Source organism: Oncorhynchus mykiss, chromosome 7 (genome assembly GCF_013265735.2).
Source record: "Oncorhynchus mykiss isolate Arlee chromosome 7, USDA_OmykA_1.1, whole genome shotgun sequence".
NCBI lineage: Eukaryota > Metazoa > Chordata > Actinopteri > Salmoniformes > Salmonidae > Oncorhynchus > Oncorhynchus mykiss.
Window position 1 is genome coordinate 36,681,867 of NC_048571.1, and position 272,935 is coordinate 36,954,801.

The following is a 272,935-nucleotide window of genomic DNA, read 5'->3' on the forward strand; positions in this document are numbered from 1 at the left end:
AATGAGCCCATTTTGTTTTTAGGAACTGTGCGCAGGTTGTGGGTGACTCCGTGTATCAGGACAAGACCCAGATGCAGACAGTTCGAATCACAGATATTTATTACAAAAAAGGGGGCAGGTAAATGACAGATCAGGGCAGGCAGAATGGTCAAAACTGCGCTCGTGTATCAACTACCAGGCCTGAATGACATCACGAGGTGTACAACAGGAGACAAAGGGCTGTGAGACCGGGGATTAATTCTAGATACATGGAAAGCGGGATGTATACGGAGAGTGCGGGGCAACAGAAGGCGAACAGCAGAGGGGCTAAGGACCTTAGAGATGGGGAAAGGGCAGATAAAATGGAGGGAAAGTTTGCGGAACTCCACATGGAGGGGCAGATCCCGAGTGGACAGCCATACCCTCTGCCCGAGACGGTAGCAGGGAGCAGGCGTCCGGTGGCAGTCCGCCTGTCGCCGATACTTGGAGGTGGTCTTGAGGAGGGCGGACTGGGCTCTCTTCCAAGTACGGCGACAGCGGCAGACGAACATCTGGCAGAGGGTATGCTGACCTCTTCCTCCTGCTCAGGGAAGAGCGGGGGCTGATAACCCATGGAACACTCGAACGGCGAGAGACCAGGGGCCAAGCAGGTAAGGGTGTTGTGGGCGTATTCCACCCACACGAGTTGCTGGCTCCATGTGGTGGGGTTGGCGGAGATGAGGCAATGAAGAGTCGTCTCCAGGTCCTGATTGGCTCGCTCCGACTGGCCGTTAGATTGGGGGTGAAAACCGGAAGACAGGCTGGCTGATGCCACAATGAAGGTGCAGAAGGCGTTCCGGAGGTCCAACTTGGAGAAGATGGCAGCCCCCTAGAGAGGCTTGAAAGCCAAGGCGATGAGTGGAAGCGGGTAACAACCTTTAACAGTGATGTCATTCAAGCCCGGTAGTTTATACACGAGCGCAGGGTTTTGTAGACAGAAGGACGGATAGCCCCTGCAGCCAGGGAGTCCTCAATGTACCTCTCCATTGCCTTGTTCTCTGGACCTGACAGGGAATAAAGCCGTCCCTGAGGTGAAGTAGTGCCTGGAAGAAGGTCGATGACGCAGTCATAGGGCCGGTGTGGAGGAAGCGAGGTGGCACGGGCCTTGCTGAAAACCTCCCGGAGGTCCTGGTATTCTGCGGGATGATGGAGAGATCGGGGGTTTTCCTGAGCCCGCAGGAAGACGTTCCGGGGTAGGCTGTGCCTACAGTCCAATCAAAAAGGGGATTGTATCTCTGGAGCCATGAAAACCCCAACCTGAGGGGGTACCTGAGGGGATTTGGTAAGTAGAAACTGGATCGACTCGCTGTGATTGCCTGATACTCACAGGTTGATAGGAATCGTGTTGTGGGTGACTCTGCCAATCAAACGCCTGTCCAGCGCTCTGACATCCATGGGAATTTAGAGGGGTTGAGTGGGGATTCCCAGCTCAGACACCAGGGTAGCGTCTGTAAAACTCTTGTCGGCCCCAGAGTCAAGTATTACTCGGAGAGATTTGGACCGGTCAACCCACAGCAGTATGACATGGAGAGGGGTATGAGTAAGGGGAGACTGGACATTATCCGTAATGCCCACCAGTGTACTCATACCTCCTGATGCGTCAGGTTTTTTACAGGACAGGTAGCAATGTAATGAGCTGTAGTCCCACAATTCAGATAGCTCTTGGTGTTCAGTCTGTGTAACCATTTGGCGGGAAACAGTCTAGCTCTGGAGAAGAGTCGGCAGACCTCCTCTGCCTCCTACGTTCCCCGAAGTCACCCATCGATCCAGATGGTGAAGGCGATAAGAGATTTGAGATTGATGGGCAGCTCCCGGGCTGCGAGCTCGTCTTTCACCTCCTCCGATAACCCATGAAGGAATGTGACGAACGGGGCTACCGGGTTCCAGGCACTTTCGGCAGACAACGTGCGGAAATCAACCGCATAGTCTGCCACACTACGAGAGTCTTGGCGTTGCCGGAGTAGCTTCCAAGCGGCCTCTCTCTCGGACAACGGAGAATCAAACACTTTCTTCACCTCCGCCATGAGCTCCACTAGACTGAAACACACAGTGACTTGTTGCTCTCACACTGCCGTAGCCCAGCTGAGAAACCTCCTGGACATCAGTGTTATAAGGTATGCTACCTTCAAACAGTCCAAGGGGAAAAAAAGAGGGCTGTAGCTCAAAGATGAGGGAGCACTGGGAGAGAAATGCCCAACATGTCCCTGAATCTCCAACGAAGCGTTCCGGAGTAGGTAAGCAGGGTTCTCGGGAAGCCATGATGGGCTGGGGGGGACACACGCTACTGGGAGGTTACGGTAGTGGTTAGCTGTCTAATAGACAATCCGCAAACTTGTTCAAGCAATGTATGGAAAGTACCGTCATTGGGTTTTGCCAAGGTCTGGAATCCTTCCATAAGGTTGTGAAGTAACTCCTCTTGTCTTCCAATGGTGGCTCTGTAGGAGGAGATGGTGTCGCTGAGCTGGTTCGAGTCTATTGGGTCAGTCATGGCCAGTTCGTACTATCAGGATAAGACCCAGATGCAGACAGTTCAAATCACATATGTTTATTACAAAATAGGGGGCAGGCAAACGACAGGTCAAAGGCAGACAGGGGTCAATAATGCAGGGCAGAGTCAGTAAGGTACAGAACGGCAGGCAGGCTCAGGGTCAGGCCAGGCAGAGGTCAGTAATCCAGGGCAGTGTCAGAAAGGTACAGAATGGCAGGCTGGCCTAGGGCAGGTAGAATGTTCAAAACTGGGAAGACTAGAAAAACAAAATCTAGAGCACAGGAAACACGGGAACTCTCTGGTAGGACTTGACGAGACAAGACGAACTGGCAACAGACAAACAGAAAACGGAAGTAAAAATACACAGGAGATAATGGGGACAAATGGGAGACACATGGTGGGGGGTGGAGACAAGCACAAGTCAGGTGAAACAGATCAGGGCGTGACACCGTGCCCCTTTAAAAAGACAATGCTTCCCATTTAATATCCTCTGGATGACATAACACTTCCAGGGGAAAAACTAAGTTAAGTAAATTATGGTTCACTTAAAAAGACACACTCCCTCAACTTAATTATTTTACTTTCATTATTCAGTTAGGTACCGAACTAATATAAGAACGGCCAAAACCTCTGAATATCCACTTCCTTATTAAGTCATCATTTTAAAAGGCCAGTTGGCCATACTTTTAAAGGTCTGCTGATGCACAGTGTGCTTCTTTACTTTGGTTTTATATATCGGTAGATGAGAACATGTATTTTATTTAGTTTGATACAATTAATTTTTTAATCTTTATTCAAAAGGCATATTAAGGCACATGCACATTCATCTCATTGGAACGTACGGTTCATAGACAAGGGTAAATACATATACAGTACACAAATTAAATAGTGTCTGGACAAAACACAGATAATTAGGGCACATTACAGCTCTAATAACCTTACAAAAGCTCAGTTTATACCTGGTTCCAACATGCGTCAGTTGTCCTGAACTATTCCACATTCTGATTGTGCCCACATTTGTCGACAGGTGTAGACAATCAAAAGATGCATTGTGAGCTGATTTGGACTAGATCTTCCTGACCACCTCCTTAGGTAGTTGAAGACCACAGAGCTAGATAGAGGACTCAGGGCACAAAAGCCAGTTTTAGCATGGCAGCGCTATTGAGGACTTTCGCATTTTGAAGTCAACTGGGTGGGACATCCTATGTGTTAAGGAAGGATCACATAATTCCATCCAGGTCATCAGGAGGGATCAGCCAATCAAGTGATAATCCTGAGAAGCCGATGTTTGGAGGAAGTATTGGCACGACGAATTCGAGGGCCAACAAACTGTGCCAATATATCCTCCAAACACCGGCTTCAAAGGCATTATCCCTTTTATAGAACGGGTTACAAACATATTCAAATAATGATCGACATATTTTCATACTATTTCATCCTTCCACAAGATATAGTCCAAAATAAAAATCTAGGTTTGCTTTCCAATCCAGCTGGTCATTCGTTCTATCGGTTGCCAGAGATCACACAGTCGTCTTTTTGTTCTGTATCTATGGTCAGCGACCCAGTTGTTCGTTCTAAATGTTCTATTGCCATACCGGCTGGCAACGTTCTGATCCCTTGCTTGCTAGCAAGCCAACTGTCGATCATTTACATTGACGTCAAACAGTGCAGCCAGAATAAAAGCAAAGTAGCTACATTTGCGTTTGTTTAAGCTGTTTCCTAGTGACATTTATTTGGATATATTCATAACAATGAGCTAATGAGGTGCGATTTCGCCTGGCATTGAAAATCAAATGCTAGTCTAAAGGAAATGGGAGATAATGTTTAGATTATTTTTATAGTGGAGATTAAGTTTATACATTGCCTGAGACAGTGGATAGCGTGAGATGGAACAGGGTAAATAGGCATTTCAACATCATTTTTACATTTTATTTTTTATTATTAACCCCTCCTCTTCGGAGGACACATATTTTTTTATATATTTTTTTACAGCTTTTTTCCGACATATACAGCACATACATTTTAAATATACATTTGACATACATGGTACTTTTATATAAAGCGGTCACATAACAATAATACTTTACCAAACATAAGCTCTCAAATCCCAACCCTCAGCCATTCTCAGCCCATCCCACCTATCACCAGACCCCCTCATTTGGTTTCCATGTGCCATATATTTTTCAATTATGCTGTGATGTTAACACAATTATTTTTATCTTTGTAATCGTATAATATCCACAGATTGTAAACTAAAGATAAAAACCTTTCCTATGAGTATTATTGTGTTATTTATTGACTGACTATGGCTTTCCAAATTGCCCAACATTGCTATTTGTAAGGTTAATTTTAAGTGCATGTTGTGATTTTTTAACCATTCCTGAACCTGTGACCAGAAACAAGCTACATGGGGGCAATATCAGAATAAATTATCTGTTGATTCGGTCTCTTCTCAGCAAAATCTACAGAGCTGAGATTGTTGTATGCCCCATATATGTAGCATTCTGTTGGAGGCAAAAATTGTATATAATAATTTAAATTGAAAAACTCTAAGTGTTGAATCAAGTGTAGTTTTTTGTACCAGTTCATAAACCATATGCCATGGAATTGGTACATCGAAAATCTCTTCCCATTTATTTTGCAACCTGTATGGTGCAGCTGTCAACATTTTTGTCCTCAAATTAAACTGGTATATTTTTATATTATGCCAGTTCCTTTCAGACAATTTGTATCTTTAATATATGGCAGGCAAACAAGTTCCCTACCTTCTCCATTTTCCACTTGCCACCTCATTTTTGTGATAGCGCTTTAATCAGTTGGTTGTAAATTTGGATTGGGCAGATATTCCCATATATTTTCGATAACTGCATATGTGGCATAACTCCTCCATTTGTATTCATGATATCATTAATAATTATAAAACAATTTGTAAAAGAAAATCCATAAAGAATGTTTTTTTATTAATCAGCATATTCGAGTTTAACCATAACATTTAATAGTAGATATTCCAAGATGGCGTAGCAGTTCAGACGTCTTTGTTTTTGTCTTGTCGTGTCCTGTGTATATATATTTTTTTCCTTCGTATTTATTTCGTATCTATTTATTTTATTTTTAACCTCAGTTTCAATGTACTCTCCTGCAACCCGCCTCATCCAATGTGGTATGGATCTGCCATTTTCTATACTTTAGAACCGAAACCCAACAGAAGCTAGTCAGCTAACTAGTTACTAGCTTGTAGTCAGTTAGCCACTGCTAGCGGTCATCAGCTTAGCCCGGTCAACTCCTGCCAGTCTGCCATTCAATCCTGAGTATACTGGACTGCTTTTTCTCCACATCTCCAGTTTCCTACCGCAAGCTCTGAACCTTTTCACCTGGATCATTGCAGCTAGCTAGCTGCTATCTGAGTGGCTACCCCCTGGCTAACGTCTCTGTCCCGAAGCAAAAACAGGTGAGCCTGGAACTAGCCTTGTGCTAGGCACATCTCCCGTCTAGCTGAGGAGGTCCATCAGCCACTCCTTGGGCTACAATACATATTTTGCCAATTGGCCTGGACCCCTTATACTGCAGACACGAAGCAACGCTGATTCCATCACGACTGGTCTACCGACATAATCCGCTTAAGGGTTTCAACAGGCTCTTCCGTCGCGACGTCCCTTGAAGGCTCACCCGCTAGCCTGCTAGCCGCGGCCCGCTAGCTGTCTAGAGCATATCGGACTGTTAGCTGAAGGGGATTATCAGCCAATTTCTTGGGCTACAATACCTATTTTGCCAATTGGCCTGAACCCTTTACTGACTACATGGAGCCCTGCCGATCCAACATGACTGGTTTTGCCGACGTAACTGCCCGCTACAACAGACTTCTTCCGTCGTGATGTCCCCCTATGGTCCTTCTGCTAGCCTGCTAGCCCTGGCCCGCTAGCTTTCTGAATCGCCTTGTCTCCAGGTCGCCTAGCTTCCCACTGGTCCCTATGATCACTCGGCTACACATGCCTTTCCCTAATGTCAATATGTCTTGTCCATTGCTGTTTTGGTTAGTGATTATTGTCTTATTTCACTTTAGAGTCTCTAGCCCTGCTCAATATGCCTTAGCTAGCCCTTTTGTTTCACCTCCCACACATGTGGTGACCTCACCTGGTCTAAATGATGTCTCTAGAGACAAAACCTCTCTCATCATCACTCAATGCCTAGGTTTACCTCCATTGTATTCACATCCTACCATACCCTTGTCTGTACATTATGCCTTGAATCTATTCTTCCGCGCCCAGAAACCTGCTCCTTTTACTCTCTGTTCAAAACGCTCTAGACGACCAGTTCTTATAGCCTTTAGCCGTACCCTTATCGTACTCCTCCTCTGTTCCTCTGGTGATGTAGAGGTTAATCCAGGCCTTGCAGCGTCTAGCTCCACTCCCATTCCCCAGGCGCTCTCATTTGTTGACTTCTGTAACTGTAAAAGCCTTGGTTTCATGCATGTTAACATTAGAAGCCTCCTCCCTAAGTTTGTTTTACTCACTGCTTTAGCACAGTCTGCCAACCCGGATGTCCTAGCCGTGTCTGAATCCCGGCTTAGGAAGGCCACCAAAAATCCAGAAATTTCCATCCCTAACTATAACATTTTCCGACAAGATAGAACTGCCAAAGGAGGGGGAATTGCAGTCTACTGCAGAGATAGCCTGCAGAGTTATGTCATACTATCCAGGTCTGTGCTCAAACAATTCAAGCTTCTACTTCTAAAAATCCCCATTTCCAGAAACAAGTCTCTCACTGTTGCCGCTTGTTATAGACCACCTTCTGCCCCCAGCTGTGCCCTGTTAATCGATTGCCCCCCATCTAGCTTCAGAGCTTGTACTGTTAGGTGACCTAAACTGGGACAAGCTTAACACCCTGGCTGTTCTACAATCTAAGCTAGACGCCCTCAATCTCACACAAATGATCAATGAACCTACCAGGTACAACCCCAAATCTGTAAACACGGGTACCCTCATAGATGTCATCCTGACCAACCTGCCCTCTAAATACACCTCTGCTGTCTTCAACCAGGATCTCAGCGATAACTGCCTCATTTCCTGCATCCGTAATGGGTCTGCGGTCAAATGACCACCCCTCACCACTGTCAAATGCTCCTAAAACACTTCTGCGAGCAGACCTTTCTATTCGACCTGGCCCAGGTATCCTGGAAGGATATTGACCTCATTCTGTCAATAGAGGATGCCTGATTATTGTTAAAAGTGCTTTCCTCACCATCTTAAATAAGCATGCCCCATTAAAAAAATGTAGAACTAAGAACAGAAATAGCCCTTGGTTCACTCCAGACCTGACTGCCCTCGACCAGCACAAAAACATCCTGTGGCGGACTGCACTGGCATCGAATAGTCCCTGTGATATGCAACTTTTCAGGGAAGTCAGGAACCAATACACAAAGTCAGTTAGGAAAGCAAAGGCTAGCTTTGCCAAATAGAAATTTGCATCCTGTAGCTTTAACTCCAAAATGTTCTGGGACACTGTAAAGTCCATAGAGAAAAAGAGCACCTCCTCCCAGCTGCCCACTGCACTGAGGCTAGGAAACACCGTCACCACTGATAATCGAGAATTTAAATAAGCATTTCTCTACGGCTGGCCATGCTTTCCTCCTGGCTACCCCAACCCCGGCCAACAGCTCCGCACCCCCGCAGCTACTTGCCCAAGCCTCCCCAGCTTCTCCTTCACCCAAATCCAGATAGCAGATGTTCTGAAAGAGCTGCAAAACCTAGATCTGTACAAATCAGCTGGGCTAGACAATCTGCACCCTCTCTTTCTAAAATGATTGTTGCATTGTTGCAACCCCTATTACCAGTCTGTTCAACCTTTCTTTTGTATTGTCCGAGATCCCTAAAGATTGGAAAGCTGCCGCGGTCATCCCCCTCTTCAAAGGGGGTGATACTCTAGACCCAAACTGTTACAGACCTATATCCATCCTGCCCTGCCTTTCTAAAGTCTTCAAAAGCCAAGTTAACAAACAGATCACTGACCATAGGTAAAGCTCCGCCTCATCTCAGCTCACTGGTCACCATAACAACACCCACCCGTAGCACGCGCTCCAGCAGGTATATCTCACTGGTCATCCCCAAAGCCAACACCACTTTTGGCTGCCTTTCCTTCCAGTTCTCTGCTGCCAATGACTGGAACAAATTGCCAAAGTTGGAGAATGAAATCTCATATCTCACTCACTAACTTTAAGCATCAGCTATCAGAGCTGCTTATCAATTGCTGCAGCTCGTACACAGCCCATCTGTAAATAGCCCATCCAATCTACCTACCTCATCACCATATTGTTGTATTTACTTTTTTCTCTTTTGCACTCTCTTGCACATCATCATCTGCACATCTTTTACTCCAGTGTTAATTTGCTAAATTGTAATTACTTCGCTACTATGGCCTATTTATTGCTTTATCTCCTCACGCCATTTGCACACACTGTATATAGACGTTTTCTTTTGTGTTATTGACTGTACATTTGTTTATTCCATGTGTAACTCTGTGTTGTCGTTTGTGTCGCACTGCTTTGCTTTATCTTGGCCAGGTCGCAGTTGTAAATGAGAACTTGTTCTCAACTGGCCTACCCGTGTGTCTATTTGTCATAAACTGCTTGTGCATGATGTCAAATATTAAAGAAGAATCGAGCGATTGCTCGACTAAGGTAGAATACCTCATGATAAGCTGTTTACAACACTATCTACCAAGAGAGTTCTCATCTATATTATTCGTAGCCATCTATTTACCACAAAAAAACGATGCTGGCAGTAAGACCGGACTTAACAAGCTATATAAGGCCATAAGCAAATAATACAATTCTCATCCAGAAGCAGCGCTCCTAGTGGCCGGGGACTTTAATGCAGGCAAACTTAAATCCATTTTAGCTATTTTCTACCAGCATGTTACATGTGCAACCAGAGGGGAAAAAAACTAGAGACCACCTTTACTCCACACACAGAGACGCATACAAAGCTCTCCCTCGCCCTCCATTTGGCAAATCTGACCATAATTCTATCCTCCTAATTCCTGTTTACAAACTAAAACTAAAGCAGGAAGTACAAGTGAGTCGCTCAGAACAGAACTGGTCAGATGACGCGGATGCTACGCTACAGGACTGTTTTGCCAGAACAGACTGGAATGTGTTCCTTGATTCATCCAATGGCATTGAGGAGTATACCACCTCAGTCACCGGCTTCATCAATAAGTGCATCAATGATGTCGTCCCCACAGTGAAAGTACATACATTTCCCAGACAGAAGACATGGATTACAGGCAACATCCGCACCGAGCTAAAGGCTAGAGCTGCCGCTTTCAAGGAGCGGGACACTAATCTGGGACACTAACATTCACAAAGCCGCTGTGTCATATACTCAAATTATGCATGGACCAACTGGCAAGTGTCTTCACTGACATTTTCAATCTCTTCTTGACCTAGTCTGTACTACCTATATGTTTCAAGTCTAGGACCAACAGGCTCCTTAACAGCTTTTACCCCCAAGCTATAAGACTGCAGAACAATTAATCAAATGCCCCCCCCCCTTTGTTTTTACACTGCTGCTACTAGCTGTTTGTTATCTATGCATAGCCACTTTACAAATTACCTCGACTAACCTGTGCCCCGCACATTGACTCCCTGTATATAGCTTCGTGATTGTTATGTAATTTTCTTGTGTTACTTTCTGAATGTTTTTTTAAACTTTAGTTTATTTAGTAAATATTTTCTTCCTCTGGTTGAGGGCTTGTAAGTACGCATTTCACCTGTTATATTCGGGCGCATGTGACAAATACAATTTGACAATTTGATTTGTCAATAGAACTGTATTTGATTTGAATGTGAACTGTCTAATTACAAAAAAACTTGTTCAGTAATCATCTCACCTGTTAGCTGGCGGTAAACTATGTGGCCATTGTGGACAGCAGTGTCGATCAGGTGAAAAAAGGTCTTCTTATACCACTTGGTCATTTTCCGACCTCATTCCACAAAAGCTGTTTATCATGTCTGCTTTATCCACTGCCCCCATTTTGAGGTTATAGTCAAGGACACAGTCTGGCTTGATCTTTCTCTCTCCCATCAAGTGGTCCACTATCCCTGTGGCTGATATGGTTGCTGTACGGACAGTGGAGAGGACATGGACGTCTCGTTTGTCATACCACTTTACTGCCAGCTGTTGACTGTTCTCCTTGAACTTTACCTCTCCCTATGTATCTTCATGCTTCTGGCCACGGAAACCCATTTCATGAAGCTCCCTTATGAAAAGTTCTTGTGCTGGAACTCGGTAGAGAGTGTTGCAACAGAGGACAGGCGATTTTTCCTTTCTACCCGCTTCAGCATTTGGCAGTCCGGTTCTGTGAGCTTGTGTGGCCTACAACTTCACGGCTGAGCCGTTGTTGCTCCTTGATGTTTCCACTTCACAATAACAGTTGACCGGGGCAGCTCTAAGGCCATTTAAATCAAAATCAAAATCAAATGTATTTATATAGCCCTTCGTACATCAGCTGATATCTCAAAGTGCTGTACAGAAACCCAGCCTAAAACCCCAAACAGCAAGCCATGCAGGTGTAGAACCATTCTACTGCCAATGTTTGTCTATGGAGATTGCATGGCTTTGTGCAAGATTTTTTTTTTCACCTGTCAGCAACGGGAATCCACTCATTTGAAGGGGTGTCCACATACTTTTGTATATATAGTCTAGGATCCATGCTCCAGTATCTCCTTAGGGAGTTCTTCTTCACGATCCCCGTGAGAAGGATTGTCACCAGGAAGGTATAAATTTCACCCATTTAGCAAGCTTCCAGCTCACTTCTGGCTCTCTCTTCTCCTGTAGCTCAAAAACAGCCTCAGAGGGAGATAAACTGTTGCAATCCAGACTAGGATTCATCAAAGCCAACAGCAGGGTCAGGAGGAGTGAAATGGATGGCATTCTTCCAGCTACCGCAGATCTCTCGTACTTCCCCCAATGTTGGTCTGCCTCCATCACCAACAGCATCTTCAGAGGGACCTGGAACGTTGTCGCTGGGCAAAGGGTCCCCAGATTCAGGCTTCTCAATGGCCACAAGGTTGGGGGGCAGCTCCTCATTGTCACTGTCGGAATCTAATTCCTCATTTTCGTCCTCAGACTCATTGTCAGAATTTACAAAAATCTCTAGAATTTCTACTTTTGAATGAGATTGCTAATGCTACACACTGCCAGCATGTGCCACTTTTATCAATAAATCAATAAATCAATATAAGAAAATAGGGTAATATTTTATTTATTTAATGTTTTCTGATTCGTGCATAATTTGTAATGGACACAAATTATGTGTGTAAAATACTTTTTTGAAGGTTGTACTGATTATGATTTCCTAATGCTAAGCTAATTGTCAGCTATGTGTGGAACCATGTTGTTGTCTTAATCCAATGCATTCTGGGTCTGTCAGATCAAAGATCTTATAACAAAATGAGATGAAGGGATGGTTCACTCGTCTTTCGAGTAAATTTCCAGAAGTGAATGATGGGAAGTGAATGACAGTAGACAACACACCACCTTCAACATGCATTCTTCAACATGCATTAAATCACACATGATGTGATTCATTGTAAATAGTCATTGCTATTAGGTCATTCTTATTATGGTTTCTATCATCCGAGAGATAGCTAAATATGTTAGTTGACTCTTTCCTCCATTAGTGCTAGGAATAATGTAAACTACATTCTCCGATTTGAATAAGAACTGGGCTATTATGCTGCTGCTACTTCTGTTAATGTCTGAACATCGCATTGAAAAATAAACTGATCACATTGAGGACATAACATTGTAAAGACTGTGTTTGTGCAAAATGTTTCTGTAAAAAAACAGTGTGGCCAGCTCAAACGTTGACTGTTGCATCAATCGTAACTTGATGTTCTAATAAAATGTTCTAATCACACCCACGTGTTCATAAAAATGGTTAACGCAGAGTTTTTGTGTTTCAAAACTGTTGGTAGAGTTGAAAATACGAAGGAAACTTAAGCGAAAAGTACATTTTGTGTGCACTACGTCATCACGCACAGATTTGTACACAAGAGGGATTGTAGGGATTGTAACAAGTTAGTTTGATGGAAACACACCACTGGACCTGGGTCCTTATGTAGTTACTGCCATGGGTAGCTTTAGCGTAGCTTAACTTCTTCCAGTGTAAAATAATTGCTGGCTTGGTAAACTATATTTTCAAAGTAGCTTCCACAACTCTGGACATCAGGCACTTGGTATCCCATCTAATGAAGTGCAACCGGGATGAGTTACTAGTGCGCGATGGGACAAGGACATCCCTGCTGGTCAAACCCTCTCCTGATCTTCAAGAAAAGGGCTTGGAAATATGGAAGTATAGATTAGCCAAATTGTTTTACCTGAGCATAACCCCAATACTAAGGACTTATTAGCCAGCTCTACTCTGTTGTTTATGATTTCGTTGTCATGGAGTACTGATTGAGCTCATTGATTTGAGTTGAAAAATAAATGCTGCACTCATGGAATGGCATGCTGTCACGCCCTGACCTTAGAGATCCTTTTTATGTCTCTGTTTTGGTTTGGTCAGGGCGCGAGTTGGGGTGGGAATTCTAAGTTTTGTGTTCTATATTTTCTATTTCTGTGTGTTTGGCCGGGTGTGGTTTTCAATCAGAGGCGGCTGTCTATCGTTGTCTCTTATTGCTACTTAGGTAGCTTTCTCCCACCTGTCTTTTGTGGGTAGGTGTTTTCTGTTTTTGTGTCTGCACCAGACAGAACGGTTTCGTTTGTTATCTTTGTTATTTCAGTGTTCAGTTTAATAAAAATCATGAACACGTACCACGCTGCATCTTGGTCCTCTTCTTCAAACAGTCGTTACACTTGCGTTGAGCACTACTGAAAAGTGTTATTTACATGTGAAAAATGAATGCCATATACTGCATTTGCTATAGACCTATTGTTTACCTTTTTGTTGGTAACACTTTGATATCTTAATAATATACAGCTGTTTAACACTAAAGTTTCTAAAACTGTTTGAATTATTTCTGTGAGTATAACAGAACTCATATGGCAGGCAAAATCCTGAGGAAAAATCAAAACTGGAAGTGAGAAATCTGAGATTTGTATGTATTCACCACAGTCCCCAATGAAATCCCCTTGAGATATTAATGATGTTGCACTGCCTAGGGGTTCCACTAAATGTCAACCATCTATAGAAATTTGAATGAGACTTCTGTGTTGTGGGAGTGAATGAGAGCAGAATCTATCAGGTGTCTGGCAGTCAGCCATTTTCTGATCACACTTATTCCTCATGTTAAGGGGCAAATCAACAGATGAAACATTAACAAAATGATCGCCTTCGCCTCTGTTTTGGTAAAAATCTGAGGGATGGGCCTCTTCAACCTCAGGATGCTGAAGAAATTTGGCTTGTCACCAAAAACACTCACAAACTTTTACAGATGCACAATCGAGAGCATCCTGTCCGTCTGTATCACCGCCTGGTACGGCAACTCCGCCCATAACCGTAAGGCTCTCCAGAGGGTAGTGAGGTCTGCACAACACATCACCGGGGGCAAACTACCTGCCCTCCATGACACCTACACCACCCGATGTCACAGGAAGGCCAAAAAGATCAAGGACAACAATCACCCGAGCCACTGCCTGTTCACCCCGCTGTCATCCAGAAGGCGAGGTCAGTACAGGTGCATCAAAGCAGGGACCGAGAGACTGAAAAACAGCTTCTATCTCAAGGCCATCAGATTGTTAAACAGCCATCACTATCATTGAGTGGCTGCTGCCAACATACTGACTCAACTCCAGCCACTTTAATAATGGAAAAATTGATGTAATAAATGTATCACTAGCCACTTTAAACAATGCCACTTCATATAATGTTTACATAACCTACATTACTCATCTCATACGTATATACTGTACTCTATACCATCCACTGCATCTTGCCTATGCCGTTCTATACCATCACTCATTCATATATGTTTTTATGTACATATTTCATTCCTATACACTTGGAAAAATAAGGTAGTTGTTGTGAAATTGTTAGGTTAGATTACTCGTTGGATATTACTGCATTGTCGGAACTAGAAGCACAAGCATTTCGCTACACTCGCATTAACATCTGCTAACCATGTGTATGTGACTGTTTTTTTTATTTGATTTGATTGGGAGAAATGTAACCACTATCAGATTAATAGACAGAGCTATGGACGCAAGGACTGACCATCCATGAAATAAAAATTATTGTTTTAACCATGTTATGAGGCTTTGCAGTGTTTGTTTACATTTTCAATGTTTACAAACATTGGAGTAAAACAAGCTTATATTTTGGGATCTCATGGAGTATGACAGTTTGAGGCATTTATTAGTTATATTCTGCAAGAATCAATGTATATACACTACCGTTCAAAAGTTTGGGATCACTTAGAAACGTTTTTTTATTTTTGAAAGAAAAAAAAAATTGTCCATTAAAATAACATCAAATTGATCAGAAATACAGTTTATAACCATCGTAGCTGGAACCGGTAGATTTTTTAAAGGATTATCTACAGTTGAAGTCAGAAGTTTACATAAACTTATGTTGGAGTCATTAAAACTCATTTTTAAACCAGTCCACAAATTTCTTGTTAAAAAACTATAGGTTTTGCAAGTAGGTTCGGACATCTACTTTGTGCATGACACAAGTAATTTTTACAGCAATTGTTTACAGACAGATTGTTTCACTTATCATTCACTGTATCACAATTCCAGTGGGTCAGACCAGCTTGCAAAATTCCAGAAAATGATGTCATGGCATTAGAAACTTCTGATAGGTTAATTGACATAATTTGAGTCAATTGGAGGTGTACCTGTGGATGTATTTCAAGGTCTAGCTTCAAACTCAGTGCCTCTGCTTGACATCATGGGAAAATATAAATAAATCAGAAAAACAATTGCAGACCCCCACAAGTATGGTTCATCATTGGGAGCAATTTCCAAATGCCTGAAGGTACCATGTTCATCTGTACAAACAATAGTAAGCAAGTATAAACCCCATGGGACCATGCAGCCGTCATACCGCTCAGGAAGGAGACGCGTTCTGTCTCCTAGAGTTGATTGCGGAAAGTGCAAATCAATCCCAGAACAACAGCAAAGGACCTTGTGAAGATGATGGAGGAAACAGGTACAAAAGTATCTATATCCACAGTAAAAAAAATCCTATATTGACATAACCTGAAAGGCTGCTCAGCAAGGAAGAAGCCACTGCTCCAAAACTGCCATAAAAAAGACCAGACTACCGTTTGAAATTGCACAATTTTAGGAGAAATGTCCTCTGGTCTGATGAAACAAAAATATAACTGTTTGGCCATAATAACCATCGATATGTTTGGAGGAAAAAGGTGGAGGCTTGCAAGCCGAAGAACACCATCCCAACTGTGAAGCACGGGGGTGGCAGCATCATGTTGTGGCGGTGCTTTGCTGCAGAGGGTACTGGTGCACTTCACAAAATAGATGGCATCATAAGGCAGAAAAATTATGTGGATATATTAAAGTAACATCTCAAGACATCAGTCAGTAAGCTAAAGCTTGGTCGCAAATGAGTCTTCCAAATGGACAGCATAGTTCCAAAGTTGTGGCAAAATGGCTTAAGGACAACAAAGTCAAAGTTTTGGATTGGCCATCACAAACCCTGACCTCAATCCTACAGAAAATCTGTGGGAAAAACTGAAAAATCTGTGCGAGCAAGGAGGCCTACAAACCCGACTCAGTTACACCAGCTCTGTCCGGAGGAATAGGCCAAAATTCACCCAACTTATTGTGGGAAGCTTGTGGAATGCTACCTGAAACATTTGACCCACGTTAAACAATTTAAAGGCAATTCTACCAAATACTAATTGAGTGTATGTACATTTCTAACCCACTGGGAATGTGATAAAAGAAATAAAAGCTGAAATAAATCATTTTCTCTACTATTATTCTGACATTTCACGTTCTTAAAATAAAGTGGTGATCCTAACTGACCTAAGACAGGGAATTTTTACTCAGATTAAATGTTAGGAATTGTGAAAAACTGAGTTTAAATGTATTTAGCTAAGGTGCATGTAAACTTCCGACTTCAACTGTACATATGCGTACAGAGGCGTACAGCAACCATCAATCCTGTCTTCCAATGGCACGTTGTGTTAGCTAACCCAAGTTTATCATTTTAGAAGGCTAATTGATCATTAGAAAACCCTTTTGCAATTATAGCACAGCTGAAAACTGTTGTGCTGATTTAAGAACCAATAAAACTGGCCTTTTTTAGACTAGTTGAATATCTGGAGGATCAGCCTTTGTGGTTTTGATTACAGGCTCAAAATGCCCAGAAACAAGAACTTTCTTCTGAAACGCGTCAGTCTATTCTTGTTCTGAGAAATGAAGGCTATTCCATGAGAGAAATTGCCAAGAAACTAAAGATCTGGTAAAACGCTGTGTACTACTCCCTTCTCAGAACAGCGCACACTGGCTTTAACCAGAATAGAAAGAGAAGTGGGAGACCCCTGTGCATAATATAGCAGGAGGACAAGTACATTCGAGTCTCTAGTTTGAGAAACAGACGCCTCACAAGTCCTCAACTGGCAGTTTCATTAAATAGTACACGCATAACACCAGTCTCAACGTCAACAGTGAAGAGGCAACTCCGGGATGCTGTCCTTCTTGGCAGAGTTGCAAAGAAAAAGCCATATCTCAGACTGGCCAATAAAAAGAAAAGATTAAGAAGGGCAAAAGAACACAGACACTGGACAGAGGAACTCTGCCTAGAATACCAGCGTCCCGGAGTTGCCTCCACTATTTCTGATTAATTTTATTTTATTTTAATGGACAAAAAATGTGCTTTTCTTTCAAAAACAAGGACATTTCTAAATTACCCGAAACTTTTGAATGGTAGTGTGTGTATATATATATATATATATATATATATATATATATATATATATAGCTAAATGAGAGCGCAGCAGTGTGATTCACATCAATGCGCTATGTAGATATCAATAAAAAGTAATTTCCGTATGGCCTTAGACTACACCTGCTGGCATCCAAGTGTTTATTCAAGTTGGATAATCTTTGGATGCTGACAGCAGTTGCACCATTGGAAGACATAGTGTGCGCTGTTCTGTGAAGGGAGTAGTACACAGCGTGGTACCAAATCTTTAGAGACTGTAGCCGACAAAAGCCTATTCCTGCTCTTTTCCCGCAATCAATCATTTGGTGTGTCATCGTAGTGGTCTGTGGTCAGACTCGCGCAGGTGGAACAAACTTGAACTTGCGCCTTTTTTCAATGCTGATTTGAATGTCAGTGAGAAATCAGAAGTGGCAAAGATTTTTTCCACAAACATCCATTCTGAATTGAAAAGTAATCCTCTAAGTAATCATCTAGTTTTTCAAAAACATCTGTAATCTGATTACAATATTTTAGCTGGTAACGTAAATGATTACAGTTACCGTTTTTCTGTAATCCCTTACATGAAACGGTGCATATTGTTTTATAAAGATTTTAGAACATTCACATGAAAATCTGTCACAAATTGGATGGAAACCTAGCTACTGAGTCCAGACCAAACTTTTTATTTTTTCAGCACAAGCCACCAAATACTTCCTTGGAACGTTTCTAGGGAAGGAATTTACGAGAGAGAGGTGGGGATTGGTGAAAAAGAGGAAAGGTAGGCAAATCCTCTGAAAAAAGAAAGGTGGAGAGAGAACACTAAGATAACTCTGCCTTTAAAAATACACGATGTCAGAGGCAAAGAGAGGAAAAGAAAACATGGATTACAATTTGGAAAAAAAGTCAACAAAAAGAATGAAAGATGAAGAAGAGAACGAAAAAAAATGAAAGAAGAAGAAGAGGATGAAGAGAGTGAGAGAGGGAGAGAGAGGGGATTAGCGGAAGATAGGAGAAATGTGTAATTTTCGTTGGAAACGGGAGCATGGAGCTGGGGTTGGCAGGGGTTTGGTGGAGGGAAGAGTGTGGTGGTTCAGAAGTCCTCCAGCACGAGGCGCCAGTGTGTCCGGCAGGGGCCCTGACCATGAGCAGCCTCACCGCCCAGAGCCACAGCCACTGATCTTTGTGGTTTAACACACACACACTCAAATACACACACACACACACACACACACACACACACACACACACACACACACACACACACACACACACACACACACACACACACACACACACACACACACACACACACACACACACACACACACACTCAAAGGCGCACACACACATCACCACCACCACATATAAATAAAATAAGATCAAGAGCAGAGAGAAAATCTCTCTCTTTTTTACAAAATGTTTCAACATCAGTGTAGTAGGAGGAGTGAATGCCTGACGCTGCATATGTCTGACTCATTCAGTGGAGAGGGATGTAAGTGTTGACGTAGCTTAGAGATGTGGAGATCCTTGCAGCAAACACAAAATACCTCACACATGATGCTTTCGTGTCCTCAAGATCAAGATCAAATTTGAAGTGCTGGAGGTACAGACCTACATCCTTGAAAAGTGTAAAGGTGGATCTATACAATGAAATCTGAGCCCCCAATTGACATATTGGGATCTTAAGAGAGCCATGGAGTCCATGGCTACCTTAAGGAGTCCATGGCTACCGTTCTGTAATGTAGCCTATAAATGGGTGTTCATTCATGGAGTTTATAGGTGAAGTAAACGTGCATATGCAAGTCTTATCCTGTGTGTCTTTGGCCATAATAACTCTTGATCATTACAGAGCAATTCCTTCAGACAGCAATCCTTTAAACAGCCTTGGGTTTGGACCCTGTCTCCTCTCTCCTCAAGAGCCACTGCTGCTGCCAAAAATAACACTGGAGCACCACTCAAACCCGCAACTCACCACAGAGAGCGGCTCAGTTGCGCGAGAGAGGGATCAAAAACACACAAAAAAGGAAACACATCATATTGGGTATAGATTTTTAAAAATTTTCTTCACATAATTCTACAAGTTCCTAAAATATATCTTGAATGTACTGGTAACTTGCCAAAAGGGAACCCACACACTCTAATGTGTGTGTGTGTGTGTGTGTGTGTGTGTGTGTGTGTGTGTGTGTGTGTGTGTGTGTGTGTGTGTGTGTGTGTGTGTGTGTGTGTGTGTGTGTGTGTGTGTGTGTGTGTATGTAAAAATATGAATAATTAAGGAATAATAAAGGAAACTTGGCAAAAGTTTTTATCCAGAGCCACACACAGTCAACAACACACAGGGCTAATTTATTGGACTTAAGCCTTCCCCCGGGACAAAAAAACACGCTTGATGGAGACTATGTTGAAAGTGCTTTGCAGTCCAGGAGTAAGCTTAATATGGGTTTGGCAAACCGGCCCTTGCTCGATGGATGTAGCCAATATTAGGGGATATGAACACACAACCTTGGGGTTGATCAGCCCAGTGTGCAAACCAACTAAGCAATGGATAAAATAACTTGATGGTGCTTAATAATAATATAATAGTGATATATGCCATTCAGCAGTCATGCATTTTACGTATGGAATTGTACCCACTATCCTCTACCAACTTGTGCTTGAAAAGGGCGTTCTTTATCTTATGCATCATTTCCACATATTGTACACTTTCATACTTTATATCAGGGGTCTTCAACAATTTCATGTCTTGTCTTATTATCAGGTGACTAATAATGGCAAGGAGAAGAAATCAACATTTTAAAAATAATAGATTTGGTAGATAAGAGTTCAGTGGGGCCTTCACACTTCAGCAAACAAAGGAAAGGAAGGAAGGGTGCTTGACAAAAATGACAAAAGTCATGAAAAGGATGTGCAAAGAAAATTCAAGGCAGAAAAGAGTTTGAGCACTCAACAAAAAAAGGCAGAGGAGGATGATAATCCATTGTTCAGGATGAGTACAGGTGACTGACGTTTCGACACTGAAGAAGACTTCAGCTTGACGTCAAAACGTTAGTCACCTGTACTCATCCTAAACAATGGATTAAAGGAAGCTGAAATAAATTATATATGTTTTTGTTGAGTGCTCCAACTCCTTTCTGGCTTGAATTAGTCCTTTTGGAGATTTGGTAGATTGTTTTTCATTATTTTGACCTCCCCACGTTATAATTGAAAAGTGAAGTGTAAACTCTAACATTGCCAATTAGCTAGAAAGGTAGCTTCAATCACATTTTGCTAAGAGCATCTGTTTAGCTGGTTAAACCCCCCCGCGGAAATCAAATTAACATAATAAAAAAAATCCCCATCGATATCCATCAGTTTAAGCTAGAGATATCTGTGTCTTCTCGCGAAAATGTATGTAGTGTCTGAACTATTATGACCCCTCTATGGAAAGTCGAGACTCTCACGAACACTTACATGTTTTGCTCTCGGATGCCCACAAGCCTCACAAAACTCATCTGAAGGTAGCCAGGTACTAGCTTATAAAACAAATGGAATTATACACTGAGTGTACAAAACATTAGGAACATCTTCCTAATATTGAGTTTGCACCCCCTTTTGACCTCAGAACAGCAACAGCTAATGGAGAACCATAATAAATACAAACATAAATGCATTGGGGCATGGACTCAACTCTAAAACATTACACAGGGATGCTGGCTCATGTTGACTCCAATGCTTCCCACAGTTGTGTCAATTTGACTGGATGTGTTATGCGGTGAATGAGGACCCAAAAGCGAATTAACAAAACAGAGTTTCTTTAATGATGAAACACACGTAGGCTCAGATGGACAGGCAGATTCCGACAGGACAGGACAAGGTTAGATGAACAGGCAGATTCCGACAGGACAAGGTAGCAGCAAACACGACGATAGTCTGGTTCAGGCATGAGTAACACAAACGAGAATCCGACAAAGACAGAAGCAAAAACAAAGAGAGATATAGAGACCTAATCAGAGGGAAAAAGGGAACAGGTGGGAAAAGGGGTGAACGAGGTAGTCAGAGAAGACAAGGAACAGCTGGGGGAAAGAGGGGAAGAAAAGGTAACCTAATACGACCAGCAGAGGGAGACAGGGTGAAGAGAAAGGACAGAAACAAGACACAACATGACAATACATGACAGGATGTCCTTTGGGTGGTAGAACATTCTTGATACACACAGGAAACTGTTGAGTGTGAAAACCCCAGCAGAGCTGCAGTTGTTGACACAAACTGGTGCGCCTGGCACCTACTACCATACCCCGTTCAAAGGCACTTCAATATTTTGGCTTGCCCATTCACCCTCTGAATGGAACACATACATAATCCATAATACATCAACCATGTTTCAATTTTCACTAATTGAAGTGGATTTAACAAGTGATATCAATAAGGGATTATAGCTTTCACCTGGATTCACCTGGGTAGTCTATGTTTTGTACACTCAGTGTATATGGATATAGATTAGTGACTAAAATAAGGGGTTAAATATGTATACAAATATATTCCTGATCTTTCTTATATCTCTCAGATTTAGGACAGACACTTCAGAAGAAACTTCCTCCCCCGACTTAGATAAAGGTTATCCATGTGTTGGCACAAATGTATCTCCAAACGTATGCTCCCTCTGCAGTACCTCCGATGACTCCTAGGGGGCAGTGGACCCCCAGTTGAATTCCCCTTGCTTTATACAAACCAAAATGTACTGTTCCTATACCTAAAGAAAGACATCACTATTTAAATAAATAATATTAAATCGTCTTTTAGGACATATTTAAGACACCACTTTTAAAACAACATAAACACTTTAGGCTACACTATGTTTACATTCAAGTCTTTGTCTTTGACATATCAGCCTCTCACTTGAAGAATCAACTCTGTTTCTGAGGGACAAAAATGATCGTCTGGTGTGGTCAACAGTTTAGCTAGCAAATAGTTGATGAGTACAGTAACAGATTTGAAATAGGTTTCTTTAGCAGTCAGATGAACAGACACACACATGCACGCACAGATGGACGGCTCACTGAACATTACTCACCCTAGCAGAGCTGGTTAGGCTGTTATGGTGACAGCAACAGTGCTGAAAATGTAGCTAGCTAGACTATCTTATCCGTTATCTGAAATCGGAATAGATAGCCAGAGCGAATTTACCAGCTAGTGCATCTAACAGTTGCAGTGACATTCTATTGAAATGGATACTTGCATAGTGGAATCTTTTGTTAATCACAGCTCACAGCTGTGCTCACAGCTCCGTAATCACAGCTCATGATGTTACTACCCTGCATGAATCTGCAGGTAGCTAACCACCCAGTTCTATGGTTATAACTACAGTAGTCAAGCAAAGTGTCTGATATTCGAAGAATAAGATCACACACATAGCTTTAGCTAGCAACTCAACTAGCTAACGTTACCTAGCTAACAGTACACTTGAAATTAAACAATTTTCTGTCAAAATTAGAAATGTAGCTAGCTAGACTATCTTACCCATATGAATCATGGTTGGATGTGTCCACTGTCTGATGCCATGCATGGTTGCCCTTAGTTTGCAGATGTAATCCAGAAAGGTGTTTTCACCATCTCCTTAGCTATCATACCCAAATTCCACTCATTTCAAAACTCGGTCCTCCAGAAAGTGGAGAGCATACACATAACTTTAGCTAGCGAGCCAGCCAGCTAACGTTACCTAGCTAACAGTACACTTTAATTTGACATTAGGTTTATGCAGTTTTACTAAGCGATACATTGTCTCAGCAACTATTCCAGAGCAGTTGGTAGACCAGAGAGAGAGATAAAACCGCAGGATTTAGAGAATTTGGCAATAATAACCAAGGAAGTTATAAAACCATCAGAAAGGGGAAGATCCATTACAAAGTCTATGGACAGATGTGACCAAGGCCTCTGAGGCAAAGGAAGTAGTTTCCCTGCTGGAGTGTGTCAGGGAGATTTGGATTGAGTACATACCAAACATGACATAGTGGCCGATGTTCTGCTCGAAGGTGGGCCACCAGTATTTATCGGAGAAGGATTGAATGGTGCGGGTGATACCTGGGTGTCCAGTGGTGAGGGATGTGTGTGCCTAAGGTAAACAGCCAATCTCTCACCCCCGTGGTCCATAGATGCTCTCTGGAGGAGCAAGACAAAGGAGCTGATCGTGGCCTACAGGAAAAGTCGGGCCAAACAGGCCCCCAATAACATTGACGGGGCTGTAGTGGAACAGGAGTTTCAAGTTCCTTGGTGTCCACATCACCAACAAGCTATCATGGTCCAAACACACCAAGACAGTCGTGAAGAGGGCACGACAACACCTTTTCCCCCTCAGGAGACTGAAAAGATTTGACATGGGTCCCCAGATCCTCAAAAGGTTCTACAGTTACAGCATCGAGAGCTTCCTGGCTGGTTGCATCACCACCTGGTATGGCAACTGCTCAGCATCTGACCATAATGCGCTACAGAGGGCAGTGCATACGGCCCAGTACATCACTGGGATCAAGCTTCCTGCTATTCAGGACCTCTATACTAGGCAGTGTCAGAGAAAGGCCCCAAAAATGGTCAAAGACTCCAGACTTTTCACTCTGCGACCAAAAGGCTCCTTAAAGGCTTTTATCCCAAGCCCAACCCCAAGACTGCTAAAAAATGTATCAAAATAGCCACCCGGACTATTTACATTGACCCCCCCAACCCCCTTGTTTTTACACTTCTGCTACTCACTGTTTATTATCTGTGCATTGTCACTTTACCCCTACCTACATGTACAAATTACCTTGACTAACCTGTGCCCTCACACACTGACTCGGTACCGGTACCCCGTGTATATAGCCTCATTATTGTTATTTTATTGTGCTCCTTTTTTATGATTTTTGGCAGGCTGCCACAGTCCGAAAGGTGAGGGCATACTCCACTGTGGTCTGGGCACCCTGCAGGAGTTGGAAAAGTCACTCATCTCCCTCTCTGCCCTCCAATGACGGTTGTCAGGTGTGCGCAATATGGGTTGCCAGGACTGGTGGTTAGTAGACCTGCAATGTTTAGTGCAGGAGGGAGGGAGCAGGAGTAGGTGCGACACTGATTGGATTAGTTAAAAAATATTTGTTAATTAAAATTCATCATTGTACCTTATTCATCATTGAGTGTAAGCAAATATGAGCAAAAGTGACAGTGCTGATGGACATTTTAAGATACACAAAAAGCAGGTCTTTTAACGGTAACACAGTTGAAAATTACATGGATTTTAAGAGAGAAAGCAAAGCCTATCCAGCCATGATGCACAGTGCCCATGGAAGTAGATATGTGCATTTTGTGCCAGTGAATCTCGTATTTAGAAACATACAAAAATGATTGTTTCCTTAATTTAATTTAATTTGATTAAAAACCAAACTTATTTGAAAGATTCACTGTCCATGGGTTTGTTGTGAGAACGTACATGGTTTGAATAAATGCAATTTCGTCTGCTATTTCTGGAGAAGTGCAATTATGATCTTTAAGATGGCTCCATGACATTTATAAAACATTACATTTGCAAGCATTATAATAGTGAGTGGACATTCCCCCTTTCTCTGGATCTTTTTCAGCTCCTTTGAAAAGTTTGGATGTTCGTAAAACCCTCCATAGTCTAAGTTGCGTTGTCTATATTATACACCCAAGGGGAGCAATTATGGTCCCTGTAACTGTATTTAGACATAGCCTACTTAAAACAAGTCATTTTTTATTTCTTATTAGAATTACACACTGCCTTTTTAGGCTTTAACATTTATCAATAGCCTAGTCAAGTCAATCTTACTTATTGACTACGTTTGGCATGTCTTTGTCCAGACTGCAACTAGAGTAGGCCTAGTCACTATTTCAGTGTGAATGTCATTGCCTATGTTCAACAATATATTTCCATCGTGAATCAATGCAATTATAGAACAATGTGGACTGCAAACATGTTCAACTTATTTAACAAATATGAGGCAGGCTATTTAACTAACTAGGCTATAATAGACTAACATTCGAAATGGACTTGATGACAACACAATAAATAAAAGACCATAAAAACACAACTTGAAGCAACCACATATTTAGCCGTGAGCATGTTCTGATTGGCCAGTGAGGGGCCAAGCCTTGACACATCCACAACTTGTTTATTCATCAAAACTCAGCTCTTTCACTCCACCGCCAGCTACTGCGCCGATAATTCCAGTTGTGAAAATAGCAAGAATATTTCTGACACATCCCCCGAACCTATAACACTACTGCCAGTGCTAAGATTTACCATTGCTTTAGGTTTTTTAAAAGAGCCTTATGTTAATGTAATATTTTTTTGTACCCCAGGGAACAAAACTGTACCCTAATTGAGATTAGTGTGAGCTCTGATGAGCTCTGAGCTCTGATAACCATGGCCTGGTTGATGTTTCAATGCTGAGGGAGAGGGACAGATAGGGAGCCGACCGCACCATGGTCTTACTGTGTCTATTTCCATGCAGACAGGGGGTGGGGGAGCCTACATGCCAACTTCTTCCATTTAATAGAGTAGAGTGAGCTCTATCTGATGACAAACTCAGATGTAGGGAGAGAAAGTCTTTATCATAGAGATGTGTAGAGATTGCAACCAGGGACGGATTGGAACCAGAAATCGGCCCTGGCATTTCTAACACAGCAGCCCATTTTATACAGTGAGGACCCCACACAGGTTTAAACCTTAGGGACTCCATTATTAGCCAGATAATGATAATTTAATGCTAAAACAGACCCACTGTGCAAAAAAATGTATTAACTCATCTCTATGGTCTTTACAGACTACAATACATGGAAGGAGCACAGAAGCAACCAGAAGCTCTTGTCTCATTAAGCAGAGGTCAATGTTGCCATCTAGTGGCTGTACTTAATAGAATAACTAAAAAAGTTGAGACCGGGGGAGAGACAGAGAAATGCACAAAGTCACACACGCACGCGCGCACACACACACACACACACACATACACACACACACACACACACACACACACACACACACACACACACGCACACACACACACACACACACACACACACACACACACACACACACACACACACACACACACACACACACAGGAATTCAGGAAAGCCTAGGATAAACAAACTCAATGTATCTTGTGCTTTGGTCATGACCACAAATTGTGTCATTGTACAAGTATCACTTCTGAGCCCTTGAGTGTGTCATTGCAGTATGTCGCTCTGGAAGTGGTTTCTGTTAGCCTGGAAACCAGTCTGTTTCTACTCTCTTGTTAACTTGATGTGTAGAGTGTGTCAATTCATTAATAAGTAAAACGGGAAAGTGTCCTCCCCTCTTCGATAGCCACGTTTCATCGATACTTGTGTGTATCCTATCCATTGGCATAGCGCAGTTTTGCAGGGCAACGCAGTGTTGAATACTTTTTCTATGGGGCAGAGTAAGAAATACGCAGTATTATAGCTAATCATGCTATTTTACACATTTTGCCATGAGGCTGAGAGAAACTGTTGCTGTCTTAGAGCTCAGGGATTTTTGAAAGACGGGACAATCCCACATTTTTTCCGACAAATATTTGTCTTAATGTTAACAACATTTTTAATATACAGTATATTTCGATAGACCGAAGAATCAGCTATCAAAAAGGAATTAACATTCTAATAAATTTTTTTTCTTCATAAAATGCAACTAACTGTATTTATGTAATCTCCATCAGACACCATAAAAGGTATATCATTTTTACAATCCAAGTGTTTAAAGGCCTTGATTGTTTAATTCTAACATTAGATCATTCAAATATGTAATACAAATCTCTAAACATGTTATGTTTTGTTTTATAACACTATTAAATGCTCCAGGGCTAAATTAGTTGTTTTTTGAGATTTAGAACAGAAAACAACATTTAGAAAGCAAACATGATCCCTTAGGTCTAGCACAGCAATACTTAAATTGGTTAAAACCTCTTCAGGCTTGGAGCAGCATCCTGAATTTCCTCATGACTAACGTGCCCAAGATAAACTGCCTGTTACTCAGGACCAGAAGCAAGGATATGCATATAATTGGTAGCATTGGATAGAAAACACTCTGAAGTTTCTACAACTGTTAAAATAGTGTCTGTGAGTATAACAAAAACCCAAGGAAAATTCATCCGGAATTATAATTTGTTTGAGGTCTTTTCAATGCTAGCTTATAGGATATACTAAAAAAAATATTTTAAAAACTAAAAAGGACCCAGATTGCAGTTCCTATGGCTTCCACTAGATGTCAACAGTCTTTAGAAAGGGTTTCAGGCTTGTTTCTTGAAAAATGAACAAGTAGTTGTAATTTATCCAAGGTGTTCTCATCAGGTCAGGGAGACATTTGGGTACGCTCTTTGTTATTTTCCTTTTCTATTGAACACCGTTATTTCCATCTGAAATATGATCATTTATTTACATATTAGGGTACCTGAGGATTGATTAGAAATATTGTTTGACTTGTTTGGACGAAGTTTACCGGTAGCTTTTTGGATTCCTTTGTATGCATGTTGATGGAGTGGATTACTGAAATCAATGGCACCAACTAAACTGACTTTGTGGATATGAAGAAGGACTTTATCGAATTGTGTAGCTGAGAAAGGTAAGTGATATATTTTATCGCTATTTGTGTTTTTTGTGATGCCTGTGCTGGTTGAAAAAGTATTTTGATGTGGGGCGCTGTCCTCAGATAATCGCATGTTATGCTTTCGCCGTAAAGCCTTTTTGAAATCTGACAATGCAGTTGGATTAACAAGAAGTTAAGCTTTTAAATTATGTAAGATACTTGTATGGTCATGAATGTTTAATATTACAATTGTGTTATTTGAATTTGGCAAACTCTAGCTTCACTGTTGTAGAACAGTGAATCAAATATTTTTTCTGAATATTGACAAAAAAATATTGTCTCCATCGGTGATGGAGTTGACAACCGATACTCTGACAGACATTTTTGCCGCTACAAATAAAAGTTATATACAAACATTTGTTAAATATGGAAAATAATTCATTTAAAAGTTCTATTCAAACATTTGTTAAATATGGAAAATAATTCATTTAAAAGTTCTATTCAAACATTTGTTAAATATGGAAAATAATTCATTTGAAAATCCCCAATAAAAACAACCATTCTATCAGAACTTTCAACACTCTAATGGAGTTGACTGCAGACAAAAATGCATGTTTTACGGAGATAACAAAAATGGCATTTATCTTCTTCATTCAAGTGGTATATTCAAGTGGTATACACAGCAGCAATAACATTTTTCCTCAGTTGCTTTATTACGCGAACATGCTGACCACACCCCCCGCGTCGCTTGTGCAAGCATTGCAAAATAAATGTACACTTACAATTGAAGTCAGAAATGTACATACACCTTAGCCAAATACATTTAAACTCTGTTTTTCACAATTCCTGACATTTAATCCAAGTAATAATTCACTTTCTTAAATCAGTTAGGATCACCACTTTATTTTAAGAATGTGAAGTGTCAGAATATCACTAGAGAGAATAATTTCTTTCATCTTTTATTTCTTTCATCACATTCCCAGTGGAACAGAAGTTTACATACACTCAATTAGTACTTGGTAGCATTGCTTTTAAATTGTTTAACTTGGGTCAAACATTTTAGGTAGCCTTCCACAAGCTTCCCACAATAAGTTGGGTGAATTACGGCCCATTCCTCCTGACAGAACTGGTGTAACTGAGTGAGGTTTGTAGGCCTCCTTGCTTGCACACGCTTTTTCAGTTCTGCCCAACATTTTTCTGTAGGCTTGAGGTCAGGACTTTGTGATGGCCACTCCAATACCTTGACTTGGTTGTCCTTAGGCCATATTGCCACAACTTTGGAAGTATGCTTTGGGTCATTGTCCATTTGGAAGACCCATTTGTGACTGATGTCTTGAGATGTTGCTTCAATATGTCCACGTCATTGTCCTACCTCATGATGCAATCTATTTTGTGAAGTGCACCAGTCCCTCCTGCAGCAAAGCATTCCCACAACATGATGCTGCCACCCCCGTACTTCGTGGTTGGGATGGTGTTCTTCAGCTTGAAAGCTTCCCCTTTTTCCTCCAAACATAACGATGGTCATTATGGCCAAACAATTCTACTTTTGTTTCATCAGACGAGAGGACATTTTTCCAAAAAGTACGATCTTTGTCCCCATGTGCAGTTGCAAACCGTAGTCTGGCTTTTTTTTATGGTGGTTTTGAAGCAGTGGCTTCTTCCTTGCTGAGCGGCCTTTCAGGATATGTCAATTTAGGACTCGTTTTACTGTGGATATGGATACTTTTCTACCTGTTTCCTCCAGCATCTTCACAAGGTCCTTTGCTGTTGTTCTGGGATTGATTTGCACTTTTTGCACCGAAGTACAATCATTTCTAGGAGACAGAACGCGTCTCCTTCCTGAGAGGTATGATGGCTGCATGGTCCCATGGTGTTTATGCTTGCGTACTATTGTTTGTACAGATGAACGTGGTACCATCAGGTGTTCCCACTGCCAAACCAGTTGGAGAACGTTCTTAGAACATTCTAAAATATATATATATATATAAATGTAACCATGTTTTAACTTTTAGGAAAAGTTCTGTTAAAATAGTGAAATTCCAATTTCAAATTCATTAAATGTGCTGAGAATGTTCCAAAGCCAAGTGTCTTTCCTGCACCATTCCCAGAAAGTTGTGGGAAGGTTGTAATAACCACAGGACAACCATGCTCTCACCAAGCCCTAAGAAACATATGATTGTAAGAAAGGGATGAGAGTGATTGAGGAAGACCGATGAGAGACAGTTCGAATCTCTTGGGCGTGAAGATGATTGAAGAAATAATAATATGTCTCAGAGGCAGCCAGCCAGAGATTTTCTGAGCTGTTAGTCTTTTCCAATAGTTGCTGTGGAGTTCCCTCCCACTGGGCACAGACATCAATTCAACATCTATTCCATGTTGGTTCCAGTTAATTTCATTGAATATTGCTACCCTAATACTTTGTGATAATGTGCAAACCATAACGCAAAATATGCTGATTTCAATGCGGATTGTCACCAAAAAATGTATTAATTCACTTCAATTTGGTCTCTCTCTCTCACTCTCTCTCTCACCAAAGATGATCTGTTGGGTTAATCGAGATGTAGCCTATCCGCAATACAGGTGAAAAGTGTGTATGCATTGAGTTATTGAGTTTGTTTTGGCTGATTTCACGGGGCTACAGATGACAAACAATCTGTTTCCATTCCATTTGGGACTTATTTTATTACACAGATCAACAACGTGTACATAGAAGTAGCTCATTTTATAAAAATGGGTGGTGTCTCTTTTTAATGAGCAAGAGGTTTGAAATCAGCATATTTTGTGTTATGGTTAGCATATTATCACAATCAAAGTACTAGAGTATTTAATTCATGTTAGCTTTAGCTGTCAGCTAGCCTACAAGATTAAGATGACTTCATTGGTCAATTGCACACAAGGTCCAACCAAAATTTGACTTCCGCTTTTAACCCAACCCCTATCGAAAGACACATACATTTAATACATTACACAATTTTTTTGGCAAGGTGCAGGGGGGTGCCACACTGGGCGCCCTGCCGTTGTCCCTTGCTCAAAGGCATCTGGATTTCAGCAACCCTATAGTTGTCAGCTCACTTCCGGACATATTTACCCCATCGGACCCAGGATTTGAACTGGCAACCCTCCAGTTAGTGGCTCACCTTTCTAAACACTAGGCAAGATGCACTGTATCTGTAGTTAATTACACTTTCAACATTTCTACATGCCGTGTCCCAATTTCAAGTGTGTTAACTGCTGTGCAGCATGAGTGGGGAGCTAACATGATGCAGCACACTCCCAGTGCAGGCTAGCAATGAATGAGTGGGGCAGGCTACACTGATAGACAGGCTTCATCTGTGAGACAAATTTAAAATAATTTTCAATCTTCACCTAAAAAGACATACCCAAATCTAACTGACTGTAGTTCATGCCCTGAAGCAAGAATATGCATATTCTTAGTACTATTTCAAAGGAAACACTTTGAAGTTTGTGGAAATGTGAATTGAATGTAGGCGAATGTAACACAATAGATCTGGTAGAAGAAAATACAAAGAAAAAAACATAATTTTTTTCTGTTCTTTTTCTACCACCATCTTTGAAATGCAACAGAAAGGACCCAAATCTAGCCATCACTCTGGTTGTAATTCCGATGGTGTCCACAAGATGGCAGCAGTGTATGTGCAAAGTTTCAGAAAAGGGGACACAGTCCTCCAGCTGATGGTGAACCTCAAGTTGGACTGCATTATTTCTGCCTCATGCACCAGTTCATGTTACTCTAATGACCAGAGAAAGTGAAATATTCCTTAATATTAAGAACGCTTTGCTACACTAATTCACTCATTCATTGCAGCTGCAGTGCTGGTTGTACCGTGAGTGGAAGTAGGAAGAACATGTATTTTATTGGCTTATAAAGGTGTTGACAGTGCTGAATAACAACTTCAACATGAACTTACACATAAAACAGCAGCTCTTTGCTGTATTCGTTGAGTCTCTATCTAGTCATGGTTTTAAAAGTTTTGAAATCTCACAGTATCAACTTTGCTGTGTGTTTGTGGCTTCTTTTTACAGTCTGACTCAAAGAAACTCTGCAGACAAAGTGATCTGAGCTATCTGATTGGCCAGCGGTAGGCCTATAAGTGCACTTGATTTGCTCTCTGGGCCTCTCAGGTAGGGGAGTTCTATCTTCAGACACATGAAATGATTGAAAATGGGAACACTTTTTCTTCCCGGCACTAGGGCTGCTGTATCAAGTGCATCTATTGCCAACAGCGCGAATCAAATAAAAAAATAGGAACGCAAGGCTTTATTGTTGGATTTTTTTACAGAAATGTTTGGTGACATACTAGGAATGCCTTGGAGATTGACCCATAGGTGACCGGTTGGTGGCCACTGATCTAATGGATCCGGTTTATTCCACAAGCATGCTTACTCTAGAATGGACTGTGTTCATAAATGCTTTTCCATCCCTTTCCATGTGGGTTCTGAAATGAATAAAATAAATATTTTGCATGAGAAGATAACCACAACAGCTAGTCACTTTCATACATTTCCCAACATCTATGTACCAATAAGGAAAAAGTGTTGCTTAAAGGTCATGGTAGAGAGTTTTTCCTGACCGTCTCTTGAACAGGAAAAACTGGGCCCTATATCACACATAGGTCCGAACCTGTATGTCTTCATAAATACAGCTTAACTCACCAACAACAACAAAAACAACAACTCACACAGGTTAGGAACTATGGCTCTTCTTTTTTTTTTTTTCTTGTTTTTCATTCAACCAACAAAACACATTCCACATTCACAGATGTGACAGGCTTTAAAAAAATAAAAAATAATAGTAATACTTTGGAAAAAATAAAAATAAAATTAAAATGAATGATAAAGTCAAATAAAAGCATTTATTTTTCTTAATCTATATATTTTCGTTGGTACATATATATATATATATATATATATACGTACATACATACGCACATATACATACACACACACATACGCACACGTACTCAAAAACTAAATAAAAAAAAAATAATAATAAAAAAATAAAATAAATAACATATAACACTTGCAGCAGCACTATCAAGGTTCTTATCAGCTATTTCAAGCATTCGCTGAGACGACGGGCCAATAATTCGTTTTTAGGTTTTACAGTACCTTACACAACATGTATCTGCGCATTTCCCTAGTCACCCCGTTCACTCTGTCCAGTTTGAAATATAGTTGAATAGTGGAGACCAGAGTCTATCAAACTTGGGCTGTCTCTTGTGGAGGTCATAAGTGAGCTTTTCAAGAGGAAGAAAGTCAACAATCTGGTCAATCCACATTTTAAATGTAGGAGGGGTATTAGAGGCTCACAATAGAAGAATACATTTCTTAGCAAAGTATGTAATAGTCATAAGCAAATTTTCTCTGTCAGGATCAAGGACAAAGTCCTGCTGGGCATTAAGAAGATAGATACACGGGGTCATATCAAACTGTACCTCTAGTATTTTCTGTGCAGCAGTATGTACAGATTGCCAGAATCTGGCAATCTCCCTACAGCTCCAAAATACATGCATATAGGTTCCGCTTTCAGAGGTACATCTTTTACAGTTAGGAGACATATCTGTTTTCATTCTATGGAGTCTCAAAGGAGTATAGTAAAATTTGTACAAAAATTTGTAATTAGATTCTTTCATTTTTACACTGGTAGAGGAGCAGTATACCCTGTCGCAAACCTCCGCCCATAACTCATCACTGATAGTCAGACCAAGGTCCTTTTCCCAGATTATTTTCAAAGGAGTAAAGGAGGAGCTTCCTTTCTCAGAAATGATATTGATATTGATATATGATATTTTGCCTTTAATGGATTGTGCTGTGACAAGAAGGGTTTCAACTTCATTCAACTGAGTTCTAAACCTCCTCTTGGAGGTAAATGAGGAAATTACATGTCTAATTTGAAGATATTTGAAAAAATGGGATCTTGGCACATCAAATTCACTGCAGAGCTCTTGAAAGGATTTCAGTGTAGTGGTTTTCTGATGAAATAGGTCTGAAAAGGTCCTGATTCCTAGAGTATGCCAAAGATTAAAGTTGGCATCCCTCAGGGCTTTTGGCAAGTCTGGGTTGCCTACTATAGGCGAGTGAGAACATATTTGGGAGGAAATGCCCAGGTATTTCTTGCAGTCCCTCCACGCTAGTAGGGTGCTGTGAATCGCAAAGGTTTTGGCTATGTTGCCCACTTCACTAAAGTTATTAATGAATATAATTGAGCTTAAGGGCAATGAACCACAGGATTGGGCTTCTATCTGAATCCACGTTGACTCTTGTCTGTTTGTGATCCATGTTAGCATGTTGCGGATTTGGGCAGACCAGTAGTACAGTTGAAGGGAGGGAAGGGCAAGACCCCCTTTAGACTCAGGTTTTGATAAAGTGGAAAACTTGATCCTAGGTTTTTTATTGCCCCATATAAATTTGGTGATGCTTTGGTTAGTTGTTTTGAAGAAGGAAACTGGGAGATAGCATGGGAGCATCTGAAATAAGTAGTTTAGTCTAGGGAGGACGTTCATACGGATTACATTAATTCTTCCTACTAAGCTAATTGGGAGGGAGATCCAGGTTTGGAGATCGTTCTTGATTCGATCCAGTAGTGGAAGATAATTTTCCTTAAAAAGGCTATTCAGATCTGGTGTTATGAAGATCCCGAGGTATTGAAACCCCTGTGTTTTCCATTGGAAAGGACAAAGTGTCTTCATAGAGCTGGTGAGTGTAATATTGAGAGGGCAGACAGTGGATTTGTTAAAATTGATCTTATAACCTGAAAACTTGCCATACTGAGCAATTGTGTCTAAAATGAGAGGGAGGGATTTCTCAGGGTTGGATATGTAGAGCAAGACATCATCCGCGTAAAGCGAAATCTTGTGCTGCAGGCCACCTGCAGAAACACCCATTATACTTGGATTGCTCCTTATCAGCTCTGCCAGAGGCTCCGCCCCCAACAAGTAGAGCAGCGGGGACAGCGAGCACCCTTGTCTTGTGCCCCGTTCCAGAGGGAATCTGTCAGAGTTCAGTCCATTAGTAGTCACCATGGCATTTGGATGAGAGTATAGTGATTTGATCCATTTAATAAAATTTGGGCCCATATTGAACTTTTCTAAGACTGAAAACAGAAAGCTCCACTCCATCCTGTCAAACGCCTTCTCAGCATCCAGTGAAGCCAGCAGGACAGGGGTCTTTTGTGCGTTTACTTGATCAATAATATCAAAAAGACGGCGAATGTTATCAGAAGAGTATCTGTCTCTAATAAATCCAGTTTGGTCCGCTTTTATTATTTTGGGAAGAAGAGTGTTTAGTCTTTTGGCGAGCAATTTGGTAATTATTTTATAGTCGAAATCCAACAAGCTTATGGGCCGGAAGGACGAGCAGGATAGGGGGTCCTTGTCCTTTTTTAGCAACACTGTAATGCGAGCTGTGTGCATTGAGTCTGGGAGAACTCCGTTTTTGCAAAACTCCTCCAGCATTGGCATGAAGATAGGGCTGAGCTGGGGCCAAAAAGCTTTGTAGAACTCTCTGGGGAATCCATCTGGGCCTGGGGACTTATTAGGTGGCATGGAGGTAATTGCCTCCAGGATCTCCTCAGGAGTGAAGGGGGAGTTGAGATCTTCCTGGTCGGTCTCCGATAGTTTAGGTAGCGAGATTCCCTCTAGGAAAGAGTGGAGTTCTGCCTCCGTGTGTTTTCTCTCAGAGGTATATAGTTTGCAGTAAAAATCATGAAAAGTTAAATTCATATTTTTTGGGTCATATGTGACCTCGTCCTCTGCTGTTCGGATAGCCATGATTGTACGCTCTGACTGCTCCTTTTTTAATTGGTAAGCAAGCAATCTACTGGGCCTATTGCTATACTCATGGTATTTCTGTTTAGTAAAGAAAACTGTGTAGTCCAAATTCAGTTTGGCTTTGGCTGCTTTAAGATGACTCCAGGAAGTGCTGTCTAGGGATTGTTTATGTATTTTTTCACAGCATTCCAGCTCCCTCTCAAGATCTAGCCTGTGTGCTTCCATTGCTTTTTTCTTAGAGGAAGCATATGCAATTAGATGACCTCTTAGTGTGGCTTTAGCAGCGTCCCACATTGTGGCCGGAGAAACAGGAGAATCTTTATTGTCTCGTGTGTAGTTGTCTATCCATGTAGTTACCAATGTATGGAACTCGTCATTTGATAGCATGGAGGTGTTGAATTTCCAGCTCTTTGACCTCGGGATGTTTTTGCAGAGGTCAAAGCGGAGGTGGACAAAGGCGTGATCTGAAAGTGCTATGGGTCCGATTGTACATGTGGCTGAATTTATGAAACTCTTTGGGATAAAAATGTAATCTATACGGGAGTAGGTGTTATGGACATTAGAGTAGTATGTATAGTCCATAGATGAGCTATTATTCTCTCTCCAGATATCTATCAGTCCCATCTCTTTAGTAAGAGAGTTCAACATCTTTGCAGATCTAGGATTTGTGGTGGGGACTTGAGATGATTTGTCTAGGGTTGGGTTAAGGGTACAATTAAAATCTCCAGCCACCACGCCAAAGGAGACACAATGCTCATTGAACAGGGTTATGATTTTTGACATGAAGGCAGGAGTATCTGTGTTAGGGGCGTATATGTTTAATATAGTAATTGGTTGACCATATAGTGACCCAGTTATCAAAATAAATCTCCCCTCCGGATCAGATATGTTTTTGTCAATTATGAATGGAACATTTTTATGGATAAGTATGGCTGTGCCTCTACTGTTTGATTTGAAAGATGAGAAATACACCTGTCCCACCCAAGCTCTGCGGAGTTTGGCATGTTCAGCATCACAGAGGTGTGTCTCTTGTAATAGCGCAATGTCTGCTTTTTCCTTTTTTAGAGCACATAGTATCTTTTTTCGTTTTATTGCATGCCCTAGACCATGGCAGTTCCATGTCAATAGATTTAAGGTACTAGTCATCGTCATCGAGCAGTAATCGAACTTTAGTGCAAGTCATCGCTGGGTAAAAGTGGATAGTAATTACAGCTGCGTTCACATAAAAGGAAAATAAATGGTGTACATAAAATAATAATCTCTGAACACCCCAGCCAAGTTCCCAAACAACTCGACAAATCCCGTTGGATCTATTACCCCCCGCTCAGTCTCAATTCTGTGTTCCGAATGGAACAGTTAGCAACGCACAACGTCTCCCTCTCCCCACCAAAGAAATGCCTCATCCTCTCCACCCCGCATTGAGTAAATAACACAGTTGCCCTCGTCCAGACCACAGTAAAAGAGGGGAGAAAAATACAAATCAATAGCACAGCCTACATATACCTCCCCCAAGGGACATAGGGAACCCCAGGTAATAATAGCAACAACAACAAAAAACAGGGAAATAAAAGTAGGCTGAAACATTAGTAGGCCTAAGTTAGGCTATACAGCCCACCCCTCTCAGTTAAAGGACAATAAATATAAATTGGACGGCTATAATGACATTTAGGGGGTGGATCTCTGGATATCGGCTATATGTCGTCTTACCTCCTTTAGTAATGGCATTAATCGCATTTAGTCATTGGTCTGTTTCTCATTGGCCAGGATTGTCTTTCAGAAAACGTTTTGCCTCTTCGGGAGTTTTGAAGTGTCGCAAGGCTCCTTGGTGAAGAATCCTGAGCTCGTTTGGGTATTTGAATCCCCTGAAGATGCCTCGGTCAATGGAGTATTTCTTCACTTCGTCAAATTCTCGGCGCTTTCGGCGTATTCCAGCTGACACGTCCTGGTGTAAAGCGAGTTTGGTGTTTCCCACTGTGATGGTGTTGTTTTTCGCCGCCTGTAGGACTCGTTCCTTGTCGGTGAATCTCAGGAAACGTATGGTGATTGGGCGCGCTGGTTGTCTGGCTGCTGGTGGGGGCCTCAGTGCTCGGTGAGCTCTCTCGAGTTCTATGGGCCTGTCGGTGGGCAGGTGGAGCCACTCGGGAAGTTTGTCTTGCAGGTAGCGGATCAGTGGCATGTTTCCCTCTTCTTTTTCGCCCAGATTGAATAGAACACAATTATTCCTTCGCCCCCTGTTTTCCAGGTCCTCTGTTTTCTCTTCCAGATGCTCAATTTTCTTTTTAGCATATGCTATTGTTTCCATGGCATCTGTCAATAAGTTTTCCATGGATAGGATTCGCCCCTCTGCCTCGTCCAGGCGCCCCGCGTTTATGGTTATCTTGTTGTTGATGTCAGGCAAAGCGTTTTCCAGGATTGTCACCTTGCCCCCTATCGCACTGAGCTGAGAGTTAATGGCATCTAATTTGGTGTTTAGTTCTGTACGTTGGGATCTCAACTCAGAAAGGATGTCTTCGACAGAGTGCGAGGTTGGCATTCGTTGTGCCTCGTGGGGGAGCGGGTTCTCTTGCTCCTGGCTAATGGCGCTAGTTTTTTCTGAAGCTAGCTTCTTCTTGGAGGCTTTTTCCGTCGCTAATACTCGAGTCCGGGTAAAAATGTCACATGTAGTGTCGCCTTTTGTAGCCGCCATGACTTTTTCTTACTAAAGCTAAATGAGTGTGAACTTGGAGTGGAGGTAAGATTAGGAATTGGAAACTACTTGTGCGGAGCTCTTAGTTCATGCGGCCATCTCGTTCAAGGGTCACGTGATCCCCCCACTATGGCTCTTCTAATACTGTACAATTCTAGAATTGTTAGATATTGCTGCACTTTCGGAACAAGAAGCACAAGCATTTCACTACACTTGCAATAACATCTGCTAACAATAAAATGTTATTTGATTTATATCTTGCAGTCATGTATTCCTGAAGTTCTCTCAGACCCTATCTATTCTATATTTGGAACTGAGGTTGCCTGCAGTACTGTTCCAGGGCAGGAATGTCACCTCCAGTCACAGGGTTACACCACGTAAACAATGATATGATTTGCACTGGTCAGAAGTGGACACTCGCCAGATAACACACAGTTGAGAGGGAATAATGAGCGGTAGGTAAGTTTTAGGTTTTATTTATTCTCATCAAAGAAAATAAGTGAAATACAAAACAGTACAGGTACAAAACTGGTAAAAACGGTGTGCAGGTGAGGTTGGAAGCTCAAAAGGGCTTATATGAAAACCACACCACAAATATAAGAACCAAAAACAATAGTTTGTTCATTCAGTTAAAATCAAATTATATTTGTACATGATATACTCAGTATACAAGAAAAAACATGTTTGATTATGTGTGTGTCAGTGAGTTTAAGAGTTGATTCTTGGGTAGTTTGGTTCATCAGGCTGACCCACAATCTTTGCTTGAAGTTATTGAGGGATTTGGAGGTTTTTGCAATGTGAAGATAATAATTCCATAGTATGGTACCTCTGTATCTGATAGATAATTTACTATGTGAGTGGGGAGGGTGAAGGTTATCATAATGTCTTGTGTTATATAGATGGATTTCAGAATTAACCTGGAAAAATCCATTGAAGGGTTTAGGGAAAGGGAAAGGGGGATACCTAGTGTCGTAGCGTGACTTTCATTAAATGTGAAGACTGGTATATTATCAAATAAATCCTCTATGTGTAATTATTCCTTACTTGAAAAAGTAATGATGTAAACTTTAATTAACTAGGGAGTCGGGTCACCATTGGAAAATGTATAAAGAGTCTCTATTTCCCAAATTAACTCTTCAGATATTTTCATATCTTATCGATTACAGTCTTCTATTAATGTATTACCTCATCAGTCTCATTCCTGAATGTCGCAAACCCTAGCATGATAAATCATGAATCAGCGATATACAAATTGGCTTAATTATTTACTTACTAACTAACTAATCAATCACAGAATTACATAAACACATACACAATAGTTATACATTGGTTAAGGACATGATACACTGATAAGTCCCTGGTGGTTAAGCCGATATGACGGCTTAGTAGACAAAGGAAAGGGGTGGGGCCAGCTCAAAAGCGGGAAACTCAGAGTGGACCCACGTCGACTACACTACACTCATGGAAATGCTAATACTTTGAACATGAACAACCGCTCATTCAAAAAGAAACTGCAATTGACATATTTACGAGTGTATGCCTTTGTTGTCCCTCTCTGTCTTCGCCGGTCTGTCTGCTGGATAGTCAGTCGACAGAAAGTCTCTGGTTTGTCCACCAGAGATCAAAGTCTTTCGTAGTTGTAGTTTGTTAGAATTTATACGTCAGAGTACCATTTGGAAACATTCTTGAGAATGGATCTTTCAAAGTACCATTGTTCTTAGATCTGAGACGTTTACCAGACTAAAGTATTTAAACAGCTGAAGCCGGAATAACTGGTATTTTGTTTGTATATTTCTTATAGCCATTTCAACATGGGAACTTCCATCCCTGTGTTTTTAACTAAATGTAAATGTTGTCACGAGCCCTTTTATTAACTCTGTGGAAAGGGGCGTTCCATGACGTTTGGGTATAATGTCTGTGCTCACGGGGGCGTGGCCACTGACTGATCATAAGTTAATATGAAAAACAATTCTCATTTGAAGACTAAGTTCACATTGTTATCTTTCCAGAAGTATTCTTATGCTTAATCATTTGTTTCATACAACATTGAGATGCAAACCCCATACTTGAAAAGTGTATACAAACAAAGAAACAGTAATGTCTGTCTCCTGTCCTTCACCAAATGAAACAAACTCGACATGACTGTTCCTCAATTATTCAACCTTTTTATGTCAAGGTTTGACCAAGTGTCTGTCTGTGTTCCACAGTCACATTCCAATCTCCATACTACAGAGCCCAGAAGCAGAGTATTTTACGACCGCCATAAAGCGCCTATTCCACCTCTCCCCCTCTGCGGGAGAGAAAGAGGGTGCTGTAGGGCTGCCCCACTGTAATCTGATCCTTCAGATATTTACAGGAGAGTCATGACACTAGTCAGGTGTATAACTGAAAGCATTCAACTGAAATATGTCACATTTAACCCAACCCCTCTGAATCAGAGAGGTGCAGGGGGCTGCCTTAATCAACTTCCACGTCATCGGCACCCGGGGAACAGTGGGTTAACTGCATTGCTCAGGGGCAGAACAACAGATTTTTTTCCTCATCAGCTCGGGGACTCAATCCAGCAACTGTCTGGGAATTTGTAGATGTAAGTGCATAATTGGAGTTCATTAGTGTCGTAAATAGACAATATATTGAGTTTCTTAAACAAAGGTGTAGATGGAGCCAGGTAATTAGAGGAGGTGGCAAGTCTTGCAAATATATTTTGTATGATGAGTAATTTTTGTAGGTAGGAGGCTTATGTACTGGCCCAGACAATATTGCAGTAAATATGAGATATGGGTAAATTAAGCTATAGTATAGAGTTAGGAAGCAAGCCTGATAAACCAAACCACTAATCTTTCTGATGATACCAACAGATTTCCTCACTTTGAGAGGAATCTAGTGGATGTGACTTGTTCCATTTCTTTCCCTCCAATTGAGATTCTGGCTTTTTTTTTTAAGCATTTTTGTTATTCTTACTAGTAAATACATTTTGATTTTTTTGGATTTTTTTACAACTAAAGATAATTTGTTTAATAACGGAACCACTCAGAAAATGTGGCCATACCGGAGTTGGCTTCAGAATCAAAATACTTGTCTGATAAAATCAAATTGGTATCATCAGCAAAGAGAATGGGAAGTATGTAGAAGACACAGCAGCAAGGTCATTGATAAAGATTAGGAAAAACAAAGGTCCAATTATCAAACTGTCAAAGGAATTTAATAATTCTCTTTGCTTACATTAAACACACACACACATTCCTTCCTACACAATGGTTATCATTTCCAATGACCCCTTGTCCATGCTACATAGCCTCTTTCTTAGGAACTAACATTATTAATCAGATATTGTAAAACAGGGTAGAGTTTAATTAATTATAGTTCTATTTAAATGTAAATATTGTTTAGTCATTATTCATACAATTCCTAAACAAACAAACCCTTAATGACTAAACAATTCACACTGACATATCAAACACTATATGGAAACATTAATGTTATACAAGAATAAACCAAAACAATACATGTATTTACATTCGATTGTCATCAATGACTGTTCTAGAACTACATCAGAATCATAACTCTTCTTATCAGGATTTGCATTACAATCTTAATCAAAGAAACTGTCTAAACATTAACAAGAAACCATCTAATTTCCCTAAACATCAAAAATGGTCTCATCCAACATAGGCTCCTCGTATGTGTAAAATACGGATTCATCTACTAGGTCTGGAGCCATGTATTCCCCATTCCACTGGTCAGAGCTTGGAATTGGTCCGTATTTCACCATCTGTTATGTCATCGATTTCTCCAGAGTCCTAGAAATGAGAACCTTTCCCACAACATTCACACAAAACTAACACAGTCACACAGGTGAAGGTTGCCCAAAACACAGTGATCATGACGTTTATTCATTTCCCAGACACACTATCAAACCAATTTATTAGACCATTATCTACCCCAGAGTTTTTTTTTGCCAGGGCCTTGGTCACTGATCCGTCTGGAGCTGTGTCATCGGGGATGAAATTACAACATTCTGCTCCGAACCTCATACACCCCCACCCTTTTCAGCCATTAACATGTCCAAGGCTATTCTATTCTGCCAAGCCATCAGGCTGGTCGCTTTAGTCTGCTCTGCCAATCCTTTTATTGCATCTCTGATATCATTAATGAAACGCTGTGGATTATAATAAACATAATTGATCCAGTCCACATTCATATTGAGAGTAGAACACCAGAAAATACTTGACTCTAATCCTGCTAGGATCTGATTTCTTGCTTTGAACTCGTCTGGGACCCCCACCTCCCTGGAACACTAATGCTATCAATGTAAACTCTATTGCCAAAAATATCCTGATTGAGAACTCCTCTCTCTTCTACCTGGCTCTGGGTAAGGGTAAAGAGCATGCCTAGCTGCACTAGTGCACAACTACCGGTCCAATTGGTAGGCAGGCCAGGTCACAGTCTCACACCTCCACAAATCACCAGACATCCACTCCAGGCCTTTTCATCTGCCAGTCAAGTCCCTCATTGTCTTGTCGGTTGTAACATTCTCTGTCCTATTGCATGTCCTTACTTCCCCTACGTCCCATCCGTGTGTGATTTTTATTTTATTTATTTCACCTTTATTTTAACCAGGTAGGCTAGTTGAGAACAAGTTCTCATTTACAACTGCGACCTGGCCAAGATAAAGCATAGCAGTGCATAGCAGTGTGAACAGACAACAACACAGAGTTATACATGGAGTCACATGGAGTTAACAAGTCAATAACACAGTAGAAAAAAAAGAGTCTATATACATTGTGCGCAAAAGGCATGAGGAGGTAGGCGAATAATTACAATTTAGGAGATTAACACTGGAATGATAAATGATCAGGTGATCATGTGCAAAAGAGCAGAAAAGTAAATAAATAAAAACAGTATGGGGATGAGGTGGGTCAATTGGGTGGGCTATTTACCGATGGACTATGTACAGCTGCAGCGATCGGAGATAAAAGTCTCCAACTTCAACGATTTTTGCAATTCGTTCCAGTCACAGGCAGCAGAGAGCTGGAAGGAAAGGCGGCCAAATGAGGTGTTGGCTTTAGGGATGATCAGTGAGATACACCTGCTGGAGCGTGTGCTACGGGTGGGTGTTGCCATCGTGACCAGTGAACTGAGATAAGGCAGAGCTTTACCTAGCATGGATTTGTAGATGACCTGGAGCCAGTGGGTCTGGCGACGAATATGTAGTGAGGGCCAGCCGACTAGAGCATACAGGTCACAGTGGTGGGAGGTATAAGGTTCTTTAGTAACAAAACGGATGGCACTGTGATAAACTGCATCCAGTTTGCTGAGTAGAGTATTGGAAGCTATTTTGTGGATGACGTCGCCGAAGTTGAGGATCGGTAGGATAGTCAGTTTTACTAGGGTAAGTTTAGCGGCGTGAGTGAAGGAGGCTTTGTTGCGAAATAGAAAGCCGATTCTGGATTTGATTTTGGATCGGAGATGTTTGATATGAGTCTGGAAGGAGAGTTTACAGTCTAGCCAGACACCTAGGTACTTATAGATGTCCACATATTCTAGATCGGAACCATCCAGGGTGGTAATGCGGGTGCAGGCAGCGAACGGTTGAAAAGCATGCATTTGGTTTTACTAGCGTTTAAGAGCAGTTGGAGGCCACGGAAGGAGTGTTGTATGGCATTGAAGCTCGTTTGGAGGTTAGATAGCACAGTGTCCAAGGAAGGGCCAGAAGTATACAGAATGGTGTCGTCTGCGTAGAGGTGGATCAGGGAATCGCCCGCAGCAAGAGTAACATCATTGATATATACAGAGAAAAGAGTCGGCCCGAGAATTGAACCCTGTGGCACCCCCATAGAGACTGCCAGATGACCGGACAACATGCCCTCCGATTTGACACACTGAACTCTGTCTGCAAAGAAGTTGGTGAACCAGGCAAGGCAGTCATTAGAATAACCGAGATGTAGCGAGCCATGCAATAATAATGTCCTCCTGTAACTGTGAAAGGGGGAAATCTGAATGTGATGAGCACATGGGGATACAGAAAATGCAACTGTCATTGTCTGTTTTCCCTGCTTCATGAACAGCTTTACCATACAGGCCATTCCCCTGAGTGAATCAATTCCATGAAATGGAAAGAGAATGGTTATCAACTGAATTTTTGCTGTGGAGCAGGCCTAACATTCTTCTTTCGCTACTGATCTGGCTTTATACTGAATCCATTCTAACCACAGGTTAGAATCCCCATAACCAGTTTCAGTTTCCACCTCAATCACTTCCTTAATATTTTTCGTCTGAACTACCCACACAGGCCCTTGACTCTGGACAACTCCATAGTCAGTATCTGCTTTGTCAGGGGCTCTGCTTTATTCTGGCTGATTATAGAGCTATCATCTGCTCTAACTTCTTCTACCCGGGAATGGCACTAGGTTATCAACTGAAACCCTTACTTTCACTACACTCCATCTTCTACCATACTGGGTATGTGGATTTATGTTGCCCTCTCTCTCAGTGTGAGCTATAACCTGTTTCCATGAACTGCACAGGTATCTTCCACAATGGCTCGTAGTCTTAGACTGCCAAGGAGTCAGAGACCCCATTTGGTCTACATAGAACTCCACTGAGACATCCTTCCCAATCTCCACTCTCCTTTCCTTACTATTCCTTTCTAGTGACCTTTTGAGATGCTATGGTAATATCAAAATTCACATGAGTCAAGCACATGAGTCAAGTTACCCTCTTTGGCCTTCTCGGGGTTCATGGTGTATCAGGAATATGGCTCCCACGATCAGACAGCTCAGGATGGCCAGCACCCCTGTGAAGCCCCACCCTCTCCCAGAGAACATATCATCAGCCAGAGGCCAAGTCACACTTTCACTTCTATGAACGCTCACAGCGGGGAAAGGTCGGGTATAAGGGAATCTTCAGTAGAGAGTTTAACCCCCGAACCCTGTTGGTTACGGTTCTGCTCCTACCCCTGTGATTGTTTGACAGTGTCAGTGTGTCTTTACCCTCCTATAATTTGTGATATGCACCCAGGTAGCTCTTTCAGCTATCCTCACTGTGTAGGCTGTCACCAGGAGTACTTGGTATGGCCCCTCCCAACGGGGCTGCTTTCCATCTATTCTCCTCAGGGACTGGATTGAGTGAATCACCTTCTCCTGTAATTCACCTGCAGTGCATAAAATCTGGGATATACAGGTTTGGTTAACAAACAGTTTCTCATTTGTTCTATCTGATTATATCTTTAACATCTATGCCTACTCGTTAGCTAGAAATGTTTATTTTTTTATCAGTTTATTATCCAATAGGCCACAAAGTGTCCTATCCTAGACCACAATTTACCCATCTCCCCTTTGATACCTGGCTCTGCCCAGGTAACAACCTTGCCTACTCTAAACAATGACTTAGGTAAGATTAGTAAATGATCCTTATGTTCTGACATAATCATGTAGGAGCGCCCTTTTCATTCTCCACATGTCCAATTCTCCCTTGGGCGTCCATTCATGTCTATCCTGTATCAATTCTCTGTCAAGTGTCTTATCTACTTTAAGAGTTACAGTATCTATGCTGCTTTGTATTGTTCTTAAATATATATATGTTTATCTATTTAAACAGTAACCCTTTCCTCTCCTTTCTTATTTCACAGACACCAGTCAATGCTACTATTTCGGTGTCACTCTTAATCTTAATCTCATTTCCTGGCCCCCTTCTCCTCTCTGCTCTCAAACCTTCAAGGTCTCAGCAGTGCAGGGAGGGCTCCTCTGTCTACCTTTTCCCATATCTGTCTGCAGCTCTCTTTCTCATTACAGTCAGTAACAACTATGTGTTGTTTCCAAATATCATCTAAGTGTCTCACTGTTTGGCTTGATCTAAAATCATGTTTTAAAAAAAAAACATGTCTATGGTGGCAATCTCTAAAGTCCTTAGATAACCTTAATCAACCTATCTCGATCCTATCAATAATCCTAAATCACCACAGATGTCATATATCCCTGCCAACTTTAATACTATTTAAATAAAATCTTCTAATGGTCAAATAAAGCCAAAACGAATGCTAACCATATCATATCTATTTTCTGTGCTAATGAAATCTCTCCTTTGGGAATCCACTGTATTTTATCTAACAATAACATGGGTTATCCAATCAGTCTCATCACTAATTTAATATATGTTGCATAGTGTGGGATACCTTATCTACAGTAATTTACCATCCCTAAGAACTGCAACATATTTATTTTCATTAATAATTTTAATGCTTATAAAATCACTATTTTTCTATCTATGTATTTTCCTGTCCAAACCTCAATGTACCATATCTTCCCCTATTTATTATCGATGATAAATATGATTTTTGTTCCTGTTGCATCTACCAAATCAATTGTAGCCCATTCGAAACCTTCACAGCCAATGTTTAAAACAGAATCCTGAACCTCTTCTTCTTCCTCACTAGAGTTTATTCCCCCGCTCAACATAATTTGTCCTGCCTCAATTCCACTTTCTCCTCTGTGGTTCAAACTATAATTATGTCCAAGAGCTATACACTCCATTATAATTATAATTAATATATAATTAATAAAACTCCTAATATTCCATATGTGAGTGTACCCCTTTAAGATTTCTTGTCTCTGGGAAACATGGAAATCCCCTTAACTTGTTCGATATAGGGGGCACTCTTTTAATTTTTGGATGAAAAACGTTCCCGTTTTAAACAAGATATTTTGTCACGAAAAGATGCTCGACTATGCATATAATTGACAGCTTTGAAAGAAACCATCCTGACGTTTCCAAAACTGCAAAGATATTGTCTGTGAGTGCCACAGGCGAAACCCAGCAGGAAGTGCCGCATTTTTTTAAACCGCCTCATTCCGATGACTCCTTATATGGCTGTGGAGGAGCTAGGAGTCAGCTTACGTTTTCCACGTTTTCCCCAAGGTGTCTGCAGCATTGTGACGTATTTGTAGGCATATCATTGGAAGATTGACCATAAGGTTAACATCTACCAGGTGGTCGCTTGGTGTCCTCCGTCGCAATTATTGCGTAATCTTCAGCTGCAGTATTTTTCCGTTTGCCTTTGATGAGAAACCGACTGCCAGGAATGATTTTTCATCTAATAGAATTGTGAAAAAGACCTTGAAGATTGATTCTAAACAACGTTTGCCATGTTTCTGTCGATATTATGGAGCTAATTTGGAAAAAAGTTTGGCGTTGTGTTGACTGCATTTTCATTTTTTTTTCTTAGTGATGAACAAAACGGAGCTATTTCTCTTACACAAATAATATTTTTGAAAAAATGAACATTTGCTATCTAACTGAGAGTCTCGTCATTGAAAACAAGTTCTTCAAAGGTAAATGATTTTATTTGAATGGTTTTCTTGTTTTTGTGAAAATGTTGCCTGCTGAATGCTAGGCTTAATGCTATGCTAGGCTATCAATACTCTTACACAAATGCTTGTGTAGCTTTGGTTAAAGCATATTTTGAAAATCTGAGATGACAGTGTTGTTAACAAAAGGCTAAGCTTGTGTTTCAATATATTTATTTCATTTCATTTGCGATTTTCATGAATAGGAAACGTTGCGTTATGGTAATGAGCTTGAGGCTATGATTACGCTCCCGGATACGGGATTGCTCGACGCCAGAGGTTAAACCCAAATGTTTACTACAAACAAAACCTAATAATTCTGATAATACTTTTGAACTCCCTCAAATAATTTGTTTTAAATTTCCTCAATGTTTCATGTAACTCATTCAGTCTTTCTCCAAATAGTCTCCCCAAAATACTTGATAGGAATACCCTGCCATTAGACACACACAACTGTGATAAACGTACACTGGCCCTTTAACATAAAATAAACTCAGCCAGCAATCCACTTTGCGGACCTTTCATTGTTCCCCATAATGAAAACAGATTCTAATGTTAATATACCTTAACTTACTGTTTAATGGACAATAAAAATACATCTTATCTTACTGTTATTATTAATGGAGATAAAAAAATATACTGTCTTTGTTGGCTGTACTCAACTTTTATATGCTGAGTATACAAAACATTAACATGCTCTTTCCATGACATAGACTTGCTAAAGTTGTTGTTAAATCCACTTCAATTAGTGTAGGTGAAGGGGAGGAGACAGGTGTGCCATTCAAAAAAATGTAAGTGCCTTTCAACGGGATATGGTAGTAGGTGCCAGGAGAACCGGTTTGTGTTAAGAACTGCAACGCTGATGGGTTTTTCACGCTCAACAGTTTCCCATATGTGTCAAGAATGGTCCACCACCCAAAGGACATCCAGCCAAGTTTACACAACTGTGGGCCAGCATCCCTGTGGAACGCTTTCAACACCTTGTAGAGTCCATCCCCGACGAATTGAGGTTGTTCTGAGGACAACTAAATATTAGGAAGTCATTTCTGGTGTCAGGTTCTTACTTTTCAGAGTAAATAACTCACGGACACTAGAGAGCCTTAACCAAGTTTAATTCTTCCCAAAGAGTCAACTGTAATTCAGACAAAAGACATGGCTTCCCCCGTGGTGGTATTCCTACCCCACTTTGGGTGGAGTCTCCTCCTTATGTCTAAACATTGCATCCTTCCTGCTAAGCAGGGAACTAAGTGATATGAGCCTTCAACGGTTTCTCCCCTTATCAGTACTGTCACATGTGATTGTTTTCCCTGCACTCAGCCCCTCCCAAGCTTCATTATGGCATACCTCATGTCCCTTGTGTAAATAATGTTCCTATACTCTGAGTACAACAATATTCAAAGTTTACTCCAGAATCCAACACTGGATACCAATCAAGAACCTTACTGTACTAGAATTCCATAAAAATTGGCAAAATAGCTTTTTAGCAAAACTTTTTCTCAAGCAAGAATTTTGCTAGGCCTGTCGGAGTGGTCTGAGTGGGAAGGGGAAAACAGAAAACTAGTTGGCATAGATGGTGATGTCACCATGGAAAGCCGAAACTCCCCCATGCAAACCTGCTGATTAGAAGGTCTTGTGTAGATTGTATTTTTAACCAGCAATTATTTTCAACCACACTGATAAAAAAATATTGTTTTATCAGTTGTTGTACAATATGATATAAAACACAGGAAAAAACAGAATTTTAACTGGACTGGGCCTATAAATATTTCATATTATGGTTACTAATGGTTCATTAGATGTGATATTGTATCCTTTTTTACATTAATCTATTTTCTCATTACATTAAGACATAATGCAACAGCTTCAAAACCCCACAACACTATTTGTAGTAATAAAACCATACACACTGTGAGTAACTTAATACCGAGGCCTAAGTGTCGTGATATGAATCATCTTTATTGAAAGAGTTTCATCGTTATTGTCATAACATTTTTTTTCAGCAGCTACAGAGGCATGTAGTGCATGCACTATCCCAAACACTATAATCAAACAAACAAATAAACATACAAACAAACAAAGGTGGTTCCACTCGACTGTACGTTGGTACATTGTTTTTTAGTATTATTTTTTTAGTATATACTGTATTAGTCATTATTTTATGCTTGTGATGCCTGTAGCACGATGTACTACAGTACCCATAATGCTCTGTAGGTGCTACAGTATCAGAGATATGACCAGAACATTTTTCATATTGATTTACAAATCAGACAAGAGACAAACAGACACTAAGTTTCATCATCATAATCACCATCCCCAAACCTTACAATTTCCACATCAAAACCTACAGTGCAGAGATCCAACCCACTATCTGTTCCTAGGTGGTCTGTATTGAGTTATACTAGGGTTCCCTTAGGATACTGTACACTTCTTACACTCTGTTGTAAACAGTTTTACATCAATACATCAACCTTTTACACCTAGAGTTCAAACTCTTAAGTACTAGTGTTTATTTAATAAGGAAAGGCTGCTTTCAAATATTATTCAAACAAGTTGTTTACCTAAAGAACACAATGCATTATTGATTTTAAAGGAGCTGTTCCATTACACACAAAAAACATGTGACATTTGCAGTTTTACATGTGAAATGGCTGTTTTCACATGTTGACCTTAAATTTCACACGTGAAACCATATGTTCACATGAATTAAATGTAGAGTTCACATGTTAACATCACCTTTTCATGTGAGTAAAATAACATGTTTTCAACTCATGTGAATTGTAAGTTTACATTTGAAAAACATTAACGTGTGAATCTCTTTTGCAGTTTCACATGTAAGAAAACCCCATATGTAAATCTCACTTTCACAAGTGGAATTGCAAGTGAAAGTGTTTTTATCATTTTTGTCATTTAGCAGATGCTTTTATCCAGACCGACTTGCAGGAGCAGTTAGGGTTAAGTGTCTTGCTCAAGGGACATCGACAGATTTTTCACTTAGTCGGCTCGGGATTTGAACTAGAGACCTTTTGATTACTAGCCCAACGCTCCTAACCACTTATTCAACTCACATATGAAAAAGGTGGGGTTATATTGCAGTAGCAATGTTTTCCACAAATGATTACTTATTATTTCTGAGCTACACCATTATTATTGTAGTCCTCCATGGTGTTGCATTGATATACGTGTATACTTAGCGCTACCACTAGGCAGAGGCATTCAGAGTGTTACTGCTGCAGGTGCGCGCCTCTCTTTTTCGTACGTTGGTCTGTGACCATTGGAAGATGCCGAGTGAAAAAAACCAAAAGCTATCTCTCCGTGTCTCTGGTTTGTACGCATAGTTACTTCATCAAAATCTAGAGAACTCAACACAGTTTAGTTAAACATGTTTTCCTGTCATTTTGATGTCTAATTGAACTGTTTTGACTGAGTGAAAAACAAGTGAGATTTTCCCATTGACATGAGCTACATAGGTAGCTCCCTTTTTTATGAAAGTCAATGAGAACAAGATGCCATTTCGGCTGAATTTGTTTATTTCCGTTATAAATGTTTTGGCTCTTAAATGTTTTTTCTAAAGAGGGAATCATATTGAGTGTGTACACATTACATGTGTACACATCAACTACTCTAATGATACGTATTTTAGAAAGATACACATTTTATAAAAAGTAACCAATGCCAAGTCACATGCTAATTTCTAACCGCTAGCTAGCTAGTGATAGGTGATAGGTAGCCTTCCATTTCATACTAGCTAGCTATTTTTAGCTTGTGTTATTAATGCACAGGCCTAAAAAGGATTTGAATCTATTTGAAACTGTGTTAATGTGTTCGCTTTTGGAATGAATGTAAACAGTTACTTTTCTACAAAGAGATGATTTTGAATTGGGGCCTCCAGAGTTAATCAGTTAAATTGTGTTAAAGTAAACTCACTCACTTTTGTACATCGCCTTGGTCCGTACAATTGACCTTATTTTAGCGCCCAAAAAAACGTAATACTTCCAGATCAACTGTAATGTCAATACCATTGTAAAGCACCATTTCTCCCCTTTCCAACTGAATTCATGCCGAGACCTCCACGCTGCCCGTTTCTGCATGATTGAAGACGGCAATGAGCTCCTTCGGGTCTTTTTAAAAATGGCAGGTGGGGAAGCGAAACTAATGCGTGGTAGAGAGAAGAAGAGGAGATGTGTGAGAAAACGCCTTTTTTTCACTCGATCTGTCCAACATATCACCTTATCCCTCTAAAATGTAAATAAAACACTATAAAGAGTTTATATAATGTGTCATTACATTACAGTGGGGAGAACAAGTATTTGATCCACTGCCGATTTTGCAGGTTTTCCTACTTACAAATTAGTGTAGGTGAAGGGGAGGAGAGAGAGAGAGGTCTGTAATGTTTATCAAAGGTACACTTCAACTGTGAGAGACGGAATCTAAAACAAAAATCCAGAAAATCTCATTGTATGATTTTTAAGGAATTAATTTGCATTTTATTGCATGACATAAGTATTTGATCACCTACCAACCAGTAAGAATTCCGGCTCTCACAGACCTGTTAGTTTTTCTTTAAGAAGCCCTCCTGTTCTCCACTCATTACCTGTATTAACTGCACCTGTTTGAACTCGTTACCTGTATAAAAGACACCTGTCCACACACTAAATCAAACAGACTCCAACCTCTCCACAATGGCCAAGACCAGAGAGCTGTGTAAGGACATCAGGGATACAATTGTAGACCTGCACAAGGCTGGGATGGGCTACAGGACAATAGGCAAGCAGCATGGTGAGAAGGCAACAACTGTTGGCGCAATTATTAGAAAATGGAAGAAGTTCAAGATGACGGTCAATCACCCTCGGTCTGTGGCTCCATGCAAGATCTCACCTCGTGGGGCATCAATGATCATGAGGAAGGTGAGGGATCAGCCCAGAACTACACGGCAGGACCTAGTCAATGACCTGAAGAGAGCTGGGACCACAGTCTCAAAGAAAACCATTAGTAACACACTATGCCGTCATGGATTAAAATCCTGCAGCGCACGCAAGGTCCCCCTGCTCAAGCCAGCACATGTCCAGGCCCGTCTGAAGTTTGCCAATGACCATCTGGATGATCCAGAGGAGGAATGGGAGAAGGTCATGTGGTCTGATGAGACAAAAATAGAGCTTTTTGGTCTAAACTCCACTCGCCGTGTTTGGAGGAAGAAGAAGGAAGAGTACAACCCCAAGAACACCATCCCAACCGTGAGGCATGGAGGTGGAAACATCATTCTTTGGGGATGCTTTTCTGCAAAGGGGACAGGACGACTGCACCGTATTGAGGGGAGGATGGATGGGGCCATGTATTGTGAGATCTTGGCCAACAACCTCCTTCCCTCAGTAAGAGCATTCGATCGATTTCACTCTGACATATCGCCCAGGATCAATTACGTAAATGTGGTCATTCGCCAGGCCCTGGGGAAGCAACACGCACCAGCTACCTGTCCTCCTGAGCGCATCTACGTTTCCACAGGGATGAGGGATCGGCTGCTGCCCTGGGCGAACACAGCTGTCATCGCTGGACATCCAAGTATGAACCAAACTATTCAAAGTACTGGTGGTCTACCTTTGCACAGGACATCACTCGCTACAACTCCTAAATTCCTCTTCCGTATGTGCACAAACTAAATCACCCCAGCACGCTCCAGCAGGGAAACTCCTTCCCATGCCTCAATGTCCTTGGTCTCATCTGTCCATTGATTTTGTCACTCATCTCCCCTCCTCTGATGGTTTAACCACCATTTTGGTGGTTGTGGTCAGAATATCTAAATCCTGCCGTTTTAACCCTCTCTCTGGTCTCCCTACCGCTCTCTCTTACTAGACAATAATTTGTTCCAGGTGTGATATCCCTCCTAAATACCTTGGGCTAGTGTTCCTATCAACTCAGTAAGGCCAGCAGGCTAGTCTTTAAAAAAAATGTATGTATTGGTATGTCACTGTTATGAAAGTTGTATTGCCAATTTTGTTATGTATTTACACGCCATTTTAAATGTGTACATGACACTGCAACAACATTTCCCCATGGGGACAATAAAGTCAGTAAGTAAGTAAGGTTGTTGCGGTACTTTTCCAGCAGGTCTCAAATCTGCCCCCAATTCACGTCACGGGATTGGAAAGCCTTCATTTAGAAGCTGGGTGTCATGGTCTGCCTCACTTCCGGGTACCGGCCTCAGTCTAGTGGGCAGGTGGAGAGGCTGAAGCAGGAGCTGGGGAGGTTCCTGAATAGTCAATTCCAGGACCAGCACGGGGAGTCGGCCCGATTCCTTACCTGGGCGGAGTACGCTTACAATTCATTGCGTCACTACTCCACCGGGCTGACTCCCTTCCAGTGTGTTCTGTGTTATCAGCCAGTCCTGGCTTCATGGACACTGAACCAGACCGAAGCTCCTGCGGTGGACGAGTGGTTCAGGCACGCAGAAGAGTTTTGGAACAATGCCTACGTTAGGCTCCAGCCACCAGAAGGAGCAGGCGGATCACCCACGCAGTGAGGCTCCTGTGTTCCATCCTGGGGATAATGTCTGCCTCTCCATCAGGAACCCCCCACTCCGCTTGTCCTGTAAGAAGCTGAGCCCTCGGTTTGTGGGGCCCGTTCAAGGTCCTCGGGAGGGTCAACGAGGTGACGTATAGATTGCAGCTCCCCACTATCTATTGGATCTCACCCACTTTTCATGTTTCCCTCCTCAGGCCAGTGGTTAGTCGTCCCCTGGCTTAGGCCTTCCCCCACTGCCTGTCCTGGACATCGAGGGGAAGCCCCACCTATGCCGTAAAATCCCTCCTGGACTCCCAATGTCGTGGGGGTCGGCTCCAGTACCTGGTGGACTGGGAGGTGTACGGTCCAGAAGAGCGGTGTTCGGTTCCAGTGGACGACATTCAAGATCCCAACATCATCCGAGATTTCTAACTTCGCCATCCGGACCGGCCCCGCTCTTCACACTCGGGCCGTCCAGAGCGCACACTGGACACTCTGGACGAGAAGTAGTGTTGATCCGAGTGTTTTGACAGGTGTTGATCATTCGTAAATTCATCAGTGATTCTGCACTCTGGCACAGTCAGATGAGAGTGCTCTGAAATCGGTGTAGATAGCCAGAGCACGAATGCACCCGTTGAATCACTCTACGGTCTTTATTGTTAAACTCACCAACTGCACCTACTTCCTTACTCCCAGCGTCATTGTTACAATAATGCACTATTTAATTGAATGATTATGAAGTTCTTTCTTACACGTTCTATGTTTGAGCTGCTTTTGAAAGCAAAAATCAAATTGAAAACGTTGGCATTGTTGAATTCGATTTTCATAACAGCAAGCTACTGTTGGAGGACTGTAATGTCAGCTAAACTAGCAAGTCTGTTTGTTTTGTTATCAAGCAACTACTGTAGCTATCTAGTAAACATGGATGTACTCCTCCATAGTCTTCTTTGACTGCACATGGGCCCAGTGGCGGCCGGTCCATTATGGAGTTATTGTTAAAAAAATGTAAACAAAATAAATTATATAATTCATAGATTGTTTTAAATGTCCATAAAGTGTGTTCAATGTGTACATTTTACTGTTTCAAAAACAAGCTGTTCAGTTATCTACTAGGTAACTCTCAGCAAGCAGCAGCTGTGTTCAGCCACCCAGCGCTTGGATTGCATTGCCAGTTTTGCTAATGGGGGAGACTGCATCAATGAGATTGCAGGATTTCATCACACGAATTTCACAACAAAAATTAAATGGACTATCTTGGGGCACTGGAATGGGTGCTCAGGCCTTCGGCATCTGCTCTTTCAGGTACTAGACAGATGGCACTAAAGAGAAAATTTCAATGAACTTAAATAATCATGACAGTCATTGGGAGCCTGGGAGAAATGTTTAATTTAACCTTTATTTAACTAGGCAAGTCAGTTAAGAACAAACTCTTATTTACAATGATAGCCTACCAGGGAACAGTGGGTTAACTGCCTTGTTCAGGGGCAGAATGACAGATTTTTACCTTGTCAGCTTGGGGAATCAATCCAGCAACCTTTTGGTTACTGGCCCACCACTCTAACCACTAGGCTACCTGCCCCGTCAATAAGCCAGACGTTCATCCATCAAAAGACAGAGGGATACACTAGATATAACCTTCTCGCGTATCTGTTAGGATTAATAAAACATGGCTCTGTGCCTAATTCGCAACATTGCTTTTAGTTTCCCCTGCTATTCATCATATGCTAGCTAGTGGGCAAGCTATGTACTAGTAGCTTGCTAATTTCATGTCTACTGAAGTTAACCTGTGAGGTCATGCTTGTGACATGCTAGCTATCCCCATTTAGATAATTAATTTTCACTTGTTGTATCTGTGCTTGTGTCACCAATGCACTCGTGAGCTGGCTGCTTGTGAGCTGGCTGCTCATTCTAATCTAAATAGTTGGCAATCAAAACAGTGGCAGCAGTGGTGATTCTGTTTTTACATGCAAAACTGAAATAAGTGTATTTATGCTGTTGTTGAAATGCACCGATCACTTTATATACACTGAGTATATAAAACATTAAGAACACATCTTTCCATGACAGACTGACCAGGTGAATCCAGGTAAAAGCTATGATCCCTTAATGATGTCACTTGTTAAATCCACTTCAATCAGTGTAGATGAAGAGGAGACAGGCTAAAGAATGATTTTTTGGTCTTGAGACAAATGAGACATGGTTTGTGTATGTGTGCCATTTAGAGTGTGAATGGGCAAGACAAAAGATAGAAGTGCCTTTGAAAGGGGTATGGTAGTAGTTGCCAGGCTCACCAGCTTGTGTCAAGAACTGCAACGCTGCTGGGTTTTTCACATTCAACAGTTTCCCGTGTGTATCAAGAATTGTCCAGCCAATTTGGCACAACTGTGGGAAGCATTGGCATAAACAAGGGCCATCATCCCTGTGGAATGCTTTCAACACCTTGTAGAGTTCATGCCCCGATGAATTGTGACTGTTCTGAAGAATCAGTGTATCTTTCCAAAAAAGAAACAACCAGTAATTTGAATGCTGCTTTGTGTACCAGCCCTGTCTACAACCAAAATGTATTCTGACTGATCAGTTAGCATTCAATAAACAATGAATGAATAAATAGTATATATTAACATAAGAACAACCATGTGCAACTCAAGAGTAAACATATACAGTAAATAACATCACATTCAATAATAACAATAAAAAATTAAATAATGAACAGTATAAAAATAGTTGCTACACAATTACTAAATCTGTTATTTTTTACCCAGTTATATTTTCCATTCTGTGTTGGTGAATGTAATTGAAGACCACTGGACACATCACAGCGGAACAAACATGTTGAGATGAAGGTACATCAGAAATCTAGAAAACCCTATAGAACCTTAGAACTCTATGGAACATATAGAACACTAGAGAATCCTAGAGAACCCTATGGAACCCCATGGAACCTACAGAACCTCCAACCCAGGTAGATAAAGTAGTATGTTACAGCTCCAAAGTATCTCTGTCTTTCTTTCTTCATAGAATATATATACTGTACAGTATATAGCTCCCTTCTTTCAGTCTTGTATTGATGCATTGAGAAGCACAACTTTTAAATTTTTTAAAATCCTGTCATTTTTTTCACCAGACTTTTTATTCTTTACTTTTAGTAGTTTGCATCATAGCAGATAACCTATTTGATGAAAACCTTAAGAGTTACTGCATTAGTAAGCATACATTAAAGCATACATTACTCTGAAAGCAAGCCTTGAAGGGCTTGGTTGGAGCGTCAGCATAGGATAGACATGCTTGCGTCTGACTGTAGTTGCTGTTATTCTATGGACATACACACATACAAGTACAACAATGAACCTGCTGGAGGAAGTTTGTGTATGACCTATGATCTAACTCATCCACATTCATCAGCTATTTACTCTTGAGTATAATGCTGCTGTAAGCTCTATTTCTTATAGCATTTAAAAAACACTGTCACTAGCACAGCAATCTTGATCTGCCCTCTACCTACAGTACTGTTCAGAAGTCTCCAACCACACTCGGCCTGACCAGTGCCATATTTACAAAATAAGTAAATATATGGCTCTGGGCCTGACTACTCAACCGGCCATAAGGAAGAGAAGAAGTCATCTGTTGTCTTAATGGTATTGTGGAAGTTAAAGAAACAGCTGTCTGCTATGTTAACCTGCTCAGTTAGCAAACAGTATCATTATTACTATGACATCAGTCAGCTGTGTAAAACACTTGTCCAATACAGAATCAACCTTAATGGGGTGCACATATACATCGATATTGTATATACTTCTATATACATGAATAGAATAGAGTGAAAAATGGTCATGTATGAATATGTTCACTTTTAAATTAAGACGTTGCCGTGCTCTGCGTGTGTGTATTACTTCGATCAATCTCCAATTGTTGTCCGGTTGTTGTCTATTGTCACGCCCTGACCTTAGAGATCCTTTTTATGTCTCTATTTTGGTTGGATCAGGGCGGGAGTTGGGGTGGGCATTCTATGTTTTGTGTTCTATTTTTTTCTATATCTGTGTGTTTGGCCGGGTGTGGTTCTCAATCAGAGGCAGGTGTCTATTGTTGTCTCTGATTGAGAACCATACTTAGGTAGCCTTTTCCCACCTGTGTTTTGTGGGTAGTTGTTTTCTGTTGAGTGTGTGTATCACCTGTCAGAACTGTTTCGGTTATTCCTTTTGTTATTTTGTATTTAGTGTTCAGTTTCGAATAAATAATTTGAACGCGTGCACCTTGGTCCTCACCTTCTTCCTATGAATGCCGTTACATCTATTTTCCAACCGATTCTCTTTGTGTTGAATAGAGGTATTAGGCTTATACTGTATACTCTTATTTTTGATATAGGTACAGAAAAGGCCAAAAGAGCCTAAAAGGATCATGTCTCGTCATTTACCCTCACAATGTACTGTACCTCCAAGACGGAGCAGGATGAGCGCGCCCTATTGCCACACAGAACACTGCACCATCATGCTCCAATCCTCATTGGCTAGTACAGCTCCAATTCATTCCAACAGGGTCAGAGGAATAGTAAGGGCTTAGAGGAAGAGGAAGCTGCCAATTCTAGGTTGTGTGTCGAATGGCACCCTACTCCCTTTATAGTCCACTACCTTTGACCAGAGCCCGATGGGAATAGGGTGCCATTTGGGACCTAAGCCTAGTGGTTCAGTTACAGAGTTTTCTATGCTGCCATTGTTCCTTTGTATACACAATCCATACAGTAGGCCTACTATACATACCCCCATACCCACATAGTACAGTACGTTATATTCATATCACCTACAAAGTATTGGACAAATGGTTCAAGAGAGTGGACAGGCGGATAGCAAGCAGGAGAGGCAGAGGGGAAAAGGTGGAGAAAGGGAGAGGGTGGAGGGCTACAGAGAGTTCTACAGAGGGAGGAAGAGAGTTGGTGTTACTGGGAAAGAGGGGAGGAGGATAGAGGGGTGATCAGAGGGCCGTTGATCCGCAGCATGCGAATTTACGAGGTAAGTCTTGGCAGAACCGGACACCTGGAGAGGGAGAGAGAAGGAGAAGAATAAACAAGGCAGTGAGTCAAATAAGCACTGCAGGCTTAGATTACGCCTGATAATATAGTCTTTATTGTGAGTGGGAAGAACTGTGGAGTTGAATTTCACTAGACTCAGCTGGAGTCTAATGCTGAAATTAACTCCTAGTTTGCATCCCAAATGGCACCATATTCCCTATATAGTGCACTTCTTTTCCATTTAGGACGCATCCATCGTCCAACTCCTTATTTCCACCCAGCCAATTAAAAGGCAAGATGAAGCCATACTAATAACAATAATTATTACATCTACCCAATATGGGGTATATTAGGGGCTCTCTGGTCATTTGGAAATCAGCATAAGCACGTCCAGTCCAGTGCACTCCATCTTCTTCTCCCTTTCTATCTCCCTCTCCCGGAGAGAAACAGAGAGAGAGGTAGAAAGAGAGAGGGAGAAAGAGAGAGGGCAGAAATACACAAGGCAATGAATCTGCCATCTTAGATTGTCTGTTATGACATACTCATTCAATATTTCACATTCTCCCTCCCCCTCCTTACCTATCGAGATGGGTCACTAGCTGGCAGTCTGTTCTGGCTGGATGACGTGGTGCAGTTTGGCTGGGTTCTCCTGGTTGTGGTTGTCGCAGTGCTGCACATCATTCCTGGAAACAGCAACAGCAGAGTGGACACTCAGAGACATGCTATACAACACCAGGCAGGGCTAGCGGGAGGCACTCAGGAAGGTAGGCCACAGCAACAGAAGGAAACCAGCAGCAGCACAGCATAGCAGTGAGGCACAAATTACAAAATTACATATTGGTTTTCGTACCCTGTAAACAGTCTATGGACGAGGTATGACAGCAATCCATGCTTTGGTTTAGTTTCCCTGGCACTGTTTCCACATGCTAAGATTTTAGCGTTCACTGCACAAATCCCATTCAAGTCATGGGACAGATATGAGCATTTTTTGCGCATCATGGTCAAATCATCTGTAAGTGACTATGTTGAGCTTCACAATATATTTTTTATACTTTTGAATGATTTGGACATGTGCAAAAAATGCTTTATACATTTTGGGATTAAGTGGGTTAAAATCTTATGAAAAGTAAGAGGATGTTTTAATTTTTTTATTTAACTAGGCAAGTCGGCAACAAATTCCTATTCACAATGACGGCCTACCCCAGCCAAACCCGGATGATGCTGGGCCAATTGTGTGCCGCCCTACGGGACTCCCAATCACAGACAGATGTGATAGAGCCTGGATTCAAACCAGTGACTGTTGTGACAACTCTTGTACTGAGATGCAGTGCCTTAGATCGCTGTACCAACCGGGAGCACAGAGGGACATTTCAAAATGCTGACGTTTGCATTTTAGCAAGGCTTGATTTATGGATTTGTCTATGTGGTCTTTATTCAAATGCATTTTATGTAATATAACAGGCTTTTCAATATTTGTGCACAATCTTTACTTAAAATATCAAAGGGACACACAAGGCACTAATTTTGTGGAACGACCCTGTTATCAAGCATGCCACACAGTAGTGTGGTGTAGTACAAGCCTGCAGAGGGATTCAATACATAACGGCGGCCAGGTCTGTGACAGTGGTGGGCAGTCTTACCTGTTGTCATTAATATCTGTAGTGTTCCCTGTGGATAGATGAAGCAGGTGTCAGGGTGAGGATGCAGTCAGACCAGTGTATAGTGAACAGCGAGGAGTGCAGACCATAGAAATAGAATTACACTAATTATATCTACTGTATTTCTATGGAGCAGACCAAGTGAGGAGTGAGTTGAAGTGGGGAACATTGAATGCTGTTAACCTTACCGTTGACACTGTCAACATCCACCATTTCTGTAGAGTTGACTGTAGGGTCCTTCAATGTAGAGCCTTTTTCTGTAGTGTCCTTCTCTGTAGGGTGCTTCACTGGGGAGTTATCCATTGCGGCACTATTCACTGTAGTGTTATCCACTGTAGGGTGCTTCACTGGAGAATGATCTACTGTGGCGGCATTGTCCACTGTTGGGTTATCCACTGTAGTCTTCTGCACTGTAGTGTCCTTTACTGTGCCGTTGTCCACTGTGGTGGTGTTGGGTGGCTCAGCTGGCAGCCTACAGGACAGACAGACCCATCAGTCACCTAGTCATGAATGTACAGTATTTCAATCAATCAATAATGTAAAATTACACTTCAGTATCATGTTTTCACTTTTGTATAAAGCTCATACACAGCGAGCTCCATTCCTATGTTTGAACTCACGTCTTGGTCTGATGGAGGCTGGTCTCATTGGAGTGGTGATTGTTGGTCTGGGTGGGGTTGGAGTTAGATGCTGTAGCTGGGGGAGCGGCAGGGTGGCTGGTGTGATGGCTAGCTGTCTGGCTGGGGATCTGGAACATGGCGTTACTAAAATGGATGGAGTGTTGCTGTTCAGTAATGCGAACCCACGGGTTGGTGGGGGAGCAGAGTGGGAACTGGCCCGGACGGACGGGCTTGGCTGGGAAGAGAAAACAAAGCAATGTTGGTATTAAAAATTGTCATCATTGTAGTTATCATCATCATCATCATGGCACATGGTTAATAAATAGATATGCAACACGACGGCGGATTAAAAACTTTGAATTTTTCAATTTAAATGATTATACTAAATTATTGAAACCAATAGAATTTTATATAAAATCAGCAAAAAAAGTGTAAATATTTGTATGAACATAACAAGATTCAACAACTGAGAAATAAACTGAACAAGTTCCACAGACATGTGACTAACAGAAATTGAATAATGTGTCCCTGAACAAAAGGGGGGGTCAAAATCAAAAGTAACAATCAGTATCTGGTATGGCCACCAGCTGCATTAAGTACTGTAGAGCATCTCCTCCTCATGGACTGCACCAGATTTGCCAGTTCTTGCTGAGAGATGTTACCAAGGCACCTGCAAGTTCCAGGACATTTCTGGTGGGAATGGTCCTAGCCCACACCCTCCGATCCAACATGTCCCAAACATGCTCAATGGGATTGAGATCCGGGCTCTTCGCTGGCCATGGGAAAACACTGACATTCCTGTCTTGCTGGAAATCACGTACAGAACGAGCAGTATGGCTGGTGGCATTGTCATGCCTGAGGGTAATGTCACGATGAGTCTGCAGGAACTCCACATGAGGGAGGAGGATGTCTTCCCTGTAATGCACAGCGTTGAGATTGCCTGCAATGACAACAAGCTCAGTCCGATGATGCTGTGACACACCGCCCCAGACCATGACGGACCCTCCAACTCCAAATCGATCCCGCTCCAGAGTACAGGGCTCGGTGATACGCTCATTCCTTCCACGATAAACGCGAATCCGACTATCACCCCCGGTGAGACAAAACCGCGACTCGTCAGTGAAGAGCACTTTTTGCCAGTCCTGTCTGGTCCAGCGACGGTGCGTGTGTGCCCATAGGAAACATTGTTTCCGGTGATGTCTGGTGAGGACCTGCCTTACAACAGGCCTATAAGCCCTCAGTCCAGCCTCTCTCAGCCGATTGTGGACAGTCTGAGCACTAATGGAGGGATTGTGCATTCCTGATATAACTCGGGCAGTTGTTGTTGTCATCCTGTACCTGTCCCGCAGGTGATGTTCGGATGTACCGATCCTGTGCAGGTGTTGTTACATGTGGTCTGCCACTGTGAGGACGATCAGCTATCCGTCCTGTCTCCCTGTAGCGCTCTCTTAGGCATCTCACAGTACGGATATTGCAATTTATTACCCTGGCCACATCTGCAGTCCTCATGCGTCCTTGCAGCATGCCTAAGGCACGTTCATGCTGATGAGCAGGGACCCTGGGCATGAATGCATGAACTCTTTTGGTGTTTTTCAGAGTCAGTAGAAAGGCCTCTTTAGTGTCCTAAGTTTTGATAACTGCTTCCCTAATTGCCTACCGTCTGTAAGCTGTTACTGTCTTAACGACCGTTCCAATTGTTTATGGTTAATTGAACAAGCACGGAAAACAGTGTTTAAATCCATTTCAATGAAGATCTGTGAAGTTATTTGGATTTTTACGAATTATCTTTGAAAGACAGCGTCCTGAAAAAGGGCCTTTTCTTTTTTTGCTGAGTTTAGTATGTATAATCTGGACGTAGAAGCATAAGTTCATTAGTTTGCTCCAATTAGTGTTAGTAAAAAAAATGTAAACATCATTATTCCTATCATTGTGTGTGTGTTAGCTATCTGAGCTGCGTGTGTTTTGGGTGTGTGAGAGACCTGTGTGTTACCTACCTGAGTGGTGTTCATGCATTTATGTTTATGCCTGTGTGTGTGTGTGCGTGTATCATTACCTATCTGGGCAGCATGTTGCCTACGGAGGGGGTTCTTGGCCCTCATAACGTCTTTGATACTCTCCACTTCCTGTTGATAGCGTCTACGGTCCTTCATGGCCCCCTCCTTAGCCTCTTTCAGTGCACCTTCCAACGCCCGCACTCTCTCAGCTGTAGACCGAAGACGCTTCTCCAGCTTAGGAAGCTCACAACGCAGGTCTGCATTATCACGTACCAACTGGAGAGAAAAAAAAAGAGAGAGATGGGGAGGCAATAGTCATGAGAGTGATAAAAATAGCCTGAGGTCAACAACGTATCTAATATTCGCTATTGGAATAGACACTATATATACAAAAGTATGTGGATACCCCTTCAAATGAGTGAATTTGGCTATTTCAGCCTCATCTGTTGCTGACAGGTGTATAAGGTCTGGCACACTGCCATGCAACCTCATAGACAAACATTGGCACTAGAATGGCCTTACTGAAGGGCTTAGTGACTCAATGTGGCACCATAAAAGATGTCACAATTTCAACAAGTCAGTTCTTCAAATTTCTTTCCTGCTAGAGCTGCCTCGGTCAACTGTATGTGCTGTTATTGTGAAGTGGACAAGTCTAGGAGCAACAACGATAGCTGCGAAGTGGTAGGCAACAGAAGCTCATAGAACGGGACCGTTGAGTGCCTTAGCACGTAGCATGTAAAAATCGTCTGTCCTCGGTTGCAACACTCACCACTGAGTTCCAAACGTCTGGAAGCAACGTAAGCACAAATGTTCGTCGGGAGCTATATGAAATGGGTTTCCATGGCCGAGCAGCCGCACACAAACCTAAGATCACCATGCACAATGCCAAGCGTCGGCTGGAGTGGATTCTGCCGGCATTGGATTCTGTAGCACTGGAGATGCGTTCTCTGGAGTGATAAATCAAACTTTACCATCTGGCAGTCCGACGGACAAATCTGAGTTTGGCAGATGACAGGAGAACACTACCTGCCACAATGCAAAGTCCCAACTGTAAGTTTGGTGGAGGAGGAATAATGGTCTGGGGCTGTTTTTCATGGTTTAGGCTCCTTAGTTCCAGAGAAGGGAAATCTTAACGCTACCTCAGACAATGACATTCTACACCATTATGTGCTTCTAACTTTGAGGCAACAGTTTGGAGAAGTTCCTTCACTGTTTCAGCATGACAATGCCCCAGTGCACAAAGCAAGGTCCATACAGAAATGGTTTGTCGAGATCTGTGTGGAAGAACTTGACTGGCCTGCACAGAGCCCTGACCTCAACCCCATCGAACACCTTTGGGATGAATTGGAATACCGACGATTCTATGCTAAATATATTCACGTCATCAAATAACACACTATTTTGTAAAGGTCTACAGTAGCCTTAACAGCACTCTGTAGGGTAGCACCATGGTGTAGCCGGAGGACAGCTAGCTTCCATCCTCCATGTACATTGACTTCAATACAAAACCTAGGAGGCTCATGGTTCTCACACCCTTCCATAGACTTACATAGTAATTATGGGGGAAGTCCGGGGGAAGTCCTCCAACCTCTCAGAGCTCTTGCAGCATGTACTGACATGTCCACACAATCAAAGGATTAGAGAATGAATCTAGTACTGAAAGTATAAACTACAGATAGGTAGCACTGCAGTGTATAAAATGTGGTGAGTAGTTGACTCAAAGAGAAAGACAATAGTTGTTTAACAAATTATTTTCTTCCAAAATGAAGGAGAAGCAAGAAAGAAAGAGCAAGAGATTATTTTTGTTCACTCTCAGTTTCACATACTTAGCTAGCAAATGCAGCTAGCTTGTTTATCCTACTGAAACACAATGCTCAAACAGAGGGATGCTATGTTAGCTAGCTGGCTATGACTTTCCAACACAACAATGGAACTCTTCCAAGCCAAAGTCAAAACTTTTGGTATTACAAATGTATTGCCACCGGGGCCTGCAGGTGTAACTGTTTACTGACTGTACACTAACGTTACTGCATGATTGTAGCCGGTTTACTAACGCGTTAGTTCTATTAGCCATGCTGACTATGCTGTTACTGTAGCTAATATGGTGACAATGATGTAGGCTTTTTGTAGAGGTTTGGCTTGGAAAGTTTTTTTCGCCTGGTCACATACAGCCGATGTGTTGTACATTGAAGTCCGAAGGGAAGAGAAGGAATACAACTTGGCTGTTATGAGAGTGAACTCAGTTTACACGTGATCGGGGTGTATTCATTCCGCCGAATCTGTTGAAAAACTTTTCCTAAAACAGAAGAGAACGGAATTTGTCTCTCGATCTGTGTGCACCTACATTGTAAACTTTCATTCATAGGCTAGGTTGAAGCAACCTTATGATGGGTAACGTAAACTCACCCCATTCCGTACAAATGTGCGCAACCGCAACATTCAAACGAGGCTACAAAGAACTAATGGGACTGTGTTGACATCAAAATCGGGGGTGTGAACTAAGTTTCTATTTAAGCGTTGATCGACATGGTAATGGCTCTATAGTATCGGAGAAAAGTTGAAAAAACGGACCCTCCATTACATCGTGACGTGTCATGCCATAACGTCAATCAACTACACTAATTAGCATAGCGCAACGGTCAAAAAATATTACTAGAAAATATTCATATTCATTAAATCACAAGTGAAATATAACGAAACACAGCTTAGGCTTTTGTTAATCACCCTGTCATCTCAGATTTTGAAATTATGCTTTACAGCCAAAGCAAGACAAGCGTTTGTGTAAGTTCATCGATAGCATTATGTCCAGCTAGCAGCAGGAAGCTTGGTCACAAAAATCAGAAAAGCAATCAAATTAACCGTTTACCTTTGATGATCTTCAGATGTTTTCACTGACGAGACTCTCAGTTAGACAGCAAATGTTCCTTTTGTTCCATAAAGATTATTTTTATACCCAAAATACCTCCTTTTGTTGGTCACGTTATGTTCAGAAATCCACCAGAAATAGCGGTCACGACAACGGCGAAAAAAAATCCAAATTATGTCCTAATATCGACAGAAACATGGCAAACGTTTTTAGAATCAATCCTCAAGGTGTTTTTCAAATATCTATTCGATAATATATCAACCAGGACAATTGGCTTTTCAGTAGGAGCGAGAGGAAAAATGACTACCTCTGTCTTTTACGCAAGAATCACTCTGAGAGCCCTCAGCTGGCCACTGACGCAATGTAGTCGTTTACCCCCATCTTCAAAATAAAGGCCTGAAACTACGTCTTAAGGCTGTAGACACATTAGGGAAGCCACAGAAAAGGTAATCTGGTTGATATCCCCTTCAATGGGCAATAGGGATGCATAGAAAGACAGGGGTTTCAAAATAAGAGTCAATTCCTGATTGGATTTTTCTCAGGATTTCGCCTGCAATTTCAGTTCTGTTATACTCACAAACAATATTTTTACAGTTTTGGAAACTTTAGAGTGTTTTCTATCCTAATCATATGCATATTCTTGCATCTGGTCCTGAGAAATAGGCAGTTTACTTTGGGAACGTTATTTTTCCAAAATAAAAAATAGTGCCCCCTAGTTTCAAGAGGTTAACTTCTAAGATCACTTTAGCACTGCCCTAAAAACCAGATTCAACTGCGACAGAAACCTTCAAATAGGTAAGTAATGACACGTTATATAAACTCTTTATAGTGTTTTATTCACATTTTAGAGGCGATAAGGTGATAAGGTGAAGTTGGACAGACCGAGTGAAAAAAAGCAATTTTCCCACACAACATCTCTCCTTCTCACTATCACGCATTATTTTCGTTTCCCCACCCGCCATTTCTAAAAAGACCCGACGGGGCTCATTGTCTTCTTGAATTATGCAGAAATGGGCAGCGTTTAGGTCATGTAATTGATTCTGTTTGAAAGGGGAGAAATTGTGCTTTACAATGGTATTGACATTACAGTTGATCTGGAAGTATTATGTTTTTGGGGCGCTAAAATAAGGGCAATTGTACGGACCAATATGCTGTTATAGAATTAAGTCCATGCTCATAAAAAAAAATGGTCCTCCCTCATCTTAAATGACACTGAATGCCACTGAATTCATCAATCCAGGGAATGCGTTTCCACTGCTCCCGAGTCCAATAGTGGCGAGTTTCACACCACTCCAGCCAACGCTTAGCATAGAGCATGGTAATTTTAGGCTTGTGTGTGGCTGCTTGGCCATAGAAACCCATTTCATGAACCTCTCGATGAACAGTTCTTCCAGAGGCAGTTTTGAACTCGGTAATGAGTGCAACCAAGGTAATGAGTGCAACTTGTAACCAAGGACAGACGGTGGCCCATTCTGTGAGCTTGTGTGGCCTACCATTTCGCGGCTGAGCGAATTAAAGGTGGCATCCTATGACGGTGCCATGTTGAAAGTCACTGAGCTCTTCAGTAAGGCCATTCTACTGCCAATGTTTGTCTATAGAGATCGCATGGCTGTGTGGTGATTTTATACACCTGTCAGCAATAGATGTGGCTGAAATACTGTGTTAACAACCCTCCAGGCGAGCTTCAATGCCATACAACTCTCCTTCCGTGGCCTCCAATTGCTCTTAAATACAAGTAAAACTAAATGCATGCTCTTCAACTGATCGCTGCCTGCACCTGCCCGCCTGTCCAACATCACTACTCTGACTTAGAATATGTGGACAACTACAAATACCTAGGTGTCTGGTTAGGCTGTAAACTCTCCTTCCAGACTCAAACATCAAACATCTCCAATACAAAGTTAAATCTAGAATTGGCTTCCTATTTCGCAACAAAGTATCCTTCACTCATGCTGCCAAAGTGACCATCCTACCGATCCTCGAATTCGGCGATGTCATTTACAAAATAGTCTCCAATACCCTACTCAATAAATTGGATGCAGTCTATCACAGTGCCATCCGTTTTGTCACCAAAGCCCCATATTCTACCCACCACTGCGACCTGTACGCTCTCGTTGGCTGGCCCTCGCTTCATACTCGTCGCCAAACCCACTGACTCCAGGTCATCTAAAAGACCCTGCTAGGTAAAGTCCCCCTTTATCTCAGCTCACTGGTCACCATAGCATCACCCACGTGTAGCACACGCTCCAGCAGGTATATCTCTCTGGTCACCCCCAAAACCAATTCTTCCTTTGGCCACCTCCCCTATCAGTTCTCTTCTGCCACTGACTGTAACGAACTCCAAAACCTCTGAAACTGGAAACACTCATCTCCCTCACTAGCTTTAAGCACCAGCTGTCAGAGCAGCTCACAGATTACTGCACCTGTACATAGCCCATCTATAATTTAGCCCAAACAACTACCTCTTTCCCTACTGTATTTATTTATTTATTTTGCTCCTTTGCACCCCATTATTTGTATCTCTACTTTGCACATTCTTCCACTGCAAATCAACCATTCCAGTGTTTTACTTGCTATATTGTATATACTTCGCCACCATAGCCTTTTTTGCCTTTACCTCCCTTATCTCACCTCACTTGCTCACATTGTATATAGACTCTTTCTACTGTATTATTGACTGTATGTTTGTTTTACTCCATGTGTAACTCTGTGTTGTTGTATGTGTCGAACTGCTTTGCTTTATCTTGGCCAGGTCGCAATTGTAAATGAGAACTTGTTCTCAACTTGCCTAGCTGGTTAAATAAAGGTGAAATAAAAAAATAAAAAAATCTCAAAAATAATTTGAAATGAGTGTCCACATACATATAGTGTATTATGTTACATATGGATAGGCTCGAAATACAATTGCATATGATCATAAAATCAAATTTCAATTGTCACATGCTTTGTAAACAACAGATGTAAACTAACATTGAAATGCTTATATACAGGCCCTTCACAACAATGTAGAATACAGAAAACAAACAAAAATAATAACAGAAAACACACGGAACGAATACACAATGAGCAACGATAACTTGGCTATATACACACCGGTACCAGTACCGGTATTGGAGACTTAGTGCTCTGGTACCGTTTGCTGTGCAGTAGCAGAGAGAACAGTCTATGATTTGGGTGGCTACAGTCTTGACAATTTTTAGGGCCTTCCTCTGAAACCACCTTGCATAGAGGTCCTGGATGGCAGGAAGTTCGACCCCAGTGGTGCACTGGGCCGTATGCACTACCCTTTGTAGGACCTTGTGATCAGATACCAGATTCTTCACTGGGATTCTGGAGACGGTTGTAGACACAACAGGACCATAGCTGCAGCCACTTCTTCCAGTTCAGCTTGAATTAGTGGTTTATTGAAAATATAGAAAAATACATTTTGAAATGTTTGAGAAACTGCTCTGTCAGTGGATTATAAAATGAAGTGTTGACATGCATTAATTGGAGAGGGGTTAAATTTCCACAGCCCCATCCCTGAGCTGTATACCTAACTACATTTTGTGGACTGTGATGCGCATTGTCAAAAGTCACACTGGTGTCATCTTCCCTTTCCACAAAGCTTTGAAAATTAGCTATGCGAGTGTATAGCCTAATGCAGATTTAATGCGGCCTACTGTTTAAGCAATTGAGATTCAGTAGATGCTGTTGATAAATTGTTTACAGAACTAAAACTACTGTAACTTAGAAAGTTGATGTTTTTTAAGAAAGAGACAAGGTTTTTCTATATAAGAGTGAAGTCGTGATGACAGGATTAATCAGGAAATGTTTTAAATATTCTCTGCATTCTTTTGTCCTCTTCTTGATGTCACTTCTTCCTGTTTCTCCAATTAAGGTATTTGTCTCTTTTAGTGTCTTTCCCCGATGCTTTTTGAATATTTTGCACTTGTTTTCATGTTTCTATGTCACGATGGTTGTATGGAGGAGACCAAAGCGCAGCATGGTGTGAATGCATACTTAAATGAATGACGAAAACACGAAGTACACTAAACAAAACAAACAAACTAATAAGACGACCGTGACCGCTATAGAACCACTGTGCTAACATGCAACATAACATAGACAATAACCCACGAAATACCAAAAAAAAGATGGCTGCCTAAATATGGTTCCCAATCAGAGACAACGATAAACACCTGCCTCTAATTGAGAACCAATCTAGGCAACCACAGACATATATAAACACCTAGATGGTAAACAACCCCATAAACCTACAAAACCCCTAGACAGTACAACAAACACATACATCACCCATGTCACACCCTGACCTAACCAAAACAATAAAGAAAACAAAGAATACTCAGGTCAGGGCGTGACATTCTATGACAATCAATATAAAAATGATTGCGATTAAGAGATGTAAATGCATTTTTATATGATTGAATTATTTCTACCAAATCAAAATCTAACTTGTGAAGATCAAAGGTTGTAAAAGTAGGACAGGCCTTTGTAGAATAATTAGCACCTGTTTTGATGTTTCTATGACAATCATTGCAAACGTTATTGCGAACAAGAGATTTAAATGCATTTTTATATGATTTGACTATTTATATCAAATCAACACTTTACTTTTTATGTAAATCAAAGGTTGTAAAAGTAAGACAGGCCTTTTTAGAATAATTAGAACTTGTTTTGATGTTTCAATGCAAAAGTTATTGAGAACAAGAGATTTCACGGAGAATGTCTGTTGATGTCTGATATGAAACCTACTTTACCTCAGTCCACAGCCAGCACAGGCTGGAGCGAATTTAGCTACAGTATCTTTGCCAGAGGTAACGTTAGCTAGGATTAACAATGCATGAATGCAACGACTTTCTATAAATGCATTAACTCGATTGTGTTTCGGAATTAACTTAGCTATATGTCACGTTGTCGATGTAATTTATTGACAGTAGGCTATCCATTGTAGCGTACAGCCGATTTGTTTGATAAAGTTCAAACAAAATGCAAGTCTATTGTTCTTGGATCTACGCGGTAAAATGCTGGTAAAATAAGCTGATAGATTGTCTGAAAATAGACTGTTTGTGCATTGTTACCTCTGGAATTGTGAAATGTATAGTTAACAAGTGTCTATTTAATGTTGATAAGTTTAAATCTGTGCCAATATGTATAGGATAGTTATTATGATAAATATGTAAAATGCATGAGCAGCCAACTAAGGGACTAAAGGAAACTAAGGGGATTGTGAGGGAAAGTTAGGTAGAGAGGAGGAGCAGGACAGCCTTTTTTTACACACGTGTTTTATGGAGCCATTAAAAGTTATTGTACTCAATATCTTTTTACTGGTAAGTATTTTTGAAAGATATGACAACTTTGTCTGATGAACATGTTTGTGTCCACAGGACTGTGTCCACAGGAGGCCCTGACTGAGTGGTTTCAATCCCCAGCTCTCACACAACCCGACACGGTACACTCAGCAAGGGCTCAACACAACCATCCAACTGCTATTTTCATGTAGTATTTACGATTTATCTTCATTGTCCCTCATGCTTTGTGTAATGTATCTCTATTTAATCCTCTCTTCCCATTGTTTCTGTGCAGTCTTCAGATATCAGGCAGAGGCTATGCAGATAGCGACTGAATGAGCTGCAAAAAACACTCAAACTGGACCTGATCTGAACTGAAAAGAAGAGCAACCCAGGGATGTGTGTGCTTTGGGGACGTTTAACAGAATGTAACTGGCAGAATGGGCGTTGTATGTGGAGGATGAGGGCTGCAGTAGGTATCTCAGATAGGGGGGAGTGAGGCCTAAGAGGGTTTTATAAATAAACATCAGTGGGTCTTGCAACAGGTATACAGAGATGACAAGTTTACAGAGGAATATAGAGTGCAGTGATGTGTCCTATAAGGAGCATTGGTGGCAAATCTGATGGCCGAATGGTAAAGAACATCTAGCCACTTGAGAGCACCCTTACCTGCCGATCTATAAATTAAGTCTCCGTAATCTAGCATGGGTAGGATGGTCATCTGAATCAAGGTTAGTTTGGCAGCTGTGGTGAAAGAGGAGTGATTACGATAGAGGAAACCAAGTCTAGATTTAACCTTTGATATGTCCAATCCAATAGTTTCAGAAAAGTAGTCACTTCTTGAGATCTGTATTAAAATATTTAGTTTAAGTAGTTGCGTTCTCAGATCTGAATTAAAATAGTTTAAAAAAGTAGTAACTTTCTGAGATCTGTATTTAAATGGTTTTAAAGTTGTAATTTTGTGTTGTCCTCCAGGAAAAATGTTTCTTTCCACAAAGCATAGTTAACTATAGTTATCCCAGGTCTGGTGTGTGTGCCAGTCAGCAGGTAAATCTACCAAATGAAAGTGTGTGTGTATATGCGAAAGCATGTTCCTGTGTGTGTGCACGCACTGTGTGTGTGTCCATTCGACCCAGTCTGTAGAGCCACCTCTATGTATTACAGCAGCAGCAGTATAAGTAACATTACATTTCCTGCTGCTGTGTTTTTAGAGGGACTTTTATCTGGTTCTGCAGTACAGGGTGATTGATGTAGCTGGCTCTACAGTACTTAGTACCCAGAGGAGAGCAATGGCACAGTCGGGACAAAAATAATTTGTTTTGTCCCTTTTGTCCCTCTTCTACTTATTCTGCTCTCTTTGAATTCCCCTCATTCTCTCACTGGTGCTCGAACACTAAGTCATAGGTGCACTTTTAGAAAAAAAGGGTTCATCGGGTTTGTCCCCCTTGGGGAACCCTTTTTGTTGCTGGGTAGGACCCTTTGCAGAGGGGTTCTATCTATAAACCTCTATGTAGGGTTCTTCAAAGAACCCCCTGTATATGGTTCTACCTAGAACCCTCTATGAAGAACCATTTTATAATCTAAAACATTCTTCCTGAAATTGTCTATGAAGGGTTCTACCGAGAACGGTTTTATCTTTGGAGGGTTCTTCATAGATCGGGTAGAACCCACCAACCTTATTAGCCTTTCAAATTAAATGATTTATGACAATACATATGTATATCATAAGGCCTTTCTTTGAGGGCGTAGTTATACCCTAACACAGTGGTGTTAGGAATCTCCAGGATTACAGGCCACATCGGGCTTGCAAGTCACATTATGCTGGCTTGCAAAGTGATGTGTAATTCCTATTGGAATCCAGCTAGAGTTAGGATAGCCGACAAGTGGAATTGTTAATCACACGCAACCTGCATTCAGCAGGTAGGGAAGATTTAATACTGAGACTACCTCAATCATCTAAACTTGAACAACCAACAGGTGCAATAAATCCAATTACTAACAGATTGGATTAGTTTATAAAACTGTATGTTATTTATGTTTGTGTAGCATAAAATGTATCAACCAATCAATGTACATGCAAAAACACATATGACAGTAAAACAAACAATTCAGAAAATTTCCCGGCAAATTATAATGCTGGGAATTATGCTGCGCCACTCGGGAGGCCCATGTAGAACCCTTCCTGCCTTCCAAAGAATCCTTCTTGCCTTTCAAATGACTATTTTTTCCAAAAACAATTCTTAGTATGTTAAAGGTTCTAGGTAGAACCCTTTGACTTACAAAGAACCCTTGTATTCCAAAAATGGTTCTTCTGATCAGAACAGTTATTGGTAAAACCCTATCCCTCCTCAAATAATCGGTTTGGAACACTTTTTTCTAAGAGTGTGTGTAATGGAATAGAAATGGGCTTTGAAGTTTTTATGCAGGCTAAAACTAGGGCCAGGGCCTGTATTCAGAAAGAGTCTGAAAGGAGGTCCCTGTTGTTCTTATATAATCTAATTCATTATGAACCTTACAGACAAACCAGGGGGCCAATGTATCTTTGCATATCAGAGTAAGACTGCTGATCTAGGATCAGGTCCACCTGTCCATATTATCTTATTCATTATAATCATATTTTTATTATAATGTTATTCAATTAATCACTATTTCAGCACTCCTACTCTGAGACTTTGTCAAGAGTCCAGGCCGCTCTGTTCCACACACTCAACACATTCATCCACCTACCTGTTTGTGAACTTTTGTAAGCTGGTCCAGGTTGTTCTCAAGAAAGGAAATCTTCTGCTTCTGGTGGCTACATCCCCCGCTATCATCTGGCTCCATCTCTGAATGCTGCTGGGGGGGGGGGGGGGGGGGGGGAGAGAGAGAGAGAGAGAATGTGGTTAAGATCACACTAGATATCATTAACTATTAAATCATTTAGATTAATGGTCACCAACCGGTCGATGGATCCTAGGCATTCCTAGTCGGTCACCAAACATTATGTAAAAAACCCAACGATGTAGTCAACCTTGCATTCCTATTTCTTTTATTAATTTTGAGCTGTTGGCGGGAAGGCAAAGTGTTCCCATTTTTAACCATTTCATGTGTCTGAAGATAGAGCTCTGTCTACCGGGCAGGTTCAGAGAGCAAACCAAGTGCCCCAATAGGCCTACCGCTGGCCAATCAGATAGCTCACATCAATATGTCTGCAAAGTCGAGCCATAGACTGTAAAAAGAAGTGACAAACGCACAGCTTAAATTGATACAGTGACATTTCAAAACGTTTAAAACCATGAGTAGAGAGAGACTCAACGTATACAGCAAAGAGCTGCTGTTTTTATGAGTAAGTTCATGTTTAAGTTGTTATTCAGCACTGTCTTGGTTCAACACTTTTATAAGCCATAAAATGTGCTTTCTCGCTATTTCCACTGATGCCACAAGTTCTGAAGCTGCAATAAATGAGTATAGCAAAGTGTTTCCGGTAAGCTTGCGTTGCTACTATTAGCGGCTTGTGTCTTTTTTAATATCGTGGAATATTTCACTTTCTCTGGTCATAGGAGTAACAACATGAATTGGGGCATGAGGCAGAAATAATGCAGTGCGACTTGAGTTTCACTATCAGATGGGAGACTACCCTTTTTCTTAACGGAGGGAGAGTGGAGGGACAGTGAGGTGAGTAGAGTGTGAGGCAGCCTCACACTGCTCCCTCCATCTGCCTCATTGCCTGCATCCGTAATGGGTCAGCGGTCAAACGCACTCCACTCATCACTGTCAAACGCTCCCTGAAACACTTCAGCGAGCAGGCCTTTCTAATCGACCTGGACAGGGTATCCTGGAAGGATATTGATCTCATCCCGTCAGTACAGGATGCCTGGTTATTTTTTTTTAAATGCCTCCCTAACCATCTTAAATAAGCATGCCCCATTCAAGAAATTTAGAACCAGGAACAGATATAGCCCTTGGTTCTCCCCAGACCTGACAACCCTTAACCAACACAAAAACATCCTATGGCGTTCTGCATTAGCATCGAACAGCCCCTGTGATATAAAGCTTTTCAGGGAAGCTAGAAACCATTATACTCAGGCAGTTAGAAAAGCCAAGGCTAGCTTTTTCAAGCAGAAATTTGCTTCCTGCAACACTAACTCCAAAAAGTTCTGGGACACTGTAAAGTCCATGGAGAATAAGAACACCTCCTCCCAGCTGCCCACTGCACTGAAGATAGGAAACACTGTCACCACTGATAAATCCACTATAATTGAGAATTTCAATAAGCATTTTTCTACGGCTGGCCATGCTTTCCACCTGGCTACCCCTACCCAGGTCAACAGCACTGCACCCCCCACAGCATCTCGCCCAAGCCTTCCCCATTTTTCCTTCTCCCAAATCCAGTCAGCTGATGTTCTGAAAGAGCTGCAAAATCTGGACCCCTACAAATCAGCCGGGCTAGACAATCTGGACCCTTTCTTTCTAAAATTATCTGCCGAAATTGTTGCCACCCCTATTACTAGCCTGTTCAACCTCTCTTTCGTGTCGTCTGAGATTCCCAAAGATTGGAATGCAGCCGTGGTCATCCCCCTCTTCAAAGGGGGGGAACACTCTTGACCCAAACTGCCACAGACCTATATCTATCCTACCCTGCATTTCTAAGGTCTTCGAAAGCCAAGTGAACAAACAGATTACCGACCATTTCGAATCTCACCATACCCTCTCTGCTATGCAATGTGGTTTCAGAGCTGGTCATGGGTGCACCTCAGCCACGCTCAAGGTCCTAAGAGATATCTTAACCGCCATCGATAAGAAACATTATTGTGCAGCCGTATTCATTTATCTGGCCAAGGCTTTCGACTCTGTCAATCACCACATCATTATCGGCAGACTCGACAGCCTTAGTTTCTCAAATGATTGCCTCGCCTGGTTCCCTAAGTACTTCTCTGATAGAGTTCAGTGTGTCAAATCGGAGGGTCTGTTGTCCGGACCTCTGGCAGTCTCTATGGGGGTGCCACAGGGTTCAATCCTTGGACTGACTCTCTTCTCTGCATACATAAATGATGCCGCTCTTGCTGCTGGTGAGTCTCTGATCCACCTCTACGACACCATTCTGTATACTTCTGGCCCTTCTTTGGACACTGTGTTAACAACCCTCGAGGCAAGCTTCGATGCCATACAACTCTCTTTCCGTGGCCTCCAATTGCGCTTAAATACAAGTAAAACTAAAAGCATTCTCTTCAACCGATCCCTGCCGGCACCTGCCCGCCTGTCTAACATCACTACTCTGGACGGCTCTGACTTAGAATACGTGGACAACTACAAATACCTAGATGTCTGGTTAGACTATAAACTCTCCTTCCAGACCCACATCAAACATCTCCAATCCAAAGTTAAATCTAGAATTGGCTTCCTATTTTGCAACAAAGCATCCTTCACTCATGCTGCCAAACATACCCTTGTAAAACTGACCATTCTACAAATTCTCGACTTCGGCAATGTCATTTACAAAATAGCCTCCAATACCCTACTCAACAAATTGGATGCAGTCTATCACAGTGCCACCCGTTTTGTCACCAAAGCCCCATATACTACCCACCATTGCGACCAGCACGCTCTCGTTGGCTGGCCCTTGCTTCATACTAGTCGCCAAACCCACTTTCTCCATGTCATCTACAAGACCCTGCTAGGTAAAGTCCCCCCTTATCTCAGCTCACTGGTCACCATAGCATCACCCACGTGTAGCACACGCTCCAGCAGGTATATCTCTCTGGTCACCCCCAAAACCAATTATTTCTTTGGCTGCCTCTCCTTCAAGTTCTCTGCTGCCAATGACTGGAACGAACTACAAAAATCTCTGAAACTGGAAACACTTATCTCCCTTACTAGCTTTAAGCATGAGCTGTCAGAGCAGCTCACAGATTACTGCACCTGTACATAGCCCACCTATAATTTAGCCCAAACAACTACCTCTTTCCCTACTGTATTTATTTTATTTTATTTATTTATTTATTTTGCTCCTTTGTACCCCATTATTTTTATCTCTACTTAGCACATTCTTCCACTGCAAATCTACCATTCCAGTGTTTTACTTGCTATATTGTATTTACTTTGCCACCATGGCCCTTTTTTGCCATTACCTCCCTTATCTCACCTCATTTGCTCACATCGCATATAGACTTGTTTCTACTGTATTATTGACTGTATGTTTGTTTTACTCCATGTGTAACTCTGTGTCGTTGTATGTGTCGAACTGCTTTGCTTTATCTTGTCCAGGTCGCAATTGTAAATGAGAACTTGTTCTCAACTTGCCTACCTGGTTAAATAAAGGTTAAATAAAAAATAAATACAAAATCCCCTCAGACTAACCATCAGATGCAGGCCATCAGTCCAGTAACAACAACAAAAGCTACCATCAGTCCAGTAATTAAAATAAATATATGAATATGGTCATATAGCTATGCCTCACAAGTACATTGAACAAAAATCTAAACGCAACATGTAAAGTGTTGGTCTCATGTTTCATGGGCTGAAATAAAAGATCCCAGGAAATGTCCAGATGCACAAACAGCTTTTTTCTCTAAAATGTCCTGCACAAATTTGTTTACATCCCTGTTAGCGAGCATTTCTCCTTTTCCAAGATAATTCATCCACCTGACAGGTGTGGCATATCAAGAAGCTGATTAAACAGCATGATCATTACACAGGTGCACTTGGTGCTGGAGACAATAAAAGACCACTCTAAAATGTGCAGCTTTGTCACACAACACAATGCCACAGATATCTAAAGATTCGAGGTGGCATGCAATTGGCATGCTGACTGCAGTAATGTCTACCAGAGCTGTTATCAGAGAATTTAATGTTAATTTCTCTACCATAAGTCGTCTCCAACATCGTTTTAGAGTATTTGGCAGTGCGTCCAACCGGCCGCACAACCGCAGACCGCGTGTGTGGCGTCGTGTGGGCGAGTGGTTTGCTGATGTCAACGTTGTGAACAGAGTGCCCCATGGTGGCAGTGGGGTTATGGTATTGGCAGGCATAAACTACGGACAATGAACACAATTTCATTTTATCGATGGCAATTTGAATGCACAGAGATACCGTGATGAGCTCCTGAGGCCCATTGTTGTGCCATTCATCCGACCGCCATCACCTCGTGTTTCAGCATAATAATGCACCGCCCCATTTCGCAAAGGTCTGTAAACAATTCCTGGAAGGTGAAGATGTTCCAGTTTCCGCCAATATCCAGCAACTTTGCAAAGACATTGAAGAGGAGTGCATACGCACTGTGACAAACATATGCTTATCTGTATTCCCAGTCATGTGAAATCCATTGATTACGGCCTAATGAATTAATGTCAATTGACATATTTTCTTATATGAACGGTAACTCAGTAAAATCTTTGAAATTGTTGCATGTTGCACTTACAGAATATTTTTGTTCAGTGTAATACAACAAATTATACAGTGTGATCATACACCTAAAAAAAAATTATATAATAAAAAAATGGTCTGTGAAGAACAACATTGACAGGGCAATTCAAGTTTAGCCAATATACAGAGATAATGTATTGGGCCTACTGCACAAACCTCATTGCTACAGAACTGTTTTTAACTGGTTAATATTGCATAACATAAGCTGACGTTTTGTAAGTCTTGTTTAAAAAAAAAAGCTGAGCGGTAGATCTCTGCTTGGAGTCTTCCTCTCCCTCCTTTACTCCCTCGCTTCGTCCTTTACTCACTTACCCTTTTGACTCGAGTTGTGAGGTCTTGAACAAAAAGCTTCCGCAGGTTGTGCAGGGTCTGGAGTTCACGGGCCTGTGGAATAAAGAGAGAGAAAAAGACAGGAAGAGAGAGAGAGAGAGAGAGAGAGAGAGAGAGAGAGAGAGAGAGAGGGGGGGAGAGAGAGAGTGAGAGAGAGAAATAGAGAGAGAGAAATAGAGAGAAAATGAAAGTGGGAAAGAAGAAGGGATAGAGGCATGGAGGGTTGGAGAGAGAGAAATAGAGAGAAAAGGAAAGTGGGAAAGAAGAAGAGATAGAGGCACGGAGGGTTGGAGAGAGAGAGAGAGAGAGAGAGAGAGAGAGAGGGAGGTGAGAGGAGATATGGCGAGAGAAAAACAAGAGGTTTGCACAAAGAGTGAGAAAAGAGAGAAAGAGGAAGAAAGAGGAGGTGCATTAGTGAATCGTGATCAAATTATCCTACAGTGGATTAAATTGAATGTCAGAGAGAGAGCGAAAGTGAGAGGTAGTGAGGGAGAAAGATACTCACCACAGTCTCTTCCAGTCCTTTAAGGTCCTGCTTTGACTGCTCGTGGCGCTCATGAAGAAATCTGGCAAAATGTGGAAGGAGCAAATAAATACAGTTGAAGTCAGAAGTTTACATACACCTTAGCCAAATACATTTAATCTCAGTTTTTCACAATTCCTGACATTTAATCCCAGAAAAAAATCCCTGTTTTAGGTTGTGAAATGTCAGAATAATAGCAGTGAGAATGATTTATTTCAGCTTTTACTTCTTTCATCACATTCCCAGTGGGTCAGAAGTTTAGGTACACTCAATTAGTATTTGGTAGCATTGGCTTTAAATTGTTTAACTTGGGTCAAATGTTTCGGGTAGCCTTCCAAAAGCTTCCCACAATAAGTTGGGTGAATTTTGGCCCATTCCTCCTGACAGAGCTGGTGTAACTTAGTCAGGTTTGCAGGCCTTCTTGCTCGCAAAAACTTTTTCAGTTCTGCCCACAAATCTTCTATGGGATTGAGGTCAGGGCTTTGTGATGGCCACTCCAATACCTTGACTTTGTTGTCCTTAAGCAATTTTCACACAACTTTGGAAGTATGCTTGGGGTTATTGTCCATTTGGAAGACCCATTTGCGACCAAGCTTTAACTTGTCTGATGTCTTGTGATGTCGCTGCAATATATTCACATAATTTTCCTACCTCATCATGATGCCATTAATTTTGTGAAGTGCACCAGTCCCTCCTGCAGCAAAGCACCCCCACAATATGATGCTGCCACCCCCGTGCTTCATGGTTGGGATGGTGTTCTTCGGCTTGAAAGCCTCCCCCTTTTTCCTGTATACATAATGATGATCATTATGGCCAAATACAGTAGTTATATTTTTGTTTCATCAGACCAGAGGACATGTCTCAATAAGTATAATATTTTTCCCTATGTGCAGTTGCAAACCGTAGTCTGTATTTTTTATGCCATTTTGGAGCAGTGGTTTCTTCCTTACTGAGCGGCCTTTCAGATTATGTCAATATAGGACTCGTTTTACTGTGGATATAGATACTTTGTACCTGTTTCCTCCAGCATCTTCACAAGGTCCTTTGCTGTTGTTCTGGTATTGATTTGCACCTTTCGCATCAAAGTACGTTCATCTCTAGGAGACAGAACGCATCTCTTTCCTGAGTGGTATGACAGCTGCGTGGTCCCATGGTGTTTATACTTGCGTACTATTGTTTAAACAGATGAACGTGGTACCTTCAGGCATTTGGAAATTGCTCCCAAGGATGAACCAGACTTGTGGAGGTCTACAATATTTTTTCTGAGGTCTTGGCTGATTTCTTTTGACTGCCCCATGATGTCAAGCAAAGATGCACTGAGTTTGAAGGTAGGCCTTGAAATACATCCACAGGTACACCTCCAATTGACTCAAATGATATCCATTAGCCTATCAGAAGCTTCTAAAGCCATGAAATCATTTTCTGGAATTTTCCAAGCTGTTTAAAGGCACAGTCAACTTAGTGTATGTACATTTCTGACCCACTGGAATTGTGATACAGTGAATTATAAGTGAAATAATCTGTCTGTAAACAATTGTCGGAAAAATGTAAAACTCTGAAAAACTTGTCCCAGAGCATATCCCAGAGCATGTTTTGTTTTGTTTGCTTGTTTGTTTGCTTGCTTGCGTGAGTGCATGCATGCGTGCGTGCGACTCAGAGCATGTTCAGTCAGCTAAATGTTAAGGGTTCTTGGTGGTCTCATAATGGTAAATAAACAAACAGCTGGTCTCAATTCGCTCCCTACCCCCCTGGCCATAACCTTTCAATGTTTACTGATCTGTAAGGTGGAATGAATGTGTTGGGAGCTCTGCAAATATCGAAGGGTTAAGGGTATTTCCCTTGAGAGGTGCAGAGTGAACCAACCGGCTGCGCCAGGTGCCAACCGGTGCACCCCATGGTGCTTTAGCGTCAGCGACGCTGCGTTCAAAGTTCAAGTAAATTGCACTCTGTGCTGCGGCCGGCTTGCCTATTTCAAGTGAAAGGCCTTTAAGGGCTAAGACTGTGGGGTACACTCTTAGAAAAAGGGTTATTTGTGGAGTTATAGGGTTCTATCAACAATGGTTTTCATCTGAAGAACCCTTTTTGGAATACGAGGGTTCTTTGTAAGACAAACTGTTCTACCCTGAACCTTTTTCATCCTAAGAACCGTGAACCAACAGTGTATTGTCTGGCACACAGAAAATTGGCCAGTGTTACCTAGTGTTGATTCAGGAGGTGAATTAACTCTGTGAAAAGTTAAATTAACACTCAGTGGTGTAACCCCAAGTGTTGATGTTAACAACCAGAGTTAGGTGTGATTGGTTATAGCTGCTGTCAGCCTACACTTTTAGAAAAAAGGGTTCCAAAAGGGTTATTTGCGGAGGGATAGGGTTCTACCAAGAACCGTTTTGATTAGAATAACTCATTTTGGAAGACAAGGCTTCTTTAAGTCAAAGGGTTCGAACTAAAACATTTAACATCCTAAGAACTGTTTTTGGAAGAAAGTTATTTGAAAGGAAGGATTATTTTGAAGGCCAGAAGGTTTCTACATAGAACCAAATATAATATTTCCCAGCATGATCTATAGCAGGGAGATTTTCTGAATTGTTTGTTTTACTGTAATATCTGTAGTTTTTATTGGATGATTAATTTTATGCTACACAAAGATAAATAACACAGTTTTCTAAATTCAAATCAAATCAAATTGTATTTGTAACGTGCCGAATACAACAGGTGTAGACCTAAACAGAGAGTAGCAGCAGCATAAAATGGGGGGGGGGGGGGGGGGGGGGCAATGCAAATAGTCTGGGTAGCCATTTGATTAGCTGTTCAGGAGTCTTATAGCTTGGGGGTAGAAGCTGTTAAGAACTCTTTTGGACCTAGGCTTGGCACTCTGGTACCGCTTGCCATGCGGTAGCAGAGAGAACAGTCTTTGACTTGGGTTGCTGGAGTCTTTCACAATTTTTAGGGCCTTCCTTAGGGTAACTAATCCAATCTGTTCATTTTCTAAACTAATCTAATCTGTTAGCAATTGGATGTGTTGCATCTGTTACTGAGATGGTTGGTCCAGTTTAGATGATTGAGGTAATGTCAGTATTTAATCTTCCCTACCCTAGTAGTCATTCTGAAAGCAGGTTGGGTGTGATTAACAATTCCACTTGTCGGCTGTCCTAACTCTTGCTGGATTCCAATAGGAATTACATATCACCTTGCAAGCCAGCATAATGTGACTTGCAGGCGTGATGTAAACCAAGAGATTCCTAACACCACTGCCCTATAACTATGTAATGTATTGCCGTAAATATTTACATTTTAAAAGGCAAATAAGGAAGGTGGATTCTACCCGTTCTAGGAAGAACCCTCCAAAGATAAAATGGTTATTGGTAGAACCCTTCACAGAGGGTTCTAGGAAGAACCTTTCCTAGATTATTCTAGGCAGAATCATATACAGGGGTTCTTTGACGAACATATACATATAGGGTTCTAGATAGAAGAGTTCTACGCAGCACCAAAAAGGGTGCCCCTATGGGGACAAATCGGAGAACGCTGTATGGTTCTAGTTAGCACATTTTTTTAAAGAGTGCACCTATGACTTAGTGTTAGCGCACCAATGAGAGAGTGAGAGGAGTTCAAACAGAGCAGAATATGTAGGAGAAGAAGAAAAGGGACAAATCAAATTATATTTGTCCTGGCTGTGCCGCTCGTCATTTCTATCCTCTGGGCATATTTTTTCTACGAGTGTAGTGTCAGCCTATAAGGAGGTGGTAAGTGAAATGGCATTGTGGTACATGAAAAACAACCTCTCCCTCAACATCAGCAAAACACAGGAGTTGATTGTTGACTTCAGGAAGCAGAGGAAGGAACATGCCCTGATCCAATGCAGTAGAGAGAGTCAGCATCCACATCACCGAGGACTTGACATTGTCACGAATCCCGTTTCCTGAGTCTGTTTTTTTGTCTATGTTCTGTCCTGGAGAGTTTGTCCGGCGTCCTGGAACGCACCCTGTCTGGTTGCCGGGCAATGTAGCCAGTTGGGGTTTCTGATTACCCGCACCTGTATCCCATCAGCTATCTGCACACCTGGTCCTGATCATCATCTCTCCTCTTTATAAGCCCGGACCTGACATCCATTCCCTGCCGGATCGTTAGCCATGAACAGTATGTTGTGCCAGAGTATCAGCCTCAAGTTGGATAGAAGTTGTTTTGTTGTTTGTTACGTATTGCTTGCCTTGAACTTACCTCTGTTTGTTCTGTCTTCAGTTACTCACCCGGATCATTTACCCCATTCCCGCCTGGTCGTCAGAAGATTCCGCTTCCCCATTGGATCCACCTATTTACTCCCATCAACTCATCACCGCTACCCGCTACACCACCTGGATATATCTACCCATTCACTTGTAAATAAATACTCACCTTTTTCCTACTCTCCTTGTCCTGGTCTGCTTCTGGGTTCGACTTTGAAGAATCGTGACAGAACGATCCGGCCAAGAATGAACCCAGCGGACCTGGATTCCGTTTGCCATGCCATTACCCAGCAGGGGAGGACATTGGGACAACACAAGACGGAGCTACAGGAGATAGCGGTTGCAATCCAGAAATTATCTGCTAGCTTGACACAGATCCAGGATCAGCTCAGTTTGCTGGCGATTCATTCACCACCTATTTCACCCATCTTACCTGCCGTGCCTGATGCGTTTTCCTTCCGTGAACCCAAGGTACGACGCCTGATAAATATGAAGGGGATTTGGGAAGATGCCGTTCGTTTCTTATGCAGTGTGGGTTAGTGTTTGATCTGCAGCCCCATTCTTACGCCACTGACAAGGCTAGGATAGCCTTTGTTATTGAACTGCTGCGTGGAAGAGCTCTGGAATGGGCTTCAGCCGTTTGGGAACGACAGGGGACCTGCATGTCTTCATATCAGGAATTCACGGGAGAGCTGAGAAGGCTTTTTGATCATCCAGTCCGAGGTAAGGACGCAGCTAAACGTTTGTTCACTCTTCGCCAAGGAGCTCGCAGTGTGGCAGACTTTATGATCGAGTTCAGGACATTGTCTGTGGAGAGTGGTTGGAATGAGGAGTCACTACAAGCGGCTTTTTACCAGGGGTTGTCGGAGCAACTCAAGGACGAGCTGATATCCTATCCAGAGCCTAGTGATCTAGACAGCTTGGTCACTTTATCTATTCGGGTAGATAATAGAGTCCGAGAGAGAAGGAGGGAGAAGCAGTGGGGCCCATCCAATCAATCAGCAACTCGGTTACCATTCGGTTCAGGAAGTCAACCAGAACGTATTGATCGTTATTCCCCACACGGGATTAGTGGAGGGGTCTTGCCACCAGATCCTGAACCAATGCAAGTGGGGCGACACGGGCTAACTAAGGAGGAGCGCCAACGTAGACGTGAGACCAACAGCTGTTTCTACTGTGGTAGCTCAGGACATTACATCTCCACTTGTCCACAGCGCTCGTTAAACTGCCCGGCTCGCTAGTTTTGGGAGGAATTTTAGCGAGCCAGATTCAACCTCTCCAGAATCCTGTCAGACCCCGTTTAGAGATTAGAGATTAACGCTTTTATCGATTCAGGTGCCGATGGCAGCTTTATTGATGCCGACTTGGTGGAACAGCTGGGGCTTTCTAAGGAGCAATTGCCGGAAGCCATTGAAGCAACCACCCTGAACGGCAGTAGTCTGGCACGGATCACTATGAGGACTGAACCGGTTAAGATGTTGTTGTCGGGGAATCATTCAGAGTTTATCTCCTTCTTCATTCTGTCCTCACCCCATGTTCCTCTGGTTATTGGTTACCCCTGGCTGAAGGAACACAATCCCTCGTTTGATTGGGTGACGGGTAAAGTAACTAGTTGGAGCATTGATTGTCATGCTAACTGTCTTAGGACTGCCTGTTCTCCTGCCATTTCCAGTCAGATCAGTGACTCTGTTCCTCCTGATTTGTCCCTGGTTCCAGAAACATATCACGAGTTGGGTGAAGTATTCAGTAAACAGAAGGCTCAGTCCCTTCCTCCCCACCGACCTTATGACTGTGCGATTAATCTGTTTCCTGGAGCTTCCTTACCCAAGGGACGGTTATACAGTATCTCTCGACCTGAACGTGAGGCCTTGGAGACCTACATCAAGGAGTCTCTAGCTGCAGGTCTCATTCGGCCCTCGTCATCACCTCTGGGAGCAGGATTTTTTTTTGTGAGCAAGAAGGATGGCTCTCTTCGACCGTGTATTGATTATCGGGGTTTGAATGATATTACGGTCAAGAACAAGTATCCCCTGCCCTTGATGAGTTCGGCTTTCGATTCTTTACAGGGTGCTACGGTTTTTACGAAGCTTGATTTACGTATTGCTTATCATTTGGTTCGGATCAAGGAGGGAGACGAGTGGTTGACTGGGTTCAATACTCCGATGGGACATTTCGAGTACCAGGTGATGCCGTTTGGACTGACCAACGCTCCTGCTGTGTTCCAAAGTATGGTGAATGACGTTCTGAGAGATATGATTGGTATTTTTGTGTTTGTTTACCTGGATGATATCCTCATCTTCTCGAATGAGATTCTAGCCACGTTCAGGATGTCAAGCAGGTCCTGCAGCGGTTATTGGAGAACCGTCTGTTCGTGAAGGCTGAGAAGTGTGATTTTCACGCCCACACGACGTCCTTCCTCGGTTACATCATCTCCAGGGGAGAGCTCAAGATGGACCAAGAGAAGGTTCGGGCGGTTCGGGATTGGGTCCAGCCCGGTTCGAGATTGCAGCTCCAGAGATTCCTGGGGTTTGCAAATTTTTATCGGAGGTTTATCCGTGATTACAGCCGGGTGGCCGCCCCTTTAACTGTACTGACGTCTTGCACCAGAAAATTCTGTTGGTCTCCTGAGGCAGACCGAGCATTTCTAGATTTGAAGAGCCGATTCACCAACGCCCCGATTCTCTCTCAACCTGACACTTCCCGTCAGTTCGTTGTGGAGGTGGATGCGTCTGATGTGGGGGTGGGCGCCATCCTGTCCCAGCGTAGCTCCACTGACGGTAAACTCCATCCCTGCGCCTTCTACTCTTGTCGTCTTTCTCCAGCTGAAAGAAACTACGATGTGGGTAACCGGGAGCTTCTCGCTGTGAAGCTTGCCTTGGAGGAGTGGCGTCACTGGTTGGAGGGAGCGGAGCAACCGTTTGTGGTCTGGACTGACCACAAGAATCTGGCTTACGTGCAATCGGCTAAACGTCTCAACTCTCGTCAGGCCCGGTGGGCTTTGTTTTTTGGACGCTTCAATTTTTCCCTGACGTTCCGACCTGGGTCGAAGAACGGGAAGGCGGACGCCCTGTCCCGGATGTTCTCCAAGACGGAGGAGAGTGAGGCCAAGACTGAGACGATTCTTCCCCAGAACGTTGTCGTGGGAGCCGTTACATGGAGGATTGAGGAGGAGGTGATGGCGGCTCTTCGGACAGAGCCCGGGCCCGGTAACGGTCCACCCGGTCGGTTGTTCGTGCCTGAGTCGGTTCGTTCTGCTGTCCTTCAGTGGTCCCACGCCAGCAAGATAGCTTGTCACCCTGGTGTTGCTCGGACTATGGCGCTACTGCCACTGAGACGTCCGAGATACTGGTTAGGGAGGTGTTCAGGGTCCACGGGTTGCCCTGTGACATTGTTTCTGACCGTGGTCCTCAGTTTACCTCTGCTGTCTGGAAATCCTTCTGTTTGGCCATTGGAGCTACAGTCAGTCTCACATCTGGATTTCACCCCCAATCTAATGGTCAGGCGGAGAGAGCCAACCAGAAGATGGAGTCCACGCTGCGTTGTCTTGTCTCCTCTGATCCCACCTCTTGGTCATCTCAATTACCCTGGGTCAAGTATGCCCATAATACCCTTCCTTCATCTGCCACTGGGATGTCCCCCTTCCAATGCCTGTACGGATACCAACCTCCCTTGTTTCCTTCTCAGGAGAGGGATCTTTCGGTCCCTTCTGTCCAGACCCACATTCGTCGTTGCCACCGGACCTGGCATCGGGCCAGGAAGGTTCTCCTTAGAGTTTCTGACCGGTATCAGATCCAGGCGAATCGTCGCCGTATTCCTGCTCCCGCTTATACCATCAGAGATAGGGTGTGGTTGGCTACACGGGATCTTCCTCTACGGACTGAGTCGAGGAAACTGTCACCAAAGTTCATTGGTCCGTTCATGGTGGAGAGAATCATTAACCCTGCTGTGGTCCGACTAAAATTGCCGGCAACGCTTCGAGTACACCCCACCTTTCATGTCTCCTGCCTCAAGCCGGTTCACCTCAGTCCTCTGTTGCCCCCTCCTCCTCGTCCTCCTCCTCCTCGGATGATCGGAGGTGGTCCTGTCTACACGGTGCGCCGCATCATGGACTCCAGACGGCGGGGTTGAGGATTCCAGTATTTAGTGGATTGGGAAGGATATGGTCCTGAGGAGAGGAGTTGGATTCCTCGGCGTCAGATCCTTGACGATGACCTGCTTCGTGACTTTTACCGCCTCCACCCTGGCGCTCCGGGTAGTCCGCCCGGTGGCGTTCGTCGGAGGGGGGGTACTGTCACGAATCCCGTTTCCTGAGTCTGTTTTTTGTCTATGTTCTGTCCTGGAGAGTTTTTCCGGCATCCTGGAACGGTGCGTTATCCTGTCTGGTTGCCGGGCAATGTAGCCAGTTGGGGTTTCTGATTACCCGCACCTGTATCCCATCAGCTATCTGCACACTTGGTCCTGATCATCATCTCTCCTCTTTATAAGCCCGGACCTGACATCCATTCCCTGCCGGATCGTTAGCCATGAACAGTATGTTGTGCCAGAGTATCAGCCTCAAGTTGGATACAAGTTGTTTTGTTGTTTGTTACGTATTGCTTGCCTTGAACTTACCTCTGTTTGTTCTGTCTTCAGTTACTCACCCGGATCATTTACCCCATTCCCGCCTGGTCGTCAGAAGATTCCGCTTCCCCATTGGATCCACCTATTTACTCCCATCAACTCATCACCGCTACCCGCTACACCACCTGGATATATCTACCCATTCACTTGTAAATAAATACTCACCTTTTTCCTACTCTCCTTGTCCTGGTCTGCTTCTGGGTTCGACTTTGAAGAATCGTGACAGACATGGAACAACAATACGACCACTTTTGTCAAGAGGGCGCAACCATCTCCAAATGGTTCTACCTAGCACAATAAAGGGTTTGCCAATGGGGACAAACCGAAGAACCCTATATGGCTCCAGTAGAAAAGTGTATGGAGTGAATTGAGATGGTCTAAAAGAGACTCACGTCAGCTCCTACAGTTGCAGGGTCATCTGACTCCTGAGACGGTGTGTGTGACTTACGTCAGCTCCTCCAGTTGCAATGTCTTGTGGTGCTCCTGACTCCTAAGACGGTCAAAGTCGCTCCTCAGCCGCTCCAACTCCAGATGAAGACGATGGTTGCGACTGATCAGGACAGGAGAGGAGGGAGGACAATATATGAGAAACAGTTTGGTGTAGCCTTCCTAGTCTAGAATGCCAGGGGGTTAACTTTACCACAAATGTCATACGTTTAGATCCCATTTTTATGAGGAAATTGGTTCTGGTTATGATTGATAGACAGGAGAGGAGGGTGAAAATGAGGGTGGAGAGAGTGCAAAGACAGAGAGAGTAGATGCTGTGAGGAACAATCTGATGTTAATAAACTTCTAGGGGGTTAACTTAACAACAATGTAAGTACATTTACTTCCAAAATGGTCATGAAATGGTCATAAATGGGACAAAATGTTGGATTTTTTATCTAAAATGTATATAATGAATTATTAAATCTGTGGAATAGATATACACTTGCTATGCTCTTACAATAAAATGGGATAGGAAAGTATAAGGCTGAGGCTGAGATTCTGGGTAGACATTTAGAGATTATATAAGTGATTTTTCAACATATGGTGCTTAAAATGCTTCAAGGCGTGTTAAAATATGCAGGCAGATGCTATGTTGGTTGGATAACAGGTAGGGTATAGAATAACAAAATAGGTACTGACAGGGAGGTCGTCACACAGCAGTACAGCTGCTATCTTGTGACTGAGGTAACACTGTGAGCATAACAAAGAGAGGGAGAGGTCGGTACTGGCTCAGCGAGGTCGTCAATGATCTTTGTAACCAGCACACTAGTACAGAAATCTACAGATGGAGGTAAGGTTGTGAGTCAGGTTAGGTAGAATTACATTGAGAGAGCAATGGGAGGGAGGAGAGAGGGAGAGAGGACAACAGTACAGATACATAGCGTGACAGAGCATGACAAGGGTAGAGACTGACAGTAAGAAGGAGATGAAAGTACTGATTCACAGAGGTCGTCCCACAAAGCAGTACATCTGCAGGCTATGTAGTGAGGTGACACTGTGAGGTAGAGTAGAGAATAACAATGAGAGGGAATCGAAGGGAGAGAGGAGGGAAGTGTCATGGCTCTCCTGACAGTGGATCAAAGGAACCATCAGCTAGGCAAATGCTTTAAGATAGCCAGACCTCTTCTCTCCCACGGAAGAGGGGGTGGGAGGGGGGGGGGGGGGGGGGGGGGTGCTGTGCCGGTCTTGACACCTTAACACTGGGTCTTACATTTAGCGAGAATGAACTTTCTCTTCCTTGCCCTGCAGTATTGGAACTGAAACTCCTTTGTTACTGAGAGACTCTAGCCAATCAAAACATTTTTCTCCACGTCACGAATGGTTAAAACTACAAGACCAGACAGCGTGGAGCGGTGGCTACCCGGCAGAAAATGGTGATACCCGTACATTGCCGGGTTACTACTGGCATGTAAAGTGGTTGGGAGCTGAACCCTGAATAATCAACCATTGATTCTAAAAGATGTGAGACGTTAGTCTACACGTTGAAATAGTGAGAAACTGAAGCTCTCAACCTCAACACTAGAAAAGAAGATAACCTCACCTAGGAGACCAGAAACATTCACAGTCTGCAGCTGAAGTCTCAGTTCCACGAAACACTCTACTAACAGAGAAGCTCTACAAAGAAGAAGGACATTGTGACCACAGGTGGACAATCAGAGCCTCACAGCGAGCCGCTACCCATAGACGGATCAATTGGTTTCAACAGAGAGACAACAGAGAAAGACATCTACGCATAAATACAGTATATGGCATTTCTTATCCGAATGAGCGGTGGTTAGGGTGCTAAGTATTCTGGTTACTTGGAGCGTAGTTTCCAAATGTATTTACGATAAGTTGACTCTCTTTGTCTCTGCCTCTCTTTATCTTTCCTCGCCCCCTTTGCATTGTATAACAAGCCGTCATATCGTGTCAGTCCACTAGGGACTTTTATTTCATGTAAATGTGTATGTGTCTACTGTGTTACTATTTAGTTAGTTAGTAAATAAATACAGTGCCTTGCAAAAGTATTCGGCCCCCTTGAACTTTGCGACCTTTTGCCACATTTCAGGCTTCAAACATAAAGATATAAAACTGTATTTTTTTGTGAAGAATCAACAACAAGTGGGACACAATCATGAAGTGGAACGACATTTATTGGATATTTCAAACTTTTTTAACAAATCAAAAACTGAAAAATTGGGCGTGCAAAATTATTCAGCCCCTTTACTTTCAGTGCAGCAAACTCTCTCCAGAAGTTCAGTGAGGATCTCTGAATGATCCAATGTTGACCTAAATGACTAATGATGATAAATACAATCAACCTGTGTGTAATCAAGTCTCCGTATAAATGCACCTGCACTGTGATAGTCTCAGAGGTCCGTTAAAAGCGCAGAGAGCATCATGAAGAACAAGGAACACACCAGGCAGGTCCGAGATACTGTTGTGAAGAAGTTTAAAGCCGGATTTGGATACAAAAAGATTTCCCAAGCTTTAAACATCCCAAGGAGCACTGTGCAAGCGATAATATTGAAATGGAAGGAGTATCAGACCACTGCAAATCTACCAAGACCTGGCCGTCCCTCTACACTTTCAGCTCATACAAGGAGAAGACTGATCAGAGATGCAGCCAAGAGACCCATGATCACTCTGGATGAACTGCAGAGATCTACAGCTGAGGTGGGAGACTCTGTCCATAGGACAACAATCAGTCGTATATTGCATAAATCTGGCCTTTATGAAAGAGTGGCAAGAAGAAAGACATTTCTTAAAGATATCCATAAAAAGTGTCGTTTAAAGTTTGCCACAAGACACCTGGGAGACACACCAAACATGTGGAAGAAGGTGCTCTGGTCAGATGAAACCAAAATTGAACTTTTTGGCAACAATGCAAAACGTTATGTTTGGCGTAAAAGCAACACAGCTCATCACCCTGAACACACCATCCCCACTGTCAAACATGGTGGTGGCAGCATCATGGTTTGGGCCTGCTTTTCTTCAGCAGGGACAGAGAAGATGGTTAAAATTGATGGGAAGATGGATGGAGCCAAATACAGGACCATTCTGGAAGAAAACCTGATGGAGTCTGAATGGACAAGTCAAAGTCCAGACCTGAATCCAGTCGAGAATCTGTGGAAAGAACTGAAAAGTACTGTTCACAAATGCTCTCCATCCAACCTCACTGAGCTCGAGCTGTTTTGCAAGGAGGAATGGGAAAAAATGTCAGTCTCTCGATGTGCAAAACTGATAGAGACATACCCCAAGCGACTTACAGCTGTAATCGCAGCAAAAGGTGGCGCTACAAAGTATTAACTTAAGGGGGCTGAATAATTTTGCACGCCCAATTTTTCAGTTTTTGATTTGTTAAAAAAGTTTGAAATATCCAATAAATGTTGTTCCACTTCATGATTGTGTCCCACTTGTTGTTGATTCTTCACAAAAAAATACAGTTTTATATCTTTATGTTTGAAGCCTGAAATGTGGCAAAAGGTCGCAAAGTTCAAGGGGGCCGAATACTTTCGCAAGGCACTGTAATTAAGCCATTTTGTGTATTGATGTATGCGACATTCGGAATGAGACTGATGAGGTAATGATTGATGTAAGCGATATCTATATATCTTTAGAGTTTAAGTCGGGAGATAGTAACTTGTTAAACTACTTTCCCATGGTGCCCCAAATTCCTTAATTGTTACATGATCAATTCAATTGAGTAAAAATTAAACATAGTTAATTGATTTTATAAATAACAGTCATCAGGTTAATGATAGTCACGTCACGACAAGAGGGAAAGGGAGCGAGAGAAGAAGATGATGAGAGAGAGGAGGAGAGGAAGGTACTTACTCAGTGAAAGGGAGATGAAGGTTGAGAGAGTGACAAACGGATATCTGAGGAGAGGGGGAGAGGGGGATAGAGGGGTAGAGGGTTATGGAGGGAAGAGAGGTACTGACTCAGTGAGGTCGTCAATGATCTTCTGTTTCTCGTTGATGTCGTCTCGGAGACGTCCCAGTTGCTTGTGGTGCGTCTCACGGTGAGACTCCATCTGCTGCACCAGAGCCCTCTGAAATAGGGAGAGAAACAGACAGTTAGCACCCACACACAAACACAGGGAGACAGACATGCACAGGTGCACAAACACACAGCGTTTAAAACACAAAATACATTGAATAATGATAATTTTATGATTTCCACCACATAGTCAGTAAGCATAGTTACCTTAACATCAGCAGACTCTTCGATGTCCGCCTGGTTCTCTCCCTTTGTCATCTCTGACATGCTCTCTGAAACACACACAAATATTTGCATTTCAGCGTATGCCTACAAACAAGTCACTTTACTGTCATTTCACTCGTCATTTCAGTGTCGCTGGAGTTGCACTAATTGTAGTGTCAGTCATTGAGTCATGTACCCTGTGCCAGAAGTTTTACTTTGCACCTGGATTTTAAAACTCAGTTTAACACTGCACTGCATTATGTTGTAGTCATTGGGATGACAAATTTACCTTGGGCATGGAGTTTGGCCAGCTCTTCACTCAGAGAGTCATAGTTATCCTCCAAGTGTCTATTCTTCAGCTCTATGTTCTGCATGTACTCTGTCAGGGAGTGGATCTTCGCCTCATGCTGCACACACATGAAACACAATCAATGATACAACCAATGTTATGACCAATGAGAATCAACCTCACACCCTCAAATCAAATATAATTTTTATTTGTCACATACACATGGTTAGCAGATGTTAATGCGAGTGTAGCGAAATGCTTGTGCTTCTAGTTCCGACAATGCAGTAATAACCAACAAGTAATCTAGCTAACAATTCCAAAACTACTACCTTATAGACACAAGTGTAAGGGGATAAAGAATATGTACATAAAGATATATGCATGAGTGATGGCACAGAGCGGCATAGGCAAGATACAGTAGATGGTATTGAGTGCAGTATATACATGAGATGAGTATGTAAACAAAGTGGCATAGTTAAAGTGGCTAGTGATACATGTATTACATAAAGATGCAGTAGATGATATAGAGTACAGTATATACATATACATATGAGATGAATAATGTAGGGTATGTAAACATTATATTAGGTAGCATTGTTTAAAGTGGCTAGTGATATATGTTACATCATTTCCCATCAATTCCCATTATTAAAGTGGCTGGAGTTGAGTCAGTGTGTTGGCAGCAGCCACTCAATGTTAGTGGTGGCTGTTTAACAGTCTGATGGCCTTGAGATAGAAGCTGTTTTTCAGTCTCTCGGTCCCAGCTTTGATGCACCTGTACTGACCTCGCCTTCTGGATGATAGCGGGGTGAACAGGCAGTGGCTCGGGTGGTTGTTGTCCTTGATGATGTTTATGGCCTTCCTGTGACATCGGGTGGTGTAGGTGTCCTGGAGGGCAGGTAGTTTGCCCCCGGTGATGCGTTGTGCAGACCTCACTACCCTCTGGAGAGCCTTACGATTGTGGACGGAGCAGTTGCCGTACCAGGCGGTGATACAGCCCGACAGGATGCTCTCGATTATGCATCTGTAGAAGTTTGTGAGTGATTTGGTGACAAGCCAAATTTCTTCAGCCTCCTGAGGTTGAAGAGGCGCTGCTGCGCCTTCTTCACAATGCTGTCTGTGTGGGTGGACCAATTCAGTTTGTCTGTGATGTGTACGCCGAGGAACTTAAAACTTACTACCCTCTCCACTACTGTTCCATCGATGCGGATAGGGGGGTGTTCCCTCTGCTGTTTCCTGAAGTCCACAATCATCTCCTTAGTTTTGTTGACGTTGAGTGTGAGGTTATTTTCCTGACACCACACTCCGAGGGCCCTCACCTCCTCCCTGTAGGCCGTCTCGTCGTTGTTGGTAATCAAGCCTACCACTGTTGTGTCGTCCGCAAACTTGATGATTGAGTTGGAGGCGTGCGTGGCCACGCAGTCGTGGGTGAACAGTGTTGAGGATCAGCGGGGTGGAAATGTTGTTGCCTACCCTCACCACCTGGGGGCGGCCCGTCAGGAAGTCCAGTACCCAGTTGCACAGGGCGGGGTCGAGACCCAGGGTCTCGAGCTTGATGACGAGCTTGGAGGGCACTATGGTGTTAAATGCCGAGCTGTAGTCGATGAACAGCATTCTCACATAGGTATTCCTCTTGTTTTCAGATTAGCCTTGTTAAAATCCCCAGCTACAATGAATGCAGCCCCCGGATAAATGGATTCCAGTTTGCAAAGAGTCAAATAAAGTTTGTTCATCGATGTGTCTGCTTGGGGGGGAATATATACGGCTGTGATTATAATCGAAGAGAATTCCCTTGGTAGATAATGCGGTCAACATTTGATTGTGAGGAATTCTAAATCAGGTGAACGGACTTGAGTATCTGTATGTTGTTATGATCACACCACGTCACGTTAACCATGAAGCATACGCCCCCGCCCCTCTTCTTACCAGAAAGATGTTTGTTTCTGTCTGCACGATGCGAGAGAAACCAGCTGGCTGCACCGACTCCGATAGCGTCTCTCCAGTGAGCCATGTTTCCGTGAAGCAAAGAACGTTACAGTCTCTGATGTCCCTCTGGAATGCTACCCTTGCTCGGATTTCATCAACCTTGTTGTCAAGAGACTGGACATTGGCGAGAAGAATGCTAGGGAGTGGTGCACGATGTGCCCGTCTCCGGAGTCTGACCAGAAGACCGCTCCGTTTCCCCCTTTTACGAAGTCAGGAGTTTTTTGGGGTCGCCGGCTGGGATCCATTCCGTTGTCCTGGGTGAAAGGCAGAACACAGGATCCGCTTCGCGAAAGTCATATTCTTGGTCGTACTGATGGTGAGTTGACGGTGCTCTTATGTTCAGTAGTTATTCTCGACTGTATGTAATGAAACCTAAGATGACCTGGGGTACCAATGTAAGAAATAACACGTAAAAAAACAAAAAACTGCATAGTTTCCTAGGAACGCGAAGCGAGGCGGCCATCTCTGTCGGCGCCGGAAGTACACACATTATTGGAAGTACACACATTATAAGACACCCTAACAAGATGATGAGGAGCAGGAAGATACTTGAATGAAAGCATAAGGTAACATCCACACATCTGGCATCAGAGCAAATTAGCTTTCCACTTGAATGACTAAGAGCTCCAGAATAAGCTGAAAGGTGCACTCAGACTAAATGAAGAGTTTCATTCCCAAATGCTATATATCCATTTTCAGAAATGTTGGTAAATTACCTTGGATTGTTTAAAGAACTTATAAAAAAAGATTGGTGTGTTTTCACTATCTAATCACAGCGTGGGGTTGACATAGTGGTTAGAGCGTTGGGCTAGTAACCAGAAGGTTGCAAGTTCAAATCCCCGAGCTGACAAGGTACAAATCTGTCGTTCTGCCCCTGAACAGGCAGTTAACCCACTGTTCCTAGGCCGTCATTGAAAATAAGAATTTGTTCTTAACTAACTTGCCTCGTGAAAAAAATGTACAGTATTTGTTTATAGCTCATCCAACTACCTCATCCCCATACTGTTATTTATTTTATTTTTCTCCTTTGCACCTCAGTATCTCTACTTGCAAACTCATCTTCTGCACATCTATCACTCCAGTGTTAATTGGTATATTGTAATTATTTCGCCACTATGGCCTATTTATTGCCTTACCTCCCTTATCCTACCTCATTTGCACACACTGTATATAGATTTTTTCTATATGTTTGTTTATTCCATGTGTAACTCTGTGTTGTTTGTGTCGCACTACTTTTCTTTGTCTTGGCCAGGTCGCAGTTGTAAATGAGAACTTTTTCTCAACTGTCCTATCTGGTGAAATAAAAACTAAATAAAAAAACAGACTTATACATTTATTTTCTGAGGTTTGGCTGATTTCTTTTGATTTTCCCATTATGTCAAGCAAAGAGGCACTGAGTTTGAAGGTAGGCCTTGAAATATATCCACAGGTACACCTCAAATGATGTCAATTAGCCTATCAGAAGCTTCTAAGCCATGACATCATTTTCTGGAATTTTCCAAGCTGTTTAAAGGCACAGTCAACTTAGTGTATGTAAACATCTGACCCACTGGAATTGTGATACAGTGAATTATAAGTGAAATTATGTAAGGGGTGCGTGTTGGTGGCAGGGAAGTCAGGTGCAGGAGAACGAACTTGGTATAAACGGAGTTGTTTAATAAATGCTGACAAAACTCCAAAACAACCAAAATGTACAAAATAACAAGTGGGTACAAAAACCCGTCGCACACCAACACTAAAATGCACATCACATACAAACAAAACAATTTTCCAACAAGGACATGAGGGGAAACAGAGGGTTAAATACACACCATGTAATTGATGGGATTGGAACCAGGTGTGAAGGAAGACAAGACAAAACCAATGGAAAATGAAAAACGGATCAGTGATGGCTAGAATGTTGGTGACGTCGATCGCCAAACACCTCCCGAACAAAGAGAGGAGGAAAGCGTGACAAATTATCTGCCTGTAAACAATTGTTGAAAAAATGACTTGTGTCATGCACAAAGTAGATGTCCTAACCGACTTGCCAAATCTATAGTTTGTTAACAATACATTTGTGGAGTGGTGGAAAACGAGTTTTTAAATGACTCCAACCGAAGTGTATATAAACTTCCGACTTGAACTGTAGGTGTTCCTTTTGTCCAGGTGGGAAAGGGCAGTGTGGAGTGCGATTGGTTCGCGCATGCTCTGAGTACACCCCTGGTCTGATCCAGTGGCCTTGTGAATGTTGACCTTTTTAAAGGTCTTGCTCACATCGGCTACGGAGAGTATAATCAACATGTTTGTACATACTCACAGAGTTTTTTTTCCTTCATGTAAAACTCAAATGGGAAGTTACATGCAGCCATTTAGGCAGCATATCAAACACAAGCAAGACACAGACACAAAGTCTAATTATCAATTGAATGTTATGTTTTCATCATCATTGCAAACATTGGCTAGGCACGAGGCAGACAGGCAGTCAGTAGTGGTGTTTTTCAGCAACTCTGGCTGGTGGCTATGCTATGGCAGCAACTACAGTACAAAGATTAGCCTACATCATGGATCAAACATCAACTGCGGCCCCCCTTTTGTAGGCCTGCAACCGGGGGGCCTCTATGTATTTTGTAAGTCACTCTCACTCAGATATCATATGAAAAACTGCAAACAGTTCTCTCCAACCTAAGGCAAAATGTGTAGAATTTCAGGAAATTAGTTATAATGTTATAACATTTTTAGTTTCTTCTTTTGCTAGCAAGTTGGATGGGCCCCTCCAACAAATCTTCACTTAGGGCCCCCAAAAGGCCGGCTCTGACTGCATACACTTTCCATGGCTCTGACTGCATACACTGACTGCATACACTTTTCCACTGCATAAACTTTCCATGGATGTGGGATGCAGACCTCTGAGCCACTGTGGCCCCCCCTGATGAGTTTTTTTGTGTTGCCCATCCCTCACCTCCATCACACAAAACACAGAGGGTGTTCTTTAATGGAAGCCTCTCCAAGATAATCCAGGTAGAATCAGGAATTCCACAGAGCAGCTGTCTAGGTCCCTTAATTTTTTCAATCTTTACTAACAACATGAGTATAGCCAGTGTGTTTCTGTATACGGATGACTCAACACTATACACGTCAGCTACTACAGAGACTGAAATGACAGCACTTAACAAAGAGCTGCAGTTAGTTTCAGAATGGGTGGCAAGGAATAAATTCGTATTTAAAAAATCTAAAAGCATTGTATTTGGGACAAGCATTTGGGACAAATCATTCACTAAACCCTAAACCTCAACTACTGTAAATCTTATAATGAATAATGTGGAAATTGACCAAGTTGAGGTGACTAAACTGCTTGGAGTATCCCTGGATTGTAAACTGTCATGGTCAAAACATATTAATACAACAGTAGCTAAGGTGGGGAGAAGTTTGTCCATAATAAAGTGGTACTCTGCTCTCGTAACAGCACTATCAACAAGGCAGGTCCTACAGGCCCTAGTTTGTCCCACCTGGACTACTGTTCAGTCGTGTGTTCAGGTGCCACAAAGAAATGTGCATTTGGCTCCAAACAGGGCAGCACGGATGGCCCCTTGGATGTACACAGAGAGTTAACATTAATAATATGCATGTCAATCTCTAATGGCTCAAAGTGGAGGAGAGACTGACTTCAACACTACTTGCATTTGTGAGAGGCATTTGACACCCATTCATACCTGAATGCACCTCAGCCACGCTCAAGGTCCTAAATGATATCTTAACCGCCATCGATAAGAAACATTACTGTGCAGCCGTATTCATTGATCTGGCCAAGGCTTTCGAATCTGTCAATCACCACATCCTAATCGGCAGACTCGACAGCCTTGGTTTCTCAAATGATTGCCTCGCCTGGTTCACCAACTACTTCTCTGATAGAGTTCAGTGTGTCAAATCGGAGGGTCTGCTGTCCGGACCTCTGGCAGTCTCTATGGGGGTGCCACAGGGTTAAATTCTTGGACCGACTCTCTTCTCTGTATACATCAATGAGGTCGCTCTTGCTGCTGGTGAGTCTCTGATCCACCTCTATGCAGACGACACCATTCTGTATACTTCTGGCCCTTCTTTGGATACTGTGTTAACAACCCTCCAGGCAAGCTTCAATTCCATACAACTCTCCTTCCGTGGCCTCCAATTGCTCTTAAATACAAGTAAAACTAAATGCATGCTCTTCAACCGATCGCTACCTGTACCTACCCGCCTGTCCAACATTACTACTCTGGACGGCTCCGACTTAGAATACGTGGACAACTACAAATACTTAGGTGTCTGGTTAGACTGTAAACTCTCCTTCCAGACCCATATCAAACATCTCCAATCCAAAGTTAAATCTAGAATTGGCTTCCTATTTCGCAACAAAGCATCCTTCACTCATGCTGCCAAACATACCCTTGTAAAACTGACCATCCTACCAATCCTCAACTTTGGCGATGTCATTTACAAAATAGCCTCCAATACCCTACTCAACAAATTGGATGCAGTCTATCACAGTGCAATCCGTTTTGTCACCAAAGCCCCATATACTACCCACCATTGCGACCTGTACGCTCTCGTTGGCTGGCCCTCGCTTCATACTCGTCGCCAAACCCACTGGCTCCATGTCATCTACAAGACCCTGCTAGGTAAAGTCCCCCCTTATCTCAGCTCGCTGGTCACCATTGCATCTCCCACCTGTAGCACACGCTCCAGCAGGTATATCTCTCTAGTCACCCCCAAAACCAATTCTTTCTTTGGCCGCCTCTCCTTCCAGTTCTCTGCTGCCAATGACTGGAACGAACTACAAAAATCTCTGAAACTGGAAACACTTATCTCCCTCACTAGCTTTAAGCACCAACTGTCAGAGCAGCTCACAGATTACTGCACCTGTACATAGCCCACCTATAATTTAGCCCAAACAACTACCTCTTTCCCTACTGTATTTTATTTATGTATTTATTTTGCTCCTTTGCACCCCCATTATTTTTATTTCTACTTTGCACATTCTCCCATTGCAAATCTACCATTCCAGTGTTTTACTTGCTATATTGTATCTACTTTGCCACCATGGCCTTTTTGCCTTTACCTCCCTTATCTCACCTCATTTGCTCACATCGTATATAGACTTGTTTATACTGTATTATTGACTGTATGTTTGTTTTACTCCATGTGTAACTCTGTGTCGTTGTATGTGTCGAACCGCTTTGCTTTATCTTGGCCAGGTCGCAATTGTAAATGAGAACTTGTTCTCAACTTGCCTACCTGGTTAAATAAAGGTGAAATAAATAAATAAATAAAAAATACCCCAAAAGACATGAAACATTAGCAATAATTTCTAGTGAAAAAACACAAATATAAAAAATATGTGGAAATAGCGTTTTGGAAATAAACTCTTCAAATGTACTTCTAGTATACCCTTGATTTTTCTGCATACTAAAAGGTACTCTGAGTATGCCCTGTCCCTGACCTGTGAGATGAGGAGTTGGCAGGAGGACAGCTCTCTTCCCGTCTCCTCCATCTTCCTATGACACTCCATCTGAAGGTTCTCCAGCTGACGACAGCGTTTCACCATGGACTTGACCTCTGACTTGATCTTACTGATGTAGAGACGGGCCACCGTAAACTCCTCCTCGATCGCACCCGTTATTTCCATCGGCTGGGGGAAGAGACAAAGATTATGTTCAATATGTTCCTATATGTTTGCTTTGGCAATGTATATGGTTACACTTTCCACGTCAATAAAGCCTTTTGAATTTGAGAGACAGAAAAAGGAGATAGAGAGCTGAACAGAGAGTAGGAGAGAGAGAATGAGAAAGAAAGAAAGAAAGAAAGAAAGAAAGAAAGAAAGAAAGAAAGAAAGAAAGAAAGAAAGAGAGAGAGAGAGAGAGAGAGAAAGAGAATGAGGCAAAGAGAAAAACTTCTGCCGTTTATTTGTAAAAACAAACATCCATTATATTACAGATCATTTAGCAAACGCCACATCAATTACAATCTAAATATGACAACGGTGATGTTGTCTCCCTGACAACTGGCATGCTGTACTTCCGCTGAGGGCCTTTTGGAGTGAAACTTCAAAGTAATGTTTTTCATACCAGAAAAAGATGAACTCTTAAAATCATAAAATGAGAGATAGCTGTGCCTATCTGGGCCTGTATTCAGAAAGTATATCAGGCTTGCTGACTGGATCACGTTTGCCTTTTAGATCACAATGACTAAGATACAGTGGCAAGAAAAGGTATGTGAACCCTTTGGAAGTACCTGGGTTTCTGCATAAATTGGTCATAACATTTGATCTGATCTTCATCTAGGTCACAACAATAGACAAACAAAGTCTGCTTAACCTAATAACACAAACAATTCTGCGTTTTCATGTCTTTGTTGAACACACCGTGTAAACATTCACAGTGCAGGGTGGGAAAAGTATGTGAACCCTTGGATTTAATAACTGGTTGACCCGCCTTTGAAAGCAATAACCTCAACCAAATGTTTTCTGTAGCTGTGGATCAGAACTGCACAATGGTCAGGAGGAATTTTGGACCCTTCCTCTTTACAATACTGTTTCAGTTCAGCAATATTCTTGGGATGTCTGGCATGAACTGCTCTCTTGAGGTCATGCCACAGCATCTCAATCGGGTTGAGGTCAGGACTCTGACTGGGCCACCCCAGAATGCGTATTTTCTGCTGTTGAAGCCATTCTGTTTATTTATTTCTGTGTTTTGGGTCATTGTCCTGTTGATTCACCCATCTTCTGTTGAGCTTCAATTGGCGGACAGTAGCCTAACATTCTCCTGCAAAATGTCTTGATAAACTTGGGAATTCATTTTTCTGTCGATGATAGCAAGCTATCCAAGCCCTGAGGCAGCAAAGCAGCCCCAAACCATGATGCTCCCTCCACCCTACTTTACAGTTGGGATGAAGTTTTGATGTTGGTGTGCTGTGGCTTTTTTTCTCCACACATAGAGTTGTGTGTTCCTTCCAAACAACTCAACTGTAGTTTCATCTGTCAACAAAATATTTTGCCAGTAGTGTTGTGAAACATCCAGGTGCACTTTTGTAACCCTTTCCAGCTTCATGCAAGTCAACAATTCTTAATCGTAGGTCTGAGATCTCTTTTCGAGGCATGGTTCACATCAGGCAATGCTTCTTGTGAATAGCAAACTCAAATTTTGTGTGTGGTTTTTATAGGTCAAGACAGCTCTAACCGACATCTCCAATCTCGTCTCATTGACTGACTCCTGACTCCAATTAGCTTTTGGAGAAGCCATTAGCCTAGGGGTTCACATACTTTTTCCTACCTACACTGTGAATGTTTAAATGATGTAGTCAATATAGACAAGAAAAGTGTGTTAATATGTGTGTTATTAGTTTAAGCACACTGTGTTTGTCTATTGTTGTGACTTAGATGAAGATCAGATTAAACCAATTTATTCACATACTTTTTCTTGCCAATGTATATGGACTGGGGAACCTAGCCTCGACCTCCAGTGTTCTAGGAGAGGTTCTCAGAGATAAGTGTTTAGCGTCTAGATCAGCACTCCTATTTCTTATACAGGTGTACAGGCCATACACGCTTAGAATTATTGGTGACTCAAGGAACCCTGGTGATCCTCGTGGAACCCCTGGAATTCCTTAAGCAACCATTGCTAGTCAATGGTTCATATTTGCACCTTCAGTTAGTTGAGGGGTTCTTGGAGGAAACTTGAATGGTTCAATGTAGGAACGGGTTCCTGGTGGAACCCTGGAGTGGAGGCGTGGCTTAGTAGTGGCGTGGCTTTAAGATAGGTGCGGCAGTTGGCCTAGTGGTTAGTGCGTTGGGCCAGTAACCGGAAGGTTGCTAGATTGAATCCCTGAGCTGAAAAAGTAAAAATATGTTGTTCTGCCCCTGAACAAGGCAGTTAACCCACTGTTCCCCGGGAGGCTGTCATTGTAAATAAGAATTTGTTCTTAACTGACTCGCCTGGTTAAATAAATAAAAAAAGATATTTTTCAATGTCATTACATCTGTTAGGTTGTACTGCCATTAGACGTTAAGGTTGAACTCTGACAGTTTTGAAGTTTCAATTAAGCTAACAGAGGTGTATGATCCCCTCAAAAGCCTATGCAAATCCCAAAGTTACCCCTTTATTACTGTATGTAATCAGCAATGTTAATATTATATTAGAATATATACTGTAAAAAATATCCAAGAAACATTTTAATTTGCACAAACTTAACATGATGAACAGGAATGACATTTAAGCTAAAGGGTGACCAAAAATAAATATCTGAATGCCAAACCTCCAATAAGCTAGACCTTCAGTCTGATAGGCTGCCACCTCTACATTACATTATTAAAAATACCCTTTTCAGAAGGCAAACCTTTTTCAGCAGGAAATGTTCTGCCTGTACGGCAACCCAAAATGTTCTTTCAGGCACCTTTACTTCTATGAGGGTGCAACAGGTAGCCTAGTGGATACTGCGTTGAGCCAGTAACCGAAAGGTTGCAAGATCAAATCCCATAGCTGACATGGTTAACATTTGTTGTTCTGCCCCTGAACAAGGCAGTTAACTGTGGCCGTCATTGTAGATAAGAATTTGCTCTTAACTGACTTGCCTATTTAAAAAAAGGTCAAAAAATAAGTGTAGTCTTGGTAATAGCAGACCACAGGAAGTTGGTGTCACCTTAATTGGGGAGAATGGGCTTGTGGTAATGACTTGAGTGGAATCAGTGGAATGGTATCAAACACATGGTTTCCAGGTGTTTGATTCCATTTGCTTCATTCTGGACATTATTATGAGCTGTTCTCCCCTCAGCAGCCTCCACTGTAGCAGACGTACCAGTTTGATGTCCTTTTTGTTAAGTAAAAATCAGGTATCAAGAATCAACAATCAAGCAAAGTGAAGTCAACTCAGAAATCATCTTTTTACAACTAAAGTAAAGTATTAACCAGTTTGATGTCTTTGTTGCCTACGATGGCACTGAACTCAGAGAGGTCCCTCATTAGGCCGTTGAGAACCTCAGCGATGCGTTTCCTTTGATGACTGCTCACTTCCTGTAGACGAGACAGCTCCGCCTCAATTCGCATCAGGTGGGCCTGGAGTTGGGAGGAGAAGAAGAAGAGACTGTGACTTATCTTTTTTAATTTCTCCTATCCCCCTGAGACACACACATAAGCACTCACCAAAGGAATAGAATGATAGATAGAACTGTAGATGGATGGATGCATGGATGGAGGAAAGGCACTGTACAAATACACATTTAGATTGATGGATTTATCAAAAGGTTACAGTAATGCACATAGGGATGGACGGATGGTTGGTTGGGTGGATGGGCGGATGGGGACAGATGTACGTAAAGGACGGACGAACAGATTAAGTGTAATCCCCTCCCTCTGACGTACCATTTTCTTAGCCAGTTCCTCAGCCAGTAGTTTGTTCTGTAGACTCTTATCCTCCACCTCCTGGCTCTTCTCGTCATAGTTAACAGCCAGCTCCTCTAAGGCCTGTAGAACCTCCTTCACCTATAGACCACAAGTGAAATCAGTAACTGACTTTATTATTGTAATTTACTGGCTCTATATGTATTCAATTGTCAAATAAATTAAATCAATCAATCACTCAATTAATCGGCCAACCAACCTCCGCCTTGGCAATGTCACTCTCCATCTGTAGTCTGCCCAGCTCTGATGACACCTTCTCACTGTCCCCACGGGAGGAGACCAGGAGCTGGGAGTTACACAAAAACCCAATAACCATCACTCACTTATCTTCGATAGCTCCTTAGAGCATAGCGCCTCAACATTTGGGCCAGTTCCCAGGCTGAATAACGATAACCATAGCATTAGAAATCAAATAAAAGTGATGACAGACTATCCAACGTGAGTTGAGTTCTCAGTACAATTGCCAAATGAAATTACACTGAACAAAAATAACTGCAACATGCAACAATTTCAAAGAGTTTTACTGAGTTACAGTTCAAGGAAATCAGTAAATTGTAATAAATTAATTCAGGCTTAATCTATGGATTTCACATGACTGGGAATACAGATACGCATCTGTTGATACTTAAAAAAAAGTAGGAGCCTGGATCAGAACACCAATCAGTATCTGGTGTGACCACCATTTGCCTCATGCAGCGCAACACATCTCCTTTGCAAAGAGTTGATCAAGCTGTTGATTGTTGCCTGTGGAATGTTGTCCCACTCCTCCTCAATGGCTGTGTGATGTTGCTGGATATTGGCGGGAACTAGAACAGGCTGTCGTACAAGTCAATCCAGAGCATCCCAAACATGCTCAATGGGTGACATGTCTGATGAGTATGCAAGCCATGGAAGAACTGGGAGATTTTCAGCTTCCAGGAATTATGTACAGATCCTTGCGAAATGGGGCCGTGCATTATTATGCTGAAACATGAAGTGATGGCGGTGGATGAATGGCAGGACAATTGTCCTCAGGAGTTCATGATGGTATCTCTGTGCATTCAAATTGCCATTGATAAAATGCATTTGTGTTCGCTGTCAGTACCTTATCCCTGGCCATAACCCCACTGTCACAATGGGGCATTCTGTTCACAACTTTGACATCAGAAAACCCCTCGACCACACAAGCCCCTAATTGCTGTCTGTCATCTGCCTGGTACAGTTGAAACCAGGATTCATCCGTGAAGTGCACACTTCTCCAGCGTGCCAGTGGCCATTGAAGGTGAGCATTTGCCCACTGAAGTAGGTTATGACAACGAACTGCAGTCTTGTCAAGACCCTGGTGAGGCCGATGAGCACGCAGATCAGATTCCCTGACATGGTTTCTGATAGTTTGTGCAGAAATTCTGCATTTGTGCAATTCATAGTTTCATCAGCTGTCCGGGTGGCTGGTCTCAGACAAGAAGCCGGCGAAGAAGCCGGATTTAGAGGTCCTGGGATGGTGTGGTTACATGAGGTCTGCGGTAAGTGAGGCCAGTTGGACATACTGCCAAATTCTCTAAAACAACATTGGATGCGGCTTATGGTAGAGAAATTAACATTCCATTCTCTGGTATCAGCTCTGGTGTACATTCCTGCAGTCAGCATGCCAATTGCACGCTCCCTCAAAACTTGAGACACCTGTGGCATTGCGTAGTGTGAATTATCTGCACATTTTGAGTGGCCTTTTATTGTCCCCAGCACAAGGTGCACCTCGGTAATGATCATGCTGTTTAATCAGCTTCTGTCAGGTGGATGGGTTATCTTGGCAAATGAGAAATCCTCCCTAACTGTGATGTAAACAAATTAGTGCACAAAATTTGAGACAAATAAGCTTTTTGTGTGTATAGAACATTTCTGTGATCTTTTATTTCAGCTCATGAAACACTTTACATGTTGCGTTTATATTTTTGTTCAGTATAAATGAAATTAAATCACCCTGCAGATTCATTTTTCATTTGACAGTATTTTTGGCTCTTTTGCCTGACAAAAATGTCAATTAACCATCTCCTGCCAACTACTCAGTCTAAGTAAGCTCAGATGGGCTGAATAACAGAGGGATAGAGGAAGATAGATGGGGAAGAACATTGGGCTGAGTAGAGGGAGGGTGTTGTACCTCTTCCTGGTCCAGCATCTGCTCCTTCAGCTTCTCCGCCAGCTGACTCTGCTGGTTGATCTCATCATCCTGTGTAGACACACAAACAAACAAACACACACACACACACACACACACACACACACACACACACACACACACACACACACACACACACACACACACACACACACACACACACACACACACACACACACACACACACACACACACACACACACACACACACACACACACACACACACACACACACACACACACACACACACACACACACACACACACACACACACACACACACACAGTGAAAACCAGGTATGTCATACAGAGCATTATGGGTAAAGTAGTTCATCATGCACATAGACAACCCACATGAAAAAATACTATAGTATACTATGGTATAAATATCGTACTATTACTATATTTTTTTATACCAGAACATTGTTGAATACTTGTTGCTGATTGGCTAGAAGGGCATTCTAGAATGGACATTAAAACCAGATCACGGGACAGTTGTAAAAGGAATCTGGACAGTTGGAAAATATTCACTAGGTGCTCTATGTGTGGTTTAGGTTAATGTTCCATATTTTATGGATCTGGCTGTCAAGCAGCAGGAGGTGGCAATTGCCCATGTATTTGTCCATGTAATGTGTATAGCTAGCTAGCTGATAATATTTGCAAACTAGTACCAGTAGCTAGAAACTTTGCACAGTGTCAGTGGCTAAATGTACCTTTTTATTTTTAGTTAGCTTGCTAACACGATCCCCTTTTCAACATTGTTTTTAAGAGTGTTTAATGCTGCTGACAGATATAATAGGTTACATTGAAATGATTGACCACATCAAATTACCTAGCTAGCTAAAGACAGATCATGTCAATTTGGCTAGTCATGTTTTTTCTCAATCACGTACAAGCAATTTTGGGATCTGTGTTGAAACGTATCTATAGCAGAACAGCAAGTGTATGTAAACTTCTGACCCACTCGAATTGTGATACAGTGAAATAATCTGTCTGAAAAATGACTTGTGTCATGCACAAAGTAGATGTCCTAACCGACTTGCCAAAACTATAGTTTGTTAACAAGACATTTGTGGAGTGGTTGAAAAACTAGTTTTTCAACCTAAGTGTATGTAAACTTCCGACTTCAACTGTAAGTACGGCTGTGATAATCTTTTTGCAGGCAGTTGTGTTCTTTTGATGCATCAATATCTATCCTGCAATTTTGTACAGTATAATATTAGCAAAAGGACACATAGTTCTGTAATGCATGTTGTGAACTCTGTTTTGAAAATCGACACAAAAAAAAAAAAGATTGAGAAAAGCTATAACAAGCTAACTTTCAGGGGATGAACTAGATAGCTAGTGATCTCATTGATTGATTTGCTTGACATCTATTAGTGGTGATGACAGTAGTCAAACTGGAACTTTACCTGGATGAGTTTTGACTCAAATACTTGTCGATGTTAAGCTCTTTCCAAAACAAAAGCCTAATCTCTGACGAAGCAAGATAAATGACACAAGTTGTTTGCTTAGCTAGCTATCTACAGTACATGCCAAATAGGTAGGCCAACCACACGTATCTAAAAATACATGATCAATTGATGTTTACTGATCATGAAGTGCATGCAGTTGCTTGCTGTATAGCTCTGATGATAGACCTACATGTGGGAAATTGTTTTGCATGGAATAACTTGTACATTTGTAGTTAAGACTGTGCTCTTCAAGAGGGGATCATATTACAACCAAATAGTTGTAACATTTATTTCACATTCCCTTGAAAATGGCACTCGGTTGTAATGTTTTAAGCTGAGCTGGAGGTCTCCTTGCCCCCCAGAAGGCAAATCGAACACTCTGCACCGTATTGTGACGGTTACTGATAACAACCTATATTATTCTACAGTATACTACAAAATTCCATAGTATGTGCTACACATGATCGAGGGATACTACAATGTAGTATAGTATTTTACCAGAGGATGCTGGTGGGAGCAGCTATAGTAAACTGTAGTATTTTTTATGTGGGAATGACACTCCACTTATGTCACATCAAGCACCAATTTCAAATAGATGTTACATTTTGTGTGTGAACCCCCTCACCTTGTCGTCCAGCTGCTTGTAGAGCTTGCGTATCTCCTCCTCATACTTCTGTCTTTCCTCCTCTGAGATCCTGATCACTATAGAGGAGGAACTGTCTTCTCTAGGCAGCCGACTCAGACCGGAGGAGGAGCTCTCTTCTCTGGGGAGCCGACCCAGACTGTCATCTCTGGGTATCAGACACTCAAGAGGCACAGCACCAGGACACAACTGATCCAGCTCTGAGTCCTCCTCATCTGAGGGAGGGACAATGGATCATGAGAAGGACAGGCCTCATTGGGGGAGGTATGGGTGTAGGGGTGGGTGCGTGTGTGTGTGTGTGTGTGTGTGTGTGTGTGTGATTTTCTTTAGGGCTAGCCAAGGAGGCCCGATGTGTGTGTCCCTCTCTTCATGTGGCTCTGGAGCAGCAGACGAAGTGTCTACAGTCTAAAACATATATGTGTCCATGTGTGTCTTGAGTATGTGTGTGTCTACAGTATATAATGTGCCTCTTAGGAGATGTTTATTTTTTTCTTTACCCTTTATTTAACTAGGCAAGTCAGTTAAGAAAAAAATCCTATTTACAATGAATGCCTAGGAACAGTGGGTTAACTGCCTTGTTCAGGGGCAGAACTACAGATTCTTACCTTGTCAACTCAGGGATTTGATTTAGCAACCTTTCGGTTACTAGTCCAATGCTCTAACCACTAGGCTACCTGCCGCCCCAGGTAGCCTAGTGCTCTGAGGATTACTGAAATATAAGAATCCATAAAGCATAAAGGCACAAAGAAATCTGCCTCCAGGACACTGTGGGAGAAGGCAATTCATCTTTGAGAGTGTGTGTTCGTGTGTGTGTTTGCCTGCTCGTGCCGCGTGTTTTTTCCGTGCATGCCTGTGCGTGTGTCTCAGTGTCTATGTGCCTGTGTGCCGGTGTGCGTGTCCGTAGGTGGCCTCACCATTCATCCACCTGTTGAGCTCAGACTCCAGCCTCTGTACCGTCTCCTTCATCATCCTGTTCTTCTCCTTCTCCTTCTCATACTTCTTCTTCCACTGTTCTGCCGTCAGCTCCAGATTCACTGACGCTGTGTTCCTGATCGTCTTAGCTCTGGGGGGAGAGAGAGAGACAGAGGAGATGGTAGTGAGGCATAAGGCTGTATGAGTTAGGTAGAGATTGTGCAATTGTATGGATTCTATTGTTCTGGATTGCCTTAGTGATTCAATGGAACATGCATAGGTAATGACTCAGTTGGATGAAAGACGTAGGAGAATGTAGTGATGTATAGATAGGCTCTGTAAGTTTGACATTACATTGTTCTTAGGAACAGATTCTATAATTGTATGGATTCACTCTCGCCAAAATCTGTCCAGAATAAGCCCAATGTGTTTATACGTGTTTAAAGGGGAAACACTATGATTTAAAACGCCAGCTATCTCTAACTGTAAATCGCCATATTGGCATTGTTGCGTCACTGGCAGGAGAGAACATATTGGAACTCCCAAAAATGTCTGACTTTACCGAGTCTGAGAAGGAGTTTTTACAGAGAATTAACTTATTTAAGTTAGGGAGCCAATAAACCTACTGAAGCCATTCATGTTTGAGCCGATCGTTCCCCCAGATCTCGTAACAGTAACAATCATACAATAACAGTTTCCATCATAGGTACACTTCAACTATGACAGACAAAATGAGAAAAAAAATCAAGAATATCACATTGTAGGATTATTTATGAATTTATTTGCAAATTGTGGTGGAAAATAAGTATTTGGTCAATAACAAAAGTTTATCTCAATACTTTGTAATATACCCTTTGCTGGCAATGACAGAGGTCAAATGTTTTCTGTAAGTCTTCACAAGATTTTCACACACTGTTGCTGGTATTTTGGCCCATTCCTCCATGCAGATCTCCTCTAGAGCAGTGATGTTTTGGGGCTGTTGCTGGGCAACACTGACTTTCAACTCCCTCCAAAGATTTTCTATGGGGTTGAGATCTGGAGACTGGCTAGGCCACTCCAGGACCTTGAAATGCTTCTTACGAAGCCCCTCCTTTGTTGCCCGGGCGGTGTGTTTGGGATCATTGTCATGCTGAAAGACCCAGCCCAGGCCCCATTAATTCTTTCCAGAATCAGTCGTCCTGGTTCCTTTGCAGAAAAACAGCCCCAAAACATGATGTTTCCACCCCCATGCTTCACCGTAGGTATGGTGTTCTTTGGATGCAACTCAGCATTCTTTGTCCTCCAAACACGACGAGTTGAGTTTTTACCAAAAAGTTATATTTTGGTTTCATCTGACCATATGACATTCTCCGAAACTTCTTCTGGATCATCCAAATGCTCTCTAGCAAACTTCAGACGGGCCTGGACATGTACTGGCTTAAGCAGGGGGACACGTCTGGCACTGCAGGATTTGAGTCCCTGGCGGCGTAGTGTGTTACTTATGGTAGGCTTTGTTACTTTGGTCCCAGCTCTCTGCAGGTCATTCACTAGGTCCCCCCGTGTGGTTCTGGGATTTTTGCTCACCGTTCTTGTGATCATTTTGACCCCACGGGGTGAGATCTCGCGTGGAGCCCCAGATCGAGGGAGATTATCAGTGGTCTTGTATGTCTTCCATTTCCTAATAATTGCTCCCACAGTTGATTTCTTCAAACCAAGCTGCTTACCTATTGCAGATTCAGGCTTCCCAGCCTGGTGCAGGTCTACAATTTTGTTTCTGGTGTCCTTTGACAGCTCTTTGGTCTTGGCCATAGTGGAGTTTGGAGTGTGACTGTTTGAGGTTGTGGACAGGTGTCTTTTATACTGATAACAAGTTCAAACAGGTGCCATTAATACAGGTAACGAGTGGAGGACAGAGGAGCCTCTTAAAGAAGAAGTTACAGGTCTGTGAGAGCCAGAAATCCTGCTTGTTTGTAGGTGACCAAATACTTATTTTCCACCATCATTTGCAAATAAATTCATAAAAAAATCCTATAATGTGATTTTCTGGATTTTCTTCTCATTTTGTCTGTCATAGTTGAAGTGTACCTATGATGAAAATTACAGGCCTCTCTCATCTTTTTAAGTGGGAGAACTTGCACAATTGGTGGCTGACTAAATACTTTTTTGCCCCACTGTATATGCTGCCTGAAACACAAACTGGTGTGAGTCTGGATGCTGCCAGGTAATGGCTAGAGTAGAAGTGTGTGTGTTGTAGAGAGATGGTGGCGATACAGCACTTAATCCCAGCAGAGAGAGCAGAAAGAGAGAATTGGACGAGTGTGTCGTTTCTTGCATAAGGCGTGCATAGCCAGAAGCAAAGGCATTGAATAAAAGTTTGAATAAAACCAGTTAATTTAGTAAATCTAGCCTAGCCTAAGACATAATAAACCATTTGACATTAGTTTTCCATATCTCCCCACTGACAATTCACCACATTCTTTATGATAGAATTATTGTTAATTTATCCACTTTTTGGACATTAGAGTTTTGGGAAGGCAAAAGTCTCTGGAAACAAAGGGACATTCCTTTATCCAATACTGGAGGGTAGAGAGAGAGAGTCCTCTCCTGCTTAATTTATGACCGGGTGTGGAGGTGTCAAAACCATCCAGCATCTAGTGAATGCTCACAGGACAGTCATGACAACTACATGACCAAAAATATGTGGAGACCGGGTGTTTCGACCATCTCATTACAAATTCATGGGAATTAATATGGAGTTGGTCTCCCCTTTGCTGCTATAACAGACTTCACTCTTCTGGGAATGCTTTCCACTAGATGTTGGACCATTGTTGTACCCCAAACTGTTGCCACAAAGTTGGAAGCACAGAATCGTCTAAAATGTCATTGCACGCTGTACCGTTAAGATTTCCCTACACTGGAACTAAGGGGCCAAGCCAAACCATGAAAAACAACCCCAGATCATTATTCCACCTCCACCAAACTTTACAGTTGCCACCACTATGCATTCGGGCAGGTAGCGTTCTCCTGGCATCTGCCAAACTCAGATTTGTCTGTCAGACTACCAGACAGTGAAGAGTTATTCATCACTCCAGAGAATGCGTTTCCACTGCTCCAGAGTTCAATGGCGGCGAGCTTTACACCACTCCAGCCGACGCTTGGCATTGCGCATGGTGATTTTACGCTTGTGTGCGGCTGCTTGGCCATAGAAACCCATTTCATGAAGCTCTCGAAAAAACAGTTATTCTGCTGATGTTGCTTCCAGAGGCAGTTTGGAACTTGGCAGTGAGTGTTGCAACCGAGGACAAATTATTTTTACGCACTACACACTTCAGCACTTGACGGTCCTGTTCCGTGAGGTTGTGTGGCATACCATTTCGCAGCTGAGCCGTTGTTGTTCCTAGATGTTCCTAGGTGGCATCCCACGACAGTGCCACATTGAAAGTCACTGAGCTCTTCAATAAGGCCATTCTACTGCCAATGTCTGTCTATGGAGATTGCATGGCTGTGTGATCGATTTTATACACCTGTCAGCAACGGGTATGGCTGAAATAGCCGAATCCACTAGTTTGAAGGAGTGTCCATATACCTTTGTATATATACTGTATATTTATGTTTTTCCAAAATTATACAGTTACTCCTCTAAATAAAATCTATCAAAATACTTCACCAGAGAGGATGACTTAGCCACAGACGATCATTAGCTTCTTTCTGGATTGTTTCAAATCAAGTCGGTAGGCCTATGCCTATTTGGGAAGCTCGCAATTTCGGTAGCCCGTGACAATATACCAAGTTGATTATTGAGTTGCGGCTGTCAGTAATAAGCATCTATGAGTAAAGATAATGTGTCTTGAGTATAATTTTAAATATGAGACAAGAGAAGGGGAAGGGTGTGTGGCTAAGATATGGCTCATCTCTCTTCAGAATGTATGCAATCAGCTGTTTCCTGACAATTGTTGAGCATTCATTGTTTTATTATTCTTTGATTGTTTATTTTTATAAATTCCACAAGCACATATGGCCTAGTAAATGTACCGTTGATCCCAGTCACATTCATTTCTGTTAATGCATGTATTAATTACATTTGTTTACTGTTCTCATTCTCAGAGTGGACACGTTGTTTGCATAGTTCACAACCTGCTACACTTGTGAGAAAAAGGTTTTGATTCATTTCATAACCATTTCATAACCATTTGAGTTGTCTTCTTTGGAGTGCTCCATGTGAGCAATGAGCATGTGTCGGTTTCTCTATCCTGATAATGTTGAGGGAGAGTGCGTGACTGAGCACTCATAGCAGAACCTGGCCTGCTGCGCCCAAATGTAGAAAAGATATGTCTGATTTCTGATTGTATTTACTCACCACGTCTACCACTACCACATAAGATGAGCCTCTCAGTAATTTTTCCTTCACCTCATTGCCGACAGTCTGTTTTTCTAAGATCCATTGCGAATGATAATAGTTCCCCACAAGCTAGGTTTTCATCCTTTTGGCAACATGTTTTTCATTGGAATATTGTAAAGTCTGCATAAAAAGCATTTTCCCACCAGAGATGTGTTTCCATCCAAGTGACTTGTTGTGGATAAAAGGCTGTGCGTGATGACATAGTGTACATAAACATTTTAAAAATACAAGTTAAATGGGTTTCCATCTATTTTCAACTCTACTGATTCTTTTGTCACAAAATAAAATGTGTGTTAAATTATAGCGAATGTGCCACTCTGGTCTTGGCACATGTGTTCTAGCCAACAGCTGGCAGATAAAGTGTGGGTATAGCCTACATGATGAGATTCTTATGGACAAAATAGTGAGTTTGTCTTTAATTGTCAAGCCAAGCATTGATCATAATGTCACCAGAATAAGATCCTCAATATTTATTGTAGTGAAGCTTCAAGCTTATCACCATATACTTTCACCACCCTGTGAAGTTCATCATAATTTATTTAATCTGTAATAGAGGGTTTCCCAACCTTGTGAAGATACTGGAGGAAACAGGTAGAAAAGTATCTACAGTGCCTTGCGAAAGTATTCGGCCCCCTTGAACTTTGCGACCTTTTGCCACATTTCAGGCTTCAAACATAAAGATATAAAACTGTATTTTTTTGTGAAGAATCAACAACAAGTGGGACTCAATCATGAAGTAGAACGACATTTATTGGATATTTCAAACTTTTTTAACAAATCAAAAACTGAAAAATTGGGCGTGCAAAATTATTCAGCCCCCTTAAGTTAATACTTTGTAGCGCCACCTTTTGCTGCGATTACAGCTGTAAGTCGCTTGGGGTATGTCTCTATCAGTTTTGCACATCGAGAGACTGACATTTTTTCCCATTCCTCCTTGCAAAACAGCTCGAGCTCAGTGAGGTTGGATGGAGAGCATTTGTGAACAGCAGTTTTCAGTTCTTTCCACAGATTCTCGATTGGATTCAGGTCTGGACTTTGACTTGGCCTATCTAACACCTGGATATGTTTATTTTTATTATGTTTATTTTTGAACCATTCCATTGTAGATTTTGCTTTATGTTTTGGATCATTGTCTTGTTGGAAGACAAATCTCCTTCCCAGTCTCAGGTCTTTTGCAGACTCCATCAGGTTTTCTTCCAGAATGGTCCTGTATTTGGCTCCATCCATCTTCCCATCAATTTTAACCATCTTCCCTGTCCCTGCTGAAGAAAAGCAGGCCCAAACCATGATGCTAACACCACCATGTTTGACTGTGGGTATGGTGTGTTCAGGGTGATGAGCTGTGTTGCTTTTACGCCAAACATAAAGTTTTGCATTGTTGCCAAAAAGTTCAATTTTGATTTAATCTGACCAGAGCACCTTCTTCCACATGTTTGGTGTGTCTCCCAGGTGGCTTGTGGCAAACTTTAAACGACACTTTTTATGGATATCTTTAAGAAATGTCTTTCTTCTTGCCACTCTTCCATAAAGGCCAGATTTGTGCAATATACGACTGATTGTTGTCCTATGGACAGAGTCTCCCACCTCAGCTGTAGATCTCTGCAGTTCATCCAGAGTGATCATGGGCCTCTTGGCTGCATCTCTGATCAGTCTTCTCCTTGTATGAGCTGAAAGTTTAGAGGGACGGCCAGGTCTTGGTAGATTTGCAGTGGTCTGATACTCCTTCCATTTCAATATTATCGCTTGCACAGTGCTCCTTGGGATGTTTAAAGCTTGGGAAATCATTTTGTATCCAAATCCGGCTTTAAACTTCTTCACAACAGTATCTCGGACCTGCCTGGTGTGTTCGTTGTTCTTCATTATGCTCTCTGCGCTTTTAACGGACCTCTGAGACTATCACAGTGCAGGTGCATTTATACGGAGACTTGATTACACACAGGTGGATTGTATTTATCATCATTAGTCATTTAGGTCAACATTGGATCATTCAGAGATCCTCACTGAACTTCTGGAGAGAGTTTGCTGCACTGAAAGTAAAGGGGCTGAATACATTTGCACGCCCAATTTTTCAGTTTTTGATTTGTTAAAAAGGTTTGAAATATCCAATAAATGTCGTTCGACTTCATGACTGTGTCCCACTTGTTGTTGATTCTTCACAAAAAAATACAGTTTTATATCTTTATGTTTGAAGCCTGAAATGTGGCAAAAGGTTGCAAAGTTCAAGGGGGCCGAATACTTTCGCAAGGCACTGTATATCCAAAGTAAAATGAGTCCTATATCGACATAACCTGAAAGACCGCTCAGCAAGGAAGAAGCCACTGCTCCAAAACCACCATAAAAAGCCAGACTGCGGTTTACAACTGCACATGGGGACAAAGATCGTACTTTTTGGAGAAATGTCCTCTGGTCTGATGAAACAAAAATAGAACTGTTTGGCTATAATGACCATCGTTATGTTTGGAGGAAAAAGGGGGAGGCTTGCAAGCTGAGGCACACCATTCAACCGTGAAGCACGGGGGTGGAAGCATCATTTTGTGTGTGTGCTTTGCTGCAGGAGGGACTGGTGCACTTCACAAAATAGATGGCATCATGAGGTAAGAAAAGTATGACAATATATTGAAGCAACATCTCAAGACATCAAGTTAAAGCTTGGTCACAAATGAGTCTTCCAAATGGACAATGACCCCAAGCATACATCAAACTATTGGTCAACGCCTTTCATCTGCAAAAACCCCAGTCTTGCTCATTATTCAGTACTTGGCTAAGGTGTTTGTAAACTTCCGACTTAAACTGTATTTTAAAATATATTTGAATACATATCTCAGGAAGTGACTACTTTTCTGAAACTATTGGATTGGTTGCCTTCAACTAATGGCAGGGCTGTATCTGGAACTACATGTGGAAGATAGAAATAGAATAAATAGAGCACACACAATCTCCTATCAGGTATGCGGTATGCGCAATACTGTCGGGGGTACGCCAAATAAAAATGTGATTCACATTTTCAAACAGTCCAATTTTCCAACGGGCTATACATTTAGGTGCGTTTTTTTCCTCACCTGAGTAGCCTCGTTTCACTGCCCAAAATAAAATTTAACTATCTAGTATTCAGCGAAATAACAACACAATGTCAAATACAGGTAGGCTAGTCAAATAACTAACATCCAATCACATTAACCATTACTCTCTCGCAGGAATTCCACTAACGTAGCCAAACGTAACTGCTGCTCATGTTGGTGTCTGTACTGATGGCTCAAAAGCCATAGGGAGACATAGTGGAGTGGTAACACGAGTGGTGCAAGCAGTTGCTCCTGACATCACTTGGGTACACTGCAGCATCCACCGAGAGGCTCTTGCTGCCAAGGGAATGCCTGACAGCTTGTAAGATGTTTTGTACACTGCAGTGAAAATGGTGTATTTTATTTAAGCCAGGCCCTTGAACTCTCGCTTAATGTTTTCTTTACTGACCATAATTTTCACTTGTCTGACCGCATGCATGATGACTAGCTTCTCATACGACTGGCCTATCTGGGTGATGTTTTTTCTCGCCTGACTGATCTGAATCTAACTGTACTCAATGTGCGGGACAAAATTGAGGCTATGATTAAGAGGTTGGAACTCTTCTCTGTCTGCATTAACAAGGACAACACATAGGTCTTTCCATCATTGTATGATTTTTTTGGTGTGCAAATGAACTCAAGCTTACAGACAATGTCAAATGTGATATAGCGAAGCACCTGAGTGAGTTGGGTGCGCAATACGTTATCCCTTTCATGCCCTGCCTCCAGTCCACTTACTGATATCTGAACAAGAGAACCTCATCGAAATTGCAACAAGCGGTTCTGTGAAAATTTAATCAGAAGCCACTGCCAGATTGGGCTGCACTCAGATTATCCTGCATTGGCAAACCACGCTGTTAAGACACTGATGCCCTTTATTTAACTACGCAAGTCAGTTAAGAACACATTCTTATTTTCAATGACTGCCTAAGAACAGTTAACTGCCTTAACTGCAACAACAGACTTTTACAGTGCCTTGCGAAAGTATTCGGCCCCCTTGAACTTTGCAACCTTTTGCCACATTTCAGGCTTCAAACATAAAGATATAAAACTGTATTTTTTTGTGAAGAATCAACAACAAGTGGGACACAATCATGAAGTGGAACGACATTTATTGGATATTTCAAACTTTTTTAACAAATCAAAAACTGAAAAATTGGGCGTGCAAAATTATTCAGCCCCTTTACTTTCAGTGCAGCAAACTCTCTCCAGAAGTTCAGTGAGGATCTCTGAATGATCCAATGTTGACCTAAATGACTAATGATGATAAATACAATCCACCTGTGTGTAATCAAGTCTCCGTATAAATGCACCTGCACTGTGATAGTCTCAGAGGTCCGTTAAAAGCGCAGAGAGCATCATGAAGAACAAGGAACACACCAGGCAGGTCCGAGATACTGTTGTGAAGAAGTTTAAAGCCGGATTTGGATACAAAAAGATTTCCCAAGCTTTAAACATCCCAAGGAGCACTGTGCAAGCGATAATATTGAAATGGAAGGAGTATCAGACCACTGCAAATCTACCAAGACCTGGCCGTCCCTCTAAACTTTCAGCTCATACAAGGAGAAGACTGATCAGAGATGCAGCCAAGAGGCCCATGATCACTCTGGATGAACTGCAGAGATCTACAGCTGAGGTGGGAGACTCTGTCCATAGGACAACAATCAGTCGTATATTGCACAAATCTGGCCTTTATGGAAGAGTGGCAAGAAGAAAGCCATTTCTTAAAGATATCCATAAAAAGTGTTGTTTAAAGTTTGCCACAAGCCACCTGGGAGACACCAAACATGTGGAAGAAGGTGCTCTGGTCAGATGAAACCCAAAATTGAACTTTTTGGCAACAATGCAAAACGTTATGTTTGGCGTAAAAGCAACACAGCTCATCACCCTGAACACACCATGCCCACTGTCAAACATGGTGGTGGCAGCATCATGGTTTGGGCCTGCTTTTCTTCAGCAGGGACAGAGAAGATGGTTAAAATTGATGGGAAGATGGATGGAGCCAAATACAGGACCATTCTGGAAGAAAACCTGATGGAGTCTGCAAAAGACCTGAGACTGGGACGGAGATTTGTCTTCCAACAAGACAATGATCCAAAACATAAAGCAAAATCTACAATGGAATGGTTCAAAAATAAACATATCCAGGTGTTAGAATGGCCAAGTCAAAGTCCAGACCTGAATCCAATCGAGAATCTGTGGAAACAACTGAAAACTGCTGTTCACAAATGCTCTCCATCCAACCTCACTGAGCTCGAGCTGTTTTGCAAGGAGGAATGGGAAAAAAATTCAGTCTCTCGATGTGCAAAACTGATAGAGACATACCCCAAGCGACTTACAGCTGTAATCGCAGCAAAAGGTGGCGCTACAAAGTATTCACTTAAGGGGGCTGAATAATTTTGCACGCCCAATTTTTCAGTTTTTGATTTGTTAAAAAAGTTTGAAATATCCAATAAATGTCGTTCCACTTCATGATTGTGTCCCACTTGTTGTTGATTCTTCACAAAAAAATACAGTTTTATATCTTTATGTTTGAATCCTGAAATGTGGCAAAAGGTTGCAAAGTTCAAGGGGGCCGAATACTTTCGCAAGGCACTGTACCTTGTCAGCTCATGGATTCGATCTTGCAACCTTTCGGGTTACAAGTCCAACGCTCTAACCACTAGGCTACCTGCCGCCCCAGATTCTCGGCCCTCACTAGCATAAAAACTAAATACAGGCACAAACTGTGTGTGGAAAAGGATTTAAGACAGACTCTCTCCAATACAACCCAACATTGCAGAGTTATGTGCATCCCTTCAAGCACACCCTTCTCTTTAACCTGTGGTGAGTTATTCAAAATGTTCGATGAACAAATAAGGTTTTATATGTAAGATGGTTAAATAAAGAGCAAAATTATTGATTATTATTAAATTATTATTTGTGCCCTGGTCCTATAAGAGCACTTTGTCACTTCCCACGAGCCTGGTTGTGACAAAAACTCACACTCATTCTTATGTTTAATAAATGTATTGTATAGTGTGTGGCAGGCTTACAATGATGGCAAAAATCTAAATTTGAGAGTGCGCTGACCCTGGTTCTAGAGGGGGTACACAGGTTGAATGTTTGAAGGGGTATGGGACTATAAAATGTTTGGCAACCACTGTCTATTCCAATCTATCTGACAGTCATATTGGATCTATGCAATATATTTCTATCTCAATATTTGGTAAAAGTCCATTCTCCTGATTATCCATTGCCCCAGGTGTACATAATCAAGTCAAAACAAATAAGAAATTATATTTTGTATATTTTACAAGTATAAATAAGTTGTGACGTTCAAATACTATATGACTCTTTCAACATGCCACTGAAAAGGTTGAAAGATGCAATTCATTGTATGATTCCTGAAAATGCTGCATCGTTTGCATTTGCAAATATGCAAATAGCAAGTTAGATGCTTAGCAAAAACAACTTAGAAACCTCTTTGTCCATCTGGGGGTAAGTGTTCACATGGTAAGTGTTCACACAATACCATATTTAAAGGGATAGTTCACTCGCAATACAAACTAACATGATTTTCAACCTACCTTAGTAGTAGTTAATTAAAGGCCGTTTTGGAATATTTTGTTTCCTTTCGACACTTATTAGACATATTTTTTACTGTTGGCATTCTCAGTAAGACTTCAAATCAACAACAATGCAATATAGTAATAATCAACGTTACTACACATGTAAAATAACTTGATGTCAAGTGTTACTGCGTTACCTTATGTCTCACTCATTATGAAAATATATTTGTTAGTCATTGTGAAGCTGCAAAAGTGGTCTACTCTAAAGTTGACATTCCATGTCCCTTATGTATTTAATTCAAGGCTATAGCCAATATGAAGATTCACATAAGAGCCCTTCAAACCAATTGATTACGATCATAATGTATATTTAGACTAATTCAACTAACTGTTGTAGTTTTTGTATCTTCATCAAATATTTGTCAGCCATCAAATACATATTTGTGTGTGTTCAAATGACTTGCTTATATTCAATTACCTTAAAACATGATTTGGTTTTCTGAGAGGTATTCAAATACTTTCCAATATTTTTTGTTTTTCTGAGACCTGTATTTGAATTTCAAAGAAAGTAGTTAAAACTGACTACATAGAGTATTTGAAAAGTTGGTATTTTCAAATAAAGTACAAAATACCACTATTTTCTGCCCAGGTCTGTGTGAATGTGTGAGTGTGAGTGTATTCCTGTGTTTTTATTTATTCCTTATTTTACCAGGCTATCTGGCTAATGTTGATATTTTGTAGAAAGCCATTGTTGATACTAGCCAGATTGCAACAGCTACAAGATTTACAAGATGACAAAGAAACAATGTAATTCACTCTCCATTATCTCATACTGCCAGTGCCAGTTCACTCTCCATTACCCCATACTGCCAGTGCCAGCCCATAGCCATACAGTATGTTTAGCTACAGTAGCTAGCTAGCTAAGGACACTGCAATAACTCAGCAGCTAACAGCAGCTGATTTTATTATCATATTAATACCAGCTACAGTGGTTACCTAGTGTGGAGGAAGTATTTAGTGTTGTGTGCATTGCATCTTTGCACTTAGCTAGCTACCATCCGTGGATAAACTGAGAAAATGCCCTATTCTTTATTTTTTTTGTTAGCTCCCACATGCGGGGGTTCGTGTTCTCTGATTGGCTCAAAGTCAACTTGTTGGCCACTGATGACCGTTGCGATTCTACAGTTGTGGCCAAAAGTTTTGAGAATGACACAAATATACATTTTCACAAAGTCTGCTGCCTCAATTTGTTTGATGGCAATTTGCATATACTCCAGAATGTTACGAAGAGTGCTCAAATTAATTGCAATTAATTGCCAAATCCCTCTTTGCCATGCAAATGAACTGAATCCCCAAAAAACATTTCCACTGCATTTCAGCCCTGCCACAAAAGGACCAGCTGACATCATGTCAGTGATTCTCTCGTTAACACAGGTGTGAGTGTTGATGAGGACAAGGCTGGAGATCACGCTGTCATGCTGCTTGAGTTCGAATAACATTGTTCTTCCTCTGTCAACCATGGTTACCTGCAAGGAAACACGTGCCGTCAGGATATTGCTGCCAGTAAGATTGCACCTAAATCAACCATTTATCGGATCGTCAAGAACTTCAAGGAGAGGGGTTCAATTGTTGTGAAAGCTTCAGGTCGCCCAAGAAGGTCCAGCAAGCGCCAGGACCGTCTCCTAAAGTTGATTCACCTGTGTTGATTCACCTGTACAGAGCCTTGCTCAGAAATGGTAGCAGGCAGGTGTGAGTGCATCTGCACACACAGTGAGGCGAAGACTTTTGGTGGATGGCCTGTGGTCAAGAAGAGCAGCAAAGAAGCCACTTCTCTTTAGGAAAAACATCAGGGACAGACTGATATTCTGCAAAAGGTACAGGGATTGGACTGCTGAGGACTGAGGTAAAGTCATTTTCTCTGATGAATCCCCTTTCCGATTGTTTGGGGCATCCAAACAAGGTGAGCGCTACCATCAGTCCTGTGTCATGCCAACAGTAAAGCACCCTGAGACCATTCATGTGTGGGGTTGCTTCTCAGCCAAGGGAGTGGGCTCACTCACAATTTTGCCTAAGAATACAGCCATGAATAAATAATGGTACCAACACATCCTCTGAGAGCAACTTCTCCCAACCATCCAGGAACAGTTTGGTGACGAACAATGCCTTTTCCAGCATGATGGAGCACCTTGCCATAAGGCAAAAGTGATAACCAAGTGACACGGGGAACAAAACATCATTGTTTTGGGTCCATGGCCAGGAAACTCCCCAGACCTTAATCCCCTTGAGAACTTGTGGTCAATGCTCAAGAGGTGGGTGGACAAAAAAAACCACAAACTCCAAGCATTGATTATGCAAGAATGGGCTGCCATCAGTCAGGATGTGGCCCAGAAGTTAATTGACAGCAAGCCAGGGCGGATTGCAGAGGTCTTGAAAAAGAATGGTCAACACTGCAAATATTGACTCTTTGCATCAACCTCTTGTAATTGTAAATACATGCCTTTGACACTTATGAAAGGCTTGTAATTATACCTCAGTATCCCATAGTAACATCTGACAAAAAATATCTAAAGACACTGAGGCAGCAGACTTTGTGAAAAGACGTAGCATACAGACAGAGCAACATAGCACAAAAAGCAACCAGACAAAATCCATAAAAGCAACAAAGTGTTTCCACACCTCACAAGCTACAGACAACATGGAAAGTGACAATACACAGCTAGGGATTATGTTCACAAATCTGATTGGCCTTTAGCCATGTCTTCATGTTTTTTTGTGAAAGTGTGATAGGTGGTGCAGTTATGGGTGTCTGATGGCAGTGTATTCCAGACATGGGAAGCTCTTACAGAGAAAGCGGATTTACTAAAGGTGCTTTTCCTTAAGGTCACCTCTCATGGCAGACCTTGTGGAACTGCTGCCATATGTTTGGGTTTTCTGTTTAACAAAAATACTGAGTGGAGGGGGAACCAGGCCATTTACGATCTTGAATATAAGACACGCGTGGGTGTATTGCACAAGATTTTCCCAACTCAGGAGCTCATGCTTTCTGAGGATGTAACAGTGATGATGGCTATTGGGCTTCCTATCAAGCACTTTGAGAGCCTGCTTGTAGACAGACTGAATGGGTTTTAATGTTGTACAGCAAGCTTGGGCCCAACTAGTCAAGCAGTATGTTAAGTGGGGGAGTATCATAGATTTGAAGTACAGTTTCGCTACCTCTGTAGTCAAACAATTTTGTATAAATCGGAAATTAGCTAGGTTCAATTTGGTTATTTGAATTACGTTTTTCACCTGCTTTTTAAAAGAGAGGTTGGAATCCAAGGTACTTAAAATCAGATACCACCTGGAGCTTCGCCTCTGACACATAGACATCTGGCTCAGTAGCATCTGTTGCCCTCTTTGTGAAGAACATGCAGACAGTTTTTTTCACATTGAGATGCAACACGAGTCACTGAGCCACTTTGTAACCTGGACCATTACAGTAGTGAGTTCTTGTGCAGCTTGTTGTTTGCTCTTTGCATGCACATATATCACTGTATCATCTGCATACATTTGAACTTCAGACCCAGTACAGACAGAAGGCAGATCATTAATGTACAGGCTGAACAGGAGGGGCTCCATTATTGACCCTTGGGGCACGCCCACATCATAGCTAAGAGTGGGCGACAGTTCATTGCTCACTCTGACACACTAAGTTCTGCCTTCAAGGTATAATTTCATCCATCTCAAGGCATCGGGGGAAAAGTTGAACTTGGACAATTTTGTGATGAGAATCTCATGGTTAACAGTATCAAAAGCCTTCCTTAGGTCCAGAAACACAGCCCCAACAACGCCCCCTTTGTCCATCTTGGACTTCACACAGAAAGCAGTTGGCCGTTTCTGTGGAGTGTTTCGCTCTGAAGCCAAACTGCATGGAGTGTAATGTGAAGGGGCTGTTGTTGAGGTGGGCATCAGTTGTTCTGCTACACACTTTTCAAAACTCTTCGACACCACAAGTAGCATACTAATGGCCTGTAGTTACTCACGTCAGCAGGGTCACCCGATTTAAAGATGGCCGTTATTATGGCCGACTTCCATACCCCTGGAAACACCCCCTGACCAATAGATGTGTTGGTGACCTTAGTAATGGGGCCAATGAGTGACTCTACGTAGTTTTTAAGAAAGGTAGAGTCCAGCCCAAACACATCTTTGGCTTTATAGTTATTTAGTGAGCTAATCACCTTGTTCACCTTTGACTGAGAAACCTCCCTTATGATGAAGACAGGTTGAGCATCATTTACTAGCACTGAGCCCAAGAAACCAGTGGAGGGGTTCTGTGTCAGTAGAGTGCTCTTTTGGCCAGGTTTGGATTAGATTTTTTTTTTAGGAAACCATTTATTGTAGCCTGGATTGTGGATAGAAAAACCTTTCACATCTGTATGGGACAAGAGATCATTCCAGTTAATTTCCTTAATTGCATTTTCAAAATAATTGAATTCACTCTTAGGTATTCTTAGTTGATCCGGCTTTCTAACAGTAGAGAGGTTAAACCAGCTCTTAGACATCTTTCTGGCTATAAGTGTCAGATTATGATCAGATAGCCCAGAAACCATATTGAATGATTTAGTCACGCTCTCTGGTTTATTACTGAACACCAAATAAATCTGTGTTTTAGAGGAACAAGTCACCCTGGTTGGCCCTTTAACTAGCTGTGTAAGGTCAAAGGTATTAGTGATCCGTTTGAGGGTTTTCCTACAAGACTTGTCTTCATAATTAATGTTAAAATCTCCCATTAAGATGACCTCTTTCCCCTTTCCGAATAAGGGTAAAAGACATTTGGGAAGACAGTGTAACATTCAGGCCAATACATTCTAGTTCATTATCACATGACCAATAAATGTGTTTACATCAGATATGTTCTTTAATGTAAATCATCACACCACCTCCTCTTCCTTCAATCCTGTCTCTCCTGAAAACATTGTAGCCAGGCACAATCAAAGCAGCAGAGTTTTTATGGAGCCATGTCTCTGAGAGGCAGAGGAAGTTGTCAGGAGTTCACCAAGGGGTCATGATTGGGGCTGTACCAAATGATTGATGTATTGATTATGCTTATGTTTTATTAAAAGAAGGGGATGGGTTATAAGACCACTCCCTCCTTACATTTATACGGTCTTAGACTACAGATTAACAATATATATACATTATGAGGTTTTAATATTGTTCCACAGTTGTTTTCTAGTTCTCTCTCTCTGCCTGTTATAAAGAGACCCCTCTGAGAAATGTGTGACTGAGACAGAACTCTGCATGGGAGTGTAGTAGATAAGACTAGTCAGACATTCCACTATAAATCAACTTGGACAATTACTGCTAAGCTTTTAGATAACACGAAAAGCCTTGTTCATATAGATGTGTAGACATGGTTTTGGTCTCATGGGTAAAAGGTAATGACGTAGGCAGTGACATCACTAAGGCTGGACTTCGGGTTTAATAAAAGCAACTAAAGGCCTTTTCTATTTTGCAGAACTTACTCAGAAACATGTGTGCTATGTTCCTGATTGTCAACTCTGTCTGCAATTGCATTAATAAAGGTTTTGAATGATTTAATTAAAGATATTGTCATAATGCTAATTTCACCAATTTCACAAGGAACAAGGAAACGAACCCCAACAAAGTCAAGGTTGGAGTCTGTGAGAAGATGTTGAATTTGATCACTTTCTGGAATGACACTACGAATGTTCAAGTGCCCCCCTAGTAGTCCCTTGGGCTTAGCTCGTGGGCCCCAGATGACTCGAGAGTGATTTACACATAAAAAAATGTCACATTTTCTGTGTTTTCTGACGGCTGGGTTTAGGCCGTTTTGTTTAGTTTGATTAAGGGCAGTTCGGTAGCGCAATTAACAATCCCTCCCGCTTACACTGGATGTGGGGAACTAATTAAGACAGCTTGCGTACCAGAAACAGAGTCAGGGATCGCATATAGCGACTTGGGTATGTTTGAAGAGTCAAACTTGGCCATTATTCAGAACATTATGGTATGCTGTGTACTGTCCGCTCCCGTGGAACGGTGTACCAATGTGTTTGGTGTTGATATTCTCCAGCAGTAGATTGATTGTGTCATCCCAGCAAGGACGCACTGAGATTATCAGTAGAGCAGCTACATAACTGACAATCATTGCAATGTACTGGAGATAAAACACATAATTGCGCTTTAAATCTTTGCATGAGTTACTTAGCTGGGGTCGACGAACACCTGATGTTTTAGATAAAATAACAACATTTGTAGGAGAAGCAACACCTGCCGCACCACTCTCCCTTCCGTCTGCCATTTTGTTTCATGCTTTACAGCAACGACCAAGGGATGTGCATGTGTGTGTCCGTGCATGCATCCGTGTGTGTGTTTTACCGTTGTCCAAACATGAGTGTGGACTTGGTCTCCTGGTCGTTGTAGCTGGATGGAGAGCAGCAGATGAACATGGTGGTCCTGCAGTTCCCCCCTAGAGAGTCCTGCAGGATACGGGTCATCTTACTGTCACGGTATGGCACATGGGTCTTCTACAGGGTGGGAGGGGGGGTGGGGGGGGGGGGGGGTGGGGGGGGGGGGGGGGGGGGTGGAGTTAGAGTAGAAAATACAGGAATCGCTGAACCGGTCACTTTCTACATCATTGAGTCCGCATTCCAGTTTCCTTTTATTTTTTTAATATATTTTTTTATTAATTAAAAAATCCATTAATTTACATTTGATTTCACAACACCAAGATGAAGAATCATGGATGTAATAGGACTAGACTTACGGTTCCCTCGGCCAGAGCAGAGATGACGTTTCCTAGAGAAGATAGAGACTTGTTGATGTTCTTAGCTTCATCCAGCACAGCTCCCTCTGCTCCTGTCTTACTGACCTGTGGAAGCACATTACAAAACACATACAGTACAAAAGATTATACACAGAAACGTCACACACATTTTGTACTGTGTGTAATAAAGATTGATCAATATATACTGTACAGTCAGGTCCAGAATTATTGGCAACCTTGATAAAGATGGGCAAAAAGACAAAATAAATACTAAGTTACATTGTATGCTAAATTGTATGCAAAACATTTTTGGAGAAATTATACAAAAATGTACTAATACAATTGCTCAGAGAAAGATATTTCGCTTAACAACTAAGAACAAAACAAATCTAGAAAATATAGGAGTAAAAATGATTGGCACTCCTGTTTCCAATATTCTATTACCATCCCCTTGCGAGGATAACGACACTGAGCCTTTAAAAAAAATGCTTTATGAGATTGGAGAACACATTGGGAGGGATCTTAGACCATTCCTCCATACAGAATCTTTCCAGATCCTTGATATCCTTCGTCTGCTGTTATGGACAGCCCTCTTCAATTCAAACCACAGGTTTGTCCAGAGACGAAAATGGTCATGGCAAAATTGAGACCTTTTGGTTTTTCCTTGTGAATTTTGATTAGTGCTTGGGGTTCTTGTCTTGCTGGAAGATCCGCTTGCGGCCAAGTGTCAGCCTCCTGGCAGAGGAAACCAGGTTTTTGGTTAAAATATCCTGGTACTTGGTAAAGTTCATGTTGCCGTTGACCTTAACAAGGGCCACATGACCAGTGGATGCAAAATAGCCCTATAACATCAAAGATGGTTCACAATATTTTAACATAAAACCGTCTGGAGTTTTATAGATGGCATTGGCACTTGGATTGGAACCAGTGCTATGGTCAGATGACCTGAAAAAATAGAGCTCTTTGGCCACACACACCAGTGGTGGGTTTGGCATTGAAAAACAAGCATATGCAGAAAAGTACATGATACATGCACCTACGGTAAAATATGGTGGTGGATCTTTGATATTATGGGGCGATTTTGCTTCCACTCGTCCTCAGGCCCTTGCTAGTTCACCAATGACCTATTACTGGAGACCTGAGAACTGAGTGCCGATACAACGCTAATAAACACACTTGGGACTATATTAAGTGCTGTGTGCAGAATCTACTTTTTTCTGCTGTAGTCAGCAGCAAGAACACTGGTCCCAATGCACATAGGTATAAATGAAGTTGCTAACTGTGGCCAATACAGAGTAGAAAGAAACCCATTTTAACATGGCAGACCAGTTGTACTGATCTGTGACTGAGATGGATGGAAGGAAAAGATAACAGAACAGTCAGATGAAAGAGAGAGAGAACACGTCTCTTGGGATGCAATAAAGATGGTTAATTAGTTACCCTAGGTAACTAGACTAGGTCTTCACCTCACCTCATCACCTTAGCAGCCAGGTATGTAATTCAGTCACTAAAGGCCAGTGTCTGTGACAAAGATTATGCCCAGTCCTGAACTAAAAATGGAAATTCTTTATTAAAATAGGTTATTCTGTGGCCCTAAATGTCTAGACGCATACTAAGTGTATTAGGTTACAATAAAAATGCTTTGTTACCATTAACTACAGAAGGCTTTAACCTCCTCACCTTCTCACTCCCAGCCAAGTCCACCAGGTAGAGCTTCCCACACAGTTTTTGTTCTGTCTCCACGTGCTCCTGCTTGATGTTGATCAGGAAGATACTGTGACTCCTGGAGCTGTGCTCATTCATATCTGGAGAGGGGAGGAAAGGAGAGGTGATGTGATGTGAGGAGAGGTGTTTGTGTGAGAGTGGAGGACACAGTATATATACAAATATATTAAAAAATATATAAAGATAGAGATATAAAAATATATACAAATATAAATATATATAAATATAAAGATAGAGATATAAAAAATATATAGAAAAACACTGTGATAAACACCCCAGACACTATATAAGATTCTACAGAGTAACTCTACAGATGTGACTTTACACTTCACACTATAAATTGTACTAAGTGGCAGACTGCCAGAGTGGTGGCGGGACTTACTGGTGACAGCAACATGGCAGGGATGTACAGTAGCTAACACTGTGTCAAAAAACCTGCCACATACAGACTCTACAGATCATTTTTAAAGTGTCAGTGTCAGAGTGTCATTGGGACTTACTGGTGACAGCAACATGGCGGTTGGCTTTTCCTTCATCAATAACATCCATCACCTCCTCTGGGCTGGAGACAAAGCGCTCAGTGCAGCCCTGAGATTCCACAAATAAACGTTAGAATTGTTCGAATTCATTCCTGTTCACAAGAACAGGAATGACCTGTTATAACAGGCTACCTGCTATAATGACTAACACCCTGTAGCACTAACATATGTAACCATGAAGTGCATTGAAATGGTAGTTAGGTCACATCAATGACACCATCCCAGACACCCTAGACTCAGTCCAATTTGCATGCCTCCCCAACAGATCCATAGACGACGCAATCTTAACTGCACTCCAGACTGCCCTCACCCACCCAGATAAGAGGAATACCAACAGTGCATTCGGAAAGTATTCAGACCCCTTCCCTTGTTCCACATTTTGTTAAGTTACATCCTTATTCTAAAATGGATTAAATACATTTTTTTCCTCATCAATCTATACACAATACCCCATAATGAAAAACTGAAAACAGATTTTTAGAAATGCTAGCATATTTATGAAATTAAAAAAATAACTATCTTATTTACAGTTGAAGTCGGATGTTTACATACACTTAGGTTGGAGTCATTAAAACTTGCTTTTCAACCACTCCACAAATTTCTTGTTAACAAACTATAGTTTTGGCAGGTCAGGTCTACTTTGTGCATGACACAAGTAATTTTTCCAAAAACTGTTTACAGACAGATTATTTCACTTATAATTCAGTGTATCACAATTCCAATAGGTCAGAAGTTTACATACACTAAGTTGACTGTGCCTTTAAACAGCATGGGAAAAATCCAGAATATTATGTCATGGCTTTAGAAGCTTCTGATAGGCTAATTGACATAATTTTAGTCAATTGGAGGTGTACCTGTTGATGTATTTCAAAGCCTACCTTCAAACTCAGTGCCTCTACACTTGACATCATGGTAAAATCAAAAGAAACCAGCCAAGACCTCAGAAAATAAATGTAGACGTCCACAAGTCTGTTTCATCCTTGGGAGCAATTCCCAAAAGCCTGAAGGTACCACGTTCATCTGTACAAACAATAGTACGCAAGTATAAACACCATGGGACCACGCAGCCGTCATACCGTTCAGGAAGGAGATGCGTTCTGTCTCCTAGAGATGAACGTACTTTGGAGCGAAAAGTGCAAATCAGTCCCAGAACAACAGCAAAGGACCTTGTGAAGATGCTGGAGGAAACAGGTACAAAAGTATCTATATCCACAGTAAAGCGAGTCATATATCGACATAACCTGGCCACTCATCAAGGAAGAAGCCACTGCTCCAAAACCGCCATAAAATAGCCAGACTACGTTTTGCAACTGCACATGGGGACAAAGATCGTACTTTTGGAGAAATTTCCTCAGGTCTGATGAAACAAAAATACAATTGTTTGGCCATAATGACCATCGTTATGTTTGGAGGAAAAGGGGGAGGCTTGCAAGCCGAAGAACACCATCCCAACCGTTAACCACTTTTTTACTAGGATTAAATGTAGGATATGTGAAAAACAGAGTTTAAATGTTTTTGGTTAAGGTGTATGTAAACTTCTGACTTAAACTGTACATAAGTACTCAGACCCTTTGCTATAAGACTCGAAATTGAGCTCAAATGCATCCTGTTTCCATTGATCATCCTTGAGATGTTTCTACAACTTAATTGGAGTCCACCTGTGGTATATTCAATTGATTGGACATGATTTGGCTGGGGTCTTTAACAATTCTCAGAGCATTCCTTTCACACCACCTGATATAAGTCCTGGGTGGAAGGGTGCTCGGCCCTAGTGATGTACTGGGCTGTCCGCACTACCAACTGCGGTGGCTTGAAAGCGTCAAGTTCCTCAATGTCCAAATCACTAAGGATGTAAAATGGTCCAAACACACAGACACACAGTCGTGAAGAAGGCACAACAGCGGCTCCTCCCCTTCTGGAGGTTGAAAAGATTTGGTTGTACTGCTGCACCATTATACTTCTGCACCATTGAGAGCATCTTGACTGGCTGCATCACTGCTTGGTATGACAACTGCACCGCAGTTGGTAGTGCGGACAGCCCAGTACATCACTAGGGCCAAGCACCCTTCCACCCAGGACTTATATCAGGCGGTGTGAAAGGAATGCTCTGAGAATTGTTAAAGACCCCAGCCACCCAAGCCATAGACTGTTCCCTCTGCTTCCGCATGGCAAGCGGTACCAGAGAAGCAAGTCTGACACCAAGAAGCACCTGAATAGCTTCTATCCCCAAGCCATAAAACTGCTAAATGACAAACAAATTGGCTACACGGACTATCTGCATTGCCCCTTTCTTTACACTGACTATGCACACTCACAGGACTCTACACACTCTCACACACACATTCACAGTGACACTCCAACACACACACACACACACACACACACACACACACACACACACACACTGACTCTACGCACACACACACACAATCTTTGTATACTCTGCTGCTACTCCATTTATCATATTTCCTGATGCCTAGTCACCTTACCCCTATACATAACTAACCCTACCACTCCAGTATCCCTGCACATTATAAATATGGTATTGGCACTGACCCTATGCTGTACAGTATTAGATTACTTACTTTCTCGTGTTCGTCTTATTTATATTTCTTGTGTGTTTTTGTTCTACTTACTTTATTGTACTACGAATATTGATTATTGCATTGTTGGGAAAGAGCTTGCAAGAAAGGCATTTCAGTGTACTTGTGCATTTGACAATAAAACTAGACATTTGAATTAGTTGGAATTGTTTCCTGACGTAATAATGTTATCATTATGACGATGACACTTCATGTAGAGCCCATCACAGATGAGACACAATTTACAGATGGCCAGTTAGTTAACATCCCATCAGCAGTCTGACTCACCTTCACATATGGCACCCTGTTCTTGTCCTCATGCACTGCCAGATTGGTTTTAGTCACTGAGAGAGACAGGTGCAGAAGAAGAGAGATGTCATTATTACCCTACAAGTACAATCACCAGAACTGGACAGGAACACCTGCTACTTACAGCATTTTCACACATAGTTCTGAGCTAAAGTTCGATTCAGAGTTTGATTATTTGTTACATTGTATTTTTTCTTCTTCTTTTGGATTTCACATTGCCAAATGTCAAACGAATTAATAGGTCAAAACAAAACGATGAATTCATGGAAGTCATTTGTTTATTGGAGAAAAACGCTCACGTTAAATCCATCTATGAGAAGCATAAGCATGGGAAGCTTGTGTCTCCCTTAACGCTCTCGTTAAATCCATCTATGAGAAGCATAAGCATGAGAAGCTTGTGTCTCCCAAACATCATATTACTTTGGTCTTCCAACAACATGCAAAGCTGCTCTAACTGCCACTTGAATAGACTATATTCAGTAGCCTACATGCCCGGTATAGCCCGTGTTCCCTAATCTGCAACTGATGCGCTCATAAATGTAATGCTACTCAGAGATATCAAGTTATGGTACTGTGTGCTAGCAGTCAAACAACCAATAATACTACGGTGAACCACACCACAGTACAAATGGAATCAACCGAGACCACCCCTTTTTGAGCGAACCACGTTGCGTTGTTGAGTGCCTCCCGGGTGCTGATAGTGTTCACACCAGTCCAAACAAACCGAACTAAGTGGGGAAAATGCGAACCGCCCTCTAAGTTCAGAGACTTTACTTTCATATTTGCCCAAAGGCCCAAAACAGTCAAATCAAATCAAAACGCATTGGAGTGCATTTCAGAGACACTTTACAAACACAGACACAACAGTTGCTTTATGTTTCAACTTTGTGTTTTTGATGGGAGATCATATTCAATCAGAACAGATTTACATCAAGGCTGTGTATACTCTCAGAGGTGTGTGTGTAATCTTTTTGTGTGACTGGAGTGTTTCTAAGCCTGACAAATCTGTTGCTGCTCTGACTCGAGCCCTCCTCAGGCCCTGACTTCCAATTTAATTTCAACTGGAAACAAGCGGTAAAACAGACACTCTCCTCCCGGACAGGACAGAAGAGCGACTAGGGCCATGTATGTACAGGTTTGTGTGAGAGATCATATCCAATCAGATCAGATTTATGCCAAGGCTCTGGATACTCTCAGAGGTGTGTGTGTGTTGTTTTCTCTTTCCACCAGTGTTGTTTGTCTGCTTTCTCCCTTATTACCTCCTGTCTTTTCTTAGTGATCCACTGTTCTCTTGCTCTCTCTCCCCCTTCCTCTGCGCCCCCCCCTCTCTCTCTCCAGAATGTAGATGGGAACTCTCATCTCATCGCTGCCTTAGGCTGCTGTCATATTGTCTGCATCCCAATGTCACCCTATTCCCTTTATAGTACACTATATGGTCAATAGGGTTCCATTTTGTATTTTATTTATTGCCTTTAAATAACCAGGTACGTCTTTGAGAATACATGAATTGCCTCTGGCTGGTGTGATTTACTAAGATAGACATCTACTATATACTTACAGGGAGTCTAGCCACAGCCCCTCTAGAACCTCACATATACTATCATAAGGGTATCATTTTACTGTTGCACATACAAACGAAATACTAAATTGAAGTGGAAATGACAAGTCACATTGAAAACTGCCGTGTGCGTGTGTGTGTGTGCGTGTGCGTGTGTGTGTGTGTGTGTGTGTGTGTGTGTGTGTGTGTGCGTGTGCGTGTGCGTGTGCGTGTGTGTGTGTGTGTGTGTGTGTGTGTGATTTTAGTGCTGTGAATACACTTACCATCCAGAAGATCTCTGATTTTGTCCATGTATATTTCAAAATAGGACACCTGGGGAAGAGAGGAGAGAGCATATTGAGAGAAATGAATCTTCGAGAGGACAGCGGACTGATTATACTAATATGTCAAATATGTTAAAGTGGTCTTCTTGGCTCACAGGCATTCTGATAGGTCTAGTCTCTTGTGAGCACAGAGATTTGGTTCTGCGTGCCGAGTATGCCAGGTATTAGTTGTGAGATATTATAAGATAGTTGTTATTTAGGCAAATGTACAAATATGACAAGATACTAATGATTTATTAATATCCTGTGTCTATGCATTCCATAATTCCAGAGGCTATGCACACAGACATCATACACAGTTCATGGTGAGGTGATGCAGTAGACTGGTTTGGTCCAGATGTTTATGCTTTAAGTAGATATTGATGTTTGGGATGTTTTATTACACATTGTGCACCATGCATATTCATCAACAGCAACTCCAGTGATTATAGAGCGCTATAGCTATGATGGTTTCAGACACACAGTTTTCAGTTATGGTGAGATGGTGCAATAGCCTGGTCCAGTGATCTGCATGCTATGACAGGACAAGTATAGCCAGAATAGTTGTCTAAAGCACATCTTTACCAGACTACTGGTGCGGACACATTCACATTTACAGTGATTACAGAGGGTCATGGTGGATTCTGACATCACACTCTCATGTATGGTGAGCTGGTGCAGTAGCCTGGTCCAGTGATATGTATGCTATGGCAGGACAGTAATATCCAGAATAGCCGCAATACTGGCCCAAACACAGTAACTCCAGTGATCATAGTGGGCTATAGCTATGGTTGATTCAGACAATACACAGTAGTTCTCAGTTATGGTAAGCTGGTGCAGTAGTCTGGTGCAGATCTACAGTGCCTTGCGAAAGTATTCGGCCCCCTTGAACTTTGCGACCTTTTGCCACATTTCAGGCTTCAAACATAAAGATATAAAACTGTATTTTTTTGTGAAGAATCAACAACAGGTGGGACACAATCATGAAGTAGAACGACATTTATTGGATATTTCAAACTTTTTTAACAAATCAAAAACTGAAAAATTGGCCGTGCAAAATTATTCAGCCCCCTTAAGTTAATACTTTGTAGCGCCACCTTTTGCTGCGATTACAGCTGTAAGTTGCTTGGGGTATGTCTCTATCAGTTTTGCACATCGAGAGACTGACATTTTTTCCCATTCCTCCTTGCAAAACAGCTCGAGCTCAGTGAGGTTGGATGGAGAGCATTTGTGAACAGCAGTTTTCAGTTCTTTCCACAGATTCTCGATTGGATTCAGGTCTGGACTTTGACTTGGCCATTCTAACACCTGGATATGTTTATTTTTGAACCATTCCATTGTAGATTTTGCTTTATGTTTTGGATCATTGTCTTGTTGGAAGACAAATCTCCGTCCCAGTCTCAGGTCTTTTGCAGACTCCATCAGGTTTTCTTCCAGAATGGTCCTGTATTTGGCTCCATCCATCTTCCCATCAATTTTAACCATCTTCCCTGTCCCTGCTGAAGAAAAGCAGGCCCAAACCATGATGCTGCCACCACCATGTTTGACAGTGGGGATGGTATGTTCAGCTGTGTTGCTTTTACGCCAAACATAACGTTTTGCATTGTTGCCAAAAAGTTCAATTTTGGTTTCATCTGACCAGAGCACCTTCTTCCACATGTTTGGTGTGTCTCCCAGGTGGCTTGTGGCAAACTTTAAACGACACTTTTTATGGATATCTTTAAGAAATGGCTTTCTTCTTGCCCCTCTTCCATAAAGGCCAGATTTGTGCAATATACGACTGATAGTTGTCCTATGGACAGAGTCTCCCACCTCAGCTGTAGATCTCTGCAGTTCATCCAGAGTGATCATGGGCCTCTTGGCTGCATCTCTGATCAGTCTTCTCCTTGTATGAGCTGAAAGTTTAGAGGGACGGCCAGGTCTTGGTAGATTTGCAGTGGTCTGATACTCCTTCCATTTCAATATTATCGCTTGCACAGTGCTCCTTGGGATGTTTAAAGCTTGGGAATCCAAATCCGGCTTTAAACTTCTTCACAACAGTATCTCGGACCTGCCTGGTGTGTTCCTTGTTCTTCATGATGCTCTCTGCGCTTTTAACGGACCTCTGAGACTATCACAGTGCAGGTGCATTTATACGGAGACTTGATTACACACAGGTGGATTGTATTTATCATCATTAGTCATTTAGGTCAACATTGGATCATTCAGAGATCCTCACTGAACTTCTGGAGAGAGTTTGCTGCACTGAAAGTAAAGGGGCTGAATAATTTTGCACGCCCAATTTTTCAGTTTTTGATTTGTTAAAAAAGTTTGAAATATCCAATAAATGTCGTTCCACTTCATGATTGTGTCCCACTTGTTGTTGATTCTTCACAAAAAAATACAGTTTTATATCTTTATGTTTGAAGCCTGAAATGTGGCAAAAGGTCGCAAAGTTCAAGGGGGCCGAATACTTTCGCAAGGCACTGTATGTTTATTGCTCGACAAAATAGCCAGAAGAGCGTAGAGACATAGTAAAGACACATTCATTCACAGTGTCTACAGTAATTCCAGAGGTCCACTGTGGATTGAGGCATCACACGATCAATTATGGTGAGTTAGATGGTGCCATATAGTGGAGGCTGCTGAGGGGAGGACAGCTCATAATAATGCCTGGAATGTAGTAAATGGAATGGTATCAAACGTGGTTTCCATGTGGTTGATACCATTCCATTGACTCCATTCCTCAGAAGCCTCCACTGGTTCTCTAGTGTGGTTGGGTCCCAGATGTGCTTTAGCTAACTCCTCTGAACTATTGGAGCATGACAATAATAACCATAGGAGTTGTCTGGAGCATATAAACTCATAGAAAAAAAGTGCAACTTAGAACCTAAAAGGGTTCTTCGGCTCTCCATATCAGAGAACCCTTTTTGGTTCCAGGTAGAACCCTTCTGGAAGCAAAAAAGGTTATCTTATGAACCCTTACGGGAACCCCGTTTTTAAAGAATGTGGAGATGTGGGACACCACCATGTCTACTGGTACAGAACATGTCGTTACTACAGAGCAGAGGTTCATGATGGAAAACATCACACAGTTCTCAGGTATGGTGAGCTGGCGTGGTCGTCTAGTACAGAAGTATGTTTTAGTTTATCCAACTTCTTGAGTCCCCGGACTATCGTGGTCATGAGGGTCATGTTTAAGGGGTGTGCTCATCCCCAGTGCCACTATCTTGATTGTGGAGGAGGTGGTTCTTATGGCAAGGATGACCTAGACGACTGACACATCCTAATAATAACCATAGGAGTTTTCTAGAGCACATAGAGCAGTGGATGCTCCTCAGCGCAGGAAGGGAAGGCCCATCCTCAGTGAATTTCATAAAAATAAAAATAGTGAAACATTAAAAAAGCTATCCTTTTTAGATAAAACTATACTAAATATATTCACATGTCACCAAATGATTTATTAAAACACACAGTTTTTTTGCAATGAAGGTCTACAGTAGCCTCAGCAGCACTCTGTAGGGTAACACCATTGTGTAGCCAGGGGACAACTAGCTTCTGTCTTCCTCTGGGTTCATTGACTTCAATACAAAACCTAGGAGGCTCATGGTTCTCCCCCCTTCAATAGACTTCCATAGTAATTATGACAACTTCCGGAGGATGTCCTCCAATTTACCAGAGCTCTTGCAGCATGAACTGACATGTTGTCCACCCAATCAAAGGATCAGAGAATTAATCTAGTATTGAAAGCATAATCTACAGCTAGCAAGCACTGTAGTGCATAAAATGTTGTCAGTAGTTGTCTCAAAGAGAGAGAGAAAATAGTTAAACAGTTTTGAACAAATTAATTTCTTTAAAAATGAAGGAGAAGCAAGAGAGAGAGAGAGAGAGAGAGAGAGAGATATAATTTAGTCATTTTACTTTCACTTTCACTTACTTAGCTAGCAAATGCAGATAGCTAGTTTAGCCAACTCAAACACCCGGCTCAAACAGAGGGATGCTATGTTAGCTAGCTGGCTATGAATACGATCCCTGGAACTCATCCAAGTCAAGGTAAGCTTTTGGTTTTACTAATGTATTGCCACCGGGTCCCGCCGGTGTAACTGCTAAATTGTTTACTGACTGTACACTGTACTGCATGATTGTAGCAGATTTTACCAACACGTTAGTTATATTAGCTAGGTTGACTATGATGTTACTTTAGCTAATGTGGTGACAACGATGTAGACTGTGTGTAGCGGCTATGATATGGTTCGGCTTGGAAAGGTTTTTTCACCTGGTCACATACAGCTGATGTGTTGTGCATTGAAGTCCACAAGCAGAGGGAAAAGGTAAGAGGAGGAGAGCGCGTAGATGCGAGAAGGAATACAATGGGCTGCTATGAAAGTGAACAGTGTTTGCATGTGATTCACTCCACCAATTCTGTAGAAAACGTTTCTTAAACGGAAGCAAACGAAACGGGGATAAACATACCTGAATTGTCCAATAGAAACTGTCGTTTGCAACTTTGTCTGTCACCTCAAATTTGTGTAGCAACCTCATGATGAGTATAGATTAAATTTGAGTATTATGTAGTAGCCCAAATATATCCATGTTACATCGAACTGGGTGAATGGAATATGGATGACAGTTATCCAATATTCTGTAATAGAAGTAAGGTCAAAAAAAGACCTCACTCATCTTAAACAGCACTGACCGACACTGACATAGAGATCTGGTACACCATCGAGCAACTGGTGCAGAAAATGTTGTCACTACAGACCAGAGGGTCATGGTGGAATACAGACATCACACTGTTCTCAGTACTGGTGAGATGGCACAGTAGTCTGGTCCAGTAATCTGTATCCTATGGTGTGATACAAATAGGCAGAAGAATTGGCTAAAGGACATTCAGATCTAGGACACCAGACAGTGTTTTTAGAGACATCATCAACTAGATAGATGTTGAGATAAAAGAGACGGCAAGACAAAATTAAAAGTGGTAGAGTGATTTTCAAAGTGAGGCCCAGAGGGGCAATGTGTGGTCCGGAGTCGGCTGCACTACCACTTGACTAGACTATGGGACTATTGGTGCAGACAGACAGTGTTGTCAGCAGAGTACAGACCTTGATGTGGAACTCAAGGTTTTCATCCATTGCAAATATGTGATTGAAGATGTCCTCTGCAATTCTAGGGATGATCCCCATCCCATGAGGGTCATGCAGCTTGCCCTGAAAGAAGACAGAAGGGATGTGGGAAAAGAAGATGAGACGTCAGAGAAGACGAGAGGAAGAATGGATAAGAGAAAAACACTTGGGGGAGGTCACTTGGCAGAGGTTAAAGGAGAGTAAAAGACTAGGGGGAGTTAGAGAGGAGAGGGGGAGGAAAACATTGTGAAAGGAAGAGGGGGAGAGAGAGTGAAGCGGAAAAGAAGGATGAACAGGGGACAGGAACTTAACTTGGAGGAGAGTCCGATGATATTTAGAGGAGAGGAGACAAGACGGTAAATCATTTAAAGCAAGGGGACTTCAACTACTGGAGTGTACAATGATTTATGCCAGTTAGTGTTTTTTTAACCACTCAACTAATCATCAATCCATTGATTAGTTCTGATGGATTCTAGGTTCTGACTCCTAAAACTTGGAATAGGGTTAATTATCAGGTATCCTGTTGAAATATTGAGTGCTATGGTTTAGAGGGTCGACACCAGAAGTTATTGGTTATCTGTAGGAGGAAGGTATATGGTGGGTGCAATTAAGCTTGGAATGTACTAGGGAAAACGATCACACGTGGCAGGCATTGATGAGGGGAGAGAGCCATAGATTAATGATGAAGGAGGTCGAGGTCAGGTCACGTTAAGGGAGAAGGAACAGTTTATTGCCCTATCACTTAGTTTCCTGCCTAGAAACGAAGATACAATGTTTAGCGAGAAGGAGGAGACTCCACCCAATGTATATGGTATGTATACCACCACTGGTGGAACCATGTCTTTGTCGGTTCAGCTGTTCGACCCTTTGGGATGAAAAAACTTGAGCTTTCATTGTGTCCGTCGAGTTCTTACTCGGATAATTAGAACCTAACAGTTCGATAAGGTGTGCTTTGCTGGGCTGGAACAAAATCGTGCAACCGGCAGGGTACTACCCGAGGACTGCAGCTGAGAATCACTGGTTTATATCACTCTACATAAAGAACGCTCCAGTCTACGTCCCAAACTGGACAAAAGTAGTGCACTGTATAGGGGATAGGGTGCCATTTAGGATATAAGCCAAGTCTAATCTCTGTGGTGATGTGGTCTATGAAAACATACCTCCATGGTGTGTGTTTTTCCAGAGGAGGTCTGTCCATAGGCGAAGATGGTGCCATTGTATCCCCCGAGTACATCTAGAGACAGGAGACAGAGAATACAGTACGTTCAAAAGAACAGCACATCTATAAAGTAGGAAAGATACAGGACAATGGACAATAGATGTTAGATATAGGAGATAGGAGACAGGAGGCAGAATGCAGGAGAACAGAGGCAGAATAAGGAGACAGGAGTAGGGAGAGGATGCTAGAAATAAGACAACAGCCTCCTCATTCAGCCCATAGCAACAAGACACTGCACCAACAAAGATTGCCCACCTACAGAACAACACACACACATACGTGCTCACACACACACGCACACGCACGACCACACACCCACACCTACAGAGAGCACGATACAGCAAGCACTAACAAGCAGCACAACCTCTGTTTTGTCAGTCAGTGGGCAGAAAGTCAAACATACATACCAACTACCAGGCTAGGAGCCGGAGGGAACCATAACTTCTTTCATCCTATACCATTTCATTTCACACTCCTTTTATCTTTCCTTATTTCTGTTGCTTTCCCTCTCTCTCTGTCTCTCTACATATGTCTGTCTCTCTCTCTCTTTCTTTCTTTGTAAGCTATTCTAGTCATGCTGGTGCTGGAGCGAGCCGAACCGAACCGTGACATAAACAAGTAATTCAAGACACATGGAATCTGTCTCTGAGAGGAGAGGAGGAGAAGGAAGATAAGAGGCCAGAGCCAGAGAGACAATTAGGCCAGTGCAGCTGGGATGGGGGGGGGAGAGAGAGAGAGAGAGAGAGAGAGAGAGAGAGAGAGAGAGAGAGAGAGAGAGAGAGAGAGAGAGAGAGAGAGAGAGAGAGAGATCCAATTATCTCTGTACTGCAGACACACTGAGTTAGACCAGTTCTATGGCATCTCTTTCACTCTGTTCTCCCTTCCTTTCCTTTCTTCTTTGTCTACAGTATGTTTCACACCTCTCTTATTTTCCTTTCCTCTCATCCTTTCTTTTTGTTCTCCCCTCTCTTCTTTATTACTACCTTTGATTTCCTATGCAACGCTCTGGCTGTGTTCTCATCTGTTTTCTCTATTTCTCTTTCTTCTGACAGTGCTGTTCTTTCCCTTTCATTAATCTGTCCCAGGCTCAATCACAGGCAGACAGCATAGCACTCGTTTGTCATGTTAGACAACGGGATTGTAATCTGCAATCTACACTGTCTCTCTATGCATGTGGGAAAGGAGAGGGAAGGCTGGACAGCAAGATGACAGAGAGGGGAGAGAGAGATACAGAGAGAGTGAGAGAGAGAGCATGCAAGGAGGAGAGAAAGAGCAAGGGAGAGACTGAGAGCAAGATAGATAGCTCACATTTATTTATTCAAGATAAGCGTGCACATTATTGTTACTTATTTTCATCAGGGCCTAAATAATACTGGAATTAGTAGTACCCGCAAAACACCAGTCTCAACGTCAACAGTGAAGAGGCGACTCCGGGATGCTGGCCTTTCAGGCAGAGTTGCAAAGAAAAAGCCATATATCAGACTGGCCAATAAAAATAAAATATTAAGATGGGCAAAAGAACACAGACACTGGACAGAGGAACTCTGCCTTGAAGGCCAGCATCCCGGAGTTGCCTCTTCACTATTGACATTGAGACGTTGAGACTACACACTCTAATGTTCTTGTCCTCTTGCTCAGTTATGCACCGTGGCCTCCCACTCCTCTTTCTATTCTGGTTAGAGACAGGGTGCGTAGTTCTGTGAAGGGAGTAGTACACAGCGTTGTACGAGATCTTCAGTTTCTTGGCAATTTCTCGCATGCAATAGCCTTCATTTCTCAGAACAATAATAGACTGACGAGTTTCAGAAGAAAGGTCATTGTTTCTGGCCATTTTGAGCCTGTAATCGAACCCACAAATACTGATTCTCCAGATACTCAACTAGTCAAAGAAGGCCAGTTTTATTGCTTCTTTAATCAGAACACACTTTTCAGCTGTGCTAACATAATTGCAAAAGGGTTTTCTAATGATCAATTAGCCTTTTAAAATGATAAATTTGGATTAGCTAACACAGTGTGCTATTGGAACACAGGAGTGATGGTTGCTGATAATGGGCCTCTGTATGCCTATGTAGTAGATATTCCATAAACAATCTGCTGTTTGCAGCTACAATAGTCATTTACAACATTAACAATGTCTACACTGTATTTCTGATCAATTTGATGTTATTTTAATGGACAAAATAATGCTTTTCTTTCAAAAACAAGGACATTTCTAAGTGACCCCAAACTTTTGAATGGTAGTGTAGATAGAAGTACATATAGACACAGAGAGATAGAGAGGGAGGGAGAGTGTGAGAGACAGGGCGAGAGCGAGAGAGATCAAAAGATACAGAGAGAGAGCGAGAGAGAGAGAGAGAGCGAGAGAGAGAGAGAGCGAGAGAGAGAGAGAGAGAGAGAGAGAGAGAGAGAGAGAGAGCGTGAGAGACATGACAGAGAGAGATGGAGATGGAGACATACAGAGATGGACAGGCTCGCACTCACCTTTGACTATCTGTTTGGCGCAGGTGTTGTACACCTGTTCCTGTGTTGTGTTGGTGGGGAACACCCGGTCAAACACATAGGACTTCCCCTGTGGAGCCAAGACACACAGTTCCTGGGTCAGTCAATACATCAAAACAAACACACAGACAAACACCGTCTCTGGCTCTGGATGCATCTCAAAAAGCACCCTATTCCCTGAACAGAAAACATGCACTACTTTTGACCCAGTTCCCTATTTATTACACTATTTCCCTATGTATTACACTATTCCCTATATAGGGAATAGTGTGCATACAGAGACAAACACAGCCCTTAACACGGTCCATGAGAATGTTGCCGCAGGGAATGGCGGCCTATTGGTAGATGTATAAAAAAAAGCAGACATTGAATAACTCTTTCAGCATGATGAAATTATTAATTACACTTTGGATGTTGTATCAATACACCCACTCATTACAAAGATACAAACGTCCATGTTAACAATTGCCGGAGAGGAAGGAAACCGCTCAGGGATTTCACCATGATTCCAATGGTGACTTTAAAACAGTTACAAAGTGTAATAGTGATAGGAGACTGTGATAGGAGAAAACAGGATGGATCAACAACATTATAGTTCCTCCCCAATATTAACCTAATTGACAGTGAACTGAAGGAAGCCTGTAACAGGATAAACATGCATCCTGTTTTCAACAAGGCATTAAACTAATATTGCAAAAAATGTGGCAAAGCAATTAACATTTTGTCCTGAATACAAAGTGTTATATTTGGGGCACTCTTCATATTTTCAAGCACAGTGGTGACTGCATCGTGTTATGGGTATACTTGCAATCGTTAAGGACTGGAGAGTTTTTCAGGATAAAAAAATTAACAGAATGGAGCTAATAAGCACAGACAACATCCTAAAGGAAAACCTGGTTCAGTCTGCTTTCCAGACAATGGGACATTAATTCAACTTTCTGCAGAACAATAACCTAAAACACATGGCCAAAATGGGCAAATGTTACACAGTCTTCACTGACATTTTCAACCTCTTTCTGATCCAATCTCTAATACCTGCATGCTTTAAGAAAACCATTTTAGTTCCTGTGCCTAAGAAAGCCAAGGTAATCTGTCTAAATCAAAAAGAAAGGAGGACCAAGGCACTCTTTATATACATAATTAAAATGCCTTTATTTGTATGGCATGTTCAATAGAAACAACGTTTTTAAAATGATTTTTAAAACTTTGTTTCTATTGAACATGCCATACAAATAAAGACATTTTAATTAATTATATGAAGAGTGCCTTGGTCCTTCTTTCTTTTTGATGACCAATTTACCCCTTTTACCAAAGAGCACCTTCTGTCTACCAAAATGTACTATTGTGTAGCTTAGTAGTGCTTCCCTTCCTCCTCTTTCTACTAATCTGTCTAAATGTCTACCACCCTGTTGCACTCATATCTGTAGCCATGAAAGGCTTTGAAAGGTTGGTTATGGCTCACATCAACACCATCAACCCAGAAACCCTAGACTCACTCCAATTTGCATCCAGCCCCAACAGATCCACAGATGATGCAATCTCAATTGCACTCCACACTGCACTTTCCCACCTGGACAAAAGGAACACCCCCGTGAAGATGCTGTTCATTGACCTCAGCTCAGTTTTCAAAACCATAGTGCCCTCCAAGCTAATCACTAAGCTAAAGACCCTGGGACTGAACATCTCCATCTGCAACTGGACTTACTGACGGGCCACCCCCAGGTGGTGAGGTTAGGCAACAACACATCCGCAATCACTAAGTTAAGGCCCTTCATGCATGCGTGCTCAGTCCCCTCCTGCACTCCCTGTTCACCCACAACTGTGTGGCCTTGCACAACTCCAACACAATCATTAAGTTTGCAGACGATACGACGGGGGTAGGCCTGATCACCGAAGACAATGAAACAGGCTATAGGGAGGAGGTCAGAGACCTGGAAGTGTGGTGCTAGGACAACAACCTCTCCCTCAACTTGGGCAAGACAAAGGAGCTTATCGTGGGCATGGGCCCTAAGATCCTCAAAAAGTTCTACAGCTGCACCATTGAGAGCATCTGGACTGGCTGCATCGCCACTTGTTATGGCCACTGCTTGGCATCCAACCGCAAGGCGATACAGAGGGTAGTGCATGCGGCCCAGTACATCACTGGGGCAGAACTCCCTGCCATCCAGGACCTCTATACCAGGCAGAGGTAGGCCCTAAAAATTGTCAAAGACTCCAGCCACCCAAGTCTTAGACTGTTCTCTCTGCTGCCGCACAGCAAACTGTACCGGAGCGCCAAGTCTGTGACCAAAAGGCACCTGAACAGCTAATCAAATGACTACCTGGACAATTCACATTGAACCCCTTTAATATTTGTTTATCTTAATTGTTTTGCACTGACTCTCTATGCAAACTCACGAGACTCTACCCACACATTCACACACACTACACTGACACTCCAACACGCACACACACACACACACACACACACACACACACACAAAACACACACACATGTGGTCTCTGCGGCACGCGGCAAAGTCAGGGATTGAGGTATTGAGGGACGGAGGAACGGAGAAATAGAGGGATGGAAGGATGGTGGGAACGAGGGGTGGAGGAATGGAGGGGCGAAGGGATGAAGGGGCGGTCCTCCCTCCATCCCATCACTCCACCCCTCCCCTCCCCTGCTGTTAGCCAGCACAGATTCAGTAATTAGTCCATCTGCCTCACTTTTCCTCCTATCATCTTCTCCCTTTCTCCTCCCCTCGCCTCCTATTCCCTGCTCTCCTCTCCTAAACCCGCTCCTCCTTTCTCATATTCTTCCTCTCTCATCCCCTCTCCCTTCCTTCTCATCCTCTCCTCTCATCATATCTCTCCTCCTTTCTACTGCTCCTCTTACTATGACCTAGTTGAATAGACGTAGAGTGTTTTTTGTACATCCCATTTAAAATGAAAAGGTTTTCAAGTATCACATTTTCAACGCCGGTCAATATCTACTTACTCACTGGCTTAAGAGTTCAGTTATTAGTTTCTGCTGCAGACAAGGAAATACATGGTACATGGAGACATTTTCCTGAGGTCCTGATGTGATATAGTTGAATAGGTAATAAACTCCATGTTTTCAATAATCTGAAATTGGTTTCAAATAACTGAAACAGTTGTCAACTGTCACAGTTGCACCGCCGAGCTCGCCAGGTGCAAACACGCTTTCCATTAGGTCTGATTACCGTTGGGCATGGGTCCAAAGGATGTGCTCCACACAGAGCAGAACCCTGCACTGGGCAGAAAAACAAAACATGTTGGCCTTCACCAGGGGCTTGTAAAATGAAATGAAATGCTTTTATGATATAATGAGGATCAAAAACATCCCAATTGCTTTGCTAAAATGTTTGTTATCCTGATCTCCCTTGTTAAAGCTAATCTGCTATGTTGTTTTGTTCTGTTCTGCTGCAGATACATGACAATTCGGATGTTCAAAACACAAGAACACTAAGCTCAGCTGGGACTGTGTCAGTACACTCTTAGAAATTTTTTTTCAAAAGGGTGCTTTGGCTGTCCCCATAGGGAGGACCCTTTTTGGTTCCAGGTAGAACTCTCTGTGGAAAGGGGTCTACATGGAACCCAAAAGGGTTCTACCTAGAATCAAAAAGGGTTGTTCTAAGGGTTCTGCTATGGAGACAGCAGAATAACCCTTCTGGTTCTAGATAGCAACAACAACAAAAAAATCTAAGAATGTACATACACTGTATACATGTGTTTGTTTGTGTGTTTGCGTGCGTGTGTGTTTGTGTGTTGCATGTGAAACACATCAGGCCTCCCTTTCTTCAACAGCCTCCAATCTGTTGTTAGCGTGAGAGTGGGGGAGTGGGGGGAGAGCTAGCTAGGAGAGAGGTTCTGGGCTATAGGGAAAAACAAAGAGAAGGGTAGAAAAGGAGGAGAAGACAGGCCAGAAGGGAGATGGGAGGGAGGGAGGGGCAGTGGTATGGAGGGGTGGAGATGGAGAGACACTGCAGTGAAAATCTCCATAATGAAACAGACCTCAGTCACTGGCCAGCCCTCCCTCCATCCCTCCCCCCGTCACTCCATCCCTCCCCTCCTCCCCTGCTGTTAGCCAGCACAGATTGAGTAATTAGTCCATCTAGCCTCACATTTCCTCCTATATTCTCGCTTTCTCCTCCCCTCTACTCCTACAAGTTCCTCTCCTCTCCTTTACCCTCTCCTCCTTTCTCATCTTCTTCCTCTCTCATCCCCTCTCCTTTCCTCCTCATCCTCTCCCCTTTCATCATACCTCCCCTCATTTCTCCACCTTCCTTCTTAGCTCTCTGTGTAGATTGGCTAGGCACATATTTTCCATAAAACTATTTTTAGAATCATGCACTTCACTGAATTATACATGTTTAACAGTTGTGACACAAGAGCCTGAAATGTTGATATTCTCTTCGGATTTGCTCGGCGGTCCATTCTGGAGCATGTTCCTGTTCTATTCTGGTGTTGTTCTGAGCTGAAATGGGCCTAAAGACTGAATCTGCTTCCCAAATGGCACCTTATACATACTGTCCTACTTTTGACCTGAGCCCTATAGGTCAAAAGTAGTGAAATATATAAGAAATATGGTGCCATTTTGGATGCAGACAATATCCACTGACTCATTGGCTTTAAATTCAGATTCAGGTAGTTCTACAAGTATTCTTAGGATGTTCAGTTATTAATTTCTACAGCAGACAGGGAAATCATATACAGTGTGTAGAGAAGATCATTTCCTGAGGTCCTACTATGACCTAGTTGAAGTATTTTTTGTACTTCCCATTTAAACTGAAAAGGTTTTCAAGTGTCACAATTTCACCGCCGGTCAATATCTACTGACTCACTAGCTTTAAGATTTGAGTTATACATTTTTGCTGCAGACAGGGAAAATACACAGTATACTGTATACATTTTCCTGAGGTTCTGATTTGACATAGTTGAATAGGTAATAGACTCCATGTTTTTCGTCATCTGACATGGGTTTCAAATAACTGAAACCGTTTTTAACTGTCACAAATAAACCTCCAAGCTGGCCAGGTGAAAAAGAGCTTCCCATTAGGTCTGATTACCATTGGGTACAGTTCCAAAGGATGTGCTCCACACAGAGCAGAACGCTGCACCTAGCAGAACAACTGAAAATGTGTTGGGGCTTGTGAATGACATGAAATGCTTATATGATGTAATTGAGGATCAAACATCCCCATTGCTTTGCTAAGCCGTTTCTTATTCTGATATCCCTGCTTAAAGATAATCTGCTATTTTGTTTTGTTCTGTTCTGCATACATGTGCTATATACGTTTCTCCATTATGTGTGTGTGTGTGTGTGTGTTTTTTTTGTTGTGTGTGCTTGTGGGTTGCATGTGAAATACAGCAGGCCAAGGCCTCCCTTCCCGCAATCTGTTGTTAGCGTGAGAGTTGGGGAGTGGGGAGAAATATAGGGGAAAACAAAGAGAAGGGTGTGACAGAGGAAGTAGGGAGGGAGGGAAGGGGGATAAAGAGAGAGCGAGAGAGAGCAGCTGAATGTAAATGGAGGTCTGGCAGGGAGAAATGGGCTGAGCTTTGGGGACCATCAGAGCTCTGCTGCTCTGCTCTCTCTAACCAGACAGAGACCTTGGCGTGTGTGTGTGTGTGTGTGTGTGTGTGTGTGTGTGTGTGTGTGTGTGTGTGTGTGTGTGTGTGTGTGTGTGTGTGTGTGTGTGTGTGTGTGTGTGTGTGTGTGTGTGTGTGTGTGTGTGTGTGTGTGTGTGTGTGTGTGTGTGTGTGTGCACGCTAGACTCAGGGGTGGGCAACTCCCATCATCGGGGGCCTGATTGGTGTCACACTTTTTCCCCATCACTAGCAAACACAGCAGCTAGAGGGTTGGGCGTGGTGGGTTTAACCGGGGCAGCAGCTACATAGCCACAGAATTTGCTTTAAAGCTTCATTTTCACACTCTACTACCTTCCCTCTCATCTATCTCTCGCTTCTCTCGCTTTGCATGTCAATGCATCACTGGCTACATCTTGTGGGTTGGTAAAAAAAAAAAAAAAAAACACAGATTGATAAATAAGAGGCTTTGGGATTTGGTGATAGTCACTGCATGTGTTTTTCCCTCCCACTTGACTTGACTCTCTGCTGTGGCCGAGGGAAAAGAGATTGTCTCCTCTCCTCCTCTCAGAGGTATGAAGGGCCCTACACACGTTTGTGTGTGTGTCACACGGGATGCAGCCTGCTCTCAGGGCAGGTCTCTGGGCAGCTATAGACTGCTCTGGACACAGAATCTACATGGTTCTGGGCTGCTGGCTCCCTACAGCTAAACCATAAACAGACAGATAACAACATCATTCAACTCCCCATCAACAATGGCAGGCACAAGAATACATTACATGAAAATAATAAATTTACAGAAGGGTCAAATAAACTCTCTCTCTCTAGAAAATGCCTGTTAAACTGCTACACAATCCGTGGCTCTCTAAATAGGAGGCATATTTATACACCATGGTTACAAATTACAATACACTGGGTAGGCCTACACGATGGTTGCTAAGGGAGACATAGAGAATGCAAATTCTGCAGAAAAAAATAAAAATAAAAAAACAAAGGAAATACTTGGGTTTATCTTTCAAATCAAGCAGAGAAATGGTAAGGTTCTCTTTGTTCCTGGATCGATTTTCACAATTTGAGTCAGGAGAGGAGAGCTAAGCTAGAGAAGAGAGAGAGAGTAGTCAAAAGGAGAGAACGGCTAAAGAGAAGAATATTTCCCTTGGTTCCGTAACTCTGCAGTGAGGAGAGAGTGGGCGAGAGAGAGATGGAGTGAAGGGATAGAGAGAGGGAGAGGGAAGAGAATCCCTGGGAAGTGACTAATCCAGGGGAACAAATGCCACCTAGCCCCCACGAAAGAGATTGTCATGGTCCCCTCGAGAGCAGACACACACAGAGAGGGTAAGAGAGGACGAAAGAGAGTGAGGAGAGGTAAGAGAGGACGAAAGAGAGTGAGGAGAGGTAAGAGAGGACGAAAGAGAGTGAGGAGTGAGAGAGAGACAGAGGAAGCGAATCACATGGCTGTGTCCGACTAGCAGCGCAAGGGGGGGGGGGGGAGAGGGGAGAGGGTGAAAGAGAGAGAGAGAGAGATGGAGACCTGCAAGAGCAAAGGAGTAGAGCCTAAGCGAGCCCATTTCTCATTTTAAATGCCAGTTCAAGCCTTGATACAGCCATGAGTGAGAAAGACAGGCATGTCATATGATGGAAGTGCTTACGTATCAACCTGACACTTCTGAGTTTTACTGTACAGTCTTCCAGTGATGTGCACATTAACATGGATGGGTTTAGCCGACAGACACTACAGCCGACACACAAGTACACAGACAATCAAAGTTAACAAAAAAAAAAGTGTTTAAATCCACTTGAATTACATACATTCAAATACATGTAATTAATCAACCACAACCTTAGGGGAGAGCTTAATTTTAACCCCTCAAACTAAGAGTCTGTGTCCCGATGTTACACCTTTTCCACCCTGAAGTGTTACCTTGCACAGTTACTGACATTTATTTGAAAGTGGGGTAGAGAGTCAGGACTCGGGACACATCCAGAGACTCTACCCACTGGGCAGAAACTGTTTGAACGTAACATATTCTGAATTGGAATTTAAGTGGAAAACACATTGGATTTGAAAAAAGTATCAACATAAACTGCTGTTGAGGGTGAAACTTCAGGGTGGAAACTTCAACCACAGCTACCCTTTGGTCTCCCACCCAGGGTTTTAACCAAGCCAGGCCCTACTCAGCATAGACATTTGTCACCGACTGTTACCAATGTGCTATTGTGAGTGTAATTGTTGAGAAATCTCCACTTAATAGATTCACTGTTGCTATCAAAGTCATTTGAAAAGGTAGGTTTGATATGGATATATTATTGAGTTCCTTCGGAAAACGCTAATTAATTAAATAAACTTTTCTTAATGAGTTAATTGTTACATTATTAATTTAATCTACTAATGATTAAACGTAGTAGGTACAGTTGAAGTCGGAAGTTTACATACACTTAGGTTGGAGTCATTAAAACTAATTTTTCAACCACCACAAATTTCCAGATTTCTCCATTTAGCCAAGGAAGAGTGCTCTTTTGGCCAGGTTTGGATTTGATTTTCTTTATGAAGCCATTTATTGTAGTCTGGATTTTGGATAGAAAAAACTGACTATCAGCCTGCATATCTGTATAGGACAAGAGATCATTCCAGTTAATTCCCTTAATTGCGTTTTCAAATAATTTAATTCACTCTTAGGTATTCTTAATTGATCCGACTTTCTAACAGTAGAGAGGTTAAACCTGCTCTTAGAAAGCTTTCTATCCATAAGTGTCAGATTGTGATCAGTAATCATTCAGCAATCTTGCTCTGATTTGATTTCCTGAGTGTCCCAGAGATAAAATGTAGAATAGTTTTGTTTGATCAAATCCATTTCTATATTCAAATGTATCAACTTTGAACCCCTGCAGTCTCTAGATGACTGTTATTTATTTAATCAACTATGTTTAATTGTTACCCGATTAAATTAATAACAGTCATCAGATTCATGAAAGTAAAGTCACAACATATTCGAGCCCTTGTGTGAGGAATCTAAAACAAAATTAAGCCTTACTGTTGAACAGTCTATATGAATTGTGTAGCAAATTACGTTATACACCAATAGAGCTGTAGGTAGGATTATTGTTGAGAGTGAGTGATTCCTTTTGACTAAGATACTAGAAAGATTGCCTCCGGTGTTGTATACACGACAAAGGGTCAGAGTGAGTAGACTCACCAATTATTAATTCCTAGAGCTAGGAAATATGGACCAGCCGATTAAGGAAATTTGAGAAAATATATTTGTATGGCCAAAGCAAAGTATTATATCTCTGTCTCTCACGATTCACGAGCGAGCACTCGGCTAGTATTAACTCCTAGAGCTAGGACATGTGGGCCAGCCGATAAAGGAAATTTGAGAAAATATATTAGTTTGGCCGAAGCAAAGTATTATATCTCTGTCTATCACGCTTTAGAAGCGTGAGTATACACAATTAATATTTATTTATGTTATTGTGTGTTTTTTCGGTAACAATACTAGTAAGAAATGCAGATTGGGTTGAATGTGAGACGTCGTTAGTAAACCCCTTGTCCCGTATTGAAGGGGACCTTGTTTGTGCTTGAAAGTTAACATTCTTGTGCAAGAACGGCTAGCTTTGCATTAGATGCTAAGCTAACAAATAGAGATCAGCCATTTTCCTTTGTTCACAGCGAACTCCCACGCGTTATGGGAATCCAGTGTCATTTCAGGTTTCAGCGTGAAATCCTATGCCTTGGCCGACGGAAGTCCCGCCTCTGCTGAAATTCTTTGGAATTCAGCTCTCTGGGGTAAGTGACCCCTTGTGCTGAAGAGTCAACAGTATTATTTTTTTGCAAAAAATATAATTCCAATGTGAGGGCCAATGTCTTCTCACATTTGTAACAACTGGTTACACTTTAATAATATCCAACCAATCTCAACTGATTGGATGTCATTGTCTCATTCGATTTAACAAGGAAGTTAAATTGCCAAACAAACCAAACAAACCAGGTCAATCACTCAGATAACGACCAAATTAATTTGTTCCAACTAATGAGACATTGTTGTTCTGATTAAAGAAGCAATAAAACTGGCCTTCTTTAGACTAGTTGAGAATCTGGTGAATCAGCATTTGTGGGTTCGATTACAGGTTCAAAATGCCCAGAAACAAAGACCTTTCTTCTGAAACTCATCAGTCTATTCTTGTTCTGAGAAATGAAGGCCATTCCATGCGACAAATTGCCAAGAAACTGAAGATCTCGTACAACGCTGTGTACTACTCCCTTCACAGTACAGCACAAACTGGCCCTAACCAGAATAGAAAGAGGAGTGGGAGGCCCCGGTGCACAACTGAGCAAGAGGACAATTACATTAGAGTGTCTAGTTTGAGAAACAGACGCCTCACAAGTCCTCAACTGGCAGGTTCATTAAAACACCAGTCTCAACGTCAACAGTGAAGAGGCGACTCTGTGATGCAGGAACAGGAACTCGATTTAACCAAAAATAAATATGATGAAGTCCATGTCAAACTAGATAAATCTGACGAGTTACCTAAAAACAGGAGCACGCAACTTGAATACATGTGAGCAGTTTTGATGAAAGTTACTCATAGCAATAATGTTCTAGTCCAAATGTTGCAGACCAAAGAAGATCAATTAATGAACACAATGACAAATTTGGATGACAAAACAGCTGAACTCATCGAAGTCACTGACCAAATGATTGATGAGAGAACCCAGGTGAGAAAGATGGAAAAATGTATCTCCATGCAAGCGGAGGAAATCTCATCACTGAATCTCTCACTCTGCACTCAAGACCTCTACCTGTAAACCATGACAGATAAGTATGAAAACAACTGGAGCAAGTGCGACACTCACGTGTCTAAAATAAGTACTCTGTGCGCCCAAGTAGACTCTGTTATGCAGCAGAATACCACTCTTAGGTACCATCTGGAGGAATTCCAGAACAGTCATGTGCTACAGCGTGACTAATCAACCAAGCAACCAAGCTCACAACCAGAGCTCGGTACACAAAGGAGTGAAGACGACAGAAGGTTTTAGACTTTTACCTCTCTCAGGTGTCCCTCAGTCTTCTCCTCTTGGCCATTCGGCACACAATTCCCCAGAGGATGAAGCCAACCCTCTCTGCGCACTTGGCACGGAACGCCTTGACAAAATCTTCAAGGGTAACAAAGGGTTCAATGACGATGCTCTCTAGAAGCTCTGCTAAGTGAAGTACAAAAGTGCAAACAATTTGAGCAAAGAGGAAAAAGGTGAGTCAACAGGTCCGCCAAAATTAAGACAATTTATGAGGACGTAAACAATCAAATTACTCCCGATCTCACTCGAGACCCTATCCAGGGCCCGCTCAATCTAGAAACAAGCCCACAGGCTTTGACTATAGACTCAGATACAAGGGTAAAGTTAAACATAGCCAATTTCACTCAAACTCCAATAAGTCGATCTATTTTAACCATGGACACAAATGACACATCACGCCGTTGCGAACAATACTCTACTTTGTGGAAAATATCACCACAAATTCACTTCAAAGAGGCCATACCTCAAAGCAGTCCTGGAGGACTGCTTAATCATCTCTCAAACATTGTTCATTGATCGCAAAAGGGCTTTGAACCCAGCTAAATGCGGGTTAAAAACGAAACAATGCGATAATAAACTTTGAGGTTTCACTCAGACTACCTCGCGGACCAGTTGGGAAACAAATATTTCGACACATCTTGGTGCAGAATCTGACTCAAGCAGATATTACAATATCCTGTCACATTCAATCAGCCAACCGGATTGACTATTATTTTCATGATTTCGATCATGCAGTCTCTGTGAGTGAGCAACTTCCCTCCTCCGTGGAGTCATGCAATACTGTAGCTAGGATTAACTTCCCTTGTCCTTCAGACACTTCTGCAAGCACCGCAGCCATCTCAGGAAACATAGCATCAACGTGAAGAGTGGAATCTGCTTCCGATGATACATTTTCCCGATTTGGGAGGGACTGGAACCCCTTTCTATAGAAATAACGGCATCAGTCCCGCCACTGATCTGATGACTCCCACTGGTGAAACACTGTGCGATATAGCGGAAATATATCCTCATCTCAGTTTGCAGGTACTGGAATGGTTACCACATGCAGACGCTGTGGTGACTGGCAGGCCACCGGGAGATTTGGTTGAAAGGTTACAGCCAATCTACTAACAAAGTGGCTGCTGACAATTTGTACAAAGGGTCCGACCTTTTCGTTGGTGCCTTGGACTCCAACACCAACCACTGGTGGGGGGGTCCCGAGACAGAAAGGGGGGAGAATACTAGCCCAGACCTATGATACTAGCCCAGACCTCCTTCCCCATGCAACCACCAGTTAGTGCCACAACGCCACTCATTTGGGAAAGAAATGCAATGATGTATTTCATGAGTGTTGTGCGTTATTAACGTCTGTAAGTTACTGCCTAGATCCACCAGCCTGGACAACTGGACAACGGTCAATAACACAATAGAAAAATCTATATACAGTGTGTGCAAATATAGTAAGATTAGGGAGGTAAGGCAATAAATAGGCCATAGTGGTGAAATAATTACAATTTAGCAATTAAACACTGGTGTGATAGAAAGTGCAGAAGATGAATGTGCAAGTAGAGATACTGGGGTGCAAAGGAGAAGAAAAAAAACAATATGGGGATGAGGTAGTTGGGTGTGCTACTTCATGTCCAAGATGATGTAGCAGTGCAGACGTGGTTTGTAGTCCTCTCGTGTACTTTTGTATTTTTAGTCTTTTTTTGTATATATTTCAATTTATTTTCAATCTCTTTTCCATTTTTAAATTCAATATACGTACCTTCCAGTAACCCGCCTCACCCAATGTGACACGGATCTGCAATTATTTTTAGACCTTATAGCCAGAACCTCCATGAGAAGCTAGCCAGCTAATTAGCTACTAGCTATTTAGCCATTGTTAGCCACTGCTGGCGGCCTTTCCTTCTGCACAGACACCAGCCATTTTTTTAGCCTGGATAATACTCACCAGCATTGGACTGATTTTTCCACTACAATGCCGGATTCCTGCCGTAAACCCTGGAGCATTATTCCTGATCATCACAGCTTCCTAGCTGCCATTGAGTGACGCAGCCCCGAAGCTAGCCCTGAGCCAGGCCCACCTCCCGGCCTACTCTGTGATCATCCGGCTACTCAGCCGATGCCTTCCGGACTCTACCCCAACATGGCTAGAATCCACCACTCCGCCGGATCCTTACCGTAAGCTCTGGACCTGTGCATCAGATCATCGCTGCTACCGAATGGTTATAGTGGCTAACGCCCCTGCCCCGAAGCTAGCACCAGATAGCCAGGCGCATCTCCCGGCTAGCAAACGAAATGACTACAACTACAATTACCTCTTTCGCCATCTGGTCTGGACCCTTTGTCGACACAGCACCCCGCCGTATCACCACGACTGATCTGCCGACTTAACTCCATCCGCTGTAACCGGCCTTCGCGGGATGTCGGAGCAGACGCTTCTGCTTACCCCAGCCTGCTAACTTTAAACGCTCCCATGTGCAAGCGTAGTAACAACTAACAACTACTCCATCTATTGCTGTTCACTGGACCCTATGATCACTTGGCTACATAACCGATGCCTGCTGGACTGTTCATTAATCATGGGACTGTTTATTTATCTGTCAGCCCCAACTCAGGCCCTGTGTGTAGTTAACCGACCCTCTCTGCCCATGCATCGCCATTTAACCTGTTGTTGTTGTCTTAGCTGATTAGTTGTTGTTGTCTTACCTGTTGTTGCCTTAGCTAGCTCTCCCAATCAACACCTGTGATTGCTTCATGTCTCTCTAAAATGTCAATATGCCTTGCACACTGTTGTTTAGGATAGTTATTATTGTCTTAGTTTACTGCGGAACCCCGAGTCCCACTCAACATGCCTCAGATACCTCCTTTGTCTCACCTCCCACACATGTGATGACCTCACCCAGCATAACTAGCCAGTCCAGAGATGAACCCTCTCTTATTTTTTATTTATTTTTATTTCACCTTTATTTAACCAGGTAGGCTAGTTGAGAACAAGTTCTCATTTGCAACTGCGACCTGGCCAAGATAAAGCACAGCAGTGTGAACAGACAACACAGAGTTACACATGGAGTAAACAATTAACAAGTCAATAACACAGTTGGAAAAAAAGAGAGTCTATATACATTGTGTGCAAAATGCATGAGGAGGTAGGCGAATAATTAGAATTTTGCAGATTAACACTGGAGTGATAAATTATCAGATGGTCATGTACAGGTAGAGATATTGGTGTGCAAAAGAGCAGAAAAGTAAATAAATATAAACAGTATGGGGATGAGGTAGGTAAAATTGGGTGGGTTATTTACCGATAGACTATGTACAGCTGCAGCGATCGGTTAGCTGCTCAGATTGCAGATGTTTGAAGCTGGTGAGGGAGATAAAAGTCTCCAACTTCAGCGATTTTTGCAATTCGTTCCAGTCACAGGCAGCAGAGAACTGGAACGAAAGGCGGCCAAATGAGGTGTTGGCTTTAGGGATGATCAGTGAGATACACCTGCTGGAGCGCGTGCTACGGGTGGGTGTTGCCATCGTGACCAGTGAACTGAGATAAGGCGGAGCTTTACCTAGCATGGACTTGTAGATGACCTGGAGCCAGTGGGTCTGGCGACGAATATGTAGTGAGGTCCAGCCGACTAGAGCATACAGGTCGCAGTGGTGGGTGGTATAAGGTGCTTTAGTAACAAAACGGATGGCACTGTGATAAACTGCATCCAGTTTGCTGAGTAGAGTATTGGAAGCTATTTTGTAGATGACATCGCCGAAGTCGAGGATCGGTAGGATAGTCAGTTTAACTAGGGTAAGTTTGGCGGCATGAGTGAAGGAGGCTTTGTTGCGGAATAGAAAGCCGACTCTAGATTTGATTTTAGATTGGAGATGTTTGATATGAGTCTGGAAGGAGTGTTTACAGTCTAGCCAGACACCTAGGTACTTATAGATGTCCACATACAGTGCCTTGCGAAAGTATTCGGCCCCCTTGAACTTTGCGACCTTTTGCCACATTTCAGGCTTCAAACATAAAGATATAAAACTGTATTTTTTTGTGAAGAATCAACAACAAGTGGGACACAATCATGAAGTGGAACGACATTTATTGGATATTTCAAACTTTTTTAACAAATCAAAAACTGAAAAATTGGGCGTGCAAAATTATTCAGCCCCCATAAATTAATACTTTGTAGCGCCACCTCTTGCTGCGATTACAGCTGTAAGTCGCTTGGGGTATGTCTCTATCAGTTTTGCACATCGAGAGACTGACATTTTTTCCCATTCCTCCTTGCAAAACAGCTCGAGCTCAGTGAGGTTGGATGGAGAGCATTTGTGAACAGCAGTTTTCAGTTCTTTCCACAGATTCTCGATTGGATTCAGGTCTGGACTTTGACTTGGCCATTCTAACACCTGGATATGTTTATTTTTTAACCATTCCATTGTAGATTTTGCTTTATGTTTTGGATCATTGTCTTGTTGGAAGACAAATCTCCATCCCAGTCTCAGGTCTTTTGCAGACTCCATCAGGTTTTCTTCCAGAATGGTCCTGTATTTGGCTCCATCCATCTTCCCATCAATTTTAACCATCTTCCCTGTCCCTGCTGAAGAAAAGCATGAAGAAAAGCATGATGCTGCCACCACCATGTTTGACAGTGGGGATGGTGTGTTCAGCTGTGTTGCTTTTACGCCAAACATAACGTTTTGCATTGTTGCCAAAAAGTTCAATTTTGGTTTCATCTGACCAGAGCACCTTCTTCCACATGTTTGGTGTGTCTCCCAGGTGGCTTGTGGCAAACTTTAAACAACACTTTTTATGGATATCTTTAAGAAATGGCTTTCTTCTTGCCCCTCTTCAATAAAGGCCAGATTTGTGCAATATACGACTGATTGTTGTCCTATGGACAGAGTCTCCCACCTCAGCTGTAGATCTCTGCAGTTCATCCAGAGTGATCATGGGCCTCTTGGCTGCATTTCTGATCAGTCTTCTCCTTGTATGAGCTGAAAGTTTAGAGGGACGGCCAGGTCTTGGTAGATTTGCAGTGGTCTGATACTCCTTCCATTTCAATATTATCGCTTGCACAGTGCTCCTTGGGATGTTTAAAGCTTGGGAAATCTTTTTGTATCCAAATCCGGCTTTAAACTTCTTCACAACAGTATCTCGGACCTGCCTGGTGTGTTCCTTGTTCTTCATGATGCTCTCTGCGCTTTTAACGGACCTCTGAGACAATCACAGTGCAGATGCATTTACACGGAGACTTGATTACACACAGGTGGATTGTATTTATCATCATTAGTCATTTAGGTCAACATTGGATCATTCAGAGATCCTCACTGAACTTCTGGAGAGAGTTTGCTGCACTGAAAGTAAAGGGGCTGAATAATTTTGCACGCCCAATTTTTCAGTTTTTGATTTGTTAAAAAAGTTTGAAATATCCAATAAATGTTGTTCCACTTCATGATTGTGTCCCACTTGTTGTTGATTCTTCAAAAAAAAATACAGTTTACATCTTTATGTTTGAAGCCTGAAATGTGGCAAAAGGTCGCAAAGTTCAAGGGGGCCGGCTACTTTCGCAAGGCACTGTATTCTAGGTCGGAACCATCCAGGGTGGTGATACTAGTTGGGTGTGCGGGTGCAGGCAACGAATGGTTGAAAAGCATGCATTTGGTTTTACTAGCGTTTAAGAGCAGTTGGAGGCCACAGAAGGAGTGTTGTATGGCATTGAAGCTCGTTTGAAGGTTAGATAGCACAGTGTCCAAGGACGGGCCGGAAGTATACAGAATGGTGTCATCTGCGTAGAGGTGGATCAGGGAATCGCCCGCAGCAAGAGCAACATCATTGATATATACAGAGAAAAGAGTCGGCCCGAGAATTGAACCCTGTGGCACCCCCATAGAGACTGCCAGAGGACCGGACAGCATGCCCTCCGATTTGACACACTGAATTCTGTCTGCAAAGTAGTTGGTGAACCAGGCAAGGCAGTCATCAGAAAAACTGAGGCTACTGAGTCTGCCGATAAGAATATGGTGATTGACAGAGTCGAAAGCCTTGGCAAGGTCGATGAAGACGGCTGCACAGTACTGTCTTTTATCGATGGCGGTTATGATACCGTTTAGTACCTTGAGCGTGGCTGAGGTGCACCCGTGACCGGCTCGGAAACCAGATTGCACAGCGGAGAAGGTACGGTGGGATTCGAGATGGTCAGAGACCTGTTTGTTGACTTGGCTTTCGAAGACCTTAGATAGGCAGGGCAGGATGGATATAGGTCTGTAACAGTTTGAGTCCAGGGTGTCTCCTCCTTTGAAGAGGGGGATGACTGCGGCAGCTTTCCAATCCTTGGGGATCTCAGACGATATGAAAGAGAGGTTAAACAGGCTGGTAATAGGGGTTGCGACAATGGCGGCGGATAGTTTCAGAAATAGAGGGTCCAGATTGTCAAGCCCAGCTGATTTGTACGGGTCCAGGTTTTGCAGCTCTTTCAGAACATCTGCTATCTGGATTTGGGTAAAGGAGAACCTGGAGAGGCTTGGGCGAGTAGCTGCGGGGGGGGGGGGGGGTTGGGCTGTTGGCCGAGGTTGGAGTAGCCAGGAGGAAGGCATGGCCAGCCGTTGAGAAATGCTTGTTGAAGTTTTCGATAATCATGGATTTATTGGTGGTGGTGTTACCTAGCCTCAGTGCAGTGGGCAGCTGGGAGGAGGTGCTCTTGTTCTCCAGTGTTCTCCAGTGTCCCAGAACTTTTTGGAGTTAGAGCTACAGGATGCAAATTTCTGTCTGAAGAAGCTGGCCTTTGCTTTCCTGACTGACTGCGTGTATTTGTTCCTGACTTCCCTGAACAGTTGCATATCACGGGGACTATTCAATGCTATTGCAGTCCGCCACAGGATGTTTTTGTGCTGGTCGAGGGCAGTCAGGTCTGGAGTGAACCAAGGGCTATATCTGTTCTTAGTTCTGCATTTTTTGAACAGAGCATACTTATCTAAAATGGTGAGGAAGTTACTTTTAAAGAATGACCAGGCATCCTCAACTGACGGGATGAGGGCAATATCCTTCCAGGATACCCGGGCAAGGTCGATTAGAAAGGCCTGCTCACAGAAGTGTTTTAGGGAGCGTTTGACAGTGATGAGGGGTGGTCGTTTGACTGCGGATCTGTAGCAGATACAGGCAATGAGGCAGTGATCGCTGAGTTGGTCAGGATGACGTCTATGAGGGTGCCCTTGTTTACAGATTTAGGGTTGTACCTGGTGGGTTCCTTGATGATTTGTGTGAGAATGAGGGCATCTAGCTTAGATTGTAGGACTTCCGGGGTGTTAAGCATATCCCAGTTTAGGTCACCTAGCAGAACAAACTCTGAAGCTAGATGGGGGGCGATCAATTCACAAATGGTGTCCAGGACACAGCTGGGAGCTGAGGGGGGTCGGTAGCAGGCGGCAACAGTGAGAGACTTATTTCTGGAGAGAGTAATTTTTTTAAATTAGTAGTTCGAACTGTTTGGGTATGGACATGGAAAGTATGACATTACTTTGCAGGCTATCTCTGCAGTAGACTGCAACTCCTCCCCCTTTGGCAGTTCTATCTTGATGGAAAATTTTATAGTTGGGTATGGAAATCTCAGAATTTTTGGTGGCCTTCCTGAGCCAGGATTCAGACACGGCAAGGACAACAGGGTTAGCAGAGTGTGCTAAAGCAGTGAGTAAAACAAACTTAGGGAGGAGGCTTCTGATGTTGACATGCATGAAACCAAGGCTTTTTCGATCACAGAAGTCAACAAATGAGGGTGCCTGGGGACATGCAGGGCCTGGGTAAACCCTGATGTGGAGGGTTTACCTCCACATCACTCGGTACCTGGGTTTACCTCCACTGTACCCGCAACCCACCATCCCCTGTAAGTACATGATGCCCTGAATCTATTCTACCACAACCAGAAATCTGCTCCTTTTATTCTCTGTCCACAACGCACTAGACGACCAGTTTTGATAGCCTTTAGCCGTACCTTCATCCTACTCCTCCTCTGTTCCTCGGGTGATGTGGAGGTTAACCCAGGCCCAGTGTGTCCCCAAGCACTCTCATTTGTTGACTTCTGTAACCAAAAAAAGCATTGGTTTCATGCATGTTAACATCAGAAGCCTCCTCCCTAAGTTTGTTATACTCACTGCTTTAGCACACTCCACCAACCTTGATGTCCTTGTCATGTCTGAATCCTGGCTAAGGAAGGCCACCGAAAAATTTTCCCTCCAAGTACACCTCTGCTGTTTTCAATCAGGATCTCAGTGATCACTGCCTCATTGCCTGCATCTGTAATGGGTCAGCGGTCAAACGACCTCCACTTATCACTGTCAAACGCTCCCTGAAACACTTCAGCGAGCAGACCTTTCCAATCGACCTGGCCGGGGTATCCTGGAAGGATATTGATCTCATCCCGTCAGTAGTTAAATGCCTTCCTTACCATCTTAAATAAGCATGCCCCATTCAAGAAATTTAGAACCAGGAACAGATATAGCCCTTGATTCTCTCCCGACCTGACTGCCCTTAACCAACACAAAAACATCCTATGGCGTTCTGCATAAGCATAGAACAGCCCCCGTCATATGCAACTTTTCAGGGAAGATAGGAACCAATATACACAGGCAGTTAGAAAAGCCAAGGCTAGCTTTTTCAAGCAGAAAATTGCTTCCTGCAACACAAACTAAAAAAAGTTCTGGGACACTGTAAAGAGAATAAGAACACCTCCTCCCAGCTGCCCACTGCACTGAGGATAGGAAACATTGTCACCACCAATAAATCCACTATAATTTGAGAATTTCAATAAGCATTTTTCTGCGGCTGGCCATGCTTTCCACCTGGCTACCCCTACCCCGGTCAACAGCACTGCACACCCCACAGCAACAAATTAGCCTCCCATACCCTACTCAATAAATTGGATGCAGTCTATCACAGTGCCATCCGTTTTGTCACCAAAGCCCCATATACTACCCACCACTGCGACCTGTACGCTCTCGTTGGCTGGCCCTCGCTTCATATTCATCACCAAACCCACTGGCTCCAGGTCATCTACAAGGCCCTGCTAGGTAAAGTCCCCCCTTATCTCAGCTCGCTGGTCACCATAGCAGCCCCCACCTGTAGCACGCGCTCCAGCAGATATATCTCTCTGGTCACCCCCAAAATCAACTCTTTCTTTGGCCGCCTCTCCTTCCAGTTCTCTGCTGCCAATGACTGGAACGAACTACAAAAATCTCTGAAACTGAAAACACTTATCTCCCTCACTAGCTTTAAGCACCAGCTGTCAGAGCAGCTCACAGATTAATGCTCCTGGACATAGCCCATCTATAATTTAGCCCAAACAACTACCTCTCCCCCTACTGTATTTATTTACTTATTTATTTTGCTCCTTTGCACCCCATTATTTCTATCTCTACTTTGCACATTCTTCCACGGCAAATCTACCATTCCAGTGTTTCACTTGCTATATTGTATTTACTTCCCCACCGTGGCATTTTTTTGCCTTTACTTCCCTTATCTCATCTCATTTGCTCACATTGTATATAAACTTATTTTTCTACTGTATTATGTTTGTTTTACTCCATGTTGTTTACACTCTGTTGTTGTATGTGTCGAACTGCTTTGCTTTATCTTGGCCAGGTTGCAAATGTAAATGAGAACTTGTTCTCAACTTGCCTACCTGGTTAAATAAAGGTGAAATAAATTATACAATAAAAGCCAATCTCTTGCTCTTGGCTAGAGCTCCAAGCCCTTCTATGATGGATCATCAACACTAGCCTAGCCTGGAATCCAAGTGGAATACCCCTCAATTGTTTCAATGAAGTGTGTTGATATAGCTTGGAATCCCAACTAAATATATCTTTGTTTCCCAATTTACTGTTTCACTACAATGAAATAATAGAATAGTGGGCAATACAAACTTATACTCAGGATTCCAAGCTACATTAACACAGATTGCAGCAGCAGGAAAAAAAAATGGATGGCGAGCTACAGATGGGATAGGCCACACTTTTCATGCATGGATAGACCAAACTGACATCAGAAGCTAACAAGCTGTATCATATTATACCATTAATGTAAGCCCCATTTGTGACTACAGTACATATTGTGGTCGATCATAAATCATACCAGAACAAGACAGTGAGGGTAAATAAATGTGCTACAACCATATTCACCCCATAGTGAGTGAGTGACTGAGTGACTGCGTGACTGCGTGACTGCGTGCGACATCAGGACACTAAGGACAATCACCCACGACAAACTCAAAGAATATGGCTGCCTAAATATGGTTCCCAATCAGAGACAACGATAAACACCTGCCTCTGATTGAGAACCACTTCAGACAGCCATAGACTTAGCTAGAACACCCCACTAGCTACAATCCCCATACATACACACCACATACAAAAACCCATGCCACACCCTGGCCTGACCAAATAAATAAAGATAAACACAAAATACTTTGACCAGGGTGTGACACAGGGAATCCCATTTTAATTACAGGGGACCCAACATGGGTCCCTGACTCCAGGTTTGGGAACCACCGTACTACTAACATCTCTCTCTGCTTGCTTCCTCTCTTTTTGTCTCCTTTGCCTCCTGCATTGCAGCCTGTCTCACCACTGTCTCTCTCACTACTCTCTGTAATGAGAATTTCAGATTACAGCTACTGCCGAGGTCAGGCTCCATTTAACATTAGCTTCTAACTTCATCCTTCTAGTTCGCTAGTTCTACCTAGCTAGCTGGCTAACAGTAACCAGAGCCCTTGAGCTAACTAGCTAACATTAACTAGCTATCTACCTAACTGAAATATCAGCGACTATTTACCAGTTGTACATTCATTCTCCAAGAGTCAGTTTTTGTTTGTTTGTGTGTTGAAACGGCAGGAGTCGAGCGATGTTAAAAATAATTGCCTCATGTCCAGTCACAAGCCCACTGTCAGTTGCGGCTTTACATGCCACTTGCCAGCATTGGTCAGCCTGGGCTGAGGTAGTTCATTTCACGTCCCGGCATGTGTCATGGAAGGAGATTTGCCGTTGGACAGAGTGGTGAATGAATGTGCTGTTAACAAGTGTGTTGATCAAGAGTGTTGATCAACGCTGGGAATGCAATAAGAAGTGGGTAAATGATAATTAACTAAACAGAAAGGTGAGTAAACGCTATTTCACAAAAGGTGAGTTTACCCTCCACTACATCACTGAGCATAGCCAACCTGTGTATTTTCCCTAGTGGCACGCACTGTTGAGTTTTGGCTACATTAGAGAAAAATGCAGTGTTTTTGTCTGACAGTAATGCTATGCTACACTATTATATTTGGTTCTGTTATGTAGAATATTATCATTATGTGATCTTGCAGACATTGGTTCAGCTTTAAACTAACTTTAGATCACCATTCGCCAGAGTAGCCTGCAGCCTGCAGTAGAGCAGAGTAGAGCAGAGACTGTGTAAAATAAAGAATAAAGGAAAGGGAAAGGGGGATACCTAGTCAGTTGTACAACTGAATGCCTTCAACTGAAATGTGTCTTCCGCATTTAACCCAACCCCTCTGAATCAAAGAGGTGCAAGGGTCAGCCTTAAACGACATCCACGTCTTCGGATGACCAGAACGTGATCTGCACATGTCAGAAACGTCAGGATCTTTAGTCCGGGGATCTGCAGCCACTCCATTATCTCTATGGGTACACCAATCTCTGAGGGTAATCTTCTCCCCTAGTCGTTAGTAGTATGCACCTAAGAATTAATGAGCTTTTCCCTTTGAGCCTCTCTCTCTATGTACAATATCTGAGACCGTTTTCTCTCTCTGTCTCGCTTCCTCAATCTCTCTTTCTTTCTCCTTTTCTCTTCTCTCTCTCTCTTATTAACGACAGCCTTTCCCTTCAATGTTCTCTCTCTCTCACACTCTCTCTCTCCATCCCTCCCTCCCTCCCCACTTGTGGTAATTATAGTTCTGTTCTGTCCTGCTTGGAGCAGTGAGTGAGAATGGCAGTGAACCGTGACAGGATGGATGTTGCTATGTCCTAATTAAAAACTATTGACACATCTCCTCTCTAGTTAAACAGATGCTTAAGTGATAATGCCTTCATCTCGGGACAGCAAACCGTGTCAATATATCCACCAAACACCAGCTTCGAGGGTATTATCACTTTTATACAACGGGTTACCAACATATTAAAATAATGATTGACATATTTTCATTAGAAACATTATTTATTCATACTATTTCATCGTTCCATGAGCTATAGAAGGTACAAGCTCTCTCTGTGGTGTAGCTCATTGACATTCAGATCGGTTGCTGGTGTTGGCATGGGCATGACATTAGAAATACATTTACATTTCTGAAGCAATGGGAGAGAATTATTGTATTATTGAGCTACAGTCAGGTCCAAAATGATTGCCCCCTTTGATAAAAATGAGCAAAGAAGACTGTATAAAATAAATGTTACAAATACTGAGCTATATTGTATGCAAATGATATACTAGTACAATTGCTCAGACAACTAGATTTTGTTGAACAAGTAATACTTAAAATCTAAAAAAGAAGGGTCAAAATGATTGGCACCACTGTTTTCAATGCTACACAAAATTCCCGTTGCGAGGTTAACAGCACCGAGCCTTTTTCTAAAATGTTTTATGAGATTGGAGAACACATTGGGAGGGATCTTGACCATTCCTCCATACAGAATCTTTCCAGATCCTTGATATCCTTCATCTGGCTTATTGACTGTCCGGACGCTGAGATGGTCATTGCAAAAGTATCATGTTGTGGTCAATTAAACATTTCTTTGTGGAGTTTGATGTGTGTTAGGGGTTATTGTCTTGCTGGAAGATCCACTTGCAACCAAGTTTCAGCCTCCTGGCAGAGGCAACATAGCCTCGTACAAATCTTGCGAGCTTACATTCTATTTTACCACACGGATACATTTAAATTATAATTCTACTTGGTAAATGTAGTATACTATAATTGCAGCAGACTCAAGTGCCATAGGTATAGCTGCTCAAATACAATTAACTGTGAAATAACCAGCCAACCAGATATGCAGGGTGAGCCTACCACCCCGGAGCCCGAGACCATCCTCCCACCTCGTGCCTGGTGATGGCACTCAGCTAGGGAATAGGTCCGGGAGGCGCAACAGTCCCAGCCGAACCCTGGGGGGGTGCCCAGATAACCGAATGTTTGTGCCTGACGCTGTCCACTTCGTGGTCCTAGATTAGGCCCATTCCTCCAGGCTTGCCTGCCACTCAGGCTCCCATCAGACCCTGGCCTTCGTGTGACAACTATTTTGGTGGCCTACTATGGTTCCGGATGTCGCTGCATTTGTCGCTGCCTGCACAGTCTGTGCTAAAACAAGACTCCTCGGTAAGCTCCGACTGGTCTTCTGCAACAACTGCCTGTCCCTCCCCATCCCTGCACGTCTTCTGGATCAATGGACTCCCGTGGACATGGTCTAAGACCGGGGTCCTCAGTTCTCGCCCCAGTTCTGGAAGGCGTTCTGCACCCTCATTGGGTCGTCGACCAGCCTGTCCTCTGGGTTCCACCCTGAGTTCAATGGCCAGTCGGAGCGAGGTAACCAGGACCTCAAGACTACTCACCACCTGGAGCCAGCAGCTTGTGTGGATGGAATATGCCCGCAACACCCTTCCCTGCTCTGCCACGGGCCTATCGCCATTTGAGTGTTCCCTGGGATATCACCCCCGCTCTTCCCCAAACCGGAAGAAGAGGTAGGCATACCTTCTGCCCAGATGTTTGTCCACTGCTGTCGTTATACCTGGAGGAGAGCCCGGTCGGCACTCCTCAAGACCATTTCCAGTTATTGACGACAAGCGGAACGCCATTGGACCCTGGCTCCCCAGTATCGTCTCGGGCAGAAAGTATGGCTATCCACCCGGGATCTGCCTCTCCGGGTGGAATCCCGCAAACTCTCCCCCCGGTTTATCGGCCCGTTTCCCATCTCTAACATTATTATCCCCTCTGCTGTTTGTCTTCTGTTGCCCCGTACCCTTCGTATACAACCCACCTTTCATGTGTCCAGAGTTAAATCCATGTCTCACAGTCGTTTGTCCCCTGTTGGATTAATAAACTGTTCGACGTTGTCTGCATCTGGGTCTTATCTTAAAATGTGATAGTGGCTGGCATGGCCAGCACACGTAAGATTTGGTTCTGGGTCCCTCATGAGGTTTAATGGGCATATGAATTGCCCCAAGGGGACAAATAAAGTTGTTTGAATGAATTATTTTCAACTCACAGCACAGGGAAAGTATATACTCCATCTGTCTGAGAAAATTAAAGGAGAAACATGTGGATCTTTCAGCAGGCAGGTGACTCAGAGGGTAAAATACTGTATGCCAGCAAGCTGCAGTATGTAAGCCAGTGGCATACAAAGAGAAATATAGAAGTAAGCTATATATAAGCCACTGGATAAACGTAGCCTGTGAAGAAAAACTAAAATCGAAAAACCCTGTGCCTTCCACTTAGGGACAAGGATTGAGCAGCCAGCAAGGTGAACTGAAAAACTCTTCAGTAACATTCACTGGTAAGGTTTGCAATTTCATGTGGTTTTAGGAAGCTACTTGTCTTCATCCCCCATCAGGCCTTGTGTAGCCTATGTGAGATACTGATGGAAACAACAGCTACAGCAATCGCAAACCAATTCCAACCAAACCAAATCAATTCAAGAAACTATTCAATAAATGGACACAAAATCGAAACGCTACCTCCCACTGTACTTCAAGGCCATGATAATACCAAGGAGAGCTGCTGTCTGAGCATGAGCTATGTTGAATGCTTGTGGCAAGCCATTGCGTGAAAAAGTTGTGTGTCACGCTACGACACAATGCTAACCAAAACACAGACATTCTTTTGTGTGTGTGTGTGTGTGTGTTTGAGCGTGTGCATGCATCTGTCTCTGTGTGTGCATGTATGCTTCTGTCTGTGTGTGTGTGGCACACACCACGTTGTTTTCATTTTTTTTATTCCTTTATTTCAACAAGGAACACAGACTGAGACCAAGGTCTCTTTTACAGCTGGGCCCTGCGTATACATGTTTACACATAAAGTTTAGGTACAATGATTAAGAAACTACACAAGACAAACAAAACAATCACAGATAACACAAAAAAATACAGCAACAGATTACATTTACACACAGGTTATTCTACTAACAGCACAAGAACTTGCATTACCCGAAACAGTTACAAGCAACACAAAAATAAAAATCCTCCAATAAATATTTAAAATGGTCGACAGGGGGACAAGAGTCTCAAGTTTAAGTTTAGTCTGCAGGCTTTTCCATAGGCAAGGAGCGTAACAGGAAATGGCAGCCATACCCAACTCTGTGGAAAATACATGGGCCTCAAGTGTAATCCATGCTTGAGACCTGGTTTTAGGAATTATAATTCTAATATTGATGAGTGATGATAAATAAGAAGGTAGCTTATTCAGAAGTGCTTTATAGACAAACACGAGAGCATGTTGTTCTAGTCTCACGGACAGCGAAGTCCAACCCACATTTTGATATAAAACACAATGGTGAGTTCTGTAGCTAGCACCCGTAATAAACCTAAGTGCACAATGATAAGTAGCATCCAGCAATTTAAGTGTTGATACCGTAGCATGCATGTAAATAATATTCCCATAATCTATAACAGACATAAAAGTAGCTTGCACAATGTGTCTTCTATTTGTAGAGGACAAACATGTCCTGTTTCTATAACAAGAACACTCAGATACCCAAGTCAGAGTACACCCTCTGCATACTCTACTGTCCCCAGGCTGAGATGAGAACATTCTTGCCAGAGGAACAGCGGCCGGGTCCCACAGGCACCATTCAATTTACCCTGCTGCTGTATGCTGATGAAGGGGCGGCAGGGTAGCCTAGTGGTTAGAGCGTTGGACCGGAAGGTTGCAAGTTCAAATCCCCGAGGTGACAAGCTACAAATCTGTCGTTCTACCCCTGAACAGGCAGTTAACCCACTGTTCCTAGGCCGTCATTGAAAATAAGAATTTGTTCTTAACTGACTTGCCTAGTTAAATAAAGGTAAAAAAAAAGAACTGGAGAAACACCAGTGACATGACTCATCAGCGCATTAACCAAAGGATTGACCTATGTGATTCCAGCAGGAAATTAACTCACAATCTTTACTTTGCTAGTGGCGTCATGGTCTTACCGACTGAGCCCGCACAGGACAATGGAGGTAGCAAGGCCAACAATGACAATGAAAATGCACCACAATTTTTAGACCATCAAAGCGACACTGTCAATTTTTGTTTTCACTAACCGCCTGATGGCTTTGCTGTGACACACACAACTGGTCCCTTGTGTCTTTGGTTTACTGTGATGTTACTAATCCTAAATTAATCTGACGGCTGTATCGTAGCCCTACTACTCTTTACTAACACACCACACACACAGTCTTTCTTTCTCTCGCTCTCTCTTCTTACACACTCTCTCTCTCTCTCTCTCTCTTTCTCTCACACACACACACACACACACACACACACACACACACACACACACACACACACACACACACGCATTCACTCTCACTCTCTATCTCTTTTCACTGACAGGTTCCCTAGAGGAGATCCATCCCAGTGTCTGAGACATGTGTGGAGGGAATAGGACACACACATGCATTTGTATGATAGCCAACCAACAACACAAATCCAGTGCAATAAGCTTCAGGAAGACCACAAGTGCTTTGGATAGCTTCCTGCAGGAGAAGCATGAGAGGAACAGAGTGGGTGTGTGGTACTTGGAATTCATTTGAAATTAAATTAAATAGCCATTTTCCTGGATATGATCTTTCTGGTATTGTCAGCCTTTGGTTTACACACTGCTTACAGTACTGTGTATTTGTAGAATGGGTGTGGCTAAAAATGAATCTGTGTGTACACAATTATTTTAAATTATTATTTTTTATTTTTTACAATGATACGTAATATAAACATATAGGCCTAATTATAATGGCTTGTTTTTTCTAGGGTAAATATTGCAAATTCTACCATTTGCATTTGTGCTGTGTGATCAAATTGTCCTCATTCAGCCTGTCTGTTTCGCCGTCCATTCATGAATGATGATGTAGGCCTATGTACTATAATATAAAATCAATACAACCCTCATAATTACACCAGGCTGACGTATGACCAGATCATAGACTATATAAAGATGAATGGATAACAAAGATACACTCTAGTTTACAGTAAAAGTCCTGTTTATTTGATCCAAGATGTTATAAAAGCCATGTTATATCCCAAGAAAATATTCAAGATGTTATAAGAAGTGGCCTGTGTGATCCAGCGGTGGCCTGTGTGGTCCAGAGTCGGCATGGGTTTGAATCCGGTCCATCGCCCTTCCCTGTCTTTCTAACGCTTCACTATCTTTCACTAAAGCAAAAAAAAAATAAAAGGAGTGGGACTTAAAAAAAAAGACTCAAATGTTATAAGAATAAAATCCAAGACAACTCTTTAGATTATATCCAAATCCTCAGATACAATTAACTCTGTATAAGAATGGACCAGCTCGATCCACTCATGTTTACTGTAGAGCTCCTGTTATCCCACTGTAACACCTACAGCACATTATAATAAAATAAGTTAGAAACTCAGTACACTATAAGATAAGATCTTCACATTACGATAAGATCTGCAACATGGTAAAATAAGGGCGAAAGGTAGTCTCAAGGTTAGAGCGTTGGGCCAGTAACCAACCCGTTGCAGGTTTGAATACTGGAACCAACAAATCTGTTGTTGTGCCCTTGAGCAAGACAGTTACAGTGTCAAGAAAAAGTATGTGAATCCTTTGGAATTACCTGGATTTCTGCATATATTGGTCATAAAATTTGATCTGATCTTCATCTAGGTCACAACAATAGACAAACACAGTCTGCTTAAACTAATTACACAAACAATTATATGTTTTCATGTCTTTATTGAACACACCGTGTAAACATTCACAGTGCAAGGTGGAAAAAGTATGTAAACCCTTGGATTTAATAACTGGTTGACCCTCCTTTGGCAGCATAACCTCAAACAAATGTTTTCTGTAGTTGCGGCTCAAACCTGCACAACGGTCAAGAGGAATTTTGGACCATTCCTCTTTACAAAACTGTTTCAGTTCAGCAGTATTCTTGGGATGTCTGGTGTGAACTGCTCTCGAGGTCATGCCACAGCATCTCAATTGGGTTGAGGTCAGGACTCTGACTGGGCCACTCCAGAAGGCGTATTTTCTGCAGTTGAAGCCATTCTGTTGTTGATTTACTTCTGTGTTTTGGGTGGTTGTCCTGTTGAATCACCCAACTTCTGTTGAGCTTCAATTGGCAGACAGCCTAACATTCTCCTGCAAAATGTCTTGATAACCTTGGGAATTAATTTTTCTGTCGATGTTAGCAAGCTGTCCAGGCCCTGAGGCAGCAAAGCAGCCCCAAACCATGATACTCCCTCCACCATACTTTACAGTTGTGATTAGGTTTTGATGTTGGCTTGCTGTTATATTTTTCTCCACACAGTGTTGTATGTTTTTTTTGGACAGCAGTGGCTTTTTCCGTGGTGTCCTCCCATGAACACCATTCTTGTTTAGTGTTTACATATTGTAGACTCATCAACAGAGATGTTAGCATGTTCCAGACATTTCTGTAAGTCTGTAGCTGACATTCTAGGATTCTTCTTAAACTCATTGAGCATTCTGCGCTGTGCTCTTGCAGTCAACTTTGTAAGACGGCCACTCCTAGGGAGAGTAGCAACAGTGCTACACTTTCTCTATTTATAGACAATTTGTCTTACCGTGGACCGATGAACATCAAGGCTTTTAGAGATACTTTTGTAACCCTTTCCAGCTTTATGCAAGTCAACAATTCTTAGGTCTTCTGAGATCTCTTTTTTTCGAGGCATGATTCAAATCAGGCAATGCTTCTTGTGAATAGAAAACTCTAATTTTGTAAATGTTTTTTATAGGGCAATGCAGCTCTAACCAACATCTCCAATCTCGTCTCATTGATTGGACTCCAGGTTTGCTGACTCCTGACTCCAATTAGCTTTTGGATTAGTCATTAGCCTAGGGGTTCACATACTTTTTCCAAACAACCAATAATTTGTGTTTTTAGTTTAAGCACACTATGTTTGTCTATTGCTGTGACTTAGATTAAGATCAGATCAAATTTGATGACAAATTTATGCAGAAATTCCCAGTTATTCCAAAGGGTTCATGTACTTTTTCTTGCCACTGTAACCCAAATTGTGGGTGTTTCAGGGGGAGTTGGGATATGCAAGAAACACAGTTGTGTGTAACAGGACAAACATGGGCCTCCCGAGGGCGCAGTGGTCTAAGGCACTGCATCACAGTGCTAGCCAGAGAATTGTATGTTGATTTCTCTACAATAAGCTGCCTCCAATGTTGTTTTAAAGAATTTGTCAGTACGTCCAACCGGCATCAAAACCGTAGTAACAACGCCAGACCAGGACCTCCACATCTGGCTTTTTCATCTGCGGGATCATCTGAGACCAGCCACCCGGACAGCTGATGAAACTGTGTTTGCACAACCAAATAATTTCTGCACAAACTGTCAGGGAAGCTCATCTGCGTGCTCGTCGTCCTCACCAGGGTCTTGACCTGACTGCAGTTCAGCGTCGCAACTGACTTCAGTGGGCAAATGCTCACCTTTGATGGCCATTAGCATACTCTTCATGGATGAATCACAGTTTCTTCTATTTTTCACTCCTTAAAAAAAAATCTAACCCCAAAACCAAAGCACAGTTTAGATGTGATCAAAAATGTCTACATGTTATTAATGACATGGGACATACCAGTCGATATCAGATCAATCAAGGCCTATTAGTCTAACCCCAGCCAGATGAGATATTGATGAAGTGATCTCTAAGTCAGTCTGATATAACAGTCTGATATTTATGGCCTGGGTTGCATCCCAAATGCACCTTATTCCCTTTTAAAGCTGCAACATGTAACTTTTGGGGTGACCCGACCAAATTCATATAGAAATGTGAGTTATAAATCTGACATTCTCATTGAAAGCAAGTCTAAGACGCAGTAGATATGTTCTATGTGTGCTATTTCTATGTTTCTCATGCTTAAATGTTGTCTTTTATTTTCGGGTTTTGTACACCGGCTTCACAGCTGAAAATACACTATTTTTGGTTATGGTACAATGATTATCAACACTATACTTGCCTGTTTTGTAAAGTAAATGGAAATGGAAATGGTGGAACGATTTCTGCATAGTGCATCTTTAATGTACTACTTTTGTCCAGGGCCCATGGGACACTATATAGTGAATAGAGTGCCATTAGGAACGGAGCCTTTGAAAATGTCAAGCCCATTGGATGTCCTTTCTGAAACTGATCACCACAGCCCTATAAAGACATGCTAAGTGATCTGTGTTATTTGAGATGACAGATCTATCCCACTGTGCAAAAACAGATTCAACCAACTTGTTTCCATGTCATTTCGACACAAAAAAATCTATGTGATGATGCTAAAACAACATGGAAAACTGATTGACCTAAATCCAATGACATGGTGACATTTTTTGTTCATTTAATGTTGAATTCACTATAGTTGAAAACTCAACCAATTGTAAATCAAAACTAGACATTCAACTGATGTCTGTGCCCAGTGGGCTATTGTCTCAGGGGTCCTGCAATGAGCTCTTTCCCAATAATCGATAGGTTAAGCCTTGTTGGCTGATCAGAAATTATACATACATACAGCCTATTATGGTACACTAGGGTCTACCACTACCTGAATGGTTTGAATCCATGCAATAGGTGAATTTACTATTATTCCAGAAAACTGATGCTGCAACATTAATTATTGAACTGCATTGTTTATCTGACTGAATGTAGGCTACAGCTATCAACTCTTGAAAGTGATGTAAGAACTTGATGATGGCGAGAACTGGAGGAGGATGATAATTATTGTCTGTATGGTTTCATCAAATCAGTTACTGGCAATACAACAAGGCTGAACTTCAGGGAAACTGTGTCCAGACTTGACCAATAGTCAGAGGGTGATAATGTGTGTAGTGTAATGGTTTGTAAAGACACTATGTAGGCCTAACCCCTGCGTCACCTTTTTGGATGATGCATCATCATCATAATCATCATCACTAAAATGAATGGCAACAAATCTGTCAAAGAAGAATGAGCGAAAATAACAACTTACCGCGATACTGACGGTGTCATCTCCTTGGAACAAGGGGATGAATTTGTCTCCACGGATAATTTCGGATTGATTCAGAGGACGGAAGCGACATAGCACCTTGATGTTACATTCTGCGCTAGCATCGGCCATTGTGAGAAAGGAATCTGATGTGCCACCGAAAAGCAAAATATATATTTTTGAAACCAAGTTACTTTTTGCCTTAGACTATTTAATCTAACATAAGCCCTATTGATGTCGACAATCTCTTTCTTTTGCAATGGACAAACTGAGAGTTGGCAGGAATTGGAATTTTCTGCTTTTTGCTTAAGGCCAATTTCGATTTAAAACAAAATGGTTATGTACATCACGGAGAGTTTGCTGGCTTCAAATAGCACACGAACAAATAAATATACTTGAATAGGCCAACATTTGTATAATAGTATGTCCATGCAGTCCGTTATAATTTAAATGTTAAGAGTATTCCAAGCGGCTCCGGCTCCAGACGGTCAGCTGTTGTAGTGAGAGAGATGCAGGAGAAGAGGTTATTGAAGAGTGTCTATACAGAACGCTTAGCATCAGCGGCAGGTCTCGTCTTTAGCACCGGGCGTGGTCTGCACGGATCCAAGCCAACGTTATTAAAGTGGTAGCCTACTCGCATCACTCTCATCAGCACCACTGACGATAGAGTGGTTGCCTGTCGGCCAAATCCGGTGTTATATTTTGTCTAACAGCTCCATCATGCGACCATTGCCCCATTTTTTTTGACAATTCATTTGACATTTAATAGGCCTATATTTGATATTTAGAGTGATTGAAAGAGATGGATATGCTATATATTTAAATCGACAGGCTATTTACATCTAGGCTAGTAGGCCTGGAATAGGCAATACTTAGCCTAACAAACGTTTTGATTCACAATATGTTGTACCTTATTCCAATTGTCCGTTTCATAAAAACAGGCTTTTAGGATTACATTCCCGAATCCAGGGTTCTCCAAACCTATTCCGGGAGAGCTACCGTTCTGTGGGTTTTCACTCCAAACCGGTTGTAAAAAGTTCAGTGTATCAACCATCTAATTATTATAATCAAGTGCGCTGGATTGGGTTTGGAGCGAAAACCTACAGGACGGTAGCTCTCCAGGAACAGGGTTGGAGAGCCCTGGTTTATTAGGACCGTGGAAAAGTAGGTTTGAGTTTCGATATTCGCCAGACAACAAAGTGCATGATCACAATAGTCACATTTCAAGAGCTCTTTAACCACATGATTTAACAACCTCATTTCAATTGTCCATTATGCCTTACATAGAGAGGCATGTTGAGCACCCGTTGGTTTTTCTCATAAAATGCTCACAATATGTTTTTTATATACACTGAGCAAAAATATAAACCCAACATTTAATGTGTTGGTCCCATGTTTCATGAGCTGACCATCTCTATGTGAAGGAGAGGTGTCGCGTTGCACGAGGCAAATGGTGGTTACACCAGATACTGTTTTTTTTTTATCCACGCCCCTACTTTTAAAAAAAGTTATCTGTGACCAACAGATATATAATCTGTAATCCCAGTCATGCGAAATCAATAGATTACGGCCGTATGAATTCATTTCAATTGATAGGAACTATAAATCAGTAAAATCTTATAAATTGTTGCATTTATATTTTTGTTCTGTGTGTGTGTGTGTGTGTGTGTGTGTGTGTGTGTATGTATGTATGTATATACATATATATATATATATAGTACCTACACATTCAAGTATTTTTCTTTATTCTACTATTTTCTACATTGTAGAATAATAGTGAAGACATCAAAACTATGAAATAACACATATGGAATCATGTAGCTACCAAAAAAGTGTTAAACATATCAAAAGGTATTTTAGATTTTAGATTCTTCAAAGTAGTGTGGTGAAAATGTAATATTATTTACATACTATACTGTTTAATTAGACATACTATGCTGTTTAACTTAAGATAATTGTTATATGTTAGTATTTTTACTGATACAGGCTTGTCATTTGACTTAGTCATAAGTCTGGGCTTACAGAAAAGAGCTGTTTGGGGTGCGACAGCAGTAGGTGACATCCTGTTTTAACAATATACAGGAACTTAGATGTGTGGAAACATGCAGGAAGGAACAGACAATGGTGGAAACGTCAGCTAACTTAATCTGCACAGACATGCTAAATCAGTTTTTACACACCATGTTCCGTCCCTGTTTCAATCCATCTGCTAAACTGCCACGTAGACAAAATAGGTTGTACTTTTTCTGTAAGAGGAGAGAGACAACTCTGTTCGTTGGACTTTCCTAACGATGCACTCATTTAGTGGTTGTTATTGATTGTTTATTTTTCAAAATCCTATAAAATTGTTTTTTGAAAGAATCTACCGTCTCTCTTCCTATAGAATTATTCTGACAGTAGCCACCCTTTGCCTTGATGACAGCATTGCACAATCTTGGCATTCTCTCAACCAGCTTCACCTGAAATAATTTTCCAAAAGTCTTGAAGGAGTTCCCACATATGCTGAGCACTTGTTGGCTGCTTTTCTTTCACTCTGCGGTCCAACTCATCCCAAACCATCTCAATTGGGTTGAGGTCGGGTGATTGTGGAGGCCAGGTAATCTGATGCATCACTCATCACTCTCCTTGGTCAAATAGCCCTTACACAGCCCGGAGGTGTGTTTTGGGTCATTGTCTTGTTGAAAAACAAATGATAGTCCAACTAAGCACAGAACAGATGGGATGGTGTATTGATGCAGGATGCTGTGGTAGCCATGCTGGTTAAGTGTGCCTTGAATTCTAAATAAATCACAGACAGTGTCACCAGCAAAGCACCCCCACACCATCACACCTCTTCCTCCATGCTTCACGGTGGGAAACACACATGCAGAGATCATCCGTTCACCTACTCTGTGTTTCACGAAGACACGGCAGTTGTAACCAAAAATCTCAAATTTGGACTCATCAGACCAAGGGACAGGTTTCTTGGCCCAAGCAAGTCTCTTATTCTTATTGGTGCCCTTTAGTAGTGGGTTCTTTGCAGCAATTCGACCATGAAGTACTGATTCACGCAGTCTCCTCTGAACAATTGATGTTGAGATGTGTCTGTTACTTGAACTCTGTGAACATTTATTTGGGCTGCAATTCCTGAAGCTGGTAACTCTAATGAACTTATTCTATGCAGCAGAGGTAACTCTGTTTTTTTTCCTGTGGTGGTCCTCGTGATAGCTAGTTTCTTGATGGTTTTTGTGACTGCACATGAAGAAACTTTCAAAGTTCTTGAAATGTTCCGTATTGACTGACTTTCATGTCTTAAAGTAATGATGGACTGTCGTTTATCTTTGCTTTTTGAGCTGTTCTTGCCATAATATGGACTTGGTATTTTACCAAATAAGGCTATCTTCTGTATACCACCCCTACTTTTTCACAACAACTGATTGGCTATAATGAATTGAAATGTTTTTATTTTTTATTTAACCTTTATGTAACAAAGTAGTTAAATAAGTAAAGACATTCCACAAATTAACTTTTAACAAGGCACACCTGTTCATTTAAATGCATTCCAGGTGACTACCTCATGAAGCTGTTTGAGAAAATGCCAACCTGTGCAAATCTGTCATCAAGGCAAAGGGTGGCTACATTGAAGAATACTTTTTTGGTTACTACGTGATTTCATATGTTTTATTTCATAGTTTTGATGTCTTCACTATTATTCTACAATGTAGAAAATAGTAAAAATAAAGAAAAACCCTTGAATGATTAGGTGTGTCCAAACTTTTGACTGTATATTGTTTTATCGATTTTGAATTTAGGCTGTAACAACAAAATATGGAATAATTTAAAGGGTATGAATACTTTCTGAAGCCACTGAATCTGCTTTAGTTTTCGAGATGATCAATCCCTGTCGAGGGAGGGACTGCTTTAAAAAAATTATGTGTATATTTATTTCTTCTGGACACATTTTGAACACCATTTGTTCGAAATGTCAATTTTTCAAAATATTGACTTTATTATTCGCTAGCTGGACAGGCAAACACGAGTTCTGAACTATGAAACTAACAAAACTTGTGTACTATCACTCTGCTGATCACGTTTACCAATCTCATTATCCTAAGGTAGTATGTACACAGCTTTTGTATTTATTTGTAATCTTACTATTCAGTTATAGAAATGTGATACCTTCAATGCAAGCTTTAGAATGACTCCCAACTTAGAACACAGCAACCTAGTAATGTAGCTAGGTTGCTAGTTAGCTAGTTACAATATGTAGATCTGTTGCTAGAAGATAGCTTGGTTAGCAGCCAGCACGGGGCCTCCCGTGGTGCAGTGGTCTAGGGCACTGCATCGCAGTGCTAGTTGTGCCACCAGAGACTCTGGGTTCGAGCCTAGGCTCTGTCGCAGCCGGCTGTGACCTGGAGGTCCATGGGGCGATGCACAATTGGCCTAGCGTCGTCCGGGTTAGGGAGCGGTTGGCCGGTAAGGATATCCTTGTCTCATCGCGCACTAGTGACTCCTGTGGCGGGCCGGGCGCAGTGTACGCTAGCCAGGTGCATGGTGTTTTCTCTGACACATTGGTGCAGCTGGCTTCTGGGTTGGATGCACGCTGTGTTAATTAAGAAGCTTGATTGGGTTGTGTTTCAACCCTCATCTCTCCCATGCCTGTACGGGAGTTGTAGCGATGAGACAAGATAGTGAATATTAACAATTGGATACCATGAAATTGGGGAGAAAAGGGGGTAAAATGAATTAATGAAAAAATTAAAAATTAAAAACCCAAATCAATGGAAAAAAGCGTTAACGTTTAGAACTTCAACAAAACATTATTGAAAAACGTGAAATCTAAATGAAACAACCTCCCTCAAAGCTGTTTTTGTAGAAAAAAATGACATATTAAATACACACACATACTCACACAAACACGTTCGAGAGATGAGTCGCAGGCTCATGTCTATCAAAGCTGTTTTAAACTGTTTTTAACATGCAATTTCATTTAGATGTTTTTCACAATGAAGGGCCTTATAAAGTAACATTTTACTCCAGCAGCAATCAGCAGAGGAGCTGCAAGAGAAATCATGCTCAAAATAGACTGTATGCTGTGCGGGTGTGATAGTTGTGTGGGATAAATAAAATACACACTTGGTCAATTTGGTCATGTATTTTCATCAACTGGTATTTCTATCAATGAATAAAAAGCAACTGCCGTCTAACGGAAACCCTGCTCCTTTCACATGTGAAGCTGGGATACAAACATGCTGAAACAGAAAAGGGTCTTCCCCAAACTGTTGCTACAAAGTTGGAAGCACAGAATCGTCTAGAATGTCATTGTATGCTGTAGCGTTAAGATTTCCCTTCACTGAACTAGATGGCATAGCCTGAACCATGAAAAACAGCCCCAGACCATTATTCTTCCTCCACCAAACGTTATGGTTGGCACTATGCATTGGGGCAAGTAACATTATCCTGGCATCCGACAAACCCAGATTTGTCCGTAGGACTCCTGAGAATGTGTTTTCACTGCCCCAGATTCCAATGGCGGCGAGCTTTACACATCTCCAGCTGACGCTTGGCATTTTGCATGGTGGTCTTAGGCTTGTGTGCGTGCGGCTGCTCGGCCATGGAAACACATTTCATGAAGCTCCCGACAAACAGTTATTGTAATGAAGTGGTTTCCAGAGGCCGTTTGGAACTCGGTAGTGTGTGTTGCAACCGAGAACAGATGAATTTAACTTGCTATGTGCTTCAGCACTCGGCATTCCCGTTCTGTGAACATGTTTGGCCTACCACTTAGCGGCTGAGCGATTTTTGGTCCTAGACGTTTCCACTTCACAATAACAGCACTTACAATTGACGGGGGTAGCTCTAGCAGGGCGGAGATTTGGAGAACTGACTTGTTGGAAAGGTGGCATCCTATGACGGGGCCATTTTTAATGTCACTGAGCCATTCAGCAAGGCCATTCTACTGCCAATGTATGTCTATGGAGAGTGTATGCGTGCTTTTAGGGCACAGTCAATAGCACGCTGGACTTCGAGCTAGAAGGTCGAGGGTTCAAGGCCTGCTCCCTGCCTGTTTCATTACAGTATATATAGTATATCTAGCTACCAGCTAACTCTGACACAACTAGTAGCTAACGTTCGCAAACTTAAATGAAATAAATATATAATTGCACTTATTCACTAACACTTATACTTTACTTTTATATTCCATAATTTGACTCCTTCGAATCATTTACTCCCTCAAAATGTTTTGCAAACGCTGGGAAAGGAGCTGGCGCACTACAGTAGGGAAGTTCTGTAATACTTTCCAGGTCTATGCCTAAACAGTTTGAGCTTCTAATTTTTAAAATGAATCTCTCCAGAAATAAGTCTCTCACTGTTGCTGCCTGTTATAGACCCCCCGCAGCTCCCAGCTGTGCCCTGGACACCATATGTGAATTGATTGCCCTGGGGATCTATCTTCAGAGTTTGTTCTGCTAGGTGACCTAAACTGGGATATGCTTAAACACCCCGCCCGTCCTACAATCTAAGCTAGATGCCCTCAATCTCACACAAATGATCAAGGAACCCACCAGGCACAACCCTAAATCCGTAAACATGGGCACCCTCATAGATATTATCCTGACCAACTTGCCCTCCAAATACACCTCTGCTGTTTTCAATCAGGATCTCAGCGATCACTGCCTCATTGCCTGCATCGGTTATGGGTCCGCGGTCAAACGACCACCCCTCATCACTGTCAAATGCTCCCTAAAACACTTCTGCGAACAGGCCTTTCAAATCGACCTGGCCCAGATATCCTGGAAGGATATTGACCTCATCCCGTCAGTAGAGGATGCCTAATTGTTAAAAAATAAAAATAAATGTAGAACTAAGAACAGATATAGCCCTTGGTTCAATCCAGACCTGACTGCCCTCTACCAGCACAAAAACATCCTGTGGCGGACTGCACTAGCATCGAATAGTCCCCGCGATATGCAACTTTTCAGGGAAGTCAGGAACCAATACACACAGTCAGTTAGGAAAGCAAAGGCTAGCTTTTTCAAACAGAAATTTGCTTCCTGCAGCTCTAACTCCAAAATGTTCAGGGACACTGTAAAGTCCATGGAGAATAAGAGACCCTCCTCCCAGCTGCCCACTTTGATGAGGCTAGGAAATACTTTCGCCACCGATAAGTCCACGATAATCGAGAATTTCAAAAAGCCTTTCTCTACGGCTGGCCGTGCTTTCCTCCTGGCTACCCCAAACCTGGCCAACAGCTCCACACCTCCCGCAGCTACATGCCCAAGCCTCCCCAGCTTCTCCTTCACCCAAATCCAGATAGCAGATGTTCTGAAAAAGCTACAAAATCTGGACCCGTACAAATCAGCTGGACTAGACTTATCTGGACCCTCTCTTTCTACAATTATCCGCCGCCATTGTTGCGACCACTATTACTAGTCTGTTCAACCTCTCTTTCGTATCGTCTGAGATTCCTAAAGATTGGAAAGGTGCCGCAGTCATCCACCTCTTCAAAGGGGGTGATATTCTAGACCCAAATGGTTACAGACCTACAGTATATCCATCCTGCCCTGCCTTTCCAAAGTCTTCGAAAGCCAAGTTAACAAACAGATCACTGACCATTTCAAATCCCACCGTACCTTCTCTGCTGTGCAATCTGGTTTCCGAGCTGGTCACGTGTTCACCTCAGCCACACTCAAGGTACTAAACGATATCATAACCACCATCGATAAAAGACAGTACTGTGCAGCCGTCTTCATCGACCTGGCCAAGGCTTTTGACTCTGTCAATCACCGAATTCTTATCGACAGACTCAACAGCCTTGGTTTCTCAAATGACTGCCCTGCCTGCTTCACCAACTACTTCTCAGATAGAGTTCAGTGTGTCAAAGCTTTTCTCTATATATATCAATGATGTCGCTCTTGCTGCGGGTGATTCATTGATCCACTTCCACGCAGACAACACCATTCTGTACACACCTAGTGTCACGGTTTTCTGTATGTGAAAGAGAGTCAGACCAAAATGCGGCGTGGCTATTGCGATCCATGTTTAATGAAACAAAGTAAACACGAATCAAATACAATAAACGTAACACGAAACAGCCTAATACTGGTGCAAAGTAACACAGAGACAGGAACGATGACAATCAACCACAAAACCCAACACCAAACAGGCTACCTAAATATGGTTCCCAATCAAAGACAATGACAAACACCTGCCTCTGATTGAGAACCATATCAGGGCAAACATAGAACTAGACAAACTAGACATGTAACATAGAATGCCCACTCAGCTCACACCCTGACCAACCAAAACATAGAAACATGCAAAGAAAACTATGATCAGGGAGCCCTTCTTTGGACACTGTGTTAACTAACCTCCAAACAAGAGTCAATGCCATACACCACTCCTTCCGTGGCCTCCAACTGCTCTTAAACGCTAGTAAAACTAAATGCATGATATTCAACCGATCGCTGCCCACACCGGCCCGCCCGACTAGCATCACTACTCTGGACAGTTCTGACTTAGAATACAGTCGGGCAAAATAATATTTTGTCAGCCACCAATTGTGCAAGTTCTCCCACTTAAAAAGATGAGAGAGGCCTGTAATTTTCATCATAGGTACACTTCAACTATGACAGACAAAATGAGGGGAAAAAATCCAGAAAATCACATTGTAGGATTTTTAATGAATTTATTTGCAAATTATGGTAGAAAATAAGTATTTGGTAACCTACAAACAAGCAAGATTTATGGCTCTCACAGACCTGTAACTTATTCTTTAAGAGGCTCCTCTGTCCTCCACTCGTTACCTGTATTAATGGCACCTGTTTGAACTTGTTATCAGTATAAAAGACACCTGTCCACAACCTCAAACAGTCACACTCCAAACTCCACTATGGCCAAGACCAAAGAGCTGTCAAAGGACACCAGAAACAAAATTGTAGACCTGCACCAGGCTGGGAAGACTGAATCTGCAATAGGTAAGCAGCTTGGTTTGAAGAAATAAACTGTGGGAGCAATTATTAGGAAATGGAAGACATACAAGACCACTGATAATCTCCCTCGATCTGGGGCTCCACGCAAGATCTCACCCCGTGGGGTCAAAATGATCACAAGAGTGGTGAGCAAAAATCCCAGAACCACACGGGGGGACCTAGTGAATGACCTGCAGAGAGCTGGGACCAAAGTAACAAAGCCTACCATCAGTAACACACTACGCCGCCAGGGACTCAAATCCTGCAGAGCCAGTCGTGTCCCCCTCCTTAAGCCAGTCCAGGCCCGTCTGAAGTTTGCTAGAGAGCATTTGGATGATCCAGAAGAAGATTGGGAGAATGTCATATGGTCAGATGAAACCAAAATATAAGTTTTTGGTAAAAACTCAACTCGTCGTGTTTGGAGGACAAAGAATTCTGAGTTGCATCCAAAGAACATTTTTCTGCAAAGGGACCAGGACGACTGATCCGTGTAAAGGAAAGAATGAATGGGGCTATGTATCGTGAGATTTTGAGTGAAAACCTCCTTCCATCAGCAAGGGCATTGAAGATGAAACGTGGCTGGTTCTTTCAGCATGACAATGATCCCAAACACACCGCCCGGGCAACAAAGGAGGGGCTTCGTAAGAAGCATTTCAAGGTCCTGGAGTGGCCTAGCCAGTCTCCAGATCTCAACCCCATAGAACATTTTTGGAGGGAGTTGAAAGTCTGTGTTGCCAGCAACAGCCCCAAAACATCACTGCTCTAGAGGAGATCTGCATGGAGGAATGGGCCAAAATACCAGCAACAGTGTGTGAAAACCTTGTGAAGACTTACAGAAAACGTTTGACTTCTGTCATTGCCAACAAAGGGTATATAACAAAGTATTGAGATAAACTTTTGTTATTGACCAAATACTTATTTTCCACCATAATTTGCAAATAAATTCATTAAAAATCCTACAATGTGATTTTCTGGATTTTTTTCCTCATTTTTTCTGTCATAGTTGAAGTGTACCTATGATGAAAATTACAGGCCTCTCTCATCTTTTTAAGTGGGAGAACATGCACAATTGGTGGCTGACTAAATACTTTTTTTGCCCCACTGTATGTGGACAACTACAAATAGCTAGGTGTCTGGCTAGACTGTAAACTCTCATTCCAGACTCATATTAAGCATCTCCAATCCAAAATTAAATATAGACTCGGCTTCCTATTTCGCAACAAAGCCTATTTCACTCACGCTGCCAAACATACCCTCGTAAAACTGACCATCCTACCTATCCTCGACTTCGGCGATGTCATTTACAAAATAGCCTCCAACAATTTACTCGGCAAACTGGATGCAGTCTCTCACAGGGCCATCCGTTTTGTCACCAAAGCCCCATATACCACCCACCACTGCGTCCTGTTAGCTCTCGTCGGCTGGCCCTCGCAACATATTCATCGCCAGACCCACTGGCTCCAGGTCATCTATAAGTCTTTGCTAGGTAAAGCTCCACCTTATCTCAGCTCCCTGGTCACCATAACAACACACACCCATAACACGCACTCCAGAAGGTATATCTCACTGGTCATCCCCAAAGACAACACCTCATTTGGCCACCTTTCGTTCCAGTTCTCTGCTGCCAATGACTGTAACGAATTGCAATAATCGCTGAAGTTGGATACCTATATCTCCCTCGCTAGCTGTAATTATCAGCTATCGCTGCAGCTGTACACAGCCCATCTGTAAATAGCACATCCAACTATCTACCTCATCCCCTTATTGTTTTTATTTACTTTTTTTGCTCTTTTACACACCAGTATTTATACTTGCACATCATCATCTGCACATCTATCACTCTAGTGCTAATTTGCTAAATTGTAATTACTTCGCTACTATGGCCTATTTATTGCCTTACCTCCGTACTCCTTTTGCACACACTGTTTATAGATTTTTTTCTATTGTTATTGACTGTACTTTTGTTTATCCCATGTGTTATTGTTTTTTGTCACACTGCTTTGCTTTATCTTGGCAAGGTCGCAGTTGTAAATGAGAACTTGTTCTCAACTGGCCTACCTGGTTAAATAAAGGTGAAATTAATACAAATAACAAAGTAAAGAGGAAGTAGAATCCCTTACTTCCGTTGTTTATATGTGCCCATTGCAAACGTTCGAAAATGAGAGGGATACTTAACCCGTACAGTAGGTGGCGGCATCCACCACTAACGTATGTTTGTGGACCTCCGTAATACCATAGACGAAGATTCGTTTGCTGCTTGTTTATTCCGTTGGTGATAGCTATATAAAGGAGTAATCACGTGTCCACACCGTCTATTTCAAAGACCGTTGGCAGATTTTTTTCGTTCTTGTCTACTCATCCAACACCGGTCTCGTCATTGCATCCTCACAAATGGCTGATCCCAAATACGCCAACTTGCCTGGAATTGTAAGTGGCTTGTTAGCTTGCTTGCTATTCACATTGTCGCGTTGTTAGTAGGTAAGCACAAGTGTTTATAAGATGTTTGATGAATGCTAGTAAATTACTAGCTAAGCTCTAATCAAAACCACAGAGTCCCGGCAGCTAGTTAACTATTTAACGAGTTATCCAAACGTTTGCTAGCTAGCATTGGTTTGCCACACATTAGCCTGATATGGTAAAAACATAAAAATAAAAAAGCCTGATATGATAACGTTATCGTACTAGCTAGTGACCTAAGCTAACGGTAGCTAGTCAGTGTCTGACTCCTGGTTAACTTCTTATATGCATTGAAATTGACCGTTAAATAACAGACATGTCTACAACTCATCACATTTCTAAACGTAGTCTTTGGACGGATAACTAGCTATTAGTCAGGCTAACAAAACATGCAGCAGCTACCTAATCCAGTGGTGTGATTGAATGTTGGCCAGCCAAACTAGCTTGCTAACCAGCTATAGTAGCTAGTTAGCGAAATTTGCTTTTGGTGGGTCCAGTCATTGGGTGGGTGGTTCACGCTGTAAAACTGATGACTACAGTCAGTACAGGGAACTAATTTGGCACTTCATCTCTTTTTATTCCTGATATTTACACTAGTGACTTGACAGAAGTACGCTTACATATCCTGAGCTATGTAACGTTAGGCATTTAAAAATATATATGTTATTAACACAACAAATACAAAAAAACAGAAATGTACAATTTCATAAACCTAACAGTCAATTTGTTAAATACTTTTGTAGTGCGTATTGCTTTTTTTGTTTTTATATTTACTGATAATTTCAAAATAATATTTCAATTCTATCTTAAATAATGTGAAGAGGGGTTTGTTCTCTGCCCACTTCATTTTATGGACAAAGAATCTTCCATGAAAGATAAACAAAATAACAATGAAAGTTAAATCAGGGTCCATATCATTTGGATCAAAAATAAAACATAATATCAGAGTCTTTCAAATTAACATTAATAGTTGTTTCTTTTAGAATAAAATATTCTAACTCACACCAAAATCTTCTGACATAAGAACAGTCCCAAAATAAATGGTCAAGAGTCTCTGGGTCACAATCACAAAATACACATTTGTTATCAATAGCTATGTATATCAATAGCTATGTAATAGCTCTGTGTATAATAAAGGTTTTTACGGGGTAGATTCTATGAATGAGTTTGTATGATACTTCTTTCACCTTTATTAGATATACAATATTTACCAGATAACAATGCAACTTTGTTCCAATTCACTTGTCCTAGGGCTGCATTCCAGTACATTTTAGCAGAGAGAATAGTAACATATTGATATAGTTTCCTTATATACATGTTATTACATTTCTAGTTTAAAATGTAAATTCCTTCTAACTGTATTGAGGCTACAAAATCCTCAACAGTTGCACTTGGAGTATTGTTATATTCTCCTAAAAGAAGAATAGCACATTTAGGGATGGCTCTAACAACAATTTGATACTCCTCAGGGGTGAATGTAACATTGTGTGTTCTAATAAATTCTGGATAATCATATAGCTGTCCATCATTATTCAATAATTTACCCGTATCAAAGTTGCATTTAAAATAATATTAAATTAGGGATGATATTCCAAATGCAATCCTTATTTCTTAAATAGTTTTGTATCCATTTAATCTTAAATATTATATTGGAGGTTTTAAAATCCAGAACATTCAACCCTCCCTCACCTTGGGTGCTACAAACGTTAGGCATTTAGCTGCCGAAACTGAATTGGAAATGCAAATGAACAAACTATAAATCGATATCATGTTTGTAATGGCTTTTCCAAAATTCCAATTCAAATTGAAATACAAAAAAGATATTGCATTATCATTTTCATGATAGAGTATGCATAATGCCTACCAATATGAATAATAAATAGAAAAGTGTGTTTATTTCATTTCCACATTTAAAAACTACATGTAAATACTGAATTGACATAATTTCTCATGTTTGCCATTTCGTTTCCTTGTGACAGCATGAATTGTGACAAAAAGAAAATGGCAAGTTACAATAATTTTCCATACTGCGTGGTTTAAAGGGATACTATAGGATTTTATATTCTACTTCCCCAGAGTCCGATGAGCTCATGAATACCACTGACACACAATCAGTTAACCGCTGCTCTAACATTGAAATCTAGTATATACACCCTTATCCACACCATTCCACAGACAGGATCCTGTGAACCATCTGTATATGTCCTTAAAAACACATAAAACCAATTTTTATCTATATATCTCTCCACACATCGTCTCAGCCCATTCTCTCCTGCCCTCAATCATGTCCACATCTACACTTGGTTTAGGAAACTCCCCCGAGGCCATATTCTACCACCTTCTGCCCGATTGTCCACTGCTTACCAACTACTTGGTAAGCATTCCCCAGTTGCCGTATGCTTCTGGACCCCCTTTCAACCTCGCCCAGTACGCTAATGCAAGTTTGTCCTGCCTTATCCTCCGTTGCAGTTGACCACTATCCACAGGGAGGCGAACTAGTGAGGGCCCAAAAAGGTGACACTTTTTGGGCCCTGCTAGGTGGATAAAAAAGAAATACAAAATTCTAGTGATTTAGGCTGGATCCCTTTCTTGAAATGCAGTTAACTGTGTACTTATTAAACCCCAAATAATATGATCTACATTATCAGTCTCTGTGTGTAAAATAAAGTGGTTAATGTGATCCTAACTCGTAGCAACAACAAAAAAAGTGTTACCTAGACTTAACTACAAATTACACTCAAGTCCACAGAATAAACAATACATTAATATTGCAGTTAGTGTTGATAGCCATCTTATTAGATGCTTGTGACCACACACATTTAAATATTGCACTTGGGGGAAAAAACCCATCTTAAAGTAGAATTAAACAAACAGGCATTCAATTTTTTCTCTCTATTATAGTGACCACTATAGTAGACATCGATCAAGTGCACAAGGATACATGTGCAAAAATAACGTTCACTGAGTAAAAAATGTAATAATCCCCCTGTTATAGTATGTCAAGTTCAACAAAATGAAAGTAATATCTTTGGGCTACAGTTGCAAGAAAAAGTATGTGAACCCGTTGGAATTACCTGTATTTCTGCATAAATTGGGCATAACATTTGATCTGATCTTCATCTAGGTCACAACAATTGACAAACACTGTCTGCTTAAACTAATAACACAAACAATTATGCATTTGTATGTCTTTATTGAACACACCATGTAAACATTCACAGTGCATGGTGAAAAAGTATGTGAACTGGTTTTCTGTAGTTGCGGATCAGACCTGCACAAAGGTCAGGAGGAATTTTGGACCATTCCTCTTTACAAAACTGTTTCAGTTCAGCAATATTCAGCAATAATTTTCCCATCGGATCTACACGAATCACGTTGGTTACCTATTTTGGATTTAAAAACGCTGAATTCCGCCGAAAGGTGACTAGTTTGCATCCCTGTATCCACCTGTAATGCCTCAACAGGTGTCGTCTTGAAGGCCCCCACACGCAATCTCAGGGTCCTAGACTGTATCCTTTCCATGCGCTGTAGTACTGTTTTGACTGCCGATCCATATACACCCATAATTCAAAGATGACCTTAAACCTGGTACATATTTTTTTTTAATTTAACTAGCCAAGTTAAGAACAGATTCCTATCTCAGTTGTTGAATCTTGTTATGCCTATACAATTATGTACACATGTTAAATTTGCTGAAAATAAACGCAGTTGACAGTGAGAGGACGTTTCTTTTTTTGCTGGGTTTATCTGAGTTATTCAGGATATAATCTTTGCTATGCTGGCTAGGCCCGCCGGTGAGCAAGGCGGTTGAGGGAGGGGATACGGGGAGACTGACAGGACATTATGCTTGCTGCAAGCTACTAGTAATGATGGCTAGTATCTATACTGATCAAAAATAATAACTGCAACATGCATCATTTTCAATGATTTTAGTGAGTTAGTTCATATTAGAAAATCAGTGAATTTAAATACATTTATTAGGCCCTAATCTTTGGATTTCACATTAATGGGCAGGGGCGCAGCCATGGGTTGTGATGTGAGGGCATAGTCCCCCCCCCCCCCCCCCCCCCGGCCAGTCAGTGAAGTTTTTCCCCACAAAAGAGTGTTATTACAGACCGATACTTTTCAGTTAAATTAGCTAGCTGTCCGGGTGGCTGGTCTCAGATGATCCCGCAGGTGAAGGCACCAGATGTCTGGGCTGTTGTGGTTACATGTGGTCTGCGGTTGAGGTTGGTTGTACATACTAGAGGTCGACCGATTAATCAGAATGGCCGATTAATTAGGGCCAATTTCAAGTTTTCATAACAATCAGTAATGAGCATTTTTGGACACCGATCATGGCCGATTACATTGCACTCCACGAGGAGACTGTGTGGCAGGCTGACTACCTGTTATGCGAGTGCAGCAAGGAGCCAAGGTAAGGTGCTAGCTAGCATTAAACGTATCTTATAAAAAACAATCAATCTTAACATAATCACTAGTTAACTACACATGGTTGATGGTATTACTAGATATTATCTAGCGTGTCCTGCGTTGCATATAATCTGACTGAGCATACAAGTATCTAAGTATCTGACTGAGCGGTGGTAGGCAGTAGCAGGTACTTAAACATTAATTCAAACAGCACTTTTGTGCGTTTTGCCAGCAGCTCTTCGTTGTGCGCCATGCATTGCGCTGTTTATGACTTCAAGCCTATCAACCCCCAAGATGAGGCTGGTGTAACCGAAGTGAAATGGCTAGCTAGTTAGCGCGCGGTAATAGCGTTTTAAACGTCACTCGCTCTGAGCCTTCTAGTAGTTGTGGCAATACTAAAGTGCCTATAAGAACATCCAATAGTCAACGGTTAATGAAATACAAATGGTATAGAGGGAAATAATCCTACAATTCCTATAATAACTACAACCTAAAACTTCTTACCTGGGAATATTGAAGACTCCTGTTAAGGAACCACCAGCTTTCATATGTTCTCATGTTCTAAGCGAGGAACTCAAACGTTAGCTTTCTTACATAACACATATTGCACTTTTACTTTCTTCTCCCACATTTTGTTTTTGCATTATTTAAACCAAATGTAACATGTTTCATTATTTACTTGAGGCTAAATTGATTTTATTGATGTATTATATTGAGTTAAAATAAGTGTTCATTCAGTTATGTTGTAATTATCATTATAACAAAACAAATTGGCAGATTAATCGGTATCGGCTTTTTTTGGTCCTCTAATAATCGGTATCGGCGTTGAAAAATCATAATTGGTCGACCTCTTATGTGGAGTGCAATAGAGATTGTATCATCTGTGGATCTGTTTGGGCGGTATGCAAATTGGCGTGGGTCTAGGGTTTCTGGGATCATGGTGTTGATATGAGCCATTACCAACCTTTCAAAGCACTTCATGGCTACGGACGTGAGTGCTACGGGTCTGTAGTCATTTAGGCAGGTTGCCTTTGTGTTCTTGGACACAGGGACTATTGTGGTCTGCTTGAAACATGTTAGTTTTACAGACTCAATCAGGGACATGTTGAAAATGTCAGTGAAGACACCTGCCAGTTGGTCAGCACACGGAGCATATGTCCTGGTAATCCGTCTGGCCCCGCAGCCTTGTGAATGTTGACCTGTTTAAAGGTCTTACTCATGTTGGCTACGGAGAGCGTGATCACACAGTCGTCCAGAACAGCTGATGCTCCCATGCATGCCTCAGTGTTGCTTGCCTCGAAGTGAGCATTGAATTGATTTAGCTCGTCTGGTAGGCTCGTGTCACTGGGCAGCTCGCGGCTGTGCTTCCCATTGTAGTCTGTAATAGTTTGCAAGCCCTGCCACATAAGACGAGCATCTGTGTAGTATGATTCAATCTTAGCCCTTGACGCTTTGCCTGTTTGATGGTTCGTCGCAGGGCATAGCAGGATTTCTTGTGAGCTTCCGTGTTAGAGTCCTGCACCTTGAAAGCTGCAGCTCTACCCTTTAGCTCAGTGCGAATGTTGCCTGTATCCAATCACCTTGAGTTTTGTGAAATAGTCACAACCCAGCAATTCAGAAAGGTCCAGCAGTTCTGGGAAGTTTCATGGGCCTGCTCCTACTTTGTTAGATGGTACAGACATTTAAAACCCTCAATGAATGCTTCGTGCTCAAGCACTGTGGTTGGCTCGAATGCAACCATGACTGAGGAGCCTGTGAACAGGACACACAGACCGACCGAGAGAGGGAGACAGCACAAGCACACAGTGTGAGACCTGTGCCAAAAAAGGAAACTAAAACAAAATAAAATGTTAGATTGCACTATATAGTCTGACCACTTTCAGATAATTCCTTTGTTTTTGAATAGCCACATACCAATATATCCCCCTGTAGAGTAACTTTAGTGCATCATAGGTTGCTAGCTATCTGGTAGAAAATAACCATGCTAGCTAGTTATCCAGCTAATTGTTTCAATCCACCTTCCAAATGTGAAATTACAAGCCACTTACCGTACCTAAAGGTGTTCTACGCTGGTGTCTTGTTGTGAAGGTAACCAGCTAGCTATGCCAGTGGGCGGGCAAACTAACATTAGCCAGTAGTTCCTTTTTCATAGCCAGCTAGCGATCTAACTTACTGGTAGCTAGCTACATATATTACCATAATTAGTTAGCTACTATTAGCACCCTGTGTCCCCTCCACTGAGCTTTATAGTCCCCTCCCGTGAACTTCTCGCACACACTGACTATTCTTCTTCTTATGTGGGGTTTCACACTGGCTGTTCTTCTTTCGGATTGGGTTGGTGGATCACATCTATCTTAAAGGGTCATACAATGCCACCTACTGTACTAAAGTGTAATGCCAGGCACGGCCTACCTACATTAAATTCTCTTCATTATTCTTGTTCCTAAAAGGAAAACTGTGCACCACCAACTAACCTTACACCTATATACCACAATACAAAAAATATATCATCACCCCATAAACTCTTCTGCAGTAAGATCTCGTACTCCTCTGCAGCTGCCACCTACACTCATTAAAAACCCACTACCCCATTCCACTACTTTGACCCCATCTGCTCCTGCACCATGCCAACGACCTGGGAGGACGGGACATCATCCCTCAACACACGTTGTAACTGTTCTGAAGTCAAATCTCATATACCCAGATACGTCTCTGTAGCTGCCACCACAATATCTATTCACTATTCACTGCTATGAACGCTAAGAAACCAACCTTACTAAAGCATAACTCACTCGTTTCCCTATCCCTCTGTGCTGGCACAAATCTACTACATCTCTGGGATCCTCTCTGGATCCCTTACACTTGACCTATCCTCCACTTTCTTTACTGCCTCAGCAAAGGTCACCTTCTGCTCTATTCTGACTGGCCACATCAACCTGCCTCTCTCGCACCGGACACTTCCGATCCCCAGCTACATGAGCAACCCTACAGTTGACACGCACAACTTTATCCACCGAAACGACACAATCCTCTGTCCCATGCCCTCCTGCACATTTCCCACATCTTGGAATCTCTTGGAATCTCCCTCCTACAACATGACCATAAAGTAGCACATGAAATAGCGCAGTGGATTCTGAACAAAAGTCCAAACAGGATATCTAAAATATCCTAACAGAACTTTGTCTGGTAGAGACTCAACTCAAAAGGACTGACAAGGACTCCTCTGTTTCACCTCGCTCCCCACCGGTTGGTTCTACGTCGCACGAACCAGAGGGCGTCACAAACACCAGGAATTTTCAAACTTCCACTTTCTCTGAAAATGTCACTCCTACTGGTCCAGATTGTTATTTATCATGTCTGACGCCATTCTTCCTCAACATACATCTTCATACTACACTCAGTTTTTCTTCTTCCTCGCTGTCTATAATCACATCTATCCGTTCACCACGCTCATCATCCGCTGCATTGCTTGCAGAGCACACACTGATGGTGTTTCTTCAAAACCCAACTTCAGTTCCTTAGCCCATTTTACAAGTCTGGCTATCTCGGACCTCTCCGTGCTTCCTTCACCTTCCAAACATTTACCACGCCGCGGCTCTCCAAACTGGCGGTTGTTGCCGGGACAGCCTAAGTACACCCTACAGCGACACAGCTGCGACTGAAAAGGATCTTATTTTTTTATGGGGATGTAGATCAGCTTTAATATTGCAGAATTGTGGCTTCTATCAATGTAATAGTTTAAAAAATATATATATATTTTGTATATATATTTACTCTACCATCCCTCCCCTAATTGGAGTAACCTAATGGACAACAACACTTAGCATGTATAAGCTGGCAGTAGATGCCTATTATACATTTAATGGACACAGTACATTTTACATTTAGTTATCTTTTGTTTGTTTTTAGTCCCATCCTTCAGCTACCCTCAACCCCTCCCTTCTATCTCTGAAGACTATCCAGTTTTGATTTCTATTTGACATATATTTTTAAAGTGACAGTTGCTAGCAAGCACAGGCAACCTAACCTCTCTTCCACCTCACGTTACCGAAACCCCACCCACAGTTTTTGACAATCAACCCAGGTCGAAAACGGTAACACAAATGAGGAAACTAAATAGCAAATTAAGCATTGTGAATGATTGATAATTTTGAATTTTGAAAGTCTTAAACCACAGAGTATGGAAAATCATTGTCAATTGACAATTATTTATATTTTGTCACAGTTTATGCTATCACAACAAGGAAACTCGACTTTATCTCGGGCCTAACACCCGTGCCAATACCCTCCAAACACTGGCTTCTTGGCCTTTATCACTTAATCAGAACACAAGTAGCTAGCTATGTTAATGTAATATTGATTGATTGAATGATTTTGTATTCATAGGCGTCCAACGAGCCAGATGTATATGAGACCAGCGAGCTGCCAGAAGATGACCAGGCACAGTTTGAGTCGGTGAGTGAAAGTTGGAGGAGAGAGGAAAGAAGGGATTGTGGAGAGCGAAAGGAAGAGTTAGCAGCATGACTTCCTCTATGATAACCACTGCATGATACAGAGTGGTTGGTTGTTTAGTTGATTGATTAGCATCTCTGTATCATCGTGCTGGCTCATGGATCAAGTCTGCTGTAGAACATACTTAAATGTCGTTTGACTCCCACTACAACCTAATAGTGGTTTCCCTCCCATATCCCAAACCCTACCCCTCCCTCCTCGTGTCTTGTTGTTGCCTTCTCTCCCCACCCACCCCCCCTGGAAGGCTAGTTTGTACAAGTAAGAGGTTATTTTTGTCTCAGTGCGGTTAACAGCATGTGTTGTAAATCCTTCATGTCCCCTTTTTCTTCCCTTCTTCAAATTGGTTGGAAATTGAGAATAGCCTACTTACCTGACGACGTAATGTATCCCATTGCTCTGTATCAATTCTGTTTTATTATTTTTTTTGTTGTTGTAATGTGCACTTGGCCAAATGGTTTATCACTTTTGTAGGGAGTGGTGTTTCTCACTTGATTAGTGTTCATGCAAGACATTTAGTAGGCCTAATAACCCTCTGTTTTCACCTCGACATAGAATTGTAGCACGTCAGATGAAATTGAATCTAAGATGTTTCTGTTATTGTGTGTGCTGATAAGAGATCTGCTAATGTATTTGTTTTAACATCCCTTTCGCCCATTCATAACAGTGTACATGTTAACAGAAGCTTAGTAACTAAAGATTGTTACGAACTACATTGCTTATCAAACACTAGGTGTGATACTGCAACACACTCTGAAACCATTCAGAATGTCAATTGCAGATATGCATTAGCCTACTTTTAATATCTGAAGACCATCAGGATTTCATCATACCCACACAGTTTCTTAATGGATGGGTGTTGCACTCGGTTGAGTTTATTTACTTCATGGCGCTAAACCTATTTTCTTTCTAACCATCTCGTCTTTGACTTAGGGGCTCAGAAATTGCTTTTCCCTCCTGACAATCCCCTCCTTCCACTGACTACATGATGCTGACAATACCAAGTACAGGATTACAGGCTTCAGTAAATAGTGAGGGGCTCAGGGCATATGTTGCCTACACACACAGGATATCAGTCACACATTCGGTGTGTGATTTGTGATGTCAACAGTCTATAACCAATGCTGCTAATGTATCACAGTAACCACAGCGCAGGCCCTGTGGGGCTGAGAGAGAGAGAGAGAGAGAGAGAGAGAGAGTGAACCGCGACGTCATGATGATCAGACGGTCAGCCTAGCTCAGAACACTGTTCTCTTTCTTGGCAGTGATGGGCTGGCTGCTACTGTTGTGCGTGGCATGTGATAACCATATTAATCTGTGTTTCTCTCTCTTTTCTACTCTTCCCCCTGTGGTCTTCCTCTTTCTCTAACTCTCCTTGGGAACCCAAGCTGGTAAGATCCTCAGTGACTGACTGACTTACCCCTCCCTCCCTCCCTTCCTCCTAACATCTACTTGTCATTCTTTTGCATGCATCTCTGTACTGTGTGTGTCTGTTTTTACTGTCTGTATTAGTGGTGATTAATCCCATAAGCCCCTTTGATGTGAGCTGATCATTTGAACCTTAGACACATTGATGACTTTATACTCAACCTAGTGCACAATTGCCTGAGGCTCCAGAATGATGCTCTTCAAGTTTGATTAGTCGTAGGTTCCCGAAACAACTAATGATAGGAGTCTGACTCTTCCAATGAGTAGATGCATGTCACGGATGGATTTATTAACAGGTAATAGCTGATCTCATAGAAGTCATGCAGAGATGAAAGACCAAAGCCACAGGAGAAACTCTGAATACCAAATAAGCTAAAGGCTGAAACTAAAACCAAACTCTAACATATGATGTGCTGTGGGTTTCATGCTACTGTATTCTTCACTCCCCCCTACCATTTTCCTAAGGTTTTAAGCCCCATAGCTTCCATCAGTCAGCTGTGCATGCGGTTCATTTTCATGTAGAGCAGTCGTTCTTGGATACCCCAGAGTCAATGTTAATTTTCCATCCACATTCTCTTCACACCCTCTTACACAATTAGTTGTTCCATTTCATTGGTCAATAAAGAGCTTGTTTAATCAGTGCGGAAATCCCGCTAGCGGGATCAAATTCGACAACATCCGGTGAAATCGGAGCGCGCCAAATACAAAATCGTAATATTAAACATTCTTGAAAATGCAGGTGTCTTACATAATTTAAAAGCTTAACTTCTTGTTAATCCAGCCGCTTTGTCAAATTTAAAAAAGGCTTTACGGCGAAAGCATACCATGCGATTATCTGAGGACTGCGCCCCACACACAAAAGCATTAGAAACATTTTCCAAACCAGCACAGGTGAAACAAAAGTCAGAAATAGCGATAAAATAAATCACTTACCTTTGAAGATCTTCCTCTGTTTGCAATCCCAAGGGTCCCAGCTACACATCAAATGGCCGTTTTGTTCGATAAAGTCCATCTTTATGTCCCAAAAAAGTATGTTTAGTTGGCGCGCTTGATTCAGTAATACACCTGTTTCCCTTGTTCAAAATGCATACAAAGGAATCCCAAAAGTTACCATTAAACTTTGTCCGAACAAGTCAAACAATGTTTCTAATCAATCCTCAGTTACCCTAATATGTAAATAAACAATACAATTTAAGACGGAGAATAGTATGTTCATTTACCGGAGATAAATAACGAAGTGAGCACCCTCATCCACGCGCGCTATAATCCTACAGCCAAAGTGGGAGCCACCTAGAAAAACTTCAAATTCTAGCTAATTTTTCAAAAAACAAGCCTGAAACTCATTCTAAAGATTGTTGACATCTAGTGGAAGCCCTAGGAACTGCAATCTGGGAGGTATTCCTTTGATTTTCCCAATAGCAAGGATTTGAATGGGCAGACACCTAAAAATAAATAATAATTCTGGATTCTCCTCAGGTTTTTGCCTGCCATATCAGTTATGTTATACTCGCAGACATTATTTTAACAGTTTTAGAAACTTCAGAGTGTTTTCTATCCAATTGTATGCATATCCTAGCTTCTGGGCCTGAGTAACAAGGAAGTTTACTTTGGACACGTCAGTCATCCGAATTTCTCAATACTGCACCCAGCCCTCAAGAAGTTAAAGATTGTTGATTGTGGACCCAGTTGAAACCATACATGCCATACCTTCGTAACTTTGTGTTCAGGATTAAATTGTTTCTCTTTTCCTGATCAATTCATAAATCGGCCATTTCGGTTTTCCTTCCTGGAGAATAGACTGGTTTCTCCAACTGAGTGTGTGTGTGTGTGTGTGAGAGAGCTGGAGCTGTCGTTGATTGGCATCTCACTGGGGTCCTCTTTCAAACCGTGTGAATAAACTCTTCATTGAGCTGTATCTTTGTGACTGGTTTAATGTATTGACTGTTAAAGACTACAGATGACAATTAGTTTTGTGGCTAGAATCTGGTGCATGGGCCCTGTAAAATAAATAAATTCTGGAGGCTGGATGTACACATATCTAATGGTTCTGGTTGTACAGATGCATAGGACTAGTTCCCAGATCATATTTAAAGAGTCAGTGTGACAGATGCCCCATGGTTAGAACACTAACAGCAGAAATCCCCATCAATCTATCAATCAACTGGGAATCAATCCTTAAGAATAATTTTGCCCTAGATCCACTCACATACCTCTCTATTCCCAAACCATGTGTACATATGCGACTTTGTCGAGATTGGCTGGTAAGATCTCTGAGTGGATTGGAGACGAAAGTGAAGAATATGGCTGCATCTCAATAGTATAAAGAGAGCTGAGATGCAGCCTGTGTCTGTTGCGTATTCCTGTGGTGTATCTGACATTACGTTCTCTCTGGGTGCCTCCCTCCATAACAGGAAGAGCTGTGCAGTGACAGTGTGGAGAGGATCGTGGTCAACCCTAATGCAGCTTACGACAAGTTCAAGGACAAACGCGTCAGTACTAAAGGAATCGGTCAGTCTACTACATCCAACAGCTGGATGTCCAGGCATGATATACAGCGCATTCAGACCCTTTGACTTTTTCCACAAGTTACAGCCTTATTCTAAAATGCATTACGTTTGTTTTTGTTCATCTTCAATCTACACACAATACCCCATAATGACAAAGCGAAAACAGTTGTTTTAAATATTTATTTTTGCATGAACAAGTAACCGTTACATTATTTACAGAATTATTCAGACCCTTTGCTATGAGACTCGAAATTGAGCTCCGGTGCATCCTGTTTCCATTGATCATCCTTGATGTTTCTATAACTTTACCTGCGGTAAATTCAATTGATTGGACATGATTGGAAAGGTACACACCTGTCTAAATAAGGTCCCACAGTTGACGGTGCATGGCAGAGCAAACTCCAAGCCATGAGGTCGAAGGATTTGTCCGTAGAGCTCAGACACAGGATTGTGTCCAGGTACAGATCTGGGGAGGGTACCAAAAAATGCCTGCAGCATTAAAGGTCCCCAAGAACCCAGTGGCCATCATTCTTCAATGGAAAAAGTTTGGAACCACCAAGACTTTTCGTTGAGCTGGCCACACGGCCAAAATAACAATAGAGGGAGAAGGGCCTTGGTCAGGGAAGTGACCAAGAACCCAATGGTCACTCTGACAGAGCTCCAGAGTTCCTCTGTGGAGATAGGAGAACCTTCTTCAAGGACAACCATCTCTGCAGCACTCCACCAATCAGGCCTTTATGGTAGAATGGCCAGACAGAAGCCAATCCTCAGTAAAAGGCACGTGACAGCCCACTTGAAGTTTGCCAAAAAGCACCTAAAGGACTCTGACCATGTGAAGCAATATTTTTTGGTCTGATGAAACCAAGATTGAATTATTTTTGGCCTGAATGGCAAGCGTCTTATCTGGAGGAAACCTGGCACCAATCCCTACGGTGAAACATGGTGGTGGCAGCATCATGCTGTGGGGATGTTTTTCAGCAGCAGGGACTGGAAGACTAGTCAGGATCAAGGGAAAGATGAACGGAGCAAAGTACAGAAAGATCCTTGAAAACCTGCTCCAGAGCGCTCAGGACCTCAGACAGGATCGAAGGTTCACCTTCAAACAGGACAACGACCCTAAGCACTCAGCCAAGACAACGCAGGAGTGGCTTCGGGACAAGTCCTTGAGTGGCCCAGCCAGAGCCCGGACATGAACCAAACCGAACATCTCTAGAGAGACCTGAAAATAGCTGTGCAGTGACGCCCCCCATCCAACCTCGCAGAAGTTGAGAGGATCTGCAGAGAAGAATGGGAGAAACTCCCCAAATACAGGTGTGCCAAGCTTGTAGCGTCATGTGTGTTGATTGAGGATTTGATTTTTTTCCATTTTAGAATAAGGCTGTAACGTAAACAACATATGGAAAATCAAGGGGTCGGAATACTTTCCGACTGCCCTGTAGGGGCAGTAGTTTTCCACCTCACCACACGACCTGACCTGGAAGAACTTTTCCTGCATATTGTATCTTATTATTGTTATTATTATTAATATAGTCTATATGCAGAGCAGATGACCTCAGTCACATGATCAGGAAGACTCATGGCTCGCCTAACAGGGTCAGGGAAAACTTCTTGCCCTAGACATCAGGCATTTCATGAATTGGTCGCAAATCACCTAATATTCTGCTTTCTCCTGTAATAAATGTGTCTCTTCCAGACTTCTCAGACTGTATCAGTAAGGACAAAAGAGTGGGCTATGAGTCTGGAGAATATGAGATCGTGAGTAGACTCTGGGCCTACATTATTGAATTTCATATTGATCATCTTAGTTATATAAATATAAATAACACTTGAATTTCTGTGAAATCAATGGCAAGACCTTTTTCCATTCTAATCGTGTGTGTTATTTGCTGTCTGTTCAAGTGCTTCACTGTTTTAACTGGTTTTCCTCTCCCTCTCTTCTTTCACTTAATCCAACTTTTCTCCCTGTCTAGTTGGCGGAGGGCTGTGGGGTGAAGGAAACCCCCCAGCAGAAGTACCAGCGGCTGGTCAATGAGATCCAGGAGCTCAGTCATGAGGTGGAAACCATCCAGGTAGGGCCCAGACACAGTTCCTAGCAACCTGTTTGCTTCCTAACCCTTACACCCTACCCCCTAGGCCTAGACTATCCAGGTCAGACAGGAAGATCAGGAATCCCTTAAACCATCCTTTATGTACTGTATACACCATTTGACCTAGACCTACCCCAAATCAGTGGTTGCCCTTTTCACATCTGTCTCGCTGTCCCCCAGGCGACCACGAAGGATAGCAGTGCAGAGGAGCGTCTGACCCCAGTAGTCCTAGCCCAGCAAGCTGCCCAGCTCAAACAGCAGCTGGTCTCTGCCCACCTGGACACTCTGCTGGGACCACAGGCACATATCAACCTAGCTGACCCAGACAGAGCACTGGCCAAGTAAGTAAGGGAGGGGAAGGGACTCCTTTCTGGATCCCAGAAGAGCTCGCCAAGTGAGAGGACAGGGAGGGAAGTAGGAAGGGATTAAAAATGGTAGCAAATGCAATTTAGTCTCAAATGGTTACATACAGTAGTTGTCAGAAAGGGAGACAATATTACTTAGTCTTAGCAGTCGCTGCTCTTATTAAAGACCTAAAAGGCGTCAGGAAGCCTAGCGGTTAAGAGCGTTGGGCCAGTTACCGAATGGTTGCTGTTTTGAATCCCTTAGCCGACTAGGTGAAAAATCTGATGATGTGCCCTTGAACAAGGTACTTAAACCCTAATTGCTCCTGTAAGTCACTGCATAGGAGCATCTGCTAAGTGACTCAAATGTAAAAGACTGTCTTCTTATCCCCCTTATGTTTTTTCCTTACCTTCCCTCTCCCTTCTCCACCCTTTTCTTCTCTATTTGTTTCTCTCCACCCCCAGGCGTCTGCTAACCCAGCTGGAGGCAGCGAGGAGCAGTAGGAGGAGTACAGGGGAGGGGAAGGCCTCAGCAGCATCTAAAGCTCCCGATGGTGTGGTGCTCTATGAGCTGCACAGCCGGCCAGAGCAGGAGAAGTTCACAGATGCTGTCAAGGTAAGGGGCCCCGGGGCCATGGCTGGGTGTCTGCCAAATGGTCACCAGTTGCTGTGCATGCGCATGTGAGTGAAGAGAGCTCAATGAGTGTTAGCTTTTGTGTCTGTTGCGCTAGATGGGTTGGTGATGTAATGTTAGGTGTGTGAGGTCTGTTGACTAAATTATTTGTCTTTGTTACATGATTTAGTAGTTAATTCTCCATCTCTCCTGTGTGTAGATGGCAGAGCTTGAGAAGCGGCTTGCAGAGCTGGAGACTGCTGTGGGCTCTGGATCAGACAAACAGGGTCCTCTGAGTGCTGGGGTGCAGGGAGGCAGTCTCATGGTGAGTCTCTTCTGCACTCTTTTTTTCAGTACTGAACTCCACCCATATCGTCAATCACTGTTAATCCTTTGACTGATTTTGAGACATTCTATCTGTGTGTCATCAATCACTGCTTGGTACTGAGGCAGAATTACTAGATATTATTAAGTTCAACCTACATAACCACAACTTCACTTCGCGGTCATGATTGGAAGCCAATCAATCCCTGTTAACCTTGTGACTGTCTCTCCCTCTCCCCCCCCTTTCCATCTCCCTCTTTCTCGTCTCCATGCTGTCTCTTTCTCCCCCCAGGACACCATGGAGCTGCTGCAGGCGCGGGTCAGTGCTCTGGACTCAGCCACTCTGGACCAGATAGAGGCCAGACTGCAGGTTAAAACACCTTTACCATTACAGAGGCAAATACAAAACGGATCAGTGTCTGGGGCAACTTCAGCCTACTCCACACTGTCTTGCCGCTTCTAGTTGTCAGGAGGCCTGGAGGGACCTTGATAACCAACACCATTTGTTGTCGTACTGCAATACTACACTTATGTACATGTGATGATTTTGTGTTGTCTATGTATAGAGTGTCCTTGGGAAGATGAATGAGATTGCAAAGCACAAGGCAGCTATCGAAGATGCTGATACACAAAACAAGGTCAGTAACTACCTGTTTTTTATGTAAACTTTTAAAATGTGAACTTTATACCGCATCTTAGGACTATTTCACACAACATTTTTAAAGTAATTGTGGGCTGACCAGGAAAAACTATTGGCACAAACTATGCCCTATTGATCAAACCCTGACAATCCACTACTAACCATATAATTATTCCGACTGCATTTTATAGCAACTCGTTCTGCTGTCAGTCAATATTGTTCACACCCAACCTTATCATTATTTGGTCTGCAACTTGTTCCATTAACTATTATTTTATTTATATTATTCCAATAACTGTTATGTTGTCTGTCAGGTGTCTCAGCTGTATGACGTGGTGCAGAAGTGGGACGCCATGGCAACCTCTCTGCCTCAGGTGGTGCAGAGGCTCATGGCTGTCAAAGAGTTGCATGAAGAAGGTAATAACTAGGGCTGGTTCAATTACTGTGTAACTGACGGTTATGGATAAGGACATGAAAATAAAATAACCAAGAACAAGTTCTCATTTACAACTGCGTCCTGGCCAAGCAGTGCAACACAAACAACACGGAGTTACACATGGAATAAACAAACATACCGTCGAAAAAGTCTATATACAGTGTGTGCAAATGAGGTTGGATAACGGAGGTAAGGCAATAAATAGGCCATAGTGGCGAAATAATTACAATATAGCAATTAAACACATTAAGCGCATAACTAAAGGCTGCCTGTACATGCGTCTTGGTCCTAGGCTTTGGGATAGTTAAAGGCCAGTTCCAGAGTACCTAAGGGACCTACTGGTTTGACTGGTAGACTTATTTGTACACTCTCAATGGCTGCCTAGTATTGAAATTTCCATGTAATATAGAAGAAGTTCATTCAAATGATAACTGATGTGGCACTTGGAATGTACTGTATTTATTTAGAACTTTTTGTTATGTCAGTTGAATCTACAAATCACTTCACTCAAGACTTTGGTCTTGAGAACATCAACAAGACATCTTAATTGGGCATGGGACACAAGCTAAGGCTTGATCACCCTTTAGCTGGCCACCTTTGATGAGAGTGTTTAGTGATTAAAGGCCGAAACACCCACTGATTCGAAGGCACACTACTGAGGATGTGTCCCAAAATTGACATCTTAACCCAGTCTAAGAAATAAACCTCCCATGCCACTCTGTCAACATCACGGCAAATCTCATGTGAGTGCATTCCATCTATTGGCACAATGGACAGTTTTTAACATCTCGTCCCGTGTTTTATGATTCTGACATATTGATAGGTACACTTCCTGCTTTGCTCCTCTGGGGACACTCGCAATGGCTGCCAGTCCACCCATTATGCAATCATTGACTTGAATTGAGACACCCTTTCTATCTCTATGGCAGCACATGCAGTCAGGAGCACATGCTGTAAAAAAAAAAAATGTTTTGCTATTCGAAAGGTTATTACGGAGACCGTGGTCATTTGGCTGGCCAATTACGATCATCCAAAAAGCCATGACTGTAACAACCCTAGTAATAACCTGACAATCTCACCTGGTGTCCATACTTTTGGCAAACAAATTGTTATTTGAGTTGCACTGGATTCGGCTAGAATTTTGCTCTTTTGGGACTTGGCTTGACTCGCTGGCTGCGATTTACACAGGCAGCCCAAATCTGATATTTATTATCTGACAATTATTGGCAAAATATCTGATTGGTCAAAATATCAGAATTGGGCTGCCTGTGTAAATGAAGCTTTAGTATTGCAGATTGCTTAACTCTGATGGACCGTGTCTGTCTGTGATGACCTGACTCATCAGTCTTAGTCTATCTATAGCCATGCAGTTTGGTCAGCTGCTGACCCACCTGGACACCACCCAGCAGATGATCAACAACTCTCTGAAGGACAACGGAACACTGCTCTCACAGGTAGGAAACACTACATCACTCACTGCTTTCACACTGCTGTGGGACACATTTCACACTGCTCTCACAGGTTGGTAGGACTGCTGCTGGGACTGACATGTGACCTTTACACGACTGAGCTCTTGTACCTTTCACACTGTATTGAGCTGAACTGTACTGCACTTGTCTGTTTACCCATCCATCATATAGTTGCTGGAACTGTGCTGAAAAGGAGAATGTGAAATGATGGTGTGGAAAGGGTAATAAAGTTCTCTCGTCTACCCGGGACAAACATGTCCATGTACTTGATCCCCATGGTGTCACCTGTACATCGGGCATTGTCTTTTTTTGGGACAAAAGGTCTTACTCTTGTGTAGCTAGACAGCCTGTCCATTCAATACATTAAACCAAATAAATGCACTTAACTTAAAATCATTGTTTATGAATTACTATAGACGTATGTAATGATTTTGCAAGAAATATAAGTATTTTTATGTACAGTGCCTTCACATCCCTTGACTTTTTCCACATCTTGTTGTGTTACAGCCTAAATTTAAAATTGATTTAAATTGAGCTTTTGTGTCACTGGCCTACACACATTTTTACAAATGTAATAAAAAGCTGAAATGTCTCATCTAGGTATTCAACCCCTTTTATTATGGCAGGCCTAAATTAGTTCAGGACAAAATTTGCTTATCAAGTCACAGGTTGCATGGACTCACTGTGTGCAACAATAGTGTTTAACATGATTTTTAAATGACTACCCCATCTCTGTACCCCACACATACAATTATCTCTAAGGTCCCTCAGTCGAGCAGTGCATTTCACACACAGATTCGACAACAAACATCAGGGAGATTTTTAAATGGTTCGCAAAGAAGGGAACCTGTCTTTGTTGTCTTTATTTGTTTACAGTGCATTCGGAAAGTATTCAGACCATTTTGTTAAGTTACAGTCTTATTCTGAAATAGATTAAATGTCCCCCCCACAAATCTACATACAATACCCCATATTCACAAAGCAAAAACAGGGTTTTATATATTTTTGCAAATTTGTAAACAACGGAAATATCACATTTACATAAGTATTCAGACCCTTTACTCACTACTTTGATGAAGCACCTTTGGCAGCGATTACAGCCTCAAGTCTTCTTGGGTATGACGCTACAAGCTTGGCATACCTGTATTTGGGGAGTTTCTCCCATTCTTCTCTGCAGATCCTCTCAACCTCTGTGAGGTTGGCTGGGAAGCGTCACTGCACAGCTTTTTTCAGGTCTCTCTAGAGATGTTCGATTGGGTTCATGTTCGGGCTCTGGCTGGGCCACTCAAGGACATTCAGAGACTTGTCCCGAAGCCACTCCTGCGTTGTCTTGGCTGAGTGCTTAGGGTCGTTGTCCTGTTTGAAGGTGAACCTTCGATCCTGTCTGAGGTCCTGAGCGCTCTGGAGCAGGTTTTCAAGGATCTTTATGTACTTTGCTCCATTCATCTTTCCCTTGATTCTGACTAGTCTCCCAGTCCCTACTGCTGAAAAACATCCCCACAGCATGATGCTGCCACCACCATGTTTCACCGTAGGGATGGTGCCAGGTTTCCTCCAGATAAGTCTCTTGGCATTCATGCCAAATATAATTCAATTTTGGTTTCATCAGACCAAAGAATATTGCTTCACATTGCCAGCAGCATACCACCCTGCATACCACTGTTGGCTTGCTTCTGAAGCTAAGCAGGGTTGGTCCTGGTCCCTGGATGGGAGACCAGATGCTGCTGGAAGTGGTGTTGGAGGGCTAGTAGGAGGCACTTTTTCCTCTGGTCTAAAAAAAAATATCCCAATGCCCCAGGGCAACTGCCCTGTGTAGGGTGTTGTCTTGCGGATGGGACGTTAAATGGGTGTCCTGACTTTCTGAGGTCATTAAAGATCCCATGGCACTTATCGTAAGGGGTGTTAACCCCGGTGTCCTGGCTAAATTCCCAATCTGGCCCTCAAACCATCACGGTCACCTAATAATCTCATTCTTCTCATAATGGCTCATTCATCCCCCCTCCTCTCCCCTGTAAGTATTCCCCAGGTTGTTGCTGCAAATGAGAATGTGTTCTCAGTCAACTTACCTGGTAAAATAACAGATAAATAAATAACATGGTCAGAGTCCTTTAGGTTCCTTTTGGCAAACTTCAAGTGGGCTATCACGTGCCTTTTACTGAGGAGTGGCTTCTGTCTGGCCATTCTACCATAAAGGCCTGATTGGTGGAGTGCTGCAGAGATGGTTGTCCTTCAAGAAGATTCTCCCATCTCCACAGAGGAACTCTAGAGCTCTGTCAGAGTGACCATTGGGTTATTGGTCACATCCCTGACCAAGGCCCTTCTCCCTCTATTGTTATTTTGGCCGTGTGGCCAGCTCAACGAAAAGTCTTGGTGGTTCCAAACTTTTTCCATTGAAGAATGATGGCCACTGTGTTCTTGGGGACCTTCAATGCTGCAGTACCCTCCCCAGATCTGTGCCTGGACACAATCCTGTCTCTGAGCTCTACGGACAATTCCTTCGACCTCATGGCTTGGAGTTTGCTCTGCTATGCACCGTCAACTGTGGGACCTTATTTAGACAGGTGTGTACCTTTCCAATCATGTCCAATCAATTGAATTAAAGTTTTAGAAACATCAAGGGTCTAAATACTTATGTAAATAAGTTAACTGTTATTTGTTTATGCATTTTTTTTTATTTAAAACAACTGTTTTCGCTTTGTCATTATGGGGTATTGTGTGTAGATTGAAGATGAACAAAAACAAATGTAATGCATTTTAGAATAAGGCTTAAAATGTGGAAAAAGTCAAGGGGTCTGAATACTCTCCCCGAATGCGCTGTATATCATGCCTTACTTGTCCCGAAGCCACTACTGTGTTGTCTTGGCTGTGTGCTTAGGGTCGTTGTCCTTTTCGAAGGTGAAACTTCGATCCAGTCTGAGGTCCTGATCGCTCTGGAACAGGTTTTCAAGGATCTTTCTGTACTTTGCTCCGTTCATCTTTCCCTTGATTCTGACTAGTCTCCCAGTGCCTGCTGCTGAAAAACATCCCCACAGGATGGTGCCAGGTTTCCTCGACATGATTCTTGGCATTCAGGCCAAAGAGTTCAGCAGGCTGTCATGTGCCTTTTACTAAGGAGTGGTTTCAGTCTGTCCACTGTACCATAAAGACCTGATTGATGGAGTGCTGCAGAGAGGGTTGTCCTTCTGGAAAGTTCATCCATCTGCACAGAGTAACTCTGGCTCTCTGTCAGTGACCATCAGGTTCTTGGTCACCTCCCTGACCAAGGCCCTTCTCCCCAGATTGCTCAATTTAGCTGAGCGGCCAACTCTAGGAAGAGTCTTGGTGGTTCCAAACTTATTCCATTTAAGAATGATGTAGGCCACTGTATTTTTGGGGACCTTCAATGCTGCAGACATTTTTTGGTACCCTTTCCCAGATTTGTGCCTCGACTCAATGCTGTCTCGGAACTCTACTGACAATTCATTCGACATCATGGTTTGGATTTTGCTCTGACGTGCACTATCAACTGTGGGACCTTATATAGACAGGTGTGTATGGCCTTTCCAAATCATGTCCAAACAATCCACCACAGGTGGACTCCAAGTTGTAGAAACATCTCAAGGATGATCAATTGAAACAGGATGCACCTGAACTCAATTTGAAATCTCATCGCAAAGGGTCTGAATAAGTATGTAAATAAGGTATTTCAGTTTGATTTAAAATACATTTGCACATTTTTTTTATTTTATTCACCTCGTCATTATGGGGTATTGTGTGTAGATTGAGTTCTTTTAATTAATTTTAGAATATGGCTGTAACGTCACCATGTGGAAAAAGGGAAGGGGTCTGAATACTTTTTGAATGCCCTGTATGTCAGGGACCATGTACATTGCACCAGATTTAGCTAGACAGCTAATTTTAATCTGTAGTCCCTGGGTAGAAAACAATCAACATCATTACAATGCTACAATATAGCACACTATTTAAAATGTGGGTGGTTGGGTGGGTGGATGGATAAATATACAGTAGTACCTGTAAAAAGTTTGGACACCTACTCAGGGTTTTTCTTTTTTACTATTTTCTACATTGTAGAATAATGGTAGATTACTCCATGTAATCCATGTGTAACTGTGTTGTTATATGTGTCGAACTGCTTTGCTTTATCTTGGCCAGGTCGCAATTGTAAATGAGAACTTGTTCTCAACTTGCCTACCTGGTTAAATAAAGTTAGAAAAAAATAGGGGAAAAAATGAAATAACACATGGAATCATTTAGAAACCAAAAGAATATATATATATATATATAATAGATTCTTCAAAGTAGTCACCGTTTGCCTTGATGATGACAGCTTTGCATTCTCTCAACCAGTTTCATGAGGTAGTCACCTGGAATGCTTTTCCAACAGTCTTGAAGGAGTTCCCACATATGCTGAGCACTTGTTGGCTGCTTTTCCTTCACTCTGCGGTCCCACTCATCCCAAACCATCTCAATTGGGTTGAGGTATGGTGATTGTGGAAGCCAGGTAATCTGATGCAGCATTCATCACTCTCCTTCTTGGTCAAATAGCCCTTCCACAGCCTGGAGGTGTGTGTTGGGTCATTGTCCTGTTGAAAAACAAATGATATTCCCAGTAAACACAAACCAGATGGGATGGCGTATCGCTGCAGAATGCTGTGGCAGCCATGCTGGTTAAGTGTACCTTGAATTCTAAATAAATCTGTGTCAACAGCAAAGCACCATCGCACCACCTCCATGCTTCACAGTGGGAACCACACATGCGGAGATCATCCGTTCACCTACTCTGCGTCTCACAAAGACACGGTGGTTGGAACCCAAAAATCTCAAATTTGGACTCAGACAAAAGGACAGATTTCCACCGGTCTAATGGCCATTGCTCGTGTTTCTTGGCCCAAGCAAGTCTTGTCTGTTACTTGAACTCTGTGAATAATTTATTTGGGCTGCAATCTGAGGTGCACTTAACTCTAATGAACTTATCCTCTGCAGCAGAGTTAACTCTGGGTCTTCCTTTCCTGTGGCAGTCCTCACGAGAGCTAGTTTCATCATAGGGCTTGATAGTTTTTGTGACTGCACTTGAAGAAACTTTTAAAGTTCTTGACATTTTCCAGATTGACTGACCTTCATGTCTTAAAGTAATGATGCACTGTTGTTTCTCTTTGCTTATTTGAGCTGGTCTTGCCATAATATGGACTTGGTGTTTTAGGGCTATCTTCTGTATACCAACCCTACCTTGTCACAACTGACTGGTTCAAACACATTAAGAAGGACATATTCAACAAATGAACCCTCAACAAGGTACACCTGTTAATTGAAATGCATTCCAGGTTACGACCCCACGAAGCTGGTTGAGAGAATGCCAAGAGTGCAAAGCTGTCATCAAGGCAAAGGGTCGTTGCTTTGAAGAATCTCTAATATAAAATATATTTTGTTTTGTTTCACACTTTTTTGGTTATTAGATAGTTTGTCTTCACTAGTATTCTACAATGTAGAAAATAGTAAAAATAAAAACACTGGAATCCAAAATTGACTGGTACTGTATATGAGTACAAAAATATAACCACAACATGTAAAGTGTTGGTCCCGGGTTTCATCAGCTGAAATAAAAGATCCCAGATAAAAAAAAGTGAGACGCTCTTGTCGTCCTTGTATTGTCCTTGCAATATGTAACAAACTGCTTAAGTGGTGGTGGGGCAAGGTCATGAGTGATCATAAACAGCAGAGAGGTGTCGGCATGGCATAATAATCTGTCCAAGCTCAGGTTGTATTGCTTAATGATATTGCAGTGGTAGACGGGTAAAAAAAAAAAAGCAGACATTGAATATCCCTTGAGCATGGTGGATTTATTAATTACACTTTGGATGGTGTATCAATACACCCAGTCATTACAAAGATACAGGCGCCTTTCCTAACTCAGCTGCCAGAGTGGAAGGAAACCGCTCAGGGATTTCACCATGAGGCCAATGGTGATTTTAAAACTGTTGGTTTAATGGCTGTGATAGGAGTTAAGAGGATGGATCAACAGCATTGTAGTTACTCCACAATACTAACAAATTACAGAGTGAAAAGAAGGAAATATTCCATAACATGCACCTGTTTGAAATAAGCCACTGCAAAAAAATGTGGCAATGAAGTAAACGTTTTGTCCTGAATACGAAGCGTTATGTTTGGGCCAAATCCAAAACATCACTGAGTACCACACTTCATATTTTCAAGCATGGTGGTGGCTGCATCATGTTATGGATATGCTTGTCATTGGCAAGTACTAGGGAGTTTTGGGGATAAACAGAATATAGCTAAGTACAGGCAAAATCCTAGAGTAAAATGACCTAAAACACAAGGTCAAATATAAACAGGAGTTGCTTACCAAGACATCGAATGTTCTTGAGTGTCCTAGTTACATTTTGACTTAAATTGACTTGAAAATCTATGGCAAGACTTTGACAATTTAGAAATGATCAACAACTAACTTGACAGAGCTTTGTAACAACAATGTTTGAATATTTTCTGAAAGCACTATACTTTACCAATATTTACAATGACACCCCTGTTTGTGCATGGCCATTCGGTTACTTAAAACATCTTTAGTTTGATGGTGCCCAGATTATATCTGTTTACAACTTTGACACTCTACCAGCCCCAAAGACTTAAGTTAGTATTTGTATAATTCATACAATCTTAGTTAAAATCACTTGTTTTCATAATTAGGCTGCTTGGCTCAGGGTCATTAACACTGTGTTACAATGGCCCCAAACCCTTGCAACCATGATAAAACCATATGCCTAGCAATAAACAAGTGATAAATGTAAATGTGTAGCTAAAATAGTGATTAAGTTATGTTTGTTTGAATTCGTTGATGTTTATGCTCAGGACAGTAAGAACAATGCAGCCAGTGGAAAAAATTACTGGGAGAGAATCTAAAAGGACATGTGCTGAGTGAATTTCATCACTCTAGCATGTTTCTGTTTGGGGAAATTGAAGGTGTTTCAATTGTCCCTTGTCACTATTGCTGCCAGTCTCCCCTACTGTACAGGCATTGACTCTGTTAACATATCCCCCTCCCAGGTGCAGACGACCATGAAGGAGAATCTCCTGTCGGTAGAAGAAAACTTTGCTGCCCTGGACCAGAGGATGAAAAAGTTCAACAAATAAATCTGCTTAGTTTGAAAAACTGCTCTTGGTCGAGTTTGGAAAATGTCGGAGAGGGAGAGATTGGAGTCTTTTCCACTTCTCTCCCTGTCTGTCTTCATCTATTCCTCTGCCTTTTTTTCTGGAAGCCGGAATGTTTGATCAAGTGGATTATAATAAAAAATGGAGACCAAATGTTCTTGTCTATTCTCCCTTCCCAACCTCTTTCTTTCCCATTGAAACATGTTATATTTGGTATGCAATGCAATACGCCACCCACTATACAGAATCCCATTGAAATGTTTACTTTGGCTGAAATGCATTATTATTATGGAGTGGCTGCGGATCTGACCATTTGGGGATCTTTAGTCTTTAGTCCAAAGCTTCTGCACATGTGCGGATCACGTTCTGCGCAGGTGTGTATATTCTCCACTTTACGCACAGGACAAGCTACTCAGGCAGATGATGCTACTTTTAATAGTCATATTAAAGCTCAATGTCTGCAAGATCACATAATGATCACAGTATTCTACATAACATAACCTAATATAATAGCCTAGTATAACATTACTGTAAAACAGAAACACTATTCAATAGTGAACGATCATTCTTCAAGTTTTACAGGTGAAACATCCATGTGGCATACTTCTGCATTGTAACCATTTGATCTTGATCAGTTTCATGAGTATACGCATTTAGGTGTTCTTGAGTTATACAGTGTTTTGAAGTAGCCTGTCGTTTTGAATGATGCAAAGGGAATGAATTTTAGATCAGATGGTGTTAACTGTAGCCTGCCTGTGTATTTTGTCTAGTGGCGCGCGCGGTTGAGTTTTGGCCGTGAGAGAAATGCCATGGTGTTTTTGTTTTACAATAACGTTTTACTATGTTTGGTTCTGTTATGTAGATTACTGTGAATATTATGTGACCTTGCAGACATTGGTCTAAACTTTACTAAACAAGCACCATTCGACCTGAGTAGCCTGTTCTCTACGAGTAAAGTAGAGAATACATGCGTAGATCGTTATATTTTTGATTTAACCTTTAACTAGGCAAGTCGGTTATTTACAATGATGGCCAAACCCTAACGGCGCTGGGCCATATGCCCAGAAGCTTCAGCTATTTTCTTTTTTGACTAAAGATGGCTCCACAGACTCCCACTATATACACACACATCACTTAATATTCACGTTCCCTTCAAAGCTTGATTGCTTTTAGACTGAAGTGATTCTCAATGAAAATGGATCCATAACCTTTCAACCTCTTCAACCACACGGTTTAAGTATTTTCAACAACATTCATTCAGCTAAGTCAATTTATTTTCCTGTTTTGGCAGAGCTCAATGTAAAGATATGGCTCTGGTTTGAGAAGTGTTCAGAACAACAACAAAAACAAAGGTGAAATGGCATGTTTAAGAAAGGACATGTCTACAACTGCACAAAAACTAACCATCGGTTGCATCCCAATTGTCCACTCTTCTCCCAAATGTGCACTTGCACACTTCCCGTCATGGATATAGCAATGGTGGAAACTTCCTCCAGCCAATGCCTACACCAAACCAATGATGGGAAGTGTGCAACTGGCAGAAGGGTGGAGAATTGGGATGTGCATTGTCATCCATCTTCCTACTGGTGTAGCAGCAGGAGCACCTACAGTACCTGTGTGTGTTGGGGGCCTGAAGTCATGAAGGAATGCTTGTAAATACACTTGTGTACTTAATGTTTCATGCTCAGTTGCTTGTAACTATTGTATTATGACAGACTAAAATGCCACAGAAAAACTAATTTTAATCTACTGTGTCATTGCTTACGATGGACTGTAATTGTACCTGACCCAGGTGATGGGATATCTGAATAAAACATGCTTTAACTACACTCACTTTTTGAGAGGGAGAGAAACTCGGCATATTCTACTTATTACTCGCATTGTTTAAATGATGATTTATACCTTGAAAGACCCATGACAATTAAGTCCTCTGACTTGATGTTTTTGTGTAAAAATACAGAACATTGCTACTGTGCACAGACTGCATCTGCCAGACTAGACTAATCTGATCCTAGATCTGTGGTTACCCGCAACTTTTTACTGGAGCGCTCTAGTCTAGTTACAATCTGTTTGTAATGGTGTAAAGTGGCCAGCAGAGAGCAGCATAGACCCTTATAAAAAGCATCACTTGAGTTCATATAGTAGGGCACAGAGTTTGCTTTTGGTAAGGTTTCCACCTCTCATGCCGTTATTGCCAACTAGGCTACAGTGCAGCTCAAATACAGTGAAATTGAACTTTGGATCTTTTAGCAACCTTTCAAGTGTATTTACTAAAACCCTGATGTACACTGAACAAAAATATAAACACAACACGTGTTGGTCCCATGTATCATGAGCTGAAATAAAAGATCCCAGAAACCTTCCAGATGCACAAAAACCTTATTTCTCTCATTGTGTGGACAAATTTGTTTACATCCTTATTAATCTGCATATCAAGCAGATTAAATAGCATAATCATTACACAGGTGCACCTTGTGCAGAGGGCAATAAAAGGCCAGTACAATGTGCAGTTTTGTCACAACACAATGCCACATATGTCTCAAGTTTTGAGGGAGCGTGCAATTGGCATGCTTCAGAGAGGTTGGGTTAAATGCGGACATTTCAGTTGAATGCATTCAGTTGTACAACTGACTAGGTACCCTTCAGGAATGTCCACCAGAGCTGTTTCCAGATCATTTTATGTTAATTTCTTTAACATAACCCCCTCCAACATCATTGTAGAGAATTTGGCAGTACATCCAACCGGCCTCACAACTGCAGACCACGTTGAATCACGCCAGTCCAGGACATCAACATCCGGTTTCTTCACCTGCAGGATCATCAACATCCGGTTTCTTCACCTGCAGGATCGTCTGAGACCGGACAGCTGGTGAAACTGTAGGCTTGCACCACCAAAGAATTTCAACACAAACGGTCAGGGAAGCTCATATGCGTGCTTGTCGTCCTCACCAGGGCTTTGACCTGACTGTAGTTCGATGTCGTAACTGACTTCAGTAGGCAAATGCTCACGTTGGATGGACACTGGCATGCTGTAGAAGTGTGCTCTTCAAGGATGAATCCCGGTTACAACTGTATCAGGCAGATGGCAGACTGTGTATGGCATCATGAGGGCGAGCGGTTTGCTGTTGTGAACAGAGTGCCCCATGGTGGCGGTGGGGTTATGGTATGGGCAAGCATAAGCTACAAACAATGAACACAATTTGATTTATCAATGGCAATTTGAATGCAGAGATCCCATGATGAGATCCTACCATATTGTCCATGGCATCCTCGGCACTCGTCAGTGCTTTGTTCCTCCTCCTACCTCTCCTGGCTCCTGTGCGTGTTGCACAGGATCCAGGTATCCCCCGCCCTCTCACCTGCTTTCGAGTTCGCTTGGGGACTTGTTACCAAATTCAAAGTTTCAAGTTTCTATTATTCCTTGGGAGTTTTCCTTCAGGCGTGCTCGGTCGCTGAGAAGTGAACTTTGGAAAATCCTTTCCACTGACAATGCACCTGAAGAGGCACTCTGCAATTCTGTTCTCTTTGCAGTTTCAAGGACCTGAGCTCCCTCTTCTTTTTGCTTTATTATAGGCTATAGTAAGCCAAACAATTGATATGTGTGTGTGTGTATAAGGTTATGAGTGTGTGGGGAGAGCACAGCAGAATGATGCCACCATCAAAAATACTCCAAGAGGAGATGGAACACACAGCACCCGTTACTGTGTCTTCATCCCCTCTACATTGACTGACCAGATGATCCAAGCTTATCATACCAACCCCATGAGTGGCCATCTTGGAGTCTTCAAGACCTACAGAAGATTACAGGAGGTGGTGTACTGACCAGGCATGTGGATCGATACCAAAAGGTTTGTACAGCAGTGTGAAGTCTGCCAGGAATACAAACCAGACATGGGCAGACCTGCCGGGAAACTGCAGCAGACCATTGTGAACCATCCCAATGAAATGGTGGGAATTGACCATGGGGCCTTTTCCTCCCAGCCAGGGGACCCGGAATGAATTGTTATTGGTGCTAGTGGTCTACTACACACACTGGGTGGAGTTGTTTCCACTCCGCAAAGCCACTGCATCCGCCATTGCTCTAATTCTGTAAATGGAGGTTTTTACCAGATTCAGGATTCCAAACCAGATTCTCTCTGACCGAGGTCCGCAGTTCATCTCAGGAATCTACAAAGAGCTCTGTACCTACAGGGGTGTAGTTGCCAAGCTGTCCACGGCCTACCATCCTCAGACCAACCTGACCGAGAGGGTAAATTGCATCCTTGAAGGGGATGATTGCTTCATTCGTGGGGGGATCAGCACACAAGCACACCTTGCCCAAAGTAGACAGTGCAAGGGTGTGAACAGGTGTGCAGTTACCTACCGCTTACTTACTGTAATAATGTTGGTTTTGTTGGCACACCTGAGTTTTGCTTTGCACTGAACTCTGCGGTCCAGGAGACTTCTGGGTTCACTCCCGCCGAACTCCACCTGGGAAGACCACTAAAAGGTCAGATGGACAGAGTCTTGCAAAGTTACAACGTTTCACCTGACTACCCAGCATTTTATGCAGTCCAACACCACCACACCTTGCTAGTCAGAGTGGAGGCCAGCAGAATCAAAGCCAAAAAACGGCAGCTCAGAAACTAAAACAAACATAGACTAGACGTGTGTTTCCCACAACAGTCTCATATCTGTGTCCATTCTCATCATCTGTCAATGGCGTCCAAGCAGTTCACTGCCAAGCTAGCTTCGAGATGGAAAGCTAGTTTCCAGATGCAAACTACAGTGGTTGCTCTACTAAAAGTTTTGTGATTATGCTATGGGACTTAGAGGTCATTTGTGGTTTAGTACAGTACCCTGCATCACCACTTCATTGCTCCAGAACACCGCAAAGGGGAGTTAGAACACTGATTATACGTTTGGGTCCTACTGTCTCTAACTGACAATGAATGGGTGACATAAACGTAAATAGAAACTGATAAATGTGCACGACTTCAGTATTACTTACTAAAACTGTTGTTGCACTAAGATATTTATTATTTTATTTTGTTACGATTATTTAGCTCTTACTGTAGTACTGTAGACCAGTTATGTTGTACAACGCCTGAGTGGCGCAACGGTCTAAGACACTGCATAGCATTGCAAGCTGTGTTGCTACAGATTCTGGTTCAATTTTTTTTTTTTTTTTTTTTTTTTTTTTTTTTTTTTACCTTTATTTAACCAGGCAAGTCAGTTAAGAACAAATTCTTATTTTCAATGACGGCCTGGGAACAGTGGGTTAACTGCCTGTTCAGGGGCAGAACGACAGATTTGTACCTTGTCAGCTCGGGGGTTTGAACTCGCAACCTTCCGGTTACTAGTCCAACGCTCTAACCACTAGGCTACCCTGCCGCCCCAATACATGTGCTGGCCTCGAATGAGAGACCCATGAGATGACTGTAGGTGTTTGGTTTCTCTCCCTCTAAAAACAGAAATAAATCATCCTAAATAACAAACTTGCTTTATTTCCAAATGAGTAACAATGTCTCATCCCATGTTCAAGTATGGCCTTTTTCTCGCTCCTTTTACGTTATTTGAAAACGAAATCATCTCCAAAATATTATTTTTTAAACAAAGCAATTATTATTATTAATTTAGAATTATATAAAAGCCCATTGGATATTCTCACATATATATTATTAACCCTGTTATTAGCAGGACAATAAATGTTGTTCATGGCTCCCGAGTGGCGCACAATGGGATTACCTTGCAGTTCTCCAGCTGTATCAACAAAGCGTGCAATGTTCAAGGCACGAGGGCAGGGGGCACGGGATGGGCCGCAGAGCCACTCACAGAAGACCGACCTAAGCCATGGGGAAGGGAGGAGGAGGGGGGGTGAACCCCCATCCCGCCACACTGGATAGCACAGAGCAACACTTTAAGGTGCATTGCACTAATAATGGAGCTGACTAGGGAAACGTTCCCGCTGTTTTTATTGCCAGTCTGCACGTTCAAACTAAAACAAATTGAACTAATAATGGCATCTTTATGCTTTCATAATTAAATCATTATAAAAATACTCTTTCAAAATGTCGACGTTTATTTAGTTATGGATCCATAACGAATTACTATGGGAATAAATATCACTGAATTACAGAAATATCCTCCAATCCTCTATATGTAATTATTGGCGGAGAGTCACGTTATATTTTTCGATATACTGTAGGTACCGTAGGCGCCATGAGTCTCACTAGTGTTGAGTAATGTACTGTTAAAAGGGGTGTAGATCTTATTTATTTAAAGAGCATACTGAAGTTAGAAGCAATAGGAGTTGAAGCAATAGCCTACAACGGTCTTGATAAATTAATGAGATTTTTATTTTGACTGAATCTCCGTTTGGGTATTGGTTAGACTACAATTAGGGTGTAGAAATGTTATGCTCTTAGTGTAACCTTTAAATAACTAGGCAAATCTCTTGGAACTACCCATCCCGGATCTGGGAGAATTGTCAGCAACTACACTAATTAGCATAGTGCATTGGTCAAATAATCTTACTAGAAAATATTCATATTCATGAAATCACAAGTGAAATATAGTGAAACACAGCTTAGCCTTTTGTTAATCACCCTGTCATCTCAGATTTTGAAATTATGCTTTACAGCGATAGCAAGACAAGCGTTTGTGTAAGTTTATTGATAGCCTAGCATAGCATTATGTCCAGCTAGCAGCAAGAAGCTTGGTCACGAAAATCAGAAAAGCAATCAAATTAACCGTTTACCTTTGATGATCTTCAGCTGTTTTCACTGACGAGACTCCCAGTTAGACAGCAAATGTTCCTTTTGTTCCATAAAGATTACTTTGATACCCAAAATACCTCTGTTTGTTTGTCACGTTATGTTCAGAAATCCACTGGAAATAGCGGTCACGACAACGCCGAAAACAAATCCAAATTATATCCATAATATCGACAGAAACATGGCAAACGTTTTTTTATAATCGATAATATATCAACCGGGACAGTTGGCTTTTCAGTAGGACCGGGAGTAGGACCAGGAGGAAAAAATGGCTACCTCTCTCTTTTACGCCATCAGCTGGCCACTTACGCAATGTGTTCGTTTACGCTCATTCTTCAACATTAAGGCGTGAAACTACGTCTAAAGGCTGTAGACACCCTAGGGAAGACGTAGAAAAAGGAATAAGGTTGATATCCCTTTCAATGGGCAATAGGGATGCATAGAAAGACAGGGGTTTCAAAATAAGGGTCACTTCCTGATTGGATTTTTCTCAGGATTTCACCTGCAATATCAGTTCTGTTATACTCACAGACAATATTTTTATAGTTTTGGACATTTTTGAGTGTTTTCTATCCTAAGCTGTCAATTATATGCATATTCTAGCATCTGGTCCTGAGAAATAGGCAGTTTACTTTGGGAACGTTATTTTTCCAAAGATAAAAATAGTGCCCCCTAGTTTCAAGAGGTTTTAAAGAACAAATTCTTATTTACAAGGACAGTCTACTCCTTCCTCCCTGTGGGGAATTGAACACCGGTCTCCTGCGTGCCCGCACGACACAGGGATTCTTCAGCTAAATAGCCCAGTACTGTAAGCCTATCAAATGCTTCTCAAAGATGCCCTCTGGTGGTCGAACTAGGATTTAATGGCACCAGTGGTTCACACTTAAATAACGTGCCATAGAATTATGCGGCACCATGCAAGCTGCGACGCAGTATGCTGCAACTTTTAAAGGACGAACCACTTGGTCTGTTTGGAGGACACGGGGAAGATAATCATTGAAGCCTGGATGCAACAGCTAAGACCATCTGTCTTTATCCCTTTCTTCAGTACTTTACACTGAAATAATTTCTCTCTTTGTGCTGCGCTCCCTTTTATGTTCAGTGCCTTTGGTATACTAATAATGCACTGTAGGTCCGTTTGACATTTTAGTTAAAGGGAGGTTGTGTGAGAGTTTATTATTGTTTTAACTGTATTGATTTTGTGTGGGACTATTGACATTTGGCCAAGAATATATATTTTTTAACATTTTAAGGCCTTCTTTGTTTTGTCTATGAACACACTCATACACACCCCACTCACTCCTCCACTGGGAGGTAATACACAATATTGCAAATTCTTTAAGGTTTATGACTGGGTTCTTTCTTGTGAATTGTTTCTATGAAGTCGCCATTAAATTGCTCTGCCATTATTCTTGTATGAGGTATTATTGGATGGGTTGCCTCTTTGCTGTGACGTGTTTTATATGGTGTGTCTTATCCTTTCTCTCCACTGGCTATCTGGTAAACAGGCTACATTCTAGGCAGTCTCTTCTGCTGATGTGTTTGTGTCTGGTAGCAGTACTCTATCTATCCTACTATTTTCTTTTCGGCAGGGTTAATACCTGCCTGGCACACGAACAATTGTTTTTTTTTCATCTTTACCCCTCTCGAACAATACTGCTACAAGTTGAGATAGTAAGTGCTTTTGCAAAAGTCCGATGGCATCCATACAACAGTGTCATTATACTTAGACAGTGGTGTAAAGTACAGAAGTAAAAATACTTTAAAGTACTACTTAGATCGTTTTTTGGAGTATCTGTACTTGACTATTTATATTTTGGACAACTTGTACTTTTACTCCACTACATTCCTAAGGAAAAGAATGTACTTTCTACATTTTCCCTGACACCCAAAAGTACTCGCTACATTTTCAACGTTTAGCAGGTCAGGAAACTGGTCCAATTCACACTCTTATCAAGAGAAAATCCCTGGTCATCCCTACTGCATCTGATATGACATAAATACAAATAATGAAAACAAAATTGTGCTGTCTGGTTTGCTTATTATAAGGAATTTGAAATTACTTATACTTTTACTTTTGATAGTTAAGTATATTTTAACAATTACATTTACTTTTGATACTTCCGTATATTTAAAACCAAATACTTTTAGACTTTTACTCAAGTAGTATTTTACTGGGTGACTTTCATTTTTACTTGAGTAATTTTCCATTAAACATTCCTTTACTTTTAATCAAGTATGATAATTGGGTACTTTTTTCCACGACTGTACTTAGACCTACCTCATACAAAATGACAACAGTCAGAGAGAGTCAGTGCAAGGTCTAGTCAAAGTCACAAGACAATAAAAAGTTGGTCACAAAAAAAGACACAAAAGGAAAAAATAAATAAACCTATTAATATCACCTGTCATATCAATGTATTTTCTTTATAGATCATTTATTAACACAGTGGTAAACATGTGTGATCCTTTATTTACTTTGTTTGACGCAACTCCTCTTGGTATTACGTTTATGACACATTAACCTAACGTAGCAGGTGTAAAAGAAATGCCTGAAACTAAGAAGAAAAAAACAGTTGCGGGAGGTTCTCTTCTGCACTGTTCAACCAATGCAATAAATGTGGTGTAGGAGTTAAGATTGAGTGTTGCGTACCACAGTATCGTGTACCACAGAGTCGTCATACCCATATACCCTAGTGGTCAAACAAGAAAATGGTTCCAATCGTTTTTCCACCATCCATTTTTCCCATAAGGGATTTTAGAAACCCTTATAATAAGGGCTGTGTTTCGCGTAGGCTTACCCTGGCGTGACATTTTGATAACCATGTAAATCTCTTTAGGACAAGGGGACTTTCATCAATATATTTGCCTGTATTAAACCCCAAAAATGAAATGCTAATTAGCTGCTAATTTGGTTGTCATAAAAAAATTACAAATGTCATGGTGATTTGGATGAGACTGCCGAATCGAGGCAAAGGTTAAAATCTCTGGATTATTAACTAATGTTAGCTACATTTAGTAATTCATAAAATGGCTACATTTCTTTCAATTGACAATTCTGTTAACTGTCTTGTGCAAGTTTTAAATTGACTCAATGCCTGTTAGCAAAGGTGTCAGCTAGAGATGACCTGCAGGAGCTTGCAGGGATTTGTAGTCTTGCATGATTTCGACTTTGATGCTTATCAGCATTTTCGAATCTGAGAGTATATACAGCCGAATATACTGATAAAAGTCACCTTGTCCAAGAGAGATTTACATGCTTAAAACTTCACGCCGGGGTGAGCCTACACGAAACACAGCCCTTATTTTAAGTGTTTCTAATATACCTTATGGAAAAATGTACGGTGGAAAAACTATTGGCACCATTTCTGTTTGACCGCTAGGTTTTATGGGTATTATGACATCTCCACTGTGGGACTCTATAGGTGTCTCCCCATTCTTATGCTATGTTTGTGTACTAGTCGGAAATAGGAAACTCTGAAATGTCTGACTTGCTAAATTGTTGTAGTTATACACGTGCTGCGTTTAACCAGTTAGCAAGTCGGACATTTCAGTTTCCTAGTTCCGACTAGCACTTGAACGTGGCATTATTACACCTCAGTGGTGTCACCTTGTTAATGGTTAGAGCTTTGGGCCAGTAACCGGAAGGTTGCTGGATCGAATCCCCGAGCTGACAAGTTAAAAATCTGTTATTCTGCCTCTGAGCAAGGCAGTTAACCCACTGTTCCCCGGGCGCCGAAGACGTAAGTGTCGATTAAGGCAGCCCCCCGCACCTCTGATTCAGAGGGATTGGGTTAAATGCGGAAGACACATTTCAGTTGAATACATTCAGTTGGACAACTGACTAGGTATCCCACTTTTCCTTTCCATTCCCCTGAAAACCTTTTGGCCACTGAGGTATAATAAGAAAGGACTTGGCAGAGGCTAATGACACATTCATGTAGCTAAAGAAATCCTCTTAGAAAATAAACACACTGGGCGACAAAATACGAAAAAGCTCATAATGTTTATTAGTACAATTTTGTAGTTTATTGATTTCTCTAATGCCTCCCACCTTTTGATTCTCTTGTGAATAACATTTCCCAGTTTTGTTTAATTTTTCCTTTGTTTGTAAAGCACCCTTAGCAGGAATGTTAGTATTACTACATTATTATTGAATTGTTATTAGGCCTATGATTATGAGAATTACATATAGTATTTATTTTTATTATAATTATCGAACTAGCAATTTAGATAAATGAAGGGAATAACATTGTGGTGTAGTCTAAACTTGTGTTTTGCTTTTATAAACACTGTTGCCTCCATACCCATTCCACCCTAGACGATCGTAACAAAAACCCAGCCTGTGCCAACAACCCTGTGTCCTTTATCCCACTAATGAATACAATACACACGACACGACGGGACTCAATAAACATTAGACAGAGAAAGTATTCCGCTCAACTACTCAGCAACAGCCCCTCAAGTCGTGACGTGGTAACCAAGGCTCCTCGCGCGCTTTAACCCTGCTCCTGGAGACAGCGCGTGGAGCTTTCTATTCGCTACTCACGCACGCGACGCGTCTCATCCCACTTGGCGCTGTTGCTAGGCTTGCTGTTGCTAGGCTGATAAACATGGATTTAAACACTTTATCTGTCCTTCGGAGTTTGAATATTTCTCGACGTGAAGTGTCCAAAGACGAAATGACACATGAAATAGAATAAGAAGTGAGCGATTGTTTATTAGAATGAGAATGTTGGCTTTAAACGGTTAACCTTAATAAAAATGTGTCTTATCTTTTATCTTGTACAGTTGTAGCCTGTTTACGATCATCCTCGAAACGATGCGGTAGAGGAGTTTTTGGGAACGCCCAATTTAGAAACCTGCTTTCGACATGTTGAATCGGAGCGTGGTGATGTTGCTTTGATAGCGCGCACAGGCACTCCAATAAATTACATTTCTGAAATGAATATCCGAATGACATTATGTTCCTTTAGAATAAACGTGCAATAAAAGAAAAGAAAACAAACAATTAATTATTATAGGCTGTCACTTATTGCAATAAATGGGCTATATTGCGTTGTTTCATTTGAGGAATAAAAATATGTTGAAGTTCAAATGTTGCAGCAGGCTATACTAGCCTACTCTTGAGAAATAACACTATTTACACAGACAGGGCTACAGTTGGGGGATAGCAGTCGAACTTCAAAGCATTTCACATAACATGACACACAGACTTGATTAAAGGCCTACTGTACAATGTGGCCCTCACGCGCGTAAAGAAAACAATCGGTCCCCAAAAATAAAGACACAATAGAGCTACCAGAGAATTGTGAGATCAAGCCTATATCAAAAATGGAAAATAAAAACCACACAATTATTGGATTTACATAGAAAATAAGCCATTATTCCAAGCGGACTTGCTTTCTTTATTCTTTTCACTAGCCTATATAACTGAACAGAAATTACAAATAGCCTCTAGTGTAATATGTGTAAGAAAAACTTTGCTTAGACATTCTAAAATATTCTTGCATAAGTGTATTTAAAAAAAAAATTGTTAGAGCCAGAGAGAGACTTAAATAAAACATGTTCTGGTTCTCCCGGTCTTATCACTGACTAGAAATTTGTTGCCAAGCATTGCATCATTCCTTTCATGTGACTCCCATACGCCCCAAATTCGTCCTGGCCGTCTTATGACTGCATCACATCTTCAGGTCACATAAACTACGACGGAGACAACCAGCAACGCATTTTAAAGCCCGCCTTCACTGTAGAAGATAATTACTCATTGGATGTCACCAAGCAAAATATTTTAGCGCGTAGATTATGATTGGACCATCTGGATGTCAGTAATTTCATCGTCAGCTAATGGTATGTTTGGTTGTGTAAAAAAAAAATATCCACATTAAGTTCGGTTGGCTCACCTTATATAAACACCACCGGGAGTTTCCAAAAATCACATTCACTATACTAAGCCGAACAATGGTTAACATGAGCTATCACCAATCTCAACTAAAATATATACATACTCCGAACCCAAGACAGTCAAGAAAGCGAAATAATAAAAGAAAAAGGGTAAGTGGATTTTATTTTATTGTCTACAGTTTTTAAGAGTTGTTGAATGCCTTCTACAAGAGTTCTAATTTTAATTTGGCAGCTGATCGTCTCTGGCTTTCCTTTAGAAATAGGAATGTGCATGTTTTGGCAACTTTCCCATGTCTGTTATAGGAGAGCAGTTGCTCTAGTTCAATTATAATTGACAGTTGTTATATTTTTATTCAAGATTCAGGGAGGCATTTATCTGCTTATTTGACTTTGACCCCAAGTTGCGTTCTCTTTACCACGAGCTTTATCTCTCTACCAAAGTTTGATATCAGTGACAGCTGAGCTGTCAAACGCGTACATAACGTTTTGCAAACTTTTGTTTCGGTTTTATTAACTTATGTAGACTACTGTTATCAAAGACAAAGTATTTGTTTGATAAATGTATTGGATGTCATGTATCCAGATAGTATATAGGCTATGTGTTATTAATAGCCAATTAAATAAAACAAACACTTATCTGCATTGACAAAGAAGAATAAGGTCGCACGTCTTGCTATTTTGAGTTCATTGAGTTTCCTGTAGAATAGAATAGAACAGCTTTGTGTTCCCATCCCAGTATTCTGTACCCATTGGAGGTGTCAGTTTTCACCCTTGCTTTTGTTTCAATCGTCCCGTACTTTGATTCCATGACGTAATGCCTTGGCTTGGCTGGATGGATGGAGAGCGAGCTGAGACCACATCCGAGAAAAAAACACAGCCTACAGTTGCATAAATGTCACTTTTCTGAAATGTATTCGTCAAGCAATACATTCAAGAATAAATAGATACTGATCATAAAAGTATTCGTCAAGAATTGGGCTGCATTTATTGATTGTGGCAGAGTTGAAGGTACTTTAAATCCAGTTTCTCTGACCACAATAACGACTTTCTTTGCTCGATGTCTGTTGTGGTCAGACAGCCATGTATTTCCTGTGTTTAGCAAGTGGTTTCAAAGTACCGTTAACTATTCAATATTAAGGATACAACTGTATTTTTAGACCAAATATCTTCTACTCGGAAAATTGGATTTCAATTATATATTTTCTTTTTCATGAGCTAGTGTAAATCGAACTCAAGGAAGGATGTTTTGATAGAAATATAATTAATTGTGGACCTTGACAGACAGAGGGCGCCCTAGAACACCTACGGAGTCTTTGTTTACATGAGGCAAATCAATGACCTGATTTTGTTGTGATTTTCCCTAAAAAAATATAATCAGAACACGTGAAGCCAGTACACTAGTTTGTCAAATTATTGCGTTCGTTTTCTTTATAGAAAATCATTTGTATTGGCCTATTCAACATTTTTATGAATGTATTGTCAGCAGGTTGTTTTATCAAGTTGACTGCATCAGCTTTAATTTGAGGAGACGTAATGCCTATGGCTGCTGTTATACAATATGTTCCTTTAAGCAAATTCTAACATCTCATCACACTGTATTATGTATTTGTTACAATAATTGCCAATAATTAATGTCATGAATTCTTTCTTTCTAGACTTGTTGGGACAAATTATCACCAACAACCAATTGCCAGACTTGATTATAAGAGACTTTCAAAAGGTGATTCGCATTTCCTCATTCATTCTTTAGATTTCTGTGTTGTTCTGTCTATGGATGTTTTGTCTATGGATGTCAAGTTAACCTCATCATATTTATATTATATCAATGCATTTATTTTCTAGATTTTAACTTGATAATGTTTGAAATGTAGTCATCACAACATCTCATGTTTTGGGCTATAGAATCCTATCATCAATTGATTCATGCAGTACAGCCATTTGTCCAAAGAGTGTCACTATTTTACAATTTCATGAAAAGTGGATTTTTTTCACTAAATATAGAAATTATAATACCGGTACTTTGTTCGATTGTATATTTTTCTTCAACAATTGATAATTACAAACAACATGCTAACGTAGCCAGTTCTATTGCACAGCTCTTTCACATACAGCTTTCTTGGTAATATGTCGATCCCGATGTCTAGCCTACTGCATAGAAACCCCATAACGGTTCATACTAAAGATGCTATATTAAATAATTATTTCATCATTCTAAAACCAAACCCTCCTGTCTCGACATTATTTTAAAACCGACTCCTCCTTTCTCCACCACCATTCCAGGTCCAGTGTGTACCAGCGTGTGGCTGTGAAAGACTATCTGTGCGACTGAGTGACAGAGATGACTACCGAGTGGCTTCACCTGCCCCCTCCGTACCCCCCTGGTGTGGGGCCGCTGTGTGGTGCAGAGTTGGAGGCGTGGTATGAGGACCTGCAGGATATACTGGGATCAGACACGGGTGGGGCCAAGCTGACTCGCGCCCCTCCCTGCTCAGAGGTCAGTTGGGATTATAATTAGATTTTTTTTTAAATATTGATTGATTTATGAACAAAGTGATCGATGACTGATTGTGTTTTGTTTTTCTATCGGTTGTTGGTTATCCAAAAATGTTGTTTCATCTTCTCTTCTTCGTCTTCTCTTCTTCATGATGCAACTCTTTCAAGAGTGCTGATGTAAGAAGGGTCTTTGACATAACCGCTCCTCTATTTTTTTCTTCTCTTCTTTCTTTCACTCTTCCTTCCCCCTCTTCTTTCTCCTCTCTATATCTCTCTTCATAGAAAGAGACAGAGTTCCTGGATGTCCTGGAGAGCTGTTCCCTGACATGGCTGACGGACGGGGTGGGGGTGGGGGTTGGAGGGCAGGCATGGGGCGGAGGAGAGGGTGTCCAGAGGGTCACAATTCCGGAGGAGCCTCCTACCCATCCTCCCCCCTCCTCCACCGCCTTGTGTCTGAATCCAGCTGAGGAGAGGACGGAGGGGCCTAGGGACAGAGAGGGAGGGAGAGATGGAGCGGGAGGTTCGGGAGGAGGGGACCTGTTACCCCCAGAGTTCTTTGAGCTGCTGAGTGAGGGTGGGTTGGGCATGGTGGACAGTAGCTACCATCATCATCATTCCAACAATGTCCAACAGCCTGCGTCTCCCTCCACTAGTGAGGAGGATGAACACCCATGTGTCCCCGACTCACCCTCCTGCTCCTCCTCCGCCGCCTCTCCTTCCCCCTCTCTCAACTGCTCTCCTCCTTCCTCTCCTGTCTCCTCTCTTACTAGCACCGCTTTCTCATTGTCTCGGCTGGGCAAACGCAAGAGAGGCAACTCTCTGTCCTTCCCTTCCACCGGTTCGCGCTCATCCTCCTCTTCCTCTTCTGCGAAGAAGAGCAGGAGAGAGAGGGAGCAGGAGAACGAGAGGAAGGTGCAGGAGCTGACGGACCAGAACGAGAGGTTAAAAGCAGAGATAGACAGACTGGGAGAGGAGGTGCAGAGGACACGCAGAGCCCTGATAGAGAGACTAGTTAACACCAAGAAGTGAAGGAAGAAAAGCAAGGAGGAGAGCGGGATGAGAGGTAGCAGGATGACAGAAGTAGCACAAGGCAGAACATAAACATTTGGAATAGCAGGTTCGCGGTGAGGGGTGAACATTGGGGTGACCATGAAATGCATTTCTAGATGATGGTTAGAAAGAAACCAAAAGATACGTACGTGTTTTGAGAAGAAACTTAAATTATACGTTTCTTCAAAACTATGAGAGAGAGAGAGAAAGAAAGAAAGTTAGAAAGAACGAGCAAGTCAAAGGAAAACCATGGAGAGAAGGAACTGCAGCATTGCGGCAAATGTAGAGAGAGAGATAGACAGCATGTAAAGGAAATGGAGAAAACGGTTTACATGGCAGGTGGATCATGCAATGCCTCTGTTGAGACGTTAGTGTACTGTATTTATGTAGGGCTGGATTTTAGGAAGCACATTTCAACTAGATGGGTAGCAATTAGTGCCCATCACAAGCATTGTACGCTTGTGTAGCTCATTCAGTCTACTGAAGTGCTCAGTTTGAAGTACTGTAAGGATTAGTTAGAGTCAATTAATTGATTGAGGGCATCGATTCCAAAATTAAGAAATTGATCGGAAGCATCAACAGTTAACGCCCATCGCAAGCATTGCATGGGACTTGTTCATTAGGAATCAAATGGAAAGAGAATGTGGGTCTACCTGGACTCCTCCAATAAGAAACGCTGATAGAGGTTTTCTGTTGCAAAGCGCTTTAAAACTTTTTTGCCATGATGAGCTCGATCCTGATTATGGCGTTTTTCGCTTATCCAACATAGATCTGTTCAGTATGAAGTAGGGGATGATGAGTTAGATTCAATTGAGTGATTGAGGGCACCAGCGTCATTTCCAAAATGAAGGAATTGGTTGGAAGCTTCTATCTATGAAAGTTGTAAACCAACACCCATCAGAAGCATTCCATGGGTCGTGTTCATTAGGCACCAAACGGAAGACCAACTTGGGCTTGTTCATCAACAAACACTCAATTACATTTTCTGTTGCATGCCATATGAGACTGATTGGGCGTGGTTTAGATCATTCAGCCTAGTGAATGGATTTGTATGAACTAGGGATGAGTTTGATTATTGTATTAATTGATCAAGGGCGTTGTGATATTTACCATTGCTAGGAGTTTTATGGACTACTCTGCCAACGCAACCATCAATGAATTGATTCTGAAAAACATAGTTGGGCTCATCCCTAGTATGACGGTAGAGTGTGGAACGGAAACGCGGAGAGTGCATTTCATTGTCACCCTATTCTTTATCTAGCCTGGTTAAATCCGACTGAATGCTTTGCCTACCATTGTTCCCCAATGAAACAACAATGAAACATAGCTAAATCAGTTTGGATCCCAGGATATCCCTTATCTGCCAACCTCTAAAATCTAAGATGAATCCTAAATCCTGAACAGAGGCCAGCAGAGATAATATTTCTTGCATAGTTTATGAGGAAATATGGAGCTCAGGAAAGTTTGTCAGTACTCAGTGCAGTGTGAGTATGTGAGAATGATGATTGGTAGTTTTTCAATTTCTACTTTCGTATAACCCGCTGCAGCTTTAGTGTGTATGGATAGTTCTACACCTAGGACCCAGTTATTCTTCTTTCTACACTGACCTTTTTCTATCAAATTGACTGAATTTGGAGGTAGTAATATTTACAATGTAGAGCTACCCTGATTCACCTATATATTTGATATAACCATGTATTATACCTAGTTATACTGTAATATATACACCCTTTACTGTACCCATATTAATTTTTAATTTTATTATAAAAAATATGTATCGATTGGTGGTTGAATTAGAGGAAACTAACATCCATGTATTTTATTTCTGTTGTTACATGAAACATTATATTGTATTTACTTTATTATATGCTCACATTTTCTAATAAATCCTTAAAACAATTTCAGTGTCTTGAAATGCTTATTTGAACGTACTCCGGTCAGTTGACGAGAGAGAGAAAAGTGAGATGCGTGTATATTAAGGTCCAAACGAATGCTTAGAATTTTTTTTTTTCTGAATTCATTTTCCACGGTATTTGCAAAAAGTTACTTGTAGCCATGCTATTTATTTGATTGAATAAATGGGTAAGGGGGATATTAAACAATGTTTTTTATAATATAACAATAGTATTATATTTTTAAACATCTACCCAAACCTGACATTGATCACACACTGACCTATTCTGATTTCTGCATAGTGGCACTAGATTCTAGAACCTTAGCCTGGTGGAATCAGCACGATCGTTGCCTTCACCATTTTATTTCACTTCATGATGGATGTGGCGCAGTAAAACAGAATGGTGAATGCCAGCAGCTATCAGGCTGGTTTCTACCAGGCTACTAGAACCTTCTACTTTGAGAACAGACATGTAGAACTATTCTGATGTCAGAATATGCTGTAACAGTTTTCAATATTCCTGTCTTTGCTTACTGATCTGTCCTTAAAGCCAACACCTTTTCAATTCCCCCATTTTCCTCATAGCCCACATTACATTGTCTTTCATCCAGTCATAGACTTGTCTTACAGAAGTTATTCTCATATTTCTTTCTTAGTGCATATCTTGATCCTATTCTCCATTAAGGTAATTATTGAAATCTTACCTCCCTCTACTCTTATTTTCCTGCTTCTGTCTGTCTTCCTTCTCTCACTTCTTGTCTTTCGTAGGGGCAGGTTCAGGGTTCTTTCCCTCAGCCAAGGCTAACTGTGTCATGTTCTATCCTTAGTTCTGTTATTATATCTTTGTTTTAGAGTGGTCAGGGTGTGAGTTGGGTGGGTTGTCTATGTTCGTTTTTCTATAATTTGGGATTTCTGTGTTTGGCCAAGTATAGTTCTCAATCAGAGGCAGCTGTCAATCGTTGTCCCTGATTGAGAATCATACTTAGGTAGCCTGGTTTCACTTTTGAGTTGTGGGTGTTTATTTTCCGTGTCAGGGTTTGTGCCACACGGGACTGTTTCGTTTGTGTCGTTGATTCACGTTTATTGTTTTGTATTTCAGTGTTCATTTTGATTAAACATTATGGACACTTACCACGCTGCGCATTGGTCCTCCGATCCTTCTCACTACTCCTCAGAAGAGGAGTGGGCTCAGGTCTCCAACCTGACTCTGCCCCACTCCTCGTGCTTATCGGAAGAAGCGCAGTACTGGTCAGGCACCGTATTATGCGGTCAAACGCACGGTGTCGCCAGTACGCGCTCATTGCCCGGTGGGCAAGTGCCATGCGAGAGTAGGCATCCAGCCAGGGCGTGTTGTGCCAGCCCAGCGTGTTTGGTCTCCAGTATGCCGTTTCGGTCCACGGTATCCTGCGCTGGCGCTGCGTGCTGTGTCTCCAAGGCGCTGGGAGGGTGCAGTGCATTCTATGCCTGTGCTCCGCCCGTGCCGGGCGAATGTGGGTATTGAGCCGAAGGGAGAGGTGCGAGTGGTATGCACCAGAGCTCCAGTGCTTACCCACAGCCCGGTTCAACCTGTGCCTGCACTCGGGAGGGTCCGGAATGAAGTGGGCAGCCAGCCTGGAGGAGTGGTGCCAAGGCTGCGCACCAGAGCTCCAGTGCTCCCCCACAGCCCGGTCCATCCTGTGCCTCCTCAATGCACCAGGCCTCCTGTAGGTCTCCCTAGCCTGGTGGGCCCTGTGGCAGCCCCACGCACCAGGCTGTCTCTCTGTCTCCTCCTTACAGGTGCTCCCGCCTGTCCGGCACTGCCGGAGTCTCCCGCCTGTCCGGCGCTGCCGGAATCTCCCGTCCATTCGGGATCCGTGGCGAGGGTCCCCAGTCCGAGGTCGGTGGCGAGGGTCGCCGCTCTTAAGAGGCCACGGAGACGAATAGAGAGGCGGAGAAGGACTAGGGTGGAGTGGGGTGGACAGACACCCACCCAGACCCTCCCCTATAGGTTTAGGTTTTGCGGCCGGAGTCCGCACCTTTGGGGGGGGGGGTACTGTCACGTAACCTTAGTTCTGTTATTATTTATTTGTTTTAGTATGGTCAGGGTGTGAATTGGGTGGGTTGTCTATGTTCGTTTTTCTATAATTTGGGATTTCTGTGTTCGGCCAAGTATGGTTCTCAATCAGAGGCAGCTGTCAATCGTTGTCCCTGATTGAGAATCATACTTAGGTAGCCTGGTTTCACTTTTGAGTTGTGGGTGTTTATTTTCCGTGTCAGTGTTTGTGCCACACAGGACTGTTTAGTTTGTGTCGTTGATTCACGTTTATTGTTTTGTATTTCAGTGTTCATTTTGATTAAACATTATCGACACTTACAACGCTGCGCATTCGTCCTCCGATCCTTCTTGCTACTCCTCCTCAGAAGAGGAGGACAAGATCCATTACAAACTGTTCCTTCAGTTCCAGTAGTTTGGTGATCTCTGCTCCGATCACAGCCTTCTCTGCCTTCTGGCCTATTAGGGTTCTCACCTTCTCCCCCTGAATCAGAGACAGACCAGAGAATAGGTTGTGTTAGACCTAGTCGTCGTTGACAACTAGTGAATCATTACCTAACATCCAGGCTGTATCACATCCGGCCGTGATTTGGAGTCCCATAGGGCGGCGCACAATTGGCCCAGCATCGTCCGGGTTTGGCCGTCATTGTAAATAAGAATTTGTTCTTAACTGTCTTGCCTAGTTAAATAAAGTTAAACAAAAAAATCAAATATATAAATAACATCTATTCCCCCTAACATGACACAGTTGTCATTAACAACCACCTTAACTACCACCTTTTCCCCCTGACCCAGAACAGAGAAAAGCAGAGAAGAGGTTAGACACAGACGTCATGATAGAGATACAATATAATGCTATAAGGACTCGGTCGTCATTACCAGCTATTAAACCATTACGTAACTCGCACATAAACAGAGTAGAGAAGAGGTTGGACACAGAGAGTCAGCATTATCAACTAGTAAATCATTGACTAGCAAGACACTTTCATCATAACCAGCTAGACTGTTGTGATTACAAAATAGTAAATTAATAACTAAAAAGGCCCCTTTACTTAGTCCGCAATAGGTGCCAAGCTCGCTGCGTGGTCAGGTGTAGAAGCGGGTGAAAGTTAGCTGGGTGTAGCTGTTTGACGTTCTTGGGCGTATCATGTGAAGCCGGGTCATCAATACCAGCTAGACAGTAGTCATTGCCAAACTAGTACATTATTAACTCAAGCCAATAGATGGACACACTGACATGCTTTGAAATCCTATGGTTGCATTACCTTTCACATTACTAGACACTCAAGAGAGTTCTAATGTTAAGGTATCAAGATAAGATGAGAATTTACCATTTAAAGATGTCATCATAAAATGTCTGGGATTTATGTAATGGCGCATCTGTGACAAAATAAATATAATGTTTTGATATTTGATCAGGAGGTTTAACATTGGGAGCATGTCCTTTCATATTTATATTCTGAAGATGTCCCGGATATCATACTAACAAGACATTTCTGGAGAAAATCCTGAAGTATGTAACTGGCTTAGGGGACAATTATTTCATAATTTAATTGTTCCACCCCTAATTTGCTACACCCGTACCCCTCATCTTACCTGTTCTGCAACAGCGAGTGTTAGCTCCCTGGCTCTCTCAACGTCTACTCTGTTCCTTACAGCCTGAGCAGTATTAGCTGGGGTTGGGGCGTGCTTTCTTTCCCTCGGCCAGGGATAGCCGTTTCTTCAGTTCTAGTAGTTTGGTGACCTCCACTCTGATCACAGCCTTCTCTGCCTTCTGGCCCTTCAGCATCCTCACCTTCTCCCCCTGGAGTAAATAAAGTAGAAGAGAAAGAGGTTTTGTTAAACAGTCATCAGGGACAAAGAAATATCAAACATGTTTATTTGACAGGGAGGTCACGCGAACATCGGGAACCATTCCAGACACATTGTGCTTCCGATATTCCTAACATATCCCAATATTAGGACGTCATACGTACATAACATTTTTGGAAGAAAATCATGTACCATGTAACTGTCTTAGACTGTTTCATTGCTTAAAGAGGCAATCTGCAGCTGTTACATCCATTTTTAAAACTATAATTCCATATCATGGATGATCAGCCCTTGCATCCATAACTCGATCTATGAATTTGAGAGTGGTTAAATTTCTCCAGCCTCAAAGCTCAGCTTTTTACTGAAACAGTGGTGGGAACACTTTTTTATTGTTTCAACTGTTGATTGCTCCTTTAAGGTCATTGTGTCACCCATAATTCACTACACCCATCGCTCCACCATTCCACGGCCAGTGTTAGCTCCCTGCCTCTCTCAGTGTCGGCTCCGTTCACAGCAGCAGGGGCTGTAGCTGAGACTGGGGCGGGCTGGGCGTTGGCATTAGTCCAGGCGGTTGATTTGGACTAGAATGTAAAGACAGGTTTCAGATTTCATAAGCAATTTTTCTCCAACAATCTCAGGACTACACTATTACATTTCACTCTCTGTAGTGATGCCTCTAGCACTGCGATGCAGAGCCTTAGATCGCTGCACCACTCGGGAGGCAGTTCTTGACACAAACCGGTGCACCTGGCACCTACAGTGCCTTGCGAAAGTATTCGGCCCCCTTGACCTTTGCGACCTTTTGCCACATTTCAGGCTTCAAACATAAAGATATAAAACTGTATTTTTTTGTGAAGAATCAACAACAAGTGGGACACTATCATGAAGTGGAACGACATTTATTGGATATTTCAAACTTTTTTAACAAATCAAAAACTGAAAAATTGGGCGTGCAAAATTATTCAGCCCCCTTAAGTTAATACTTTGTAGCGCCACCTTTTGCTGCGATTACAGCTGTAAGTCGCTTGGGGTATGTCCCTATCAGTTTTGCACATCGAGAGACTGAAATTCTTTCCCATTCCTCCTTGCAAAACAGCTCGAGCTCAGTGAGGTTGGATGGAGAGACAACAAAACAAACCAAAGCCAAGTTGGCCAAGCGGTATCAACGATGGCATCAAACCATCCTCAAGCAAGATGGCGCTTGTGGAGAGTGGGGAGAGGTTTACGGATAGGGATGTTGACTTGTTGAAATCCATCAATGAAAGGCTTGCCAAACTTCGATTTACTAAGAGAGGACATCAATACATTATGTGCCAGTCTAGAATTCAGCCAATGTCAGATGTCACACAACTTAATGTCTAACAACTTAAAGAAACCTTGCTTGACGATCAATGCGGGATAATCTAATATTTTCAGGGTTACCGGAGAATGACAACAGCAGAGGCTGTAAGGACACTGTCCGAGACTTTATGTCAACTCAATTGAAACTGCCCACAGATGTTGTGCCTAATGTCACTTTCTTCCATAGAGTCCATAGAATGGGTAAGGCCTCTGGGAATAGGCCACAGGCTATTATTGCATGTTTTGAACCTTTTAAGCAACAGGAAATAGCAAAGAGTTAGGGGTAGGAACTCAGAAACACTGACTTTTAAATGAATGATCACTTCCCAACGGAGATCAATGAAAAGAGAAAAAAAAACGATATCCCATCCTGAAAGAAAAGCGCTGCCTGAATCGATGAGTCCTTGGTGATGGATAAACTTTACGTCAATGGGCATCTGTATCAGGACTCTAGAGTAATTACCTGGCTATTTTAATCAAATCTGAGTTTGTGTGTTGAAGTGTATCATGGCAACTTCAACTATAATGAATACATGCTCTATTGATCTCCACTTGACAAGGGTTGCATATAGCTCAGGTTAATGTATGTAGCCTTCCTAACAAAATACATGAGGTTTTTAACTTGGTCAACATAAATAATATTCATATTTTAGCTTTGACCGAAATGCATTTGGATGCATCTGTAAATGATGGGCAAATTAACAGTCATGGATATAGTCTACTTAGAAGGGACAGGAATATGAATGGTTGGGGTGTAGCACTGTACATTTAGAATCATATACCTTTTAAGACGAGGGATGACAATGTATGTCAAATAGAGGCACTATGGGCTCAAGTACATCTGCCTCACCAGGAACCCATATTGGTAGGACGTGTGTATAGACCTCCTAGCTCTAAGGTGGCCTATCTGGATGACTTATGCACTGGGTTTGACAAGGCCACAGATAGTAACAGAGATGTATTTATCTTGGGTTATTTTAATGTAAATTGGAAGTATCATAATATTTAAAATATAACTAAATGAATGAGATATACCGAGAGCCGTGGTTTGGAACAAATTGTTAATGATACTACTGTACTAGATCATCAACTAAGTTAGGTCACTGTTCGGACACGTGCATTGATCTGATCTTCTGTAATATACCATTACAATGCTTAAAAGCCAGATCAATGCCAGTGGGCTGGACAGACCATAATATTGTGACCATAACCAGGGGTATGCGCAATGCCGTTGGGGGTGCGCCAAATAAAAATGTGATTCACATTTTTTTTTTCACATTTTCCAACAGTCCATTTATATTTTCCAACGGGGCTATACATTTGGGTGAGGTTTTTTTCTCGCCTGAATAGCCTCGTTTCACTGCCAAAAATACAATTCAACTATCTAGCATTCAGTGAAATAACAACACAATGTCAAATACAGGTAGCCTAGTCAAATAACGCACGTGCAAGCAGTTTCTCCCGACGTCACTTAGGTACACTGCAGCATCCACCGAGAGACTCTTGCTGCCAAGGGAATGCCTGACTGCTTGAAAGACGTTCTGTACACTACAGTGAAAATGGTTAACTTTGTTAAAGCAAGGCCCCTGAACTCTCGTGTATTTTCTGCACTATGTAATGATATGGGCAGCGACCATGTAACACTTTTACAACATACAGAAGTGCGCTGGTTATCAATGGGCAAAGTATTGACACATTTTTTTTAAATTTGAGAGATGAGCTTAAAGTTTTCTTTACTGACCATAATTTTCACTTGTCTGACCGCTTGCATGACGACAAGTTTTTCACGACTGATGTTTTTTCTCGCCTGAATGATCTGAATCTAGGATTACAGGGACTCTCCGCAACTATATTCAATGTGCGGGACAACATTGAGGCTAGGATTAAGAAGTTGGAGCTCTTCTCTGTCTGCATTAACAAGGACAACACACAGGTCTTTCCATCATTGTATTATTTTTTTGTGTGCAAATGAACTCAAGCTTACGGACAATGTCAAATGTGATATAGCGAAACACCTGAGTGAGTTTGGTGAGAAATTACACAGGTGCTTTCCCAAAACGGATGACACAAACAACTGGATTCGTTACCCCTTTCATGCCCTGCCTCCAGTCCACTTACTGATATCTGAACAAGAGAGCCTCAACGAAATAGCAACAGGCAGTTCTGTGAAAATTGATTTTAATCAGAAGCCACTGACAGATTTCTGGATTGGGCTGCGCTCAGCGTATCCTGCCTTGGCAAATCGCGCTGTTAAGACACTGATGCCCTTTGCAACCACGTACCCATGTGAAAGTGGATTCTCGGCCCTCACTTAAACTAAATACAGGCACAGACTGTGTGTGGAAAATGATTTAGGACTGAGACTCTCTCCAATACAACCCAACATTGCAGAGTTATGTGCATCCTTTCAAGCACACCCTTCTCATTAACCTGTGGTGAGTTATTCACAATTTTTCGATTAACAAATAAGGCTTTATATGTAAGATGGTTAAATAAAGAGCAAAATTATTGATTAGTATTATTTGTGCCCTGGTCCTATAAGAGCTCTTTGTCAATTCCCACGAGCCCACAAGCCGGGAATTGTGTTTAATAAATGTATTGTTTAGTGTGTATGTGGCAGGCTTACAATGATGGAGAAAAAAAAACATTTGAGAGTGCGCTGACCCTGGTGCTAGAAGGAGAAGGAGAAGGAGGTTGAATGTTTGAAGTGGTACGGGACTATAAAAAGTTTGCGAACCACTGATCTTGAGGACAATTTAAATCACGATACAGAATGTTTTATTGATTTGTTCACTGAGGTAATGGACCATCATGCCCGAGTAAGAAAGAGTACAGTTGGGGATCGTCAATCTCCATGGATTGATGATGAACTGAGTGAAACATTTTCTTTAAAAAAATATGGCAAAAGTCTTAGCAGCCAAAACAACCTAGAAATTGATTAACAGAATTATAGAACACTACGTAATTATGCAGTTCAATTAAATCCTAAGAAAAAAAACTTTATTTTACAAAAATGCTTTTATTGATTGTAAAAATGATTCCAAAAAGGTATGGAATACAGTTAAGGGCTTACTTGGTACATCTATTTCATCATGTCCATCTAGTGTGGAGGTTGAGAATAATAACAAAACTTGCTGATATTGCCAATTTTTTTTGCAGATTTTTTTTTACAAAGAAAATGTATTTACTGAACGGTAATGTAAACACCCATTCTTCCAAACAAGCGATTGTTCAAAGTCTACAAATGGTGTCAGTAGAGGTGTTAAACCTATTGAAGTCATTACCCGATGGTAAATCTACAGGCTATGATATTATGGACAATTTTTTAATTCACTATACTGTTCCCCAGATTGCAGCTCCACTGAAATACATATTTATTTGGTCACTGGAAAAGGGGACATTCACGCAAATGCATGGAAGCATGCTAAACTGTGTCTAATGCTATGAATAATGGCAGGTTTGTGGGGGTACTATTTGTAGATTTTAGTGCAGAATTTGATTTAGCGGATCATAAAATAATTTGGACAAAATTATTGCAAAATGATTGAATTGGGTACAGTCATATCTAACTGACAGGAAACAGTCCACCTATATCAATGGGTCGTTTTCTTCCCCTCATGCTTGAAACTGGGGAATACCGCAGGGCAGCTGCCTTGGTCCACTTCTTTACTTATGCCTTATCTGAAACTCAAGCTACTATATTTGCAGATGATACTACAATTTATACAGCAAGACAATCGGTTCAACAGGTACAGCAAGCTCTACAAGTAGATCTGAGAAATATCAGGGAGTGGGTTTGCCAGAACAAACTTGTTTTGAACACCAAGAAAACCATGTTAGTCTGTTCCACCAGGAAAAGGTCAACACAGCATGGGATACAATTAAGTATGGGGGAGTACAAATTGAGGAAGTGGCAGAAACCAAACTACTAGGGGTGCAGCTAGACAACTGGTTATCATGGTCGTCTCAAATAACTCATCTATGTATAAAAAAATATAAATAAAATGCATGAATGATCAGAAGGATAGTTAAAAATGTACAGGTAAAGGTTCTTTAGCAAACAACCCAAGCGTTACTTGTGAGTCAGGTGAACTACTGTTCTGTGGTCTGAGGAAATAAAACAGCAAGTGAAATTAGGAGGCTGCAGATCGCACAGAACAAAGCAGCAAGGATTGTTTTAAGGTGGAGATATGGTTTGTCTATTGTAGTCAACGCTCTTGGTTGGTCATCAATCAACAAGATAATTGTACACCATTTAAAACAGCCAAACTCCATTCACAACAGTATTTAGTTGGTAAGAGACAAATATTCAGTAAATACTAGGAATAGATTGTCCACCATCTGTGTTGTCCAGAAAGAAAAGAGAAATATGCAAAATAACATTTATATTTAGAGCAATAAAGAAATGAAATAATGTATCTGAGCAAACCAGAAACCTTTCAATATATAAATTCAAACAATACTTTAGAACCATTTAAATATAAAAAATTGGAAGGTTGTGCGGGACTATGGTAGATGAAGGAATCAATCTATATTTTCAGACTGTTAGAGTATTTATCTGGCCAATATGTCAGTGTATTATGTCTGTTTGTAACAGTGTGATATATGTGAAAATGTGATTGTATTATACATTGTATTTTAATGTTTAAGGACTCTTGGAAGATTAGTCCAAATGAGGACTAAAAGAGATCCAAATAAAATGAAATCAAACCTGTCTCCTCCCCTTCATCTACACTGATTGAAGTGGATTTAGCAAGTGACACCAATAATGGATCATAGCGTTCACCTGGATTCACCTGGTCAGTCTATGTCATGGAAAGAGCAGGTGTTCTTAATGGTTCGTATACTCAGTGTATATTGTAATATAAAAAAACTCACATTTCAAGTATGCACATTTAAAATGCCTGAATGGCTCCCTGGCAAGAAGTTAAACTGCTAAGAGGAGCTATTTATCATTGTCATATCAGATATAATCGAATATATGACAATGCGGTTTCCCTTTGCCCATGTCCAATAGTCAGAGCTTGCTCTCCCTTTCCTCACCATGCCAATGTGATGCCAGGCGGGCAGAGAGCAAACAAAGTTCCCGGATCCCTGCAGCATGGTGGCGGTGACGATGGGTGGGGTGTTGAGCTGCTGACGGATGGTCTGGGCAGGAGCATGACAGACAGAAGGCACAGCACGTTCACAGGTACACCTGTTTCCGTGCCCGCTCGCTGCCTGGAGGAGGATGTGGAGGAGAGAAGGGCATCAGTCATCAGAGAAAGAGAGAGGGGAACACAAAGGGGGAGAGAGAACGAGAGAGAACAAGATAGAGCGAGAGACAGGCCGGAGAGAAGAGAAGAAAGAGAGACAGGGGAGAGAGAGAAATAAAGAGAGACGCATGGACACAGAGACAGGAAAAAGAGAGACAGGAAAGAGACAAGAGAGAGACCGAGAGAGAGGGAGAAAAAGATAGTAGTGACACTGATGGTTTTACCACAACTCCCTGATTTATGATGAACTGTCCCAACCACAGCCCACAATATCAACAAGTTTCACTTTCCATTCAATTCAGCAGCTTGTAAAATCCTTTGTGTGTGTATGGAGGACATTATAGACAGGCCCTAGAGACAGAAAAATGCATATTTTGTCCCATCAAGGATTCTCAGGTAGATTATGCTTGTCTATCCCCTGCCCTTGCAATTAAGCTTTTGGGCCACCCTGGATGTTGTCGCAAATTAAATATGGCAGCCATAATGCCATTGAATGAAGGTTTAGGCACCCACACTGAGTGTACCAAACATTAGGAACACCTTCCTAAAATTGAGTTGCATCCCATTTTGCCCTCAGAACAGCCTCAATTTGCTGGGGCATGGAATCTCCAAGGTGTCGAAAGCATTCCACAGGGATGCTGGCCCATGTTGATTCCAATGCTTCCCACAGTTGTGTCAAGTTGGCTGGATATCCTTTGGGTGGTGGACCATTCTTGATACAAACGAGAAACTGTTGAGTGTGGAAAATCCCAGCACCTACTACCATACCTCGTTCAAAGGCACTTACATCTTTTGTCTTGCCCATTCACCCTCTGAATGGCACAAATACACAATCCATGTTTCAATTGTCTCCTCCCCTTCTACACTGACTGAAATGCATTTAACAAGTGACATCAATAAGGAATCATAGCTTTCACCTGGATTCACCTGGTCTGTCTATGTCATGGAAGGAGCAGGTACTTTGGTGTAAGTTTACTGTGAATCCAAAATGGCCACCATAATGAGCTTTAAGGCCAGGGACCAGTTGCATGAAATATCTTAAGTACATTTACTCCTTAAAATGTACATAAAATTATTTGTGCAACCTAAAAAAAGTTATGTGAAAAAGTTAAGGATACCCACGAGGAACCTTAAAAGGGATACTCAGAGATTCAAATTTTTCAACTTACCCAGAGATGAACTCGTGCATACCAATTGTATGTTTCTGTGTACAGTATGAAGGAAGTTGATGGTAGTTTTGCGATCCATAGTATATGCTACTGTACCTGTAGACTACCCTTCACTGTGCTCATGCTAGTTAGCATTGGCTTGTGAAACTACCTCTAATTTCCCTCATACTGCAAACAAAGACATAAAAATGGCATCCACGAGTTCACACACAGGCCAGCACCTTGCATAAGCCAGCACCTTGCAAACGCAGCCAGTGTATCTCTGGCTGCATTTGACAGGCAGCCCAATTATTTTGACCAATCACATCTGATCTTTTCACATCAGATATTTTTCAGAGCTGATTTGATTGGTCAAAAGACCAATTAGTTAAAAACAGATAGGAATTGGGCTGCCTGTCTAACTGCATCATCCTTAGATAGTTTAACAGCTAGAACTGTGACAAAAGGGAAAGTTAGAACAAATCTGTGCGTAGTGGCAACTATTAATCCATAGTGCTTTACTAACAGTAGTATTTGTCCTTTATAGTAATTATCCTTCTAAGGACTCTAGCACACCGATTAAATAAATGTTCATAGGATCCTAGAGACCGGGGGCTGTGTGTTTGTACTGAGTGATTAGTACTTTTTGAGGTCAGTTTGGTTATAAAAACAAATGGTGTTTTTTCGCTTTCGATTAATTTTGCTAGTCCTTCAAAGTAAATAAGGCATACTTTCAAGACTGCTTATTACTAACTACTACAACTATCAATCAGGTAGAGCTACGGTGCCTTCAGAAAGTATTCACATCACAATTGACTTTTTCCACAATTTGTTGCATTACAGCCTGAATTTTACATTTTAAAATGTAGATGTTTTGTCATTGCCCTACACACAAAACCCCATAATGTCAAAGTTTTTCAATAAAAAAATAAACCTGATATGTTTTGAGACAAAAAGTATTCAATCCCATTGTTATGTCAAGCCTAAATAAGTTCAGGAGTAAAAATGTGCTTAACAAGTCACATAATAAGTTGCATGGACATACTGTGTGTGTAATAATAGTGTTTAACATGATTTTTGAATGACTACCTCATCTCTATACCCCACACATACAATTATTTCTAAGGTCTCTCAGTCGAGCAGTGAATTTTAAACACAGATTCAACCACAAATACTAGGTTTTCCAATGTCGTCTCGCAAAGATTGGTACCTATTGGTAGATGGGTAAAAATAAAAAATAAACATACATTTGAGCATGGTAAAGTTATTAATTACACTTTGGATGGTGTATCAATACACACAGTCACGACAAAGATACAGGCGCCCTTCCTAACTCAGTTGCCGGAGAGGAAGGAATCTGCTCAGGGCTTTCACCATGAAGCCAATGTTGACTTTAAAACAGTTAAAGAGTATAATGGCTGTGATAGGAGAAAACTGAGGATGGATCAACAACACTACAGTTACTCCACAATACTAACCTAATTGACAGAAAAGAAGGAAGTGTCGTGACGTGACTTTCATTAATGTGATTACTTATTTATCAAATAATTACCTACTATGTTTAATTGTTTCCAGATGTCTCATTGTGAACGTCGCAGACTTCTTGAATCTGCACAAACCACAAAATCAGTCTTACTGATCATTCCATACCAAACACATTGATTTGATTATTTATTTACTAACAAACTAAATGATAACACAGGATACACACACTGGTGTTATTGATTAGAGTCTTAATACAATGAAAACAAGTCCCTAGCGGACTAACACAATATGACACTTGTTACGAGTGAGCGAGAGGGAGAGAGAGAGAGAGAGAGAGAGAGAGAGAGAGAGAGAGAGAGAGAGAGAGAGAGAGAGAGAGAGACAATACTTGGATACATTTGGGAACTGTGCTCACAGTAATCTTAATACCTTGCCCCGAACTGCCACCCGATTGGGTAAGAAGTAATGCATAAATTAATGTGTTGAAGGTCTTCGTCGTGTATTTCTGTTGGACCCAGGCCTTTGTGAAAAGGGTTCCGCTTTGTGAAAAGGGTTCCGCTTTGTGAAAAGGGTTTGATTGGGCCTTCTCCTTAGTTCATAAGTGTAAGGCTCTGATTGTCCACAAGAGATCACAATGTCCTTCCCCTTAGTTGTCTGTGTTCACTTTCACTCGATCTGGAAGAGTGGTCTTCTGAGGACAGCTAATCAGCCGTGTCGATGATCCCCAGAGTTGTGATGAGAGCAGTGTAGTCGACAATGACTTGAAGAGAATTACCGGATGGTCCTACTTAAATTGACTTTCTTAGATACTGCTACTCTACCATACCATTGATTGTTAGAGGCTACTTTGTCATCTTCAACTCGTGTTGCTTTTCAGGGTTGTGACCAATGGAGACCTAGCTGCAGCTTGTGGTCCTTCTAGTCTGGAATGTTAATTCTTAACTCAATCTAGTATATATTTGGGGAAAAAAGAGGAGTTTCCATCAAACTGACACGCTCTCTGAACTCCCTCGGGCGTGGCTAGTTACGATGCAAAACATCACCAAAAACTCTGATCTGGTTAGAAAACTAAAATCACATTCCTATCCTAACAAAAATATTATCTTCATCCTTGATATTTCCTACACAGTGTAAAGGATGTAAACCTGATATACACAGTGTGAAAACACTTCAAGTTACAATATTTTCATTATATCGCTTTTATACAATTTTTAATGACATCACAAAATAGACATTAATTTCCCATATTCCATCTCTCATCATTCCCCACATTCGGATGTTGAAATATATTGTCCCAGTGTTCACTGTTGAACGATAGAGTTTTTGGGCGGCAAAACCTTCTGTAACAAAGAGATTCCATTCCGCAATACTAAAGAGCAAAAGGAGATGTCTGCTGCCTACAATTTATCATCGACGTGAGTTGTTATAAAACCCCCACACCAATCCCTCCTCCCCTCTGCGGGTGAGAGGGCTCTGTAGACACTGGTCCATTGTAACCTGATCTTTGGATACTCACAGGAGAGTCATGAACAATGCTTGTACAGAATAAACATATTCCAAAACATGCATCCTGTTTGCAACAAGGCACTTAAGTAATACTGCAAAAAATGTGGCAAAGCAATTCACTTTTTGTACTGAATACCAAATGTTATGTTTGGGGCAAATCCAATACAACACATTACTGAGTTCTACTCTCCATATTTTCAAGCATAGTGGTGGATGCATCATGTTATGGGTATGCTTTAAATCGTTAAGGACTGGGGAGTTTTTCAGGATTAAAAAAATTAACTAGGCAAAGGCAAAATCCTAGAGAAAAACCTGGTTCAGTCTGTTGGATGTACTTCAAGGCCTACCTTCAAACTCAGTGCCTCTTTGCTTGACATCATGGGAAAATCAAAAGAAATCAACCAAGACCTCAGAAAAAAATGGTAGACCTCCACAAGTCTGGTTCATCCTTGGGAGCAATTTCCAAACACCTGAAGGCACCACGCTCATCTGTACAAACAATAGTACACAAGTATAAACACCATGTTACCACGCCGCCATCATACCGCTCAGGAAGGAGACACTTTCTGTCTCCTGGAGATGAACGTACTTTGGTGCGAAAAGTGCAAATCAATCCCAGAACCACAGCAAAGGTCCATATGAAGATGCTGGAAGAAACAGGTACAAAAGTATCTATATCCACAGTAAAATGAGTCGAATATCGACAAACCTGAAAGGCTGCTTAGCAAGGAAGAAGCCACTGCCTCAGAACCGCCATAAAAAGCCAGACTACGGTTTGCAACTGCACATGGGGACAAATACTTTTTGGAGAAATGTCCTCTGGTCTGATGAAACAAAAATAGAACTGTTTGGCCATAATGACCATCGTTATGTTTGGAGGAAAAAGGGGTAGGCTTTCAAGCCGAAGAACATCATCCCAAACGTGAAGCACGGGCGTGGCAGCATCATATTGTGGGGGTGCTTTGCTGCAGGAGGGACTGGTGCACTTCACAAAATAGATGGCATCATGAGGTAGGAAAATTATGTGAATATATTGCAGCGACATCTCAAGACATCAGTCAGGAAGTTAAAGCTTGGCCGCAAACGGGTCTTCCAAATGGACAATGACCCCAAGCATACTTCCAAAGTTGTGGCAAAATGGCTTAAGGACAACAAAGTCAAGGTATTGGAGTGGCCATCACAAAGCCCTGACCTCAATTCCATAGAAAATATGTGGGCAGAACTGAAAAAGCGTGTGTGAGCAAGGAGGCCTTACAAACCTGACTCAGTTACACCAGCTCTGTCAGGAGGAATGGGCCAAAATTCACCCAACTTAATGCGGGAAGCTTGTGGAAGGCTACTCGAAATGTTTGACCAAAGTTTAACAATTTAAAGGCAATGCTACCAAGTACTAATTGAGTGTATGTAAACTTCTGACCCACTGGGAATGTGATGAATTAAATAAAAGCTGAAATAAATCATTCTCTCTACTATTATTCTGACATTTCACATTCCTAAAATAAAGTGGAGATCCTAACTGACCCAAGACAGCAAATTTTTACTAGGATTAAATGTCAGGAATTGTGAAAAACTGAGTTCAAATGTATTTGGCTATGGTGTATGTAAACTTCCGAATTCAACTGTACATGCATGAATCCCATGTTGAGCTGCCCTCCAAATTCATTGCAATGTTCCTGTTGAGACCGGTATTTTGAGCCCCATTATGGTAGGCTACAGTAGGATGAGTACACTAACCTGTAACAGTGACAGGATTTTTTTTTTCTGGGTTAAAATGTAAAAACAAAGATAGAAAGTATAAAGTATTTCGAATTACAGACCTATACAAGTAACTGGCCTTTTTCTGGCCGGCAAAAGTATTTAGACAAACAAATTGTTCTGCACAAAGTCTGTGTATCCCTCCGTTGAATTTCAAAATACCGATGTGGACCTCAAGCCAAAAATCCAGACCAGGAACGAACGGCAGAGATGCATTTCCTGCTTTTACTTACAGTATGTAGGAAAATATAAGGCATGTGATGTATCAGAATATAATTTTTTTGATGCAATATATTTATTGGCATTGCTTTTTTTCTTTCTTTTTTTATTTTTTTTTTACAATTTAACAATCATCAAAATATGACACAGATAATGCCCCATTATTCCTTCCACCAACACAAACCACCATGCTAGATGGGGGCACATCATGCAAAACCCTTCCCTCCCCAAAACAGGAACACCCCCCTCCCACCCCTCTACCGGTATTAGCTTCACTTATTATCAACAAAAAAAGAAACAGAATGACCTTCACATTCCATGCTAGAAAATAAATTATTCAACACAAAAACGAATAATAATATATTAATCAACAAAGTAGTAATGAGGCAGCTAAGGTGACATCTCTAGAAACTGGCATCAGTAAATTCAAAAGGTTTATTATGTAAATGGTATGTTATTCTTTCAGATGGAATATAGGAAGATAGTTCTTCAAGCGACATCTACTTGCTTGGCGGAGTGTCACTCTTCCATATAATAGCTGTGCATTTATTGGCTGCAATGACTGCCAATTTAATGAATCTGATTTTGCTACAAATATTAACTGGTAGAACAGAATCACCTCCAAGAAGAATAAGGGAAGGATCTAGTGGTGCCGTCATATTAGTGACCTGTGATAAGATCTGAATAATGTTTTTCCAATAAGTGCTTAGTTCAGGGCAGGACAAAAACATATACATAAAGTGTGCCCACTCCTGTTTTACACCTTGGGCGACATTTTTTATATTTAGAATTGATCTTATACAGTCTCTCTGGTGTAAAATAGACCCTATGTAAAATATTGAATTGCATCAACTTGTGCCTTGTGTTAAATGAAAGACGCTGAGCATCTAAAAAAAGCTTTCTCCATTTCTCATCCTCAACAACGAGACCAAGATCATCATGCCACTTCATGCAAGCTTTCAGAGGTTCATCGTTCCCCAACAGAGCTTGAAGCCTAGAGTACATGTAAGAAATGAAACCTTTTACCCCTTTCCTTTCCAGCCACAGTTTATCAGTTATAGGTTTACTCATGGGCTGGGGTCCTACCTCCCTGCTGAGTGGCAATATAATGCCTAACCTGTAAAGAAATGAGTTTGAGGTAACTGAAAATGAGATGCCAGTTGTTGAAAGGATAGTAGTTCACCTTCTCTATAGAGATTACCAAATGTTTTAATTCCTTTGTTGAACCAAGAAAATGTAATACCATCTCTCAGGTCTTTGGGTAAAATGGGGTTATTACAGAAAGGTGTTTGTTCACATATAGATCTAAGCCCTTCTGTTTGTTTACAGACTTCAATCCATATATTTTAAGTGTTTTTAATGAAAGGGTTGTTAATGAGACCTAGCAAAGCTTTACGTGGGCTAATATAAGGTATAGATGCCAATGTAGCAGGGGTCAGACACTCCTCCATGTCTCCAAGATGGTGAACTTGTTTTGGTATCTTGCCATACCCACACAGCCTTTAACTGAGATGCCCAGTAATACAACTGGAAGTCAGGTAGAGTAAGTCCTCCTTCTGAGTGTGGCTTGCATAAAGTTTCACTCTGGAGGGTTTCACTTTCCACAGAAATGAAGAAACCTTCCTATTAAGTTGTTTGAAAAAAAACTTTGGGAATAGGAAAGGGAAAGGTTTGAAAAAGGTACAAGAATTGTGGTAATATATTCATCTTTACACAATTGACCTGCCCAATAAGAGAAATTGGTATATCCCCCCATCTATCCAATTCTTCCCCAACCTTTTTGAGAAGTGGAGTATAGTTCAGTGGTTATCTCTTAATAATTTCAGAAGGAATTTGCAATCCAAGATATGTCATTTTCTGTGGTTTCCAAGAAAACGGCTGGTCTAAGATTGGGTTCTGCATAGCTGCCCTGTTAAAAGGCATAATTATACTCTTCGATAGGTTTATTTTATATCCTGAAAACGTTCCATATTCTTTCAGGATGTCAACTAATGTTTGGAGTGAAATTTCAGGTTTAGTGAGGTAAAGTAATATGTCATCTGCATATAGTGAGACCAGATGTTCATGCTCACCTATACGAACACCACAGATGGATGGATGAGATCTAAAAGCTTCTGCCAGTGGCTCTATAGCCAAAGAAAAAAGGAGAGGACTAGTGGGACAACCCTGTCTTGTGCCACATGATAGGGAGAAATGTGAGGAAGTGTTTCCATTTGTCAGGATCTGATCTACCGGACATTTGTACAGTAATCTAATCAGACCAACATACAATATTCATCCTTTGTAAAACTTCAAACAGGTAGTTCCATTCTATGCGGTAAAAAGCTTTTTCCGCATCTAATGAAGCCGCCACTACAGGTTCTTGGTCATTCTCTACATAATGCATAATATTAAATAATCTTCTGATATTATCAGGAGTTGAGCGGTTTCTTACAAAGCCTGTTTGGTCCATATCAACCAAGTCCGGAAGAACCTTATTCAGTCTAAGAGCTATGAGTTTCACAAGAATCTTATATTAAGTGTTTAATAGAGATATTGCTCTATACGACACACAAATCAGAGGCTCTTTCTCAGGTTTTAACAAAACTGTGATCAGTGCCTGTTCAAGTGTGTCTGGGAGCTTTTATGTCTCTATGGCATAATTAAACATACTGCAAAGAGGCTCAATTAGTTTGGGTCAAAAGGATCGATAGAATTCAATGGGAAATCCATCTAACCCTGGTGATTTTCCACCACTGGTGTTGAAAATGGATTCCCTAATTTCCTCTGGTGTAATCTCTTTCTCCAAGTGCTCTCTATCCTCATCAGTTCAAGTCTGTAAATTGAGTTTGTTCAAAAAAGCATGCATTGTGGCAGGGGCATCCCCTACAGACTTGTACAGTGTTTCATAAAAAAAGATTAGACTAATTTCCTCAGGACTGGGAACAACTGTGTTATTGGGCAGGTTAATAGAGCTAATAACTCTGCTAGCATCCTCTCGTTTTATATGCCAAGCAAGCAACTTTCCTGCTTTATCTCCATGTTCATAGTAGTTTTGTTTTGTTCTCCTAAGAGCATTGTTTCGCTTTATGGGTCGTCAGGGTGTTATATTCCAATCGCTTTGAGTCTAGTTTTTGTAGAGTTGAGTCGTAAAATGTTACACTATGTTCATTTTCCAGATCTCCAATTTCATTCTCCAACGAATCTACTTGAGCCTTATACATCTTACGAGCACCTGAACTAAAGGATATGATTTGCCCCCTCAGATATGCAAGGGAAGCTTCCCATAAAATTAGGGGGGAGGCAGAGTTGTTATTGGTGCAAAAAATATGTCTATGAGTGTTCAGAAATGTTACAAATGTGCGATTATTTAGTAAGTATTTGCCAAACCTCCATCTTCCTGGGGGTGGCTGTGCTCGACTGACTGGTACTGAAGCCAGCAGGGCAGAATGATCTGATGTACATCTTGGTAAGTACTTACACCCAGTAGTTAAACTTCCCTTGGCTGCAGGAATAAGAAATAAGTCAATTCTAGAGTAACTGTTATGGACTGGGGAGTAAAATGAGTATTCTTTAACCTTTTGGTTGTGAAATCTCCAAGTCCAAAATGTTTCATTTCCCACATTTTAGCTGCCTGTGTGAGGTTGATACTATTGGAGGAAGATCGATCACTGGAAGGGTCCAGCACCAAGTACCCTGCCATTATTATCTCTGATGATGGGCACGTTAACTTCAAACTAGATGTCTTGGTAAAATGTAGGATCATCATGGTTAGGCCCATTCACATTCACAATGGTAATGGGCTCAGTGTTAATGAAATCTTGAATGATCACAAACCTTCTCCCTTTGAATTTAATCTGAGATTGTATCTGAAAGGGGCAATGCTTATTAATGAGTATGGCCACCCCTCTTGCCCTAGAGGTGAAAGATGAATAGTACACTTGACCCACCCACTCTCTCTTCAGTTTATCATGCTCAGAGTCAGTTAGGTGTGTCTCCTGAAGAAGAGCTATATCAACCTTATGCTGCTTTAGATCATTCAGAATGCGTTTGCGCTTGACTGGGCATTTAGTACCTTAATGTTAAGTGTCATAAATGTATAGTTATTTAGGTGCCGACATCTTTAAAGAAAATAAGAGATAGGGAAAAAGAAAGAAACAAAATTGCATTGAGTGTACACAACTTCTACAAAATGAAATTATGAAAGTATAAAGTAGTTAACATCTCGTGAGCTAATACCCTGACCCTACCACAAACCCACCCAACCCCCTTCCCAACTGAGGGAGTTAAAGAACCCATACCATTAGACGCTAGTCTTTAAGCTAGATGTACCTGCTATGCATAGCATCGCTCGAATTTGGTTAATTCTAAAATATAAGTACATGGAATTAGAAGTACATGTATCAGAAATTGTGTAATATAAATATTGTCACCCCAACATTGTCATATAATTATAAAAACACAGTTTATACAGGTTTTATATCCAATTTTTGGTATAAATAGCCTCAAATATACAGTCCATTTGGAAAGTATCCAGACCCCTTGACTTTTTCCACCTTTTGTTACATTACAGCCTTATTCTAAAATGGATTAAATCGTTTTTTTTCTTTATCAATCTACACACAACACCCCATAAAGTTTAAAAAAACATTTTTGCAAATGTATTAAACATAAAAATTGGAAATATCACATTTACAGTACATAAGTATTCAGACCCTTTACTCAGTACTTTGTTGAAGCACCTTTGTCAGCGATTACAGCCTTGAGTCTGCTTGGGTATGACGCTACAAGCTTGGCATACCTGTATTTGAGGAGTTTCTCCCATTCTTCTCTGCAGATCCTCTCAAGCTTTGTCAGGTTGGACGGAGAGCGTCGCTGCACAGATATTTTCAGGTCTCTCCAGAGATGTTTGATCGGGTTCAAGTCCGGGCTCTGGCTGGGCCACTCAAGGACATTCAGAGACTTGTCCCAAAGCCACTCCTGCGTTGTCTTGGCTGAGTGCTAAGGGTCATTGTCCTTTTGGAAGGTAAACCTTCACCCCAGTCTGAGGTCCTGAGTGCTCTGGAGCAGGTTTTCATCCAGGATCTCTATGTAATTTGATCCGTTCATCTTTCCCTCAATCCTGAATAGTCTCCCAGTCCCTGCCACTGAAAAACATCCCCACAGCACAATGCTTCCACCACCATGCTTCACTGTGGGGATTGTGCCAGGTTTTCTCCAGACGTGACGCTTGGCATTCAGGCCAAAAAGTTCAACTTTGTTTCATCAGACCAGATCATTTTGTTACTCATGGTCTGCTGTGCGTCTTCTGTTTCCCAGTACCCTCTGTATACATCCCGGTTTTCATGTGTCCAGAATTAAACCTGTATAACAGCCCTTTATCTCCTGGACCTAGCCCTCATTGCTGAATTCCACCGCCGGCACCACGGTCAACCAGGTCTTTGTGCTTGTCTCCACCCCCCTCCAGGTGTCGTCCATCTTCCCAATTATCCCCGGGGCATTTATACCTGTGTTCTTTGTTTGTCTGTTGCCAGGTCTTTTCAGTTCTTACCAGCGTGCTTTCCCGTCTTCCTTTTTCTGAAGTTCGGTTTCCTAGTTTTCCCGGTTCTGACTATTCTGCCTGCATTGACCCCGAGCCTGCCTGCCGTCCTGTACCTGCCTGATTCTGACCTAATTACAAACCTCTGCCTGCCCTGATTCCAAGCCTGCCTGCAGTCCTGTACTTGCCTGATTCTGACCTGATCCCGAACCCCTGCCTGCTCAACCTTCCCTTTGCCTGCCTTGTGTTTACAATAAATCATCAGAGAACTGTACTATACGCCTCCTTTGTCTGCATCTGGGTCATATCCTTAGTTGTGATAATGAGGTTATTTTACCCATTGGTCAAAAGATGCATTTTTGATTGGACACACTACAAAATGGTACTCATATTACAGAGAAAGTGGTAAAGCTTCATACACATGAAACATTATAGAGGTTTAAAGGTCCAAAATGTTCCAACATCAATTAATTATTTCTCAATTATGCTTTAAGATACAAATGTCAAATATATTGTATGTCATCAACCCTTCCTCCAAAGGACGCTTCTTTGGATACAATTTCTAGCAAATCATGTTTTTTCTTTTGAATGTTGTGTGAGGAATTATCCCTGTAGCCTATCGGCATTAGGCCTATGGGCTTATCCAAGTGCTGCTCGAGGAGTGGAGCAGATCTGATGGGCAGATATATAACATAACTCTGAAAAGGGTCTTCTATCATACATTTACAGTTTCTATTGCTGCCATGGCGCCAAGTGGCAGCCTAGGCCCGAGAGCTCATGTAAACAGTATTTTTCAATAGCTAAATGGGTACAGATAAAATCAGAATATCATGAATTGGATTCCTGGCTGAAAATGTATGAAAATCAATGGTCAACAAGCTAGCTAGTGCTAGCTAGCCAATGTCTGTTTTCATTTGAATTACATTACTACGGACTTTGGGATGTTTTTCACAAACAGCGACCAAAGAGGAGGCTATTATTTTTAAATTACTTACTGTTGTTTATTTTACTTAACAAGCGCTTGGAAATTATGTCTGTAATGAAAATGCTATAAAAGTTGTATATACAGCTGAAGTCGGACATTTACAAACAACTTAGCCAAATACATTTAAACTTAGTTTTTCACAATTCCTGACATTTAATCAGAGCAAAAATCCCCTGTCTTAGGTCAATTAGGATCAACACTTTATTTTAAGAACGTGAAATGTCAGAATAATAGTAGAGAGAATGATTTATTTCAGCCTTTATTTCTTTCATCACATTCCCAGTGGGTCAGAAGTTCACATACACTCAATTAGTATTAGTTACAACTTCTAGGAGTAGTGGGTGCAGAGTCAGGCGCAGAGAGCAGAGGGTTAATGACAACCGTATTTATTCCGGTCACAGAAAGGTCACGCCAAAACACCAGGCGCATACAATGACCGGCCCAAAAACAGGACACAAACAGTCCAGAGAAAATACAAAAATAACACATCCACAAAACGAACAGAGATACAAGCCAGCACAGAAGCAGGCCCTAACCAAACCCCAAACAAGAAACAGGTGTAACCAATAAGACAAAACCAACAGAAAAGGAAAAGGGGATCGGTGGCAGCTAGTAGACCGGTGAAGACGACCTCTGAGCGCCGCACAAACAGGAAGAGGAGCCACCTTCGGTGGAAGTCGTGACAGTATTTGGTAGCATTGTCTTTAAATTGTTTAACTTGGGTCAAACATTCCAGGTGGCCTTTCACAAGCTTCCCACAAAAAGTTGGGTGAATTTTGGCTCTTTCCTCTTGACAGAGCTGGTGTAACTGAGTCAGGTTTGTAGGCCTCCTTGCTCGCATACACTTTTCCAGTTCTGCCCACATATTTTCTATGGGATTGAGGTCAGGGCTTTGTGATGGCCACTCCAATATCTTGACTTTGTTGTCCTTAAGACATTTTGCCACAACTTGGAAGTATGCTTGGGGTCATTGTCCATTTGGAAGACCCATTTGCGACCAAGCTTTAACTTCCTGACTGATGTCTTGAGATGTCGCTTCAAAAAAAAATGGGCAATCTTTGTCCTCATGTGCAGTTGCAAACCGTAGTCTGGCTTTTTTATGGAGGTTTTGGAGCAGTGGCTTCTTCCTTGCTGAGCGGCCTTTCAGGTTATGTCGATATAGGACTCGTTTTACTGTGGATATGGACACATTTGTACCTGTTTCCTCCAGCATCTCCACAAGGTCCTTTGCTGTGGTTATGGGATTGATTTGCACTTTTTGCACCAAAGTACGTTCATCTCTAGGAGACAGAACGCATCTCCTTCCTGAGCAGTATGATGGCGGCGTGGTTCCATGGTGTTTATACTTGCGTACTATTTTTTGTACAGGTGAACGTGGTACCTTCAGGTGTTTGGAAATTGCTCACAAGGATGGACCAGACTTGTGGAGGTCTACAATTTTTTTCTGAGGTCTTGGTTGATTTCTTTTGATTTTCCCATGATGTCAAGCAAAGAGGCACTGAGGTTGAAGGTAGGCCTTGAAATACATCCAACTGACTCAAATGATGTCAATTAGCCTATCATAAGCTTCTAAAGCCATGACATAATTTTCTGGAATTTCCCCCCAAGCTGTTTAAAGGTACAGTCAACTTCTGACCCACTGGAATTGTGATACACTGAATTATAAGTGAAATAATCTGTCTGTAAACAGTTGTTGGAAAAATTACTTGTGTCATGCACAAAGTAGATGTCCTAACCGACTTGCCAAAACTATAGTTTGAAAAAACAAGACATTTGTGGAGTGCTTGAAAAACGAGTTTTAATGACTACAACCTTGTATGTAAACTTCCGACTTCAACTGTATATATAGTTTTTTCCATTTCCATTTCCATTGCAAGAGTAGGGGACAGACAAGCACAATCCACTGAGAAACCTTTGACGGGACAAAATGTCTGTTTTTTTTGTCTCTGGGCCCTGTCATTTCCGTCACACCAGAAGTATTCCATACAAAAGAAACATAATATTTCTACCAAACATAGTGTCAATAAAGTTATGTAAAGCACATTAGCTTGTCTTGGTAAATAGATAATCTGTCTGTGTGTTCAACACAGTTCTGAAGGTTATTTAGCTCTGTGAGCTGTGACAGGCAGCCTCGGTCTTAAGAAACACAGCGTGCCAGTGACCAGTACTCGATACAGACGCTCTGCAGCACAAAACACAATTCACTTGAATCCCTTCAGCATGCACCTGTATGGGTGCATACACCTGCGAGAAAAACGACATGCCAGGGACCAGTGCGAGAAACCCAATTCCCTTGAATCACCTCAGAGTGCACCTGCGTGAGAAACTGCAAGAAAAGTATGTTAGCTTGTTTGTTTGATGAACAATAGCTAGCCAACTAGTTAACAACATAAGCTAGCTAAACCTAAAAAACTCTACCATTTTGATCTATAATATTGCTGCCACAATTGTAACAGCAATTAGCTATCCAATATTCACAAGTAAGTTGATGATAGAAACATGGTTGACTAACGTTACTTGTCTAGCAAGTTAGCTAGCTAGTTCGTTTGGAACTGTATCAAGTGCAAGCAAGATTTTTATCAGATGAGTTTATTGAAATATTTCCAGCCACAGTAGCGAAAGGGAAAGGGCGCAGGGACAAGAGGAGAACACGGACAAGAGTGTCAGGTAATGTTAACTTGGCTAGCTAACGTCAAATCAGCCTGAATTAAATGAAGCTTTCTTTAGTTAGCTAACTCTTTAAAAGCTTAAGCTTCAGTTTTTATAACAAGTGTATGGCTTACTTTACCAGACAGGAGTGAGGTAGGGATGCATGAGGGATAGAATGGAGGAGATGAGAGAGCCAGGAGTGGAGATGGAAGGAGAAAAGGAGAGAGGAGAACAGAGGAAAGGAGTGAACCAGGAAGGGAGGTGGAAGGAGAAAATGAGAGAGGGGAGCAAAGAGAATGAGAAAAGAGGAGTAGATAAAAAAGGAGAGGATAGGAGGGAGGGAGGAGTAAGGTCAAGTGTGCACCACCGGCAATCCGGATGCGAGTGGTGGCTTAAAATTGAACTGAAGCCGTGGATATATAATACGCCACATGGTTAGTCAAATTTCCTTTAATTAGGCTAAGGGCTAAAAAAAATGATGCATATTTAATCTGTACTAGTCTACAGCATTATGTGTTTATTTCTGAGCTAACTCCACCAGGACCTCGATGACCCAATGGGTCTGGTTGCATCCAACATCAAGGAGGAGAGGGAGAGGCCAGGTGGAGAAGACCAAGACCAGGGAGCAGTTCTGGGTTTGGTTCAGAGAGGAGGTAAAAACATTTGTTTTCAAATGCTGTGATGAAACCAATGTTACATAAGGTGTGTTGGATAAACTAAAACAAACAGCTATTAATCACTTATTTTCTGCTTTGTGCTGTAATTAGGTCATGGATCCATATCTTGTTGGCCTCCAGGACAGCCTAGACTGGAGGTTCCAACACCTGGAGATTCTGTGGACCTTCAGTGTGTTGGGACCTCAGTCTGCGTTCTGTAGTGAGAGGATAAGCACCTTTAACCTGGCCCTCCTCTCCAGGCAGTTATGAAATGAATGAATGAAACGAGTAAGAACATTTCAACGTGAAAGTAGATCCTCTTTGTCCCTCTCCCATCTCTTATTATTCTTTCTGTTATTGCAGGTCAAAACAGACTTGAGGAACAGACTGCAGGGAGGGCATCTAGCCGCCTGCATGCAGCTCTCCATCAACGGCTCCCCCATCAAGGAGCTCAATTATAGGAGGGTGTTGGAAATCTTTTTACAGAAGCCCAGAAGAAAAAAGTTCTCTGACAAAAGCTGCAATGTCAAAACAAGGTTTTTGGCAGAACCTGGAAAGAATTTTCCAACACCCTACTTTTATGATTAACATGAATTAGTGGGCTCTAATTCATGTTCAGTCAAATGTTCCTGTTAATTTTGTCAAGCTAAACTTTTTTTATTTCAGAACGAAGGTCTCTGTTATGTTTCTTTAGATAGCTGCAGCACTTAATGGTTTATTTGAGTTTTTTTCCTTTTAAAAAGTTACGAAAACCAATATTTTCACTACTTATAAATACTTTGTTATGGGGGTGAGGACCCCGGAATCCCCCCAAAAAGATGGGACCAACCCTTAAACCCCCACTAACTTTTCCCACACAGCTAACACATTTTCCAGAGGAAACACTGGTGTGTACTAAATATTTTTTCTTCCAGAAAAGAAAAGAGATGGGATAGCATCACCCATTTCAGTCTATATGGATCGGTAATGCTATCATCTCAACTTTTAAGGAGAAATACCACTTAGCTTATAAATGCATAACAACACTTTGATAGTCTGTTGGTGTGTAACTTGGTTGTGTGTAGCCTGTTTACAGTGTGTGTGTGTGTGTGTAGCCTGTTCTTTACTTGACTTTGTCCATGAGGTTGATGTATTGCTTCAGCTCCCATCCCACCTGGGACAACAGTCTCTTATCCTCCTGCTGAAGCCCTATAGCAGGGACACAGTTCTCAAAGAACTTACTGACAAACACCAGCTCTGAGAGAGGGACAAGGGAGGGGAGTGAGAGAGAGAGAGAGAGAGAGAGAGAGAGAGAAAGAAAGAAGGCGGATAAGAGTTCATCACCTCCTTACCATTCCCAATGTGTTGACTTCAGCGCTTAGATGGGGCTAAATGATTTATTCCAATACTTATAATTTATTAATGACTTAATATAAATTAATCAGCTACTAGCCAGCTACTTAAACTACTTGAATAATAGATTAGTAATTTCCAGGTTTAGACACTCAGTTCTTGGTACTCTGCTTTCTCCTGACCTGGAAAAACTTCTGACCCTTCAGTATCTGAGTTCTAGCTTTCTCACTACCTGTTGATGAAGTTGCCCAGGTTGTTGAGCAGTTCAGAGTTGTTCTGGGTGGCCATGTCTGAGCCCTAGTATAGTATAGCACTCTCCCTACCTGTTGATAAAGTCTTGTCGAAGCCTTATAGCGCTCTCCATAGCCCTAGCTCTAACGCTCTCCCTACCTATGCGTTATATGAAGGTCTGGTTCTACTAACCTGTTGATGATGTTGCCCAGGTTATTGAGCAGTTCAGAATTTATCTTCATGGCCATGTCGGCCCAGGAGAAGGCAGAGTCCTGTCCCTCGGGGCGGAGGAAGAGCAGGTAGAAACGCACACGTCAGATGGGATGCCTGTTTCCTTGGCCATGTCACCAAACACACCACTTAATCTTAGAGAACTTGTGTCCTTGTAGTTCAGATACTCTGAGCTAAATTCATATAGATTGATTTAAATTAAACTCCTTGAGCTTATTCAGAGCAATTAACAATTCAAGTGCATTCAACTAAAGGAGGTGTAAGAACCACATGACTAGCGTTACAAGTCTTCGAAAATAGAGAATTTAGCAACAATCACATAGCTAGAATAATAAAATAAGAATTGTGCTTCATAAATGTACTGGACTGTCTGGTGTATGTGTGTGTTACCTGTAGGTACCAGGTGTTTGACCAGAGCAGGGGGACACAACACCGTGTAACGGTTATACAGCTCTACCTGGCCGTCAAATACAGGAATGATATGTTTTAATACAATTCCATCTAGCGGCAGACAGAGGAATGACATGTTATAATATAATTCCATCTGGCGGCAGACAGAGGAATGACAGGTGTGAACATGTCTGGACCAAAGCAGATGAGTTGAGCGGTTGTAAATCCCGCTCATCGCTCATGGATGCGCACCACTTCATGTGATTTCCTACCACTCTGCTAAAAATGCTCTGCGCTCACAGGAAAAAAAGCTGCTGCTCCAAATTCACGCCATTCATTAAAATCACAATTGAACCAACACCCATCTATTGTTGTGACTACCTGGACCTACCAATTGTTTTTTAAGTATTGAAACCAAAGCATTTGGATTTGAGTGAAAATTATTTAAAAGCATTCAAAGCATTTGAAAAATATAAAAATATATACAGAAAGCATTCTAAGACAGAAATGAGGCATGCAAGACAAGAAAAGAAATACCTCCTTGCCGTTGTGAACCAAATGACCAAACGCCTAATCCTACAAACTGAACTATCATAAAAGCATTATAACAAATTATGAAGAGTATTTTCCAAACCATCAAAATCAGTCCTACTTGTCCAAAGAGTAGGGCCAGGGGTGGATTTGGAGTTTGGCAACTCTCTCACCTCCTCTCCCCCTTTTCTCTGTATAGCCGACCAAAGAGGACCACAATGGGAAAAAGGCTTTGTGTTGTCCTCAATTATTTTAAATGTAGTGTGAATTGTGTTTCTAAATGGTAAAATAAATCAAATAAAATCAGGCCTATATTAAGCATCTGAATACTGATCTAGGATCAGTTAATTGCCTTTGAGAGCATAATGAATATGATTATGGACAGGGGTACCTGATTCTTGATCAGCACTCATACTCTGAGACACTTTATGAATACAGGCCCAGATGTCTTCTCCTACCTCAGGGCCAATGCATGGCTCTGTGCCTCTACCCTGACACTGGCCGTGGTGAGTAGCTGGCTGTCTCTGCATGTACGTCTTCAAAGCCTCAGCCATCAGTCCCTTCCCCGTCTGGGCTGCTGACTCGCAGGCTGCCTGCACGCCCACATGCTCAAACCAGTGATGCACCTTCATCTGCTCACCTATCATATATGAAGTGTTATAACATAACTCTTCATTTATTACACTTAAACTAAACTACTGTAGATCCATTGTTCACTTTAAAACACTTAACACTCACCTGACACCAGACTGCTGTCCGAGAGGATTGGGTAGAGGGCCGCCCAGAGAACAACGTCTGCCACTGAAACTATCTCCTACATAAAAACACAGAAGTTGAACTTACACTGTCTCAAAATGTAGGGCCAGTTTCCCAGTTAAGCCCAGTCCTGGATTAAAAAGCTATTTCAATGGAGATTCTCCATTAAGCATGCTTTTTAGTCTAATACTAGGCTTAAAGTCTGTCTGGAAAACGAGCCCTTAGAGAATTATACATATATTTTTCACAAAGATGTGAAGGTGTGTGTTGAGTATACATACAGTAGCGAGAAATGGTGTGGACCTTTTGCTCTGGTCCAGGTAGCTGAGAGGTCCCTGTAGAGGAGCTTTGGTTCCTTTCCCCTGCAGCACCACCATGTGGAGGGCTTGCACCGGTGCAGGCCGGAGAGACAATAATAATAATAATAAATTAAGATTTAACAATATAATTGTGTTTAATTCAAATAAAATACAGAACCAGTGATAGACACAGACGTTGCTATTTTGCAACATGATAAAAGTTATGATTTATGTATATGTTCAATTCACATGTTTAAACTGACATCAGACATCCAATATATAGTTTATTTATGGGTGGTCAATGCTTAAATAAGCAAAGAGAAATGAGAGTCCATCATTACTTCAAGACATGAAGGTCAGTTAATGCAGAAAATGTCAAGAACTTTCAAAGTTTCTTCAAGTCCAGTCGTAAAAACCATCAAGCACTATGATGAAACTGGCTCTCATGAGGACCGCCACAGGAAAGGAAGACCCAGAGTTACCTCAGCTGCAGAGGATAAATTCATTTGAGTTACAGAAAATGCAGCCCAAATAGATGCTTCACAGAGTTCAAGTAACAGACACATCTCAACATCAACTGTTCAGAGGAGACTGTGTCAATCAGGTCTTCATGGTTGAATTGCTGCAAAGCACCACTACTAAAAGACACCAATAAGAAGAAGATACTTGCTTGGGCCAAGAAACACGAGCAATGTACATTAGACCGGTGGAAATCTGTCCTTTGGTCTGATGAACCCAAATCTTTGTGAGATGCAGAGTAGGTGAACGGAAGATCTCTGCATGTGTGGTTCCCACCGTGAAGCATGGAGGATTTGTGATGGTGTGGGGGTGTTTTTCTGTTGACACTGACAGTGATTTATTTAGAATTCAAGGCACACTTAACCAGCATGGCTACCACAGCATTCTGCAGCAATACTCCATCCCATCTGGTTTGCGCTTAGTGGGACTATCACTTGTTTTTCAACAGGACAATGACCCAAAACACACCTCCAGGCTGTGTAAGGGCTATTTGACCAATAAGGAGAGTGATGGAGTGCTGCATCAGATGACCTTGCCTCCAATCACCTGTCCTCCAATCACCCAACCTCAATTGAGGTTGGGTGAGAGAGTTTGGGATGAGTTGGACCACAGAGTAAAGTAAAAGCAGCCAACAAGTGCTCTGCATATGTGGGAACTCATATGTTGGAAAAGCATTCCAGGTGAAGCTGGTTGAGAGAATGCCAAGAGTGTGCAAAGCTGTCATCAAGGCAAAGGGTGGCTACATTGAAGAATCTCAAATATAAAAATATATTTTGATTTGTTTAACACCTTTTTAGTTAATACACGATTCTATGTGTTATTTCCCAGTTTTGATGTTTTCACTATTCTACAATGTTGAAAATAGTCAAAATAAAGAAAAACCCTGCACTGAGGAGGAGTGTCCAAACTTTTGACTGGTACTGTAATAATAGATTAATTGAAAAAATATACACTGCCGTTCAAACGTTTGGGGTCACTTAGAAATGTTCTTGTTTTTGAAAGAAAAGCACATTTTTTATCCATTAAAATAACATCAAATTGATCAGAAATACAGTGTAGACATTGTTAATGTTGTAAATGACTATTGTAGCTGGAAACGGCTGATTTTTAATGGAACATCTACATAGGCGTACAGAGGCCCAATATCAGCAACCATCCCTCCTGTGTTCCAATGGCACTTTGGGTTGAGAAACAGACACCTCACAAGTCCTCAACTGACAGCTTCATTAAATAGTACCGCAAAACACCAGTCTCAACGTCAACAGTGAAAAGGCGACTCCGGGATGCTTGCCTTCTAGGCAGAGTTGTAAGACATATCTCAGACTGGCCAATAAAAATAAATATTAAGATGGGCAAAAGGACACAGACACTGGACAGAGGAACCCTAGAAGGCCAGCATCCCGGAGTCGCCTCTTCACTGTTGACGTTGAGACTGGTGTTTTGTGGGTACAACTTAATGAAGCTGCCAGTTGAGGACTTGTGAGGTGTCTGTTTCTCAAACTAGACACTCTAATGTACTTGTCCTCTTGCTCAGTTGTGCACCAAGGCCTCCCACTCCTCTTTCTATTCTGGTTTGAGCTAGTTTGCTCTGTTCTGTGAAGGGAGTAGTATGCAGTGTTTTATGAGATCTTCAGTTTCGTGGCAATTTCTCACATGGAACAGCCTTCATTTCTCAGAACTGTGCCGGTCTGTTTTGCTTAATATAAGGAATTTGAAAGGATTTCTACTTTTACTTATGATACTTAAGTATATTTAAAACCAAATACTTTTAATCATGTAGTATTTTACTGGGTGACTCATTTTTACTCGAGTCATTTTCTATTAAAGTATGACAAATGGGTACTTTTTTCCCCCACCACTGCCTAAAGTATTTGCCAAATAACCCCCCAAAATTGAAGTTATGAGCTCTATTTAAAAATATCACCTTCTCAAAGAATAACCGCTCTTCCATGCTCTCCACGCGTAGCAGCATATAGCCTTCTAAGCAAAGAGTAGTAACATAATAAAACTTCAGTGTTTCCCCTATATGCATTTAGCAGTGGTGCACCACCGCTGCTAAATCGTGGCAGCCACTAAATCGCGGCCCACACTGCAAAAATAATATTACATTTATTTTTCGTAAACTTTGACGACTACAATAAGATAATGTATGGAAAAAAAAGATACTGGAGCAATATGTTTTTACAATATCTTTGAGAACTAACAATCATCAAAATAAAAACTAGACAGTCAGGGAGAATCTAAAATTTGCCAAATGTCATAGCCCCCCCCAAATTTTTGTTATGTTTGAGTCACTCAGATGGCTTATGCCTTATGCCTTATTCTTATGCTATCGCAAAATGTGTATAATAGAAGGAAATTGTCTTTAAAACTGAAACATTTCTCTCTGCCCCATGGCAAAATGTGTAGAAATGCAGGAAATTCGCTTCGAAAACAGCAAAATTGTCTCTGCGGCCAAGAAGAGGGCATCTAAAACTTTGCCATTGTCCACGCCCACAACCACACCCCCCTGGCTGGCATTTAAGAGGCCAGCAAACATGTTCCTCACACGCTAAGACCGTATTTCCTCCAACGTTATAATGAAAAGGTGCCTCTTGGTCCCAAAACACACGTTTTCTGGAGACTTGTAGGAAGAATGCTGATGACGTCGCCAACTCCATGCGCTTTCGACTAGCCTAATTGCTTCCAGACTGAGGAGAAATCCGTACACAATGCCAGATCTGAACACAATCAGCCCACAAAGTGACTTTTGTGCACCTAGACCCGTCTTTTCAATGCGCTCTTCGTATTCTGATAGCAGAAGTCACATGTAAGTGTCAAGTGTAGACACAGCCTAAGACACATGACGACTAACGATAATACACACATGCCAATTTAATTCCACCCATTTATGCAAAATAACCTATAGCCGGATAAGTATGATGGTCAAATGCATTTCCATCGACTGGTATTTCCATGAATGAACTAAAAGCATTATTTTGATGTTCCAAACATATTGCTCATTGTGCCTTTAGAAATGATTCACACCCCTTGACTTTTCCAAATGTTGTTGTATTACAGCCTGAATTTAAAATGGATTCTGTGCCAGTGACCTACCACAATACCCCACGTTGTCAAAGTGGAATTTTGTTTTCAGAAATGTTTACAAATTAATAAAAAATGTAAAGCTGAAATGTCTTGAGTCAGTAAGTAGTCAACCCCTTTGTTATGGCAAGCCTAAATACGTTCACGAGTGAACATTTGCTTAACAAGTCACATAATAAGTTGCATGGAATCACTGTCTGTAAAAATAGTAGTTAAGATTATTTTTTTAATGATTACCCCATCTCTGTACTCCACATATACACTAGTGTACAAAAGGTTAATGGACACCTGCTCTTTCTTTGACATAGACTGCCCAGGTGAAAGCTATGATCCCTTATTGATGTCACTTGTTAAATATGTTTCAATCACTGTCGTTGAAGGGGAGGAGACAGCTTAAAGAAGGATTTTTAAGGCTAGGGACAAATGAGACATGGATTGTGTATGTGTGCCATTCGGAGCGTGAATGGGCACAGACAAAATATTTAACTGCCTTTGAACAGGGTAGATGCCAGGCGGACCGTTTGAGTCAAGAACTGCAACACAGCTGGGTTTTTCACTCTCAACAGTTTTTCGTGTGTATCAAGAATGATCCACCACCCAAAGGACATCCAGCCAACTTGACACAACTGTGGCAAGCATTGGAGTCAATTGGGCCAGGATCTCTGTGGAACGCTTCACACCTTATCAAGTCAGGGCAAAAGGGCGAAGTGCAACTCAATATTAGGAAGGTGTTCCTAATGTTTGGTATACTCAGTGTATGATTTTTCTGATGATAACTTGGTATCTCTGAATCTCTGAATCTCTGAATGATTTTGTTCTGTAAAGGTGCTTCAATTCAGACTCCTGTCTCTGTCCTCCTCAGCTCAGCCCATTGTTCCAGAAACTAGAGGAAGATCAGATTGAGGCTCTGAAGAATCGGTTTGGAGGACAACCGGTCAGTACAGTGGTAAATATTATGGTAAATGTTATTAGGCTAAATGCTGTAAATGAGAATGGATTTTACATGACTGGGAATACAGATACGCATCTGTTGGTCACAGATACCTTTTAAAAAATGGGCCTCAGGATCTCATCACTGTATCTCTGTGCATTCAGATTGCCATCGATAAAATGCAGTTGTGTTTGCTGTCCGCAGCTTATGCCTGCCCATACCATAACCCCAAAGCCACCATGGGGTGTTCTGCTCACAATGTTGACATCACCAAACCGCTCACCCCACGACGCCATACATGTGGTCTGCGGTTGAGGCCGGTTGGATGTACTGCCAACTTCTCTAAAACAAAGTTATGGTAGAAACATTTACATTGAATTCTCTGGCAACAGCTCTGGTGGACATTCCTCCAGTCAGCACACCAATTGCATGCTCCCTCAACTTGAGACATCTGTAGCATTGTGTTGTGATACAACTGCACATTTTAGTGACCTTTCATTGTACCCAGCATAAGGTGCACCTGTGTAATGATCATGCAGTTTAATCATCTTCTTGATATGCCACACCTTTTAGGTGGATGGACTATTTTGGCAAAGGAGAAATTCTCACTTACAGGGATGTAAACAAATTTGTGCAAAACATTTTTTAAGAAATAAGCTTTTTGTGCATATGGAAAACTTCTGGGATCTTTCATTTCAGCACATGAAACACTTTACATGTTGCATTTATATTTTTCTTCAGTGTAGTACTTTAATTATATTTCATATTTAACATATTGTATTACTCCTGAAAATGTCATGTTGATAGGACATTCCTGTCTTGAGAGAATTTAGTTTTTGTTAATCTGTGTGTCATTCTGGTGCCAGTTTTGGAAAAGGCTTTGCCATTGATCTGGGCCCGGTTTCCCAAAAGCATCTTAAATCTATGTTCATCGTTAGACCCTTCGTAGGAGCATCATTCAATCTCTGTGCTCTTTCCCAAAACCATTGTTACTGACGTTGCACTTAGACCACTAGAACAGCTAAGTGGGTCATGTAATGCATTTTTGCCCTCCTGGGTAATTTTACACACAGATCTCCGCTAAACATATAATCACATGGTTTCTCCATCTCTCTGTTTCTGGTGATAACTTCAGAACAAAGTTGCCAATGTCTTTGAAATTGATATAAACTAGCGACGTATAAACATATGATTCAAATGGCAGAGATGACTGCATAAAAATACAAACAGAAGGCTACAGGCCTATTTCAATCATACTGAATTACATTTTATGTTCAATCGAGTTCTATTTTGCTACTTGTAGGCTACAGTCTGAAATTTCTCTCAATATATTTAATGATGTGTAGGCTAATGATGCACTACGCTAATGGGCTAATGATGCACTATCAGTGATTTTGTGACTTATTATTGGGTAAACGGAATAAGCCCCCTCAATATTTGCAGCCGTAGTTGGTAATATCTCTCTAGGAACTGATCCATCATCAGTATTGTGACATAATTCTAATGTTATGGTAAGATTTTACTGGATGAAGCTGATCCGAGAGCAGGACTCCTTTTCTTTTGAAAGAGATGTGTGATCTTGTGTGCCAGCTCTGCAGTTGTGTAAAGTACTTAAGTAAAAACACTTAAAGTACTACTTAAAAGTAGTTTTTGGGTTATCTGTACTTTACTATTTACATTTGACAACTTTTACTTCACTACATACCTAAAGAAAATAATGTACTTTTTACTCCATACTGTCACACCCTGACCTTAGAGATCCTGTTTATGTCTCCATTTTGGGTTTGGTCAGGGTGTGATTTGGGGTGGGTATTCTATGTTCTATTATTTGTATTTCTATGTTTTGGCAGGGTAGGGTTCTCAATCAGGGACAGCTGTCTATCGTTGTCTCTGAGAACCATACTTAGGTAGCCCTTTTTCTCACCTGTCTTTGTGGGAAGTTGACTTTGTTTATGGCACATAGCCTTCAGCGTCATGGTTTGTTTGCAGTCTTTTCTAATAAAAAGAATGTGTATGCACAGCATGCTGCACCTTGGTCCTCTTCATTCAAAGGCTGTGACACATGCATTGCTCCTGACACCCAAAAGTACTCATTACATTTTGAATGCTTATCAGGACAGGACAATGCTCAAATTCACGCACATATCAAGAGAACACATAAAAATACCACTGATTTGAGAATCCCTACTGCCTCTGATCTGGCGGACTCACTAAACACAAATGCTTTGTTTGTAAATTATGTCTGAGTGTTGGAGTGTGCCCCTGGCTATCTGTCAAATAACAAGAACTGTGCTGTCTGGTTTGCTTTAATATAAGCAATTTGAAATTATTTATACTTTTACTTTTGATACTTTTACTCGTAGTATTTTACTGAGTGACTAACTTTTACTGATTTTTTTATATTAAATTGGGTCCTTTGTCCACCACTGCCTAAAGTATATTGGCAAAATAACGTGTTTGTTTTAAGCTGAGCTCGCTTTAAAAATATAACTTTTTCCAAGAATAACCGCTATTCCATGCTCTCCACACATGAACATGCAACAGCATACAGCCTCTTTACTTTTACTCAATGAATATTGGGTATGTTTTCCACCACTGCAGCTCTGTGACTGATTTGATAATCGTTGTGTCAATTTGTCATTACATGCCCTTCAATCTGAATATGGATCTCATCTGAGATTGAACCAATCTTGATATTCCACACATGAACTAGGGCCTTACATTGTTGCTCTAGTTAGCTAGCTAACATCTGTCAGATCTGACAGGCAGGCTGCACGAAATGAATGAATGGCTCTTTACAACTGTACCGGTAAGCCTGTTCACATTGGCAGTTTGAAGTGACTCGAATCCATTTTTTTCTGCACATCAGATTCAAATCTGTTCTTTGTCCTGTAGTCTGAACAGCCAAAAAGCACATGGAATCGGATATTTTAAGCCACATTTCAAACCACCTAAGTAGGTTTGAAATCATAATCAAATCTGATTGATGGCCATGCGACATGTGTCTGAATGGTCAAATCTGATTTACTTTAATGGGAGCCCAAATTGAGCAAGTTCTCCATTATAAGTACTTGGGTATTTGGATTGATGATAAACTCTCTTTTAACACAAACATTGAAAAATGGACAAAGAAAGAAAAAAATTGGAGAATTAAGAATGGTTTCTTTTATAGAAATAAATCCTGCCTCACTTTGGAATGTCGAAAGAAGATTGTTCTTCCAGTACTTGATTATGATAACCTATACCTAACAAAAATATAAATGCGACATGTAATGTGTTGGTCCCATGTTGAGGTGATAAAAGACCCCAGATATTTTCCATACGCACAAAATGCTGATTTCTCTCAAATTTTGTGCACAAATTTGTTTACATCTCTGTTAGTGATAATTTCTCCTTTTAATCCATCCACCTGACATGTGTGGCATATCAAGAAGCTGATAAAACAGCATGGTCGTTACATAGGTGCACCTTGTGCTGGAGACAATAAAAGGCCACTCTAAAAAATGCCATAATGCCACAGATGTCTCAAGTTGAGGGAGCGTGATATGGGCATGCCGATTGCAGAAATGTCCACCAGAGCTGTTACCAGAGAATTGAATGTTAATTTGTGACCGACTGCCTTGATTCGGTATTATGTAGCAACATTTGAAATAGTGTTTTTTACATTGGATAAAAGCAAAGACACGTATAAACGTATAAATCCTGGATGGACGATTCTCCCTGTCATGGATGCCATGGTTGTCCTTAGTTTGAAGACGTAATCCGGAGACAGGTGTTTTATCCATCTCCTTAGCTTTCATACTCTAATTCCACTGATTTCAATACTCGGTCCTCTAGAAAGTGGAGAGCAGCACTTATTCATTTCTACTACGCAATATATATATATATATTTTTTAAAGCAGCGTTAGACAGGATTACCTACACTGACCAGCTCAAATAGACATAAGCGTGCTATATGGCAGACCAATCCAAACTCATCTCTCGCATGTCCAGCCCACTCATTATATCAGCCGATCATGGCTAGCAGGAATGTTGCTCACTTTTTCTGTGGCTAAACCAACTAGGCTCGTAATTTAACCATTTTATTAATATTTACAGATACAAGTTTGTCATTAAGGCACATGAAAGTTCACATGTTCCATAAAGGCATTTCTGCGAAAAAACGCATTTTGATTAAAAAAAAAATGTTTACTTTCAAATGGCTCTCCTGCGAAGTAGTGACCTGATACATACGCCATGATACCTGAAACCAGTCACATTTGTCTACCATAAGCTGCCTCCAAATTCATTTTAGAGAATGTGTCAGTACGTCCAATTGGCCTCACAACCGCAGTCCACATGTATCCACGCCAGCCCAGGACCTCCACATCCAGCTTCTTCACCTGAGGGATCATCTGAGACCAGCCACCCGGACAGCTGATGAAACTGAGGAGTATTTCTGTCAGTAATTAAGTCCTTTTGTAGGGAAAAACTAATTCTGATTGGCTGTGCCTTGCTCCCCAATGGCTGGGCCAGTCTCCCAAGAGGGTGGGCCTATGCCCTCCAAGGCCCACCCATGGCTGTGCCCATGCCCAGTCCTGTGAAATCCATTGATTAGGGCCTAATGAATTTATTTCAATTGACTGATTTCCTTATATGAACTGTAGCTCAGTAAATCATTGAAATGTTGCATTTATATTTTTGTTCAGTATAGGACATATAACATTAGCTCGAGCCATCAATCAATTCATCTGACTAGTAATAACTCAATACCATGTGTTGGTAAGCAAACAAGGCTAACTGATGAATAACATAGCTAGCTAGCAGCCTCTGTTTTAAAACCTTTAAACTCAGTCTATGACTCAGCACTGAGTTTTATCACTGGGGACAATTTTTGTTCACATCACTGCATTTTGTATAGTTCTGTTAGCTGGTAGTCTCTGACTACCAGAAGGGCTCAGCATTGGCTTCGTTTTGTATATAAAGCTGTTCTTCAGAAACCCCCCCCACTACTTCAGCTCACATATTCAATGCCATACAACTCTCCTTCCGTGGCCTCCAATTGCTCTTAAATACAAGTAAAACTAAATGCATGCTCTTCAACCGATCGCTACCTGCACCTACCCGCCTGTCCAACATCACTACTCTGGACGGCTCTGACTTAGAATACGTGGACAAGTACAAATACTTAGGTGTCTGGTTAGACTGTAAACTCTCCTTCCAGACCCATATCAAACATCTCCAATCCAAAGTTAAATCTAGAATTGGCTTCCTATTTCGCAACAAAGCATCCTTCACTCATGCTGCCAAACATACCCTTGTAAAACTGACCATCCTACCAATCCTCGACTTTGGCGATGTCATTTACAAAATAGCCTCCAATACCCTACTCAACAAATTGGATGCAGTCTATCACAGTGCAATCCGTTTTGTCACCAAAGCCCCATATACTACCCACCATTGCGACCTGTACGCTCTCGTTGGCTGGCCCTCGCTTCATACTCGTCGCCAAACCCACTGGCTCCATGTCATCTACAAGACCCTGCTAGGTAAAGTCCCCCCTTATCTCAGTTCGCTGGTCACCATAGCATCTCCCACCTGTAGCACACGCTCCAGCAGGTATATCTCTCTAGTCACCCCCAAAACCAATTCTTTCTTTAGCCGCCTCTCTTTCCAGTTCTCTGCTGCCAATGACTGGAACGAACTACAAAAATCTCTGAAACTGGAAACACTTATCTCCCTCACTAGCTTTAAGCACCAACTGTCAGAGCAGCTCACAGATTACTGCACCTGTACATAGCCCACCTATAATTTAGCCCAAACAACTACCTCTTTCCCAACTGTATTTAATTTATTTATTTATTTTGCTCCTTTGCACCCCATTATTTTTATTTCTACTTTGCACATTCTTCCATTGCAAAACGACCATTCCAGTGTTTTACTTGCTATATTGTATTTACTTTGTCACCATGGCCTTTTTTGCCTTTACCTCCCTTCTCACCTCATTTGCTCACATTGTATATAGACTTGTTTATACTGTATTATTGACTGTATGTTTGTTTTACTCCATGTGTAACTCTGTGTCGTTGTATCTGTCGAACTGCTTTGCTTTATCTTGGCCAGGTCGCAATTGTAAATGAGAACTTGTTCTCAACTTGCCTACCTGGTTAAATAAAGGTAAAATAAATAAAATAAATAAAAATATTAATTGGAGATCCAGCTATTTTAAGACCCGCTCTCTGGACTGGCTAGTTCTGGAGGTCCCGTGGGTCTCCACTGAGCTGGGGAAAATGTGTTTAGTTTTTATGCCACTATCTCATGGAATAGCCTTTCAGGCCATCTTGAATCTGGTCTCGCTGGTCCCCATTGGACAGTTTAGATACATTTTTGAGGGAGATAATGTTAATGTGTAATAGTTTTGTATTCATCTTGTTGTATTTATTGTATTGATGTTTTGCTTTATGTTGTGTTTTGTGTATTGTGTCTTGCTTAATTGTGTGTTCATGTTCACAGGGCACCCTTGAGTATAAGACCCTGGTCTCAATGGTGACCCCCCCCCCCCCCCCCCCCCCCCCCCTCTAAATAAAAGTTAAATAAAGACATTTAACTGGGAAACGTCCACGGCAGGCATTGTTGTCATATTAGCTCGCTACATAACGTCTGAGCAATAGGGAGCACAAGCACCACCACAAATCAGCCTAAATCACTGTGCACACACCCGTCGTTACTATGGCAACTAGTGTAGCCATGTCAGCAAATGACTGTGAGATTTGGTCACGTGTAACTTGCTGTTTGGGCAGTCAGTTCCAAAACGGATTTGAAAAATACCACTGATTTGAGCATTAAGGCCTGCTGTGTGAACAGGTAGAGCTAGAGCTGGTGCCCATCCTTATTATCAAGCTTGAATTATTTGAATCAACTGGGGGGGGGGGGGCAGTTTTGGAAAAACCTGATTTACAGCAAAGACATAACGTATAACGTTAGCTCGAGCCATCAATCAATTCGTCTGACTAGTGATAACTAAATTTAGCATGTGTTGGTAAGCAAACGTAGCTAGCTGGCTAACACCCCCAACTAGTTTATTACCATCCCTTAGTGGTTGACATGTTGAACGTCACAGTTCACACCTTCACACAGTGCGGATTTCGTC

General features: G+C 41.8%; 3 protein-coding genes across 10 annotated transcripts; 2 read left to right on the forward strand and 1 right to left on the reverse strand.

The window, feature by feature from the left end:
- Window positions 1–56,824: 56,824 nt before the first annotated feature.
- LOC110528947 (kinesin heavy chain) lies at window positions 56,825–176,278 on the reverse strand. 5 transcript variants are annotated; one of them, XR_005052573.1, is made up of 31 exons: window positions 175,707–176,278; window positions 143,891–143,978; window positions 141,351–141,424; window positions 140,170–140,274; window positions 135,047–135,095; window positions 133,205–133,260; window positions 130,296–130,383; window positions 129,751–129,875; window positions 128,071–128,175; window positions 127,683–127,831; window positions 110,319–110,467; window positions 109,387–109,619; window positions 107,290–107,358; window positions 105,355–105,441; window positions 105,117–105,236; window positions 104,664–104,810; window positions 101,204–101,392; window positions 93,763–93,880; window positions 93,477–93,541; window positions 93,212–93,321; window positions 89,248–89,349; window positions 79,939–79,999; window positions 79,416–79,487; window positions 74,430–74,537; window positions 63,605–63,821; window positions 61,552–61,786; window positions 61,120–61,403; window positions 60,914–60,941; window positions 59,853–59,956; window positions 57,194–59,298; window positions 56,825–57,146 (listed from the first exon to the last, which is right to left on the reverse strand). XR_005052573.1 is itself a non-coding variant. In XM_036983177.1 (30 exons), exons 1-29 carry the CDS (start codon window positions 175,833–175,835, stop codon window positions 59,869–59,871), a joined length of 3,450 nt encoding a protein of 1,149 aa, XP_036839072.1. In that variant the 5' UTR covers window positions 175,836–176,278; the 3' UTR covers window positions 56,825–59,298; window positions 59,853–59,868. The 5 variants fall into 5 exon arrangements, 4 of the variants coding, with proteins under 4 accessions (XP_036839072.1, XP_036839073.1, XP_036839075.1 ...); XM_036983177.1 differs by having other exon boundaries at window positions 56,825–59,298; XM_036983178.1 differs by having other exon boundaries at window positions 56,825–59,298; window positions 74,430–74,534; window positions 175,707–176,277.
- A 10,595-nt stretch (window positions 176,279–186,873) lies between these two features.
- On the forward strand, window positions 186,874–214,897 carry LOC110527690 (dynactin subunit 2). Of its 4 annotated transcripts, none has more exons than XR_005052574.1 (14): window positions 186,874–187,081; window positions 195,911–195,979; window positions 197,422–197,424; window positions 199,873–199,969; window positions 201,662–201,723; window positions 201,939–202,037; window positions 202,236–202,396; window positions 202,865–203,015; window positions 203,233–203,337; window positions 203,629–203,706; window positions 203,903–203,974; window positions 204,291–204,393; window positions 205,764–205,866; window positions 212,941–214,897. XR_005052574.1 is itself a non-coding variant. In XM_036983182.1 (14 exons), exons 1-14 carry the CDS (start codon window positions 187,046–187,048, stop codon window positions 206,068–206,070), a joined length of 1,146 nt encoding a protein of 381 aa, XP_036839077.1. In that variant the 5' UTR covers window positions 186,874–187,045; the 3' UTR covers window positions 206,071–206,254. The 4 variants fall into 4 exon arrangements, 3 of the variants coding, with proteins under 3 accessions (XP_036839077.1, XP_021464804.1, XP_021464805.1); XM_036983182.1 differs by lacking the exon at window positions 212,941–214,897 and adding an exon at window positions 206,053–206,254 and having other exon boundaries at window positions 205,775–205,866; XM_021609129.2 differs by having other exon boundaries at window positions 186,875–187,081; window positions 205,775–205,866.
- A 10,787-nt stretch (window positions 214,898–225,684) lies between these two features.
- Window positions 225,685–231,146, forward strand: LOC110527691 (DNA damage-inducible transcript 3 protein). The gene is made up of 4 exons (XM_021609132.2): window positions 225,685–225,854; window positions 227,360–227,424; window positions 227,985–228,198; window positions 228,480–231,146. The coding sequence occupies exons 3-4, from the start codon at window positions 228,043–228,045 to the stop codon at window positions 229,224–229,226; spliced, it is 903 nt and encodes a 300-aa protein (XP_021464807.1). The 5' UTR covers window positions 225,685–225,854; window positions 227,360–227,424; window positions 227,985–228,042; the 3' UTR covers window positions 229,227–231,146.
- Window positions 231,147–272,935: the final 41,789 nt, after the last annotated feature.

What these genes read in the sequence shown, in the direction of transcription:
- LOC110527690 (XM_021609129.2), top strand. Translation starts at nt 187,046, where the DNA reads ATGGCTGATCCCAAATACGCCAACTTGCCTGGAATT. An exon ending in ACGCCAACTTGCCTGGAATT is followed by an intron (nt 187,082 to 195,910) that starts GTAAGTGGCTTG and finishes TTGTATTCATAG; the next exon opens with GCGTCCAACGAGCCAGATGT. An exon ending in ATGCTGATACACAAAACAAG is followed by an intron (nt 203,975 to 204,290) that starts GTCAGTAACTAC and finishes GTTGTCTGTCAG; the next exon opens with GTGTCTCAGCTGTATGACGT.
- LOC110528947 (XM_036983177.1), bottom strand. Translation starts at nt 175,835, where the DNA reads ATGGCCGATGCTAGCGCAGAATGTAACATCAAGGTGCTATGTCGCTTC. An exon ending in CCGCCATGTTGCTGTCACCA is followed by an intron (nt 129,876 to 130,295) that starts GTAAGTCCCAAT and finishes TCCCCTCTCCAG; the next exon opens with ATATGAATGAGCACAGCTCC. An exon ending in GGCCAAACTCCATGCCCAAG is followed by an intron (nt 93,542 to 93,762) that starts GTAAATTTGTCA and finishes TGTGTGTTTCAG; the next exon opens with AGAGCATGTCAGAGATGACA.
- LOC110527691 (XM_021609132.2), top strand. Translation starts at nt 228,043, where the DNA reads ATGACTACCGAGTGGCTTCACCTGCCCCCTCCGTACCCCCCTGGTGTG. An exon ending in GCGCCCCTCCCTGCTCAGAG is followed by an intron (nt 228,199 to 228,479) that starts GTCAGTTGGGAT and finishes CTCTCTTCATAG; the next exon opens with AAAGAGACAGAGTTCCTGGA.